Source organism: Nomascus leucogenys, chromosome 18 (assembly GCF_006542625.1).
Source record: "Nomascus leucogenys isolate Asia chromosome 18, Asia_NLE_v1, whole genome shotgun sequence".
Classification (NCBI taxonomy): Eukaryota; Metazoa; Chordata; class Mammalia; order Primates; family Hylobatidae; genus Nomascus; species Nomascus leucogenys.
Genome location: NC_044398.1, coordinates 51,730,664 through 52,019,021, shown reverse-complemented (window position 1 = coordinate 52,019,021; position 288,358 = coordinate 51,730,664). Strand labels below are relative to the sequence as shown.

General features: G+C 44.2%; 1 protein-coding gene and 1 long non-coding RNA gene across 4 annotated transcripts in view; one reads left to right on the top strand and one right to left on the bottom strand.

Moving 5' to 3' along the window:
• Positions 1-69,587: 69,587 nt before the first annotated feature.
• JCAD (junctional cadherin 5 associated) lies at positions 69,588-218,627 on the bottom strand. Of its 3 annotated transcripts, XM_030798437.1 has the most exons (5): positions 108,604-108,639; positions 108,387-108,512; positions 103,702-104,041; positions 82,583-86,349; positions 69,588-74,711 (listed from the first exon to the last, which is right to left on the bottom strand). In XM_030798437.1, the coding sequence occupies exons 3-5, from the start codon at positions 103,980-103,982 to the stop codon at positions 74,677-74,679; spliced, it is 4,083 nt and encodes a 1,360-aa protein (XP_030654297.1). In that variant the 5' UTR covers positions 103,983-104,041; positions 108,387-108,512; positions 108,604-108,639; the 3' UTR covers positions 69,588-74,676. The 3 variants fall into 3 exon arrangements, with proteins under 3 accessions (XP_030654297.1, XP_030654298.1, XP_030654296.1); XM_030798438.1 differs by lacking the exons at positions 108,387-108,512; positions 108,604-108,639 and adding an exon at positions 218,579-218,627; XM_030798436.1 differs by lacking the exons at positions 108,387-108,512; positions 108,604-108,639 and adding an exon at positions 115,377-115,481.
• Positions 218,628-273,201: 54,574 nt separating this feature from the next.
• The window catches only part of LOC105738964, a 21,027-nt gene continuing 5,870 nt past the window's right edge, over positions 273,202-288,358 (top strand). The window contains exons 1-2 of the long non-coding RNA XR_001114810.2: positions 273,202-273,304; positions 278,081-278,259. This is a non-coding gene — a long non-coding RNA (uncharacterized LOC105738964). The remainder of the gene's footprint in view (positions 273,305-278,080; positions 278,260-288,358) is intronic.

The window sequence follows — 288,358 nt, the reverse complement described above, 5'->3', positions numbered from 1 at the left end:
TCACAGGCGGAAGTAGGGTTGAGATTTGTCTGACTCTGATGGTGCTGATCTAAAAAAGATCCTCTATTGCCTTATTGCTTAGTGACCCCTCATCGGGTCTTTGACTCCCCAAATTAAGGACAGGATGGTCCATCCTCAGCCACTTGCCAGCATTTGACATCCTTTTGCATCTCCCTAATGGACTCTGGTCTATTTACCCACTGCTGTCTATTTGTCCATTGCTCTCTGTCCATTGTTGCCATTGCTCTGAGTCCGTTGCTCAGACTTTTTGCCTTTGCTGGAGAGTGTTTTTCTTCATGCTCTTCCTTCAACTAAAATGACCATGCCCAGTCATATTGCACTAATTCCTTGCGGATTTGACCTGAAATACAGACATTAATGAAGATAACATACAATTTATAAATATATCTCTAAAAAAGGATATCAAAGACAATCTGATTAAGAAGTGACATTAATTTTTCAGTTTTTATGGTTAGTTATGGTGAAAAAATCTTGAATGCCCCAAGTCCTATAGCTCTTATATGAAAGAAACACACAGATTTCCCAAAATTTGGCAACAATTCTGACAACTTACTTGCCATTACCAACAAAGAATCATGAGGCTGAAAGAAACTTTTATAAACAATCAATAATAAGATTCAAAAATAAAAATAAAGATCAACCATATCAGAGACAATACTAAATTATTTTTCCTTTTTTTCTATAGAAAGATATTATAAAAGTATATTATAGATAGGCCAAGAGAATGTTGCAAAAAAAATTTGGAAAAAAGTATTACAGGGTCATGTCAGGCACCCAATTAATAAAAAGCGTTGCTTCTTTTTTCCAGAATTGTATATGTCTATGTATTTGTCAGCATTTAAAAACTTATAATTTGGCTTTTAAAAATCATTTTAATAAATCTTGCTTTCATACTTAACTTTTATTTAATGGATTATATTTCTTGAAGAATTTCCCCAATTGCATAAGTTTTAGATCCCAAATCTGGATCTTGATGGGTCCTAGACAGCTAGTATCTGAGGAGAGAGAACCCCCAGGTCACTGATTTTCTGGGAAGACAAGGAAGAGTCAGCCAAAGTTGGAGAGGGGTAACTGAATCAGAGTTCAAGGTCAGAAGAAGAAAGACAGGGATGAAAGTTGGAACGAAGAGCAAGGCCTCAGGGTTTCCCTTTAATCAAGACATTAAGTAGGGAATTGTTAACAATAAAATCATTACTGGGCCTAGTGGCTCACACCTGTAATTCCAGCATTTTAGGAGGCCGAGGCAGGAGGATCATTTGAGGTCAGGAGTTCGAGACCAGCCTGACTAACATGGTGAAACCCCATCTCTACTAAAAATACAAAAAAAATTAGCTGGGCATGGTGATGCAGGCTTGTAGTCCCAACTACTTGGGAGGGTGAGGCAGAAGAATCAATTGAACCAGGGAGGTGGAGGTTGCAGTGAGCCGAGATTGCACCATTGCACTCCAGCTTAGGCAACAGAGTGAGGCTCTGCCTCAAAATAAAATAATAATAATAATAATAATAATAATAATAATAATAGGCTGGGTGCAGTGGCTCACACCTGTAATCTTAGCACTTTGGGAGGCCAAGGTGTGTGGATCACCTGAGGTCAGGAGTTTGAGACCAGCCTGGCCAACATGGTGAAACCTCATCTCTACTAAAAATACAGAAAGTAGCCAGGCATGGTGGCGGGCGCCTGTAATCCCAGCTACCTGGGAGGCTGAGGAGGGAGAGTTGCTTGAATCCGGGAGGCGGAGGTTGCAGTGAGCCGAGATAGCACCACTGCACTCCAGCCTGGGTGACAGAGCAAGACTCCATCTCAAAGTAATAATAATAATAATGATGATAAATAAAATAAAATTATCATCATCATCAAAAATAAAATAATGACTAAATATATATTCATTAACTGTTTTACTTTAACTCAATGCAAAGGCACCTTCATCTGGCAGGTGTGGGGCAAGGCCAAAGTCTTCTCTCGAAGTCTGGGTCCTCTAACAGAGCTGCTTCTTTGGCTTTTTGGTGTAAACCACAATGAAGAATCCTCAACCCATAATGTGGATTTCTCAAATGTGGAGGAATGACTTTCAAATATGGAAAATGGGAAGTAACAGAGTGTAGTATCCTTCTGGAGAGTTAACTTCTTCCCTTCATATTTTTCAGTTCTCTCACCAATCTATAACTCAACAGCTCAACAGAGGGCTGGTCTTTGATTGACTTGCTGTTAAGTTTTCCAAGGCATTCAACCTTGTTACCACAGAAACTGCTCTTTTCTATACTCATATTTCATCAGTTTATAGGTTATTCACTAAATTACATAATTGTTAACATAAGTGGAACTGATGGACACAGATCCGGAGGTAAACACACCTGACTCAAGTACCTGAACAACTCACCTGGGCAGATGTGGGCACATGTCCTGGAGGGCTGCTCCTCAGCCCACATGCAGACAATGGATGTGGTTGGAGACTCCCTTTCTGCCAAACTGCCCAAGCTGTGCACTGGGTTAGTTATGAGCTACTGCCATAAAATGAATTTGCTGATAAAAATATTTTCTGTAGGAATATTGAGGAGCCCACCGCCCTCCTTGGGTTCAGGTTAAGTTGGCCGCATAGCATTCATGATCCACACCAGCGACTAGCATGTTTCTCTGTGCCCCTTCCACCTCTTGTCTTGCTAGGTCTGACCTCCTAGTTTTGTATCCTGAGTAGGCAGGCAGTCCTCAGAAAGGAGCCCATAGAATTTTCTGTAGTTACTGTAGGGTATTATGCTTCCCTGGCACCTCTCCTGGTCAAAACTAGGTATGGAGGTGGCCCCAAATTTTCCTGGGTTTTGGTTTGAACATCAGTGTGTTCAGAACCCTGATTGGGCCACTTCCTCAATCCCGTGTGCATGAAAGAACCACCAGCAATATTTGAACTCGAACATGGAACCCTTGTGCTCCACAATGCAGCCCCTACCTACCTCGCCAGCCTCTTCCCTACCCACCTCTCCAGTCTTGAGCCACAATGGGACACTCCCCCATTCTCCAGAAACACATATGGGTTTTAGTCTTAGTCCTATACAAACAACAAAAAAAGTCATTCCTGGATTCATGCTTCCAGGACATGCTGCCTTCTGTGAAAGGGCTCTTTTTCCAGACATCCCCTCCTCCTCACCTCTCATATCCAATACTCATGAAATCCTGTTTGTTCTATTTCCTAAATATTATGTGATTTTTCTGCCTTCTCTCCACCTACCCTTAGTACCAGCCCTCCTCCTCTCTCAACTGGACCATTGCTGAAGGCTCTCAGCTGGTTTAGTTGTCTCCCGACTCTTCTCAAGCCAACCCTTCCTTTACGCTGAATGCAAATTCAATCATGCTACCTTCCTGTATAATGTCCTTTACAATAAATCCCCAGTGCCCACAAGATAAAGCCTAAATTCCTCACCCAGGCACACAAGGCCCTATAAGATCTGGCAATTATTGTGATCATGTATGTTTATTTTTTCTTTCTTTCTTTTTTTTTTTTTTTGAGACCGAGTTTCACTCTGTTGCCAGAGTTGGAGTGCAGTGGCGTGATCTCAGCTTACTGCAACCTCCGCCTCCGGGGTTCAAGTGATTCTCCTGTCTCAGCCTCCTGAGTAACTGGGACCACGAGTACTGGTGCACGCCACCACGCCCGGCTAATTTTGTATTTTTAGTGAAGACAAGATTTCATCATGTTGGCCAGGCTGGTCTCAAACCCCTGACCTCAGTTGATCCGCCTTAGCCTCCCAAAATGCTAGGATTACAGGTGCGAGCCACTGTACCTAGCCTATTTTTTTCTCTTAGTAAATTGTGAGTTTCTCAAGGGTGGAGAATGTTCCTCTATCTTCCATATCCAGGGCACATTGTAAAAAATATTCAGGTGAGGCCACTTATTTAGAAATTCATGGAAATGTTGATTGGGACTTTGTTGAATTTGGCAAGTGGTTTAATTCAAGAAAGATATAAGTTGAAATTTTAATGTTTAAAAAGCTTACATATAAAAAACAAGTTTTAAAAAACACAAGATATATAAGAAACAAAATTTAAAAACAAGTTTGCCCCAATGGATCTTGGTCTCAGATACCCAGAAACAACGTAGTCCTGTAAGGTCTTCCACATTCTCTAAAGATGTCCAGAAAATTCTGTCAGTGGGATCTTTGCAGGAAAAGGTATACAAGTCAAGGTGGAGCCTGATCCTTCTGCCTCATCGTCACTGTAATGAGAGGGAGAGCAGTGGAACCTATTCAGGGTCTACCAGGAGGCAGCAGTCTCTTCCCCAGAAGCCTCTGAGACTGTCAACCTTCCAAGAAGGTGACTCTGGAGGGACAGGGTAGCAGTATGTCATATTCCTGGAATAGTGTAGCAAAAGTCCTCCTGTTTATGCACTCTGCTGAGATCCAGGTCTCTGCTGGCACAGGACAGAATGTTCCAGCACAGGATATCTATGTTACAGTGCCAGTTATGAAAGCAGGGGAGTGTCTTGTGTTGGGGGCAGCGCAGTCTTTGACTGCCACGCTAGATAAAAGGCCACCATGAAAGCCGTCTTATTTAGTCTGAGATCGACAATTCCTGGCTCTTGCCAGTCTCAGGATTTTTCTCGTGAATGAACCAGGAAGGTCCAAGGTAGGGTGAGCAAGGCAATCTAGCCAGGGATAGGGGCAGGGCTGGTTTGTAGTGCAGGCTGCCCTGCTGAGGGGAGCAGCCTCATATGAGTCCAGGAGGCAGTCAGCATGACTCACCGAGCCTGTTGGAGGCTAGTGACTCGAACTGGTGTTTCGTAAGGCTCTGTATGGGCAGTTTTCCCTCCCGGATTCCTCTCCATGCAGCTGCAGACTGAGGAAAATCAAAGCCACAGCTTCTGCTGGGATTGACATGGGAAAGTTTCCCCCTTCCCCGGGAATGTCCTTTCAGTTCTCTACACCCTGTGGCTTCTACTATCTTCCACAAACACTGAGCCAACAGCTTGCCAGAACCCCAAGGTCAGCGCCCGCGGAACCTGTCACCCACCTGCGGCTGCAAGTCTTGGGATATGGGTGAGACCTCAGATAGCAGTCTGCCTGCTGGGTGGAGGTGGGGGGTCCAGGCCAGGATGGACTGACTGGCAAACATTCCCAGGTAGGGTGACCAAGTCATCCTGGTTGTCCCAAGACTTTACTGCCTTTAGCATTAAAAGAATCATATCAAACAAAATTCCTCAGTACTAGACAGAAGAGGACAACCTGTCCCCTGACTCTCTAATCCCTGGCAGTGGTGTGCCTGCCGACCTGCCCAAATAGTTGTGCTTATCCTGAGCTAATGATTCACCTTGTGGACAGGGTGGCTCAATGCAACTGACGGCACTTTCCTCTTTGGCTGGCTCCTAGAAAATTCATTTTAAAATTTATTTTATTTTATTTTTGAGACTGGGCCCTTGCCAGGCTGGAGTGTAGTAGTGCAATCATAGCTCACTGCAGCCTCAAACTCCTGGGTTCAAGCCATCTTCCTATCTTAGCCTATGGCATAGCTGAGACTACAGATGTGTGCCACCACGCCTGGCTAATTAAAAAAAAATATTTTGGTAGAGATGGGGCCTTGCTATGTTGCCCAGGCAGGTTTTGAACTCCTGAGCTCAAGTGATCCTCCTGCCTCAGCCTCCATAGTCGCTGGGACTACAGGTATGCACCACCACATCTGGCTAATTTTTAAAAAAATTTTTGTGGAGACAGAGTCTCTCTGTGTTGCCCAGGCTGATCTTGAACTTCTGGCCTCAAGCATTCCTCCTACCCTGGCCTTCCAAAGTGCTGGGATTATACGCATGAGCCACCATGCCTGGCCGGCTGCTGGAAATTCCAGAGCCTAATTTGTACCTCTCCCTAACGAATTATATAGGAATGAATAGGTGCAATTTGTGTGTTAATCTTTCTCTTAGCCAATCCATCTCTCCTTAGCATCTATTTGCCTTCTTTTAATACTTACTATAAAACATACCTTCTTTTACATCATTGGCTTAGCTTTGTAACCATTTCAAATTATATTTCAAACACCTACAAATTGTTAGGTCCCTCTCAAACCTCCTGCAGGGAAATCTTTCCTATCTGCCCAAGACCCTTCTTGGAGTGTCCCTGGCCTTGGCCAGGAGGCACCATTGTAACAAAATAGACCTGATCATGCACTTGGGGAAAAATCACTAATCCTTAGTGTCTGTTTTATGAACAGAGGTCTTTTTAAAAACGTTAGAAACATGTATAGGCCTTTGCCTAAATTACAATCAAATTCTGTACCTGCTTAACAATTTGTTCCGTCACAGTGTAATGGCAGACGTGCACCTGGCTACTTCCCCAAATGATCACGGTTGGGTTTTCTGTACAGTTTTCTCTCCGGTTGAAAGATAATTGCTTTCCACACGTAGGAAAATCTAAGCATAGAACCAGGTGTTCAGGTAGCTTAGGCTGAGCCAAATGAAACCAGCCACAGGCAGGCTCTGTGTAAACAAGATTTAGCTTGCATGACAGCTACTGTTTCACTGGCTTTGATGAGGTGTGAGCGATGTGTATTTCACAGGCCACAATATGGCTTTGAGAGGGAGCCTGAACTTCAGTGTCTATTTCCAGTTCTTTGCCCTTGGCTGTTTTGATTTTCAGTCTGAGAGGTACTCCTGGGCTAACTCACTTTTTTCTCTGGCACTCGTAGAAAGAATCCAGGCACTATTCGGCACAGTAATTTGAAAATTTTTCATTTAGGAGGATCTGGCCATGGGACCAAATCCTGGGACCAGTGAATCTTGGAAAAATCACTTAGAAAATGTATCCAAGTCCTGTTTGCTAAAATCATTCCCCCTTTTCATTTATCTTTGCAGACATTTCACTTCCTGTCTCATAACGAATTCAAATAACAAATTAAACTTTAGGTCTGAAAAAATGTGAGCTGTGACCACAATACATTGTTATCTGAATTGTCCAGATGGTCCAGGAAAAAAAAATTGAGGCTTACTTGATTGATTTCTCTAACTTCCCAGACAGATTATGATTCATTGGGAAAATGTTCCCTGTGGTTTTCTAGAGTGTTTTCAAGCAATAGCTGTGCTGAAGAAGCTTCAGGGTATGAAGACTAGTTTCTCAATGATACATAATAAACCCGGTTGCTGGGCAAAGTTTTCATTTTGAAATCTGAAACCTTTACCATCTCCAAGTTTAAGGATAGCAAAAGAATCTCAACTGATTTAACCAAAATCAATTCCTGACCTTTGACCTTTACTACAAACTGTAGCATGAAGTCTTTGCCCCACTCAAAAGTATACAATTTTTTTTCATGAATCATTGTGGTTTGTTCAGAAAAACTTGGCCAAGGCATGAGGTTTATGTCCAGTTTAGAACACTTGTGCCAGATATGATACGTTCAACATGATGTGTGAGTTCCTCTTTTTTTTGAGATGGAGTCTTGCTCTGTCACCCAGGCTGCAGTGCAGTGGGGCACTCTTGGTTCACTGCAACCTCCACCTCCCAGGTTCAAGTGATTCTCCTGCCTGAGCCCCCCAAGTAGCTGGGATTACAGGCACCCGCCACCACACCCAGCTAATTTTTGTATTTTTAGTAGAGATGGGGTTTCACCATGTTGGCCAGGCTGGTCTTGAACTCCTAACCTCAAGCAATCTGCCTGCCTCGGCCTCCCCAAAGTGCTGGGATTACATGCAGGAGCCACCATGCCCGGCCGGTTTCGATTTCTTGAGAAATCCCTGTAACGGCACCTTGAAACCCCACCGAGCCATTGTGAGGAGCATTTAAGCCAAACCAAGATCCCTGTTTAGGGTTTGATGTTGGATTCTCCTGGCAATGTGGGTCTTGTCTATAATACAGTGGGTGCACGCTCCCATAACCCACACCAGCACCCAGCTGGATGAAAAATGACTCTATCCAAATGATGAGATATGTTCTTTCCCAACAGAGGCCCACACGGCTCTGTGAGCCTTCTTCAGGGAAGCACTGTAGTGCCTGAGCTGTCATCCTAGCCCCATGAGAGAAAGGACAGGGAAGGGGGTTCCACAGCCTATGCAGAACTTCAGGGAAGGAGTGGTGGCCAGGAATGTTCACCTCTTCCCACAGGCCTTTATAGATGTCAGGACATGTCTAGACAGAATCAACAATTAGATTTATCTGGGTAGGAGGCGGTACTTTGCATGCATACACACACACACACACACACACACTTTCTTGGGAGGCTGAGTGGGGAAGAGAGGAATTAAACACAGTATTATTCTTGCAGATACAGAGCTATAATGATGGCGTTGGAACAGCTGGCAGTGGGAGAATAATCTGTGAAATTGAAAGGAGCTGTTCCTCACTTTTTGTTTCCCCCTTTTTTTCTTTTATTGATATATAATATTTGACATGTTTCTGGGGTACATGTGTGTTACCTACTTCTAAGGTTAGACAGAGTCATGATAGCTCAGGATTTTTTTTAAGCTAGGTGTATGGTTGATTTTAACGGTAATATTTCATTTGCAACTCAGAGGATAAATGTTTGAGGGGATGGATACCCCATTCTCCATGATGTGCTTATTTCATATTGCATGCCAGTATCAAAACATCTCAGGTGCCCCATAAATATATACACCTATTGTGTACTCACAAAAATCAAAAATAAAAAAAAATTCACTACTTCTTAATACTATATCTAAAATCTTAGCACCTCCCCAAATGCTTTCTAATTCATTGCCAGGCTATGCAATTGTTATAGTTTCCATCCCTAAGGGTTAAGCAGGATCATGACTCCCATTGTAGGGATAAGTAACCCAAGGTTCCATGGATTTTGTTTGTTTTCTAGAGCAGGGAACTCTATTCTTTTAGGCTTTATCCACTGTGCAATTTCTTCAGCAGTTGTCCTGCTTGTCATAGGGTTTAATTTCCTCTTCTTTTCCTCCTTTCTCTTAGACATGTGGGCTTAAAGCCATCCCTCACTGAGCCCTGTTAGCAGATGAATATATTGAAAGGTGATGAGTATGAAGGAGCTTGGCTGCCAGCCAGGCAGTGTAGGAAAAGGATGGGAATTACATTGTTGTGAACCTAAAGCTGCTCCAAGAAAGTCTATCGAAAAGTTAAAAACATTTAAATAAACAAATAAAAGGATGAGAATGTTGAAATGCTAAAAGATCAAGATCAGTGGTGTGTGGGATTCTTCGAGCCCTGCAGTTTCAACGCATTTGAGGTGGAAGGGCCAAGATCAGCCTGCCATAGCCCTTTGTTTAGAGGATGTTCAGCCAGTTGTGACTCCACAGGCAGGCAGCCTAAAAGCCCAGGGGCAGATGCAAAGGCAGTCTAGACCAAAGCAGTGTCCCATGCCCGCACAGGTGCGGACAAGTCCAGGAACTCGCCAGCTATTGCAGCTCTCTCAGAGCAAATACAGCCATAACCACTTTTTTTTCTGCCTCAGCCTGCAGAAAAGTAGGCTCCGTCACTTTGGCCTCCTTGTCTCTCCTCCAGTTTGATAGAAGCCCCACCCCGATCTAATATTACAATCCATATAGCTTGTGTCACCAGCTTACCTATTTCCAGTAAAAACCAGGTAACAAATCTAGGCTCAGTAGTGTGTGCCTATAGTCCCAGCTGCTCAGCAGGCTGAGGCAGGAGGATCACTTGAGGCCAGAAGTTTAAGGCTGTAGTATTCATGATTATGCGTGTGAACTGCACTTCAGCCAGGGTGACATAGCAAGACCTGTCAAAAAAAAAAAAAAAAAAAAAAACAGGTAACAAATAGAAAATTTGTCACAATCTCTTTCAGGACAGTCAACATTATAACATTATGATTAATATTTCTAAAGGGGACAGACAAACACTGGTTGTCTCTGTCTATGAAGAGGCGTATGTTATATTCAGTGGTATGTGTATTCAGTCACATATATTCAAGGTGGCTGAACTTCACAGAACCTAACTATATTAGTCGGTCCTTGCATTGCTATAAAGAAATAACAGATTGGGTGATTTGTAAAGAAAAGAGGTTTGACAGGCTCATGATTCTGCAGGCTGGACAGGAAGAATGGTGTTGGCATCCACTCAGCTTCTAGGGAAGCCTCAGGAAACTTACAATCAGATGGAAGGTGGAGAGGGAGCAGGCAAGTCAATGGCAAAGCAGGAGCAGGAGGGAGAGAGGAGGGGAGGCAACACATGCTTTTAAACAACCAGGTCTCGTGAGAATTTACTCATTATTGCGAGGACAGCACCAAGGGGATGGTGCTAAACCATTAATAAGAAATGTGCTCCCAGGCCGGGCGTGGTGGCTCATGCCTGTAATCCCAGCACTTTGGGAGGCCGAGACAGGTGGATCCCTTGAGGTCAGGAGTTAAAGATCAGGCCGGCCAACCTGGCGAAACTCCATCTCTACTAAAAATACAAAAAATTAGTCGGGTGTGGTGGTGCATGCCTGTAATCCCAATTACTCGGGAGGCTGAGGCAAAACAATCACCTGAATCCAGGAGGCAGAGGTTTCAGTGAGCAGAGATCGTGGCACTACACTCCAGCCTGGGCAACAGAGCAATACTCTGTCTCAAAAAAAAAAAGAAAAGAAAAAAGAAATCTGCTCCCATTATCCAACCACCTCCCACCAGGCCTCACTTCCAACATTGGGGATTACATTTCAACATGATACTTGGGTGGGGACAAATCTACAAAGGATATCACCAATTAATATCCCCACTCCCACCCCAGGCGGCCCAGATCCCAAACAGCAAAAGAAGAGTTTTAAAAGCTGGGGAGCATAAGCAGAACTGAGGGATTCATCTTGTTTTGGAATAGTATACACAACGTGTAGATCAAAGACATGCAAAAATACATGCTCTTTTGATAGAAAATCTTGGGAATTTTTCCTTTTTTTTTTTTGAGATGGAGTCTCACGCTGTTGCCCAGGCTGGAGTGCAGTGGTGCAGTCTCAGCTCACTGCAACCTCCACCTCCTGGATTCAAGTGATTCTCCTGCCTCTGCCTGCCTCGGCCTCCCAAAGTGCTGGGATTACAGGTGTGAGCCACTGAGCCCCACTGGAATTTTTCTTTATAAGATACCGTGGCAATGATGAAAGTTTGTTCTTCAGTACCACAGATTTGGTGACCTTGAATTTTGTAAAGCAACTGTCTTCCAGCACCCTGGCCTACACCCTAAAAATATTTTGAAAAATTACATTCCCCCTTGCACATTTTTAAGTTGACATTTAAATCCTTTTCTTCAAATATTTAAATAACTAAAAAAGATAGAATTTCCAGCAAAATGTAAACACTGGCATTTAAAAAAAATGACTTCATTACTCTTTAAAATATATCTGATGGAATATAAACACAAGGGTGATTTGATACTCTCACTACCATCTATTTAAAAAACATTAATATTCTCTTCTTTAGCTGTTGGCAATTTAATATCTTTGTATTGTATTTCCACTCCTCTTTCACACTGAATTTTATTCCAAGAAAATATAATTTTATAAATTAAAATTTGTATTAATTGCCCATCCTACTTCCTTGTCACAGAAGTGTGTATAAATATGGACATTTAAGAAATTATTTAGGCCAGGTGTGGTGGCTTATGCCTGTAATCCTAGCACTTTGGGAGGCCAAGGCGGGCAGATTGCCTGAGCCTGAGCTCAGGAGTTCAAGTCCGGCCTGGGCAACACGGTGAAACCCTGTCTCTACCAAAATACAAAAATACTTAGCCAGGCATGGAGGCATGCGCCTGTAGTCCTAGCTACTTGGGAGGGTGAGGCAGGAGAATTGCTTGAACGTGAGAGGTGGAGATTGCAGTGAGCCGAGATCGTGCCACTACACTCCAGTCGGGGCAACAGAGTGAGACTCCATCTCAAAAAAAAAAAAAAGAAAAAGAAAAAAGAAAAAAAGAAATTATTTCTTCTGAATTTAGTTATGAATTTAATATTAATCTACACTTTGATTAAAAATACATTAAAGGCTATGCACAGTGGCTCATACCTGTAATCTCAGCACTTTCGGAGGCTGAGGTGGGAGGATCACTTGAGCCCAGGAGTTCAAGACAAGCCTGGGCAACATAGTGAGACCCCATCTCTATAAAAATTGTTTTAAAAATTAGTTGGACATGGTGGTATATGCCTGTGCCTGTAGTCCCAGCTACTCGGGAGTCTGAGGTGGGAAGTTTGCTTGAGCCCAGGAGGTCAAGACGGCAGTGAACCATGATTGTGCCACTGCACTCCAGCCTAGGCAACAGAGCAAGACTGGGTCTCAAAAGAAGCAAAACTATACATTAAATAAATTTTAATTAAAATAATTACTAAAACGTCATTGGAAATGCACCCTGATAAGATGGATAGGAGTGTCTCTGTGCCTTCATGAAAGGCCATCTTGCTGATGCCAGTATTTCTAATCATCTCTTTCTTTGGTAACCCAGTGTGGCAGATAGACTCTAAGATCGTCCCAGATTATTCCCGCCTCCTGGTGTCCATGGGCTTGTAGAGTCCCCTACCAAAGTGTGGTTGGAACTGTAATTTGCTTCTAGTTAACAGAAACAGCAAGGGTAGGTACAAAAATAAAGTTAGAAGAAATAAGAGCTGGTGTTTGATAGATCAATAGACTGACCATAGTTAATAATAATCTATTATATATTTCACAATAGTTAAAAAAGAATACTTCAAATGTTCCTAGCACAAAGAAAGGATAAATGATTAAGATGATGGATACCCCAATTACTTGGATTTGACCATTACACATTATAGGAATGTATCAAAATATCACACTTACCCCAAAATATGTGCATCTATTATGTATCAATAAAAATAAATAAATAAATACATAAATAAAGGGGGGAATCAGAATACGTCAAGGGTGTGTGATGAATGTTATGTCTGTGATTATGCAACAGGAGATGGGACTTTCTATCTTTCTAGCAGGCTGTCTCGACTCTCTCCCTTATTGACTTTATTGATGTAAGCCTCCATGTGGTAAAGCCCTTGTGGCAGGAACTCAGGGCAGCCTCTGGCAACAGCCAGCAGGGAGCTGGACTCAACAACCTGCCAGGAAGTGAATCCTGCCCAAACCACATGAGCTTGGAAGTAGATTGTTCCCCAGTGGAGCCTCAGATGAGACCCCAGCCTGGCAGACGCGTTGCATGCAGCCTCTTGTGAGGCCCTGAAGCAGAGGACTCAGCTAAGTTAGGCCTGGACTTCTGACCAACAGAAACCATGAGAGAGTAAATATGGGTTGTGTTAAGCCACTAAATCACCCATTTAACACCTTGGGGTCAATGCACTAGAGGTTAGCACTATAGCAGTAGTTGGGATGGGGGAAGGGTCTGACCTTCCCCTATAAAGTGGAAGAAGACTGTGAAGGGGAGGTATTTTCATAATGTTTCCATCACGAATGTTTTGTTCCAAATATCTCAGAAAGCAGTGCATTCCAAGATTAAGAATCTGGAAATTGCTGGGCGTGGTGGCTCACGCCTGTAATCCTAGAACTTTGGGAGGCCAAGGCAGGCAGATCACGAGGTCAGGAGTTCAAGAACAGCCTGGCCAACATAGTGAAACCCTGTCTCTACTAAAAATACAAAAAATTAGCCTGGCGTGGTGGTGGGAGCCTGTAGTCCCAGCTACTCAGGAGGCTGAGGCAGGAGAATCTCTTGAATCTGGGAGGCAGAGGTTGCAGCGTGCTGAGATTGCACCACTGCACACCAGCCAGGGCAATAGTGCGAGACTCCGTCTGAAAAAAAAAAAGAAACTGGAAATTGATTCCCTTAAATCTGTAGTGCCCACGTGACCCTTGGGAGGTTTCTTAAACCCCAGAGGTTGGTGTGGCCCAGTTTGAAGACGGTTGTAAAGCTTGAGCCATTATGATTCCTCCTCCCATACTGGGGGAGGAGTGGCCATACTCAATGACCAAAGGGGTGTGCACAATGTGCCCCTGACCCTGTGCTCCAGTCCTGCCTCTGTTTGCAGGGGTTCAGCCCTCTTCCATGTCATCTGGTCAAATTCCAGTCCAACGGGACAGGGCCTTATGAAACATCTACTGTGGTTTATACACTAACCCAGGCATTGGAAAAAAGGACAATGGTGATTGTGAAAGGGAGTGGCCCATAGGAGGCATTTTGTTCTGGGAAGTCTTCTCAGATAACCACACTACAACCATCCTTTGCCCCGTCTTCTCTGAACTCCTGAAATGCAGGCTGTGTGCCACACACCTTGGAACATGGCCACACATGGACTCACATGGCTTACTCTAGTTGTCTAAATGGCAGTGCTGGAATGGCATCTGCTGGAAGGCCTGCCATCCCTTCCAGCAGATACTAAGACTGAAAATGTGCAGGTGCTTAGGGTTGATCTACACACAAATACCTGGGCTTGTTGAATAATAGGAAAATATTTTGTTCAAATTGAAACTTCTCTTTCGAATGCCTGGGAACCTCTGGGATGACACTGCAGGAGTTGTATCCTAGGGACCGATTGCTCTTCATCTTTGCCACACCTGGGCCCCTTTGTTCCCACCTCTGATGCTAAGACCTGCCCTCTCTTGTTGCCTTATCTGCCTGGCCCTTTTAGTCTCATCACTCTCAGGGAAGGCTGGTATTGTTGCTTGGTGTCCTGCCAGGGTCACAGTCCTCTAGGGAGGCCAGGGTCAGGCAGGGCTGAGCCTCTCTGAGAGCCGCAGGGCAATGGCCCATGGCAGCCTGGCAGGGGCCCAAGACCTGGTCTCAGGGGAATGTCTCCTGCCTTCAGCCTTTCAAAAAAGGGAATCTTCTCTCTCACTTTGCGCAAAACAGTCGTCAAAACCAGTTGGTGGTATTTGCCAACTAATTCCTCTGGCTCAGCAATCCATCTTGCAGGAGATGAACACAGCCCAAGGTATTTGCAAAGGGAAAAGGTCAGTGAAAGAACGAGCACTCTTTGATTGTGCAACCCACATGTCTGGATGGCTTTTGAGTCCTTTCCGGAAGCACCCTAGAGACACTACTTAGAAGCAGCACACTCAAATAAGGGATTTAGACTTTTGCCAGTGACATCGTCTGCCTAGGTGCTTTTAGTGTAAAATGAGCTGTGCATTTGGACACAACTTTTTCTCAGTAAACACATGGAAATGAAGAAGGCAAAATAGTATTGAGAGCAAAGGAAAGGGTGGTGGTTATCCTAGACTCAATAAAGACATGCACAAACATTTACTGAGCACCTACTATGTGCTAAGCCTTGCTTAGATTACACCTTGGGAGGAAAAAGGAGATAGATAAGACCATCTCTGGCTATCATAATATTCATGTTGTCATATCAGAAAGAATGCATTCACAGTTTATGATGCGGTTACACAATTCACTCAAAAAGCATAAGATTCTGCTTTCTAGCCTGATGCCACAGCACCTGCCTGCCTGTCAGACCATGCAGGCTCCACCCATTCTGCCTTTGCTTCCCTCTCAGCACCTCTGTGCTCTCACTGGGGCCTCCCCAAAGCCTCTTTTCTCAGCACTTTGGGGCCCCGGTCCTCCCCATCTTACTTCGACCTTGTGGTGTTGGAAAGGGGCCCTGGATTTAAAAGATTCAAATTAGAATTCTGTGTGCATCACATGTTTCTTGTGTGTCTCCACACAACTTGAATTCTCCGACTCTCAGTGCTGTAGACCAAATGTTTGTGTTTCCTCAAAATTCATATGTTGAATCCTACCCCGCAGTATGATGGTATTTGGAGGTGGGACCTGGGGGAGGTGATTAGGTAATGAGGGTGGGGCCTTCGTGAATGGGTTTAGTGTCCTTATAAAAGGGGCCCCAGAGAACTCCCTGGCCCTTTCTGCCATGTGAAGATACAGCAAGAAGACGGCTGTCTATCAACCAGGAAGAGGCCCTCACCAGAACCCGCCACACTGACACCCTGATCTCAGAATTCCAGCCTCCAGAACTGCGAGAAATAAATTTCTGTTGTTAATAAGCCACCCCAGTCTATGACATTCCGTTATAGCCTCCCTGGCAGATGAAGACGCTCAGTCTCCCAGTTTGTCAAATGAGGTCTGTACTATTGGCTTGCTGGGATTGTTAAGTCAGGATTCACCAGCAATGTGTCTGGCCTGGGTACCCCATCAACAGTGATTTCCTTCCCTCTTCTCTAGTGTTCAAGGCCCCTTTATAGAATAGAATGCTCTCCCCCTTCTCATTCAGAAGGTTTGGGTTATGGGAATGATCCTTTACCTGATGATGCCTTTAACCAACAAAAGTGAAGTCATCATTTTCAAATTTTGGATCTCAATTTCATTTTCTCTCTGGCAGGGTGATTGATGCCATATCATATTTCCCCCTGCAGCCAGAGCAGCTTCTATTATATATCATCAATTACACATGGACACACGTCTGGGTTCTTGGGTTCTTGCAGCTGAGCGCTCGGCTATCTGGGAGAAGAGGCCCCGTCACGTCTCGGCTGCAGCAGATGAGGACTGGGCCACATGCTGATCGCTTGGCTGGACCCGTGAATGTGAGAGACTTCCCATTCCATTTTCAGAACTTCCAGAAAAGCCAGATGTATAAGAGAAAAGGCATCCGGCCTCTGTAAGTTTTGGCGCAGTAGGAAACAGACTGATCCCTGGAAGATCAATACAAAAGGCAATGCGACAGTTTGACAGCTGAAAATACAGACGGCAGCAGCCAGCCACGCCTGTGGGCAGGGGAGAGGGAGTAGAATGTACTTAAGGACCCAGTAATACTGACCATATTGAAGGGTAAGTGGCATCCAAAGTGAGGCTGGCACTTGCTGGAAATGGTCAGTAAACCAGAGCACACCTTCAGTGCCGGGGAAGAACGTTTCTGTCACTCCCTGGAACTGCTCCTGGAAATGCCATGGCTCAAATGAAGCCCACACATACGCATACCCACAGCTTCAGTTTTCTACATCAGCCCACATTGCAATCTGGGAGTGATAGGAGCAGAGGTAGACCCTCTGCTCCCATCCCTGATCGCCAGGGACAATTTGCTCTTACGAGAGATCAAAGACTTTGAATGCATTCATTTATTTTGCTATGAGTGGAGACAGTCTTCTTGAGTAGGTACTCAAGGGAGAATTCTGGAACATATTTCCACCTGTGGGGGTGCTAAAGTATTGCAGCATGTGTCTACTTTGGCATATGTCAGAGTCACCATGCCCAGTGGGGTGCTGACTGACTGGGAATGGGTGCCAGCCCGGGGCAGGTATCCTGGGATTTAAGTTCTTTTCTGTGGATCTAACCAAGTTGCTCCTTCCTTCCCTGCTTGGTACAAATTAGTTGAGAAAACAAGGCATTTGCAACGAGCTTAAGTACAATATGGATAGAATGATTCTAGAGATGCCCTGAGGCAGTGCCTGGTGGATCCTAGTTGGGGAACACACAGGGGTGTTTTGGGAGTTTAGTGAAGAGAAGGGCTGTGGGGAAATTAGTGATCAGTGAAGCTCCTGGGGCTCAGGAGCAGTTGATAGAGCCTAGTCGGGGCCCTTGGCTAACCCCAGAGAGCCAGGTCTGTGGAAAGCCATATCTGCTTCTGAGAAAATGTTTGAAGGAAGCGGGAATCAGGAACACGGTTCTAGCCAGAACCCATTGGGTTTCAGCCTAAGACAGAGGAGAAGGCCTGGCTTCCTGGGAAGGCTCAGAATGGGCATGTTCCACTTCATGGAGTAGTATCTTCCCCTAGACATGGCCCCTGTCGGACCACATTGTAGACTCACTCCCTTCATCAATGGCTGAGAGACTAAATTAGGCTAAAATGGACATGATGGTCAGGCTGAAGTGGCAACCAAGTGACAAAGCCTGCAACCTGGGGCAGATGTGAGGACCCTCCTGGTGCAAGTCCTAGGCCCAGGGTTGGGGAACTGACTCTGGGCTGTCAAGCCCCAGCTGATGGCCTCTCCTCCACTGGCAGCAGCAGCAACCTTCCTTATTCTCTGCCTCCTCCCAGTCCTATGCACATGGGCCGGGCCTGGAATGTCACGGGGGAGCAGCCAATGAAGCCAAGCAGATGAAATAGTACAAATAGTTGAGGAAACAAGGCATCTGCAGAAAGCGTAATTACAATATAGACGTCACGATGCAAGAGATGCCACGAGGCAGTGCACAGTGGATCCCAGCTGGGGAACAGGCAGGGGTGTTTTGGGAGTTTACGGAAGGGCTGTAGGGGAATTAGTGGTTAGTGCAGGTAATGCTGGCACTGTTTGCAGAAGGCATGTGTCATGATATGGTAGAACATGTTGTCCAGAGAAGCTCCTTTAAAAGGCTCTTCTAGGCCGGGAGCAGTGGCTCATGCCTGTAATTCTAGCACTTTGGGAGGTCGAGGTGGGCAGATCACCTGAGGTCAGGAGTTCAAGAACAGCCTGGCCAACATGGCGAAACCCCATTTGTAAAATACGAAAATTAAAAATTAGTCAGGTGTGGTGGCGGGCGCCTATAATTCCAGCTACTCAGGAGGCTGAGTCAGGCAGAATTGCTTGAACCCAAGAGGTGGAGGTTGCAGTGAGCCAAGATCCTGCCACAGCACTCCAGCCTGGGCAACAGAGTGAGACTTCACCTCAAAATAAACAAATAAATAAATAAAATAAAAATTTAAAAAGGCTCTTCTTAGCCTGGGTATAGAACTGACATTAGTGGTAGACCTAGAGAATAAAATGTTCTATTCTGTTCCTCCTCTGCAGGTCAAATCCATTCTTATGTTTATTTATGAATCCATTATTATGTTCACATATTTATTTCTTCTCTTTTTTTTCTATGTGCATTGAACTGTATTGGCCTTGTGACTATTATAGTGCATTTTATTAGCATTAGTAAGCATTGCAATAAATTAGACATTTTTAAAGTGCATATCTCTAAAAATAATTACTTGAGTTTTGGCTAACAAAGAGGTATCCCCAAGAGGAACATCAATTTCTTTTGTTGGAGAAAAGGCAAACATTTTTATGAAAACAATGCTTACTCCACATCGTAGGGTATGGAGGAGCATACAGGAGAGACAGGGCAAGTGCTTTTCCCAAGCAGCTGAGCCGAAAAGCAAGACAAATATTTTGAACAGTTCATATGTCAAGAAGACATGTGCAAGCTCTATTATTAAAATAATAGTGACATCACAGTGTGCCGACGTGGTGCTTTTATCTTCAAAGCAATTTATGACTGCTCATGAATTGACTTAGGACAAAAGATCAGAAATTGGCAGGAGGTTCTGGGTCTGTGATTTTGGGAAGAATGGATGGGACAGAGATCAAAGGAGCATCTCCAGCCCCCATGCTTTCTCAGTGTGTCTCTTTGGAGCCTGAAAGGAAACCTGTGATTCTGCCCTGGGGCGGTTTCTTCTGGACAGTGGAAGCTGACAATTCAATGGCAGAGGCAGACGGGTGTTCTTAGATTCATCAAATCCCATTCCCCTAGTCCATGCCTGGTCATGGTCCTAGAACCAGGGTGGATCAAGAAGTAAGTCCCACACCAGGATTCCAAGGACTACCTCCCACCCAAATCTGAAAAGAAATTTCAGATTCTGATGGGGCCTCTATGTTATTCAAGTATCCTTGGGCCAAGATGCCTCCACAGGCTGACTCTGACATGATGAAAGTGATACTGGTTACTGAGCACTCACAATGTGTTGGGCCCTACCCCACTCTGTATATAGATTGTGCCATTTAATCCACACAACTCCTCTTTGAGGTAGGCACTCAGGTTTCCCCATTTTACAGGTGAAGATAGTGGGACAGAATGTGATTGATATGGTTTGGCTGTGTCCCCACCCAAAGTCTCATCTTGAATTGTAATTCCCATAATCCACACTTGTCATGGGCAGGACCAGGTGGAGGAAATTGGATCATGAGGGCAGTTTCCCCCAGGGTGTTCTCCTGACAGTGAATGGGTCCCACAAGATCTGATGGCTTTATAAGCATCTGGCATTTCCCCAGGTTGCTCTCACTCGGTTCTGCCGCCCTGTGAAGAAGTTGCCTGCTTCTCCTTTGCCTTCTGCCATGATTGTAAGTTTCCTGAGGGCTCCACAGCAATTCAGAGCTGTGAGTCAATTAAACCTCTTTCCTTTATAAATTACCCAGTCTCGGGTATTTCTTCAATGCAGAACTGTGAGTCAACTGAAACTCTTTCCTTTATAAATTACCCCGTCTCGGGTATTTCTTCATAGCAGTACAAGAATACAGTGGTTAAGCAATTTTCACAAAGTCAGCAGCCATTGGCAGGCAGCAGGGTCAGAATTCATCCTTGGGTAGTCAGCATCTGGATTTCACGTCATTAACCTTAAGCCAGATTGCCTCCATATGTCAGAGAAACGAAATTGAAGTTTTTAAACTTTGTGCTTCCATATCCAATAAACTTTTCTCAGAGCCTCTAACTCTGGGCTCATGTCTAATTGTGATACCATCAAGTGGGTATTTCAAGGTGTTGATCAAAAGTCAAGAAAGTCTAAATGGCTTTTTGGCAAGCTATGTATCTGGGAACCCAGGGGGCTGAGCGACCAGCTTTTGATCTCAACATGATAGGCCAGGAAATAATAAGAAGAAAGCTTTCCACTGGCCTGTGATGAAACAGGCGCTGTCTGTCCTGACCCAGATGTCTGCTTCCCAAACCCGAACAGACCGCCTGCCCCGTTTCTCTGCAGGGCTGTCCTGCTGGCTCCCTCGGCCTGGACACTATAGTCCTTCTCTTTCTCCTCTGCACACGGCTCTTGCCCTTTCCTCACCATTCTCCAGGCTGAATGACACTCTCAGGTTCCCAGTCACCCTCATCTCCTTGTGACTCCCTCCTTGCTATCAACCAACCTCAGCCTACTGATGACACATTGGGTAAGGGGGCTGATTCCATCAGATCCACGGCTTCATTTATTTCCGTGCTCTTTAACTATTTACGGAGCACCCACTCTGTGCCAGGCTGTTTGCTAGGTGCTGGGTACACAGCTTGAATAAGACAGGCCTGGGCATTGCCCTCATGGAGCCTGTGGTTTAAACAGGAACCCAGCATCAGAAAAACGAATGAGCAATAACTTATCAATAGAAGTGAGCCCTAGGAATGAAAATTCTAGGGACTGGAGTGAGGAAATAACCGGGGGTCCTGATCTCTGGACATCAGGAAGGGGCTCTTTTGAGGAAGTGATGCTTGAGATGGAGGCTGAGGAATTGGCCAAGAGTAAAGAGGGATGGTAATCCCAGCTACTTGGAAGGCTGAAGTGGGAGAATTACTTGAGCCCAGGAGGTCAAAGCTGCAGTGAGCTGAGATCACGCAACTGCACTGCAGCCTGGGTGACAGAGGAGGCCCTGTCTCAAAAAAAGAAAAGAAAAGGCCAGTGTGGCTCAAGGTCAGAAAGCAAGGGGGCAGTGAGAGAGGGAAGGTGGGCTGAGCCGGGACATGCAGGGTTCTCTGAGTCACAGGGCACATTTGAGTTTTAACCCTAATAGCAGTAGGAAGTCCCTGGAGGGTTGTAAGTAGAAGGTTGATATAATTTATGTGTTTAAAAGATCACTTCAGTGTAGAAAACGGATTGAACAGGGTAGGAGTGGAGGAAGGGATACGCAACTAGGGCTTCACTGGGATAGTCCAGGTGAGAGATGACGGGCCTGGATTAGGGGTGGCAAAGGAGCTAGAGGACTCTGTATGGATGCTAATTTCTGCAGACCCAGAGAGAGTCTTTGCATATATGCTCAGTCAGTAGTAAGTGTCCTATAAATGCCAGCTTCCATCATCGTTGTTATCAGTTTGTGTATTTGGTTGGGAAATACATAGATAAATTAGCATAACATTATTAAGTAAAGGGAAACAACATTCTAGATCAAACACTGGCAAACCACAGCTTGTCTTGTGGGACAAGGCTGGCCTCGTGCCTATTTTTATAAATAAAGTTTTATTGGAATATAGTCAGGCTCATTTGTATTGGTCCTTTATGGAAAAGCTTGTTGATCCTTGTCCTAGATGGGTATGCTTTGTGTTGGTGAAAGCTGGATTTTATTTTATTCTTTTTTGAGATGGAGTCTCGCTTTGTCACCTAGGCTGGAGTGCCGTGGCATGATCTTAGCTCACTGCAACCTCCGCCTCCCAGGTCCACACGATTCTCCTGCCGCAGCCTCCTGAGTAGCTGGGATTACAAGTGTCCTCCACCATGCCTGGCTAATTTTTGTATTTTTAGTAGAGATGGAGTTTTGCCATGTTGGCCAGGCTGGTCTCGAACTCCTGACCTCAAGTGCCTCGGCCTCCCAAAGTGCTAGGATTACAGGCGTGAGCCACCCAGCCGAAAGCTGGATTCCTTCATCCTTTTTCTCTGGCTTTCCCAGTCCTGAGACATGGGATTCTCTCCCACCTCTGCCCATGAGGCAAAGGCAATTGCCCACCTTCCTAGGTGAAAGGAGTGCCATGGCTATGCTCATACAAGTAGCTATAATTTTATATATTCTTATTTTACAGAATATAGCAGCAAGGCCACTAGCCTTCATGTTTTATTCTAGATTGACTTTCTGAGTAAATATCTTAAAATATTTTGACCAGACCCCCAAAAGTCAGAGTTGCTGATAGGTACTTAACAGAGGGTGCTGTCCTGTGACAGCTCTCGGAAGCTTCTGGCTACCTGACAGGTGAAAACAGCAGCCTACCTGTCTGTGTATGAGTCTCAACACCTTTATTCCTAGTACCAGGCAGGCTGAACAACTGTGGCCCAAAAATTCCAGCTAGAAAGTGGAAAGATTGGCAGCTACGCAGTATTAAAAAATGGATTAAACTCTTACAGGAGTTCACAACTTATGAATGAGTCACGTTTCAAAAAATTTTTTATGTCTTTATTTTGTTCATCAGGACACATTTTACTACTTAACTCATTTTATATGTGGGAGTTAGGTCCCCTGGCAATGAGAAGATGCTTGTTTAAATCGTAATGAACCTGAAGGCTAGAACTGCACCAGTAGGACTGGAGACTCCACCACCATGAGGACAATGTCCACGGGGAAAAGAAAACAGTTTTTTTTTTTTTTTTTCTTTCCAGGCACACAGTGAATCCCAGCCTTCCTTGCAGATAGGCGGGACCACGTCCCTGAATTCTGGCCAGTAGAACATGGAAAGAGTCACCAAATGCCTGCCATTCAAACCTGGACTGTCAATGCATCCTGAGGAATCCTCCCCTCACTCTCTCCCTCCACCTGCTGGCTGGATGCAGGGGGCTCAGCAGAGGCCTCTGAGCCCAGGGGCCCCACATGTCCCACAAGGCTTCAACAAAAGAAAACTACAAACGCAGTCAATCACAGAGTTATTTTATTTAATGTTATAAGAAGTAACAACCATCAACACTGACGGGCAATGGACAACTTTGAGGGATGGAATCCTCAGCTTTAGAATGAAAAATTATTTTAAAAGTTTGTATATTTATTTTACAAAGGTCTTGCTAGGCTGCCCAGGGTGGAGTGTGGTGGCTATTCACAGGAGTAATCATAGAACACTACAGTCTAGAGCTCTGAACCCAAGTAATCCTTCCACCTCAGCCTCCCCAGTAGCTGGGACTACAGGTACCTCCACCGCTGCACCCAGCTGAATTCTCAGCTTTATATGACAGTGGAAGGGGTTGAGAGGTCACCTGTGAAGAAGAGCATTTAGAGTGAACAGCCCGGGCACTCAAGATCTGGCTCCTTCACTCATTGGCTGCATAAATCTGGGCCATTACCAAATTCCTACAAAACCTTAGTTTCCTTGTTTGTAAAATAAGAATAATAACAAGACTAACATCATAGGGTAGAACATTCATTCAATAAATATTTATTGAACATCTATTAGGTATGAGGGACCGTCCTTGTTTTGGAGAGTTCAGTATGACGAAGTCAGAATGTGGAGCTTATAGAATGAGAGAAGGCCCAAGAAGTGCCCGGCAAACCCAAAGCACTCCACAAGTCTAAGCTGATATAGTATAAAGAACATTATCCATCTCCCCAAATCATTACCCCAGACCTGCTGTAGTAACCCAGGTTTCAGGTATGTGGCCATCTGAAAATTATCCACAAACTCAGAGCCAGATTAGGATGAGGAGAGAAGGGCACACTCATCCCAGGCGCATCATTTAAGGGGGCACCGAAAACTCTAATTAAGATAAACAGGACAGGTTCAGGGACTCATGCCTGTAATCTCAATACTTTGAGAGGCCAAGCCAAGGTGGGAAGATTACTTGAAGTCGGAAGTTCTAGGCCAGCCTGGGCAACAAAGTGAGACCCTGTCTCTGCAAAAAACATTAAAAATTAGCCAGGTGTGTTGGTGCATGCACCTGCTGTCCCAGCTACTTGGGAGGCTAAGGAGAGAGGATCACTTGAGCCCAGGAGTTTGAGGCTGCAGTGAGGTATGGTTGTGCCCACTGCACTCCAGCCTGGGTAGCAGAGTGAGATTCTGTCTCTAAGAAAAAAAAGATAAATAATATCTTAATGCGTATATTATAGCAGTGTCTGTCCTCTCACTGATATAAAGAACTGCCTGAGACTGGGTTATTTATAAAGGAAAGAGGTTTAATGGACTCGCAGTGCCACATGGCTAGAGAGGCCTCAGAAAACTTGTAATCATGGTGGAAGGTGAACGTGAAGCAACGACTTCTTCACATGATGACAGGAGAGAGAAGTGCAAGCAGGGGAAAGGCCAGTCACTTATAAAACCATCAGATCTCCTGAGAACTCAATCCTATCATGATGCAATCACCCCATCCCTCCTCCCTTGACATGTGAGGATTACAATTCAAGATGAGATTTGGGTGGGGACACAGAGCCAAACCATATCAATGCAACATTATAAACATATGCAAAAGAATCCATAATGAACAAAATATCAGAAGTTTAAATAAAGACAGGCTCAGTATGACTGAATTTTCCTTTTGCCTCAGAATCCTAGATAGTTTGCTGCACAAACTCAAATCCACAGTGCCAAGTCCACTATCTCTATTCCTGGGCACACATTATACTTTGCTAGAGCACTGCCACATTTTCTTTCGTCTCTCTGAAGCAGGACTGTGAGGGAAAATGCCACTTGCTAAGCATATGTTCAGAAACTGGCTTTTCCCTCTTGCCTCTTCAGATGCTTCAGAAATGGGGGTTTTGTTTTGTTTTGCTTTTTAACATTCACCAGAACATAAAGCAGAGAGCTCCCAATTGTTATTGGAAGGACGTAAGGAAGTAAAAACAAACACATAATCAGAATAGCACCCCATCAAGGTCTAGATTCCCAGCCTCAGAGGCGAAGGTCTGTGGGCCAGGGCTAGGTGCACTCAGGGACCTCGAAAGCAGAGCCGAACTGAACCCAGAATTCAGATCTAAAGCAACAGACCCTTTTCCCGTCAGGCCCCGGGCCTCGGCCGGATCTCTCTCTCCCCTCTGAAACATACACACACTCATATTGGGTATTTAATCATCTGTATTTGCCAGAAAACTGCAGTCTTCCTTTCGGGTTGTTAATACAACAAAAATCAAAATGATTCATGTCAAAGCAAGGACATATATTTATGTAGAGGATTGGACAAATACGTTACTGTGTGTGTGTGTCAGTGTGTGCGTGCTTGTGTATGTGAGTGCCAGCGTCTGTGTGTCAGTGTGTGTGAATGTGTTAGTGTGTATGTGTATGTCAGTGTGTATAGTTACGTGTGTGTATGTTAGAGTGTATGCATGTGTCAGCCTGGATCTGTATGTGTGTCAGTATGTATGTTGGTCAGTGTGTCACTGTGCATAATTGTGATGTGTATGTTCGTGTGTGTGTGCATGTCAATATATGTATATTTGCTCTCAGTGTGTATAATTGTGTATGTGTATGTTAGTATGTATGTCAGCATGGGTGTGTCAGTGTGTTTGTCAGTGTGTGTCAATGAGTATGTGTGTCAGTGTGTCACTGTGTGTAATTGTGTATGCATATGTGTGTATCGGTGTGTCGACATGTATGTGTCAGTGTGTGTTTGTGTGTGTGTGTGTATGTCATAAAGAAACCCCCTTCCCCCTACCCCAGGCACACTGCAGATCCTGCTGAAGCCATCTGGCCTGGACATTGACACAGTGCAGATGTGGCGTGCAGAGAGTGCCTGAGCCATGCAGGGCCACTTCCGACGCCCCGACGACAGTGAGTGGCCTCCATGTATCATGTTGTTGTTGGCATTGCTAACGGCAGCAGGCGCTGTTCGCCTTCTGATTTAACTCAGCCTGCAGGCCCACATCATTACAAGGAGATTTATGGGTGTTACCACATTTTGTTACAGATTTTGTTTCCAGGAGCAGAGCCTTCTGTTGCAGGCAGTAGAAAGGGTGGCAGTTAATCCATCATGCCTGTGTTGAGCTACATGATACTGAAGAACATTCGAGCAGGTTAGGGTGCAGTGGAAGGAACACTTGGGGTGTCAGTTTTCCCAGAGATTGAAAAGTACACCTTAGAAATCAGTCTACTGACTGGGCAAACCGGGTACCTGGGTAAATGATATCTTTCTTGTTAACCAACAGCCACTTTTAGCCTACAAGCCTAGAGGCTTTGAGGGGAAGGAGTGAAGTCTGTGATTCCTGTTTTTAACCCATTTATGCCTAGTGTTCCATTATTAGGACACTAAGCTTGTGGGAGTTATTTATATCCTACTGCTCAAGGTTATTGCCAAGGTCTGATTTTTCACATACACACATACACAAAAATTGTAACCTCCGGCATAAATGGGTTAAGGGGCTTATGGAGTAGTTGTCTGGTTACAAAATAATCACACTCTTTTGAGGAAAGGTTTGTGGGCTCATTTTATGAATTGACATCCCCCTTCTGCACTCATTCTCATCTTTAGGTAGACAGTTCTCAGAGGGGAGGGAAGGCTGGGCGTGGCTCTGCTGCTGACAGCTCTGTGACCTGAGGCCAGTGCTTCTCCACTTGTGGCTGGGACCAGCAGCATCCGCATCACCTGGGAGCTTGGGAGAAATTCAGATTCTCAGGCCCCAGCCCAGACCTGCTGAATCAGAAGCTCTGGGAGTGGGGCCAGCAATCTGAGTTTTACCAGCCCTCCAGGTGATTCTGAAACATGCTCAAATTTAAGAGCCATGGTCTTAACAAATCCCTTCATCTCTTTGGTCTTATGTTCCTCACTCCCTGCAAAATGGTAAAAATCATATGCTATAGTTGTGGAGATCAAATGGGGAAATCAAGGCACTTAAGACATAGTAAAGGACAATAACAAATAATCAGTTAATAATAATAAAGTATCACCAGTGCAAAGCACAAAACATCCCTGAAGGAGATCAGCAAACTTGGCAATGATTTGCAAGGATGCTCTATTTCAGGGATTGTCTCCTTCAGGGAAATGCCCAAGAAGCACCTTCCACTCACGACCATGTTTTCAATTCCCACACCATGATGAAAACCCACTTGCCCTCACAGTTGATTCTGTGAGCCAGCACCTGTGACATCTTTAGTGGAAAGGATCCGTATCTTCAGATGCAAGGGCCCAGCCCACCTAGGCACCAGGCCAGGTGACTTCAGGCCAGACCAGTTGGAACCTTTTTCTTCACAGGGAGTGGAAGTCAAACCAGGAGATAAACATTCAGGAAAGAGAACAGCATTCCCCATCACTTCAGCGGCAAATCAAATATATAATGGTGAACAGGAGACAGAAATTTCCTTTATTCAAGACATTGGGATAAAGGTTACATAGACAGTTCCGAGAAAACCATCTCTACTGTTAAAAAAAAACCCAAAACCTGCATGTTCTCACTCATAAGTGGGAGTTGAGCAATGAGAACACATGGACACAGAGAGAACATCATACACCGGGGCCTGTCGGGGTGTGGGGGGCTAGGGGAGAGATAGCATTAGGAGAAATATGTAGATGACAGCTTGATGGGTGCAGCAAACCACCATGACATGTGTATACCTATGTAACAAACCTGCACATTCTGCACATGTACCCCAGAACTTAAAGTAAAATAAAAAAATTTTTTTTAAGTTAAATCCACAGATAATGGGCTATTGTGTTAAGCTGTTCTTGAGTTGCTATATAGAAATATCTCAGACTGGGTAATTTATAAGAAAAGAGGTTTAATTGGCTCATGGTCATGCAGGGTGTGCAGGAAGCATGGTGTTGGCATCTGCTTCCAGGGAGGTCTCAGGAAGCTTCCATTCATGGCGGAAGGGGAAGTGGGAGCAGGCACATCACATGGTGAAAGCAGGAGCATGAGAGAGAGGGGACCGATCATGACTAGATCTTGCAAGAACCCACTATTGCGAGGACAACACCAAGAGGATGGTGCTAAACCATTCACAAGAAATCTGCCCCACAATCCAGTCACCTTCTGCCGGGCCCTACATCCAGTGCCAGGGACAACAAATCCACATGAAATTTAGCAGGAGCACCATCTACATCATATTAGCTATCAAAAAAAGGTTTTATGATAGAAATTCCCAAGCTTATCAAATAAAAAAGTCACTTGGTAATGTCAGTTTCTCACAGGACAATATTTTTAATTTTTTACTGTGGTGAAATATACACAACATAGAAGTCACCATTGTAACCTTTATTGTATTATTATTATTTGAGACAGAGTCTCACTCTGTCGCCCAGGCTGGAGTGCAGTGGCACAATCTCAGCTTACTGCTACCTCTGCCTCCTAGGTTCAAGCGATTCTCCTGCCTCAGCCTCCCGAGTGGCTGGGATTACAGGAGCATGCCACCACGCCTGGCTAATTTTTGTACTTTTAGTAGAGATGGGGTTTCCCCATCTTGGCCAATCTGGTCTCGAACTCCTGACCTCAGGAGATCCACCCACCTCAGCCTCCCAAAGTGCTAGGATTACAGGCATGAGCCACCATGCCCAGCCATTGTAATCATTTTTAAATGTACATTCACATTGCTGTGCAGCCATCACCACCATCCATCTCCACAACTTTGCCATCTTCCCCAACTGAAATCTGTACCCGTTAAACAATAAGCCCCCATTTCCGCATCTCTCAGCCCCTGGAAACCACCATTCTAGTTTCTGTCTCTATGAATTTGACCACTCTAGGGACCTCATATGAGAGGAATTATACAATACATGCTTTTGCAACTTGCTTATTTCACTTAGCATAATGTTTCAAGATTCATCTATGTTTTAGCATGTGTCAGAATGTCCTTCCTTTTTAAGGCTGAAAAATATTCCATTGTATATGTATACCATTTTTTATGTATTCATTCATCTGTCAGTGGACAGTATTTTTACTTTCTGTTTCCTATTTATTAACTACCTCAAAAGGTGATATCTGTAAAACACATAGCACAGGCCAGACGCAGTGGCTCATGCCTGTAATCTCAGCACTTTGGGAGGCCAAGTCATGTGGTCACCTAAGGTCAGGAGTTCGAGACCAACCTGGCCAAAATGGTGAAACCCCATCTCTACTAAAAATACAAAAATTAGCCGGGCGTGGTGGCGGGCACCTGTAATCCACCTGGGAGGCTGAAACAGGAGAATTGCTTGAACCCGAGAGGCAGAGGTTGCAGTGAACCAAGATAGCACCACTGCACTTCAACCTGGGTGACAGAGCAAAACTCCATCTCAAACAAACAAACAAAACAAAAACACATGGTACAGTGCTCTGAATGCAATATGTGCTCAGTAGATAAATATTAGCATTATTCAGTAGCTCTTGAGTAAGAAAATGCATGTTCACATATGGACATGTAATCCCAGCCTAACTGCTCAGCTGCTAGGTAGGACAGCACTATTCAGCCTGTCAGCAGGTGCCCTGATCAGAAATGTCATAGTTGGCCGGGCAAGGTGGCTCACGCCTGTAATCCCAGCACTTTGGGAGGCCAAGGTGGGTGGATCACCTGAGGTCAAGAGTTCAAGACCAGCCTGGCCAACATGGTGAAACCCCGTCTCTACTAAAAATACAAAAAATTCGCCAGGTATGATGGTGCACACCTGTAGTCCCAGCTACTCAGGGGGCTGAGGTAGGAGAATCGCTTGAACCTGGGAGGCGGAGGTTACAGTGAGCTGAGATGGTGCCATTGCATTCCAGCCTGGGTGATAGAGAAAGACTCTGTCTCAAAAAAAAAAAAAAGAAAGAAATGTCATTGTTCATCCCCAGCTTGAGAGAAGGATGGAAACTGTAGCCTAAATGTTAATTTATAGCAAAACAAATATAATCAGGGCCATGCGTTTGGTAATGTTTATGATGATAAGCTCCCTGGTGACAGCGTTTTGAGATACCAGAGATAATGACACTTATCTGACAAATGTTTATATGCATACACGCTGAGCCTGTGTCCACTGATAGTAAGGATGCAGACATTTGGTGTTTATGTTGATGATTCTATTCTCAAACTGACACTTTATTTACACTACAGCTATTGTCTTTAGCAGAGGTGTAATAGTGTTTTAGAATGTAAATCTTCAAAATATTAAATTTGGGAAGGAAATAATCTATTTTTGTTTGCTCCTTTGTTCCAAAGTCTACCTTACTAGGGCCCTAGTGAGCCGAGATGGCACCACTGCACTCCAGCCTGGGTCAGATTTTTGTTTAACTAAAAGGCAAGTAACAAGGAAGCAAAGACTGACCCTCAGTGGGCATTGGCTGGAATGAATGTATACATCAATAAACAATAAACATCATCGTTGATTGGTATGCAAGGCTAACCTCGATGGAACCTTCTAGTTGTGTTGCTTGATGAGGAGAAGGGAAGGCTTGAGGGATCCTCTGAGCTCCATGCCACACCCAGCCCCTCAGCGCTCGCAGGCCTGTTTCCTTACCCTTTGGCTCGCGTTGCACAGTGAATGGGATGCAGGTGTGGAGTTAGTCAGGGTCTGCTTACTAAACAGAATGAAAGAGGAGAGGAAAAGTTCAACTCCACATGTGCAGAGGAAGCCAATGGCTCCCTGGGGTACAGAGAAAGCCCTGGCCAGAGTTGTGCAGGCAGAGCTGTGTGCTAGGTGGAATATTTCATAAATACAAGTGAGAGAGGCAGCAAGATGGTAATTAACATAGTATTCACATCAAATTAGCAGCCCAAGGGGACAGAGACAGAGAGGGGTGAACCTCTTTCTATCACTGACAGGATCCTCAGAAGAACTTTTATTTTTCATTTTTCTTTGTGCGTCTAAGTTCTGTTTTATTAATAAATAACTGGACAAATGCAGATTTCTCAGATGTCTTATTCACTACATCTGGACCATGCAGGTGAAGCTATTTAGGGTTATCTCTCATCTGGGAAAATTTCGAGCTCATAACTTATAAAAATCTCTTCATAAACTGACATCATGGATATCCTGATGAGATGTAGTGGGAGAACACACAGAACTTATATCATATTCGTGCCCCAAAGGTGTAACCTGGACTTAAAATCAGAAAACATCAGAAAAATCCAGAATGTAGACAGTTCCCCCAAAAAACTGGGCTGGGTTCTGTAAAGAAATGTCATGTTCTGGCATTCAATGTCACAAGAGGCCAAAATAAACTGTAGGAGAGGAAAGACTTTTCCTCTACTCTTTTAGGTTTTGTGGTTGGGACCTATAAATTGAACTGACAAAAGACAGATTAACAGGAGAAAAAAGTAAACAAATTTTATTTGGTATTAATGCCTTTACATGGCACAGGGGCTTTGTAGAAAGGAATAAAGACCCCCCAAAGAAGCAGTTAGCTATGAGGGCTTATATACCATTTTAACAAAGAATGGTAAATTGTGGTAATGTTGCAAGACAAAAAAAAAGGAGCTTGGGTTGAGGTGGAAAGTTGTGGAAAAAGTGACTAGGAAATACATGGAGGGAACTGATAGAAGGTAAGGATTATTTGCATAAGGTTTTTTAGCAAGATTTGCACAGACTCATCTTAGCATCAGCTTCCCATCTCTGGCGATAAATGTTCTCCTCTTCATGATACAGGAAGGGCACATTTTTTAAGGGATTTTTTTTTTTTTTTTTTCTGAGACACGATGTCACTTTGTTGCCCAGGCTGGAATGCAGTGGCATGACCTCAGTTCACTGCAAACTCTACCTCCTGGGTTCAAGCGATTCTCATGCCTCAGCCTCCCAAGTAGCTGGGATTACAGGCATGCGCCACCACACCTGGCTAATTTTTGTATTTTTAGTAGAGATGGGGTTTCACCAAGTTGGCCAGTCTGGTCTTGAACTCCTGACCTTGGGTGATCTGCCCACCTCAGCCTCCAAAGGTGCTGGGATTACAGGCGTAAGCCACCGCACTCAGCCTTCTTATGGAAATTTTATGTCCTACTTTTAGATAGGAAGAAAGCAGAGAGCCCTTGTTGCACCTGCTGTTTCTCAATTCCCTTCAGCTCAAAATAATCAATATGCCAAAGTGGCTAGTTTTCAGGGTGGCATGTTCTGATCCCCTTCAAAACAAGCAAACACACAAACAAAACAACAGCAATTACAACAATAAACCAAAAAAAAAAAAAAAAAAGGCAAGGGATTGCTCTGTATTAAAAGAAACAAAATGAGAAACTTTGATTAAACCACTATAAAGGACATTATTTAGACTACTGGGGACTTTGAATATGGATTCTGTATTAAATAATATTGACATTAAATTTCTTTGGTCTGATCACATGATTTTGATTATGTAGGAGAATGTTCTTGTTCTTAGGAGATACCTAGAATACCTGTCATACCTAGCAGTGAAGTATTGTGTTGTTTCTGATTTTTAAATGGGAAAGAGAAAAAGAGAGGACATGTGCAAAATGTTAACAATTGATAAAAGGATATCCTGGTATTCATTATACAATTCTTTCAACTTTTCTGTAAGATTAAAATTTTTCCAAATGAAAAGTTGAAAGGTAGAAATTATATTCTTTCCCAAGACATTTTTTATTTATAAAGCTGATACCATGGCCAGGTAAGTCTGCAGGATCCCAAGGAATAACAACCCCACAAAGAGATCACCAGCAGAAGGAAAGGAGCAGGGGATGCCTGGTGAGTGCTTGTCCCTCAATCCACAGAGGGAAAGAGCATAGAGCTCATGCTTCCCTGGGCATGAGTGCCAATGACCAACCCACTGGCTGTAGCTGCCAACAAGTCCTGACCTCAAGATGAAAGTACATGGGGCCCTAAACACAACCATAGGGTTGTACTGCCAGGACGTAAATGACTCAATATGGACCCAGAGACTACTGCTTAATATAGCACTTGTCCAATATGAGTAATGGGGTTCTTTCTTTCTCATTCTCTCTATTTTAATCAGAAATAGAGGGTAATTCTAATTCAGGCACGTTAAGTACCTCATATGAAGTTAGTCATCGCTCTCTCCTGGAGTTCCCTGATTTAATTAGCATGGAAGTTAAGAAGTCCTTGAAGCTTTTTTCAGCAATGATTCACCCCCAATTCTAAGGCTGAGGCAGAAATGGTCCCTTTATCAGTTATCAGTGATGCTGCCTCTATCTCTTTAATCCCCAGAAGCAAGAGTTAGAAGAGATTCTTTAAACAAGCCCATAACTGAGGAAGGCTTTGGGATACTTGAAATTTCCCTTCATCAATGAGTCAAGACATTCCATGTTCTGTGCTTTTGTCCATGCTGTTCCCTTGTGTAGGAGGTTCTTTCTAACTTCTCCCCCTACAGATCATTTATTTGCTATTCAAAATGTTTTTCCATTTTAGGTAGCTGCTCTGTGAAGGCTTCTGGGACCTCTCCCAGTATGAAGTCAGAGATTCCAAATCCATTCTATCCACCTCTACTCTGCTACACCAGAAACTTGCTCACTGCACTCAAATTATATTGCTCTCTTTTCTCTCTCTGAAGACCAGAAGATAGTGTGTGTCTCTGGTCTAGGGATGAATGAAGTATTTGGCCCTTGGTGGGTAGTCAGTAGATACTTGTTGAATGAATGAACAGAAATCATCATGGATATCCAGAAGGACCATGTGGAATTGCAGAGTTGGGATAACTCATTAGTACACCAGTATCTCCCACTCACTCACAAGGATTAATTTATCAGGTTAGCTGGTGGTCACCTGGTAGAGAGCAGAGGCCTTAAGCAGAAATTGAGCAGAAGGGAGGGACATTAGCTTTGGCCTAAGTTAGACAGGTCCAGATGGCTCAACTTAGCAGGAACCCTGGATGGCCAGGGCCAAGTGCCAGCAACTTGTGCCACAGCATGGACAATCTCATTTCATCTCATCAGCTGTGTTTCCAATGGAACCTTTTTTTAAGAGGAAGACTGTCCAACAGAAATACGATGCAAGCCACAAATGCAAACCTCACATGTAATTTAAAATTCCTTAGTATCTACATTAAAAAAGTAAAAAGAAATAAGTGAGCTCATTGTAGATACCATTCCTAATATAGATACTATTCCTTAGTATCTACATGAAAACAGTAAAAAGAAGTGAATGAACTTAATTTTAAATGTATTTTATTTGATGTGAAACATTATTATTTGATGTAAAAAATTATCTTAACACGTGAACAATATCAAAATATTATCTTAGCTCATGATCAATATCAACATTGTAATAGATAATTTACATTCTTTTTTCTATTAAATCTTTGAAGCTCAGTGGTTATTTATACTTAGAGCACATCTCAGTTCAGACTAGCCGCATTTCAAGACCTCAACAGCCACACGTGGCCAGTGGCTGCCACACCATACAGAAGAGCTTTCAATCTGAATCTCCAGCAACATTGATTAACCTTCAACCCCTTTTTAGTCAAAAGAAAGTGAGCCGCGGGATAGAACAAGCCAACGGTTCTAGAATAATCAGTAGTCAGAGAGTAGTGAGCTTTTGGCTGTTACAATCTCTTTCCTGATGACAGATGAAGACAATAAACACCAGAAGAAGAATTTCTAGTCTTCTCTCAGTTCAATCTAACACATAATTAGTGCACATCTGTACCTGGAGCCCCTTTTCCTGTTTGTTTGGTTTTTAAAATTGTTTTCTCCTCACACATACTATATTTTATGCCCTGTGGACATATAAGCATAAAAAATTGACAGGAACTGAGCAAGATGTGGAAAATTTCATAATTTATTCAATAACATTAAAATATTAAAAAGCCAGTCGGGCATGGTGGCTCATGCCTGTAATCGTAGCATTTTGGGAGGCTGAGGCAGGTGGATCACTTGAGGTCAGGAGTTTGAGACCAGCCTGGCAAACATGATGAAACCCCATCTCTACTAAAAATAGAAAAAAAAAAATTAGCTGGGCATGGTGGCGAGTGCCTGTAGTCCCAGCTACTCTGGAGGCTGAGGCATGAGAATTGCTTAAACTTGAGAGATGGAGGTTTCAGTGAGCCAAGATTGTACGACTGCACTCCAGCCTGGGTGACAAAGTGAGACTCCATCACTCTCAAAAACAAAAACAAAAAAGAAAACAAACAAACAAAAAACAAAAAAAGAAAACATTACCATGCCCCATCGCATATTAGTACATAATCTCCAATTATTAGGGAAACAGAGAATTTTGAATTACAGAAAATAAGGATTAAAAAGTCCAAAGAAAAATCATTTCAATAAAAAAGCAGTGTACTGGCCAGGCGTGGTGGCTCACGCCTATAATCCCAGCACTTGGATCATCTGAGGTCAGGAGTTTGAGACCAGCCTGGCCAACATGGCAAAACCCTGTCTCTACTAAAAATACAAAAATTAAGTGGGCGTGGTGATGCATGCCTGTAATCCCAGCTACTCGGGAGGTTGAGGAGGAGAATTGCTTGAACCTAGGAGGCAGAGGTTGCAACGAGCTGAGATCATGCCACTGGACTCCAGCCTGGGTGACAGAGCATCTGCTATCTCCATCTGGGTGACAGAGCATCTCCATCTCAAAAGAAAAAAAAAAAGCCAATGTATAAATATTTTTGCTTTCTTTCCATCCTTTTTTTTCCAGTGAAATTTCATAAAACATATTTTTTTGGCAAATGTGTTCTCATACTTATGCTCACATGTCCGTTTATATTTTCTTTGGCATGCTCCTGGGCTATCTCTGTGTAGCTATTTGGGCAAGAACACTTTGGCCATAGGTTGCAGATGGATTTTGTTCCTCTGATTTGTTGAATAAGCAGTTCCTGCCTCTTTGGAGCTGACAACTGACCAGGAACAAGCAGACTTAAGGCAACTCATCACAGTTAGGTCTTGCAAGGCACTCGGGCTCATTTTGCTAGCCCACTGCAGCCTGGAAGAAATTCAAGGTGACTGAGAGTTGGCTACTCCCTGCATTTCTCTACCAGGTTATAATAAAAGCAAGCTGTAGACTAAAATTTGTCCCAAACAGAGACATTTGTTAAACAAATGTTTATTAGCTTACAGGCCAAAAGTTTAGATAACTAATTTGAAAGTTTGACAAAGGCCCAGTTTTCTGTCTGTTTAGGTGTCCAAGTGTGTCCTTGCATGAAAAGAGTGCTCCAGATAAGAGCACATTCCATGGGTTGAATTCTACTGGCCTCAGTCAACAAAAATCCACTTTGAGGCTGGGCACAGTGGCTCATGCCTGTAATCCTAGCACTTTGGGAGGCCGAGGCAAGTGGATCACCTGAGGTCAGGAGTTCGAGACCAGCCTGACCAATATGGTGAAACCGCGTCTCTACTAAAAATACAAAAATTAGCCAGGCATGGTGGCGGGCACATGTAGTCCCAGCTACTCGGGCAGCTGAGGCAGGAGAATTGCTTGAACCCGGCAGGCGGAGGTTGCAGTAGCCGAGATTGAGCCATTACACTCCAGCCTTGGTGACAGAGCAAGACTCCGCCTCAAAAAACAAAAACAAAAACAGAAACAAAAAAAACTCCACCTTAAACAAATGTCAGAAGCAAGACCAGCGGGGTGAAGCATCAGGACCATGTCTAAGAATAAAGGCTACAGGCTCTCTCATACAGCCTTGTCCTTGAATACAGTCCTTGAACAACATGGCTTGTTCAGTGTCCTTAGGTTGTAACATTGATGAGAAAAAAATCAATTCTTGGCCAAGGTCACTGTCTATGTGGATTCTGCACTTTCTCTCCTTGTCCACGTGAAATCTCCCCAGGTACCGAAATTTAGTCCCAAATCCCAAAGATGTGCAGGTTAGGCAAACTGATGTGTCAACTGGTCCAATCTAAGTGAGTGTGGGTGTGGCTGTGAGTGATTCCTGCAGTGGGATGGCGTCCTGCCCAGGGCTGGGTCTTATCTGGCTCCCTAAGCTGCTGGGACAGGCCCTGGCCATCAGCAACCTTCCACTGGAATAAGTGTGTAAATAATTATCTTATTGTTTTTATTCATCTCTCGTAAATGTCTATATAGCTCACATTTATTTCAATGTTTACATTTATTTATTTCGATGTTTACTATTAGAAGTGTTTTGGTCTTTAGAAGTTTGGTGATGTTTTTGTGAACACAAATACACTGTAGGAACTTAACTCTCATTTATATCAGTTAGCCTGTGGTCAAATTGGTTTTGTTATACCTCGTTTCACTTAAAGTCACAGTTTCCGGAAATCTATGGACACTGTTAAGTGATGACTTACTGTACAAGGGTGAGAAGTGTTTCTAAAATATTTTCTCCTGTCTATACATCTTGACTTCCTTTTATTTCACTAATGAGGGCTTATCCCTGGAATTCAACACGTCAGTCAACAATCCATTGTTTTCAACCTAAAAACCCTATTTCTGGTATTTATAAGCTAATTGAAAGGGTGGAGGGTTGATCGAGAATAGATAATAGGAACACTTATCATGGCTGCCTTCGGGCTTGGCTTTCTTCTGCTTGCTGATGGCAACATGGCCTAGGTGGCAATCCTTAAACTAATGGGAATTAGTAATTTCTGGGCCAGGTGCAGTGGCTCATGCCTGTAATCCTGACACTTTCGGAGACAGAGCTGGGGGGATCACTTGAGGTCAGGAGTTCAAGACCAGCCTGACCAATATGGTGAAATCTCGTCTCTACTGAAAATACAAAACTCAGCCAGGCGTAGTGGCACACGCTTGTAGTCCCAGCTACTTGGGAGGCTGAGGCAGGAGAATCGCTTGAACTCAGGAAGCAGAGGTTGCAGTGAGCCGAGATCATGCCATTGAACTCTAGCCTGGGCATCACAGCGAGACTCTGTCTCTGTTTCAGAAAAAAAAAAAAGGAATTAGTAATTTTATGCTGTCACTGTTGAAGGATTCTAAAGTAGACTACAGACAGAGCCCCTGTATTAGGAATAGGAGGATACGGTCCTATGGGGAAGCCAAGCAAAGGGATAGACTCTAGTCAAGACAGTAACAGAATTCCTCTCAGGGCCAGGTGCAGTGGCTCATGCCCAGCACTTTGGGAGGCGGAGGCAGGTGAATCACTTGAGCTCTCGAGTTCGAGAATTCCCCTCTGAAGTGACATTTAAACTAAGACCTGAGGCCAGGTGCAGTGTCTCATGCCTATAATCCCAACACTTTGGGAGGCCCAGTCAGAAAAATTGCTTGAGGCCAGGAGTTTGAGACTAGCCTAAGCAACATAGCAAGACCCTCATCTCTACAAAAAAAAAAAAAAATTTAAAAATTAGTTGCTCATGGGGCACACGCCTTTAGTCCCAGGTACTTGGGAGGCTGAGATGAGAGGATGGCTTGGGCCCAGGAGTTCAAGGCTGCAGTGAGCTGAGATCATCCCACTGCACTCCAGCCTGGGCAACAGAGCCAGACCCTATCTCTAAAACATAAAAATAAAAAAATAAAAAATAAACTAAGACTTGAAGGATGAGCAAGAATTAACCACAGGATGGAGGAAGGTATATTTGGGGTGAAGCAGGCTGGGAGTCTAGAGACAGGACACGGTGATTAAATGGCCATAGGGCACGAGGCAGGAAGAGCCATGGGGAGCCCTAGTTTCAGAGAAAAGAGCCTCACCCACTCCTTTCCTCTGTTAATGTCTTTGTTATTTGTTTCCTCTAGGACCTTTTTGTCTGCAAAAAGAGGGCTTAATTATCCCAGAAGGCTGGGTTTCATTTCAGGGACCCAGCAATATCTCCCCATTACTTATGACAATGAACTTAGACTGCATTATCAAGGTGGAAAGTAATTTCTGAAATACATTACATTATTAAAGTGTTCCTGTGCTGCTTTTAAAATTCTCATTCACCACGTCTCTTACTTTCAAAAATGATACCTATAGTTATTAGAAGAAAATGCACCTTTGAAACGGAAATCTTTTGCTCAGAAAAATGCTTCTGAATCTGATATTTCTTTTCCTTAAAATATTCAGCCCAATGATCATTTTTTCATCACGTGGGATAAGGGGTAGTGGGGAGGAGGATGTGTAATTATCTGGAAGATAGAATTGCCTCCTATTTAGGCCAAAGGGAGCTGGACCCACACAATGGGAAGAAATTGCTCCTTAGCTTCTCAGATCAATGGTCAGATGTCAGAAATGCCTTTTGTTGTACCAAAGAAACAACAACCTACTGGAGAGATTATGATCTGCTAGTTCAATAGTCAGTCGCATATCTTTTGTTTTCCAAATCAATAAACACATGGGAACAGATTGGAGTCAATATACAAATTATGACGCTTTAAGAATACTAGTGGCCTCACTTGAAATGGCCTGCCTTGCTCAATGAGAGGCCTGAATACAAAGCTGCTCCTGAAAAGCAAGAAAGAAGAATTTGCTTGTTAAACACAGGCTGCTGGGCCAGCCCTCCCAGAGCTTCTGATTCAGTGGGACTGGGCTGAGGCCTGAGAATCTGCATTTCTCACAAGCTCCCAGGTGATGTGGATACTGCTGGTCTAAGACCACACTTTGAGAAATAGTGATGAAGAAAAGCAGAAAGAAGGAGGGAAAGAAGGAGCGAGGAAGGGACAGGAAGGGGAGAGGGAGAGAGGGAGGGAGGGTAGAAAGAAGGAAGGAAGGAAGAAGTGAAAAAGGGAGGGAGGAAAGAAGGAAGAAAAAAAGGAGAGAGGGAGAGAAGGAGAGAGGAAGGGAAAGAGGGAAAGAGGAAGAAAGGAAGGAAGGAAGAAAGAAAGAAAGGGAGGGAGGGAGGGAGGAATAGAGGGAGGGAGGGAGAAAAGGAAGGAAAGAAGGAAGTGTTATAGAACCAATAGGTTTGTATGCCTGCTGTGCAGTCACAGACCATTATGCTGAGACAGCAAGGTTTGCAACAGAGAAAAAGTTTAATGATCACAGGGCACTGATTGACGAGATGGGAAGAGACCCTCAAATCTATCTCCCCCAGGAGTTCTGGGCTGGAGATCATGGAGGGTGAGGGGCTGGAAAACTGGAGTTGTTGATTGGTCAGGGTAAGAGAGGGTGAAATCATCAGGACGTGAAACTGCATTCTTCAGTGAGTCAGCTTCTGGTAGGTTCCTTCAGACCAGCTGACCTCAGTAGTTTCACTGGTGCCCAGGACCTGAAAGAATATCTCAAATGGAAAATGTAACATTTTGTAATGTTCAAGTTGTTATCTGTAGAGCAGTTAAGGCGATACGTAACAGGTTCTGTGTGATTCTGGGGCAATAGGCAGCAAACCACTATGAGCAAGGGTCAGAGAGCAGCTGACCCCAGGACTAATGCTGAGTGTGTGCAAGCCTGGTTTATTTTTGTTTCTCACCCTCCCTTCTTCCCTGATTAATTTTGTAAAGTTTATAGGGATGGTTTTGGAAGGAAGGAAGGTAGGAGGGAAGGAAGGAAGGAAGGAAGGAAGGAAGGAAGGAAGGTTGGCTTTGGAAGGAAGGAAGGAAAGAAGGAAGGAGGGAGGGAGGGAGAGAAGGAGGGAAGGAGGGAAGGAAGGAAGGGAGGAAGGGAGGGAGGGAGGGAGGGAGGGAGGGAGGGAGGAAGAGCTCAAACAAACAACTCCAGATGCATCAAATAGTAGACCCCTTTTTTCCTGTGATGATTCTTGGTTTTTGGCTCACTAACCATGGGGTCTCCATAGGCAGATGATGAGAAAAATGCTGCTGGTGGTGGGGTTGGTGGCTCAGAGATGGACATTCAGAGACCGGTGCCAAGTTTCTGTGATGGCAACAGAGCTCACATGTGGGGTGGGCAGTGAAAACAAAGCTGAGAAAGAAAGGCAGGTGAGCCAACAGGTGGAGGGGAGACCTCAGAGCTCCAGAATGCAAATGAATTGTCTAGGTATCTTATGAAAATGCAGACCCATTAGGGCTGAGGTGGGGTCTGAGAGTTAGAATTCATAACAAGCTCCCAGGTGCCATTGATGCTGTTGGTCACCAGACCACACTTGGAGTAAAAAGGGTCTAGAGGCCACATTAAACACAGAGTTTCTGTAGCAAGAGACTTGGAAACAGTCATTGCCATCCTCAGCCTGGGGACCTCATGTACTCCACACATCACAGAGCATGGGGGTTCCCAGACCTAGGGAAGAAAAGGTCTTGTGAACAGTAAGTTAATCCACCCAGAGGCAGAAGCTTGAGTGAGAAAAGAGGGTAGATCCCATCAACTCACAATTAACTCAGAGTGATTTTAGACAAATCTTTATTTACTCAGTTTCCTTATTGAAAAATTGGAGAAATGTGCTTGAAATGGGATCATGCTTGCAAGCGCTTCTGAAAGTCCAAGCAAGGAATTCTTGCCTTTGAAGTGACTTCTCCCCTCCTCTGAGGGCTGAATAGCAAAATCAAAGAATCCTAAGTCAGGAGCATCTTAAGAACCCCAAGACCAGGAATTCCTACTTGGGCTGGTCATTTGAATCATCTGGAATAATTTAATAAAAACACAAGTCCCAAGGCCTAATCCTCAGAGAATCTATATTTATTAATAAAGATTAATTTACTAGTCTATAAATCTATATTTATTCATATAAGTGGCTCGTGCATATAATCCCAGCACTTTGAGAGGCTAAGGCAGGAGGATCACTTGAGATCAGAAGTTCGACAGCAGCCTGGGCAATATAGTAAGACCCCCATCTCTACAAAAAAAATTTTTTTTAAAAAGCCCACCAGATTACTGTTACACCCATTTCTCTACTTTAAGTCCTATTTCAACACCATATTTCAAGGCCTCTCAACCTCATTCCCAGGCATCAGCAGTATCGGTTTCCACTGTTCTCTTACCTCCTGGCTCTCTCTGTTGCTCTCTTCCATCCAGTCTGACTCATATACATATGTATTTTTAGTTAACTTTTTAAACGAGCCAATATTGATACATGATTATTAAAGCCTCATAGTTTACATCAGCGCTCACTCTTTGTGTAGCACATTCTATGCATTTTGACAAATGCATAATGACATGTGTCCACCATTATGGTGTCATATAGAGTAGTTTTACTGTCCACCCCAGTTTTTTGTGCTCCACTTCCGTCTCCATCTTTCCTCCAGCTCCAACCCCAACCCCTGGCAACTACTGGTATTTTTACTGTCTCCACGGTTTTGTCTTCTTCAGAACGTCATATAGTTAGAGTCGTCCAGTACATTCATATTAAAGTGCTTTTGAGATCTGCTTCTTTCACTTAGCAATATGCTTTTAAGGTTCCTCCAGGTCTTTGCATGGCTTGATAACTCATTTATTTTTATTGCTGAATAACCCATTGTCTGGATGTAGCGCAGTTTGCTCATCCATTCATCTATTGAAGGGTATCTTGGTTGCTTCTGTGTTTTGACAATTAGGAATTCATGTGCATGCTTTTGTGAGGACATGAGTTTTCAACTCATCTAGATAAATACCAAAGAATGCAATTGCCAGATTGTATGGTAAAATTATGTTTAGTTTTGTAAGAAACCACTGAATTACTTCCAAAGAGGCTGAATCATTGTATTTTTCCACTAGCAATTAAGAAGTCCTGTTGGTTGACTCATATATTTTATTGTATTGTATTTATTTATTTATTTATTTATTTGAGATGGAGTCTCGCTCTGTTGCCCAGGCTGGAGTGCAATGGCGTGATCTCAGCTCACTGCAACCTCCGCCTCCTAGGCTCAAGTAATTCTCCTGCCTCAGTCTCCAGAGTAGCTGGGATTACAGGAACCCACCACCATGCCTGGCTTATTTTTATATTTTTAGTAGATATGGGGTTTCACCATGTTGGCCAGGCTGGTTTTGAACTCCTGACCTCAAATGATCCACCCCCCTCAGCCTCCCAATGTGCTGGGATTACAGGTGTGAGCCACCATGCTCAGCTTGACTCATATATTTTAAATTTGCTTTGATCTAGTCAATCACTTGTTTGGAAACCTTCCATGGATATTTGCTACTTCAGTATAAAACCCTGGTGTAGGGCCAAGTGCAGTGGCTCATGCCTATAATTCCAGCACTTTGGGAGGCCAAGGCAGGAGGATCACTTGAGCCCAGGAGTTTGAGACCAGCCTGGGCAACACAGCGAGACCCATCTCTACAAAAAAATAAAAAATTAGTAGGGTGTGGTGGTGCACACCTGCAGTCCCAGCTACTTGGGAGGCCAAGGTGGGAGGATCGCTTAAGTCCTGGAGGTTGAGGCTGCAGTGAGCCATGATTGTGCCACTGCATTCCAGCCTAGGTGACAGACTGAGACTCTGTCTCAAAAAACAAACAAACAAACAAACAAACAAAAAACACTGGTGTGCTGGGGACAGATCTCAGCAAAACTCCTTGTTCTCAATATATTTGTGGCAAATCTCTCCTTCTGTAATCTAGCCTCAGAAATCCTCCCCTTAATCCAATGAGCTGTTCTATAACCCTTTGAGAAAGCCTGCCCTGGAAGATTCTGTGCCGTTCTACTTTCCACCTTCCCTCACATTGCTTAACAGCTTTTTGTTTGTCTAATTCTATCCATCTTGCAAGACAATCTTTTTTTTTAATTTGTTTTTTATTTCAATCAGTTTTTAGGGAGCAGGTGGTGTTTGGTTACATGAATAAGTTCTTTAGTGGTGATTTCTGAGATTTTGGTCCACCCATCACCTGAACAATGTACACTGTACCCAATGTGTAGTCTTTTATCCCTCGCCCCCTCCCACCTTTCCCCTGAGTCCCCCAAAGTCCAATGTATCATTCTTACACCTTTGCATCCTCATAGCTTAGCTCCCACTTATGAGTGAGAACATACGATGTTTGGTTTTCTATTCCTGAGTTACTTCACTTAGAATAATGATCTCTAATTCCATCCAGGTTGTTGCAAATGCCATTATTTTGTTCTTTTTTATGGCTGAGTAGTATTCCATGGTATATATATACATATATCTCACTTTTTCTTTATTCACTCATTGATTGATGGGCATTTGGGCTGGTTCCAGATTTTTGCAATTGCAAATTGTGCTGCTATAAATATTGCAAGACAAATCTAAAGTGCATTTTCTCTCAGATTTTCCCTAATCATTTTCTCTTCTGTCCATGCAGAATTGACTGCTGGTATCTCCTGCCACATTTCTGATCCCCTGTCAAAAATTTTTATGGGCAGCTAGATTGTTAAGTTCCTTGACAACAGGGTATTGATGGCACATGCCTTCGTTTCTCAGAATACGGCCTTGCACAGGCAAGTCAAAACTCAAGTAATAGATTTCCCACAAGTATGTGCAAAAGATAAACATTTGAGAGACAGTTATTTATCTTGAAGAGAGTTACTTTGATGGTCCTCTCTGAGGAATGACATCAATGCTGGTTCACACTCCCCACCCCCAAAGACTTCTGGAAAATTTTAGCATGATTTGAGTAAATCCGAAGTTCCTTTTCAGCTTGATTATACCTATTAAGAACTGATCATTTTGTTTTGAAAATCAGTTGTTTTCCCACCATATTCAATACATTTTCTTTGGTTAGAAATAGAAGAAAAAAGTAAGGGAACAAAGATTTTCATTCTTTATGCACAATATATTTTATATGATTAAAAAATATGCATGAAAAGGAAAACAGTGAAGAACTTCAATACATTGAGATATTCCCTTAAGGAGTTCAAAGTACTTTCTAAATAAAAATGTCATAAATACCTACAACATACACATCTATGCAAGAACTATTATCATCTTTATTTTCTGAAGTCTAGAGTTAAAACCATATTTCCAGATATCCCAGAAGGACTCACGTTAGAATCCAGGACTCACTCCAAATCCCATGACTTTGGGGCTTAACACCAGGGGTTTGATACTTAAACATGAACAGTAGCAGCAGGCTCTGGCCATGGTGGAAGACACAGCTGTAGTGAAGGAGGAGAAATCACACGTAGAAACATTTATTCAACCTCTTATCAGAAAGAGACTCACACTATGGCTCTTTGCTCATCCCCAATAACAGAGTCTTCCTTTTGGGTGTAAATCTTTGCTTTTGTCCATGGACAAAGATAAAAACTCCTGGAGAACAAATAAAAGACATCGGTTATGCAGAACTCATTATGTATAAGCCGATTAGAAGCTTTACTAAGGGTGGTTTTCTAAAGGGTAAGGAAATGGAATTGGAGAGCAGGGAAACATAGAGGGGAAAGACTGCAGGAAGAAGAGGCCAGGAAGAGGGAAGGCAAAACTCCTGCTTTATAACGGTGCCAGCCCTCACTCTGTAATATCCCTAATCACAGACCAGACAGGTCTGGGGATGCCAAAAGTGGATCTGGAGAGGATAGGAGCCTGGGTCTTCAGATATGTCATAGAATTCCTCTGGGTCAGGTGACTGCATCCCAAAGCCAGATTGAAGACATTTGGGATTGTTTCTCTGCTTTATACAGCAGAGAAGGTGACCTTTTAAAATGTACTGTTTAAAAAGATTACATCAGTAACATTCGTAGAGATAAAATATTACGTACCTCCCCTGTAGACATATGCATGTATATTTATGAAGACACATATACATTTTTCTTTTCTTTTTCTTTTTTGTTTTTAAAGACAGGGTCTTGCTCTGTCACCCATGCTGGAGTGCAGTGTTGCGACCATAGCTCGTGGCAGCTTCGAACTCCTGGGCTCAAGTGATCCTTCCACCTTAGCCTCCTGATTAGTTGGGACCACAGGTGTGTGCCACCATGCCTGGCTAATGTTTTTTTAAAACAAATTTTTTAAAGAAGGGGTCTTGGTATGTTGCCCAGGCTGGTCTCTAACTTTTGGATTCAAGTAATCCTTTTGCCGTGGCTTCCCAAAGTGCTAGCGTTATAGGTGTAAGCCACTGCACCTGGCCATTTTTCATTTTCTTGATTTTCACAGATGGGATGATACTATATGTATGTCAGTGGCTAACATTTTGAGGAGTGCTTACACAGCACCACGTACTGTTTTAAGTCCTTTATATGCAGTATCTCATTTTAGTCTCACAATAACCCTACTAAGCACTATTTGTATCCCCATTTTACAGATATGAAACTGAGGCACACCTAAGTGTTAATTGCCTTGTCCAATTTCGCATAGCTGGGAGGTGGCAGATCTAGGGTTTGAGCCCCAGCGGTCTGGTCATAAACTCTTGCTTGTAACCACTAAGTCAGACTCTTTCTCATGTTGACTCTATATCTTAATTTTTATTTTTCATTAAAAGATGTATTTTCTGGATGTATTTCCATGTCAGTTCATCTTATCTTTTTAGTGCCTGCATAATGCATATAATTTCATTCTGTTATGCTCTATGTTTTATTTATTTTTATTTTTATTTTATTTTATTTTATTTTATTTTTGAGACAGAGTCTTGCTCTGTCGCCCAGGCTGGAGCACAATGGCGAGATCTTGGCTCACAGCAACCTCCGCCTCCCGGGTTCAACTGATTCTTCTGCCTCGGTCTCCCCAGTAGCTGGGACTACAGGCTCATGCCACCAGGCCCAGCTAATTATTGTATTTTTAGTAGAGATGGGGTTTCACTGTGTTGGCCAGGCTGGTCTCGACTCCTGACCTCGTGATCCACCCGCCTCGGCCTCCCAAAGTGCTGGGATTACAAGTGTGAGCCACCGGGCCCGGCTTCTGTTTTATTTAATCATTTCCTACTGATGTGTAGATTGTTGGCTTTTTTGTTATTGTTGCTCTCAGTGCTGCAATAAGCCTTCTCCATCCTGGTAGAAGGATCTCTGTGCATACATACAGATGCCTCGAACTGTAATTGTCGAATGAGGAGATAAGCACCTGAAAAACTGTGACTGATAAGTGCCAAATTGTCCTCCAATTTTCACTCTCACCAATTGTGTAGGAAAGTGTCTATCTCCCCCAGAAATAACTCTGGATATGAAAAAGCGTACAACTATTGGTGAGCAGACAGAGTTTCAGTGATCAGAAGGCGTTTCCCGCCTCCCCTGGGAAGGAATAGAGGAGGTGGTTGTGAGGAGTTACAAAAGTTACAAAAGACCATGCGCTTCAACCTGTAGATACACACCCTCCACCCCTTCCTTCTGCACTGTGCGTCACCCCACTGCACACCACTTGCACGGAGAATAATTTGGTGGAACATTTTTTTTACCCCTATGAATTTGCTTAATGGATCGATTCTTTAAAATGAGGTGCTACATACTTACAGTAAAGTACATAAAGTGCCCTCTGCTTAAGCATATGGCTTGATGGGTTTTGCTACGTCCACGCTCCATAACCACCACGTCTCCACACGGGACATTCCCAGCATCTCGGAAGCCCTCCGCACTCACCACTGGCTCTCCAAATGTGACCACCACCTCAACTTCTATTGTTATAGATTCACTTTGCCTGTTTTTAAACTTTATATCAATGGAACTTTTACACTTTTGGTGTCTGGTTTTTTTTTTTCACTCAATATTATTTTTGGGATTTATCCTTGCTGTTGTAGGACACAGTCGCTTATTCATTTTCATTGTTGTGTATATTTCACTGCATGGATATCCCATCATTTAGTTATCCATTTGCACTGTTTCCAGTTTGGGGCTATTCTTGCATATGTCTTTTGGTGAACACATTGCGTATATACTGAAGAATAGAATTACTGGGTCCTAGGATTCACACAGGTTCAGTTTTAATAGATACTTGCAACCAGTTTTCCAAAGTGATTGTACCAATTTATACTATTACAACCATAACTAAGAAAATGAAAAGCCAAGCCATAAAATGGGAGAAGATACTTGCAATTTATTTCCTAACAAAGGATTCACATCTAAAATATATAAAGAATTCCTACAAATCAATAAGGAAAAGGTAGACGACCCGAAAGAATCATTCAAAAGTCTTGAATAGGCAGTGGAAGTAGTTTCCATTGCCCCACAACCCACTGGTTGTATTAGTCAGGGTTCTCCAGAGAAACTGAACAAATAGGCCATAGGAAGAGATTCATTAAAACGAATTGGCTTAACGTGATTATAGAGGCTGAGAAATCCTGTGATCTGCCATCTGCAAGCTGGAGACCCAGGCAAACCAGTGCTGTGATTCCAGTCTAAGTCCAAGTCCAAAGGCCTGAGCCAACGATGTGAATCCCAGTCCAAGGGCAGAAGAGGACTGATGTCCCAGCTCAAACAGGGAGGCTGGAAGCAAAATTTGGCAAATTCACTCTTCCACTGCTGTTTTTGTTCCATTCAGCCCCTCAATGGATTGGATGGTACCCATCCACACTGGGGAGGAAAACCTGCCTCACTGAGTCCATTCCTTCAAATGCTAATCTCATCCAGAAACACCCTCGCAGCCACATCCAGAAATATTGCTTAATGCAGGCACTCTGTGGCACAGTTTAGAAGACACCTAAAATTAACCATCACACTAATGTTTTATGCAGTCAATATTTTAATAATTTTGAACCATTTTGGTGTGTGTCTACAGACACCTCATTGTGGTGGTTTTTTTTTTTTTTTTTTGAGATGGAGTCTCGCTCTGTTGCCCAGGCTGGAGTGCAGTGGTGCGATCTCAGCTCACGGCAACCTATGCCTCCTGGGTTCAAGCAATTCTCCTGCCTCAGCCTCCTGAGTAACTGGGACTACAGGCGTGTGCCACCACACCCGGCTAACTTTTTGTATTTTTTTGGTAGAGACGGGGTTTCACCATGTTAGCCAGGATGGTCTCAATCTCCTGACCTCATGATCCACCTGCCTCAGCCTCTCAAAGTGCTGGGATTACAGGCGTGAGCCACTGCACCAGGCCTCATTGTGGTTTTAATCTGCATTTCCTTGATGACTGATGGGGTCGAATATTTTTTCCTATGTTAATGGCCATTTGGATATTGTCTTCTGTGGCTATTCAAGACTTTGTAATGTTTCTTTGCAGTCATCTACCCTTTCCTTATTAATTTGTGGGAATTCTTTATATATTTTAGATACGAATCGTTTGTTAGGAAACATATTGCAAGTAACTTCTCCCACTTTGTGGTTTGCATTTTTATTTTCTTAGTTGCGACTTTTGATTAATAGAAGTTTTATATATATATATATTTTTTTTTTTTTTTTGCAAATGCAGGGCACCATGATGTTCTACACACGTGGGGATATGGGGGTGCCGCCATGTTGCCTGGCACATGTGACGGCAAGAAAGAGGGCGAAAATCGCCATGTTTGGATGGACCCATTTTCTAATGGCCAGCATTTGCATATCAGAGGTTGCTAGCCTAGCTCTAAGAGCCGGAGCTTTCCTGCTAGATAAGAAATGTTTCTTTAGCTGCTTTAAAAGAAACAAAAACTTTCCAAGGACCCCTTTTCCTCTCTATCTGCCTAAAATAATTTCTTAATAACTTCTATAACATTATGATGTTCACACGATGATGAAATTGCCTTCGCATTTCTCATCACATATCCCCACCGTTAAGTGACGCACAACTGTACCATGTGTGTTCCTTATTTTGTCTATTTCCCCCACTAGAATGCAACCTCTTTCTCTGACAGCCAGGGTTTTTGTCTGCTTGGCTCTCTGCTGTCTCCTCAGTGTCTAGCATAGATGCCCGAGTGAGGCTTACGATGCTGTGAGTGTTCAATGAGATCACGTCTGTAAGGCAGCCAGAACAGTGCCCAAAGGCCAGGAGAGCCTCAGGACCTGGTGGTGTCTGCCATCGTTGTTCTGATGGTGGGGAGGTGGCAGGTGACTTCTCTGTGCCTCACAATCTGTCCAGGGCCGTGCTGGGGTCTGTCCACCATCAAGGGCCTCTGCAAGAATAGAAGAGTGAGGTGCCTTATGTGAGCCCTTCAGGCACTGAAGCTTCCAGAGGGCCCCCTCCTTACCATGACACCGGCCTCCACCCCCAGCGCTCCCCAGGACGGGGCTGGAACGCTCCCAAGGATCGCAGCAGGCCCCTCCGCTCCTGTCTGGCACCTCATTATCAGAAAGATGTGAACCCACTGGAGCAAGTTCAGAGAAGCGCAGCAGCCCCGGGGAGGCGAGGTCGCGGGGCTGATTTATGAGGCAAGGCTGGAGGGGGATCACGAGAGCAGAAGACACCCTGGGAGAGCAACTGTGAGATGTGTGCGGCTGGCCTGGGGTGGGTGTTTCTTGAAACATTCCAGGATGAAACAAAGGAGAGAAGCTTTGAGACTGGCTGTGGCGGGAGGTGTCCCTGACAAGGAAAGCCTCAAATCAGCAGAACATTCTTTCCACAGGAGAGTGGGAGGCTACTATTTAGAAAGCAGCAAATTAGACAAGATCCAGCACTGTGAACTGTGATTGATGAAACTCCCTGAACCAGCCTGGATAGGATATCTTTGGTCTCTAGGACACTCAAGACATTGCCAAGGATCCATGATCTTGTCATCCTCATCCTGTTGGGCTCAGAGAGCAGCCAGGGGAGCATATTTAACTTGCTCAAATGAAAATAAACATGGACAAGTCCGGGAAATGGCTGGGGAGAATTCTGGAGTGCTTACACATGACGATCTGCCAGGCCATGCCTCTCAATAAACCTATGCCTTAGAGAAAAGTTTTTCAGCCTCAGAGTTCTTGACATTTTGGGCCAGATCATTCTTTGTTTTATGGTGGCTGTCTTGTACATTGGAGGATATTTTGTGGCATCTCTGCCTCTACCCACCAGATGCCAGGAGCCTTCTACCCCAGTCATAATAAAAATGTCTCCAGACATTGCCACAGGTCCCCCCTGGGGGCAAAATCACCTCTAGTTGAGAACCACTGCCCTGGGTGAGCTGAGCATGAGAATCTGCTCTCTGTTCTGTCTGTCTTGAAACTCAAGGCTTTGACATGTTGTGAGCATCTTGCCATACTGAACATGTTTCAGAGATATATATTCTACCACACAGCTTGTAGATGTAATCCAGACACCCTGGGGTGAAGAAAAAGCTACCCCATGTTGGGCTTATTGAGAGATGATCTTACATGGAGACTTCCAGAACACTTTTTTTTTTTTTTTTGTAGAGATGGGGTCTGGCTACATTGCCCAGGCTGGTCTTGAACTCCTGGCCTTAAGTGATCCTCCCATCTGGACCTCCCTAAGTGCTGGGATTACAGGCGTGAGCCACTGCACCCTCCCCCTGGAGCATTTTTCAAGGATCTCTCTGACTCTGTATGACTTTCATCTTATCCTCTAACTATAGAGCCTGATTTGTAAGTAGGGTGCTCTCCATCATTATAACCTTTGGCCACTCCTGGGATCATAAGAAAGACTGATGGATTTCAAAGTATTTGGAAAATAGAGGAAGGCAAATTGCTGTTCTTGAGAAGGGAGGTGTTAACAGTCGTGCTAAGAGTGGAAGCGTGGCATAGAGGTTATGATCCCTGAAACTCATGTGGACAATGAATGCCTCGAGATAAAGCCTCAGCTGCTGTAGCCAAGAGACCAAAAACATGGTGCCTGAAGGAAGATAGATGTTTATTTCTCTCTCATGTAATGGTCTCCACATTGGAGGACTGTTTCTGCTAAATAAATCAGAGCATTGACCCTCACTGGCAAGGACCCAGGTGTCTGTCTTGTGATTTCATCATCTCCTAGGGTGTTGCCCTTGGCTGCAAAGCTGGGGCCGGGTCGTGAGATGTCATTGAAGGGAAAAAGAGAGAGCGTCTGGGACAGCAAATTCCTCTTGAGCAAGTGAGGCAGAAGTGGCACCTGTCTCTCTGAAAAGAACTTGGTTATATGGCCACACCCAGTCACACGGAAGGCTGGGGAGGGTAGACTTTAGCTGTGTGGTCAAGTACTCGGGAAGTAGGGGAGAACAGGCCAGAGGAGGAAAGCAATGTCTACCAAACAAGGAATTCAAGTTCGAATCCTAAAGTAAAGCACCCTTCAGAAAAGGACTAATCCATTTTTCACAATCTCTCTAGATAGTATTTGATCTCCTCAAACTCCCTGCATGTCCCTGGACTTTGGGCCAAAGACTGTTTAAAGACAGGCATTCTGTCACTCCCAAAACACACTTCTGAGGGAGAGACAGTTAAGCCATCTCAGGATAGGGGTTTCTTGAGAGCAGATGGGGGATGGTCCGAATTTTTGGTAGGTCCTCAGGGGCCTCCCTTGCAATGCCGGGATGTGGCCAAAATCGTCTTATGGCTTTTGGGGGTTGTCAACAATGGGCAGACCAACATTTTCCTACTTCCCTGAAGAATTTCTGTGCTGGAGGAATTACCCTCCCAGCCTGGGGGCAAAGCTAACTGCATAACCAAAAGGCTCATGGAAAATAGTAGAAAAAGAACAAAAGGGGTCAGGTAAGGTGGCTCAGGCCTATAATCCCAGCACTTTGGGGGGGGCCAAGGCAGACAGATCACTTGAGGTTAGGAGTTCAAGACCAGCCTGGCTGACGTAGCGAAACTTCATCTCTACTAAAAATACAGAGTAGCTGGATGTGGTGGTATGCGCCTGTAATCCTAGCTACTCAGGAGGCTGAGGCAGGAGAATCGCTTGAGCCTGGGAAGCAGAGGTTGCAGTGAGATAAGATTGTGTCACTCAAGTCCAGCCTGGGTGACAGAGTGAGACTCTGTCTCAAAAAAAAAAAAAAAAAAAAAAGGAAAAGAAGTTCAGTTTGGGAGGCCGAGGAGGGTGGATCATCTGAGATCAGGAGTTTGAGACCAGCCTGGTAAACATGGTGAAACCCTGTCTCTATTAAAAACACACAAAATTAGCTGGGCATGGTGGCAGATGCCTGCAGTCCCAGCTACTTGAGAGGGTAAGGCAGGAGAATCACTTGAACCCAGGAGGTGGAGGCTGCAGTGAGCCAAGATTGCGCCACTGCACTCCAGCCTGGGCAGCAGAGTGAAACTCCTTCCAAAAAAAAAAAAAGCTAATTGAAAAGGAACAAGAGAGCCTCCTCTTGCCCTTGGTTTTTGGTCCAGGTTCTTGAGCAGAGTCCTGGGACCGGTGCCTGGACAGGACTAGGAAGGGAACAAAAATGAGCCCCTTCCTTTCCCACCTCCTAGACAACCTCAGGAAGGGCTAACCAAAGGAAAGAGACTGGGAGGGGACAGAGGACAGGTCAGAGGTGAGGGGGAGGGAGGGGTAACCGAGGGCTGCATGCCCTGCCTCTGATGCTTGTTTTTCCCATGAAGAAATTTGATCCCAGTTCAACCCACCACCAAGATTCCCTGAACTCAGGTGAAGTAAGCTGCCAGGCAGCCTATTTGACATGTACACAAAGCCAGCCCAACTCCTCAGTCATCTGCTGTTGGAAGTACCCAAGGGGACAGCTGCATGGAAGCTCTGCTGGTCATGTGACACTTGCCACAAGCCCAGGGTGTGGGGAAAGGGTGGATTAACCACGGGAAGCCTGGCACAGCCAGAACACCCCTGGATCCTCGATCTGGGGAGAGTGTCTGGTTACCACGCGCTAATGATATGCAGAATTTCTCATGCCTGTAGAGTTTGCCATGGTTCTCTGTTCTTAGAGGGGCTTTTGTGGGTAGCAGATGTGGCTGCATGGTAGAGTTTTATCAAATTACCGTGGCCTAATCCAAACACCAAGAAATTCTGATTTCATTGGTCTGGAGGAACGCAAACAGCGGTCTTTCTGAATGTGCCTCCAGGGCTAAGACCCACTGACATACGGGATCACAAGTGATCTTCCAGTTACCCCACTGAGAAAAGGGAGACGTTTTATGGATAAGAAAACAGTCTCAGAAAATGAGATGATTTGCTTAAAATTATCTGCAGACAAGTCAGTAGATTCTCTTGTCCAGAAACCACAACATAATTGTCCCTTGGAGGAAAAAAAATAATGTTTTTAAAAGTGGATTCATTGGTTGTGTGGTGTCTACAGATACTGTGATTTTATTTGACTCTTACAAAGTGAGGGAAGGAAAGCCATCTGAGTATCTGGGACCCCACCTGCATTCTCCATGTGCCGTACTCAGATGCGGGAGAGTAAGGAACATTCAGCCGGTGATTGACATGTGTTTCCAGTGCATGAACATTTGTTCCACATGTTTTTGGGCTCTCCAGGAAGCTCAGCCATCAGATATTCATGTCTCATTTTTTTTTCTTGTCGGACACCAAGACAAGGGCTCCCTCCACGTTGGAGAATTCTACTCTCCCATGGCTACCCTCGATCACTCACTGCCACCTTCCTCAAGAAAATATCACCCCAGAGCCTGAAAGCAAGCTGTTTAGCGCAGAGCCTGGAACGTCTGAATCTCAAAGACAGGCTTGAACTAGAATTTCTGGCTTGAGACGTCTTGAGGCCTGCAGAGAGCTAGTACAAGAATAATTTTGTATTGAAGAATAAATTTGTAACGCTGCAACAAGACCCTCATGAGGTTTGGGGAGCCTGACTTGTAAACAGGGGGCTCTTCTCACAGCTGCCTGAGGATGTTTAGGGTGGGCATCCACGACTCCCAGGATGGGAGAAAGAGTTAAGCTAAGGAACACTGTTGCCTTTGGTGTGGTAACGGAAGTGCAACTGTTGTGTACATGCATGATTCCTCCCATGTACAGCACACGTAGTATACACACATGCAACACCCGTGACACCCAGAATATGTACACTCCACACACGCTCACACAACACCTGCATACACAACACACATATGCAACACACAAAATTCACAGTGCATGCGCACATAATTCAAGTTCACACAACTGCTGTATACACAACACACATGTAGCACACACAACACTCAATGTGCACTCAATGCAAGCTCACAACACACATGACACATGCATGCACACCACACACACATGCAATACACAAAATTCACAATGCATGTTCACTCAACACATGTACATACACACCACACACACACAACACACAGGACACACCATACATGTGCACACAACACAAGTTCACACAACACACGTAGCACATGCATATACTTCACACACACATGCAACACACAGGACACACAGCACATGTGCACTCAGTGCAAGCTCACACAACACACACAACACATGCATATACACCATACACACATGCAACACAAGCAGCACAGTACATGTGTACGCAGCATACACCCAAGCTGGCTTCTTAGGGACCTCACTGAGCACTTCCAATAACCAGCCAGCAGGGGACAGCATTGCAAAGGCTTTGCAGGACAGGCGCGCTCCCTCAGGAGGCAACAAGTGTCAAAGATTCATCAACTTTACAATCTACATCCAGTGCCTAGTATGTGCCAGGCATTTTGCTAGGTGCTTCCAGCCATGATAAAAACGGAAATGTCTCTTCCTTCAAGACTAAGCTTCCTTCAAAAACTCGAGAGGTGGAAGATGGTGTAGGGGTGAGGGGTTGCAACTGAGAACCACCACGTGGCCACCTGGCTCCGAGGCTGGGCTTGGGTAGGAGAGTCGCTGCCTTGGATCTAGCTCTGCCGCTTAGTCTCTGCCCCTTTACTGTAACATGAAGTGGCTGCTACAGCAGCACCGTCTCACAGAAATACAGTGTGAGCTGCACATGCGATCCAAACTAAATTCTCTAATCCTGCCATTAAAAACGGGAGAAGGAAGCAGGTGAAATTAATTTTAGTCGTATGTTTTATTTAACCCAGCATATCAAAAATAGTAATATATAGGGCCACGCGCGATGTCTCACGCCTGTAATCCCAGCACTTTGGGAGGCCGAGGCGGACGAATCACCTGAGGTCGGGAGTTTGAGACCAGCCTGGCCAACATGGTGAAACCCCGTCTCTACTAAAAATACAAATCTACTAAACATACCAAAAAAAAAAAAATTAGCCAGGCATGGTGGTGGGCATCTGTAGCTCCAGCTACTAGGGAGGCTGAGGCAGAAGAATCGCTTGAACCTGGGAGCCAGAGGTTGCAGTAAACAGAGATTGCTCTACTGCACTCCAGCCTGGGTGACAGGGCAAGACTCCATCTCAAAAATGAAACAAAACAAAACAAAATCGTAATATATATATTCAATGTGTAATATAAAATGATTGAGCTAATTTACATTCACTTTTTGTACAAAGTCTGCAAATCCAGGGTGTATTCTACACTCACAGCATGTCTCAATTTGGACCGCCTGCACTCCATGTGCTCAATTGCCACCTGTGGCTGGGGCTTGCCATATTGAACAGCCATCCAACTACAGTTTTCAGGCCTTGCAGGGTGTTAGAATCACCTGGCTGGCATGGGAGTGGCTATGAAAAAGTTTCTTGTGCCCCAAACAACAAAACAACAAACAAATACGGTGCTCGGGCCCTGCTATATTAATTCTAGTCTGTCTGAAAGCCTGAGGCTGTCACCCAAATACCAAATGCCAGCCTAGCCCATTTATTTTCCCTTTTCCAGTGTGCACCTCCTTCCTTCACATCTCTCTCTCTCTCTCACACACACACACACACACACACACACAGTTTGGAGTCTGAAATTAGGAGGATCACTTGAGCCCAGGAGACAGAGGTTGCAGTGAGCCAAGATCACACAACTGCACTCCAGCCTGGGCAACAGAGTGAGACTCTGGCTCAACAACAACAAAAAATCCAAACCACAACATAAAACAGAGGGATAAACAGAAGAGACAGTTCTGCATCTCTTGGTTGCTGGACCCTGTAGGTCCCACAACCTTTGTTGACGTCCCGCAGAGAAGCTCCATCACTTTGTCCTCCTGCCCCCAGCAGATGCCAAGCCCCGGAAGGGCCCCTCCTCTTGTCACTGTCCCTCCAGGTCTGGCAGAGCCAGTTCCTTTGTCAGTGAGGAAGCTGTGATCCCGGGAGCAATGACCCTTTCCTCTCTGGGCAGAACACGGAGCTCAGCCTCTGCCCTCCCTCTCTCTGCTCCTCCTTGTCACCTTCCGTTCACAGGCCTGGGACAAGGACCCTCAGGGCTCCTTGCCTGCAGTACTTTTGGTTGGCAGGAGCTGCTGATTGGCATGGGCTGACAGCTTTCCCGAGGGGGATGTCTGGAGGCCACCAGCTGCCTCCACACACAGGTGCCCAGGTGTGTGGCTGCCTCAGCTCCAGCAGCCACCGCCTTTCTGGGGAAAATCCATTCAGGATGAAGGGTTGAGGGAAAACCCCATGTACTTTGGGACCCCAGGACAAGAAGATAATTGTGCAAAATCCCATTGACATCACTATCTCTCTGTAGGGAGCTGCAGATTAATGGTAAAAAAAAAAAAACAAACCACAGATGAGCAAAGTAACTCCTAGTTACCCCATCCAGGTTGAGGAAGAGAAGTTTGGAGACACTAGTGTCTCTAGTTATGTAGCGTTTATTTTCTAGACCTAAGCATCTACTCTGCCATGGTATTAGCTGTCCTTGGAAGCGTCCCTAACCTTCCCAACCCTCTGTTACTTCATCTGCAAAATAGGATACCTGATGTGCCCGGCTCTCAGGGTTGTTGTAAAAATGGAAAGAAAACAGCAGCTGAAAATTGTCAAGGACGGTGACAGGGCTGAGGTTTTTACCCCATTTGTCAGGTTACAAGTGGGCCTGCCAGTTTCATGAATGGGGATTGAAGACACAAGACTCCTGGGTCAGAGCCAAGGGAATTTATTACTCACTGCAACAGCAGTAGCCAGAGTCTCGACATTTTCTTGTGCGGGATCCATAGACTCCAATACCCAGAGCGCGACGTGAAGAGGCCGGGTGAGATGGTCACACTAGGCAGGAACCTGAGTTTAGGAAAGTCACTTATTTTTAGAATGGGTAAGAAGCCTGCCTGACCTTTGTCCCTGAGAGAGACATTATCTTTATTCTACTGGGCAGTAAACAAACCTGCCATTTCCTCTGGAGACAGAGACACTGACTGTATCTTCCCAGGCTGCTCTCTGCACAAACACCCTTGGAAAGCTAGTCCGGAACAAAAGTGGTCCGTGTCTCTCTTGGCAAAACAGGCTTCTGCCTTTCCAGGCAAGAGACCCGTGGAGAATTTTCTCCCCACCAAGCACTATTGAGAAAGTGCAAGTGCTATGTACGTGTAAAGTACTTTAACCTCATTTACCCTGACAATTGCCCTGTGAGGTGGGAGGGGGTAAAAATAACTCTATCATGATGCTTATGTGGAAAGAGAGTCAGGCATGAGAGGTTGAGCACGTGTCCAAAGCCACCCAGCTATTTGGTGAATCACCATGTTTAGCACTGAGAAATCTAGACTCTAGGCCATCTGCTATTTCTACTACACCACTGGCAAGATCATGTTTAATGCCCCTCAAGCCTCACTCATTCCCACTAGAATCTACAAATTGTGACAGGCCATCAACAGTGAGAAGTCAGCGCCATTAGAAACTTCTGCAGCTTCCAAGGCTGAGCTCATTTGAAAGCAGGCGATGCGTGTGTTAAATAACCAGGCTTTGTTCTGGGTTATCAAAATTCTCCCATGGTCTGCTCCAGCATGCCAACATGGGTGTTGCGGGGTTACGAGGGAGTTTGCGGGCACTCGGAAGCAATCGAGACCCCGTGACCTGCAGAGTGGTGAGCAGGACGGCGGCGTATGGGAGTGGGAAGTCACTGACCCTCACACCTGCACGGACGTTGCTGCTCTTCTGCTTTGCAGAAGAGGGTTCATACCTGTTCTTTTTGTGCCAGGAAGAGGGACAGGCTCAAAGCTTCTGTGGCCTGGGGCTTGAGGTCTCCCTGTTGTTCAACAAGTGTCAGCAAGGGTCTCTGGCCCTGGAGGGGCTCTCACTGAGCTCCTGTGGGAGTGGGACATGTAGGAGCCCCTGTTCCTACACCGTCTCCTAAGGGGCTCCAGCTTGGCTTGGTCCTCTTTCCTGGTGCACAGTATGACTATGACTGCTGATCGACACTCACTAAACACTTAGCAAGTTCCAGGCACTGTGCTATGCCAAGCCCTTCCCACACATCATCTTATTTAATCCTCACAACAACCCTTTCTATGGGTGACATGCTTGCATTGCATGGTAAGTGACAAAGCTCCAACTCGTTGCAGATCTTATCTGGCTCTGGGGCCCAGATATGCTTCCAACAAAGGACTTGTGAGTTATCCTCACATTTTTAGAAATAAAGTTGGGGTCCAGGGAGCAGAGCCCCTGAAAGCCTCTCTTTTCTGCCAGCTTGTCGCAGCAAAGTACTTCCAACTAGATCTTTAGGTAGACAGGTCTGCAGGTTCTGCTTGTAAGAAAAACAGCAAGCAATTAGCACGACTCGCCTGGATGTGGGGCTCAGTGAATGTGTCCTCCGTTGGCGTGCACGTACGCTGCCCTCTAGCGTTGAAATGCCAGCAGGCTGCTACCTCTGCTCAGCTTGCACAAGAGGTCAGCCCCTAGCCTTCCCATGGGGAGCAGAACAGAGTCTGGCATTTCCCACTCTGAAGAATGGGCCACTTCCCACTGAGTGGCCTCTCCTACACAAAGGGCAAGGGACCCTGCGTGAAAATGTCCCGAGCATTTTTGTGCTGCCTAGGGCAGCCGGCCACTTTCAGCAGGCTTCACTCTGCAAAGAGCTTTTTCCTCTGAAAGTGACTTCTGTACACCAATTATTATGATCTGTCATCTCTGAAGCCATTTATTTCAATGGCTAGTGATAAGTATTGATACTTGACAGGATTTTCAACTTGGATTTCACAAACCTCAAGTATATTTTCTATTCTCTCCCATGTCACTATTCCTTTAGAAACCAAAACTATATCAAAAGAGATTCACCTGATTGCAGAGCTCAGTCTGTGAAGTGGGTGCCTCCCTGTGGCCCTGAGATTCCTAGATCTGCCATGAGCAAGGCATATCAAAGAAACCTGCCCTTTGATAACCACCTTTTATTTTCACCAGAAGGCATCTTCTCTCCATTGTATAATATGTGATTCCAGGGTCTATGCAATGGTTCTATAACTTGAAACTTCTCTGATCAAGAGAAAAATGAAACCCTTTGTAGGTGTCATTCATTGGAAGCACTCAAACTTAATAAAGATGATCTATTGTGAATGCAATACATTTTCTTTTTTTTTTTTTTTTGAGACGGAGTCTCACTCTGTCGCCCAGGCTGGAGTGCAGTGGAGCAATCTCGGCTCACTGCAAGCTCTGCCTCCCGGGTTCACGCCATTCTCCTGCCTCAGCCTCTCCAAGTAGCTGGGACTACAGGTGCCCGCCACCACGCCCGGCTAATTTTTTGTATTTTTAGTAGAGACGGGGTTTCATCATGGTCTCGATCTCCTGACCTCGTGATCCGCCCGCCTCGGCCTCCCAAAGTGCTGGGATTACAAGCGTGAGCCACTGTGCCCGGCCTTGTAAATGCAATACATTTTCTACTGGGTTTAGCTTATTTTTCTTCATGGTACAGCCTTATATATGTGGGATGGATTTGAACCAGATATAATATGGGTACAGTTATAACTGCAGGAAATCTCCTAAGAGTAACAGATCTTATCTTTATAATAAAGATAGCCATTTAAAATTTTTGGTATAAATCGTGCAGCACAAGATTGGCATAATTCAAGCATAGCGTGCCATCTAAGTTCATGCATGTGGCATTTCCCACAGGCAGAAATAACTCTTCCGATGGCTTCTATTTGTCCTTCCATAGTTGAAGACAAAGAAGACAGGCTCTATGGCAAAATTATGAGGCCATCAAAATCAATGCTCCAAGGCCCACTATTCATATTTCTTCTTTTCTCCATAGCAATTACAAGTTTTTCTTTTGTTTTCTAACCTTCTCAGGTTCAAGGTCAAACCTCCTAATAAGTTTTCTATTTCTGCAGAACAAATTGCTTCTACACTCAGCAGGTTTTCTTTTGGGATTTTCTTTCTCTCTTTTTTTTTTTTTTTTTGAGACAGAGCCTGGCTCTGTCACCTAGGCTGGAGTGCAGTGCAGTGGCACCATCTCAGCTCACTGCAACCTCTGCCTCCTGGGCTCAAACCATCCTCCCACCTCAGCCTCCCAAGTAGCTGGGATTACAGGCGCATACCACCATACCTGGCTAATTTTTATGTTTTTAGTAGAGACAGGGTTTTGCCATGTTGCCCAGGCTGGTCTTGAAGTCCTGAGCTCAAGTGATCGCCCCCCTCAGCCCCCCAAAATGCTGTGTTACGGGCGTGAGCCACAGCGCCCGGCCCACACTCAGCAGTTTAAAAGAATAATAGACAATTACTGTTTCACATTGTTTCCATGGGCCAGCACAGAGGAGTGGCTGAACTTGAGGGTTTGGAGGTCTCTCAGGAGGTTGCATTCAAAATGTCAGTGGCTGTCATTTGGAGGCTCCACTTGGGCTTGAAGATCCATGTCCATGGGGGATCATTCACAGGGCTGGCAAACTGGTGTTGGCTGTTGGCTGGAGGCCTCAATTCCTCACGATGTGGGTCTCCCCACCGGAGTGCTGGAGCGCCTTTACAACATGGCAGTCAGCTTCCCTAAGAGCACAGGTTGGAAGCCATAGTGTATTTTATGATCTAGATTCAGAATTGGCACGCCATAATTTTTGCAATATGCTAGGTGATTATAAAGTTCAGCCTTATTTATTTTTTTACTGTAAAATTTTTTTAACGTTTTAGTTTTTTGAGTACATAGTAGTTATACATACTTATGGAGTATATGAGATTTTGATACAGGCATACAATGTGTAATAATCACATCAGGATAAAGGAAGTATCCATCACCTCAGCACTTACCTTTTTTTTTTTTTTTTTGAGATGGAGTCTTGCTCTGTTGCCCAGGCTGGAGTGCAGTGGTGTGATCTCACTGCAATCTCCACCTCCCAGGTTCAAGAGATTCTCGTGTGTCAGCCTCTCAAGTAGCTGGGACTACAGGCATGAGCCAACATGCCTGGCTATTTTGTTGTTTTTGTATTTTTAATAGAGAGGGGATTTCACCATGTTGGCCAGGCTGGTCTCAAACTCCTGACCTCAAGTGAACCACCCACTGTGGCCTCCCAAAGTGCTTGGATTACAGATATGAGCCACCTTGCCTGGCCCACATTTATCCTTTGTGTTATAAACAATCCAATTATACTCTTTTAGTTATTTTTAATTGCACAATTAAATTATTGTTGACTATAGTCACCTGGTTGTGCCATCAAATACTAGCTCTTATTCATGCTTCCTATTTTTTGTACCCATTAACCATCCTCACTCCCCCCTCCCTTCTATCTTCCGCAGCCTGTTAACCATCCTTCTACTCTCCATCTCCATGAGTTCAATTTTTATTTTTAGCTCCCAGAAATATGTGAGAACATGCCAAGTTTCTCTTTCTGTGCCTGGCTTATTTCACTTAACATAATGACCTCCAGTCCACCCATGTTATTGCAAATGAAAAGATCTCTTTATTTTTTATGGCTGAATAGTATTCCATTGTGTATATGTACCATGTTTTCTTTATCCATTTGTCTGCTGATGAATACTTAGATTGTTTCCGAATCTTGGCTAGTGTGAATAGTGCTGCAATAAACATGGGAATGCAGATATCTCTTTGATACACTGATTTCCTTTCTTTTGGGTATATATCCAGTAGTGGGATTGCTGGATCAAATGGTAGCTCTATTTTTTGTTTTTTGAGGAACCCTCTAACTGTTCTCCATAATAGTTGTACTAATTTACATTCCCACCAACAGTGTATGAGGATTCTCTTTCTCCACATCCTTGCCAGCATTTGTTACTGCCTGTCTTTTGGATAAAAGCTATTTTAACTGAGATGAGATGATATCTCACTGTAGTTTTGATTTGCATTTCTCTAATGGTCAGTGACATTGAGCACCTTTTCATATATTTGTTTGCCATTTGTATGCCTTCTTTTGAGAAATGTCTGATCAGATCTTTTGCCCATTTTGAAATCAGCTCATTAGATTTTTTCCTATAGAGTTGTTTGAGCTCCTTATATAATCTGGTTATTAATCCCTTGTGAGATGGTTAGTTTGCAAATATTTTCTCCCATTCTGTGGGTTGCCTCCACTTTGTTGATTATTTCCTTTGTTGTGCAGAGGCTTTTTAACTTGCTATGATCCCATGTGTCTAGTTTTTTTCATGCAATACTTTTTTTTTATAGTAAATACAGATAAGCAATCCATTCATACCTACATACCCATAACCCCAATTCCAGAAGTCATTATTGTTAACATTTTGGTGAAAACATTTCCAGGTTTGTTCTAAACTTTTGTTGTACTATGGTGTTGACTTCCTGCTCTACCAAAATAAAATAGCGGACCTGGTGTACTCTGCCTCCCTGTTTTGTCTAATACCTAGACACAAATTTGCTTCAAAACAAATATTTATTGATAACTCATGTTATTGACATGTGCCAGGAATTTTGTTAGCCCCTGTGGATCTGCGAGACAGACACAGTCCAAACCCTCATGACACTGTTGCCCAGGAGGAGGGGACAGTGACATTTGATACTTTCAGCACTCTCCATTACAGTCTTTACAGGGGTATGAAGGGGAAGCCTAAACCAGAACCACCTAACCTCACCTGGCCAGGTCAGGGGAGCTGCTGCGGAACGTGAGGCTCAAACAGACATGGCAGATGAATGGAAATTGACAGAAGAGAAGGCAAAGGCCAACCAGCACAAGTGACTGGCACACACAGGCGCCAAGATAAAGGACCCAGAGAAGAGCTGATGGGTGGTCTATTGTACTGTGTCTGAAGACACCTTAAATGGCTATGGGACCGCTAGCATTAAAATCACGTATGTACTAGTTAAAAATGAAGTGTTCTGGCCCCCATGCCAGATGCACTAAATCAGTGTCTTTTTCTCTTTTAACGCATTCCAGGCACTGGGATACACATTGAAGTTTGATAGCCAAAGCCCTAGAGTCTCCACTGCTTGTGTGTGATGGCCGGGGAGCTCTTGCAGTGCAAGTCTTACAGGGTCTTCCAAAACCAGCTCAGCAAAGGACTCCATGGGAGGCATGGGGGACAGGCATATTTGCCGAACCACAAAAAGCAAATGAATGAAGGTTAGTTACCATATTTCATCAACTGCACTGGCACTTTTTTTTTCTCTCACATTTTAACTTCTCTGAAATTGGGATGCACTTATAATCAATGGCAAGTAGTAATTTCATCAATAGCCTTGTCTTCCTTTTTTGGAATGAAGCAAATAAAATGGCGTGTCTTCTGCATGTGATGAAATACAGCAGTTGTCTTCCCCCATAGTCCCCCAGGCTCTCCTTCCTCATCTAGAAGACCCACCAAGGGGATACTCTACATCCTTCAGAATATTTGCTGCCGTGTTAATTTGTATTGCATGAACTTTCTCCTTGGACACAATTTTGCCCCTGATATCTTTCATCACTTTCTTCTGGCACCTGTTTCATTTTTGCCTTTAGTCACAGAGTCTGATTAAAAAAAAAAAATTGAAATCTGTTCCTGGGGTGCATCTTCTGGACTTATAGAGGTGTCTCTCTATAAATAAAAATCTCAATAACCAGGAAAGTGAGTTCAGAACGCTTCCTCTGCAACGGAGACCAGCTGAAAGAATGAAACAGAAAGGCAGAGCATTCAGCGGTGAAACTTGATATCTGAACAGAGAGGTCTGTTCTGGAATTTCCAAGGCTGTGGGCTCCATCTCGGGCAGGAAGGCAGTGACAAAGGCCCTTCCTGGGGACTTTCTAGTAGGATGCAGGGGCCTGTGTGGTTCCATCCCTCTCTGAGTCATCTAGTCCTAACCCTTCCTCTTCCCTGGCCCCAGTCTCACCCACCAGCTGCTCCTGCCCCAGTTGCCCTGATGGTTTTCTCCTGAAGATGTTAGGACCCTCAGGTACAACTTCTGCCTCTGCAGAAAATGGAAAGAGCCTCCTCTGCAGAGCACACAATGATGGATGAGGTCTCCTGTTCCTAGAACCCAGAAACTTGGCATCTAAACCCCTGTGTTTGCCATTCATCTCTTCTCATGTAGACAGTGGCAAGGGCCACTGTCCTGGCAAAGTCATTTCCTCTATGGAAGGGGCATCTCCCAGGAATGTGAGAGTTTGCACTTGACAGACGCTGGAACTAAATTACACAGGCAACTGCTTACAGATAACCCTCTTGGCTTTGTGGTTGCTCCCTTGTTAAACTGAAGGCACTACTAACCCGCTCCCAACCTTTTTTTTTTTTTGAGACAAAGTCTCCCTGTTGCCCAGGCTGGAGTGCAGTGGCACGATATTGGCTCAATGCAGCCTCAAACTCTTGGCCTCAAGTGATCCTCCTTCCTGAGTCTCCCAAAGTGGGGGGATTAAAGATGTGAACCCCCTTTTTCTTTGGGGCAGCATGTTTCATTTTTTGGTGAGACAAAATCATCCATGCTGCCTTTGAGGTTCCAGTCACATCAGTTAGTCACAGAGACACGGGACACACATAAGCTGCTTGGTATTGCCGTCTAGTGAGCTTCCATCTGCCCTGGGGCTAATGCTCAGCTCACTGGTGGTTTAACTGTGTCAGGGCTTGCCAGTTGCCTATCAATAACTACTGTAACTCTTTTTTAGCAACAGAACTTTGATTTTATTTAGAACCACAGCGGTGCCCAGTCAAGTGGACTACATTTCCAAGACTCCCTTGCAGCTTGACTATGTGACTGAATTCTTGCAAATGGAATACAGTCCTCCTGGGGTATGCAGGCAATTGGTTCCAGGTCCCTGAAGGACACTAAAATCCATGGATGCTTAAGTCCCTTATATAAAATGATGTAGTATTTGCATATAACATTTATATGTCCTTCTGTAAACTTTAAGTCATCTCCAGATTACTTATGATAGTTACTACAATGTAAATGCTATATAGTTATCATACTGTAATAGTTGTATTTTTAAGTTGTTGTACTGTTAGTTTGTTTCTTTTTCTTGATATTTTTGATCTGCAGTTCGTTGAATTTGTGGATGCAGAACCTGTGAATATAGAGGGCTGACTGTATATGCAGAAGAGTGTAGGACTTCCTGGAAGTCTCTTTAAAGGAAGCTAACTCATCTGTGAGGATAATTCTTCCTCTTGTCAGCTGCCTAGAAAGTGTCCAAGATAGCTGGCACTATAGCAGCCATCTTGGACCATGAGGTTACTTACCTTCAGGATGGAAGCCATTGCAAGGATGCTGGAAAAGAAAGATACAAGGAGTCCGGATCCCTGATTGCCAAGGAGCTTCCGTGCTAGCCCTGGATTGCCTGTCTCTGGGCTCCTTTGAAGTGTGAGAGAGAGATAAGCTTCCACTTCACTTAAACCACTGCTATTTTCAATTTTCTGGCATAGGCAGCTTAACCCAATCCTAACAAATGTATTTAGTATTGTAAGAATGTTACCTTTGAATTTCATGACTAAATAGAGGATCATTCTGTCATCCTCCTAGGATATAACAAGCTAAAAGGAACAGCATGGATGTTGGGGTTAACGTGAATAGGTCTGAATCCCTGCTTGGCTGCTAGCTGTGTGCTGCAGGCAATAATTCAGCCTCTCTGTACCTGTTTTGTCTCCCACAAAATGGTGTGCATTAAATTAATTAATGCATATAATATGCGATGCCCACAGTAAGGAACCAACAATGTTAGTTTCCTTGTCTTCCCCTCTTCCTCATGTTGTGCATTTTATTTTAAATACTTAAAAAATTCTAGGTATAGGTTGAGTATCCCTCATCCAAAATGTTTGGGACCAGAAGAGTTTTGGATTTTGGAGTTTTTTGGACTTTGGGATATCTGCATACACATAATGAGATATTTTGGAACACAAGTCTGAACAAAAAAAAATTTTTTTTTTGAGACGGAGTCTCACTCCATCATGCAGACTGGAGTGCAGTGGCCTAATCTCGGCTCAGTGCAAACTCCGCCTCCCATGTTCAAGCAATTCTCCTGCCTCAGGCTCCTGAGTAGCTGGAATTACAGGTGTGTGCCACCACACCTAGCTAATTGTATTTTTAGTAGAGATGGGAGTTTCACCATGTTGGCCAGGCTGGTCTTGAACTCCTGATCTCAAGTGATCCGCCCACCTTGGCCTCCCAAAGTGTTGGGATTACAGGCATGAGCCACTGCGACTGGCCAAAACGCAAAATTCATCTACGTTTAATACACATCTTACGTACGTAGCCTAAAGGGAATTTTATATAACATCTTAATTTTGTGCACTCATCACATGTGGTCAGGTGTGAAATTTTCCACTTGTGGCATCATGGCGCTCAAAAAGTTTTGGATTGGCCGGGCAAGGTATCTCATGCCTGTAATCCCAGCACTTTGGGAGGCTGAGGCAGGTAGATCATGAGGTCAGGAGATTGAGACCATCCTGGCTAACATGGTGAAACCCCATCTCTACTAAATATACAAAAAATTAGCCGGGCGAGGTGTCGGGCGCCTGTAGTCCGAGATACTTGGGAGGCTGAGGCAGGAGAATGGTGTGAATCCGGGAGGCAGAGCTTGCAGTGAGCCAAGATCACGCCACTGCACTCCAGCCTGGGTGACAGAGCGAGACTCTGTCCCAAAAAAAGAAAAAAAGTTTTGGATTCTGGAGCATATTGGATTGGGGTGCTCAATCTGTAAATGCAGATTTGGGTTTATTTCCACACAGCTGAGCCTGCTATCATAAGCTTAGAAATATGCCAGTGGGGCCGGGCACGGTGGTCATGTCTCTAATCCCAGCACTTTGGGAGGTCGAGGCAGATGGATCACTTGAGATCAGGAGTTCGAGACCAGCCTGACCAACATGGTGAAACCCTGTTTCTACTAAAAATGCAAAATTAGCTGGGTGTGGTGGCACATGCCTGTAATCCCAGCTACATGGGAGACTGAGGCAGAAGAATCGCTTAAACCTGGGAGGTGGAGGTTGCAGTGAGCTGAGATTGTGCCATGGCACTCCAGCCTGGGCAACAGAGTGAAGGTTCAACTCAAAAAAAAAAAAAAAAAAAATATATATATATATATATATACACACCAGTGGAGTTAGGTTAGGTAGAAATACCCATGGTTGGCCGGTGTGGTGGCTCATGTCTGTAATTTCAGCACTTTGGGAGGCTGAGGCAGGCAGATCCTCTGAGCCCAGGAGTTTGAGACCAGCCTGGGAAACATGGCGAAACCCCATCTCTAAAATTAAAAAAAATTAAAGCAAACAAACAACCACGGTTAATGTACAGGACAGAGTGGGGAAGTCAAGAGAAGAAACAGTGGCCAGGGTCTCCAGAATAAATCTCGTCTAACTCCAAGAAAAGCTGGGCTTTCCAGCAGAAACCAAACCAGAGGCATATGGGCTAGCACTCAGTTTCCCATGGAGTTTTGGTCCCCAAAACCCTGAGCAATGTAGGACTGGCAGCTTTTCCAGCCAGTCAATTGCAAGCTGACCACTTGGGGAAACACTGGTGTGTGGGTTAGAAGCAGAAAGGCAATTTAGCTGGTGAGACACAAATATCTCCAAAACTAAGTGTATTTAAAAGGACCCCAGCAGCCAAATAGTGAGAAAAGCAGTCTATGTGGGTGACTGCAGATTAATGCCTTGGGCTGACTGCCCAGTTTATAAACACCCTAGTGCCCTGCCCTAACGTAAGAAAAATATGTCAGGAGAATTCAATATTGTCAGTCACTTGGCTGGGCCATAGCGACGGTGATGGAGAGATGCATGATAAGTTACTGGAATCGGGGAAGTGGACCACCCTGGTGAGAGAAATAATGGCAGGACTCCCACCCTGGCCATGACCCAGTCCGCAGTCACGTACAGACGTAGTTTTCCAATTGTTTTATTCTTGAACACTTCTGGCAGGACAAAAGACCCTATGGACTTTCAGGTTTGCCAGAAAATAGTTATATAAGCTTAGAGTTGGAAGAAACCAGCTAACTTAGCTCAATCCCCCTCTCCACTTACAGGATGAAGTGTTCCAGGGAAAGGGGGTCAATGTCACAGCTAGTTAATGGCAGAACCAGGCCCAGGATGAGTCCCCCAATTCCTGGGTTGTGTGTTTCATCTTCTAGCATTAATGTGGTCAAGGGATTTTTTCAGTTATATTTTAATATGTGGATTAAATTATCAACCAACTAGGGGATAGTCCTTACTTTAAAACCCACATCTTAATGTGAGCTGAAATTTCAGACTACCTAGAGGGCCCTGGGATACTCAAGCTTTGGGGATCTGCACATGTGGAGCCAAGGAAGAAATGAGGAAAACAGCTTCCAAAAGCTTACAGGAGAGAGAGGAAGCCTACACTGGAAAGAAGGACCATGTTTTTAAAAACTCAGAAACAACAGCTTAGAGGTTTATTGGTCTGATGACAGAAATGATTGGAGAGTATGATGATGATGTTGCACTGAGTCTCCCTCTGCTTCCAGAACCGCCCTACAAGACAGAGGCCTGGATGGTAAAACCTACAACACTGCCAGGGAAGTATTTTCCCTAGAAGGCACTGCCCTAGCTTCGTTCTCCAGGCACCCAACACCCACAATGTGCTGGAAGTTCTCTATATATTGGATTCTTATGTTCTTTTGGTAGGAGAGGCTGGGGAGGACACAGAAGCCAGGGATGTGATGTGTACAAGGCCACATGGTTATTGATAGAGTCAATATTCACACCCAGTCCCCAAATTAACTCTAGGCCTCTTTCCACAATGTCAGTAAGCCTTGGGGGAGATGTAAACAGGAGCTTTAACTCCCGGGAAATCCCGGTGGAGACCAAAGGTGCTGGAACCCTGTGGGCTACCTGTCCCTGCATTACCCACACCATCTGAGCTGCCCCCTGTACAGCCTGCTGCCCTTCAGGAACCAGCCTCTAGGGCAGCTCTTGCACCTACAGTAAAAGACAACGGACATAGGTACTTTCATGCAAAATCTTTATTTGGAACATGTATGTTACTGAGCAGGCCAGCCGCCATCCTGAAATAGCAAGGATATTTACATTGTGCAGAGAAATACAAGAGCTTCTTGAAGACATTCATCTGTGCTTTGCCGGCATTTTATCTGCTACTTTGTCCTGCTTCTCTCTTCCCTGCGCTCATTATTCTTCATGCACCTTCACCTCTCATCACCTTAAGGCATCCTATACCAGCCTGATCTGGGGGTGATGACTGCAGCCGGCAATCACCCAATACCAATTGCGTCTTTCTGGGACTCTTTCTACGTGTCTTAGGTATTAATGGTGCCCAAAGAAAGAATGAACACATGAAAGTGTCTGTGGTTAGCTGGGCATGGTGGTGTGCACCTGTAGTCCCAGCTACTAAGGAGGTTGAGGTGAGGATAGTGCTTGAGCCCAGGAGCTTGAGGCTGCAGTGAGCCATGACCGCACCACTGCACTCCAGGCTGGGCAACAGAGTGAGACCCTGTTTCAAGGGGGAAAAAAAAAGTTTCTTTGGGGTTGCAAGGCCTTGTCTTCACCAAATTTTAGAAGTCCCCCCGAGATGTTTCTGCTTAACTTCTCTGACAGGTCTGACTGTGAGGGCTCGAATTTCAGGTGACCTAAGTGGAGAGTACTTCATTGATTTTTATAATCTGGAAATGACTGCTTTTCCCCCTGGCTGGGACATATGGTTTTCATTTCTGTTTGCTGCCATATGCTTCTCAACCTGAACTTCCCTTTGTCTCCTTGCTCTGTGACAATGAACGTCTCACATCTCGGCTCTGCTGCGGGGCAGGGGTGAAGGGAGGTGGAAGAAAGAGATGGTCCTTTGGCTTGGTTGTAAGCCCTAGTAGGGCCCGTCTTTCATACGGAAAGGGTTCCTCCTCACCCCCATCAAGGCATGGGGATGAACAGCCAGACAATCTGGGCTTGCCTTTGGATTTAAGTTTCAGTCACTAAGCAGAGACCACAGAACAAGGAGCTCCCTGTCCTCTGCTGTATTCATACACACAAGTATCGCAGAGGCTTTCCGAGGTCAATGCCAGGAATCTGCAGGAGCCTTGGCTGCCTCCCCACGCTGCTGATGAACCAAGGACTGTTTCAACAGGCAGGTTGCTAGCCCGCATCAAGCTTTTCAAGAGGCCTCAATCTGAATTTATGGTCTTAATGACTCCCTTTTTCTTTCTTTCCAACAAAACCTGCAGGCTGGAGGCCATTCTTCCTTTAATGTTATTTTATCATCTCCCCCTTCTTAGTGTGGTGGGTCCCAGAGTGGACCAACCCATACTCCTGGAGAAGGACCTCCCACCATGCAGATTCTTAAAGGTCACTGGAATGTGTCTCTTAAATCCTGTCCTGAGTGGCAACTCTCCTCCCACAGACAGATGTACAGAATCTGCAGTCAAAAACAAAACAAAAAGAAAATGCAAAAATCCCCCAGGCCTGCAACAGCTTCGGCTTAAGAAACACACTCCCACCCCACATCCCGTCTTTTAAGCTTCATCTCCCCTGCACAAATGGGTCTGGTAAAACAATGCTCCCCAATGCTAAAGTAATTGCTTCTAAGAACTTAGGACATGGGAAATGTTTCTCTAAACTCAAATATGGATAGAGAGACAATTCTGCTGCACTGGTCACTTTGCAAGAGATGCTATCCTGACATTTAATTGTGTATTATTTAATCATTTAAAACAAACAATAATAAAAAACTCAGCCAGAACACACAAACATGATCTTTGGGGGTCACAAGATGAAATGGTAGGTGAATGTTATCTTCCATCAGCCCCTTTTGCCTACGAGTTGGGAAAGTAGTTGTTTCAACAGATCAGCTTCGTCCTTTTTCTTCAGAAGCCCCAAACCGAGATGCTGTCAGAATAAGTCATTTTGCTGCTGCAAAAAATGATCAGGGTCTGGTTTCAGAGTCATTTGAGTTTTAAAACGTAAACTTCCATTAACAACGGCCCTTCACCAACAGTAACATGGGGCAGCAAAAGTTATTTAGAATTTCCACATGAATGAAACCCGCAACCTACAACTCTGCTAAGGAAACCAGGATCTCAAAGAACAGATTCATGTTTCAGGGACTTTAAAAGAAGAAATCCAAGCAGTTATGCACGTGGACATAATCCTGAAAACCCAGTCAGGGCTGGGTGCATTGTCAGTGAGGAGTTTTTCTGTAGTTTGCAGAAACATGAGGTTGAAAGTGATAATATAGATATTTGGTTTTCAGTCATTCAGAAATTTTCTTCAAAGAAAGGCAATTTGAGCTAAATTACCATCATTTTCCCTTCTTTTGCAAATCAAGAAGTACTAATCCATTGCATATGTAATCCCTCATATAATTTTTAGTCCAAATGGTCAAAATTACAACTTTTAATTTTATGAGCTCCAAATTATTAAACACCAACAGTAAATTGTGTGCATGAGAAGAACGAAGACAAATACAAAATATAGAAACTTTTTCTTCCAGCCACAAAAAACAACGAAGTTATGTATGTATGAGAAATAGAAACAATAACTGAATAATTAGTGTTAAATTCAAGACCTCTGGGAAAGCTGCTGTTGGTTATAGGCTATTATTTACCTTAGAATATGAAAGTTTAAAGGTCAAATTTTCAAGTTAAACTTTTCAAGTTACCTTCCCCCCAAAAAAGATTTACATGTCGGCTTAAATTTAGAACAGTTAAAGTATAAATGTTGAAAATTTGAACTTCATTCAGAATGGTTTCAGAAAGATATGATACAACAATTTAAGATAACAAAACAAAAGCGCATCACATTTTGGTTTGAGAATCACAGAAGGTACAACAGTTTTTTTTCCTTGGGGATCCTTCTCTTTCTCTTGAGGAATGAGCTAAAATTAAGTTATTTTGATTCAAAGAGGTATTTAGATAGTATCAACAAAATTTCAGAGGAAATCAGAACGGAGTTCATGTACATGTATGGGTATGTATGCATACATGTACGTGTATACATGTGCACATATATAAATGTATATACACATATACCTTCTTACGTTTGCATTTAAAGAGGGAAGTAAGACCCCACAAAGACCTCCAGGCGCCTCAGACCTTATTTGGTACTACCAGGTGACTTCAATGATTCACCAGCTACAACAGTGTCTGAACTCTTCCCCACTCAATTCTTCCTGGGAAGAGGAACTTTTTGTTTCCCGCACTTATTGCTGCTGTGAAAACTGGAGTGCACTCTAACTTTTCATAAGAGCTGAATTCTGGACTGCAGATAAGTGTTTTGAAAAGACTTGGAAAGATTTTTCACGGTGACTTAGATTCTGTTTTGTTACAGTCCAAATACATAAAGTTATTATGAAATAAAATCATACAGTGCAGATGAGAACAGGCCAGGAGAGCCTGGCCAGCCGTTTTAGGGCCAAAGGACAGATCACCCAACGGTTCACATTTTAGGAATTTGAAATGTCTAAAAATAGATAAGGTGGTTTTTCTAAAAGAAAATAAAATGAAAGAGAAGGGGAAAACATAAAAGGGAAAAGGAGAACAGGGTGAAGGAAGGAGGGCAAGAGGTAGCAAGGGAGGGAGGGAGGGAGGAAGGAAGGAAGAAAGGAAGGAAGGAAGGGAGGGAGGGAGGGAGGGGAAATGATTTAGGGAATGTTAGCTATCAAGAATATCTTACTTAGAAAGAAGGAAAAAAATGCATAAAAAATGCATAAACTTTGTGCAGGTTAATGCAGTATTAAACACAGTAGAATACACGGGCCTCATAATACTTTTGTAATGGCATATATATAATGTCCCCAAGCACTTTCTAAAAATATGCAGAGACTAATTCAAGATCATTCTAGATAAAAATACGTATTTCTTTAAAGGGGTGGGGCGGCGGGGTGGGAAGAAAAGCATGGTCTCAGGGCAGATCCCCACACACATACAAAGATAAAACTATGTTTTTTGGTAATTCTAGTTGATATGGCAGCAAAAATTGTCATGACAATGTTGGCTGGTTTTGAGAGGGTTATTTTCAAATATAACCTGATAGCTACAATTGTACAAAAATCTTTGTGAAAAGTTTCTTTTATTAACCCTGTGATATGTCTATACTGACATTTTCTAAGATAAAACAAAAGTAGCAGAGTTGTCAATGGGTAAGGGACAGAGCTTTAAAGCAAAAGTGAACCCTCTTTGGGTTCCTCTCACACAAAGGGATACAGACTCTTAAATAAAATAATACTTCCTTAAAAATCTGCCGCCTAACAATTGTTTACATCATAGAAAAATAGCATTTTCGTAAAAAGAAATATAGTCACTTTGTTAAAATGGTCTATTTTAAACCAGCAATTATTTTTCATATAAAGAATTTCTAAATACCCATACAGAAAATAAAAATAGATAATACTGAGTGCAAAGCAGACAATGGCATGTTTGCAAATGATCAAAATATTTCACTGCCAGATAAATAATACTCTTAGTATATTACAGTACAAGTTTTAATTTTTCAGGAACTTGAAAGATATTGCTTTTATTCTCTGATGGCAAGTTACTTATAAGTAAAGTTACTTCCAGCAGCAGAAGGCCAAATTGATTAGAAATGGATCATACCTATTGATTCACATTTCCCCTAAACTGAAAGTGCTGAAACACCAGGCAACAGCCTGTGTCCCAAACCCCTTCACAAGAGCATGGACTGCAGGCCATGGAGACACAGAGGGGAGCACACCATTCACAGGCCTTTCCAAAGCATTTGCTAGATCTTCCACATTGAAATCTTCGCCCAGAACAAGAGCAACACCAAACTATTTACCAGCTTGGTCAAATCTGTCATGAAGGAGAGTTTCTGTGAAAACTCCTTCTTAATTATAGGCATTAAATCTTCATGCTATAAAAACAGATGGTTTCAACGGACGATCGCTTTATCGCCACAAAGCAGTTCTGAGAGGATGGCAAGTTTCCTAGTGGCAGTGGTAAAGAATGTTATCGGGATGCTAAAAACTCAGCAACTTCCAGCTTCTACATGGGGAAGTGGGGCTGATAGACTAAATCTATCAGCTACTTGAGAATACTCAATTCGCAACAGAATGCAAGCTCCACCGCCATTTCATCACACCCTCTCCACTCTGCTAGGGTCATAGGAATCTGTAAAAAAAGAAAAGAAAAGAAAATTAGTGGTATATTCAACTGCTCTATTTTCTGTTTAATCCTTAGACCACAAATTTGTCTAGGGAACAAAATCTACAAGTGTATAAAGGTTAATTTTTAGACATTTTAACAATCATGTTTTCACTAAGGAGTAAAAAACTATTTGTCAAAAAGGCTGTTTTCAAGGAATGTGCATAGTCATTACCCAAACACAGATGGGAAGATATGAACTGCTGAATACTTCGGTGGCTCCTTCCTGTTCACCATGGAATATACTTCACTTTAAACTCGATGTTTCCAAAGTGGCAGTGATGCGTTCGGCCGATATTAAGGTAGATGTCTTACCTTTCTTTCTTCTTCTTCTTCTTCTTTTTTTTTTTTTTTTTTTTTTTTTTGGTAAATTACAGCTCAAAAGAAAGCTTGCTTTAGAATATGCATCTTTGTGATCAAACGCTGTCCCTTGAAGGCATGAGGATCCTCGAATCCTGACTGCTTGGCTGACAGAGAGAGGCTTTCTGTCTCTCATCACCACTGACCAGTAGGCAGCCCCAGGGCTGGATGCTCACCTGTCAGCGCGAGGCTTCTAGAGCCTTCTAACACAAGTGTGTACGAGTCTGGGCCCTCACGCACTGATCCATTCTACTGCTGTCAATGGAAAAGTCCCAATCTGTGCCCAGATGACCTGGATTTCTAAAACGGGACACCATACAAAAGAGCAATCATCCTAAACTGCCACTACTGCTGCTGCTGGGCGCTGCCAAGTCCCACAACCTCCAATTCACAGATGTCTGTCTGGAATGCAGACAAACCTAAGGCGTGCGCCTCCTGTGGTAAGATTTTCCTGCCATAGCAGCTCAAAGGCTTCTTAATTTTTAAAGAGAAAATGTTTAAGCAATCTGGAAGGAGTACAGCCATTATGGAAACATTATGGAAGTTCCTCAAAAAAATTAAAAATAGAACTACCATATGATCCAGCAATCCCATGACTGGGTATGTATCCAAAGGAAAGGACATCAGTATGGAAGAGATATCTGCACTACGGCATTATTTACAATAGCCAAGTTCACTGCAGCATTATTTACAATGGCCAAGATAGGAAACTACCTAATCATCGAGGTTTTCATCACTGGATGTACGGATAAAGAAATTGTATAGCCGGGCTCGGTGCCTCATGCCTGTAATCCCAGCACTTTGGGAGGCCGAGGCAGGTGGATCACCTGAGGTTGGGAGTTCCAGACCAGCCTGACCAACATGCAAAAACCCCATCTCTACTAAAAATACAAAAAATTAGCCAGGCATGGTGGCACATGCCTGTAATCCCAGCTACTCGGGAGGCTGGGGCAAGAGAATCGCTTGAATCCAGGAGGCGGAGGTTGCTGTGAGCCGAGATGGCGCCATTGCACTCCAGCCTGGGCAACAAGAGCGAAACTGCATCTCAAAAAAAAAAAAAAAAAGAAAAGAAAAGAAAAAGAAAAGAAAAAAAGAAATTGTATATACACACACAATGGGATATCATTCAGCCCTAAAAGATAAGCAAATCCTGCCATTTTACAACAACACGGATGAAACTTAAGTACATTATGGTACGTCAAAAAAGCCAGACACAGAAAGACAAATACTGCATGATCTCACCTATATGTGGAATCATTCAAAAAAAAAAAAAAAAAAAAAGTTGAAATGACAGTAATAGAGAGTAGAAGGGTGGTTTCCAGGGGCTGGGGTGAAGGAAAAGGGGAAATACTGGCCAAAGGGTACAAACCCTAAGCTATAAGATGAGTAAGTACTGGAGACCGAGTGCATAGGATGGTGACTTTAGTTACTAATGCCATCATGTACACTTGGAATTTGCTAATAGAGTACATCTCAAACGTTCTCAGCACACACTCGAAAAACTGGTAACTATGAGAGAAGATGACTATGCTAACTGCCTTGACTGGGGTACTCATTTCACAATCTATAGATGAATCAAAACACTGTGTTCTATACCTTAAATATATGCAATTTTTGTCAATCATGCTTCAATAAAGCTGGGAAAAAAAGAAAAAGGAAAAAAAATATCAAGTCTCAGCATGGTCAAAAAAGGTGATTCACTTAAAAAAAAAAAAAAGGAAATCTGGAAGTATTTGGAAAGTTAGAAAAACAATCTTTTGGCTGGGCAAGGTGGCTCATGCCTGTAATCCCAACACTTTGGGAGGCCAAGACAGGTGAATCACCTGAAGTCGAGTTGGAGACCAGCCTGGCCGACATGGCAAAACCCCATCTCTACTAAAAATACAAAAATTAGCCAGGTGTGATGGTACATGCCTGTAGTTCTAGCTACTCGGGAGGCTGAGGCACGAGAATCACTTGAACCTGGAAGGTGGAGGTGGCAGTGAGCTGAGATCGCACCACTGCACTCCAGCTCTGGCAACAGAGTGAGACTTGGTCTCAAAAAAAAAAAAAAAAAGAAAAGAAAAGAAAACGAAAAACAATCTTTTCTGAAATCCATCTGGACAACTGTGCATTAAAAAGGCCATAGACATTCCAATTTCTCCAGCAGCAAAACATCTTACACATCCTCCTCACTCCTTTTCAACCTGGCTGAGACAGATGTATGATACAACAGGTATCATAACTGTGATGACTGAGACAGCGTTCAGAGTACTTTAAGCCCTACATTACTAACCAGATGGGACAGTCTCTGCATTTAGGAAAAGAAGTTTGTGCCTGCTCAAACATCATCAGCTGCACGCAGGGACAAGCTGGCTAAAAGGAAGGGGAGTTGACATAAGTTCTTTCTGACTGTTGATGCTTAACAACATCCGTGAAACAATATAAGACATTAATAGCTGGGTGCTTCATTTCTGTGCTCAATCAGCCTCAGAGTGTTCACATTCTGAGAGGGTCCTCCTGTGAGCAAAGGTGTCTTTTTCTCCATTGAGAATAAGGTGTGCGGTCACGAAATTATGAGAACGTGTGGAAGTCACACTTCCGGCTAGTGGGAGCATCTGTTATTAAGATGCTTAGTTTCTTCCAGGCTAAGCCTCACATTACATAACACTAGGCACTGAACAGGCCATGCCATGTCTGTCTGTACCGCCTCACCCAACACACACCCTTCAAGACCCTTATCTGTGCTGTGTTGTCACTACCATCAAGTGTCTTTAGATTACAGATGGTCATTTCAGCTCACATCTTTTTAGTGGTTTTTCGTGCCAGGCATACTAGAGACACCTCCACAGAACACACCTGCTGCCCACAGTCCCCTGGGCTTTCTTCAGCTCATGGACTGTCCAGGTCCAGTAAAATTATAATGTGGGCTACAAAACATTATTTTTTAGAGACAGGGTCTCACTGTCACCCAAACTAGAGTGCAGTGGCACAACCACAGCTCACTGCAGCCTCAAACTCCTGGACTCAAGCGATCCTCCTCCCTCGGCCTCCCAAGTAGTTGGGACTACAGACATGCACTACCAAGCCTAATTTTGTTTTTCAGTTTTTGTAGAGATGGGGGTCTCGCTATGTTGCCCAGGCTGGTTTTGGGCTCAAATGATCCTCCCACCTCTGCCTCCCAAAGTACTGGGATTACAATCATAAGCCGCCATGCCCAACCATCATTATTTTAAATTTTCTAGTAGCTATGTTGAAACAAATAAAAATAAACAGGTGAAATTAATTTTAATACTGTTTTTCACCAAATATATTCAAAATATCATTTCAATATGTAACCAATATAAAAACTATTGAGACATTTTAGATTCTTTTTTTGTGCTAAGTCTTTGGAATCTGGTGTGTATCTTATACTTACAGCACATTTCAATTTGCATGAGCCATATTTCAAGTGCCCAGTAGCTGTATGTGACGAACGGCTACAATATTGGACAGCACAGGTCTAGAGGGTAGGGTGGTTACCTGGAGAATTTAGAATCCTGTTTTCTGTGGGCTCCATTTCAGCTGAGGACAACTCACTGAGGACTGCCCTGGTGGGCATTTCACACATTAACGCCCTCAGAGATGTGCTAACATCCAGCCTTCTCATGGCATGATCTGGTATCATGAAGCCTTCCCCGATTTCCCTCATTTCGGGCCTCACAGATATCTCTTCTCATTCTTCCCCTGGACTCGTATTAACAGGGTTTGCAACAGAGGATGATGGAACCAGGAGGTTCTGTGTACGATCAATGCCTGGGATGACACTTCCGAATTGGAGCATCAGTCATCCAGCAAAGATGGGAGCCTGTGACCCGAATTGGTTTTGGGCTGCTGATTTCTTAGCCAGAGTCATGAAAGACCACTAAAGACACGTGAGCTGAAACGACCAATTTTAATCTCTGATATGACAGAGCACAAGGGTGTGTGTGTAGGGTGGGGTGGTGCAGATAGACATGGCATGGCCTTGTGTTACAGTTCCAGAACAGATGCTCGAATTTAAGTGGGCTACAAATTTAGGAGCAATGAAGCAGTTCTAGCATGCTGGGGTCATGGGGGCAGCAGTGCAGTGGGGAAGAGATGAGGTTTCTTATGTTTCAAATGATTAAATACATCAAAAGGAAAGCAAAGTCCAAGCACTTCTCGGTGACATAACAAGGCTTTACTCTAACTTGTGAAGCAACAGTGAGCGGAAAAGTGGACATATGTCAAAAGTATTACTACCTCCATCATATGACCTCAGTTGCTCTCAAAATGAGTGGTTTTGAATATTGAGGCCTAGTGACCATCACATGAAAGGCCCATAGGGGGCCACCTGAGCAAAACAAATGTGAGAAATCGTCCCTAATGGTGCTCTTCCCTCCAATTATGGTCATGCACCACCAAACAACATTTTGGTCAATGACGGGCCACATAGATGACAGTGGTCCCGTAAGATAATAATGAAGCTGAAACATTCTGTCATCTAGTGACGTCATGTCATAGTGTAATCAATTTTTAGACAAATGTGGTGTAGCCTAAGTGTACAGGGTTTATAAAGTCTACAATAGTGTAGAGGAATTTTCTAGGCCTTCACATTTGGTCACCACTCACTCACTGACTTGCCCAGGGCAACTTCCAGTTCTGCAAGCTCCATTCATGGTAAGTGCCCTACGAAAGTGGTCCCTTCTTTTTTTTTTAATATTTTATGCCATATTTTTACTGTGCCTTTTCTTTTTTTTTTTTTTTTTTTTTCGAGATGGAGTTTCATTCTTGTTGCTGAGGCTGGAGTGCAATGGTGCGATCTCAGCTCACTATAACCTCTGCCTCCCGGGTTTAAGCAATTCTCCTGCCTCAGCCTCCCAAGTAATTGGGATTACAGGTGCCTGCCATTACACTCGGCTAATTTTTGCATTTTTAGTAGAGACAGGTTTTCACCATGTTGGCCACGCCAGTCTTGAACTCCTGACCTCAAGTGATCCACCTGCCTCGGCCTCCCAAAGTGCTGGGATTACAGGCATGAGCCACCACGCTTGGCCTGTACCTTTTCTTTAGATATGTTTAGATACACAAATGCTTACCATTGCGTTACAACTGCCTGCAGTATTCCATACAGTAACAGGCTGTACAGGTTTGCAGCCTGGGACCAATAGGCTCTACCATGAAGACTAGGTGTGTAGTAGATTCTACCATCTAGGTTTGGGGAAGTGCACTCTCTATGGTGTTCACACAATGACAAAACTACTAATGATGCATTTCTCAGAGTGCAGCCCCATTAAGCGATGCATGACTGTACTTGAAAATGCCCGAGGAAGCTGTCAACATGAGTGGCTCTCTGCCTGAAGATTTTTGGCCATTTTATTGTATATTAGCAAATGCATCAGATGGAGAGGAGAAAAAAATAATTAAATTTTCTGCTTGTTAGTAGCAGTGGTTAAAAAAAACCCAAAAAGTCATGAGGGAGGTGTTGTTAATAACTGGCTAAAATGAAAATTTGCATTACCTAGGTGTTTTTAGATACCTACTGGACCTTCTCACACTAAATAGTCAAGTTAAAAATTGAGGGAGTGCTTTTCTGTACTGGAAATTTTGTGTTATCAAATACTCCCTGGGCTGGGCACCATAACTGAGGCAGAAGGATTGCTTGAGGCCAAGGATTCAAGACCAGCCTGAGCAATGCAGCAAGACCTCATCTCTACAAATAACTAAAAGAATAGCTGAGTGTGATGGTGCATGCCTATAGTCCCAGCTACTTGGGAGGCTGAGGCAGGACAATCGTTTGAGCCTAGGAGTTCAAGGCTACAGCGAGTTACGATCATGCCACTGCACTCCAGCCTGGCCAACAGAGTGAGATTCTGTCTCAAACAAAACAAAACAAAAAACCTCCCTGAAATAGGTGTCCATGAACTGAGACACAGAAGTATTTACCAACTGGTATTGTATTATAACAGGATTTATTTGTCTTATTTTAAACTCCTTACAATTTTCAGGAAGATGTAGGACTGAGAAAATCATCCTGATTTTATAGATGAAGAAAACTTGCTTTAGAAGTCTATGACAAGTTTTAACTAGCCTTAAAGTCTAGTGGGCATATTTTTTGAGGAGGAAGGGGGACTGCAGAGGAATTACACTGAAGGCTACAATAAATCCTGACAGCTCAAAAAATGGGCAGGTAACCCTTTTTCCACCATAATGGCAAAAGCCTTCACATTCTCAGTATTCTCTACCACTGCAAAGGCCCAACTTGTCCAACTAAAGGATCCAACAGGGCCCCGACGAAGGATTATTTCAATCATGTGTTTTGCATAAGGAGCAGAGAAGCAACACTGGCTAACACCCCTAAGAATCCCACTGTATTTGGGGGAAACTTGAGAGTGCCCATGTACATTTTTTTGTTCAATAGAAATCTCTGACTACTTCCAACTGAAACAATGGCTCTTTTCTATCTGCTTCAAAATTCTTGGGTTTCAAAACAGAAAATAGAAAGGGGTGGGAGGAGCGGAACCACCTGTTGGAGACCGGGTAGGAAGAGGGAAGGGTCCAGCTCAGGAGAGGGCATTCCTCTAACTTAACTTGTGGGGGCCAAGTTTTTCTTTTCCCCTTACTGTGAAAAGGCTTGGACTGGACCGGGCTCAGTGGTTCACGCCTGTAATCCCGGCACTTTGGGAGGCCAAGGCGAGCGGATCACCTGAGGTCAGGAGTTCAAGACCAGCTTGGCCAATATGGTGAAACCCCATCTCTACTAAAAATACAAAAACAAACTGGGCCTGGTGACATGCGCCTGTAGTCCCAGCTACTCAGGAGTCTGAGGTAGGAGAATCGCTTGCACCCAGGAGGCGGAGGTTGCAGTGAGCCGAGATCGTGCCACTGTACTCCAGCCTGGGGAACAGAGTGAGACTCTGTCTCAAAAAGAAAAAAATGGAAAGGGGAGGGGAGGGGATGGGAGGGGAGGGAGAAAAGGCTTAGACTAAATGACAGAAGGTCCCTTCCAGTCCATGGCTTATGATGTGGATCTTTTGACATTTATCTCAACTCTTCTTCTGATCACCTGAGCTCAGGAGTTCGAGACCAGCCTGAGTAATAGAGTGGGATCTCGTCTCTACAAAAAAGTTAAAAAATTAGCTGGAAATGGTGGCACATGCCTGTGGCCCCAGCTACTCGGGAGGCTGAGGTGGGAGGATCACTTGAGCCCAGGAAGCAGCGAAGGTTGCAATGAGCAGAGATTGCACAACTGCACTCCAGCCAGGTGACAGAGTGAGATGCTATCTCAAAAAAATAAAATATACTACAAGATCTTGAATTTTAAAGATGGCTTCTGGATAATTCTTCGAAAATGAGGAATCTTTTGATAAAACAATTCCCAGGGTCAACTTGATCTTTTCTGAATATGCAGATTTACACTATCCACCAACCTGGTATTTTGTACTGACTAAAAACTCCAAATGCATAACGAGCACCTGCTTGTCTGCCTGATTCCTCACCTGGGCACCAGAAGTCTTGATCCATGCTCTTCTCCTTTTGTGCTGCCGGATGCTCCTTCTCTTCCCTGGAGATGCTGTCCTTGGAGACAGAGAGTGAGTGGCCCAATCTCCGGGCCCGGTCCCCACTGCCAGGAGACACAAGGCCTCCTGGGAGCCCAGCCTGGCCCCTTGTGGTGGCCTTCAATTCCTCGGCCTCCTCCTGGGAGTCGGCATTCCTGAAGCTCAGGAATCTCATCCGTGACACTGAGCTCACCTCTTTCATTCTCATCAGGCGGTCAGGGTCTGCTCTCCTAGGCGGGGAGGCCAGTTTCTCTTGTAAACTTTCAATCACTTTGGAAGGGCTTCTGAGTCTCTTTTCAGAGCCTGCCACACTTGGGGTTCTTTCTACAAAATGGAACAAAGTGGACCTGAAGGGTGGTTTTGTCTCCACATCCTTTTGTTCGAAGAACTTGGACTCCAAGGGGCTGGGCTCAGGCTCAGGGACAGGGTCTGTGCTGGTGACAACCCCGTCCACATCTGAGTGCTCAAAAGCCTGAGGAGCCCGCCTGGCACTGTCCCTGTCCCCTACAAAGAGAGGGCTCTTGGTCCAGCCGCACTTCCTCCTGCCATAAAAGGCATCAGTGGACACCCTGGGGACATCTGCCGGTGCTGGGCGAGATGGCAACTCTTCCTGGGGGGACTCTGGGGTGCAGGCACTTGCATCGGGCTCAGCAGGCTGGTTCTGTCCCTCTCTCCGGGTGCCTGGCAGGAGGGACTCCACCGCCACCTCAATGCCCAGGATCCTCGCAGCCCTGGCTTGCAAAGACTCACCTGGGGGGATTTCTATTGTGCTCGCTTCACCCAAAGACCCCTCTAACTCACTGGCACCCTGCTCTTGCCCAGGGGTGAGTCCCACAGACCGTAAGTCTGGAGCTGAGAGCCCTCGGTTCTTGTTAGACAGGGACAGTGGGGGCCCTGCGCCCCTCTCTCCACCACTGTCAAACTTCCGAGGGACCGCTTCGTTTGGTTTCACAGAGCTGAAAGCACTGGTGATTTTCTGACTTTCCCGGGGCTCCCTAGGTTCAGCTGGATAGGACGCGGGCGGTGGTTTTGAGTCACTTGATCTTGAAGACATTCTCGTCACAGGAAATGGGCTACCTGCCAGCTCGTCCATTCCATTGCTAACCTCCAGGTGTCTCTTCTCTGCACTCATGCTTCCATCTACTGAGCAGAAAGGTGCACCGCCACCTTCTTCCACGCGAAAGCGGCCCGGGGATGGAGGCCAGGCATGTGGGTGGCCAGGCTGCAGCTCCTCACTCCAGCTCTCGGGCTTACTGTCACCTCTTCCCGACCTACACACAGGGCTCTCCGGCACCCACATCCTCGGCTGTGGCTCAACCCTCATTTCCGGGCTGTTTCCGCGGAAGCCCACATCCTCCTGTCTGCAGTGAGCACGGTTCTCCTGCTGCGGCTCCGCCTCACTTTCCTCACTTTCCTCACTGCTGCTGCTGCTGCTGCTGCTACTGCTGCTTTCTTCCTCTTCCTGGAGCTCCTTGTTAAAACTTTCTAACTGACTGATCAAATCCCAGGGACGACGGCTGACCGGTTTCAGGAGAAACTGCCCAAAGAGTTGTTTACTGTTGCACGGGCCTGTGGGCTCCCCCTTCACCACCTCCCGCTTAGGCCCAGGGTGGGCTCCAAGCCCGTGGACATCCATGCAGGGCTGACTTCGGCCTGCTTTTGGCGTCGGTGCCTGATCCACGGACAAGGAAGTCCTTGAGAATGCACTGTTGCTGGATGGGCTGAGGGACCTGTGACCTTTCAGGTTAGGGGCACTTGGCCTCTGTTTGTGATCACCGGAAGGGAATGCTGTGTGCGTCTGAGCTTCGGAGGCAGCAGGGTCTGAACATTTTGGACTCAATGCTGCACGACTCGGCCCTCCCAGCTTTGCACCAGGGAGCAGCTGCGAACTTTGGGGCTCCTCGGAGAAACTGGTTTGTGTTTGCTGATCTCTGTACCGGTGCCCTGGCCAAGAGCCAGAATGCTTGAGTTCTCTGTGCTTTGTAAGGTGGATGAAACTGAGGTCATTTGTTTGTCTGTCTTCTAGTTCCCCTAGATCTTGTTTTTGGAACTCCGTTCTCCCACCCATGCTTCCTGTGAGGGCCTGCAGCTCCAGGTCGGTGGAAGACATGCTCAGCAGACTCTGTTCTTGCAGAGCCGGACTCTTATCAGACCCATTCTTTTGATCAGCACTGGGCTTTAAGTCATTGTTGTCCATATCTCTATCTGGCAGATGTGATTCTGATTTCACCGGGATAGAAACCAAGCAAAATATAGTCTCATTCATTTTTTTCTTTGAACTTTTCTTGGTCCGAGTCCCAGTATGGAACTTTTTGAGCTTGGTTTGAGTTTCGCAGGTGCTCTCGCCCTGTGAATAAGGGGAGGAAACTTGTCTTCCAGTGTGCCCGTGCTGGCTGCCTCTCACATCAGGCCACTGTTCCCTCGCCACACAGCGGTCTCTCTGGTCAGGGAGGCCACTGTTTTCCCCATCCCCGGGGGGCTGGCCCCACAGCCACCGGGGGCTGGGATCGGCCAAGACCGGGCCTCTCTCATCCCCCGATGGGGGTATTAAGCTCTGTGGATTCCAAATGGCACCATCAGGCTGCATTCCTCCATGAGCCAGCTCTTGGGCAGTGACAGGACTGGAGTTATGTGATTTATTGTCAAGCTTTATGTCTTCACAGAAACCCTGGGGCTGAGCTAGTTTAAAATGTCGTAACCGTGGATCATCAAAGGGAATGTACTGAACGAAGCTGTCGTAGGCAGTGACGGGTCGGGGGTGTGCAGGGAGCCCCTGAGGCAAGCGGGGGCTCACACCATACTCATTCCCAGTTCCGGGGGAGCCTGAAGGAGGCTGACTGCTGGCCCCAGCCTTCTCGGTCGGAGACTGCTGTTGACTGTGACCGCCACACACATTTATGGGCACCGTGTCTTCCAAGTAGGGGTTTGGGATGTTCTGCGGGGGCGATCTGTATGAGGGTGGAGGCACGTACACTGGAGGTTCCAATCCAGGGTCTGACAGGCAGAGCTCATGCCTGGGGACATAGGCGTCCATCTGCTGGCTGTCCTGAGAGTCACTGCTGTCCGCTCCTCCCCTAGACTGCTGGTGCGAGCTGTAAGATGGGGGCTTGAGGGGCCTCCCAAACTTAGGCCGGGGAAATGGGGCTGAGCAGCCACTCTTCTCAGAATTCCTCATGGAGTCCAAATTTGGTGCGCAAGTGGGAGGATACGGTGGCATTTTAGGTAAATGTCTTTCATTTAATGGAATGGGAATTTCCGTACAACTCAGGCTCTCGGGGGAAAGAACTCTAGGCAGTGAGCGAGACTTCCCTTTGTTTTGAGAATTCAACACATGTCCTCCTTGAATGAATGGGTACAGGTCTTGAAACAGTCTCTCCCCATCCCCATCAGACATCTGCCTCCCTAATTTCCTTGGCTGCTTCCAGCTTTCCAGGCTGACGTTCTGCCACTTGGCAGGACCTGACATTCTCAATTCTTCTTCCCAAACCGGCTTCTTCATCACATGCTCTGACCTTCCTCCAACTTCCCATGGACCCTCCCTCATGTGGACAGGCAGGCTGTGGGCTTGGGCCATTCCTCTGGCCTCCAGGTTTTCGTGCTCCCTCGGCTTCTGGCTCCTGGCTTCTTGCCGTCCTCTTCTCCGGTAGGCTTGGTCGTTACCAATCGGGGGATGAGAGGACCATGCTGAGGTGGGTTGATTATAAAACCTACAAAACAAAGAGTCACAGACGTTAGGCACAGAAGAAACATGTCTTCATCTGCTTCTGTGACTGGCGTTCGAAGTCAAACTCAGGTCAGCAACTTTGAAAATTTGGTTCCCAGCCACAGTGCTTGCCAGCTTGAAAGAAAACATATCCCATTAATTATGGTTGGAAGACAGCCACGTGTTTTGGCATCAAGGGCCAAGAAGGGGCAGCAGTGGGCAGCCCACAAGAATACAGGGATGTTGGGCGTACTCCAGAGATGTCAAGGTCCTTATAAACATTAAAATGTCTGGTGGAAGGCCGGGCACCGTGGCTCATGCCTATAATCCCAACACTTTGGGAGGCCAAGGTGGGAGAATCTCTTGAGGCCAGGAGTTTGAGACCAGCCTGTGCAACATAGTAAGACCCTGTCTCTACACAAAATTTAAAAATCAGCCAGGCATGGTAGTGCCCACCTGTCTCAGCAACTCCAGAGGATGAGGTAGAAGAATTGCTTGAGCCCAGGAGTTCGAGGCTGCAGTGAGCTGTGATCGTGCCACTGCACTCCAGCCCAGGCAGCAGTGAGACCCTGCCTCATAAGAAGAAAAAAAAAAATGCCCAAGGGAACAAGGGTTAACTGTTCAGTAGTATTTCTCAAGGTGTGGTCGTGGACCACTTGCAGCATATTCCCAGCTCAGTCCAGACCTCCTGTGCAATCTCTGGGAGGGAATCTGGGAACCTGCTTTTAAAAACACTGCTTTTAAACAAGGGTTCTGAAACTTTAGTGAGAATCAGAATCACTGAGTCCTGGAATTGCTAAGACACAGATTGCTGGGTCCCATCCCCAGCTTCTCATCTGGTGGGTCTGGAGAGGGGCTCTATAATCTGCAAGTTCCCAGATGATGCTGATGATTCTGGTCCCAGGGCCTTACTTTGAGAACCATCATTGCTGGTGGTTGTTCACCCTGACTGCACATTAGAATCCAGGAAGACTTCAAAAATCCAGATGCCAGGCAGTATCCTAGACACATTACATTACAATCTTAAGACGTGTGGGTGGTAAATGCAGGGCAAGGCAATCAGGCATCTGAGATTCTCCAAGTGTCCCCAGAGATTCCCAGTGTGCAGCCAAGATTGAGAAAGATGTCTCTAGCAGAGTCCCCTCATCTCTCTGATGGTAAGCATCACTCAGTGGGCTTGTAAAATATACACATTACCAAGTCTCTCCCTCTGAAAGTTCAGACTTGGTAGGTCTAGGTTAGGGCGCAGGCATTTGTATTTATATTTTTATTTATATATTTATTTTTGAGACAGGGTCTCACTCTATCACCCAGGCTAGGTGCAGTGGTGTAATCATGGCTCACTGCAGCCTCAAACTCCTGGGCTCAAGCAATCCTTCCACTTCAGCCTCCCAAGTAGCTGGGACTGACTACAGGCACTCTACCATGCCTTGCTAATTTTAAGATGTTTCTGTAGAGATGGGGTTTTGCTGTGTTTTCCAGTCTGGCCTTGATCTCCTGGCCTCAAGAAATCCTCCCACCTCAGCCTCCTCATGTGTTGGGATTACAGACATGAAGCACCATGCCTGGCCCATCTGTATTTTTTTTTTTCTTTGAGACTGAGTCTCGCTTTCACCCAGGCTGGAGTGCAGTGGCACAATCTCGGCTCACTGCAACCTCCACCTTCTGGTTGCAAGCAATTCTTGTGCTTGCCTCCCGAGTAGCTGGGATTACAGGCGCCTGACACCACACCTGGCTAATTTTTGTATTTTTAGTAGAGATGAGGTTTCACCATACTGGCCAGGCTGGTCTCCAACTCCTGACCTCAAGTCTTCTGCCCGCCTCAGCCTCGCAAAGTGCTGGGATTAGAGGAGTGAGCCACTGCGCCCAGCCCCATCTGTATTTTTAACAAGCACTTCAGAGGATTCGTATCCTCAATTTTGGGAAACACTGCTAGGGCTTACATTGAGATTGACTACAGGAAGAGGGGAGCCCTGTTCATGGGGTGAAACTCTCTGCAAGGCAGGAAATGGTAGTATCAAATGCAGGGTGTTGTTCACTACTGGGCCACACATTAGGATTTCCTTGTGAGCCTTTAAAAAATACCAAAGCTCAGGGCCCATCTCCAAATATTTGGATTTAATTGGTCTAATGAGGAGCCAGTATATTTCAGAATCTCCCAAATGACTCTAGCATGCATGGAGAGTTCAGAATCACAGTTCTAATGCAACCAAAGGAAAGTATCTGAAGAACATAATGTGCAGAAATATTAAGCTACTACCCATGAATGATCAGAGACTAGGGCCATGTAATAGGGAAAAACCATTAACTGGAAGGAAGTTCAGGGGACTCAACAGTTTTGATTAACCATGGGCTGGGCTGACATTGAAAAATGTTTCAAGTCTAGGATAGCTGTTTGCTTTTTAAGTTATTACAGTGATGGATTCATTGTTGAAAATGAATGTTGGAAGAATATAAAAAAGTACAAAAAACAAAAATTGCTTATACTCTTTCTACTCAGAGATGGTTACTTTGATACATATCTCCTCACCTGTGTGTGTGTGTGAGGATGTGAATTTTTGAACACCTGAGTATTCTACTAGGTATCTGGTATTATGTGAACATTTCCTGACACTTGTAGCACAAACAGCAGCAGCTGCTTACACTGTGGTTGCTGTGTGCTAGGTCCAAGCCATGTGCTTTCTGCAAACTAACTCATTTAAGCTTCACCAACATCCTTCTGAGGTAGAAACTACTGTCACTACCATTCTACAGAGGAGGAAACTGAGGCACAGGTGTCAAGTAACTTGCTTAATACTAACATCTATTGGGCACCCATGCTGTACCATGCATGCTGCTAAGCATGCCAAGTGAATTATTTCATTTCAACGTTATAATTACCACTATTTCCCGCTTTTACAGATAAGAAAACTGAGGCACAGGTAGGTTAAATGATTTCCCCAAGTTACACAGCTTGCAAGGATTTGGGAAAGAGCTCTAAGCCAAGAAATGTGAACCTGAAGTGCTCAATTAACCCTGCATTTTACTTCTTCCAGGGTAATGAAAACCCCCTCAGGTGCTTCATGTTTATGGATGAATTGTATTCCCTCACACACACGGGATTTACTTAACCCTTTACCAATGTTGGACATTGATGTGGATTCTATTCTAAAACACTTTGAAAAACACTATTGTTCACAAACACGTGATGTAGGTCTCAGATCATTTAGAGTAAGTCCTTAGAAAAGATCATGGGGTGTTGTGTGATGCATGTTGTCAAACTGACCTTAGATAAACTATCCAATTTATAGTCCCTCCTGTCGTGCAGAGGAGAGCTGGTCTTGCTGAACCTTTTTATCCCTAGTTATTAAAACTATTTTTCCCCATAACTTCTCACTACTTTAATTTGCATTTCTTTGATTACTAGTGAGGTCGATTTCTTTTTCCCCATGTGCTTAGGTGTTATTATACATTTTGTGGTTTCAAATGATTCCAGCAACACAGTCTGTTTTTCAGCTGGTGGCACAGCAGTGAACACAACATGAAACCGGGAGGTGCGAGGCCACCAGTTCTATGCAGCAACGGTGGGTGAAGCCTGGGCAGAGTCCCTGCTGGGCCCTGGGCTGCAGGAGAGCCCTTCCAATCACAGAGGCAGAAGGCTGTGGGCAGGAGCGCTGGTAAAAACTCCTATTTTTATTGCTACTATTCTTATTTTGGAATTACCTCTTTGCCTTAAAAGGTAAGGATAGCCCCTCAAACTCTGTATCCAAGGCCGGGCACAGTGGCTCATGCCTGCAATCCCAGCGCTTTGGAGGCTGAGGTGCGTGGATCACCTGAGGTCAGAAGTATGAGACCAGCCTGGCCAACAGTGAAACCCTGTCTCTAATAGAAATATAAAAATTGGCCGGGTGTGGTGGCGGGCGTCTGTAATCCTAGCTACCCGGGAGGCTGAGGTAGGAGAATCGCTTGAACCCGGGAGGAGGAGGTTGCAGTGAGCTGAGAACGTGCCACTGCACTCCAGCCTGGGCGACAGAGCAAGACTCCATCTAGATAATAATAACAATAATAATAATAATAATGATAATAACAATAATTCTGTATCTACTTCTATCCCCTGATAACTTGTTAGGCAGTCATTTACAGCAAAGCTTAGTTATGGGCTGGAAAACCAGAAAATATCCAAAATCAATCTGAGGTAAGACATTTGCCACTGAGCAGCCTCAGTGCTTCTGTGTTAACGACTTGTATGTGGTATAAGCTGTCTTAACACCGGGCACAGTAGGAGGTCACAATTTCTGTGCTGCTTTTGTTGTCATTGAAATTATGTTTCCAGCATGTGGGTTTTGAACGCTGAGAAGAGGGCTTCCTGGTCAGGTTCTATACAGATTAGTCATTTTGAAAGCCATCGCCACTGGCCCCCCTGCATAGCCCCTTTCCTCTCTCCCTCCTCACTTTAGCTGAGCCAGGCTTGCAGCTCCAGAAGCCACAGAGTCCTCCCCTGGGGACTCCTGTGTGACCACCAATCAGTAGCCTGAGAAACGCTGTAGAACATGAACCACTGAAAAGTCTTCAGCACCTACTGTCTATAGGCTCGCAGACTCTATAGAAAATCCAAGGGCAAGACTTAAAAACTACCATGTAATAAGGCATTACAATTGTTACACCCCACTGTGAAAGGCTAAAAGAAATCATTAGGAAGTATGTGGTTGGTGCTTTGCATCAGAAACAATCTACCCTCTTACCTCTGCTCTTAGGCTGATGGTGAGTAGGCTTTTATGAAGCACCGTTCGCATTCCTGACAGTCCTGTGAACACTTTCCTGGATTGCATGACTTTAGCGAGGAAACCGTACTGTGTGGCTTTGACGCGTTTTCTCAATTGATATTCGAGTTTCACAGTGTGCTTAGAGAAGGGGCTAAAATCCTAAGGTGCTACTTGTGCAAGTACACGCCATGAGCAGAATCAGAAGACAGATAAAAAATGACAGAAATAGGACAAGAATACAAACAGCCTGTCACTTCCTACAGAGGGAGCGTGGTTGGTTTTCTTCTCCACCCAAAAATGTTACACTATCACTTTAACTTCGTCAAAACTGCCATATATAACAAACCAAAATAACTAAGAATTTTGGGTTAAACTTCCTTCTGTTTGCACAAGATGCCAAAATTCCAATTTAATAAAAATACAGGTCATCCGGGAAATTTTAAATTATCTACTTTGCAATGCAGTCCACATGACATAGAAAACTATAAACCATTTAATTAGTAAACATGTATTTTGTACCTAGCAAGGGCTGGGCTCTGACAGGTGCAAGCGGACTCCCCATGGGGGTCACTATGGTAGATTTCTCCTTCAGACAAGTTAGCAAGAATGGCTCTTCTAGTAGCTTTGCTATAGGATGCCCATTACCAGCTAAAATGTGTACTGCTGCATATGGTTTCAAAGCCAAAAATATATTTTCTGATATGTTTAAGGAAATGAGATCAAATTTTTCTTTTTAGAAAAATGAAACTAATTATCTTACATTTTAAAAGACATTAACAATGGCACTTTTAAAAAAACATGCTGAACACATTAACACAGGGTGGGAAAAAGATAAAGAAAGCAAAGTGGAATGTGATCGCCCAGACAAATTGTGTCCACGAGTTTAATGGGACAAGCAGGGTCTTTACACAGAATTCCCGGGTAAACGGGACGGAGATGAAACAGAAGTTACACTTGCCAGTAGCCCCATCTCTCATCTCAGGAGAGATGAGGCCAGCGAAACAACTACTAGCAACTGCTTGGGAAACATCTGAAATATGAGCATGTGAAAAACAACATGTTTAACAGAAAATGAGCAAGTCTATTCACTGCATATGCAGCAGCTAATTATGAGAAAAATTAGGAGACAGTTCTGTTCGTTCACATGACTCCTTCTCAACCACAATGGAAAATGATACCCTTCTTTTAAAAAGTGATTCTCCTTAGAATAGCAACATTTGGGCTGGGCACAGTGGCTCACGCCTATAATCCCAGCACTTTGGGAGGCTGAGGCAGACGGATCACCTGAGGTCAGTAGTTCGAGACCAGCCTGACCAACATGGTGAATGAAACCCCGTCTCTACTAAAAATACAAAAAATTAGCCAGGCGCGGTAGTGGGTGCCTGTAATCCCAGCTACTTGGGAAACTGAGGCAGGAGAATGGCTTGAACCCAGGAGGTGGAGGTTGCAGTGAGCTGAGATTGTGCCACTGCACTCCAGCCTGGGCAGTACAGAGCAGGACTCCATCTCAAAAAAAAAAAAAGGAAAAAAAATAGCAACATTTGGAGTGCCTGTAACCACTGGCTCACATTCCCCATCTTCTCAGTGGCTTCCAAGGTCCTCATGAGCCACACTGACTTGTTATCACCCGGGCAGCTGCAGCCTGGCACTGGGCCTGATACCCAGGAGCACGGGATAGATGTGTGGATTAACTTAAGAAATCAGCTACAGGCTTGCTGCCTGCCTAATGAACTGGGGGTTCTGTGGGAAGTGAGACAGACAGTTACCCTTCCCTCCTCCATGAACAAAATCCTGAGCCTGGTCCTCCTGTGGGGGCCCTCAAAGTTCAGTCGGCCGTGCTTTGCTGTGATCATTGGGGTGGGGCTGGGGAGGCCCCATTAAAGCCATGCCTTTATCCAGCGATCCCTTCCTGGTTCCCAAATCTGCAGTCTAGCAGATGCCTGCTGCTTTCCATTGCTTTCCAACCCTAATGTCATGTTCTGGACCAGTGGATGGTCATGACACATTGGCCTAGCCTATTCCTTCAAAAGCCACTCCCCTTCTGGAGGCGTCTGTATCTAGGCATTGGTATCTAGATACAGAAACTGAGCGCCAAGGCTCTAGGTCTCACTGAAAGAGCCAGGAGCAGCGTTCTCCTCTGGTTGGCAGAAGGGGCTTTGGGCATCTCTTTAGAGCGACTCACATTCACCAACCCCGCTGTCAGGTGCCTAACATGCTTCTGTGATGGCCTCAGCCATGTTCCACTCCAGAATTTGCTTTGAAAGCTCTCGGCCTGGAAGCCTGCAATTTCTTTTTTCAGCGTGATTTGGTCTATTCAGTATACCACCCTGTGCAAATATTCCTCTGACACAGGGTAACGAATGGGCTAATTTTGGAAAGGGGAAATCTGGGGTCCGGAGAATATGAAGACTGAAGTATAGAGGTTAGCATAAAATTAAAGGTCAGTCAGAAAAGAGAAAACTACTCCGAAAACATAATGGATGAATATCACTCTTCAGCAAAGTTCAATTTGAACAAGAATTGTAGGTTGCGCTGGCAGAATTGTAACTAGAAAATCCACAAATGCCCAGTCAGACTGCTAATGTGTTGTCAGGCTAATGCTTTTTGTGATGTCACAATGAATGACTCTAGATGACAGACAGTGCAGATTCAGTTAAAACATAAAGTACCTGGTGGACTATTTCCGGAGATCACAGTTTTGTTATTAAAAAAAATAATAATACACAAATAATGGGTCTGGAAGAGGAAGCATAATAAATTTGAGGACTTAGAAGTGATGCTAAATTTGGACATTTGAAGAAGGGGCACAGGAAAGCAATTCAAAGGCACTTGAGTTATCAACGTGCACAGAGGAAATTAAGTAGGAGGCATTTTGGAAAGGCACCCACTGATATCGACCTGGATGGAAGCCCTTGAAGTCATACTTCCTCCATAGCATGGGCTTTGAACTCCTGCGCTTGGGTCTGGCTTCCACAAAGATGAGCTCAGAAGGGAAAAATTAAAAAAAAAAAAAAAGTTGGAAGCCATTGCCACTACAGTGCCAACCTGGCCAGCCACAAGACCATAATATTTTTTAAACTCTGACGGCTAGAAAGGGACACAAATTGCTCTTTTGTGGTTGCCAGCAGGTTTCTGAATCATCTTTGGGTTAAGGCTTCAGTAGACTTTTGATTTTGCAAGGTCTAGTAAAGAACTTTTATACACACAAGGTAAGTCGGAGGCCACGGTCCACAGGCCCCGCCCCGGGACTGGGTTTTGGGGTTGTTGCTTCCTTTTCATAAATTAGTAAATTCACAACTGGTGCTGATGTGAAGGATGGCGCCAGCTTGGAAACCGTCATGGTAATTCTAGTAGTGTTTAATGCACGTAACAAAATCAGGGGCTGGGAGACCACTCATGCAAGGGGGCGCCTCATTGCTGTGGACCACTGACCAACCTACAGGTAGAGAAGACAAAGAGAGACCCGGCACGGAGGTTCACGCCTGTAATCCCAGCACTTTGAAAGGCTGAGGTAGGAGGATCGCTTGAGCCCAGGAGTTAGAGACCAGCCTGGGAAACATAAGGAGACCTAGTCTCTACAAAAAATTTAAAAAGAAAAATTAGCTAGATGTGGTGGTGAGTGCCTGTGGTCCTAGCTACTCGAGATGAGGCAGGAGGAATGCTTGAGCCTGGGAGGTCAAGGCTGCAGTGAGCTGAGATGGTGCCACTGCACTCCAGCCTGGGTGACAGAGAGACCCTGTCTCAAAAAAAGAAAAAGAAAGAAAGAAAAAAAAGAAAGAAAGAAAGAGAAAAGGAAAGAAAAGAAAAGAAAAGAAAGAAAAGAGAAAGAGAAAGGGAGAAGAGAAGAGAGAAGAGAGAAGCAGGATGGAGCAAAGGGATACAAATGAAGGAAGAAGGGCATAGGTCCACCTGGAAGGAGAAGGAAAACAATAACCTGGAGAAAAGGTAGGTGGAGCTGGTGAGGGCTCCTGGGGCAGCCACCAGCTGCGTGTACTAATGTGTCCCCGATGAAGGTGCTAGAACCTCTCACTGGGAGTCAGGGCATCTCTGAACAACATCCTTCCTGCAACTGCACTTCCGAGGGAAGAAAGCTGGGTCACAAACCCCTAACCTCTGACTCATGCCAGCTATTTAAATGAGCCCACTCCTTTTACTGATTAACATGGCAAGGACGCACTGATGCCTTCTAATGAATGTAAAGGCAAGAAGCCACACTGGGTGGCCCTTACTCGGAGGCAAACTCCCTACAGGGCCATATGTTGACGCTCCTCCCATGCTAGGATCCCACTGATAGAGGACCCTGTCCCTCCACATCAATGATCATCCCGGGAGCATCCCAGGGCTTACAGGAAGCCACCCCTGAGGGTGTTGTCACAGGCAGGGACAGGAAGCACTAGAGAAATGGTTCCCCACCCGAGTGACTAGGAGAAGTCCTGGGGACTGCACGCAGGGCAGACACTGTTCCCTCCCACAACGCGAGGCCCTTCCCACCTGACGGCTGGGCAGCCGGACCAGCCTCGGCTTCTGATGCTTCATCTGTACTGCAGGGACAGAAGCCTTCCTTTTGAGTTTTCTGGGAGGGATGAAATGAGATAATACCTTCAAAGTGTTATTCATCACTTTCTTGTGGATTCCCTAACTTGAGGAAGAAAAGGTACAGATGGAGAAAAATAGGCGGAGAAGACAATGTCTGTGGCCGGTCCTTGGGGAGCCAGATGAACCTGCAGTTGGCACCCAAAGATGGCTGCCCGGGGTCAACAGAACAGTCCAGGCTCAGGGCACCTGCAGAGGGGTGGTTTCTGGCTTCTCACCACACCAACAAGGAGCAGTGTTGGAACGTTGCCAGTAGAGTGGTGAGCAGCTGCCCTGGCCACTGGAGGGGCGGCGTGGGTTTAAAGGCCAACACCACGGCTGTACAGTGGAAGGCTGTCGGCAGCGTCCTTAACTGCCCCTGCCTCTGATGCCTCATCTGTACTGCAGGGACGGACTAAGCCTTCCTTTTTTGTATCCTGGGAGGAATTGAATGAGATGATACATTCAGAGTGTTTAGCACAGTGCCTGACACATAAGAAGCCCTTGTTTCATTTGGTATTAACTCAATTAAAATACATTCTCAATGGAGTAGGTTATCTTGAAGCTCTGTTTGCTTGATCGCCTGGGGAAGGGGGTGTGGGTGGCACACAGGAAAGGGTGAAGAACCGAGTGTCTGTCTGAAGGTGATGATTATTTCAGATCGGCATTGTCTTTGTCTAAGTTGTAATCAACAGGCCTTCACAATGCCAGGAAAGAGTGATGTAGCTGACTGTCATCACAAGACGCTGCTCCTCCTGGGCATGGCTGGTCTCTGACGAAGAAGCTACACCCATTTCCACAATATGGATGTAGAACAAACCAGTATTTCATTTATTAAAACAAGGCAGGAAGAGAAGCTGTAATCCATTCTCTCTCATGCGTATCTAACAGGTAAGGCAGATTATTTCAGTATTTTCATATTTTCTCTTAAATAAGGGCATGTCAGATTTTTACTATGTTAAACTGCCTTCACCAGTGTGAACCACAGAGTGCCATGATAGACACGGAGAAAGACCAGCCTCGTTTCTCATTTGCCTTTTTCTAGCACCACTCTCGCTTTCATTTACTTATTCATTTATTGAACGAATATTTATGGAGTATTCGCGGTGCCTCTGACCCACGGTTCTTCAGAAGCCAAGATGAGCGCTGTGAGGAGCAGAAAAGGTGGTCACTAGTCATGGGTTTCTGAGAGCCTGAAGGACCCTGCAGCTGGGTCTCTGGTGACGACACCCTAGGGAGGCTGCCTAAAGGTCCCAGGCCCCATAGCTGCACAGCGGCCCACCAGTGACACCCCCAGTCCACACCCTGTCCTTTGTCGAGAACGCAGAGGCACAGCCATCTTTGAGGCAAAGTGGCTGGACCGGAAGACCCACTCAGGTCTCTTTTGGACCCCCGTCTCACATTCCTAACCTTGGTGTCTCTCTGTGGGGCATTTCCTAGCTCTCAGACTCATCCAGTTCTCTAGCTGAAGGCAGAATTCCACATGAACAACTCTCCTCTTGGGGATGGCATAACCATCAAGATGCATGAGGCCCTCAGTGGTGCTGCCGCTGGATCTTCCTTGTCACTCCAGAAGCCTGCACCTCCACACACCACTGCACCTCCAGAAGCCTCACGTTCAAAGGACACAACCTGCTTTTTAGTGGGGAAACTGGTGCTGGTAAAAGCTACATGGGGCACACGCAGGAGAGAGGACCAGCTTTCAGGCCCTTCTGGAAGTTTCCACACTTACAAATGAGACCAAGGAGAAAGGCATACAGAAGACAGTGGGGGAAGAGGTGGCCTGCATCTTCCTAGTGTTCATGAGCATGCCAGCCCTCAAGAAAAACAGGCTTTGCCTTGTAACAAGGTCAAAATACCAACAGCTAATGCTTAGGATGAAAAGCAGTGAAAAGGCAAATCGTGTTTGTGGATTTATAAGTTTGTAAAAGAAAGAGGAACATAGAAACAGATGTTAAACTTGAAGCATTCTCTGTTTTTGGAAAACCCTTATAAGCAGGATATGATTTAAGAGAAGCTTTAAAAGACCCTGAAAATGAACTGTTTACCATATCCAGTAGCACTATCTAGAATGGATGTTTGCTGATCAAATGGAAACCTCCCAAGATGAGGGCCCCAGACCACCACATCAGAGACTCTCCCTAGGTTGCTAAGTCTCTCATTAGTTACAACTGCCACTGATGACAGGAGATAATTACAAGTTATTCTCATGGGTAACTAACAAAAAAATCTTACCAGAATTCCTGGGGCTATGCAGAGAGGAGCCAATTATGGTATAACTTTCAGCTTCAAACCTCTGCTATGTTAAGTGTATTTTACAGCTTCCTCTGATTATAATATTTCAAAGGAAACACATTAAGGAAACCCTGAGTGCCTGATAACAGCCTTTTACATATTTTAATGGTCGTTAAGTATTATTTAGTTTTGGCTACTTGTATTTTAAGCATGCAGTTTCCTCCATGTGCAGATAACACAGTTTTTCCTCTTTGCCCACTTCCTCTTAATCTGTGTGTGTGTTTGTGTGTGTGTGTGTGTGTGTGTGTGTCAGCAGGCAAGCTTTGGACATGGCCTGTGAGTCTTTTCCTGGACCACGTAAGTGACTTTCATGCAAAGCCTACAGCCAGTTTCATCACTACAATCTGTTAACTGAGACCATTTAGGAGCCGGCTAGCATCTAGATGAGCTCTCTGTGGAGTCAATGACTTAAAAAGGGGAAAATGCCAAGTCTTGAGTGTTATTTGTCAAATGGTCTGTGAAGAGAACATGTTTTGGGGTACACAGGCAGTCCCTGTGGCCTGGAAACTGTCCTCACCCGCAGCCCCTGCAGCGGGGAAAGCTTAGGCACCCATGCCTGGTCATTCCCTCCTCCCCATCCAACCTCCCTCTCCCTTGTCCAGCCCCTCCCGTCTGATCGGAGTAGGGAGACACCCTAACCCAGACTCAAGCCTCCACTGGCTGTCTGAAACTCAATTTTTTCAAAAGTTTCAACTAAGAGATGCGGGCAGTTGTCAGCAGTGGGTTCTGAAGCTAAGCCATCAAGGGGAGCAAGGGCGGGGTCTAAGTCTCTGCCAGCCAGAGGTACAGGGAAGCAGAAGCTGTCAGGGAAGGGAAGAGGAGCAAAACAAGTACCCGGAGACGCAGAGATGGGTGGCAATGGGGGACAGAGAGGAATGAGTCCCCAGGGGAATAACCCACAATCCAGGGGGACACCTTCTCATTCCATGTCTAATGAGGCCAGCCAGTCTTTCTCCATTTCCTATGAATGGTCCGTGAATCTCTCCATGAATCCTTACAACGACCCCTCCCTTTCCTTTCAGGTAGGTTCCACTTCCTGCCTCCCAAAGGATCTACGAAGGAGGGAAACTTTACTGCTAGGAAGTCTTCAGCCCGGGGGCAAGGAGGACCCCTGAGACAAGGGACTCAGGCTTCACAGTCCATCTGCTGTGCTTTAAACGCTGGTAAAGTTACCAGTCATATAAACGATGGCCCAACACATTAACATGTAGCTTCCAAAAACAATTACTGTCTACTCATCAATTTAGATAAACTATGTATGAAGGAGAACCAACTCTTGGTCCTTCTCCACTACTTGCACCTAAGAGATTTTTAGCAAGTTCACATGCTCCTTTGCCTTTCTTCACAACAGAATTGTCATTCTTCTCCTGTCCTAGATGCTCAATACTACTTGATCTGCTAATAGTGAAAGCTCAAAGCAACAGCCCCCTCAGCATATTAGGAAACAAGTATCCTGCATGCTCGAAAATCTCATCAAAGCTTCATATTTGTGTTTGTTTTTTTAAGTTTTACTAGAAGTCCCTCAAGTAAGAAAGGGAAAAAGAAAAAAAATAAAAAAGTTTTACTAGATAGAGCTGGTCTTTAAATCAGAAACTCTGTTCTAAACTGATACTAATCATTACAGGGTAAGGAACAGTCCTGACCATTCTCACCAGACAATGCTGATATTCCAGCTAAGCCCCAGATGATGGATAATCCTGCCTTCCATGTATGCTCCCTTTACAACGCCCACAGAAGAGCAGTGTTATGTGCATTATCTCGTGTAGACAGGTCAGGATGCAGTCTTTATAGGCCTCTCCAGACAGGAAAGGGACACAGCTGGGCTCTGAGAGCTGTCACACGTCCATGTATGCCAGGGGGAGGGTGGAAGACAAGGGACTGAGAAAAGACCATTCAGTGATGGTAACCCCAGGAGCTCACAGAATCAAGTGCTCCTTTCAAACGAAAACAGGCCTCACCTGGGGAGAGCTCAGCCAGGCCCAGTGCTGCTGCAGGGTGGCAGCCCCAAGACATCTGGCAGCCCGGGGGTGGGGGAGTTGTGGCCCAAGCTGGGCTCCCTCCATTGCTGCACTGAGCAGCCATTGATGGCCAGTGACATCCTCTGGGCTTTGTGTTGGCTATGGTTTAAATATTTATTCCGTCTAAAACTCCTGTTGAAATTGAATTGCCATTGTAACAGTATTAAGAGGTGGTACCTTTAAGAAGTGATGAGGTCATGAGGGTTCCACCCTCCTGGGTGGGATTGGTGCCCTTATAAAAGGATGAGTTCAGCTCTCTCTTGTTTGATCTCACTCTCTCACCTTCCACCATGAGATGACACAGCAAGAAAGTCCTCATGAGATACCAGCACCTTGACCCTGGATTTCTCAGCCTCTAGAAGTGTGAACTGATAAATTTCCATTCATCGTAAATTACCCAGCCTGTTAGAGCAGCACACATTGGATGAATGCAATGTTCTTCAGTTATAAGATAATAATACTACCAACATGCCTAGGTCTCTACTATCCTGTCAGAATAAAACAAACAAATTTCCATTCAGCCCCTGTGGCCTTCCAAATGACCTTGATCTCCATCTTTCCCAAGACATCAGTGGGGTGTTGAGGACTGGCTCAAAGTGTGGGGACACACTTTAAGGCAGCCCTCAACCAAGAAACTGCAGAAGAGGAATCCTCGTGACCCTTTCCAATCATGCTGATGGCTTCAAGTTGGACAGGGCTATCCTGGGCCCCAGGTACCCCCTAGACCGGGAGGCCAGCCCAGCAGAGGTCACTGTGTGGGATGGAGGAGGCAGCAAGACCACACCTGTGCTTTTGAGTAACCAAAGACTGGGATCTGACAGCATCATTTATTCATCAGATTCAGAATTCACATAAGCCATAGTAGTATTGGCTTATTTTTTTTTTTTAATTTAAGCTGTTAACTATTGACACCTATTAACTTTTTCCCAAAGCACTTTGTTTCTGATGGGGAAAAACAATTCTCCTTCATGCCTACCTTTCTGTTTCCCTCCAATTTTCAGTTCTCTATTGGGCACCTAAAAAAATAAAGTCTTTCATTTCAACCCAGGGAACCTTGCAGCCAGTCTCTGAAGCTTGGGGCACTGGCAGGGATGTCTGCAAACATGTATGCATTTGCTGTTTCTACCCTAGGAGCCAACCTTCAATCCAAAAGCCACTCTACACCATCTAAGTGAATCGGCCAATCTCAACAACATGGACAAGAGGCCAGATCTGTTGAGAACTCTGTCGTCTGTATGAAAACATCCCAGGGCTACACAAAGCCACTTATCTGAGCCTTTCACTCAGGACGGAAAGAAAGGCAGCTTGCAGATCTGATTATGCCATAGTCCTCAGGAACCTGTTACCACACAAGGGGCTAGAAAGTCCCAAGAGAGTTGTAGATGAGGTTGGCGGCTGCACTGCCCACACAGAATTCCAAAGGGGATTCTCCTGCCTCCCACCATGGGACTCAACTCTGATCCAGCCCCTCAAATTTGAGGGAAACCCCACATAACCTACATGGTCCATCTGCAGGGATTCCATAGCCCTGTCTTTACTTCATTAGAAACTGACCGTTCTGCTTTTTAACAGTTGCTACAGTTGGAGAAAGAATAAATTGAACATATGAGCATGTATTAAATAACCATATATGCCCTGTACTGTAAGACTCTGTACAAGAAACAAAAGAAACAGGAGACAAGGTACAATCTCAGTACCTTGATATCCAAGTTGGAAGGTACAGATATACTCAGCAGAAAACTAAATGAAAAAAAAAAAAAAAACAAGCACCCATTTGTGTGGTAGTCATTAAGGTTATCTGAACCCTCAGCCAACTCACCCATAAGACCCCTCTTCCAGCTCCATGCTGGAAAATGGCAGCCAAGAAAGTGAAGGCCTTGACAGTAGTCGACAGAAGTGTGAGTTCTGAAGCACAAGGTGAAAGAGAAACAGCTTCCAGCCCCTTCTTCATTGTGATTTTCCCCCCTTAGCCTGGCTCCATCAGTGCTAACTCCTCTTGCTCCTGTCTGGAGAAGCATCTGACTTGGCGACTTAAACCTGCTTTTACTACGCTGGGCAAAAACGAGGGCTCTCACCTTTGCTTTTCTACAATAATGTGTTAAGTGCTCTGGCTCTAAAAACAAAATCCTTCCCATTTTTGCCTGAAAACTGTCAACCAACAAGGAAGGTCCTTTCTCTGCAAGGGTGACCTCTAACCATGGGAGGCGAGTTCATTCCCATCAGACTTGCCTGTTTTGTGTGTTTGTTTGTTTTTCTTAAAGAAAGGTCCCTGATTCCGTCTGTGTCCTTTGTCCATATCTAACTGCTGACATGCAGTTACATAACACGCTCTGTAGACTCAGAGCTCTTCCTCCCCAATCTGTGCCTGGTCCCAGTGCAGCACTAAAGGCAAACACAGTGTTAGGAGGGATGACAAAGCTTTCCTCCAGGTGGAAACCGCCTGGGAGAGGGTTTCAGGGCTCCTCTCCCAGCCTGGCTCTGTGGCAAGCTGCCGAAATTCTCTCCTTTTTTACCATCCTGTTCCCCTAGCTAACCCGCCCTCTCTTTTTGTTGTAAGGAAACACCCACAGATGCAGCTGTATTCAGATGGGATGCCCACATTAGGGCCAGTGTGTGTGCAAGGAAAAGATAGGTCAGAAGCCAATGGAATGTTATGAATATACCAGAAGAAATGTTTTGTTTTACAAACGGAGGGGAATACAGAGCCCTTTTCACTCTCTGTAACCTGCAAAATATTGAATTGTGTTAATAAGAAAGCCAAATATACTGTGAATGGGTGCGTGGTTGTGAAATAGCTTTTACAAAGTACTAAAATGACTCCTATCTGAGGCAAGATGAAGAGATTACAAGGGAACCAAGAAGCAGAGTCCTAACACATGGCATTTAGCATGATAGAATGTGTTTACTCACTGCTATTTACTGAAGGCCCATTATGGCCAAGCCCTGTGCTAAGTGCTGCTGGAACACCCTGAATATCTCAGTGGAAACAAGTGATCTTGGGCTGGGCGTGGTGGCTCATGTCTCTAACCCCAGTGCTCTGGGAGGCTGAGGTGGGAGGACTGCATGAGGCCAGGAGTTAGAGATCAGCCTGGGCAACACAGTGAGACTCTGTCTCTACAAAAAATAAAAATTAGCCAGGTGTGGTTGTGTGCACCTGGCCCAGCTATTCGAGAGGCTGAGGTGGGAGAATCATTTGAGCCCAGGAGGTCAAGGCTGCAGTGAGTTATGACTGCACCACTGCACTCCAGCCTGGGCAACAGAGTGAGACCTTGTCTCTAAAAATACAAAAAAAGTGGCCGGGTGCTGTGGCTCACTAATCCCAGCACTTTGGGAGGCTGAGGCGGGCAGATCACAAGGTCAGGAGCTCGAGACCAGACTGACTAACATGGTGAAACCCCGTCTCTACTAAAAATACAAAAATTAGCCAGGTGTGGTGGCACACGCCTGTAATCCCAGCTACTCAGAAGGCTGAGGCAGGAGAATCGCTTGAACCCTGGAGGCGGTTGCAGTGAGCCGAGATTGCACAATTGCACTCCAGCCTGGACGACAGAGCGAGACTCCGTCTCAAAAATAAAACAAAACAAAAAACAAAAAAAGTGCTCTTGTGTTTAATACCATTTCTCCCTCCTTGGCCCTGGCCAAATATAGAGTTGAAAGAGTTTACCTACACATCACCCACTGCCAAACTCCTGAGTCAAAAGAAAATGGTCGGTTTACAGTGAAACTTACCCTGCCTCCGAGGTTCTGGAAGCAGAAGTGCTCTGGGGCTCCCCGTGGCCTCTCGGTGTGCTGCGGCGGCTTTCGGAGTCACTCACGTGTCCTTTCCCTGCAGACGTCTTACGATGTGCGAGGGCCGCAGGGCCATCCTCATGCCCATTCTGCAGGCCCTGGCCTGCTCGTGTCCCAGTCCTCGCTGCCTGGCGCCCCTTGGGGTTATCCTCGCGTGATGCCGGGAGGTCTCTTGACAGTTTGTATCCATGAGAGATCAGGAGGTCTTCTACACTGTACATGATGCCCGGGCTTCAGCAAAGCTCAACCACTGGAACCATGGTGGTGGCAGGACCTAGCACTGCAGGACAACAGAGAGCTCTATTTGTGACTAGGTCTCCCTGGAGGTCAGCCTGACACCTCCTCCTCCCGTGGTCCCCCCACCAAACCAGACCACGGCGATGGACACAGCACAGAACCTGCACAGAAAGAGGGGACACAGGGATGGCTCTGCCTGAAGTTACTCTCCATTCTATTCACCTAGAAAGTGGGTGCGGCTCTGGCTCTAGAGGATGTGGTGGAACCCTGAGGACCTCACCCTTCGATGGCTGCCTCTGGTAGAAGAGCATGTGGCACGGCGCTTAAGCAGTGACATGATTAACACTGTCCACCTTCCCCTTGTCCCACTCACCCACAAACAGCAGGCGGAAGGACTGCGGACAAAAAAAATACAGACCTGGGAGCTGCAATGACTGCTTCATGTTTCTAAAAAGAGAAACCACCAATATCCAGCTTAATCTTAGGACACGCCCCTGCTTTCATCTTGTAGACATACCTTTTGCTCTAGGAGAGAGTGAGATCTTTAATCAACACAGTCATGATACAATTCAGCGGAAGCGATCAAAACAGCAACTGCCAGGGCAGCCACCCCGGGGCAGTTAACTAGCAACCAAAAATAGATTTTAACTCTTTGGGTTCATGACGAGAAAACAACACACTGATCAATCATACACACCTAACTCACTACACAAGCCCAGAGTTCTCTTTTCCTTATGAAAGTCTTTTTTTTTTTTTTTTTTTTTTTTTTTGAGATAGAGTTTCGCTCTTGTTGCCCAGGCTGGAGTGCAGTGGCATGATTTTGACTCTCTGCAACCTCCACCTCCTGGGTTCAAGCGATTCTCCTGCCTCAGCCTCTCGATTTGCTGGGAATACAGGCATGTGCCACCACGCCTAGCTAATTTTTTGTATTTTTTGTAGAGACAGAGTTTCACCATGTTGGCCAGGCTGGTCTCGAACTCCTAAACTCAGGTAATCCACCCGCCTCTGCCTTCCAAAGTGCTGGGATTACAGACATGAGCCACCACACCCGGCCTCCTTATGAAACTTTTATGAATCAAATTTCTTCCCAGTAGATCTTGGGGAAAAGTTTTTGCATCTCTCAGCCAAGGATGTCCACACCAAAATCCTGCTATAGTACCTGAATCAACAGCAGCAACTTCCTCCAGTGTAAGCTGCACAAAACAAGAGTACCCACAAAGAAGAATGAAAATGGGCAGAAACCTACCCATGAGCAAAAGAGGTAGAGCTGCCCTGTTTATTCCTACATGAGAACATCTTTCTTCCTAAGTCTTCCCTTTGATGATAAGGCGTAAGACAGATTGGTCAGACGGATACACCCACCACTGCTTCCAGGGGGGCTGATGGTAATGCTGGCCTGGGTGACAGACACACAAAAGCCACAAAAGCCAGCCCCATCAAAAAGCTCAACCAGCTCCAGCCCCACTTCGCTGGTGGACGGAAATAGAGCCGCTGCAGCCATGGCGAACAATGGCCAGGAAACGCCTGCTGGCCCGTGTGCAGGTGAAAGGAAGATGCCTGCGGCATGTGTTTCCTGTCACTGGGAGCTCTTACTTGGGTCTGTCGCACAATTCTGCTTGCCTGTCCTCACTCTTCATCACCTGCCAGATTACAGTAGGGAAAGTCTCGCCTGTCAGCATGGAGAGTATCAAACTTTGGAAGTTGATAATTCTCTATTATGTCCCTACATTTTATGGAGGCTGACAAGCTCTGGCAGCTACTGTACTAATAGAAAAATCTCCATAGCAACTCTGCCACTCCTGACACTCCTACTGCATGTCTTTCAAGGAGTTGTACAACTTGGGTCATTTGCTTCAACAGACAAGGAAGGACCAGAGAAGTAAGGGTTTGTTCTTTAATTCAACAGAGTAAGTTCCACCACGCGAGGGATTACAGAGGAATGAGATCCCATCACAAGCAAAGGGCTTTAGGAACACAGAGTCAGGCTTTAGGGCAGGGTCTTTGGTTTGTTTGATGCTTTATCCCCAGCAACTTGCACACAGTATGCACTCAATAAATACTTGTTGAGAAAATGCACAAATGAGAGACAGAAGTGTTTGAGCTAGGTTTTGAAGAATGGTTAGGAGTTCATTAGGCAAAGAGCATGTGTTTGTGTATGAGAAGGGAAACTGGCATTTAAAGTAGATTATGAGTAGAATTATCCCAAGGGTAAAGAAATGGGGCTGGGCACGGTGGCTCACGCCTATAATCCCAGTACTTTAGGAGGCTAGGTGGGTGAATCACTTGAGGCCAGGAGTTTGAGACAAGCTTGGCCAACATGGTGAGAGCCTGTCTCCACTAAAAATACAAAAATTAGCCAGGCATGATGGCAAACACCGGTAATCCCAGTTACTCAAGAGCCTGAAGGAGGACAATCGCTTGAACCCGGGAGGCGGAGGTGGCCATGAGCCGAAATCATGCCACTGCACTCCAGCCTGAGTGACACAGCACGACCCTGTCTCCAAAAAAAAAAAAAAGAAAAGAAAAGAAAAGAAAAGAAATTAATGGCTTAGTAACAGAATCCTGGCAGCCTAGAACAAAGTCCCCAGGCTCACTGGTTCAACATCACACACAGGGTCAGCATCACAGTTAAAGTTAGCATTAGGTCTCACAACACTCAGTTTCTCTCTCTTACTATGCCGGGCTCTTTAAAATAAAAGCAAATTGCACCGTACTCCAAGTGGCCACCGAATACACTGAGGAACAGGCATGTGCAGCACACAGCTGGTTGTGCTACAGTCCATTTGTCAGAATGGCAGAGAAGACATAACCCTCACAAAACACAGATGTGGGCCATTTTCTTCCTGGGGCTGGATAGGTTGGTCCAATATGGCTATGTGTTTGCATGGTAATTATATTTAGCAAGAATACCTTTCAATCATAGTTAACTGATTCTTCCCTCCGCCCCCCCCCCCCCGCCCCCAGCCCAATAAACTCTTCCTCTACAAACTCCAAGGAAAAACCTGAATTATAAACCCAGGATTGCAGCACACATGAAATCTAATAACATCAACTATTCATGACCATCTGTAATGTGCTAGATTCTGTACTGGCACACTTTCATTCATTCTATGCTTCCAGCAAACTTCTCGATGTAGACAGGAACGTCTCCATTTTCACAAGAAAACTGAGGCTCACAGTCCAAGGTTACACAGCTTGTGTTAGATCCATGGTTTGAACTAGGTCTGTCTAGCTTCAAAGTTCAGGCTACTAATTTAGGTTCACTCATCTATATTTTCTTCCTTAACATAAAAAAAGTTTCCTAGTTTACCAAATAATCCATACACATAAATAAGAAAAGAGAGAAGGCATGGTGGCATTAAAATTAAAAACCATATATTTAAAAGGAAAAAAATTCTCCTTTATTCTCTAGGAGCAGGATGGCTCTTCTAGATTACTCTTCTCACACACCACACACACACGCACATACACGCACACACACACGCACACACGCGCACACACACACACACAAGAGTTGATGCCTCACTTGACTATAATGTCTTGATGGTAACGCTAGTGTTAATGTTTAAATGCTCAGTAATATGATTCGCTCTCAAATACACCATGCAATTGCCTTGTGACCTTAACAGACCTCTTTGATCATTTGGAGTTTTGAGCTTTTCATAAATAACATGGGGTTATAATAACGCCTGCTGTATGAAAATGAAATGCATACAAACGACATCTATAATAAGTGGGAGATGAGTAACTTTAAAAAAATAAATTCTTAAAGAAAAAAAAGTCCTATATAGAAATAGCCATTCTTATCTGCAACATTAATAGAATTTGGACTTAATTTGAATAGAAAACAGCAAACCACAAATGGGTTTGGGCAAGGGAAATCTGGCAGAAAAGCAGGGGACTAAAGTGGATAGAGCGAGAACAGATGGGGGACCTGTAGTTACAAGTTCTTTCTATTGTAACATGCACGGGGGGCTGGCAGAGGGGATAAGAAAAAAAAGGAATAATAAGAGTAATTTTCAGGAGAAGAAGTACAATGGATTTTAGCCTCAGTGACGAGGATAATGATCATTCCATTAATAGAAATATAGAAACTGGAAATAATTGTTGGTTTGAGAAGATGACAGCTCATTTTATTTTGATTTAACCAACCTAGTCTCACAAAATTCTCTTTTCCCCAAATCATCATCAAATGGATTTTCATCAAAGATTAATTATTTGTCCTTCCAAAGAACCTGAATAAGACCACTTGCAGTGATCTTACTGCATGGCACCTTTTCAAAGTTCTTTAAATATTAGCTCTATGGTGTCTATTCAAATGGAAGGGATTATAGAATTACAAAGTTGCTGTTAACAATCCACTGACATTGGGCATGGGGCTGGGTTACCTCCCGCTTCACTCTTGGGATGAGTGTCTGTTTCTCCATGGTGCACGGTATTTCTCTGTGAGCTGAATCAAGCCTGAGTCACTGCACAGGAGGAAAGCAGAGAACCCTTTGGGTCTCAGTCTTCTCCTGAAAGAGTAAAATGAGAAGGCTGAACTAGAGGTTCTTTAGGGTCCTTTTAGCTCTAGGAAGCAGCCCCCTTTCTCTAGCCTATTCTCACCTGTGATGAGCAACAGGCATCGAAGTCAGCTGCCCCAGGAAAAAAGTACAGCTTGTGGCCATGACACAGAACAGGGCTAAATAGGTCATCTGAAGACAGAACCTCTGACCTTGGCCTCATTAGCACCCATGCAGAGGCCACTCAAGAGAGTAGAGATAAATGGCCACCCACTGAGGAAAGAAGTGGGCTGGGGAAGGCAGGCCAGGAGCGAAACATCCAGCGATTCTCCAGCCCAGAGTGCGGGTGCTGCACGCTTACGCCAACGTAAATTCATCAGGGCACTTGTTTTACATTGGAAGTGCCAGGCACTGGGCTGAAGAATATAAAGACAAATAAGACCCCGTCAGCACCCTCCCTTGCGATGCTATGGTCTAGGTGGTATTATTTCAATTATGGATCTTCTCATCACTAAAGGTTAGGACTGGCAAATGAATGCCATTTAACAGATACCATCTTCTCCTCCCTTTCCATTTATAAAAATAAGCATTTTAATTCTCATATTTACAGTTATAATGCTGAAGACAGTGAAAGGAAACAAAACATTAAGGAACTCATGAAATCAACCAGAACTCTTTTCCTTTTTAAAATTGGCCTAGAACACAAACTAAAAATTAACTTTAAAAAGAGAGACAAATATGCTATTAAAAAGATGAAAAGCATGGTCACCCTCACCTGTAATCAAAGAAATGCAAATTAAACCAAAATGCCATTATTCACTTATGAGATGATTAAAGTTTTAAAAAAGCAATGCTTGTTGTTGGTAAGGGCATGAGGAGCTATAAGGGTTCTCCTGTTTGTGTGTGTATAAATGGTGGGGGCTGGGGGGTGCAGGCTATAAGTAAATGAAAATGAGTATTTCCTTTCTTAAAAGTGATTAGCCAGGTTCGCTGGCTCACACCTTTGATCCCAACATTTTGGGAGGCCGAGGCAGGCATATCACTTGAGGTCAGGAGTTAGAGACCAGCGTGGCCAACATGGTGAAACCCCACCTCTACTAAAAATACAAAAATTAGCCAGGCGTGGTGGCGCTCACCTGTAGTCCTAGCTACCTAGTAGGCTGAGGTGGGAGGATCCTTTGAACCTGAGGTGGAAACTGCAGTGAGTGGAGATTGTGCCACTACACTCCAGCCTGGGTGACAGAGCGGATACTCTGTCTCAAAAAAAAAAAAAAAAAGAAAGAAAGAAAAGAATTATTAATATGTAACAAAATCTTTAAACATCTGAAACCCTATGGAATAATCTCACTTCTTAGGATCTGTCCTAATGAAATAATCAGAGATACACACTGTTTAATATAAGGATATTTATCCGAGTTTTAATTATGATAATAACAAAATTAGACTAAATGTCTAATTTAGTAAAAAAAAAAAAAAAATTCTGGGCCAGCTGCAGTGGCTCACACTTGTAATCCCAGCACTTTGCGAGGCTGAGGTGGGCAGACCACCCGAGGTCAGGAGTTTGAGACCAGCCTGACCAACGCAGTTAAACCCCGTTTCTACTAAAAATCCAAGAAAAATTAGGTGCAGTGGCATGCGCCTGTAGTCCCAGCTACTCAGGAGGTTGAGGTGGGAGAATCGCTTGAACTTGGGAGGCAAAGGTTGCAGTGAGCCGAGATCATGCCATTGCACCTCACCCTGAGCGAGAATGAGGCTCCGTCTCAAAAAAAAAAAAAAAAAAAAAATTCTGGTGTATCCATATAGTGGACTATAATATGTATACACATACATAAAATTATGTTTTCAGGTATACAACAGCACAGGGAAATGCTCGTGATACCATGCTAAATAATAAAGACAGGATACAGAACCCTAGATTCAATGTCATACCAAATTTGTTTATATACATATGTACTTGAAAGGGGAAAAAACACTGAAAGGAAACATACCAAAATGTCAGCAGAGGTGATGGACTCTGAGTTTTTGAAAAATTTCCTTATTTATACTTTACTGAATCTTATGATATTCTGTCATGAAATGTATTAGGTCCAATCATATGAAATTGTCATTTTGCAGGTCAAAAATAGTCAAATATTGGCAATTTCATATACTTACTATACTTAACTTCATATACTTAATATTAACTTAAGTATATATAACAACATATATAATATACATATTATTATTATATAATTTAATATAACAATATTGTTTCACCAATCATCATTATTCATAACTTAATATATTAACATATTATATAACTTAATTAAGTTATATATAACTTTCATCATCAGAAAAAAACTTTCATAAATGAAATGCTGCTTAGGTTAGATTAGGAAAATGCATCTTTAAAAATAGGTTAGGTATTTGGAAGCCTCAATGACAATAAAAGAAACATTGAAGAAAAGAATAAATGAATAGTAAATCACATAAGGCTCTAGTATATGGTACATGTGCCTTATCTGCCAGAGAGACTCTTAACCTGTTTTCAGGAAGCCAAAATCACATGTGCTGCTGAAGATATCCAATACAAGGTTACAACCAGCATTCTAAAAAGGTCTTAATTAGACATTGTCACTCCTCTAAAAGACCTAAAACTTTTCAGTTGTATTCACTGACATTCCATGCTTAAGATGTAATTGGTCCCTCAGATTGTTGGCAGGTCAGTGTAAATATCTCTTCAACTGACAACATTTAGGTCTAATGCTATGATTAATATATAATAAAGTACTTTCTTTAAACAAGAGGTAAATCGCCAAGACATAAAACAAACCAGAATGGAGTATGTTGCTAACCAACACGTAGGTTTTTAATGCTTTCCACAGATTTTTTCCTAAGGGTAGAATTGTGTATTTTACTATGAACAATAGAATTGCTATTTCCCTTTCCAGTCTTAATTATTAAATAACGCAACAGTTCCAGTTGAAGTCCTGGGACACCAAGTTCTCACAGACTGCTATTACCATACCACACGTGTGATGACCAACTCCGCCAAGTTGTTAAAATCTCACAAGATGTAAAAAGTCATACTTAATCTGTGAAGTAATCATTTCAGGAGGACATCCTTAGGTTTCTTTAAGGTGACAAAAAACAAATGAGTTGGAAAACTTGGGTCTAAGATCAAAAGGATCTTGGAACGTTAATCTTGCTGGGGTGGATTGGTATTAAGGCATTTGTTCAAAAAAAGAGAAAGAAAAAGAAAAAAGTCCCCAACATTATGGACTGAATTTTTTTCCTAAGTATTATCTCCTCTGACTCCTTTTTTTTTCTTTCCACAACTAATGTGAACACACATACATGCATTTACAAACACACACTCTTTCTCCTGTCTTCTCTTTCATCTCTAAATTCTGTGTCACACAATTATTGCTTTGGCTAGCAATATTTTTATGAGACCTTAAGTACCTCATTAACATTTCTGAAAGATTAGAAGTCATTAAGAAAGGACTCAAACTGGATAAGATTTTTAAATCTTTTGGAATCTTTGGCTATTTGCAAAAATAGCTGTAAAACATCATCATAGGTTAGAATTTTATTCCCTTATCATCATATATGTCAAGCTCCACATGTAAAGATACCTTAAATATTCCATTAAACTTACCCTTCTTTTGGTTTTGTTTTTAAATATCTTCAGAATTTAAAAAAGCCAAGTCTGTATCAAAGTGTTCGACTTAAATTATTTCATATAATCTTCACATTTTTATTTATTTCCTAAGTACAAAAGTCATGTAAAGCGATTTCAAAAGTAAACACTGCAAAACTCAGTGCTTAAGTAAAAAGGAAAAGTTCCTAGTAACCCCACAGTGCCAAAAGATAACCAGTAGCAACAATCTGGTTTCTGTTTCTCTAACTATTCTTCCTACACAGACAAGTTGCTTGCTTTTTTTTTTTTTTCTTTCCTTCTTTGGAATGTATCTTGGTGCTTCTTCCTAATAGTATCTAAATTCTTTCATTTACATACAGAAAAAACGAGCTTTACAGGTAAACTATAAAGACAACCAATAAGTCCAAAACTATAAGGATACTTCACGGTCTGATAACAAATCTGCCAGCCTATTGATTTAACCAGGCTATTCCCAAGCATACCTATAGAAAGGTGTTGGGAAAGATATTTAGTTCTAGATAATCCAAATTTTAAACAAGACATCTTCAATTCCAATCAAGAGAATTGAGGTTTTAGTACCTGGGGGAGGGGTTCCTGTATTTTTCTAAACACCATTTAGTGTTTAAAGCATATATCAAAGCCCGACACCTCCCCTCCCTGGGCTGCTGGCGTTTGCAAGTCAGTGGACCTCAACATTCCTTCCATCAGCAGGCCCTTGAAACAAAGCACAAGAGCAAGGTTTTAATGAGAGAGATAACCCTTCTCATCCAAAGGCGGAAAAACAACATCTGTTAAAAACCCAAGTAAACTGCAGTAATGGGTTCAGCAATAGGCCCAGAGGACTTCAGAGAGATAGTCTTTGCTTATCAAAATAAAAACCACAATAGAACAATTGTTTCACTCCAACGCTCTGTGTTCTAAACTCTCTCCAGATTAATTAGCATGGAGTTTCGCCAAGCTCATTAAAAGAAAAACTACGGACTCCTAAGGATGACTGGTGTTTACTGTCCTCCCAAACTGGCCAGTGAGAACTTGGGGGAGCCACAGACTTCTGGGCTTTCTGTACTGATAACATTTCTAGGATTTATTTTTAAATTGCATGGTAAAAATTAGACTACAAGAATCTTTTTATACTTACTTTAAGTGAAAAAATTGGTCCTTATTTATTTTCCTTGTGTACCTCCAACCCCGTTACATTTTATAGCTGCTGAACAATAGACCACAGGCTTCTGGAATCTGTGACCACTCAATGAGCTATTTGATAACCCTGATGACTTTGTCAAGTCGTCCAGAGCATGTGGCCACTCAGGCCAAACTTCTTTTTTCCTGAAACAGGCTTTCTCCACCCACCCAAATCCCCTAATTCTCCTGGGCCTGCCAAGGGCCTGACCTTCCAGTCTCTGCAGCAAAGGGTGAAGTTTTACAGAAGGAAGGCCCAGCAGATTAAAGGCCTCCGTTCAACAAATATTTTCTCGCCCACTCCAGGCGGAGTAACAGTTTGTTACATGCTGCATGCCCAGAGTGACACTTAGAGCCTTCAGGAAGCTTGTTAAGCTGGTGACTAAGAATTAGACACCTAATGTCAAGGTAAATAATTAAGTCCCAATCCACAGACGTTATGGAAAACCAAACCACTTTAACAAACTTCCAATTTCACACAAAAACCAGCACAAGTCCCATGAAACAGAATCTGCATATGATTTCCAAAAAAGCTTGTATGCATTCTTGCTTTGCTGGTGGTCTTAAAATTCTAAAATGAACTGACGTTCCCAAAGTTTTACGTGTACAGCCCATGACCCTCAGTTTACACCATGCAGACTGCCTTTTTTTGCCAGAGCATTTCTGGCTGCCTGAATCCTACCTATCAGGCCCCTTCCCCCAAATCCCTGTATTTTCCAACCCTAGCCCTCAATCTCTGGGATATCTATTCCTTGTAAATCTGAAAAGACAAAAGACCGGAGAAGGAAAACAAGTTGTGGGAGAAACATCACATTAAACTGTCAGGACAGGAAACCCTGGGAGTTGTGTGGTCTGCACCGCCCCACCCGTCTCCCCAAGACTAAGACCAAGCTACTAGATTTGGGGAGGGAATGAGGACACGGGAGGCGGGTGGAGTGCGTGCGGGAGTGGGAGAGTGGGTGTGGGTGTGGGGAGGTGATGTGCCCAAGCTAATTCCCCCAAGGCCTCTCTACTCCTGAAGCGTGTGGATGACCAAACACCAGGGCATGCCCAGGTAGCGCTGGCCTAAAGTTCTCGTTTTTATTTTTTTCTTCAGTAGTGAAATCACAGCTTCTTTACAAACGCCCAGAAGAATCCCAGGCGCTCTGCTTCTTGACGGGAAGCGAGAGGGGCGCTTTTAGCTGCTACTGCTGGGCCCCACTGTGGCCAGGGCATCCAGGCAAACCCTGGCTTTTGGGGGTGAACGGACCCCGACTGGAGATGGGGGAAGCAGAGGGCGCCCGCGGAGATCTGAGCGCAGAGACCCTGGGTGGGCGGGTTCCAGATCCCATAAATGAGCTGATTAACGGGATTTACAGCACTCCTAGGCGGGGCTCCTGCCCTTCTCCCACCCCACGCGCAGCCGGGAGCCGGGCGGCCCAGGGCACTCGCTGGGAGGCAGCCGCGATTAGCGCCCTAATCCCCAGCGCAGACCGCGCAGAGACTGGAGCGGGAGCGGGGCCGCGGCGGGAGCCCCCACCGTCCCGGGCAGTCCAGACGGCCGGGGCAGCGTGGGAACTGGGACCTCGGGGACCCAGCGCGGCGGCTGTCAGCTCCGGGGTGAGGTCCGCGAGGTCTGGGCGCGAGGGCGCGGGAGGGGTTGGTGGACACAGGCTGGGGAGGGCGACTTCGAGAGGGGAGTGAGTGACCCCGGCCCCCCAGGCCCTCCGCGCGCCGAGGGGCGACGCGAGCGCTAACGCCAGCCGCGGCCCGCGGTGCCCGCCCCGGGACCCCCGCGCCCCGAGCTGGGCACCTGAGGGGAGGTGACGCCCCTCCCGGGCTGGCAGGCGCCCTCCACCCAGAGGCTGCGGGGCCAGGCACGGCGCGGGGGGCCCAGGCGGGGCTGCGACTGGGGGTGCGGACATCCCCAACCGCCGGGGTGGCTGGGACCGGAGCGACGTCCCAGCTGGAGAAGTTGGGGGGAGTGCGGGAGGCTGCGGGTAAGGCCCGCGAAGCGCCGTGGGAGCGGCCCTAATGGACGTTGGGAGCCAGGAAGGTTAGACGCCGGGACTTACCGAGCGGCTCCCTCATGCCGCCTCGCGCCGCCACCGCCGCCGCTCCGGCCGGCCGGGGAGCAGCGCGACCCGCCCCGCCTGCAGCCGCCGAGGCCGAGCATGCCCGGAGGACCGCCGTCCGCCCCGCCCACCGCCCGGGCCCGCCCCCCCCCCACCGCCCCGCCCACCGCCCGGGGCTGCCTCCTCTGCGCTGAGGGCGGTATCCAGGCCACGAGCTTCCTAAGCTTTTGGGGTCCGCCTGCGTGGGTCGCGCGGAAGGCACAAGTGGGCAGACCACCATTCCCTCTTTTCTTGTCACTTGGGTTTGGGCCACGTCAACCCTGTGGAAATGTCCAAAGACACACACACTCTCACAGATACACACAAAGCAAACCTATTCATATCACACAAACACACAAAGATGTATGCAAACACATTTATATACACCCACACATAGATGCACACAAACACACTCACATACAGGAAACAGGCGCACACAAACACATATACAGGACACACAGGTGCACACACACAGTCACAGACAAGTGCACACACACTCAAATACAGTGACACGCAGGTGCACACAAACACACCCATATACAGTCATGTACAGATGCAGCCAAACACACTGACACATATACATACATACACGGGAACACAGTACGGCTATACACACACACACACAAACACACCCACATAACACATCGATATTATGAAGAGCAGAAAACAGTGATGGTGACAACAGCTTGGGATTTACTTCTTTAAAAAAAAAGTCTTAGAGTCTGGAAGCCACCTTCAGATCAGCTGGCCCATCCTCTCCTGTGGCAGAGGAGGAAACTGATGCCAGGAGTAGGATTTGCCTACAGGGCAGGGGTAGAAGGGGAGATAGGAGGAGGTCAGTGGGAGAGTTCAGACCAGAATGAACATTTCCTGACCCCAAACCCACTCCATATTTCTCTTACAGCGGGAAGGGGCAGAAAGATTAGACTGCTGCCTGGGTTTGCTCAGGGCGAACGTTTTCATAATTTTGGAAGGCAGACAGAAGACAAAAAATGTGAAATATTGCTGATGTATTGGGGAGAGACAGGGAATGTTAGTTAAGTCCACCCAGACAAAACATGGATGGCACAGCAGACTGGTGACCTTGCCAAATGAGTTTTCAGAAAACTACTTAGCCACATCATGATTTTAGGACTGTATTTGCTGTCATAACACCAATAACTAACTTTTTTTGCTCTATCACCACATCTGAGCCCTTCCTAACTACTATTTCTTTTAATCCTCATCACAGTTTGATGATATGGGCCCCACTTTACAGATGAGGAATGGGCTCAGGGAAGGGCACAGATGGCAAGCTGCAGAATCTAGCCCAAGACCCTTGCTCTGAACCACCAGAGCAAGGTCGTTTCTTTGTTCTCTTGAATCGTATGTTCCTCATGGTTAGTAGCAACGTATAATCTAACACAGCATAAAAGCTAAACACACTATTGCTGGAAAAGAACAAACAATGTAATTGAGTATTGTATTGTGCATTATCAGGAGTGCGTGGGAGGAAACCAGATGGCGGCGATGGGAGCAGGCAGCGTGATCAGGGGCTCGAGAACCAGATAGCTCAGGTCCCAGGCCTGGCTTCTCTGCCACTTTCTAGATGTGGTACTTTACTTCTGTTAGCCTCACTTTCCTCTCTAACAAAGTGGGGATAATGAGGGTTTGCATCTCATAGGAGAGTCATGAGAATTCAATGAGATGATGCCTTCTTATCACTTAGTTCAGGTACATGTAACAGTGAAGAAAATGGTGCTGGGCGTGGTGGCTCACGCCTGTAATCCCAGCACTTTGGGAGGACAAGGCAGGCAGATCACCTGAGGTCAGGAGTTCGAGACCAGCCTGGGTAAGATGGTGAAACCCCATCTCTACTAAAAATACAGAATTAGCCGGGCGTGGTGGCAGGTGCCTGTAATCCCAGCTACTCAGGATGCTGAGGCAGGAGAATCACTTGAACCCAGGAGGTGGAGGTTGCAATGAGCCAGGATCATGCCACTGCACTCCAGCCTGGGCAATAGAGTGAGACTCTGTCTCAAGAAAAAAAAAAAAAGAAAGAAAAGAAAATAGTAGCTACTACCATTAAGACTTGCACAGCTACTGCTGTTTGACTTGGAGCCACCAGTGAATACTTTGAAGGACAAGTGGATTGTGGCTAGGGAGAGACACAAAGGCTGGGGAACTAGGATTCGACAAAATTTAAAAGATAGAAAAGGAAATGCAGAAGTTTTTTTTTTTTTTTTTTCTGGGGAGTCACAGTTATTAACAGCAGTGATATTACTTGTTGTCAAAAAAGCATCATTCAGTGATGGATTGCTTCAATGACTTACAGAATTTCTGTTTCTCCTCAATTTGCCAACTCAGTGAAATAACTTTGTCCTGGGGTGGAGCACCTCTATGTGCCCAGCATGGTGCAGACACCTAGGGAGCCAAGTATTCCTGCTAGAACATTTATCAGCCAGTGAATTGAGATTAGGATGTGTTTCCCCACAGAACAATGTCATATTGTTGGGTTTCTAGGTCAACCCCATGGAAGTTTTATAATATACCTAAGTGCTGTAGAGTTGCAAAAAAACAGAGTAGAGTTGCAGTAGACCGGAAAACAGCACTGATTCAATGCTAGGAGCTAAGCTAAACCAAACCAAATCAAGTTTAATAAGAAATTGTATTTTAGCAGAAAGCCTGGCAAAGGCAGATTCAATTAGGGGAATGTAATGGGATTGAAATACTGGAGATTCTAGAGAAGATGACTTCACAATTTCAAGATGCTTGTGGTTTCTTGACCCTGGGTCTTTATCCTAACATCCTCATTTCAAAATGTTTGGCTTCCGTCTTTCCTCAGTACTGATGTATCCCTAGCCCTGCTTTAATGTTTTCCTGGCATGACTAAGGCCATTTCAAACAAAGAAGCAGAATGAAAAGATGGGGAGAGAGGATGGTGGTGAGGCTGTGGATGTGGGGAGAGGGGCAAGCAGAAAGGTGGAAAGCTTTTCTAAAGATCTGGGAATAGAATTAACAAAGAGGAAAGAGGGTGTATTATTCTGTTCCCATGCTGCTAATAAAGACATACCCAAGACTGGGTAATTTATTAAGGAAAGAAGTTTAATGGACTCACAGTTCCACATGGCTGGGGAGGCATCACAATCACGGTGGAAGGCAAAGGAGAAGCAAAGGCACATCTTACGTGGCAACAGGCAAGAGGGCATGTGCAGGAGAACTACCCTTTATAAGACCACCAGATCTCATGAGACTTATTCACTATCACATGAACAGCACGGGAAAAACCCGCGTCCATGATTCAATTACCTCCCACTGGGTCCCTCCCACAACACTTAAGGACTATTACAACCCAAGGTGAGATTTGGGTGGGGACACAGAGCCAAACCATATCAGATAGTAAGGTTGAAAAGATGCATGAGTATGAGCAGGTGATTAATTATAAATGTAGGAAGATAATAAAGATAAAAAGTAGTGAGGAAAATCCACTGGGCCAGTTTCCACACCGGTCACCAGTACATGGACAAGGGATGATGGGCAAGACGTGAGAGAAACCAGCCTAACCTCCTAATCCCCTTATCCCTACCCACTCCCACTTTCCTGCAATTTGGGTCTCTTGCTTCCACCTACTTGATCTTGGGAGATATAAACACAGGAAAAAAAAAAAAACTATCGCTTATGTGATGTAAAATATAAACTATGATTGAAAACAGCATTTAACATGAAGCTGTTGGAAGTCTGGCACAGCCCTGGGAGCATGTGCCAGGATCCAGCCCCGGATGCCCAATGTCCCCGCCTTTCTTGAGTCCTGGAGAAGGGATTTCACAGACTCAGGAAGGAACTTGGATTATTGAGTCATTGGGCAGATGTGCAGTAACCAGAGAAATAATGCTTAACCGCCTGCTTAAAGAAAGAAAAAAAATAAAAGCCAAGATCTTGTTTCTCTAACTTACTGCCTGTTCAAGGACCTAGAGCAACCCTCCTCCCTCCCTGCTTTAGGGCCCTTCTCGGTAGACTATAAGGTTTCCTTTAGCTGATTTTGATATTGATTTTGTTTTTCTTAGTCTGTAAAGACACTACCAGTTCTCATTTTTTAAAAGATTAATGCTCTTTTTTAAAAAAAAAACTTTGTTGTCTTCATTGACACATAATAATTGTACATATTTATAGGGTACAGTGTGATGTTTTGATGCTTGTATACATTCTGTAATAGTTAAATCAGGGTGTTTAGCATATCCATCTGCTATAGTTTGAATATTTGTTTCCTCCAAAACTCATGTTGAAACTTAATCCCCAATGTGACAGTGTTGAGAGATGGGATCTTTTTTTTTTTCCAAGATGGAGTCTTGCTCTGTCACCCAGCCTGGAGTGCAGTGTCGCGATCTCGGCTCACTGCAACCTCCGCGTCAGGGTTCATGCAATTCTCCTGCCTCGGCCTCCTGAATAGCTGGGATTATAGGCAAGCACCATCGCGCCCGGAAAATTTTTGCATTTTTAGTAGAGATGGGATTTCACCATGTTGGCCAGGCTGGTCTCGAACTCTTGATCTTGTGATCTGACTGCCTCAGCCTCCCAAAGTGGTGGGATTACAGGCGAGAGCCATTGTGCCCGGCCCAAGAGATGGGATCTTTAAGAGATCATTGGATCATGAAGATTCTGCCCTCATGAATGGATTAATCTATTCATGGATTAATAGATTAATGGATTAATGGATTAATGGGTTATCATGGCAGGGAACTGGTGGCTTTATAAGAAGAAGAAGAGAGACATGAGCTATCACGTGGGCATGCTCAGCCCCTCACCATGTGATGCCCTATACCACCTTACGTTGACTCTGCAGAGTCCCCACCTGCAAGAAAGCTCTTACCTGATGCAGCCCCTTGACCTTGGACTTCTCAGCTGTAAGAAATAAATTTCTATAACTGTAAGAAGTAAATTTATTTTCTCTTATAAATGACCCACCTGCAGGTATTCTGTTATAAGCAATGGAAGGACTAATACACTATCACCTTATACATTTACCATTTCTTTATGTTGAGAACATTCAAAATCCTCTCTTCTAGCAATTTTGAAATATACAATACACTTGTTAGCTGCAGTTACCCTTCTGTGAGATAGAACACCAGAACTTATTCCTCCTGAATGAAACTTTGTACACATTGACCAAAAAAACCCCACATTCTCTCTTTTTTTTTTTTGAGACAGAGTCTTGCTCTATCGCCCAGGCTGGAGTGCAGTGGCGTAATTTCGGCTAACTGCAACCTCCGCCTCCCGGGTTCAAGCAGTTCTCCTGCCTCAGCCTCCTGAGTAGCTGGGATTACAGGCGCTCGCCACCACGCCCGGTTAATTTTTGTATTTTTAGTACAGACGGGGTTTCACCATGTTGGTCAGACTGGTCTTGAACTCCTGACCTGGTGATCCACCCGCCTTGGCCTCCCAAAGTGCTGGGATTACAGGCGTGAGCCACCGTGCCTGGCCAAAACCCCACATTCTCTATAAAACCTTGAGGTCTCTCTTGTTGGCTTCTTTTAGAAAGTCAGGCAATGGTGGTTACACGGAAACTGGCAAGGATCTCGTGAGGATAGAGAGTAGATTGGTGGGTACCAGAGGCCGGGAAGGGTGGGTTTGGATAAAGAGAAGCTGATTAATGCGTACAAATATACACTTAGAAGAACTAAGACCTGGCATTTGATACATCGGTAGGGTGTCTATAGTTAACATTAACCAATTGTTCATTTCAAAATAGCTGGAAGACAATACTTTGAATGTCCCTAGCATAAAGAAAAGATAAATATTTAAGGTGATGGATGTCCCTATTACCCTGGTTTGATTATATGAATTTATCAAATTATTACATGGATCCTGAAAATATCTACATCTAATATGTATTAAATAAATAAATAAAAAGATGCCAAACTGAAAAAAATCTAGAAAGGATTTTATGTCAACAAGTGCTAATAAAACTTGTTTTTAGTTATTGCTATGCTTTATATTAATTCACAGACTATACTGCATAATTTTTTTTTTTTTGACATGAGTTCTCACTCTGTCATTGAGGCTGGAGGGCAGTGGTGTGATCACAGCTCACTGCAGCCTTGACCTCCTGGGCTCAAGCCATCTTCCTCCCTCAGCCTCCTAAGTAACTGGATTATAGACACACACAACCATGCCCTGCTAATTTTTGTATCTTCTGTAGAGACGGGCTCTCCCTGTGTTGCCCAGTCTGATCTTGAACTCCTGGGCTCAAGCAAAGTTCCCACCTTGGCCCCTCAAAGTGGTGGGATTAGAGGCATAAGCCACCATGCCCAGCCCTGCATAATTATTTTTAACCAAGAACTAGAAATCTGTTTCTCAAAGTCTGCTCCATGGACCACCTACACCAGGATCAACTAGGGGAGGGAGAGTTGACTAAAGGCCAAATTCCTGGGCCTCATCAAACCGATGCAATCAGAATTTCTAATTTCTACCATTGAGATCCTGGAATGTGTACTTTAAGGAAATGCCCAGGTGATTCTCATATACAGTAAAGTCTGAGAAGCAGGGATGGAGCACAATAAATAGAAATGATGTGTGTCAAGAGAGGAATGGATTGATTGACACATATTTTACAGTGCAACGACAGTAGCCGTCGACATCATTGTATGATGATGGAGAGTCACATAGCAACGTCCTTCACTAATCAAGTGCCTTAGATGTTTACTGTTGGCTTAGAAGATTTGACGCTAACTGAAACAAAACCTACAATGCTGGGGACCAAGAAGAGAGTGACAAACAGTTTTTCAATCCTATACCTCCACTGTGAGGAGATTGAATCTGCATGGTTACTGCATGAGAAAAATCATTTCTAATTGTTTGCTCTCCTCGTGTCAGCTTGTTCTCACATAAAGCCACATATTAATGGAAAACAACTCTGTTAACGCTCACCGTAGCAAAGAGCTGCTGTTTACTAGTGGTAGACGGACATTCCAAGCTTCCCCCTGCCTGCAGTTTATAAAATTCTTTGCCAAATTCATAAGGAGACCTCTTGAGCGGCGGTGCCCTCCAGGGAATGGCAGTGGCTGTCAGGGATCCCGCTGGTACCAGGGGGATGCCAATGTGGCTTCAAGCAGATGGGTGTGGCCAGCACCAGAGTGGTCCAGACGTGGGCACCCCTTGGGCTGCCTCTCCCACCATTCCACACCAGCTAATCAAGAATGAATCAAAATTAGCTCAAGCATTTTTTAATCCCATATGACTTTTTGTTTTTAAAATGGGAAATAGGCTGGGCTCCGTGGCTCACACCTGTAATCCCAGCACTCTGAGAGACTGAGGCAGGCAGATCACTTGAGGTCAGGAGTTCGAGACCAGCCTGGCCAACATGGTGAAATCCCTTCTCTACTAAAAAATATGTGCTTGTAGTCCCAGCTACTCGGGAGGTTGAGGTACAAGAATCACTTGAACCCAGGGGGCAGAGGTTGCAGTGAGACAAGATGGCATCACTGCACTCCAGCCTGGGCAACAGAGTGAGACCCTGTTTCCAAAAAACTAAAAAATAAAAATAAATGGCCAGGTATAGTGGTACATGCCTATGGTTCCAGTTACTCAGGAGGCTGAGGTGGGAGGATTGCTTAAGCCTAAGAGTTCAAGGCTACAGTGAGCCATGATCATGCCACTGCACTCCAACCTGGGCAACACAGCAAGACCCTGTCTCAAAAAAAAAAAGAACTATGCGAATAACTATGAACTACATTAATTGTAAAAAGAATGCCTCCATTTGGGGAGAGAATGGTGTATCAGGCTTTTATTAAGTCAGTGATGCCTAGCAATACAAAAATGACATCAAGGTGGGAGGGAGAGATGAGAACTACCTTTTTTTTTTTTTTTGAGACAGGGACTTGCTCTGTTGCCCAGGCTGGAGTGCAGTGGCACGATCTCGGCTCACTGCAACCTCCACCTCCCAGGATCAAGCGATCCTCCTGCCTCAGCCTCCCTAGTAGCTGGGACTACAGGTGTGTGCCACCACGCCCAGCTAATTTTTTGTATTTTTAGTAGAGACAGGGCTTCACCATTTTGGCCAGGCTGGTCTCAAACTCCTGACCTCAGGTGATCCGCCCACTTTGGCCTCCCAAAGTGCCAGGATTACAGGCGTGAGCCACCGCAACTGGCCAAGAACTATCTTTGTTTTAATGTTTCTTATGTGCCAGGCACTGGGCTAGGCCTTGACTTATGTCCTTTGATGTACAAAAGGGTAGCACTTACTAGCAGGGTTGTATGGTTTTGAAGTACAGTCATGCATCACTTAATGATGAGAATACGTTCTGAGAATTGTGTTGTTAGGTGATTTCATTGTTGTGCAAACATCCTAGAGTGCATTTACACAAACCAAGGGGGTGTAGCCTACTACATACCTAGGCTACGTGCTATAGCCTATTACTCCTAGGCTGCAAACCATGCAGCAAGTGACTCTACTCAGTACTGCGGGCAATTGTAGCACAGTGTTATTTGTGTACCTAAACATAGAAAAGGTACAGTAAAAATACAGGATTATAATCTTATGAGACCACCATCATAGATGTGGTCCATGGTTGGCTGAAGTATTATGCAGTGCATGACAGTGGTCTTCTAGTTAAGTGTAAAAGGATGTACGGCCGGGCGTGGTGGCTCAGGCCTGTGATCCTAGCACTTCGGGAGGCCGAGGCAGGTGGATCACCTGAGGTCAGGAGTTTGAGACCAGCCTGGCCAACATGGCAAAACCCCATCTCTACTAAAAATACAAAAAATTAGCCTGGCATGGTGGCAGGTGCCTATAATCCTAGCTACTTAGGAGGCTGAGGCAGGAGAATCTCTTGAACCTAGGAAGCGGAGGTTGCAGTGAGCCAAGATTGTGCCACTTCACTCCAGCCTGGGTGAAAGAGCAAAACTCCGTCTCAAAAAAAAAAAAAAACAAAAGAGGATGTAAATCTCCTATGAAAGAAAACTTTCCATTTCATTAGTCGCCTGCCTTCCTCAAACTCCCATCACACATGGAAGCTGCTAGTGCAGTACTGCATTTATCAGGGTATATCTTGGATTTGCTTACATGATACTTGGTTCAGCTACTGGATTCCGAATACCTGATAGAAGACACTATTCATCCCTGCTCTGTGTTTTCTTAGTTTGGGCTTAGTTTATTTATTTGGCCTTCATTAATCACAGCGCCAAACTAACAGCCAAGGTTACTCACACCTCCCCTGTGATCCAGAGCCTGCTCTCTCAACCACCTCCTTATCTGACTCTTTCACAGCAAGCCAATATTTTCCCAGCCCTGAATCAACCCAGGGCTAGGTCCCAGACAACTAGGGATAACTGTGTCCCAAAGCCACTGGAATTATTCCAACTGGCCAATCCTAGGCTCTTTCCCTTGTCTCTCCTTGCCTTTCCCGTGAAAATCCCAGTAATGGCTGTGGTCAAGGCCTTCTCACTCCTTCCTGCCTCCTGATCAGCACTGGTGCTTACCCCAGGCTTTGCATGGCCTGAGGTGCCTCTTGTTTATAGGCCAACTGTGAGTAACTTTAATCTTTGCTTTCAATAGCATTGGCTTCTCAGATGTCACTTAGTCACCTTTATAAACTATGACCCAGGCATAAATCAGTTTCTCCGTTGACCACAGCCTAGCACCGTAACTTTGGACAGGTAGATGAAACATGTCTGTTGAATAGAATTTTTGAATACCTCTGAAGTGGAAATGGTTGCTTCAGCTCACATTGTGGGAATCCTGAGTGGGGAATCTTCACCACAGGAGTGGGGGCCAAAGCATTAGCTGAGGACTGGGGCTGACCAAAGGAGTGAGGCAAAATGACCAGAATGGCCAGGCACAGTGGCTCATACCTGTAATCCCAACACTTTGGGAGGATGAGGCAGGAGGATTGCTTGAGCCCAGGAGTTCGAGACCAGTCTGGGCAACGTAGCAAGACCCCCATCTCTACAGAAAATTTACAAAAAAAAAAAAAAATTAGCCACTGCTAATTTTGAGGCAGGAGAATGGCTTCAACCTAGGGGGCGGTTGCAGTGAGCTGAGATCACGCCACTGCACTCCAGCCTGGGTGACAGAGCGAGACTCCGTCTCAAATAAACAACAACAAAAAAACCCCCCAAAAAACCACTGTATTAATTCTTTAATATATAAAATCCACCCAAACCCCATATTTAGATGTGCCTGCAAGCGTGGTTGCATGCACCTGTAGTCCCAGCTACTCAAGAGGCCAAGGCAGGAGGATCACTTGAGCCTGGGAAGTCAAGGTTGCAGTGAGCTATGATTGCACCAATGCACTCCAGCCTGGGCAACAGAGCGAGACCCTGTCTGAAGAAAAAGAAAATGGCCAGAAAATGTTAGAAAATATCTAGGCTTTCTTGAATTCTTTGTCAATTTGTTTTAAACCTGTTGGGAGTTTTATTTTTGCTTTTTCTGTGTTCCAACTTAAACCCAGCTAACCATCCCAGAACTCATTGGTTAGCCTCTTATGGACCTGAATGACATGTATATCAAGCAGATGGCATGCTATTTGTGTGTTTTGTTTAATCCCACAAAAATCAAAACTTCTAAAGCAAATCAATCAAATCGTGCAAATAAGAGTGACTGCAGAGGATAATTAGTGGTTTGCAGGAAGGCCACCCATAAACATGAAATATAAGTCCGAGAAAAGAAAATAAATCAAATGAAAGTCAGCTTATCAGCCACAGTTGAAAAATAACCGTGAAAGTCCAAAGCCAGTGTCTTATCTAGCTGGAACAATTGGTCAGTGTCTCTGAGGCCCTGGTAACTGTTGCAATGTTTCCTTTCTCCGACCTCCTCCCTCCCTGCCTTGATAATTTAGTACATTTTTCCCAGTCAGTGCTGATAAGATCCAGCAGGATGTCCTGTGTCATCTGCACATGCCATCCCTCGAGGCTCTATCCTTGCGTGGGTACCCACAGCAACTTCCTTGTAAAAGAATGAATTGAGCACTATTTTCAAGTCAGCAGGGAACTACGTGCACTTTTTAGTTTTCGCAAATTAGTGGATGTATGAATTATTTGTCCGCATCTTTTTACAGTCTTCCATATAGTTCTGGATGCCTGGAATGTGTATTAGAACTTTTGTTGAAACCACCAAATACCTGGAGGTTACTATAACTAACTGGTCACAGATGTAGCATTAAATCCACCCCAATTTTTTTCCCTCCAGCTACAGCATATGCCGGAGCCATAGTTTTATACATCTTGGAACAAACGCTATTCAGAAACAAAACCAATACCTTTTTAAAAGCAGTACTACCTTATTTGGGGTCACGGGCTACCTATTTATTTTCCAGGGGCCTGTTTATCAGTAGGCACATCTAAATATGGGGTTATGGTGGATTTTATATATTAAAGTATTAATGCAGTGTTGTTGTTGTTTTTTGTTTTTTTGAGACAGAGTCTCGCTTTATTGCCCAGGTTGAAGTGCAGTGGTGTGATCTAGGATCACTGCAACCTCCCCCTCCTGAGTTCAAGCAATTATCCTGTTCAGCCTCCCGAGTAGCTGGGATTACAGGCATGCGCCACCACGTCTGGCTAATTTTTGTGTTTTTAGTAGAGATGGGGTATCACCATATTGGCCAGGCTAGTCTTGAACTCCTGGCCTCAAGTGATCTGTCCGCCTCGGCCTCCCAAAGTGCTGGGATTACAGGCATGAGCCACCACGCCCCAGCCTAAAGTATTAATAAAAATGTAGAAAAACATTTCCTAGTTCTTCTAATTCTTTGCTGTGACCTCACATGACAAATTGTCCTAATATCATCATTATTGTTGCTTTTACTTTTCCCAGCTCTCCTTCTCAGTGAAGTGTAGTATCAAAGAGGCACTAGCATGTGGGAAACCTCTGGAAATGGTGACAGACTGAGGACTGTGAGGACAAAAATCTTCTAATGTTGAAGCCATTGCAGGATGGTAAATCTGATTTCAAGCCACGTGATGTACAATTTTAAGGGCTTAATAACTATGTTTAAGAAAATATATTTAAAAGTTAAGGCCGGGTGCAGTGGCTCACGGCTGTAATCCCAGCACTTTGGGAGGCTGAGACGGGCAGATCAGCTAAGGTCAGGAATTCGCAACCAGCCTGGACAACATGGTGAAATCCTGTCTCTACTAAAAATACAAAAATTAGCCCAGCTACTCTGGAGGCTGAGGCAGGAGAATTGCTTGAACCTGGAGGGCAGAGGTTGCAATGAGCCAAGATCGTGCCACTGAACTCCAGCCTGGGAGACAGAGTGAGGCTCTGTCTCAAAAATAAATAAATAAAAGTTAAAAGACAAGTTTTTTACATGTAGAGTTGAAACACTAACTACATTTATATGAACAAAATACAAAGGAATTCTGACACTAATACATTATTGCTTTGGGAAAACAAAATATGCTCCTCTTCCTCATAAAGGCAAGTGAACAGAGGTTAATATTATAAGCTCCATTCACTTGATACTCTGTTCACCTGAGATTATAATATTAGCCTCAGGAAATCTTGATGGAACACTTTATGGTATTTCAATAGTTTTAAGTCTAAATGCTTTTTTTAAAAACCTGAAAAGGCACATGCTATTTGCAATACTATTCTGGAAAGAAGGAAAGAAGGAAGGGCAGGGCAGGGCAGGGAAGGGAAGGGAAGAAGGGAGGAGGCAGGGAGGGAGAGAGGGAGGTGAGAGGGATGTAAATTAGAGGCATGTAAATTAGAAGCCATCTGAAGCTAAGAAATGAAAGAAAAAAATTAGAGGCCATGAAACTCCTTTAGTTCATAATTAACTCTCTCCGCTCCTCAGTAATGTGTATTTATGTAACATCCCCATTTTCCAGATTACATGATTTATCTTATGTTCTATGCTATATTAGGCACTACAGCTACTCTATCTCAATATAAGTCTATGCCTTCCTGCAGCATTTGTATATCCATAACGATCTCATTCATCACACAGATTGCAAGTGTTTAATAGCAAGACATCTGATGACAACAGTTACTCACAAAATAAACGATTAAGACTGGAAATGTCATAGTCTGAATCTATGAAATTATAAATCAGTAAATTTATGGATCATTTGAAAAGAAAAAAAGTAGTGGTTGACTATTATTGGTTAGGAAGCTAGAGGTAGGGCCCAGAAATCCTAAACAGTTTCTTTTTTTTTTTTTTTTTTTTTTTTTGAGACAGAGTCTCACTCTGCTGACCAGGCTGGAGTGCAGTGGCACAATCTAAGCTCACTGCAACCTTCACCTCCCGGGTTCAAGAGATTCTGCTGCCTCAGCCTCCGAGTAGATGTGATTACAGGTGCCTGCCACCATGCCTGGCTAGTTTTTGTATTTTTAGTAGAGACAGGGTTTCACTATGTTGGCCGGGCTGATTTCAAACTTCTGTGCCACCTCGGTCTCCTGAAGTGCTAGGATTACAGGCGTGAACCACCGCACCCAGCCACAATTTCTTTGATTCTAATGGGCACCAAAGTTTGAGAGCCATGGGGCATGATCAGTCCTAACATTCACTTTACAGGGACAGGCTCTCTTAGGAACACCTGGTCACTCGCCCTGTAGATCTCATGAACTACAAAGTGATTGATGGCCCCATTTGGGGAGCTGAACATATTCACAGTAAAGTGCTTCCCAATTTCCCTGTTTATCAGGAGGTAACATAACCCAGAAGAGGAAGAAGTACGTAGGCTTTGGGGTCAGACAGATTTGGGTTGGATCTCAATGCTGCCATTCATTGTGTGTCTTCAGGCAAATGACCTCATGTCTCTGAGCCTCAGTTCCTTCTTATGATAATGATCCACAGTCTGGTTATGAGAATTAGATATTTGGTGAAACCATTTAGTACAGAGCCAACATTCTATGAGCATTAGCTGTTCTTACGCTGCACACTCCATGAAGTTTGTGTGAGAATGAATGAGAGAAATGCAAAGCACCTGGAACATCATGGCACTCTACAAACGGAAGGTGGCTTCCATTTCTGGGGACTAAATAGAACTAACGAGCTCATTTGCTGAGAACATGGAAGGATACTATTTCTATATTCATTTACTTTTTGTGGGACAAATATTACAGAGATGGAAGGTGATTAAGAAATTTTAGAAGGACCATTCCATTTAGCATTTACAATGGACAGGATAGCAAGATTGTCCTTCCTTCCTTTCTTCCTTCCTTCCTTCCTTACTTCTTTGCTTCCCTCCCTCCCTCCCTCGCTTCTTTCCTTCCCTCCCTCCCTCCCTCTCTCCCTCCCTTCCTTCCTGAATAGTACTGCAAATAGTATGTGCATTTTCAGGTTGAAACAAAGCATTTAGACTTCTTAAAACTATTGAAACACACAAAGTGTTTAGTCCAGATTTCCTAAAAGGCAGGATATTTAGAGCTACTTCCATTCTGCCAGGGAGCCCAGATAGCACAAGACTGCGAGATAACACTTTAATGAGAAGATTCTTATGTAATGGGAAATGTGAGCTTAATCTGAGCATATGGCTGTGAGAGTGTGTGCATGCATATGTGCATGTGTGTGTGACACCTGTGTGTGAAGAGGGCAGTAAAAGCTGGCTTTTACAGTGTAGAAGAGTAGTCTCGGTGTTGGAAATCTTGGCAAAAATGCTATGGACAAAATACCTCTCTGACAGTAAATTCGGAGTATTCTTTGAGGCATACAGGATACATTTACATCTCCTCCATTGGATATTGACACACATTGTACCTGTGGCTAAGACATTACTTCACTTCTTTTCACCACTTCTTCCAAGTTTAATTGGAGGATGCCAAGCAGGCAACTGGCCAAGCAGAGAGGAATGGGACCATATTATAAACTCACTGAAAGGTTCAGTAATTTCAAGTACTCTCTGTGTACCTTGAGCCAAATCCTCAGCCAACGTGGCTATCTGGGCCTGGCTTCCATATGTTCCCAAGCTGATAATATCCCCCTCACAGATCGGGGGTCATGAAGGTTGGTGCTGATGTGCTCTGCACCCACCTAAACACACAATGACGACTTCCAGGCAGAGACGACAGGACCTGCAGCTGTGCTCACCTCCAGCTGCCAGCGATCGCCTCATGGGAGGATAATTCAGAGGAGATTGAGTGCTTTCAGTGTGATAGGGCTATAGATGAAAGGAGAATTCAAAAAGGGTCTGGAAGACGTGGTTACACTCCTCAGAGGTGGAGAGTGGTAAAGGAGACCATGAGGCCTGTGTTTCCTTTGGCATGGCCACCATGCCACACACGACTGCTTTCTGATATAGGAAGGAATACCTCCTTTCCATCCCCCATATTATACTACTGGTTTTTTTTTTTTTATAAGAGACAAGATCTCCCTCTGTCACCCAGGTTGGACTGCCATGGCACCATCTTAGCTCACTGCAGCCTCAACCTCCTGGGCTCAAGCGATCCTCTTGCCTCAGTCTCCAGATTTGCTAGGACTATGGGCACACACTGCCATGTATGGCTAATTTTTAAATTTTTGTATAGGTAGGGTCTCATTATGTTGCCCAGGCTGATCTTCAACCATGGTCTCAAGTGCTCCTCCTGTCTCAGCCTCCCAAAGTGTTGGGATTACAGGCGTGAGCCACCATACCAGGCCAGACTTGTTTGTGAAGGGTTTAATTATTTTGTTTAAATTCTGTTTGCACAATCTAGAAGTATACATAGAATTCTAGGAAATGTCTTATTCTTCTATGAGGAAAAAGGCCTTGGAATCTGAATGAAACAGGTTGGAGTTGTCCTACTCTCTGAAGGGAATAAATGAGCTTTAGGAATGGAGGATCCAATACAATCCCAGTTGCCCTCTGATATTATGAGGACGCTCATCCCATATAAGCTTACACATTGCTTCCAACATGTGTTTAGTTGGGTTCTTTAGGAACAACATGCTCTTCTCATTAAACCTGTGGGTCTGGTGACATTTCATGTAGCTTTAGTCCAACTCTGTGGAATGGCCCAATTGATTTAATATTCACACTGGTACCAATGATACAGGATAACTGCTGTTTAATAAATGGACTAACAGTCAGCTAAAGAGCTAGTGTATCCAAGGTTTCCTTTCACTGTTAGATTTCAATCCAAAGCCCTACCCTTTCTTAACCCACCCTGGGAAGCTACGCTGAATACAAATTCTTGCATAAAATGAAGCCAGTGTCACATCAAAAATGCCAAACATCAAACACCAGCAGATGCCAACCTGTCAGAATCCATGCTGTCAGATTCTGGAGCAGCACACTAGAAAAATGTGCTGTGAGCAGGAAGGGGAAAAATGCATTTGAAATGAGGGTGAGTTGTTCTTGTTTTGCTAATATCCATGAAAGGGAGGAAGAAGTCCCTCGGAAGAATTAGGGCAAAAAGCAAAGGAGCTCCCATGCATTTGGGTCTACTTCGTTTGCTTGACACGGCTGTATCCTCACTGTATTATAGCACTATTTCCAAGTATTGTCATTTGTTCTGAATCATCTACACCAAAATGACAAATGGTGTTAGCCTGATGCTTCCTGAGGCATATGTGGTTTTACTTCCAACTTGTAAATATGGTTCAAACAGGGACTTTTTTTTTTTTTTTGAGACAGAGTCTCATTCTGTCACCCTGGCTGGAGTGCAATGGCATGATCTGGGCTCACTGCAACCTCCACCTCCTAGGTTCAAGCAATTCTCCTGCCTCAGCCTCCTGAGTAGCTGGGATTACAGGCACCTGCTACCACACCTGGCTAAATTTCTTTGTATTTTTAGTAGAGGCATGGTTTCATCATGTTGGCCAGGCTGGTCTCAAACTCATGACCTCAGGTGATCCACCTGCCTCAGCCTCCCATAGTGCTGGGATTACAGGTGTGGACCACCATGCCCAGCCAACAGGGACTTTTTGAGCATTTAGTACCTATACAGAAATCTGACAGTTATTTCAGAACATCGAAGTTTTTATCTGATCAAAATAGTTACAATGTACAGATGTTTGCTGATTGTAGAAACCACAGGTGAAACTGATTTTCGTTGTCTTTTTTTCTCTTATTTTATGTTTCTTTGAACTAGGATTATCCCTCAAGATTTTCAGTATCTTAATTCCCCAAGACTGTGGGTCACACTCAGCCAGATATAGAAACAGGGCTTCCCTTTTCAGAAAGAGGTGGTGTCCCAGGACTGTTTGGCTATCCCTTTTTTAATTGTGAGTGAAATTAGGAAGGATTATCTATGTGCAACTAGAACAATATATAAGGACACATGTGGGTATATAGCTTTGCTATCCATTAGAGTTTAAAATAAAACTCGACTGTGATGGGACCAGCAGACAGCCTGTTACCTTCAACTTCACAGGAATGAAAGTCAGCATGAAAGCAAAGCCATCAGGCTTGTCAAGGGTAGAAAGAAACAAAAGACATACTCTAAGCTGGTGGGAACCAGCTAGGAGGGCTGAATTGCTCAGGCCCACGTTTTGCTCATTTTAAAAGGAATTCTCGGGGAGTGGAGAAGGCACATTCCCCAGCAGAACTGACTTGCCCAGAAGGGAAGGCAGAAAAATGGACACAAATTTGATTGAACTTGGAAAAACGTATGAAGACATTTGGAATTGCAGAGTATATAAATGCCTCTGCAAGGCAGCCCGGGCGGGCCACTGAAACCTGCCTCCCAGAGTCACAGCATCAGTGCAACCAGCTTCACAGAGTCTGAGTGTCTAGCCTTCTTGGGCGCAAAGTAATATATTTACAAACCCCTGGCCAGAAGATGGTATTGGGAACAGAGATGCCTAAGCTCTTGGCAAGGAATTGAGCAAATAGAATCAAATAGAATTGACCTTTCTATCCTTTTTTGTTGTTTGTTTTTTGAGATGGAGTCTCGTGCTGTTGCCCAGGCAGGAGTGCAGTGGTGCAATCTCAGCTCACTGCAGCCTCTGCCTCCTGGGTTCAAGTGATTCTCCTGCCTCAGCCTCCCAAGTAGCTGAGACTACAGGCACATACCACCATGCCTGACCTTTCTGTACTTTTGTTTAACCATTTAAAGTTTACATTTCAGTGGCATTAAGTACATTGATGGTGTTGTACAACCATCACGACTATTCATTTCCAGAAACTTTGTATCATCCCAAACAGAAACTGTATTTGTTAAGCAATAACTCCCCATTCCCTTCAGCCCCTGATAACCTCTACTTTATTTTCCATTTACAAATATACCTCTTCTGGATACCTCAGACAAGTGGTATTATATAATATTTCTCATTTTATATCTGGCTTATTTCACCTAGCATGTTTTCAAGGTTCATTCATGTTGCAACACACAGAATTTCACCCCTTCGTAAGGCTGAATAATCTTCAATGGTACATATATGACATTTATCCATTTATCTATTGATGGACAAGAGTTTTCTCCACCTTTGGCCATTGTGAATAATGCTGCTATGAACACTGGTGCACAAATATCTGTTTGAGTCACTATTTTCAGTTCTCTGGGCTATATACCTAGAAGTAGAATGGCTGGATCATATGCCAATTCTACGTTTAACTTTTTGAGGAACTGGCAAACTGTTTTCCATAAGGACTGTACCATTTCACATTCCCACCAGCAATAAAAGGAAGGTTCCAATTTCTCCATATCCCTGCCAATATTTGTTGTTGTTTTGTTTTTTACATAGCCATCCTAATGGGTATGAAGTGGTATCTCATTGTAGTTTTTATTTGCGTTCCATACTTTTTCTAATTTAGTCACTAAAGATAGGTATGGCTTTTCCTCTGAAATTCCAGTAGCTTCTCTTGTTCAACCAAACAATGTGTGTATGAAGCCTATTTCTTCACAAATTTCAGAGCTGCTCAGCAGGGATTTCACCTTGTCACTGTCATACCACACAGCACAGACTGATTGGAATCGAAGGAAGGCAAACAGCTGAATCAAGAAAGGCACTCTGCACTGTCTCTGGGGCAGGATGAAGGGTTTCTTTCTTCCTTTCTTTTTTTTAATACAACAGCATCAGAGAACTGCCATTTAGTGCAAAGCAGGTAATTCACCCATCAAGCCTGTGAAGGTAGTTGAAGTAGCTGCTCTAATGGCTGCATGGCTGGACAAAAGCGGCCATTGTAGGGCTCACTACTTTTGAGGGTAACGATGATTGCTCTGATCTGATAGCAAGACCATGAAATTATACCTGTGACAGAAAGAGCTGCATCTTGAACGAGTCGCTCCTCCTCTAATGATCAGCTAATGGCAACAGGTCCCCTTTGCACCACTACACAAAAAGTCACAGGACAATCGTATGTTCCTTTTTAGAAGTAGATGTATCTGAGCTGCAGCAGGCATCTCTCTGATGACAGTTAGGAGGATGGTGACCGTGGTTTTGGGACTCATGCTGGCAACATTCAGGAGAGAAAGGTTGTGGCTGGCGTTCCCAAGTACACGCCAGTAAAAGAAGGTTATGTGCCACACTGGTCTTCTTTGTGTGCCCTTGAAGCTGGGAGCTTCATTTGTGGGCATGGAGGGAATAACAGTAGTGAAGCTAGGTAGGTAAGTGTCCCACAAATCTGGCTCTAGGTTCGAGTGCTCAAACTTTAGTGAGACTATTCCAGTCAACAGCAGGGAAACCCCCCCCTCTGCTGGTAATGCCAGCCTAGAAATCTGGCTGAACTTGTTAGTAAATCAAGAATAGTAATCATCTTGGGAGGCCAAGGCGGGCGGATCACGAGGTCAGGAGATGAGACCACGGTGAAACCCCGTCTCTACTAAAAATACAAAAATTAGCTGGGCATGGTGGCGGGCACCTGTAGTCCCAGCTACTCAGGAGGCTGAGGCAAGAGAATGGCGTGAACCCGGGAAGCGGAGCTTGCAGTGAGCCGAGAATGCGCTACTGCACTCCAGCCTGGGCAATAGAGCGAGACTCCATCTCAAAAAAAAAAAAAGAATAGTAATCATCATAAGGGCTTCTGGTGAACTGGCAACAGAGATCAAAAAGGTAGAAGTGAACTTTGAAGTGATGGAGATGTTACTTTTTCAGATGGACTCTTTTGAGTTTTAAGGAGAAAAACTTCCAAGAGAAATAATTTGATTGGTCTACTCAATCACCATTGCCCCTGTCTAGGCAGAGAGTCTTTGTAAACCTCTTCCTGGTTCCTGGTCATGGATTGGCTGCCCTTGGGTCAGCTGATTCACCAGGCTCCAATCAGCTGAGGGGGCTGGGTCACATGACACACAACATGGCCACTCCTACTGAAAGACTAGAGGGCAGTGGGAAAGAGAATTTCTTGGGGTCAGAGACTGTGTATCACAACTATAATTGATGGGTCTGATACATTCATACCTAACTCTGCACTTACAAAAACCAGACAGTTGGACTTCACATTTTTCTCCCTTGCCTAAAACTTAGAATGGTTTCTGCAGATCATGAGAATATGTTATAAAAATAATTTAGGTGAGGCCTCACTTGGTTTTACAATTGTTCCTAATCATCATTATTCATCATTTACTTAATTTTCCAAACAACCCCTCTTCCCACAGAGAGAGCAAGAATGATAAAGAATATCTATACAAGTCTCGTGGCAGAAAAAAAACTCCTATAAGATACTTTCCTTACTGAGCTACCTGAGCTGAGTAGTTTAGATATTTCCTAGAAGAAGGCCAGGGAGACTCAATTCTCTTCCTGCCCAGTGGTTTTGTTGAATAGTCAGTGAGTGAGGAAAAAAAAAATTAAAACTTCCTTTTCCCTTTTGGAATTCTCATCTTAGAAGAACTACCAAGTTTCAAAGCACCACTTGAATCTTTTTTCTTAAATATTTAGTGTTGGGTTCTCTTACTCCCTGTTCCCTCCTTCCCATCTTCAAACAGCAACACAGAGAACTCTCCTCTCAGTTCCTGAGGCTCATGACTTTGAGTCAACTTCTATCCCACCCTTCTCTCTCTTTCCCCAGTAGTGAATCATCGCTGAGTCCTGTATTTGTATCCTCTTGACCCATCCCTTCCAATATATTCCTGCAATTTTGGCAATAGTCTTATGTCTGGGGCTCTTCCGTTGGCCTTACTCTACAGACTTAGATTTCCTACACAGCCTAGAGAGCAATCTGACATAAATCCCATTTCGATCATGACATTTCTTCATTGACAAACCTATGTTCAAGCCACTGTCAAATTCAAATGCCTCTATCACATGCTTCCTACATTTAAGTTCCCAATCTCATGATTCATTAACTCACCCCCAGTCATTGGGACAGCCCCCAATCTCACCACTCTGCAGGCCACTGAGCCAGGCCCCCTGCCCCCATCAGCCTTTCTACCAGCCATTTCCCCCTCTGGAATGATCCCCTTATTACTCACTCCTGTGCCACTGTTCAACTCAAGTCCGGGAGCTATCCCCCAGCATTAAACCACGGGCCCGCACATACTGCATGCTTTCCAAGAACTGCCCTCTTATGGTCAAACAGCATCTTCCTGTCCATGATGTCTGCTACCCAGATGGCCCCCGAAGCCTCTTCCATGACTTGTTCTCAGTTTAGGGAAAGAGGAAAACAGATTCTCTCTTCTCACCAAAGCAGCTCTGTTTTAGACTCGCACCAGGTGTACTTATACCAAAATCACTAAAGAACAATGGAACATATCTTTTCTCTGCCCCAAATCTCCTTACTACCGACCACCTGGGGTTTCCCAGATGCCTCCTGAGGTTAAGCTTAAAAGGCATCTCTGTTACCTGGAAGGGATAAGACATTATTGACACCTAATGAATTTGTATCATGGATTAGTTTAACAGATTGGCTGGAGCATGAAAGGGAAAGGAGTAGAACAAAGCTATATTTTGATATGTTATATATCAGTCTGGAATTTCTTTGGTTACAAAGGGCAGAAACCCAGTTTGAACTATCTTAGTCAATTTATCTTGGAAGACTTAATTGAATGACAGAATTGGAGGAAGGGTTGAACAAACAAGTTGGGTAAGTGAAGGCATAGAGCTGAATCTGAGCCCAATGTTTATTTTTTATTTTATTTTTGAGACAGTCTTGCTCTGTCACCCAGGCTGGAGTGCAGTGGCACGATCTATGCTCACTGCAATCTCCGCCTCCCTGGTTCAAGCTATTCTCCTGCCTCAGGCTCCTGAGTAGCTGGGTCTACAGGCACACGCCACCATGCCTGGCTAATTTTTGTATTTTTAGTAGAGACGGTGTTTCGCCATGTTCACCAGGCTGGTCTCAAACTCTTGGCCTTAAGTGATCCACTCACCTCAGCTTCCCAAAGTGCTGGGATTACAGGTTTGAGCCACCACACCTGGCTTCCTGAGCCCAAGATTTGAATGCCAGCAGGTTCCAGCAGCAGTACCGACATGCCGCTGCCTAGAAAAGAAACCTGTGTCCCTGAGAGCTGCCTCTAAAGGGATCACTCACGTCTGCTGCATAGCAGCTCCTGAAATTAGTAGACACTTGTTTGGAAGCTTTGCATAGTATTATAACCTCCAGTATGGCCTACAATTCTGTTGCACTAAGAACCTCTTTTAGTGTTTAGAGATATCAAATGTGTTTATAGCTACAGGGTCAGTGGGTACATTAAATTTCCTCATTTGCTGATATTTAAACTGAGCTACATTTGTTTAAATATATCTTTTACGTCTAAGTGTAATTGTGCTTTTACCTTTTTCTTTGAAATGAATTATTATGAATATATATTTATATCTCACATATAATGGTGATGATTAAAACCTTAAAAAGTGCCTTGGAACAGTTGGTAGTTTTAGAACAAAACAGATCCATTAGCTGTCAAATCCAGCTTCCCGTAGGATGAAAAATAGAGTTAGTTCTCAGGTAGTACTAAGAAAAGCTCTCACTTAATCTAATACCTTAGGTTATGGATTATTTTGTAAAAAATTTGGCATGGGAAAACTATGACAACTCACAAAATGCAAAAAATAAAATAAAAATTCATATTATTCTCTAAGCAAACAACAAGAAACCTAATTGAAAGTATATTTTAAAAGATGATACGGGCCGGGTGCGGTTGCTCACGCTTGTAATCCCAGCACTTTGAGAGGCTGAGGTGGGCAGATCACTAGGTAAAGAGATCAAGACCATCCGGGTCAACATGGTGAAACCCCGTCTCTACTAAAAATACAAAAATTAGGCCAGGCGTGGTGGGTCATGCCTGTAATCCCAGCACTTTGGGAGGCTGAGGTGGGTGTATCAACTGAGGTCAGAAGTTTGAGACCAGCCTGACCAACATGGAGAAACCCTGTCTCTACTAAAAACCCAAAATTGGCCGGGTGTGGTGGTGCATGCCTGTAATCCCAGTTACTTGGGAGGCTGAGGCAGGAGAATTGCTTGAACCCAGGACGTGGAGGTTGCGGTGAGCTAAGATCACGCCATTGTACTTTAGCCTGGGCAACAAGAGTGAAACTCCATCTCAAAAAAAAAAAAAAAAAAAATTAACTGTGCGTGGTGGCACGTGCCTGTAGTCCCAGCTACTCGGGAGGCTGAGGCAGGAGAATCACTTGAACCCGGGAGGCAGAGGTTGCAGTGAGCCAAGATTGCACCACTGCATTCCAGCCTGGCACCAGAGCAAGATTCCATCTCAAAAAGCAAACAAACAGAAAAACAAAAACAAAAACAAAATGATACAATTGATTTGGAATTAAATGGTGCAAATTTCCAGAGTTTTCCAAATACACATAGTTTTCCTATCCCTATTTGTGTAATCTCTTATTTTTTTTAACTATGAGAAGATGGAAAAAATAATCTCTAATTTTATAGAAGTAGAGATTTCTAGGACCAGAGAAATCACTAGAGATGATGCAATGATTTGTCCAAGGTCAGACAACTATTTAGAGTCAGAGCAGAAGCTGGAGTCAAGTCTCCTCTCCTTTATCCTTTCTACCACCTCCATCAAATGCTTGGCAGTCCTTTTCTAAAGGAATGGTTCTATAAATAGTCACTCATGTCAGATTTTCTGTATGTGTATGTTCATGTGGATCTACTAAGTAAAATGTTTTGATGAAAGATCTTTAAACAACATGTTGCATGGCCACAAATGGTTCTCAGGGCAAACAAATATATTTGCAGATGTTCTGTTCTACTCAACAGAGACAGCAGAGTTCTTTGTATACCACAGAATACAGGGTCTACAGACCGCTACAGTTAAGCTAAAATGCCTATAAGCAAATCTGTGTTTAAATAACGCAATTCATAGTTTTACATGGAAATGCAATGAAACTTCTGTCCATCGGCACTAGCACAAGTCAGGCATGAGTCAGAAACACAGGTGTTTAAGCCATAAGAAAGAAAAGATGGCTGGGCACGATACTCCTGCTTGTAATCCCAAAAGTTTGAGAGGCCAAGGCAAAAGGATCACTTGAGCCCATGAGTTGCAGATCAGCCTGGACAACATAGTGAGACCCCATCTCTACAAAAACATACAAATAGCTGGACATAGTGGTACACACCTGTAGTCCCAACTGAGGAGGTTGAGGTGGGAGGATAGCTTGAGCCCAGGAATTCGAGGCTGCAGTGAGGTATGATCTTGGCGCTGCACTCCAGCCTGGGTGACAGAGTGAATGTAAAAAAGAAAGAGAGAGAGAAAGAAAGAAAGGGAGAAAGAGAAAGAAAAAGAAAGAAAGAGAGAGAGAAAGAAACAAAAGGAAGAGAAAAGAAAAAAGAAAAGGAAGGAAGGGGGAGGGAGGAGGGAAGAGGGATGGAGGGAAAGAAGGAAAGAAAGAAAGGGAAGGAAGAAAGAAAGGAAGAAAGGAAAACATGCAAATAGGCAAAGCAATTTTATAGAATCTGAAAACTTCACTATTATTCAAGAAGTGAGAAAGATAAATTTGACTTGATATAAAATATAGTATGACAATTAATTTTATGTGTCAGCTTACTAAATCAAGGAGTGGCCCAGGTATTTGGTCAAACATTCTTCTGGGTGTTTCTGTGAGGCAGTTTTTTGGATGAGCTGAACATTTAAATTGGTAGACTTGAGTACAGAAAATCACCCTCCCTAAGGTGGGTAGGGGCCTCAGTCGATCACTTGAAGGGCTCAATAGAACAAAAAGACTGACCTTGTCCTAAGTAAGGGAGAATTCCTCCTGCCTGACTGCCTTTGAACTGGGAAATTGGCTTTTTTCCACCTTCAGACTCAAAGTGAAACACTGGCTCTTCCAGGTCTCAACCCTGCTGGCCATCAGATTGGAATGTATACCATCAGCTCTCCTGGGTCTTAGGATTCTCAACTCATGCTGAAGATCTTGCAACTTGTCAGCCTCCATAATGGCATGAGCCAATTTCTTATAATAAATCGAATCTGTATCTATCTATCTATCATCTATCTATCTATCTATCTATCTATCTATCTATCTATCTATCTATCTATCTACCTATCTATCTATCTATCTATCTGTCTATCTATCCATCTATCCATCCATCCATCTATCCATCCACCCACACACATCCTGTTGGTTCTGCTTCTCTGTAACACACTGATGAATACAGATAGCAATTATTTGCACTCTGGAAACAATCGTAGTCACTCGATCTAAGTTCATCTTGTTTATATAGTCACAGTTTTCAAACTGATTTGCCATCACATTAATAAAATAAAGAAACAATCCTGACATGAGAGCAGTAGGTATCCTGATATTCATCAGTTTCTTTTCTTCCAGTTACATAACCTTTCTTGTTTTAATCTTTTGGTTTCTTTATGAACTCAGGTTTGGTGTTACATTTTTCCCTATTTCAAAGGAGTAACCTGATTGTCTTTTGGTGTGATTTATACAACTGGTATCAGCAAGCTTCAAATTGGAACATCAGGGGAAATGCAGGCTTACGTAAAATTATTCTGTGACCTTGAATTGGTCTTTACATTTCTCTAGTATTTCTACATTTATCTTTTATTCATCTTATGGTAAATTCCTTCTTACCATAAGATTCCTTCTAGCTCAAAAATTCTGTAATAAATAAAAGACATGGTTTCTGCTTCCAATAAATTTGCCATTGAGCTAGAGAAAAGATATGCTGGATTGTAAAACAGGCAAAGGTTTTGCAGAGGCTTTGAGAAGACAGAGATTAAGGAAGCTGTGGATCATGAAAAGCTCCTAGACAAGGATGTGATGCCCTTACATGATGGGATGAAGGAAGAGCTTCCCAGAGAGGGGCAATGTGAGTTAAGAGCCAAAAAAGTGAGAATTGGTTTCAAGACCAATGACCTATGTTGGCAATCATGTGTAGGGGTGGGCAGTGGAGATGGGGAGTGATAGGTTGAGCCTAAAAAAGTGGCCCTCCAGCCACTTTGCAACTGAGCAGAGAGTCCTGATTTCTAGCATCCGTCATGACTCAGTTACCTATTCTATTTAATAGTGCCCATGAGTTTAAGGTGATGTCCAATCCATGAACTACACGATGTCCTACACATCTGCGTAGCACGAATGTATGACATCCCTAAGCGTTTGTTTAGCCAATTTCAAACACCAATCCAGTCCTTCCCCTAGAAAGTCTATTTGTTTAGTGAACTCTTGTGAAATGTTAAAATTCAAAATTACATGACAAATTGGGTGAGTTGTAGGCAAAATGTATAAAACTCTGTATATGTCTGTTAACTCATTGGAAAATGGGAAATTTAGACTTTTGTCAGCATTAAACTATCACCAAAAAATAAAATTAATTTTAATTTTTAAAGTTAAATTTAAAACAATTACATTAAAAAATTATTTTTTAGAGGATTTTCCTCAAAAAAGGAACGTGTACAAAGTACACTATTGATTAACTATCTTAAAAAAAAATCTGGAAGCAAAGTCTACTTATTGTCTGTCTCTTTTGTGCATTGAACTTTTCCCCTCGACACCCTTAGTGGACAAATTCGTGTAACCAGCATGTCAGCGATGTAGGGCATTATACCAAAGGGAGCATTCACTGACAGGGCAGGAGATAGAAGCTACTACTGAGTTTGAAATAAGCTGCATTAGACAATCCAGTTGAGAGCTTACTTCTTTTGGTTTGCAGCTGCCTACAGGATGATGTCAGTTGACAGAAGGTGGAAAGTTCTGTGTTTGAATGCACCACTTTCTTCAGCTTTGGATTTTCAGCAGTGAATTCAGCAGGCTGAAAGCCATGTCACAAATCCTGATCATTAATTACCACCCACCCTGGGTGGAAATCCAATCCTACTAATGAAAAAAGTTGTTCAATGCTTTGTTCCAACAAACAAAAGTTATCCTTGCTTTTTTAACTGCAATACTTCCCAGAGCACATAGGCTGGATGAAGCAATGGTGGGGCTGTCCACCAAGCCTTTTCAAACTGTAGATTCAAACTCTTTCCAATCTGATGCATGTGATTTGAAAATGCTCCTATACCTTTTATAAATAAAGAAGTTAGATCAGCCTGAGAAGTCAGAAATAGTTTTCTAAAAGGGTTACAGATATTTTTCTCTTTTTTAAAAGTGAAGAGCAGATTTCTTAGTGTTGGTAGATTTTTATTTATTGCTAAAGAGCTCCTGCTGTCACCTGTTACAGTGGGATAAATATAGTAAACCGAACCCTAGACTCAGGGTCCAGAGACTTGGGGTGAGGGGAGTCTTGGCTCTTCCCAATTAAGCACACAGTGTGGTAGGGGAACCCTTATTCCTGCTAGTGAGATAGAGTCTTGCTCCAGACTCCTCTCCACTTTTTTATAAACTCTACCCCAGTCAAAGAGGCTAAGTGGCATCTGATTGTCAAGTCTGGGAGGAGGCCAGGCACGGTGGCTCACGCCTGTAATCCCAGGACTTTGGGAGGCCGAGGAGGGCGGATCACCTGAGGTCAGTTCAAGACTAGCCTGGCCAACATGGTGAAACCCTGTCTCTACAAAAATACAAAAATTAGCTGGGCATGGTGGTGGGTGCCTGTAATCCCAGCTACTCAGGAGGCTGAGAAGGGAGAAGCGCTTGAACCTGGGAGGTGGAGGTTACAGTGAGCCGAGATCACGCCATTGCACTCCAGCCTGGGTGACAGAGAGAGACTCCGTCTCAAAAATAAAAATAAAAGTAAAAATAAAAAATAAAAAAGTATGGGAGAAGGAGCTGAACGCAGTCTAGCACTTTACTCCTCCATCTCTTAGAATGTACCAGTTAGTACACACTCTTGGCCAGTTCTCAAGGAGGGTGGCCTGTGGTTGTTTAGCAGTAACACTGTCCCTGGCAGGGGAAGGATATTTCATTTAGGGGCATGGTATTAACAAGCCCACTTGGCCAGTAGACTGAAGCATCATTCTCCAGAAAAATTCTCCATTTTTTCTGTAATACAATTGCCCAACTCAACTGATTCTGAATGTGGGAAGAGAAAAAGCAGGGCGGGGAAGTGGGTATTACTTTTTCATTCCTATTGGAAAAGGTCTAGCATGGTATCTGAAACCTTATTGGACTTCTGCAATTTTGTTTGTTTGTTTGTTTGTTTGTTTGTTTGTTTTTGCCAGAGTCTCACTCTGTCGCCAGGCTGGAGTGCAGTGGCATGATCTCAGCTCACTGCAACCTCTGCCTCCCAGGTTGAAGCCATTCTCCTGCCTCAGTCTCCAGACTAGCTGGGACTACAGGTGCGTGCCACCACACCCAGCTAATTTTTGTATTTTTAGTAGAGACGGAGTTTCACTGTGTTGGCTAGAATGGTCTTGATCTCTTGACCTTGTGATCCACCTGCCTTGGCCTCCCAAAGTGCTGGGATTACAGGCGTGAGCCACCATGCCCAGCCAACTTCTGTAAATTTTTACCTAAAATTAGTGAAGGTGGAGAGTGGGTCTGGTGAAAAAGCAAAGTAGGCTGAGTGTGAAAATTAGAAACAGGAAATCAGTCTGATGGTTGATCCAGCTCCGAACTCCCAAAGATAGGTCATTAGCATTAGAATGGAAAACAGGGCAATCATTTTCCCCATGGGAAGTTGGAGCTAAAACAGTCACCCTAGGAGTTCCAGAACACACCCCTGTTCCCAGAGCCTGATGGTCTCAGCCAAAGCTGTAGGAGTTCTCACTGCAGGCCTCCTGATTCTTTTGTTTACTTAGAGCAAGCAGAGAGATCGGTCAGCTTAGTGTTCAGGTTTTAAATCAAATAGTTTGGGAGATAGCAAGATAAAGGCCCTGATTCAATTTCAGTTTCTTTCTCTTTTAAAAATAATAAGATTCTGAAATACAATAACCCAAAGGCAGGAACTGGATAAAGTCCATGGGAAGAAAAGAAAACAACGGACAGATAATTTATCTCTATCCCAAAGAGAGAGGCAGAGTCCAAAAATAATGCTCATTGGCCGGGCGCGGTGGCTCACACCTGTAATTCCAGCACTTTGGGCAACTGAAGGGGGTGGATCACCTGAGGTCAGGAGTTCGAGACCAGCCTGGCCAACATTGTGAAACCTCATCTCTTCTAAAAAAATACAAAAATTAGCCAGGGGTGGTGGTGGTGCATGCCTGTAATCCCAGCTACTTGGGAGGCTGAGGCAGGAGAATCCCTTAAACCCAGGAGGTGGAGGTTGCAGTGAGCCAAGATAGCACCACTGCAGTCCACCCTGGGCGACAGAGCGAGATGCCATCTCAAAAAATAAATAAATAATGCTCATTAACCAAAATGGAGCTTTATTTTCCCTCTTTAGTGCTAATTTTAGAAACCACTGATGACCGAAGGGCTTACAGATCCTAAATCTCTCTTAGGTTCTATGGTGGCAATGAATCATTGGAAGTATGATGGATTGAGCACTGTGCTGGGGGTGGAGGCTGTACCACGTCCTTGGTAAAGTCATTTTCCCACTATGCATCAAGATTTCGACCTCTGCAAAATGAAGAAGCTGAGAGCTTTCTTCCCTAGGTGGTGAGGGTAGGGCTTCTGGCTCCAGTTCCTTCTACCTGGCGAGTGCAACTGCACCACAGTGGTGTCAGTGAATGGCTACTGGAGAGAAGGCAGAGGCTCAGAGAAGAGCATCTGTCTTCCAGCAATTGAATAACACCTCTTCTCGCCCTGCTCAGTCTGGCTGCCCCATTTGGCAGTCACTTGCAAACTACTGCTGTGTTTCCATCTGTCAAATCCCAGCAGAACATCAGGGATAGAGAGTGTGAAGTGTGGATGCTACTTCCGTGTGTGTGTGTGTGTGTGTGTGTGTGTGTGTGTGTTTGCTACTAATGGCTGTCAGGGATGGAAATGTTGGAAGACCTTTTCAAAAGTCCCTTCTGAAATACATAAAAATATCTAGAGTTCATTAGATAATTGCTTCATAGAATACAGGGTTACCACCACCATTCTTGTAGCCAGTGACACTGTCTGATTTATTCAAAGGGATAAGAAGTCATTGCAGATGAGTTAATCACGTGGAATAGAGCAGCAGATGCCAGATGTCTAATGAACAGCAAGGCTTTTCTGTATTTTAAGGTTTTTAAAGTACACACACACACACATACACATCAGCTCTGCTGTATAAAAGTGATTCACAATACATGAAATCATGATTGTTTCAAAATAAATTCAAAATGACTGATTTGTTTTGCTCCCAATTACGTTGGTGAAAATGGTCAAAAAGAATGTATGTGTCCATACATTCCCTGGTTAACTTCACCAACAGCTAGACAATATGTGGTCATTTTCCTTCTCAACCTGATGGGTGCTTATTTAGCCAAGTGCCATCATCTTTAGTTTAGAGGTTATTACCCAAACAGCTGCTGGGCTCAGCAATATGATAAATAGTGTTCTTTATATTCCTGTGTTTCTGAAGCTAATGACACAAAAAATACCCTAAGAGGACATCAAGCTCCCAAACCATCATGAGCACTATTTGGTTACTTGCAGATTGCTTCCAGAACTTTTGAGAAGAAAATATTTGCACAGGCCAGTTGCGGAGGCTCACGCCTGTAATCCCAACACTTTGGGAGGCTAAGGCGGGTGGATCACTTGAGGTCAGGAGTTTGATACCAGCCTGGCCAACATGGTGAAATCCTGTCTCTATTAAAAATGCAAAAATTAGCCAGGCATGGTGGCAGGTGCCTGTGATCCCAGCTACTTGGAAGGCTGAGGCAGGAGAATCACTTCAATCCAGAGCCAGAGGTTGCAATGAGCCGAGATTTTGCCACTGCACTCCAGCCTTAGTGACAGAGTGAGACTCTGTCTCAGGAAAGGAAAGGAAAGGAAAGGAGAGGAGAGGAGAGGAGGGGAGGGGAGGGGAGGGGAGGGGAGGGGAGGGGAGGGGAGGGGAGGGGAGGGGAGGGGAAAGGGAAAAATGTGAACATTCTACTTCTTATTCTTGTCTACTTCTAAATCCCTGTCCATATTCAGTCAAAAGTCCTATCAGACCATGACGCACAGGACCCTAAAAACTGAAAATCAAGTCACTGTAGGGAATGTGGTGCCTCCAGGCCTCTGGGACACAGCTGTCCTCCCAAGGTGGAAGGATTGGTCGCTTCCAGCTCATTGTCTGTCTGTTAGCTTCTGCTCTAATTCACATGCTATTGATAAATAAGATGGGGGGCAAGGGAGGGAACTGGAGCCAAACCCCACGGCAGGATTAGAAATGCCAGCCGGATGCAGGCAAAGCCTCGGAAAACAACAGGGTTCGTGGCTGGGCCTCCCATAGCCAGCCTGGGCCAAGCTCATTAATCTTCCAGGCCCACTGACTTATTCAGACCACAGGTGCACACGCTGGTCATCATCTTCATCGCCAAATAAAATCATCAAAACTCTGGAGGAGTAACAACATGGTAACTTAAAGACAACTGACTGGTACGTTTATGAGAGGCTTTGCGATATGATTTCTGACAGTTGTTTGGCATCATTAAGAGATCACTAAACAGAGCTAAGAAAAAATTTTTTGAAAATAGATGTGATTCTGGACGAGATTCTAATAACATAATGGAATCTCTTCCTAAATTTGTCTTTAAAGGAAGCTCTTGTCTTTAAAGGAAGCTCTTGTCAAAAACAAGGCTGAGAGGATAAAGATAGGTTATAACAACACATGCAAACTGGCGTCAGATTTTTCTCGGAGGGGCGTAGGAGGTAGGAAGGTGGGAAGATGTGAAAACATAACTTTATCAACGACTTGAATTTCCTCATAATAGCAATAACTATTCTTTGTTTTTTATTTTTAGTTTTTAACAAAGTCTTACTATGTTGGCCAGACTGGTCTTGAACTCCTGGGCTTAAGCAATCCTCCCACCTTAGCCTCAATAACTATATTTTAAATAATTTTATGATTATTTAAGTCCTTGGCTATTTAGGGATACATACGTAATTATCTATGGACATAATAATTTGATGCTAGAGAATTGTTTTAAATAAGACAGGCAAAATACTAAAAACAGTTGAAATTCTTCATTTACGTGGTTTTTAATATTTTTTCTACTTTGGACTAAGTTTTTAAAATTTTTTTTTTAGGCCAGGTGCGGTGGCTCACTCCTGTAATCCTAGCACTTTGGGAGGCCAAGGCGGGTGGATCACCTGAGGTCAGGAGTTCAAGAGCAGCCTGGCCAAAATGGCAAAACCTAAAAATACAAAAATTAGCTGGGCCTAGTGACACACGCCTGTAATCCCAGCTACTTGGGAGGCTGAGGCAGGAGAATCTCTTAAATCCAGGAGGCAGAGGTTGCAGTGAGCCAAGATCATGCCATTGCACTCCAGCCTGGGCGACAGAGCAAGACTCCATCCCCCACCGCAAAAAATAAAAATAAAAAAATAAAAAATAATATATATATATATAAAGTTACTTTAAAATATATATGTATATATATATATGTATATATATATATATATAACTTTTTAACTCTTTGCAAGAATTTCTTTAAAGTTTAACTACTTTAGGTCTAAAAACAAAGAGTAGATTTTCTACGACACTAGGGATCCTCTGGAAGGAGAAAGGAGAATCGCTGAGGAAGCAGAGAAAGGGGAGGGGTTTGTCCAGTGAGTCACTGTGCACGGGGACCCAAGGAAGGTGATAAGTGGCAGGAAGGACTGAGGACAAATATTGTCATGTTGGTGTGGAACTCCAGAAACTCCTGCCTTATGCTGGTAGACAAAGCAAAGTAGCTGGGAAATTCTATAGTTGTCAAAGCCATCACAACCACTCCCACTCTCCCATCTAGTTCCCAAGCCCTCCGAACAGAAGCTAGCAGGCCAATGCGTTGTTTTTAGTTTACCAAACCTGGGAAACAGCAGGCAAGACAGAATCTCACCACGGAGCACAAGCCCAGCGTTTTATGTCAGGCAGCCCACACGGTGAGTGGCTTAGAGTCTTCCACAAAGAAGCTTTCTCCTTCCTGTGGGCAGGATGAATAACAGCACCCAGCCAGCACGTTGGATGCTTGGCATTGGGAGCTTTAACGTTCCCAGCTTTGACTATCTTTGAACAACCCCCCAAACCTGTGACATGTAATAATTTGTACTTCCACCAGAGCATGGACTAGGATGGTACAAGAGCAATGTTTGAGGGTGAGAGTGAATCATTTAGCTAGTGAAGGAACCTTGCTTACTGCTTAGCATCTCCCCTTTAACTCAGGATTCATTATTTTTCTGCTTGGTACCTCTGGAGGGGTATTATGGAAAAATAGAATATTCTGTGGCAGTATAAGATCCCTAAATAAGTTATGCTTATTCTGAAAGTGAAAAGACGGCAGACTGCTCTAAGTAGGCCATGGGTTTTAGCCAGAAAATAGAGCTTTGGGATAAATTTTTAAATAATGGATTTACCACAATAAACAATTGGAAAAAAAGAATAGAATCGACTATGGAAGGAATTCAAAATTTGCAGATACACTAAGGTTCTAGATATTGAGTCTACCACTGTGTTTTCCAGCTTTGAGATGGGAAAGAGCTGTGTTCTTGAGGTAGATACTGAGACCGTGCCAGGGAAGGAATCTACCTTTAGCCATAAGCAAGGGAATTGATTCACACTGGGCGTGGTTTAAATGCTGATAAAACCCGCAATCTCCTAGTTTTTCCACGTAGATCCTAATGGCATACTCATTCTAAGGTAACTTTTGGTGTCCACATATTAGTGTTGCTTATAAGATAGTGTTCACATCTGGGCACCCACATCAGTTGGATAATTTGAAATTGGCATTTCAGTGCACATAAGCTGCCTGTGGAGAGGTACGAGACAGACACAAGACTCACAGCTGGCCCCCTGCAGGACTGCAGAACAAACAGAGAAAGAGGCTTGCTGGCTCGCTGCATTAATGATGAGTCTCTTGTAGGATTGCTTGGTGCCTTCTGTTCCTGAGCTCCTGCCAAATATGTCCTGAGCTCTAGCCCCCCGCATGTGGCTCTTTTTTATTATCAGAGCCGCACTCTGATCCTCAGGACTTAACTCTGGTTGGCACCACTAAAGCCACGGGAATCCCGGGGATAGAGTCTAGCTCAGAGATTCAGCACGTATTTGCAGATCCAAGTCCTTTTGCAAGAGTCTCCAAATTAAACGCTAAACTTCTTGCTTGTATAGAATATTGGGTGACTGACTATTGCCCGCACTAGTTGGGTCCTCTCCTGAGAGCTTGCATATCTTGTTCTAAAGAGGTTGGGGCCTTCATGGGATTCTGTCTTTGTTACATAACACTTTGCTCGGCTAATGAGGACTTACTATGAGATGGTTGATGCCGCAGGAAGGAAAAGAGTGTGATTCTCTTTTGGGGTTGATAAAGGAAAATCATTAGGAACTTGCCTCCCTGCATTGTCATTGCTTTGTTAAGTCAAGATGAAAGTTCATCAACTGCAGACTAGGCACAGTGGTTCATGCCTGTAATCCCAGCACTTTGGGAGGCCAAGACAGGCAGATCACTTGAGGTCAGGAGTTCGAGACCAACCTGGCCAACATGGAGAAACCCTGTCTCTACTAAAAAAAAAAAAAAAAAATACAAAAATTAGCCAGGCATAGTGGTGGGTGCCTATAGTTCCAGCTACTCGGAGGCTGAGGCAGGAAAATCCCATGATCCCGGGAGACGGAGGTTGTGGTGAGCCAAGATCATGCCATTGCACTCCAGCCTGGGTGACAGAGACAGACTCCATCTCAAAACAAAAATAAAAACCACAACAAAAACAAAACAACAAAAAACTGCTTACAGACGGCTATTATGAAATATGGGAGATACAAAGGAACAAAGCCTCCCAGGTGCCATGGGGCTGCTGCCACAGTGCGTACAATATTCACCTTTTGCTGAAAGCAGACGAGTGCTACTTCTACCTGCATTTTCCCTTATGCAGTCTGGAGGGGACTGCATGGCAGCCTTATGGAAAGAAATCAGTTCTCTTCCTGCTCCCAACTAAGACACCATCTATGCCTTTGGAAAAACCAGCCGCCCACTCCTAACTTAGCTTCTTCCCCACACGCCTCACCAATTTAGCCCACCTGTTCCCCGTCATTTTCATTCCCCCACCTCCTCCCAAATTTCTGTCTCCCTGATCTCGCTGAGATGTGCAGTCGTTTCCCTTCTTTTCCTCCTCCTACACTCTCTCTGAAACAAGCACACCAAGTCCCCTATTTGGGAGTGCAAAGGAGGACATCTAGTTCTCACCAGAAATTAGTTTTATTAATTGTCTGAGTAGGTCCTTGGACCCAGTGATTCAGATTTCAGCCCGGGGTGGGTCTTGGCCGGTGCACCTCCAGCTAGGGTGTAGTTCTGAGTCCCTGTGGTCACCTCATCCTTTTCCTTAGCATCCCTCTGGCCCTTGGACAAAGTTTATGTTTATTCTCTGTGCCCTAGAACTCTGGGTCCTTCCCTGGTTCATGCTTCTATTTTTCTTTCCTGCATAGAACTTGCAGTTCCCAATTTTGCCCATGATAGACAAGTTCATGGCTCTCGTCTCTTGACGTTATTTTCTGATCCCTGACCCATTTCTTCACTTCTCTTTCAGTTTTGTTGATAGATATTTACTGATCATTAAAATTGATTCTACCCCTGGGGGAATGAGTCACGGCTTTTTAACCTATTGTTCTAAATTAATTCCTGGGCCAGCCTTGCAATGGCCCTGTGGCCTCAACAATGGGCACCAGTGTCCCAGGTGCCTTGGAGGTATTTTCTCAGCTCCACCCAACAACCTATAGCCCACTTTTCATCTCATCCCATTGCTGAGCTTGCCTCCCCATTCGACCTGCTCTGACTTTGAATTTGGGGCTGGAATTGTGCATTTTGTTCTTTTCTCATTTGCACTTCATGTATCTGAGTATTGGAGCATTTATCCTGCTGTGTTTTAATTATTCGCTCACCTGTGGATCTCCCAGGCCTGATGACAGGCTCCTCATGGTCAAGGGCTGTGTCTCGCTCATCTTAGAATCATGAGTGCCTGGCTCATGAGAGATGCTCAAGAGATATTGATGAGGTTAGCAACTGAGTTCCCCGGAGGAGAAGCCTTACAGCCTTCTATAAGCCCAGCCTTGCCATAGACAGTACTTCACTCCTGGAGCAGTGGTAATAAAAAAAAATGACCACATTAGTAAGTGACAGGCTGTTCCTATTCATCCCAGAGACTTTTTGCAGGCGTTCTTTGTGTGTTTCTATTTGCTCATTTGTTTTTCAGTAAGGCAGAACTTCTCTTTGAAACTTGTGGCATGTTAAGTCCACTGACCCCAAGTTAGGGAAAAAAGGCAGTATTTCACTTTTTTTGTTTTATTGTCAGTAAAAGTCAAGGTTCAGTCCACAGAATCCACACAGCCATCAGAGGGGCCAGTGTGTGGAGAAGCTGCCAGGAAAGATGCCATCAGCCTGGGCCATTGAGGTCTTCTCTGTAACCCTGCCTCTCTGTGTCTTCTTGACTCCCCTGCCCCCACCACCCCAGGTGCTGGGGACAGAGGCATGTGTATTCCAGACCAACGCTGATGATGGACGGCCCCATCAAATCAGCCTGGAGCTCAACTCCTGCTGCACCACCAACCCCACCTCCCTGAGCCTCAGTTTCCTCATCTGTAAGATGTGGAAAATGCCACCTACCTTGCAGAGTTGCTACAGTGGTAATGCAAAAATGCTATTACTATTGTTATTATTATGGAAATCTCTAGGCAGGAATCACATTCTCAAGCTGGCACATAATGAAAATCAAGGAATCACTAATGCATTATTCATCACACCTTGACATGACTTTTATATAACATTCAGCTGAAGTATCTTCGATCTGTGTCTTCTTATTTGCTATTCTGAGTTCAGAACATAGGATAACTAGCTCATCAGTTCAATGAGCTGGGATTTTTTTTTTTTTAATGAGCATCTGTTTGTGCCAACATCTCAGGTCCCTGAATGTACCTTTTCTCCTGAGTTGAGGTATAAATTGATGAAGGCTCAGGTGGTGTCATGGAATGTCTCAAATAGATTAAGGCTGCACGACACGTGTGTGACTTGTATTCTATTTGGAGACAGTGTGGGAAGGTGAATCCAGCAAGAGCTCAGATTTTCCAGTGAGCAAATGTAGAATTTTAATTAGCTTCGAGTCCATTTCTCTGCTGGAAATAGATCTCTGAGCATTTCTTCAATAGCATTACAGTAATTATAACAATTCTGAAAGGAATAAGTTACAGGATGTATTTTTGTAAGCTTAGTAGAATAAGAAAGGCCACATCCAGTTCCGTATTTGGAGCATGCCTGGAGTTGCTGTCAAATGATGCTCAACAGCATCAATGACAATAATGTAGACCATCCTATCCACAGTACTCTAAGACTGTACTGCCTATGGCACTTCCCACAGTAATAGAAATGCTCAAACCAAATCTGCACTGTCTAATATGGTGGGCACTGGCCACATGCAGCTAGCATAACTAAGGGCTGAATTTTAACTTTATTTAATTTTAAATAATTAAAATTAAATAGCCACATGTGGCTAGTGGCCACCGTATTGAGCAGCACAGATACCCCCTGGTGCTTACTCTAAGCCCCCTGCAGCCTGGGGTATTAGTGGGACAAAGGAGGAAATGTCAAAGGCCCCCAAGGCACCATAAAGTCCACACTCTAAAGCTCAAAGGAAGCCAATTCATTGAGTTCTCTATTTTTCATCCTACAACAGATCAGATGCATCCAATTAGAAAAGAGACGCAGGGCCTGGTGCGGTGGCTCATGCCTATAATCCCAGCACTTTGAGAGGTTGAGGTAGGCAGATCACCTGAGTCAAGAGTTCAAGACTAGCCTGACCAACATGGTGAAACCCTGCCTCTACTAAAAATACAAAATTAGCCGGGCATAGTAGTGCACTGTAGTGGGCCTGTAGTCCCAGCTACTCGAGAGACTAGGAGAGGAGAATTGCTTGAACCCAGGAGGCAGAAGTCGCAGGGTTGCAGTGAGCCGAGATTGCCCCACTGCACTCCAGCCTGGGCGACAGATGGAATTCTGTCTCAAAAAATAAATAAGTAAAGGAAAGAAAAGAGATGCAGGTACAATGGCAGCACCCCCTAGAAATGAGAAAGTTGGAAAAGGGAATGAGACTCAAAGGAGAAAAACAGCCTGGGATTCCTGAGCCCAAGGACAAGCAGCCTTTATACCTGCAAGTCATCAAGGAAATGTCAAGAGTTCAACGACAGATGCTCCAGGAAGGGATAGAGGGAAAATGAGCAACCCTAATCCAGACTTCTGGCCATCAAAGGTGGTAAAATACGGACAGTATTGCTGCACAAATGAGTGAGTTTTGGTTATCTGGAGAGTCCAGCTGCTGGTCACGTCTCAGTCCCTCCGTCATAGCACCTTGTGATGTCCTTTTGTTCTTGGGAGAAATAACTCCTGCGACCCTCAGGTCTGCCTAAAGTAGCTTTGCCCACAGCTCCTGCCTTAGTTTATATGACTTCTCCTGACTCTTTGTTCTCTAGCTAGGCTGATCTTCCTTCTGCTTCCTGAAGGTGCCATGATCCTTCCTCCAAAGGACTTCTATCTAGAAAGTTTCTTCCATGCTACCCCTGTTTCTCCCCCAGCTGGCTCCTAAGCACCCTCAGATCTCAGCTCAAGTGTGCTCCTTGGAAGGACCCCTGAATCCCCAACCCATCACTACCACATCTAGACCTGGTTTCTTTGTTAGTCACTCTTCCCCCTGCATTTCTTCCCCGCAAACACCTACTTGAATATACTCGCACATCAGTGAGATGAACTGATTTATTCATCTGTAAACCAAGAAAGCTGGCATTGTGTTTGGCCTGATTCATTTGCTTTTGTGTCCTCAGTTCCTGGATTGTGCTCAATAAATGCAAAATGAAAGAATGAATGAACTCCAGTTTATTTCTAAGATTTTCAACATGACAAGTGTCCTCCAATCCCTAACACTTTCACATCTTCCTAAAAAATCTCTTTAAGCTCTGGGATGACTCATATTCTCTTTGAGTGCCATTCCAAAGTTCTTACTGTCCAATAACTTATTATCATGAAATCTTCAACCTTAAAATTCCACTCACTTCTCCTTTGTTTGCTCCACTTACTACATCGTCCCCCAAAAACTCCCTGATTTTTTTTAAACCTTTGGAGCGCATCTTGCAAGCTGAATCACATCTGTGGTTCTTTTCTTAGCAATGTACTCGCATTGGTTTTTTCAGGTTCCTTCACTTCGTTTATCTGATAGCCTCTGAGCTCCTTATTTACTTGCTACCAATTACTTAGGTATCTATTACTTAGATAGCTGCATTATCTTTTGAGATTTGTAGTTTATCCTTCACCCAGGATTTTTCTATAATTTTTTCCATAGACTTTCGGTAAACTGTGAATCTTTCTATTTCTTATTCTTTCTCTTTTAAAGAGAATTATTTAAAAACGGGGAAAATGGAACATAAACCTAATCCCAACTCATCTTACACCTCATCTTTGAAACATAAAACATCATTGCGAAAGAAAGATCTCAGTTAATTATTTCCAAAGCCTTCAGGGGATTTATTCCTAACTTCTCATTTTCTGTCTCATTCCTAAAGAATCAGGGGTAAAACTCTCATTAGTCCTAATTACCCTCCCTAAATCCAATCAAGTCATTATGCCTCAGGCTTTGTTTTCTTTAGAATGTGTTTCTTACCTAGTTAAATAATTTTCTCTTTCTAATAGACTTTATTTAGTACCAATTTCTTGATATAAATAACACTTCTCTTTAGTAAGTGTTTATGAAAAACTTATTATGTTCCAGGCACTGTGCTAAGGAAATAGCATGAATAATAAGATGATAAAAAAAAATCCCTGTCCTCATGGAGATTATATTTAATGGGAAGGGGTATAATAAACATACAAATATATAAAATATAATTTTAAATAATGATAGGATCTACAAATAATCTTTATGCCAAATGCCATATACAATGAAAAAATCTGAATTTATACTAAAATAGATGTTAGATATGAGTTCTAAATTTCTTTTCAAAGAATCAATATGTCAGTATGTTCAATTCTTTGCCTTCTACTTTTAAACTTAACTTCCTCGTAAAGTAACCCATTTTCGATTACCTGCTCCATCCTGACTCATTTCAATCACTTGCTCCACGCTGACTCATTGCGATTACCCGCTACACCCTAACTCATTCTGATTACCCACTACCTGCTGTGCCCTGACTCATTCTCCATCCTGCATAACCATTTTTCCCGCCAAACCACTCACCCCGTCACTCTCTTTAAATTAGCCAATTGGAATTAGTTTAGCCTGTGTGGTCTAACCCTAGCCAACAGGGGAAGGACACAGCAGCAGGGACCACATGCGTCAGGGATAAGAACCCCTTCCCCTCCCTTGTCCAAGTGTGCGCTCACCATTGCTCCATCTGTAAAGGCGCACCCTTCTATAGAAGTAGCTTGCCTTGCTGAGAATTAAAAAGAAAATTTTATATTCAAGTGCTATTTCTTTTATGGCACCAAAACTTTATTTATAACATAGGGAAGGGTTGATATTCTTGGTGGCAATTATGACTTTGTTTTGTTAACAAAGAGTCAAACTCTAAAATATTTGAAGAGATTTATTTATTCTGAAATATTCTTTTTGTTATTCTTGTTTTGTTTGGGGTTTTTGTTGTAGTTGTTGTTTGAGACAGATCTCGCTCTGTCACCCAGGCTGGAGTGCAGTGGTGTGATCTCGGTTCACTGCCACCTCCACCTCCTGGGTTCAAGCAATTCTCCTGCCTCAGCCTCCCAAGTAGCTGGTATTACAGGCACCCACCACCACACCAGCTAATTTTTTGGTATTTGTAGTAAAGATGGGGTTTCACCATGTTGGCCATGCTGGTCTCGAACTCCTGACCTCAGGTGATCTGCCCATCTCCACCTCCCAAAGTGCTGGGATTACAGGTGTGAGCCACCCCACCCTGGCCTATTCTACTTTATTCTTAAAGCCTGAGGCATAATGACTTGATTGGATTTAGGGAGGGTAATTAGGACGAATATGAGTGACCAATGGCCCCTGACACAGCCCTCAGGAGATCCTGAGAACACGTGCCCAAGGTAGTCAGGGTGCCGCTTGGTTTTATACATATTAGGGAGACATGAGACATCAGTCAATACTTGTAAGATGTGCATTGGTTCAGCCAGAAAAGTGGGATAACTGAAAGTGGGGCTTCCAAGTCAGGCAGATTCAAAGATTTTCTAACTGGCAATTGGTTGAAAGAGTTATTATCAATAAAAAGGAATGTCTGGGTTAAGATAACGAGTTGTGGAGATCAAGGTTTTATCATGCAGAGGAAGCCTTCAGGTAGCAAGCTTCAGAGAGAATAGATTATAAATGTTTCTTATCAGACTTAAAGAGTCTGTTCTGGTTGGGTGCAATGGCTCACGCCTGTAATCCAGCACTTTGGGAGGCAAAGCAGGTGGATCACAAGGTCAGGAGTTTGAGACCAGCCTGGCCAATATGGTGAAACCCTGTCTGTACTAAAAATACAAAAAAAATAGCTGGGCGTGGTGGCCCATTCCTGTAATCCCAGCTACTTGGGAGGCTAAAGCAGGAGAATTGCTTGAAACTGGGAGGTGGAGCTTGCAGCGAGCCAGGATCACACCACTGCACTCCAGCCTGGGTGACAGAGCGAGACTCGGTCTCAAAAAAAGAGTCTGTTTTATTAATAATTCCAAAAGGGAGGAGGATATCATGAGGCATGTCCGACCCTCCCTTCCTATCATGGCATGAAACTAATTTTTCAGGCTAACTTATTTATTTATCTTATTATTATTAATTCTTTTAGAGACAGGGTCTCACTATGTTGGCCAGGCTGGCCTTGAACTCATGACCTCAAGTGATCCACCTGCCTTGGCCTCCCAAAGTGCTGGGATTACAGGCCTGAGCCACCATGCCCAGCCCAAGCTAATTTCAGAATGCCTGTGGCTGAGAGGAGGGGTCCATTCAGATGGTTGGGGGGCTTGGAATTTTATTTTTGGTTCATAGTCTTTTAAGCATAAAGTCCTGTCATAAACATCTTAAGAAATCTTATCTTCACTTTACTGTGTTTCAATTTAAGGGGAGATTATCCACTCATTCACTTGAGAGACATTTGCATGGTGTCTACTGTGGGCAAGGTTCTAACATACATGTGCAGTGTTGCAGTGAAGAACAGGAAAGCTTCAACCTTCTGACTTCAGGAGTGGGACTGAAGTAATGAGCAGATGCCAGTGTGGCCTTTGCCTGGGAAAGGCCAGTGAGGGCCAGAGGGTAAGCTGGTACTCTACCCTTCAGACCACTCCACAACTCATCTCCCACCTAGTCAATCTTCCGTGGCTCTAGATGACAGAATCCTGGTTATGATTTTTATTATTATTTTATCATGGTAAGAACACTTTATGTAAGATCTTAACATACCTTCTTAATTTTTTTTCTTTTTTTGAGACAAACTCTCGCTCTGTTGCCCAGGTTGGAGTGCAGTGGCATGATCTTGGCTTACTGCAACCTCCACCTCCAGGGTTCAAGCAATTCTCCTGCCTCAGCCTCCTGATTAGCTGGGATCACAGCTGGTGCTTACCACCATGTCCAGCTAATTTTTGTATTTTTAGTAGAGAGAGGGTTTACCATGTTGGCGGGCCTGGTCTCGAACTCCTGACCTCAGATGATTCATCTGCCTCAGCCTCCCAAAGTGCTGGGATTACAGGCATGAACCACTGCATCCAGCCTACCCTCTTAAATTTTTAAGTGCACATTACGATATTAACTTATAGGCATAATGTTGCACAGCAGATCTCTAGAATTTACTCATCTTGCAATACTGAACATTTATACCTGTTAAACAACACCTTCCACTTTCTACCCCAAACCCTGGCAACCACCATTCTACTCTCTGCTTCTATGAATTTGACTGTTTTAGATTCCTTATATAAGCAGAATCATACAGTATTTGGCCTTTGGTGCCTGGCTTATTGTATTAGTTTGTTCTCACACTGCTAATAAACACATACCCAAGACTGGATAATTTATAAAGGAAAGAGGTTTAATGGACTCACAGTTCCACATGCCTGGGGAGGCCTCATAATCATGGCAGAAGGCAAATGAAGAGCAAAGTCACGTCATGACTTTGCTCTTACATGGCAGCAGGCAAGAGGGCATGTGCAGGGGAACTCCCCTTTATAAAACGATCAGATCTCATGAGACTTATTCACTATCATGAGAGCAACATGGAAAAGACCCACCCCATGATTCAATTACCTCTTACCAGGTCCCTCCCATGACGCATGGGAACTATGGGACCTACAATTGAAGATGAGATTTGGGTGGGGACACAGCCAAACCATATGACTTATTTCTCTTAGCATAACATCCTCCCACTTCATATTGTTGCATATGGCAAGATTTTCTCCTTTTTTAATGCTGGGTAATATTCCACTCTATGCACAGACCACATTTTCCTTGCCCATTCATCTCCTGAGGGACATTTAGGTTGTTTCTGTATCTTAGCTACTGTGAATAGTGCTTCAGTGAACATGGGAGTAAAGCTATCACTTCAAGATCTTGACTTCAATTCTTTGAGATATATACCCAAAAATAGGACTACCAAAAAATAGCATGGTGGTTTCTCAAAAATTAAAAGTAGAATTATCATATAATCCAGCAATCCTGGTTATTCTTTTGCCATAATATTTAAAAATGTATGTAAGGAGATAAAGGCAAATAATTCAGATTCATACACTTAGAGTTGGAAGGAACTTCAAACGTTATATGTCAAATGTTAAAATAAATGTTAAATGTTAAAATTGATGTTAAAATAGATAAGAAAATACCTGTTCAAATGTTAATGAGGAAATGCCTGTATATTTATGTATAAATACACACACACACCCACACACACACTCACAGCCAGTTCTTTTGACCCCAAATAAGCCCTTTCTCTATTGCTACTGTAATAACCTACTGATAATAAACAGGGAGTCAATTTTTCTTTTTCTTTTTTTTTTTTTTTGACAGAGTTTTGCAGTTGTTGCCCAAGCTGGAGTGCAATGACGCAATCTTGGCTCACTGCAACCTCTGCCTCCTGGGTTCAAGCGATTCTCCTGCCTCAGCCTCCCAAGTAGCTGGGATTACAGGCATGCACCATCACGCCTGGCTAATTTTTTGTATTTTTAGTAGAAACGGGGTTTCACCATGTTAGCGAGGCTGGTCTTGAACTCCTGACCTCAGGTGATCCACCCGCCTCGGCCTCAAAGTGCTGGGATTACAGGTGTGAGCCACGGAGCCCAGCCGTAGGGAGTCAGTTTTTCAATTAAATTCAACCAACATTTTCTGCTGTATGGTTATGTGCAAAATAGTTTGCAAAGTACTGCACGAGGCCCCCAAATGAACAAGACCTGGTTTCAGTTTTCAAGAAGTTTGCCATATAACACAGGAAATGCAGTTCAATGGGAGAGTGGTAAGTGCTATGGCAAAGGCACAAAGAAAGTATCATGGGGGTACACCAAAAGAAATTAACTCTAGTTTGAATAGTTCTGGTTGGAACTAGCCTGAAGGCAGAGAGGGAGGCAAAAGGGTATTAGAAAGAGGAAACTGAGAAGTTAACTTACCGAGGCCTGGGGGCATGTGGCTCATTCAGAAAAAGGAAAATGCTTTCAGAGGTCGTGGAGCATAAGGCCTGAGAGGGTTGCAGATGGGAGGGAGAGTGAAGCAATTTCACAAGGGGCTTTACATGCTGTGTTAAGGGAGTTTGGATTTGATTCAGTAGCAGGTTTTTGAGCAGAAGAGTAACTTTATTAGAGCTGCAGTTTATACATGGAATCAACATAGGTGCCCATCAACAGTGGATTGATAAAGAAAATGTGGTACATATACACCATGGAATACTATGCAGCCATAAGAAATAATGAAATCACATCCTTTGCAACCGCATGGATGCAGCTGAAGGTCATTGTCCTAAACAAATCAATGCAAGAACAGAAAACCAAATACCATATATTTTCACTTGTCAGTGGGAGCTAAATACTGAGTGCTCATGGACATAAACATAGGAGCAATAGACACACTGGGGACCACTGGAGCGTGGAGGGAGGAGGGCAAGCGTTGAACAACTACCTGTTGGGTACTATGCTCACTACTTGGGTGATGGGACCATCCACACCCCAAACCTCAGCATCCCACAATATACCCACATAACAAACCTGTGCATGTACCCCTGAATTTAAAATTTTAAAAGTTGAAAGTATTTCAAAATTAAAAACATACGCTTGTCAAAAGTTGTTTTTTTTTTGTTTTTTGTTTTTTTAAATGAACTGTATTTTACAATTAAACTCAGAGAAGAGAGAAGAGCTGAGGGTTGGGGGTTGGCTGAAAAATGGTAGTTCAATTCTGTTATTCGCATGTTACCTGTGATAATAATAGTTAGCATTGATTGAATGTGCTAAGAGCTTTGCATACATTAGCTCACTTAATTGTCACAACATACCTGCAGGCTAGGAGCTTTTGTTATTTTTACTTTACAGATCAGGAAATGAGTTTGAAAGCTTGAGTTACTTGCTAGAAAGAGGCAGGTTGTAGGAACATCTAGGTCACTTTTGTTCCTAAATGCACCCTCTTCACTGAGCTGCTGTCCTGCCCTGTATTGCTAAATCCAGTTGGCAATGATTTCTTTGAGACAGGTATGCATGAGAGAGGTGAAAATAATTTTTCAACATCCCTATAATGGCAGATATCTAAAAAGATGAAAAGAAGACAAAGGCAGAGATTGACTGTGCTGTCACCAGCCCTGCAACTGTAACATTCAATCCCTAAGCGGCTCCTTTCTCTCTGTTTTCTTTTTTTTTTTTTTTTTTTTTGAGATGGGGTATTGCTCTCTTGCTCACTGCAACCTCTGCTTCCTGGGTTCAAGTAATCCTCCTGCCTCAGCCTCCCAAGTAGCTGGGATTACAGGCACCTGCCACCACACCCAGTTAATTTTTGTATTTTTAGTAGACAAGGTTTCACCATGTTGGCCAGCCTGGTCTCGAACTCCTGACCTCAGACAATTCATCTGCCTCGGCCTCCCAAAGTGCTGGGTTTACAGGCGTGAACCACAAACCCAGCCCTTTCTGCCTATTTTTTAGTCCAAATCCTCAGTTTTTGTTTGCATGTACTGAAATAATGCAACATAATTTTCATATTAGTTTCAGAAAATTAAGAATCAGAAAAATAAGGCTATTGTAAAATAATTCACATAATGCTTGTCAAAGCCTAATGCCAATGTGTTATTTTTTATCATCTGCTATGATAAATTAGCATTGACATTAATTGACAAGACTGCTTTTTATAAGTGTAAAACATCAAGAGCTGATTTTACAATTTATATGTAAAGATCTAAAATGGTGATTTTGCATCCTATATTCTGAATTGGTTAAAACCCAGCATTAATGTAACTCTGCTAACTCTTCCAAGCATTTATTTCCTAGTGATCACGTCTAGGAAGGAACACAGCACTCCCTTCAGGATAAAATATCTTCAAGTACTAAGACCCCAACCAATATTTTTGTTTCTTCACAATTCCAGAGCAATAGAACCACGATTATAGATTATGCTTTAGACATCACTTATTATTTTAAAGAGACGCAGGCTGGGTGCATTGGCTCACACCTGTAATCCCAGCACTTTGGGATGCTGAGATGGGAGGATCACTTGATGCCAGGAGTTCAAGATCAGTCTGGGCAACACAGCAAGACCCCATCTCTACAAAAAATAAAAAATATAAAAAATTAGCTGGGCATGATGGTGTGTGCCTGTAGTCCCTGCTACTCGGGAGGCTAAGACAGGAGGATTGCTTGGGCCCAGGAGTTGGAGACTGCGGTGAGTTATGATGGCACCACTGCACTGGGCAACAGAGCAATACCTTGTCTCTTAAAAAAAAAAAAAAAGGACAACGCAAAAAGGCAGATGTGTCTCTGTAGAACTTTGTCACTGTGAAGCCTAGAGTAGCACAGAAGATTAATTTGGGTGAACGTTGTAGTGCTTTGTCGCCCAGGCTGGAGTGCGGTGGCACTATCTCGGCTTACCGCAACCTCTGCCTCCTGGGTTCAAGCGATTCTCCTGCCTCAGCCTCCCGAGTAGCTGGGATTACAGGTGAGTGCTACTGTGCCCAGCTAATTTTTGTATTTTTAGTAGAGACAGGGTTTCACCATGTTAGCCAGGTTGGTCTCGAACTACTGACCTCAGGTGATCTGCCCACCTCGGCCTCCTAAAGTGCTGGGATTACAGGAGTGAGCCACCATGCCTGGCCCGTTGTAGTTCTTTGAGCTTAAATGCCTTGGAAAGTGCCCATTTCCCCATTTGATTTCTCAATTATTATCCTCCTGGCTGGGCATGCTAAGAAGAAGGCTGCCAGCTCAAATGTAGGGAGACCACAGCTGGGGGCAGGTGGCCCTGCATGCCTGTCCTCACAGCACTGCTTTCTGTGCATTTCTCTTCTGTTGTCACTTACTGTCCCATGGCAGTGCTGATTCTTTATTAACACTGGAGAATTGGGACAGAGCCTTGCACATCCCTCCCCATGGGACTGTTGATGAGTTTCAGTGGGCTTACACAAATACTCATTTGATTGTTAGAGGTGTTTAAACCAGAGCGACTCCATCTTGAATAGGGGCTAGGTAAAATGAGGCTGGGACCTACTGGGCTGCATTTCCAGTAGGTTAGGCACTCTAAGTCACAGGATGAGATAGGAGGTCACATGATACAGGTCGCAAAGACCTTGCTGATAAAACAGCATGAGGTAAAGAAGCTAGCCAGAACCCAACAAAACCAAGATGGCGACGAAAGTGATCTCTCGTCATCCTCGCTGCTCATTATATGCTAATTATATTGCATTAGCATGCTAGAAGCCACTCCCACTGGTGCCATGACAGTTTTCAGATGCAATGGCAATGTCCAGAAGTTACCCTATATGGTCTAAAAAGGGGAGGAAACTTCATTTCTGGAAATTGCCCACCCCTTTCCTGGAAAACTCATGAATAATCCACCCTTTGTTTAGCAAATAATCAAGAAGTAACGGTAAGTACAATCAGCTGGGCAGCCCACGCCACTGCTCTGCCTATGAAGTAGCCATTCTTTTGTTTCTTTACTTTTTTGATAAACTTGCTTTCACTTTATGGACTCGCCCTGAAGTCTTCCTTGCATGAGGTCCAAGAACCCTCTCTTTGGGTCTGGATTGGGACCCCTTTCAAGTAACATGATGAGGTATCTAAATTAATGCATGATTGAATGAAATCAGAAAACACATCATCCAAGGAAGTCAATCCTGAAGCCCCATCATTTCAGAATGAAGATGAAACTTACTTCCTTTTCAATTGCCTAAAGAACGGCTACCTGAAAACTTAAAAAAAAATGGCCATAGTGTCTAATAAAATATGCACCCCTATCCTGGAATGCCCCTTTTCTGTCTAGGATACTTTTAGTCAGTAGGTTATGGTCCAGAAATATGTCAGGAGCCCTATTGTTTTTTTTTTTTTTTGAGACGGAGTCTTGCTCTGTCGCCCAGGCTGGAGTGCAGTGGCGCAATCTCGGCTCACTGCAAGCTCCGCCTCCCGGGTTCACGCCATTCTCCTGCCTCAGCCTCTCTGAGTAGCTGGGACTACAGGCGCCCACCACCACGCCCGGCTAATTTTTTTTTTTGTATTTTTTTAGTAGAGACGGGATTTCACCATGGTCTCGATCTCCTGACCTCGTGATCCGCCCGCCTCGGCCTCCCAAAGTGCTGGGATTACAAGCGTGAGCCACCGCGCCCGGCCTAGGAGCCCTATCTTAACAATGATGGCAGCTGGGTGCAGTGGCTCACTCCTGTAATCCCAGAACTTTGGGAGGCCGAGGCAGGCAAATCACTTGAGGTCATGAATTCGAGACCAGCCTGGCCAACATGGTGAAACCCTGTCTCTACTAAAAATACAAAATTAGCCAGGCATGGTGGTGCACACCTGTAATCCCAGCTACTTGGGAGGCTGAGGCAGGAGAATCACTTGAACCTGGGAGGTGGAGGTTGCAGTGAGCTGAGATCACGCCATTACACTCCAACCTGGGTGACAAGAGCAAAACTCCATATTAAAAAAAAAAAAAAAAGAGTGACATCGTTATCAGGGGTGGTTGTCATGGTGTCAAGAAAGTGTACTTGGCTCTCCGAGGCTTTCTCCTTATTCAAGCTCAGAATTGGAGAGGGACAGGCATCCACATAGCCTCGAGTTTGGGAACACTGCTTTGCAATGGGGTGACGAGAATTTTATCAGAAAGACTGCAGGCACAGAACCATAGTACACACTCAAAGTGAGGGGTTTGTAAGGAGAAGATAACCCATCATTCATTGTTCATTGTTCATTCATTGAAGATATCCCAACATTTATTTGTCACACATGAGCAGCCTGGCAGTGTCCAAAGCCAGAAAGAAATGATGGCAGTGATCATCCCCTCACTAGAGTTTTCACGAAGTCCATGGGAGGAGATTTCAGTCACTACATGCTTCTTCTTTAAGTCAGAATTTTCCAGCCTAGGTAACAAATGCCTTCTTCATAAACTCACATTTCAGCCTACACATCCATGGAAGAGAAAATCCCTGTGAAGTATAAGAGCCCCTTCTATGTGCTCAAGATTAAAAAAAAAAAAAAAAAAGGAAAAAGTAGCTCTCACATGCTTTTGGCAAGTTTTTGGCAAGTAAGTATGTTCCACAGTGAACATTTTAAGAGTAGACTTTTCTCTGTCCTGAATCTTGAGGAGGCGGAGCTTGGAGTCCTTGGCCCAAATTGCTGGTTGAAACAACAGGGGCTTGAGTTGGAGACAGAGGGCCACAGAGCTGGTCTCCGCTGCACGCCCTGGCACCCAGCATCTTCCCTCGTCCTCAGGCTGCCCCTCCCCAGCCCCCATGTTTGGTTATCTTGATAATCTGTCTGTGTGCATTGAGGCCATTCTGTCAACTCCTCAACCAAGTGGGGAGACTACGATTGGTAGAGCGGAATTGGCCTTGATAGGACAAAGAAGCCACAGTAGATTCTTGAGGCTGCCTGTACCAGGGGCATCATCACAGACTCTCTGAAATGCACGTCTAGGCTTGGTTCATTAAGGACCTTTCACTCAGAGCATCATGAACAGCAGGTAATTAGGGCAGGGCTAGTTTCATGGTGTTTTAGGAGACTGCAGGGAGGGAAAGATCAGAGAGAGAAGGTGGACTGGCAAGTCAGTTGCCAAATCTCTCTCTCTCTCTTTCTGTCTCTGTCTCTCTCATCCTCTCATTTTTCTTTGGGAAACCCTGCCCATTCTCTGAACTTCACTGGTACCCTTGATCCTTCACTTTGGACTTTCTAACCAGGGTCTCCATTCTGGTCTCCTTAAGTCCTAGCCCCCTGTCAACTGCAGGACCATATCTGCCCCCACTCCCAGGGGGAGTAAACTCAGATCTCTTGTTTTATTCTCAAATAGAAAGCAAGCCTTCCCTTTTTCCTACTCCCAATGTCCCTATGTAGTTAATGGTGCAACCACTTCCCCAGACTTCCAAGTTCAAAACTTGAAGTTATCTTTGATGGATGCCTGTGGCCCTCTGTCTTCAGCTCAAGCCCCTGTTGTTTCAACCAGCCAGTCACCTAATCTTGTTGTTTTTTTTCCTTCAGTGTCTCTCTCCTCTTTATCCCTGTCACTCTGCTCTCCTTGTGGCTTCCTGAGTTCTGGCTCTCACTATCTCAAACCTTGATTATCCAAATAATTGTTTTTCTGCTCCATCCTCCATCCCCACAATCCAAGGGTTGGGTGGATGGTGGAAGGATACTTTGATTTGCCACGGCAGCATCAGCCGGATGTGGGGAGGATAAATCGTATGGCATAGGCCTCCTGATGTATGGACTTCCTGATATATGGACTCCTTGATATATGGGCCCCTTGATGTATGGACCTGCTGATGTATGGACCTGCTGATGTGTGAACCACCTGATGTATGGACCAGCTGATGTGTGGACCCCCTGGTGTATGAACTAGCTGATCTAGAGACCAGCAGATGCATGGACCAGTTGATATATGGACCAGCGGATATGTAGACCCCCCTATGTATGGACCAGCTTATGTATGGACCCCCTGATATATGGGCCAGCAGATGTATGGACCCCTGATGTATGGACCACTGATGTGTGAAGCTCCTGATATATGACCTCCCAATATATGGACCAATTGATGTATAAACCCATGGATGTATGGACTCACTTAAGTGTCGACCAGATGATGTATAGACTCCCAGCTGATGTATAGACCAGCTGATGTGTGGACCAGCAGATGTATGGACCCGCTGATATATAGACCTGCTGATGTATGGACCATTGATGTATGGGCCAGCTAATGTGTGAATCTCCTGATGTATGGACCCCTGAGGTATGGGCCAGCTGATGTATGGACTCATTGATGTATTGGCTCACTGATGCATGGACCAGATGATGTATGGACTCCCTGATATATGAGCCAGCTGATGTATAGACCAGCTGAAGTGTGGACCAGCTGGTGTATGGACTGGCCAATGTGTGGACCTGTTGATGTATGGACCCCCAATGTATGGACCAGCTGATGTGTGAATCTCCTGATATATGGACCCCTGAGGTATGGGCCAGCTGATGTATGGACTCATTGATGTATTGGCTCACTGATGCATGGACCAGATGATGTATGGACTCCCTGATATATGAGCCAGCTGAAGTGTGGACCAGCTGGTGTATGGACTGGCCAATGTGTGGACCTGTTGATGTATGGACCCCCAATGTATGGACCAGCTGATGTGTGAACCTCCTGATGTATGCCTTCCCCGACATATGGACTAGCTGATGTATGGACTCCCTGATGTATAGGACAGCTAATGTATGGACCCGCTGATGTATAGGCCAGTTGACATATGGACGCACTGATGTATGGACCAGCTGATGTGTGAACCTCCTGATGTATGCCTCCCCTGATATAGGAACTAGCTGATGTATGGGCCAGATGATGTATGGACCCCCTGATGTATGGAGCAGCTGATGTATGGACCCCGGTATATAGACCACTGATGTGTGAACCTCCTGATGAGTGACCCACCAATATATGGCCCAGTTGATGTATGGACCCACTGATGTATGGACCAGCTGATGTATGCACCCACTCAGGTATGGACTAACTGATATATGGGCCAGCTGATGTATAAACCCCAATGTATAGACCAGCTGATGTGTGAACATCCTGATGTATGCCTCTCCCCCGACCTGATATATGGACTGGTTGATGTATGGACTCCCTGATGTATGGACCAGCTAATGTATGCACCCACTCAGGTATGGACTAACTGATGTATGGGGCAGCTGATGTATAGACCCCTTATGTATAGACCAGCTAATGGGTGAACATCCTGATGTATGCCTCTCCCCCCGACCTGATATATGGACTGGTTGATGTATGGACCCCCTGATGTATGGGCCTGCTGATGTTTGGACCAGCTGTGGCTCTCCACTCACTCTGGACCTTCCAGCCTGTTCCTCACTGCACCTGCACACTGCTCCTCCTGGCCATTTGAGTGCCTGACAGCCCTTCGGGACCCAGTCCAGGGATTACTGCTTCTTGGGTGCATTTTCTTCAAAAAAATTTTTTTGTGGAGATGGGGTCTTGCTATGTTGCCCAGGCTGGTATCTAACTCCTGGCCTCAAGCAATCCTGTCCCACCATTGGCCCATCTGAAGATGGGAGAGACCTTAGGCCCAGGGCTTGGGAATAACCGTAATTTGCTCTTCAATTATTCTGCAAATACATATTGAGTTCCCACAGTGATGAGCACAGTCCTAAGTACTGAGATACAATAGTAGACAGAATCCCTGTCTTCATAAAGCTTTCATAGTCCTGGGAGGAGATAGGTAACATTTTATTTATTCATTTAAATAAGTAAAAATGTGATGTGACATGACATGATAAATCACAAATCTATGTATAAAGAAAAATAAAGCCAGATAAAGGAAATACAAAGTGAATGACTGGACAAATGGCCAACAAACAAATGAAAAGAGGCTCCGTGTCATCAGTCATGAGGGAAATGCAATTCAAATCCACAGTGAGCTCACACTTCACACCCAGTAGGATGGCGATCATAAAAATAACCGGAAAATAACTTTTGGCAAGAATGTGGAGAAATTGGAACCTTCCTACAGTGCTGGTGGGAATGTGAAATAGTGCAGCTGCTGTGGAAAATAGTTTGGCAGTTCCTCAAAAAGTTAAACATAGACTCACCATATGATCCAGCAATTCCACTCCCAGGTAGATGCCCCCAAAGAGCTGAAAATATGGGTTTAAGTGAAAACTTGTCCACCCATGCTCATTCACAATGACTGAAAGGTGGAAACAACTCAAATCACCATGAACTGATAAAGCATAAACAAAATGTGATATATACACACAATGGACTATCATTCAGCCATAGAACAGAATGGAGGACCGATGCAGGCTACCTCATGGACAAACGTTAAGAATATGATGCTGGGCTGGGTGCAGTGGCTCACACCTATAATCCCAGCACTTTGGGAGGCTGAGGTGGGAGGATTACTTGAAGCCAGGAGTTCAAGACCAGCCTGGGCAACAAAACGAGACCCTGTCTCTACAAAAAATTAAAAAAAAAAAAATTAGCTGGGCACAACAGCATGCACCTGTCATCCAAGCTACTCAGGAGATTGAGACAGGAAGATCAATTGAGCCTAGGAGTTCAAAGCTGCCTGCAGGGAGCTATGATTGTGCCACTGCACTCCAGCTTCGGCAACACAGTGAGACCCTGTCTCTTTAGAAAAATTAAATTTAAACAAACAAAAAAAATTATTATGCTAAGTGAAATAAGCCAGACACAAAAAGTCACATAATGTATGATTTCATTTATATGAAATATCCAGGCTGGGCATGGTGGCTCATGCCTGTAATCCCAGCACTTTGGGATGCCGAGATGGATGGATCACCTGAGGTCAGGAGTTCAAGACCAGCCTGGCCAACATGATGAAACCCCGTCTCTACTAAAAACACAAAAAATTAGCCGGGCGTGGTGGCACATGCCTGTAATCCCAGCTACTCAGGAAGCTGAGGCAGGAGAATCGCCTGAACCCGGGAGGCAGAGGTTGCAGTGAGCCAAGATTGTACCACTGAACTCCAGCCTGGGTGACAGAGTGAGACTCCATCTCAAAAAAAAAAAAAAAAAAAAAAAATCCATAGAGATGAAATGCAGCTCAGGGGTTCCCTGGAGCTTGGGAAAGAGGATAATGGGGCGTGACTGCTTAATGGGCAGAGGGTTTCCTTTCTGAGTGATGAAGTGCTCTAGATCTAGATAGTGGCAATGGTTGCATGACATCGTGAATGTACAGTATGAAATATCACTGCACTGAACACTTTACAAACGGTTAAAATGGTAAATTATATATTATGTGGATTTTGTCACAATTTTTAAGGAGAGTCAGTGAAGGTCATCATGGGGTTCTCTTTGAATAGGAGGGTCAAAGAAAGCCTCACAAATGAGTGGAGATTTGGGCAAAGACCTGAGGTGGGAGGATATGAAACCTGAGTGAGGTAGGCAAAAGGCCTCCCAGGGCCGGGCACGGTGGCTCATGCCTGTAATCCCAGCACTCTGGGAGGCCAAAGCCAGCGGATCACCTGAGGTCAGAAGTTCAAGACTAGCCTGGCCAACATGGTGAAACCCTGTCTCCACTAAAAATACAAAAATCAGCCGGGCGTGGTGGCGGGCATCTGTACTCCCAGCTACTCGGGAGGCTGAGGGAGGAGAACCGCTTGAACCCAGTAGGTGTGGGTTGCAACGAGCCAAGATCATGCCACTGCACTCCAGCCTGGGCGACAGAGCGAGACTCTGTCAAAAAAAAAAAAAAAAAGCCTCCCAGCAGAGAGGAAGGAAGCACAAAACAGATGGCTCAGAGCAGCATTCATCAGAACCTGGCTCCACCCTCCTCACAGGGCGACTTCTGGACCCACCCCCCTCCACCTCTCTTTACCTAGCACTTCCCTTTTACCTCTCATCAGGGCATGCACTGTTGCACTGTCTTCCAGACACTCTGGACTCTTCCAATCTGTTCCTCACCTGCACACTGCTGCTCCTGGCCATTTGAATACTTGAACACCCTTTGGCCCCACCCCCAGGGACCACTTCTTCTTAGGTGCATTTTCCTTTAAAAATAATTTTTTTTTATAGATGGGGTATTGTTATGTTGCCCAGGATGGTCTTGAACTCCTATCCTCAAATGATTCTCCAGCCTCGGCCTCGTAAAGGTTGGGTGCATTAAAGATTTAAGCATTGTGTCTACGACTTGTCAGCATTATGACACTGGGCACTTAGCCCCCTCCGTAAGTTTCTCTTTCTTCGTATGTAAAATAAGGGCTATTGAGAGAATAAAATAAGATGATCGCGAAGTGGTTGACTTAGTTCCCTGTGCACAGTGGACTCTCCTAATGGTAGCTCTATGGCCACTTCAACCTCACCTGTAATCTGAAGCTTGAAATTTGGCACTTCATTTTGTGCTATCTGATAATGTTTTGTAATTATTTGATAAATGTGGGTGGGAGATACAGGATAAACACCAAGGGTGATATTTATCTTCTTTGAAACTGCCTTCCCCCAATCCTGGTAACTATTTCGATGCAGAGCATACATAATGCACGTGAATAAATGTTTGACTGACAACTGATTGATTGATTTGGCTTTATCATCAAGTAGGTAGGAAATTTTCTTCAAATGCAACTGTAAAGGAAAAATAATAATGTTTCAGGAGAGTTATGGATTGGCAAACTAGAAAATACCTGGTCCGGCCACAATGAGGTATATTGAAAGCTTTCATAGGCACAGATGTTTACCAAAAAACACAAAACAGCACAATTAAAAAAAAAAAAAAAAGACCAGGAGGTGTGGTGGCAGGTTTTTCAGAAAAATGACTCATTCTGCAAATGAACTGTTCTTTTAGTTCAGGAGACCATGGTTACTGGTATTTGAAGAAAATGTTAACACATTTTGCGCTAGATTTAAGACAAGTCTCTAATGATGTATCACTTAGAAAGTCATGAGTTTAAAAAATATGAAAATATGAGATAATAGAACTGTATTTCACAAAAATTTTAAAGCCAAATATATATAGATAGATAGATGATAGATACATAATAGATGATAGATAGATAGAAATATAAACAGATAAAAACAGTGGCACCTAATTACTTGAAGAGCAGCCACAAGGAAGGAGAACCAGTTTAGTTTTATTCAATAAGAACATACGCTAAGATAGTGCTGGGAACCGCTTCTGTATGAGCTGGTCACGTGACCAACCTCAGAGCCACTGCCCCAGACAGTGAATAAGACCAACCGACTGTTTTCTACCTTTGTAACCTATATACAACCAAATGCGATGCGGTGCCTCCGACGAAGCATCTCTCTTTCTCAAACATCCAGCCCTTTCTCCACAAACAGAGAATTGTTTCTGCAGCTCTCTCTCCAGGAGATCCTTGTTTTATCACTTCATTCCCCTTTCAGAGAAACCGTCACAAGCCCTGTTCACCAGCAAAAAGCTAGAAAGCAGCTGCTGTTTTTTCAGTGATTACCGGCTCTATTTTCTTAATCATCCTTTCAACAAAACAATGGAAAAGGGAAGAAAATATTTACCTGAGGAAATCCCTGATTTCTTCATGAGCGTCTAAAGAATTGAATTTTTCAAAAGCCCCTCGGATGCTCTGCTGAGAATTTCCTAAATCTAAAATCCTCCTCCGACAGCAGCTCTAAGTTTGAGCTCTGAATAGAGGCTGTGTGTTATTTTAACCACAAGGTTTCTAGTCAGTAGGGAGGAGAGATGGAAATGAGGTATGCTGGCAAACACAGCACCCATCCACCTCAAGTGAATCGAGCTCACAGATCTGATGTAAGAGGTTCGAGGAGATTTGAAGAACCCTCAAACCAACTTTTCCTAAACTAGAGATTAAATAACTGCGGAAAATTCCAAAGGAGTAAGATAAGACACTTATGGTCTTTTCTAAAAAAAGACGTGTTGGTATGCCCTGTCGAATACTGTCCCAAAAGAAGCTTGGTACCGAGCCTATGAGGTCCTGGGCTTTGGACAAGAGAAAGTTACCTTCCTCGTGGTAGCCTTTCTCCACAGAGAAACGGGGTTAAAAGTACAAAATAACAAAGGAGTGTGACTGACCAAGTCAAATCTTTTGTGCAAAAACAAAACCAGTGTCATGAGAATCCATAGGAAGTTGTAGGGTAAGGGAATAGCTATTCTGGAATGTTATTAAGGGAGGATTAATGTGAGTGTGTGTGTGTGTGTGTGTGTGTGAGCATGCACACGTGCTCCCCACCTCCCACACAACTTAAAAAGCAAAGATCCAACCTCAGCTTCAACCAGTTGGAGATCCTCCTCCTTAGTATTTTGGCAAATACAAATGCCGCCTTTGGACTCGGAGGAGAATGATTTATGGCACACAGAATCAACAGCAAAAATGAGGGCGGCTGAAAGGGCCAGTGATCCTTTACAGCCAGCCCTTTGCAGATGCCAGAGGGGTTTAACTCCACTTTTGGAAAAAGGCAGCAGTGCTCCTATTAAGCAGGGTCATAACTCAGTTTTATATAAAGTTTTTTTATCTCAAAGGAGCTTGAGGTGCTTTTGCACCAAAATATAAATTATCATGTGCACTGTCACCTCGGGGACGAAATGCAGCCCTGCCTAGGAGCAGTTGGCCAAGATGCAACCAGTCAGTCTGGAGCCACAGTTAGACAGCAGGACACACGGCCAGGAGGCACTCCGCAAGGAGTAATGAGTAGGCCTGTCCTTCATTCTGGTAGCAGATCCTTTTCTTCACAGAGCTCAATGGGACCTCTTCATTCTGCCCATCACTTCTTTTCCGGAGTTGCCCTATGCCCTCCCACAGAGGACTCTTTCCATCCTACCTACACACACAAATTCAAAATGTGCATTCAGAAAAGAGCTGGCAAACAAAGTGGTAAGTGATGGTTTGCAAATTTGATTCTGTAGATCAAGAGTTGGCCAGCCAGGTGTGGTGGCTCCTGCCTATAATCCCAGCACTTTAGGAGGCTGAGGAGGGTGGATCACCTGAGGTCAGGAGTTTGAGACCAGCCTGACCAACGTGGTGAAACTTTATCTCTACTAAAAATATAAAAAAAGTAGCTGGGCATGGTGGCAGGTGCCTGTAATCCCAGCTACTCGGGAGGCTGAGGCAGGAGAATTGCTTGAACCCGGATGGCAGAGGTTGCCATGAGCCAAGATCACACCATTGCACTCCAGCCTAGGTGACAAGAGTGAAACTCTGTCTCAAAAAAACAAAACAAAACAAACAAACAAAAAAAAGAGTTGGCCAACCATGGCGCTTGGGCCAAAGGCAGCCCACTGACTATTTTTGTCAATAAAGTTTTATTGGTCTACAACCACACACTCATTTACACAGTGTATCTGGCTGCTTCTGCATGACAGCAGCAGTGTGGAATAGATGTGGCAGAGACTGTGAGGCCCAGCAAGGCCCAAACTATTTGTTAACTGGTTCTTCATAGAAAAATTTCTGCTACAGAGGGTTTTTTGTTTCGTTTTGCATTAGTTTTATTTTTAAATGGGTGGAAGAAAGGAACAAGGAGGTTTTTTTTTTTTCAATAATTCCTAAAGATCATACTATGGAGAGAACATCTACTTACACCACCAACCCATATTCAGGCTGTAAGTCTCCAATTTCCTTATTCACTCATCAGAGAAAGTCTTTTACACAGGTACTCCCATTCCTGCTTAGCCACACTGATGGATAAGACACAGTGTACCTGACCTCACCTCTAAGAACTCAACATGGCTGTCTCTCAACTGGTCTCTCATATAGAAGCCTTGGAGCCCTGTCAGGGCCTCCTCCTTGTCATTCCCAAGGGTACCTTGTCTTTCAAGCTCTCTGTGGATCTTCTCAGGCTTCTTCCTCCAGCCTCTCATCGTATTTTGCTAATTCTCTTTTTGTAGTTCTTACCTTAGTTACACCTCCATTATCTATTTTTGTCTTTGCCTTTCTTACTACACTGTGGGTTTCCTGAGAGCAAACACCATGTCTTATTCATCTTTTTATCCCTAGAATCTAAAACAGCCAAAGACATAGAGGGGATACTCTATTAACCGCTATGACAAAAATAACTCAATCAGTCTTACTCCACCAGAATGTAATCTCAAGGGTGGTGAATAAAAGGGTTGCCTGATAGTCTCTGAAGACGAGGTTCCTAAAATGGTCTTCCTCAGGGATGAACCTAGACTTATCCTTCTAACTCTTGCCCCTGGGTGGAGCTGAGTTTTATGCATTCTTTTGGCAGTCGCTCATTGAATTTTGAATTTCTGAAAGAAGAGCCTCATTGCAGAAATACGCATCAACTGCAGTTAGAAAAAGGATCTTTCTAACGGCTAGAGCTGTCAGGAGACTCTGAAGAGGGTCGTGTTTTGTGGGAAGGAGGCTGGGTGTCCCCTCAGTTCCCTTCTATAATAACTAACTCTAAGGCTTGGTAGTAGCCTGGGTTCTCTGGTGTGACACCCTCAGAAGACAAGGTGATCACATGGCCACGGGATGCAGATTTGTCCCCATCAGGCCCAGAGCATGAAAGGACCCAGCCTGGGCATGGCAAGTGGTGTTGTCATTAGCATCGTGCCATTATTTCAGTGGGTGACATTATCTCCCTTATTCATATCCATTTCCATGGTCACCTTGTGGCAAACCTGGGAACATTCTGTAGTGAACAAAAATTGCACAGTTATCACACGTATGGCCACCTCACATCTGGTGAACGGTTTCCCTTTGGTAAACTTGGACTTCCCACATTGAGTTCCCTCTCCCCACAGTAGAAGCCAGGACTCTCTTTGCCAGCTTCATTTGCAGCTGGGGTGCAAGCAGGTCCTACAGGGCGCACAGCAGATGCACTGCAAGAGACTCAACTAGTAAGAACCAGGAGGAGGCAGAAAAGGGAGTGAATCTATGCTATGGAAGGCCAGTGCCATCTGGCAGGGGGACACAACTCTCTGGCTGGTCTCAGAAAGGGCCAGTCTGGTGTCCTGTTTGGTGTCTGCCTGGCCCCACCTCTGTGGCCACAGGGGACTCAGTGTGTCACTTATTTAGTGCTCCTGGTTGTGCAGTTCCCACGCCTGCCTCTGGTCTCCCAGAGATTCTGTGACCTAGTGATACCCTTTGATGAACGTTTTTTTTTCTCCAACAAGCTAGTGGTATCATTTGCAACTAAGAACGTAAATGTGTATGGTTGATACGAGTACTGAAAACAAAACTTTATAGTTTCTTTTTGCCTTCTTGACCAATTCTCAGGATTTGTCTTTCTGGCCTTGATGCAGTTTTGAATGAATATTTGTCAGTGTGATTTTGTACTAATGCCTGGCTCGTTTGCCTTTGGGCTTATTCTTCACTCTCTTCCTCTTTGCCTTGTGTCATGGCGTTGGGGACCGGCAGTGGGCTGGCCCTGCTCCTTGGGTATTGTAGACTGTGTTGTGGTTTCCACTTGAGTCCCACCAATGGGAGACATGGTGGGAGGGGAAAAGGCAGGAAGGAGGGAGAGGCCAGGGTATTCTCCCCCACCCAACCTCAGCTGGTGTCTCCAGCAGGGCTACATCCTCTCCTTTGGGACTTGAGCTCTGCTGGGACAGGTGCCCTGGGCTCAGCTTCTGCCAAGTGTTTCTGGCTCTGTCCTTCAGCCTCGAAGGGAGGTGAGGTAGTGGCTTCCTGCTATGTCTGATCTCTGCATTGCCTCACTATCCCCAGTGCACCTCTCTGCTTTTCCTTCATCTGTGTAACCAATTCACTTACCAAATTTCCTCTTATTTATTTATTTATTTATTTACTTATTTTTTGAGATGAAGTCTCACTCTGTAGCCCAGGCTGGAGTGCAGTGGCACAATCTCAGCTCACTGTAACCTCTGCCTCCTGGGTTCTAGCAATTCTCCTGCCTCAGGCTCCTGAGTAGCTGGGGTTACAGGCACCCGCCACCACGCCCGGCTATGTTTTGTATTTTTAGTAGAGACGGAGTTTCACCGTGTTGGCCAGGCTGGTCTCAAACTCCTGACCTCAGGTGATCCACCCTCCTCAGTCTCCTAAAGTACTGGGATTACAGGTGTGAGCCACCACACCCAGCCAAATTTCCTCTATTTTGAAGTTTAGAGCAGATCCTATTTTCCTGGTTGGGCCCTAATTGGTACAGTTCTCTATACCACTCTGGTCCAGGTTAAAGAACCAGCATACACCTGTCGGCTGGAGACAAGACTGGGCAGAGATTTGTGCTGTTTGATAGAATTCCCCTTGTTGTTTTGGACAAGATCACTTCTACAGAGTTGACTACAATGAGGCAAGTGTTAGCAAGCCATCTACATAACTCTGCTGGCCTTTTTGGAGAACAAGAAACAGCTTTCCAAGAGATTTGCTGATGGAAAAAGTCATGATTAGAAACAGCAGCTGATAAAAAAAAAAAAAAAAAGGCCAGATGTGGTGGCTCACACCTGTAATCCCAACACTTTGGAAGGACAAGGCAGGTGGATCCCCAGAGGTCAGGAATTTGAGACCAGCCTAGCCAACATGGCGAAACCCCATCTCTACTATAAATACAAAAATTAGCTGGGTGTAGTGGTGGGCACCTGTAATCCCAGCTACTCAGGAGGCTAAGACAGAAGAGTTGCTTGAACCCAGGAGGTGGAGGTTGCAGTAAGCTGAGATCGAGCCATCGCACTCCAGCCTGGGTGACACAGTGAGACTCTGTCTCAAAAAAAAGAAACAGCAGCTAGCTGAATCCTTGCCTCAAGGACTAGAAGATTCCACGAGGAATAAAGCAAGGTAAAGAAAAGAGGGACCAAAAAAGGGTGATAAATATTCAGCCTACAGGGAATTTAGAAAATTTTGTCAGCTTGGCCGGGCGTGGTGGCTCACGTCTGTAATCCCAGCACTTTGGGAGGCCGAGGCAGGTGGATCACAAAGTCAGGAGTTCGAGACCAGCCTGAGCAACATGGAGAAACCCTGTCTCTACTGAAAATACAAAAATTAGCCGGGCATGGTGGCACATGCCTGTAATCCCAGCTACTCAGGAAGTTGAGGCAGGAGAATCTCTTGAACCCGGGAGGCGGAGGTTGCAGTGAACTGAGATCATGCCACTGCACTCCAGCCTGGGAGACAGAGCGAGACTCCGTCTCAAAAAAAAAAAAAAACAAAAAAAAAAAAACAGAAAAAAAAAAAAGAAAATTTTGTCAGCTTTTAGAAAAAAAATTATAAGCACTTTTCTATCTAATTCATGAGGGGGGAAAAAGACTAAGTATGCAAAGTATTTGTTATGGCATTCTTTATTAAATTAAACCTCGACGTCCAACACTAAGAAAATTATGATTTTCATCATAATACATTTTACCCCCTGGAATCATTTACAACCAATAGCAGGGTTAATTATGAAGGGATGTAGCAACTGAGGAAATAGTTATAGCAATGTTAAATAAATAAAACTAGCAGAACCAGATAACGTATCGACTCTGATCACAGCCATTTAGAAAGCATAAATGTCTATGGAGAAACTGGAAATGGGGTAGGAGAAGGATGAGTTGATATGCGAAGGTAATGTGATGGTAGGTGTATTGGTTTTTATGAAAGTGCCTTTGGTTTTGTAAAGTTTTTTTTTTTTTTTTAGATGGAATCTCTCTGTCAGCCAGCCTGGAGTGCAACGACATGATCTCGGCTCATTGCAATCTCCGTCTCCCGGGTTTAAGCGATTCTCCAGCCTCGCCTCCCCAGTAGCTGGGACTACAGGTGCACACCACCATGCCTGGCTAAGTTTTGTGTAGGATGTTTGTATAACAACAAGTACTCTTCCATTCCCTTTTGATACGGTTTGGCTGTGTCCTCACCCAAATCTCATTTTGAATTGTAGCTCCCATAATTCCTACATGTTGTGGGAGGGACCCATTTGGAGATAATTGAAGCATGAGGGCAGTTTCCCCCATACTGTTCTCATGGTAGTGAATAAGTCTTACAAGATCTGATGGTTTTATAAGGGGTTTCCCCTTTCAGTTGGCTCTCACTGTCTCTTGCCTGCCACCATGTAAGATGTGCCTTTTGCATGGTTGTGAGGCATCCCCAACCACATGGAAATGTGAGTCCACTAAATCTTTCTTTCTTTATGAATGACTCAGTCTTGGGCATATCTTTAACAGCAGCGTGAAAGCAGACTAATACGCCTTCCCTTCCTTTTCCTTTCCTTTCTTATCTAGGGTCTTGTAATACTAAGTGATAACAAGAAGGAAAGAGGCAGGGCTGAGAGGCAGCCAATCACCAGGATTTAGGGCACAGGGAAGAGGGCATGGAGGCAGCAAAGAGTATTAAGAAGAAGAAAATTAAAATAGCAGAAACTAGATAATATGAAATTTTAGTGATTCTTAGGGCCTATATAGGAAGAAGAACATGTAGGATTTTAAAATTTGGGCTAAATAACTGTACTAGTTGGTTCTTGATTGCTATAAAGAAATACCAGAGACTGGGTGATTTATTAAAAAAAAAAAGAAAAGAAAAGAGGTTTCATTTGTTCACAGTTCCCCAGACAGTACAGGAAGCATGGCTGGGGAAGCCTCAGGAAACTTACGATCTGGCGAAAGGTGAAAGGGAAGGATACGCTTCTTACATTTCCAGAGCAGGAAGAAGATAGAGCAATGGGGGAGGTGCTACACACTTTTAAACAACCAGATCTTGTGAGAACTCACTATCAAGAGAACAGCAAGGGGCAAGTCCACGCCTATGATCCAATCACCTCCCACCAGACTCCTCCTCCAACATTAGGGATTACAATTCAACATGAGATTTGGGTGGGGACACAAATCCAAACCATGTCAATAACATATTGTAGCTTTCATTTTCAATACTTTATAGTTTCCACGTCATCAGCATAGTGGATGGTGAAGCTGTTTCTTGCCACAATGACCAGGTGAAAAAAACTGATGCTAAGAGAAGTTAAGTGACCTGCTCAAATTTATACCACTAGCAATGGCAGAGCTAGGCCTGGAAACAACTTCTCGGGTTTCAAGTCTAACGTATTGGCTTCCACACCATGGTTGCTTCTAAACAACTAAGGTAGTGGTTGATCAAAATCAATGTCCCCAGTAGTCAGAAGTGGCACTGCCCCTTGATCAGTCTTGAGACATCCTTCTAAGTGTCCTTGAGTTGCTTTGGCAGAACACAGCAGTGCGTTCCTGCCTCTCTCTCTAGACAAAGGTTGTCTCTGGAGCAGGATTTTCTTATTTGCTACTGGGGAGGCTTCTGGTTGTTTGCAGTGGCTCTCTCCACATGTTAATTCCCAGGCCGCAGAAAACCTGCTCATGGAGAACATCAGCTGCTTTAGGAAGGCTACACGTAAAAAGGGCTGCCTGCACTTTGGGAGGCCAAGGTGGGTGGATCACAAGGTCAGGAGATCGAGGCCATCCTGGCTAACACGGTGAAACCCCGTCTCCACTAAAAACACAAAAAATTAGCCAGGCATGGTGGCGGACGCCTGCAGTCCCAGCTACTCGGGAGGCTGAGGGAGGAGAATGGTGTGAACCTGGGAGTTGGAGCTTGTAGTGAGCTGAGATCACGCCACTGCACTCCAGCCTGGGCGACAGAGGGAGACTCCGTCTCAAAAAAAAAAAAAGGGCTGCCTGCAAGATAATAGGAGATAATAGGACCCCTCACAGGACAGGTGTAGGATTAAATGTTTTTAAAGTATGTGTATAGGAATTCATGCAACGCCTACCACATAGAAAGTTAGCTACCTAGCTGGTAGTAAGAGTCCCACTAGTCATAAAAGTAGGGATAGCAGCAAGTCATTAAGGGGCTAGGGTTAGAGAAATAGCCCCATGACATAATTTCCTTCTGAAATTAGGACTAGGAGAAAGTTTTCTTCTTTTTTCTTTCCAAAACTTACATTCTAACTGACCCATGTGACTTTTTTTTTTTTTGCAGATGGAGTCTTGCTCTGTTGCCCAGGCTGGAGTGCAATGGCTCACTGCAATGATCTCGGCTCACTGTAAGCTCTGCCTCCTGGGTTCACGCCATTCTCCTGCCTCAGCCTCCCGAGTAGCTGGGACTACAGGCGTCCGCCACCACGCCCGGCTAATTTTTTGTATTTTTAGTAGAGATGGGGTTTCACCATATTAGCCAGGATTGTCTGGATCTCCTGACCTTGTGATCCGCCCACCTCGGCCTCCCAAAGTGCTGGGATTACAGGTGTCAGCTACTGCGCCCAGCCCTGTGTGACTTCTTTTTAGCCAAAGTTGCAAGGAGACTCAATTAATTCAGCTTCTTATAATTTTTTTTTCTTTTTGAGATGGACTCTCACTCTGATGCCCAGGCTGGAGTACAGTGGTGTGATCTTGGCTCATTGCAACTTCTGCCTCCTGGGTTCAAGCAATTCTCCTGCCTCAGCCTCCCGAGTAGCTGGGATTACAGGCACCTCCCACCACACCTGGCTAATTTTTAGTAATTTTTAGTATTTTTAGTAAAGATGGGGTTTCACCATGTTGGCCAGGCTGATCTCGAACTCCTGACCTCAGGGTGATCCACCCACCTTGGCCTCCCAAAGTGCTGGGATTACAGGCATGAGCCACTGCACCCAGCCTTGTCATTTTTTTGATGTCCCATTTCTCACCTTTTTTATAACTTGCCTCCTACCTTGGGTGTTGTAAATAGTTTGACATTAAATCTGTTTTGGAAGGAGGTGGGATATAAGTTAGTTGATTGTGAAATAAATCAGGTAGTTACTGTGCATAGCTCAGCTGACAGAAGGGTCATCTCCCTTGTCTCCTTGTTATATTGTGAATCAATAAATTTACACCACGAGTGTTTAATCCATATACTGAGTATAAACAATATCTGGTAGGTCCTATTAACTTAGTTACTGTTCAATAAATGACTCCCGCCAATACCATAAAGATTAACTTTCACAAGAGGGTGTGCTTTTCTAAATTTCTCACTTATGTTATTCTCTGGGAAAATAGACTCAGGCTTCCTTGGTGAAGAACATGTGTGTCTGTGTGTGTGTTGTGTATGGTATGTGGTTTGTTTCTTTTCTGAGTGTACATTACTATATTTCAGGGCACAGTTTAAAACTGTGAAAGGCAAATAAATCTGGGGGCCCCCAAAGCAGTAAGCTAAAGGGAAAAGTCAAGCTGGGAACTGTTTAGGGCCAACCTGCCTCCCATTCTATTCAAAGTCACCCCTCTGCTCACTGAGATGGATGCATATCTGATGGCCTCCTTTGGAAAGGCTAATCAGAAACTCAAAATAATGCAACCGTTTGTCTGTCACCTATCTGTGACCTGGAAGGCGTCTCTCCACTTTGAGTCTTTCTGCCTTTGCTTCAAGTTTGTCCCGCCTTTCCAGACTGAAGCAGTGTACTTCTTACATATATTGATTGATGTCTCATGTCTCCCTAAAATGTATAAAACTAAGCTGTTCCCTGACCATCTTGGGCACACGTCATCAGGATTTCCTGAGGATGTGCCATAGGTGTGCATTCTCAACCTTGGCAAAATAAACTTCCTAAATTAACTGAGACCTGTCTCAAATTTTTGGGGTTCACAGAACTTAGCGTCATCTAGTCATTTGTGTATTCACTTGATAGGTACTTATTTTGCCCCTGCTGTATACCAGGCCCTGAGCTATGTGGATTCCCCATGACGCTTTCAAGTACTCCATTATCAAGCCTTCCTCCAAAGTCAAACAGGGGCTAGTGGTGGGCCATTCATTTTTGTTCTTGCTATCTGCTGTTTGGCCTTGTAAATTGCTTTTTTTCTGAATGATTTTCTGTCTCTTTCATCAGAATATGGCCCCCTCTAGAGCAAAATCCTTATCTTGTTCATCTTTGAAGGCCCAGTGCCCCAGTACATTGCCATAGACATATTAGGTTATCAATAAACTGTTTTATTAATATTGATATCACATCATCCCAGTAGTTTGAAATAAAACAAGAAGATATTACATGGGAAGTAAAATTTGGTACCTTCGAACAACAACAAAAAATGGTCATGTGGACATATTAAAGCATATCCAAGACCCAAGATTAGTGGCTGATGGGGCAGTTCGAGCCACAGATTAGGAAGGCTGCAGACAAGCATTGCAGCAAATCTAAAGGCTGGAGCCCACAGCCTAGACAATGGCGCAATAAATGCATGGACACCCAGCCCAACACCACCCTTGAATAGACTCTGCCTGGGAAAGAAGGATGCATGTGGTAATGACAGTTGTCGGGGGTTGTGCTTTCTGAGAACTGATGAGCTTGTCATGCACAAAACCACGGCTAAGCACCAAGCAGAATAGAATCTGTCCCCTGTGTTGGCCAAGGAAGCACCATCTTTCAGAGTAGGAGGGATAAAGAATGAGAGTTGCCAAGCCAAGCCTGCTTTTCTCAATACAAAACTGGTGACCAGTGGTAAGTGCTCTTCGTAAGAGCAGTGGCATTTAGTTTGCAAGTAGATGTGATGCAGGATATAAAAATCAGTAGCTATAAAAATAAAAATGTAAATATCTCCAGGGAGCAAAAAGCCACTATTTCAGTGTATACAGCATCATAGCAGCAAAATGTGCCCACAGCTCCAATGGCTTGACCTTGCAGAGTGCTTCTTGGGAAGAAAGCTTTTTGGGATTCATGGGACCACACCCAGGGTTCTTGGGCTCCACCATCTAGGTACCAAGATTTTGACTTGACACAAACTCCTCTCAGATCTTGTTGGTAGTTCTCGAAACTTGACTTATTCTCAGACTTACCCCTGAAAAGCTTTTTTAAAAGGCAGATTCCTGGGTTTCATCTCTAGAAATTTTGATTCAGTAGATCTTTTTTAAATTTTTTAATTTTTTTGGAAACATGGTCTTGGCTGGGCAAGGTGGCATACATCTGTAATCCCAGCACTTTGGGAGGCTGATGCAGGTGGATCACCTGAGGTCAGGAGTTTGAGACCAGCCTGGCCAACATGGTGAAACCCCATCTCTACTGAAAATACAAAAATTAGCCAGGCATGGTGGTGGGCACCTGTAATCGCAGCACTAGGGAGGCTGAGGCAGGGAATCGCTTGAATCTGGGAGGTGGAGGTTGCAGTGAACTGAGATGGCACCACTGAACTCCAGCCTGGGCAACAAGAGTGAAACTCAGTTCCCCCCACCGCCCCGGAAAAAGAAAAGAAAAGAAAAAGAAGCATGGTCTTGCTCTGTTGCCCAGGCTGGAGTGCAGTGGTGCAATCATAGCTCATTCCAGCCTTCAACTCTTGGGCTCAAGCGATCCCCCCACCTCTGACTCCTGAGAAGCTGGGACTATAAGAATGCACCACCACACCTGGCTAGTTTTTTTTTTTTAACATATTTTTTATTGTAGAGGCAGGGTCTCACTATATCGCCCAGGCTGGTCTTTAACCTGTGGGCACAAGCGATCGTCCTGTCTTGGCTTTCCGAAGCACTGGGATTCTAGGTGTGAGCCGCTGTGTCTGGCCTCAGTAGATCTTTTTAAAAATGTCATTGGGTGATTCTGGAAACTGGTGGGGTTTTGACTACACTGATCTGAAGCTCTTTCTTCTTTGTTAAACTTTGCTGGGGATTAAGGGATGGAAGAAAAGGGGAGACTGTGGTTCACCTTCAGTGATATGTAATTGGGAAGACCAACTTGCACCTCTGAACAAGGAGAGACCAAGACATGAGAAAGGAGGACTCAGGAAGGATTTGAATGCTGTGTCGGATGTCCCTAGACTGGAGAAGAGGCACGGCCTACTTGGCAAGAAAACAGCTTCAGCAAAGCCACAGAAATGAGGCTAAGCCGAGAGCAGGGAGGACGGCCAGCCATTTGGGGAGGAGAGGACACATATGGGAGTAGCTGGAAATAAATCTGACTTATAGATACTTAGCAAGTGGCTATATAATTCTTTTTAAAGAACACTGCTCACAGACAGTGGCCTGGTGGAGAGCGTGACTTGAATCAATAATTTCCAACCACGTTGAAGTTCCGAGACACTGTAATTGTTGGTTTGATTTCACAACGTTCCACTTTCCCCCTCCATATCTCTCCAAAGAGCTCATCAGAATGGCATCTGAGCCCTGAGCACATCAAGTTTTCCCTTTGTGGGGCTTTGCAAAGGCTTCTTGAGAATTTCCATCTCTAAGATAAAACAATACTTGGGCTGAAAATCCAAGCACCATGTTTCCCTGTGGGCACGCACCACCTGGGTTTCCATTCAGACACACTCCACGGCCATGTCCATTTGGAGAGATGGCAGAGGGGAAGCCTACCAAAGACTCTTACTATGGGGCCTACTCTGGTCTAGTCTTAATAATCCCTAACACTGAAAATTGTTAAGGGTGACTTAGAAAATATATCTAATGGTGTATTCACAGGCTTTTCTCTGAGCCAGGCACCATGAGGAGTATGAGATAAATAATAAAATGTTCTGCCTCAAGAAACTTACCGTCTTGCCCTTCAGATTTAAGAATGAGTCCAAGCCAGGTGCAGTGGCTCATGCCTGTAATCCCAGCACTTTGGGAGGCTGAGGCGGGTGGATCATGAGGTCAGGAGTTCGAGACCAGCCTGCTCAACACGGTGAAACCCTGTCTGTACTAAAAACACAAAAATTAGCCCCGCGTGGTGGCGCATGCCTGTAGTCCCAGCTACTCTGGAGGCTGAGGGAGGAGAATCGCTTGAACCCGGGAGGCGGAGGTTGCAGTGAGCCATGATCGCGCCACTGCACTCCAGCCTGGGTGACAGAGCGAGACTCCATCTCAAAAAAAAAAAAAAAAAAAAGAATCAGTCCAAATTTAGATGTGATTCTAGCATATCACACAGACTCAAATGTATCCTAAGATCCAGAAATGGAGAGTGACAAGTAGAATAAAACAATAAAACATGGGAAAAGGTCAAGAACTCACCCTGTAGTTGGGATGTGGGAGCCATTTATTGGTATCTTTGATCATGGGCGTGAAAACAGTATATATAACACCAAAATTAAGCAGTAGTGAAACGGGCCAGAATTATGCAGGCATTTCTCCCTCACCTGGGGCATCAATAAAAATTGTCAGAATTGACTCATTTCAGTTGTGGCTTTGGTTTTTAAGAGTGGTGTTATAGAATACAAGAAAGCAAGAAACAAGGGCATGTCAAGTAGGTAATACGAATGCACTCCAGAGAAAAGGCAACTGATTCCCATTCTTTCCAGGGGAAGAAAAACCAGAAAATGGCAGAAAGTGGGGTTTAATAGAGCCCTTAAATATAGGAGAAAAGCACTTCTCTATCTTAGCATGGCTTACATGAGAGGAAATGGCTTTAATTTCCAGAAGAGAGGTTAATTTACTTATAAGGAAAACTTTCTGAATGGAAGGAAGGATTATTACCAATCAGATAACTGAGGAATTGGTGGACTCTCTTTTTCTCAGAGACCTTTAAGATGAAGAGAAACAGACTTTTGTCTGGAATAGAATTCTGGCAGGGAAACGAAGAGGTGAGGTGGATTGCACCCTTAAAGGTCTAGCAATTCCGACTCTGGTATCCTATAAGATGAAGAAAGGGATTTCTGCAATCATAGCTAGCCCCTATCTAGTGCTTACTGTGAGCCAATTAGTACTCTAGCCATTCTATATATTAACCCCTTTAATCCTCATGACAACCCCCTGAGGCAAGTTACTATCTACAGAGTGAAGGTGAGGAAACTGAGGCACACAGAAGTTAAGTCTTCTGTTCAAAGTCACACATCAGTGAAGGCTTAACCAGGTTTGGGGCTCAGTGTGGATCTCTGAATTTGCCATGAGAACTGGTACCTGCATTTTGGCTTTAAACAGGCAATCTCCTTTCCTATATCTAACTTACTGTGCAAGAGAAGTTGAAGTACTTTATTTGACCTATATTTTTTCAGCTTTATTAAGGTTTAATTGACAAATAGAAATTGTGCATATTTACAGTGCACAATGTGATGTTCTGATACATATATGCACTGTGAAATGATTGCATCAAGCTAATTAACATAAATCATTTCTCTTTTTTTTTTTGAGATGAAGTCTCGCTCTGTCACCCAGGCTGGAGTGCGGCGGCGCAATCTCGGCTCACTGTAACTTCCACCTCCTGGGCTCAAGTAATTCTCCTGCCTCAGCTTCCAGAGCAGCTGGGACTACAGGCGCCCACCACCATGCCCAGCTAATTTTTGCATTTTTAGTAGAGACAGGGTTTCACCATGTTGGCCAGGCTGGTCTGGAACTTCTGACCACAAGGGATCCACCTGCCTTGGCCTCCCAAAGTGCGGGGATTACAGGTGTGAGCCACTGTGCCCACCCAGTTATTTTTTATATTGAGAACATTTAAATCTATTCTCTTAGCAATTTTCAAGTGTTCAATACACTGTGATGAACTATAGTCACCACATTGCACAGTAGATCTCTTGAACTTATTCCTCCTGTCTGAAAGACATTTTGTATCCTTTGACCACATCTTCCAGTCCTCCCCTCCCCATCCACACCCTGAGCCCCTGGTAAGCACCATTCTACTCTCTGCTTCTATGAACTCAAGTGTTTTAGATTCCACAAATAAAAAAGAGCATGCAGCTTCTGTCTCTCTGTGCTTGGCTTATTTCACTAAGCATAATGTCCTCCAGGTTCATCCACATTGTCACAAATCACTATATTCTGTTCTTCATAAATTTTAAAACTTGGGATTGAAGGAAGGAATTCTTTTAATACCAGAACATTTGTCAGCATCTTTTTCTGCTTCTAGCCAAGCGGTAAACAGGCAACAGTGGCGTGCCCCAGGATGCACGGCTTGGTGGGAGTAGGGCCACTAAGTAAGGCTGGGGTTCTCAGATTCTCTTCCTGGCCCTGACTCAGGGCCCACTTCTGGTTGTGAACCGGGTTTCAAATCCTTTATTAATTTTCCTCCCCAACTGCCCTGTTCTGACAAGGATTTAAGGCAGCTCAAGGCTAAAATCCCTTCTTAGTTTCAATGCCCCTGCTACTCTGAGCCCCCAAAGGACCTTGGATATATGTACTCATTGTTAATCAGATGCTGCAGAAAACACAGCCCTCTTCCAGTTTCGGGTACAATCAAACAAGTTAAGCAAAAGAATAATATACCCTCATCTCAGTAATTGTCAAGAGGTGTCTTTGATCTACCAAAGGGAAGGCTATTTTCAGGTCGGAGTGGGGAGGGGAGAACAAGAAATGATTAAAAAGAACTTTCTCAGCCGGGCGCAGTGGCTCACGCCTGTAATCCCAGCACTTTGGGGGGCTGAGGCAGGCGGATCACGAGGCCAGGAGATCGAGACCATCCTGGCTAACACGGTGAAACCCCGTCTCTACTAAAAATACAAAAAAATTAGCCAGGCGTGGTGGTGGGCGCCTGTAATCCCAGCTACTCGGAGAGGCTGAGGCTGGAGAATGGCGTGAACCCGGGAGGCGGAGCTTGCAGTGAGCCGAGATCGCACCACTGCAGACCAGCCTGGGCGACAGAGCGAGACTCCGTCTCAAAAAAAATAAATAAATAAAAAAGAAAAAAGAACTTTCTCCTTAACTTACTAGGCCAGTTTTCCTCAACCAAAGATTGATGGAAAAATTGATGGTAGGTTTCATGACTCTCTGGACAGTTCTGGAAAAGAGATCTTGGGAAGTGAATATCCGGGTTTTAGTCTAGGCTCCTCTTAAGTTGGACCACAATAACTTGGTTCCAGAGTGCTTGTGACTGTCTACAATCCAGAGAATTTTATTTCTGACATAAAGTGTATTCAGAAGAAAACTATTTACAACTTGGGAAATTTGGGTGTTGGGGGTTTTCATCTCTGCACCCCTTTGTCTGCCTGAAGTGTTGCTGCTTAGGTTAGCTCCATGTGAGAATTCAACTTTTGGCTCTTTTTTTTTTTTTTTTTTTTGAGATGGAGTCTCGCTCTATTGCCAGGCTGGAGTGCAGTGGCACGATCTTGGCTCACTGCAACCTCTGTCTCCCAGGTTCAAGTGATTCTCTTGCCTCAGCCTCCCGAATGAATAGTTGGGACTATAGGCGTGTGCCACCACGCCCAGCTAATTTTTGCATTTTTAGTAGAAACGGGCTTTCAACATGTTGGCCAGGATGGTCTCGATCTCTTGACCTCGTGATCTGTCCAGCTCGGCCTCCCAAGGTGCTGGGATTACAGGCATGAGCCACCGCGCCTAGCCTCTTTTGGCTCTCATTTCAGGAAAATGGGTTAGAAAAACCAAGGCCCAGTCTCACTCCTGCCCTCTTCCACTTTGTTTGCTGAACAGGGCAATGCTAGCACTGTTGTTGGAAGGCCCCTCAAGTCCAAGGCTTTGCCTGAAGGGTGGGCAAACCCTGCCCCCCACCTCCTGACCCGCACACACACTGTGACTGGAAATGAAGCTACCAGTGAGGGACCAGCAGAGAGCACCTGGGACCCCTGACTCAGCTGACACACGAGCCCACTAGTAAAACCGGATCCTCACGCCCTACTGTCAACCATCTCTTGATGAACTGCAAGGAACCTCTTCAGGCTCAGAGCCCAGTGTCTCCACTCTCCACTCAGGGATGGTCCAGCACCCCCTGAGCTTCCGCGCATGTCATAAGGAACGCGGCCGCCAGACACATGTGCCCTGGGAGAGTCATGGGTGGATGCCTCGGAGTTCTATTCACCTCATGTGACCACCCAATAGGCCCAGGATTAGGGTCCTAAGAATTTAACAAAATGAGTGGACAGAATTGATGGGGGAAGTGACGTCCAGAGAAAATCTAGAAGAAGGGCAGGGATGTAAATGGACACAGCCTAAAGTCACAATGTCAGAAGTTCTTAATGTTATCATCTGGGTGTGGTGGCTCATGCCTGTAATTCCAGCACTTTGAGAGGTTGAGGAGGGAGGATCGCTTTAGCCCAGGAGTTTGGGACCAGCATGGGTAACAGAAGGAGATCCTGTTTCTCCAATTTTTTTTTTTTAATTAGCTGGGTGTGCTGGTGCTCACCTGTAGTCCCAGTTACTCAGGAGGCTGAGGTAGGTGGATAGCTTGAGTCTAGGAGTCTGAGACCAGCCTGGGCAACACAGCAAGACCCTGTTTCTATTAAAATAAATAAACCAACATTGTTTTTAACCATTTAAGAATGCCTGAATGACATGATCACATCGTGAAAAAACCTCACAACACACACCTACAACATCTTGTACACAGTCTCAAGGGGGTTTTGCTGGCAACCCAAAGCCTGGCTGTGGATGTGGCAAAGGCACCAGCAAATAATTGCTGCCCAATATGGTCAGACACGTTGTCCCAGTGGAGGCAGACAGAGGGCTGGGGCCAGCCCTCTCTGCTCCAGGTTCAGGCATAAGTCACGCCCTCTACACAGTGATGTTCAATGGTCAGGGCTTGAGATCGAGAGACACTGTCATTGGTAGACCCCAAAGATGACAGGAACCCTGTCATTTCACTCTCAGGACAGGTTTCTTTGTCAATCATAGCCTCTGTGCATGGCAAGAGTGGGTGCTTTTGTGAGCCACAAGCATCCACCCTCTGATGAGATGGAATGTGTAGGGAAACCTCAAATTCTGGGGCAATTTTACACAACTGAACAACGAGAGCACCAGGCGCAGTGGCTCATACCTGTAATCCCAGCATTTTGGGAGGCTGAGGTGGGCAGATCACTTGAGGTCAGGAGTTCGAGACCACCCTGTCCAACATGGCGAAACCCCATCTCTACTAAAAATAGAAAAGTTGGCCGGGCATGGTGGTGGGCACCTGTAATTCCAGCTACTCAGGAGGCTGAGGCAGGAGAATCGCTTGAGTCTGGGAAGCAGAAGTTTCAGTGAGTTATGATCATGCCATGGCTGGCACTCCAGCTTGGGCAAAGAGCAAGACCCTGTAGAAAGACAGAAAGAAGAGAGAAGACAGAAAGAAGGAAAGAAGGAAGGAAGGAAAACATAAAGAAAGAAAGGAAAGAAAGAAAGAGAAAGAAAGAAAAGAAAGAAAGGAAAGAGAAAGAAAGAAAGAAAGAAAGAAAGAAAGAAGAAAGAAAGGAAAGAAAGAGAAAGAAAGATCAAAGCAACAAAATTTTTAGTTACATGTCAAAGTAGCATACACTGACGTTGTAGAAACACCTAAGAATCAGCATTGCAGCTCCAGTTTGCAATCTGCCAGGAGAATAAATTAAAAGGGAAAATGTGCTGTAATGAGATTCTTTGCAGCATTTTGGTGACTGCATCCCCCTGAGGGTGCCCTGAATCCCACACTGCCACGGCTCCAAAGGGATCGTCACAAAACCTCAGGAACCAAGGAAATTGTAGTTCATGCTGTTACGGCCTTTTCCATAGGCACAACCCAACATATTCCGTTTTAAAATATGTCCTTGATAGCACTATCTACACAGGCCACATGTCTCCCATGCTCTCTTTGTTGCTAGGTCAGTCACAGGCCCAGGTATTGAGACCTAAGAGGTGAGGAGGGAGACAGAGGAAAGGCACCCTTCCTACCTCGCAGTCTTGGTCTAGAATGTTCTTCCACTAGGTTTAGGGGTTCTTATGATTTTGTGCCTGTGGTTTTCTAGTTCCAGACTCAGCAGTGCTATCCTCAAACTATAAGTACCTATAAAAGAATTTCAGTCTGGAGCCAAATTAATGTATCTCATAGTGATCAAATCATTACTCTCTGTTTTCATCTGGGTGGGATGAGGCCAAACTCCATTTGGCGCCAAACTTGCTTCAGACGGTGTCTCCAGCTGGTGGCATATACACACGCTGGCCACACTTGGGTAGAAGTATAAAATTATAAAATGTATGGCTTGGAATTAGTGGGGCTGTAGGGCTATAATTCATGGGACACATGCATTTCATTCTGGAGTCCTCATTCTAAATCTGCTGCATGAGATTTAAAAGGCATGGATCCAAACCCACCAAGGGCAGGAGACGAAAGGCAGCTCCCTGCCGAGTTTGTCTAATTACAGGCGTCTGTCCCAGTGTTGACGGTTCATTTGCCAATGCAGCATTGTCACGCTGAGCACCCAACTAGAGAATATTTGATGCTGAATATTCTAGCAGGTGCTCTGTAAGGCCCTGCACACTGCAAATGACATTGTGAATGAGCTATTCACAAAAGGCTCAGGTGATCCCACACAGACCCAGGCAGGTTTACTCTAGAGACTGCAAGGTAGCAGGCAAGAATGGCAGGGCCCACTGGTCCCTGGGTGCAGTGAGGACATGGGATAATGGTGCCACCCAGGCTGCTGCTGAAGAGAGTTAGGTGAGGAGAGCTCAATCGAAGTCCCTGGACACCAGAAAAAGGAGTAATAAACACTCGGGCCAGGAAAAGGGTGGGCCTGTCATTGTGGAGCTCAGGAAGTGCTGGTTTGCTTTGAAGCAAGGAATGCAGCTGGTCTCTTCTCATCCCAGGGCAAGGTCTTCCTTCTCCCCGAGATGTGGATCTAAGGTCCAGGATGCACAGGTGTGAGGGGCTGAAGTACTCAAATGAGGCTAGGTGGACACCAACCTGGGGTGGACAGACAGCTATATGCAGGCCCATGGTGAGAAAGTGAGGAAAGACCCCTTCTTTACAAAGCCAAGAACTTCACACATGCATGTGTACACACACACACACACACACACACACGCATGCACACACACGCACGCACGCACACACACACACATCATTTTTTTCTTTTCCCAGAAACACACACACATATCAGATGCACACACCACTGACACATATACATCCCATACCTCAGACACACATATACCATTAAATATGGTTAATATTATTGTTATTATTATTTTTTTTGAGACGGAGTCTTACTGTGTCACCCAGGCTGGAGTACAGTGGCACGATCTCCCCTCACTGCAACCTCTGCTTCCTGGGTTCAAGCAATTCTCTTTCCTCAGCCTCCCAAGTAGCTGGTATTACAGGCAGGCGCCATCACGCCCAGCTGATTTTTGTATTTTTAGTAGAGGCGGGGTTTCACCATGTTGGCCAGGCTGGTCTCGAACTCCTGACCTCAGGTGATCACCTGCCTCGGCCTCTTAAAGTGCTGGGATTACAGGCGTGAGCCACCGTGCCTGGCGGTTAAAAATATTTTTAAAAGTAGTTTTTATTATTTGTTGAGCCCCTACTATGGGCTGGGCACTTTGCTAGATGCCCTGCATAGATGACCACCCACCAGTCCTCACAGCTGCTCTTGGAGCTATGGTAGTACCATGCCCACTTTATAGATCAGAAAATGAGGGCCGGCATAATTAAGTAGCCGGCCGAAGGCGTGGCTACAGCGTTCAAACAGAGCTTGAGCGCGTCCGTCGAACTCCAGAGCCCAAGTTCTCTGCCTGGAAACTATACTTCTATTGTGCTGGGAGATTTTGGCTGCCATTGAGAAAAGGATCTATGACAAAATTACTAGTGGGAGTCCAGGGGAGTGAGACCAAGCAGATGAATGTGCTGTGAAATTTGTTTCTAATTAAATCTGACACAAACTTTTTTTTATTTTTATTTTTGAGATGGAGTCTCGCTCTGTCGCCTAGGCTGGAGTGCAGTGGTGTGATCTCGGCTCACTGCAAGCTCTGCCTCCCAGGTTCACGCCATTCTCCTGCCTCAGCCTCCCGAGTAGCTGGGACTACAGGCACCCGCTACTACACCCGGCTAATTTTTTGTATTTTTAGTAGAGACGGGGTTTCACCGTGTTAGCCAGGATGGTCTCGATATCCTGACCTCATGATTCGCCCGCCTCGGCCTCCAGGGATTACAGGCGTGAGCCACCGTGCCCGGCCAACACAAACTTTTTAAACATTATTATATACAGAGTTGCAAAGACAAAAAAAAAAATCCAAATGCCAGCCACAACCACCAATTAATCAGAGAATTATAAAAATACAGACTGCCTTTGTAGATATCTAAATGTAGAAACCCAGCTATGGAACTGAATTAGCCCTGGAACTCCCTGTGGCTGCTGCAGTCAGTAACCAGGAGAGCTCACCCACTCTCTTCTTGTGGAGGCCCCTTCCTGAAAAATATCTGTTGACAGGAGGATCAACTGAAGGGTTTTTAAGTTGACTTAAAACAGTGGGTAGGTAGGGCGTGGTGGCGCATGCCTGTAATCCCAGCACTTTGGGAGACTGAGGCAGGAGGACCACTTGAGCCCAGGAGTATGAGATCAGCCTGGGCAACATAGTGAGACCCCATCTCTATAAAAAATAAAAATAAATACCTGGGGGTGGTGGTGTGCACCTGTGGTCTCAGCTGCCTGTGAAGCTGAAACGGGAGGAGCGTTTGGGCCCAGGAGATTGAAGCTGCAGTGAGCCAAGATTGCGCCACTACACTCCAGCCTGGGTGACAGAGCGAGACCCTGTCTCAAACAAATAAATAAATAAAATAAAAACTAGTGGCCCTAAGAAAGCTGCCTGTGAAAATATTTTGCACTTAACTGATACCCTGTGTTATTAGTGTGATATTGATGTCAGCAGCACACACTTATGTGACATGTTCTTAAAGCAGCTGGAGCATCGGCTCCTGCCACATGGGTGGCTCCATCTCCTGCAGCCTGTCTTGAGGCTGATGACCCAGTAGGGACAATGCTCTGATGTGCTGCAATCAGATGTTACCGGTAGAGGCTTGGGTCAACGTCAAATGTGCGTTTGACATACGCTGCTTCCTGCAGGACTTCAGTTCATGCTAAGCTACAGGAAGTAACAGGATCAAGTTGGTCAAGGAGAACATGGCAAGGCAAAACTTTGACTTTTTATCTTTTTCTTTTTTTTTTTTTTGAGACTGAGTCTCGCTCTGTCGCCTAGGCTAGAGTGCAGTGGCGTGATTTTGGCTCACTGTAAGCTCCACCTCCTAGGTTCAAGCGATTCTCCTGTCTCAGCCCCTCTAGTAGCTGGGATTACAGGCGCCTGCCACCATGCCTGGCTAATTTTTTGTATTTTTAGTAGAGACGAGACGGGGTTGCACCATGTTGGTCAGGCTGGTCTTGAACTCCTGACCTCAAATGATCCACCCACCTCGGCCTCCCAAAGTGCTGGCATTACAGGCATGAGCCACTGCACCTGGCTTTTTTTTTTTTTTTTTTTTTTTTTAAGAAACAGGGTCTTGCTCTGTCACCCAGGCTGGAGTACTGGAGTACAGTGGTACAATCATAGCTCACTGAAGCCTTGAACTAGTGGGCTCAAGCAATCCCCCTGCCTCAGCCTCCCAAATAGCTGGGACTATAGGCACTGACCACCACACCTGGCTAATTTTTAAATTTTTATTTTGTAGAGATGGAGATCTTGCTATGTTGCCCAGGCTGGTCTCTAACTCCTGGGCTCAAGTGATCCTCCCATATCCCAAAGCACTGGGACTACAGGCATGAGCCACTGCACTCAGACAAAATTTTGACTTTCTTCTTAAAAAAAAAAAAAAAAGGTGAATCAAATAAGTAATAATCTCTGAAGAGGGACAGCTGGGCCCTTGTAATCCTGACACCTGGCTTCCTGAAAAATCTTCCTCTTAGGGCTTTTTCAGGCCAGCCTCTAAGGATCTACTCTTCTTTAAAGCTCTGACCCCAGTGTGGAGATAAATTCCTGTTTATTTTCCACAAGACAATTCTGATAGCACTGGAACATTAAACTAAATGTTTATGAATCATGGAAGAAACTCAACATGCCATCAGACAGTCTGGCATCAAAATACCATCCTCTCCTTTCTGGGATGCCTGATTCTTTATCCTGCTCCCTGCCTGGAAGGGGCCAAGTCCATCTGCAATGCCTGGCAATGTCTGGCAATGCCTGGAAACATCATCAGTCAGGTCTAGACACCTCAGACTCCAAACTCAGGGACAGGAGATGCAGAGAGGAGTGTGCCCTCTCCCTCACAGCCAAGATCCCCTTGCTCTGCTTCTGATGACCCAGCAATCCATTCCTTTACTCACCTGATATTTATTGAGTACTTACTATGTGCTGGATACTTGGGTGGGGGCTGAAGATGAAGGGATGGAACAACATCTCTGCCTCCCGCTGCATGGGAAGTAGCTTCGTTTGGTGGTCTCTGGGGTTCCTTCACACGTCACCAGAGAGTCTTGCTTCCATCATAACTGGTTCTGATGTTTTTACAAAACTTTCTCTTCCACTCACTTTGGTCTCTGCCCCAAGCGTTGAACACTGAGTTTAACCCTAAGAAAAGACTCTGATGGCTGCTTCCATTTTTACTGGGAAGGGGATGATGGGCAGCTGCACTGGACGGCCTGAGTTTCCTTAGTTCTTAATTTATTTATATATTTTTTTGAGACAAAGTCTCTCTCTGTCACCCAAGCTGGAGTGCAGTAGCACGATCTCGGCTCACTGCAACCTCTGCCTCCCAGGTTCAAGCAATTCTCATGCCTCAGCCTCTCAAGTAGCTGGGATTACAGGTGGCGCCGCCATGCCTGGCTAATTTTTGTATTTTCAGTAGAGATGGGGTTTCACCATGTTGGCCAGGCTGGTCTTGAACTCCTGACCTGAGGTGATCCTCCTGCCTGGGTCTCCCAAAGTGCTGGGATTACAGGCGTGAGCCATCACACCCGGCCGAGTTTCCTCAGTTCTAAGCATCAAAAGCATCAATGGTGCCAATATGCTCTCTGAGCAGAGACTTTTTAATAAAGCACGTTTTGGGATCCCTGACTGCAATAATAAGGCATCCAGGCCATGCCTGTACCACAAACATGTTCTCTGGGGATCTTAAGTCTCCACAGGAATCCCTGTGGCCCCAGGAATTGGTTGCTGGACATACTCTACCCTGTGAAGTTGATGGAATATCCACAACAAAATATCACACGGTCTAGGAAACCTGGTCAAAAAAGCCAAGCTCAAGGAAGTGCTGGGTCTCAATTCAAGTCTGAGGCCAGGAAGCAAGGCTCTGGGGCTCTCAGATCTTCCAGGACTTTGGAGTGACTGACCCAGTTCAGTTGGTGTGTCATGTGGCTGGGGAGGGACAGACGGCACAGGGGTTGGCTAAGCAGGAGGGAGAGCGGCTGGGGCTCCTTCCATCTGAGCTTCCCTGGCACCCGCCCCTGCTCTAGGATGCTCCCCTAAGTCTCAGTTCTGTGCTCATTCCCTGCACCTTGGCTCCTCAGCACCACCGGGTTCCCAGAATTCCCAGCTCTGCCCACTGCTTCCACCAAATAGAAACAACTTCAGCTGTTGTTTGTGGAGGATGGATATCAATTGATGGACATCAATGCATTCTCTTTAAGTTTCTCATAAAAGTTTCCATACATTTACAGAAAGTAAAGCCTATACTTTTCTGTGTATTCTAAAGTGCACTGTCTTTCATGATCTGACTGCCAGGAGAGCAGCTCCTCATTGGGTTACTCATTACTATTTTTATTATATTTAAAAGACTTTGCAATTTTCTTTTTCTTTAAGTGATTTGTTTTGCCTTGTAATTAGATGCTGTGAATAAAACAAAAGAGTGGGGGTTTTTTTTTAGAGATGGGGTCTTGCTATATTGCCCAGGCTGGTGTCAAACTCCTGGCCTCAAGCAATCCTCCTGCCTCAGCCTCCCAGAATGTTGGGATTACAGGTCTTAGCCACCTTGCCAGATCTAGAAGAGTTGTAAAGTGATCTTCGGATTGTCTTCAGCAATCCCACTGAAAGATAAAAGGATAAAAAAGGCAGCAAGATAAAAATGCAGGATGGGGCTGGGCATAGTGGCCCACACCAGTAATCCCAGCACTTTGGGAGGCTGAGGCAGGTGGATCACCTGAGGTCAGGAGTTCGAGACCAGCCTGGCCAACATGGTGAAACCCTGTCTCTACTAAAAGTACAAAAATTAGCCGGGTGTGGTGGCACTCGCTTGTAGTCCCAACTACTAGGGGGATGAGGTGGGAGGATCACTTGAAACCGGGGGGCAAATGTTGCAGTCAGCCAAGATTATGCCACTGCACTCTGGCCTGGGTGACAAAGTGACACCCTGTCTCAGAAAAAAACAAAAGAAAAAACTGTAGGATGCAACTCTTACCTCATTCTCCTAATATAGTTGTTTTCAGGTTGTGGTCCATGACACTTTGAGAGCTGCTGAGATCTTTCCAGGGGTTCCATGGCACCAAAACTATTTTCAATGAGAGTAAATATTATTTACCTTTCCACTGTGTTGACATTCATACAGAAACTATGGGTAAAACTGCTGGCATCTTAGCATAAACCAAGGCAGTGGCACCAAACTTTACTAGTAGTCACTATGCTTTTTGCCACTACACATTCAGAGGGGGAAAACATCTCACTTAAGGACCCCCTAGGGCTGAGTGTGGTGGCTCACACCTGTAATCCCAACATATGGGAGGCTGACATGGGAGGATCGTTTGAGCCAGGAATTTGAGGCTGCAGTGAGCTATGATTGTGCCACTGCACTCCCGCCTGGGCAACAGAGTGAAACCCCGTCTCTAAAGAAAAAAAAAAAGACACCTTAGATGAGCAGTAAATATTATAAATTTTATTACATCTTAAACATCGAGTATGGGAAAAGATTCATTTATGGTGCAGGAAAGACCCATGGACTTTATGAAACAAAAGTATGAATAGTTCCTTGATATGGTCTTGGATTCCACATTGCAACAAATCTTAAAAAAACTACCTCTTGTTTTTGTTTGTTTGTTTGTTTTTGAGATGGAGTCTTGCTCTGTCACCCAGGCTGGAGTGCAGTGGCGTGGTCTCAGCTCACTGCAACCTCCACCTCCCAGGTTCAAAAGATTCTCCTACCCAGCTACTGTAATCCCGAGTAGCTGGGATTGCAGGCATGTGCCATCACGTCTGGTTAATTTTTGTATTTACTTTTTTTATTTTTTTTGTAGACATGCGGGTTTGGCCATGTTGGCCAGGCTGGTCTCGAATTCCTGACCTCAAGTGAACCATCCGTCTCTTCTTCCAAAAGTGCTGGGATTACATGTGTTAGCCACCGTGCCAGCCAAGAAACTACCACTTGTTGAGTTTTGATGTAATAACCAGGAAAAATATCCATAATTATCTGAAAAGACTAATAAAATGCTCCTCCCTTTAACAGTGACTTTAGCAGATATGAGAATCAGTGGTCTTTTATTATGCTAGACATTAAAGAGGTTTGCAAACACATAAAACAAGACTACCCTTCTAATTTTCTTTGTTTTGAAAAATATGGGTTTTTTAAATTATAAAATATGTTAAAATGTTTGAAAGGTAACATGTATTGTTTTGTAGTTATTTTTAAATGAATTAATACATATTTTATAAATTTCTCACTTGTCATTTCTTATGTGGTAAATGTTGATAGGTATCATTCACATAAACAAAGCTCTTTAGGGTCCCTAATGATGTTTAAGAGTGTAAAGGTTCGCAGAACAGAATAGTTGAAAACTCGCTGACTTACTAGCCCCAAAACCTTGCCTGACTCACTGAGCAGCAGAAGTCCTTGAACTGTTTGTAATAAAAAGAATTTATCTAGACCAGTGAGAACCAGAGTGAGGCCCATATTGCCACAATGGCACTAGCAGCTTGCTGAGGCAGCCTGGAAGAGCCTGCCAAAGAAAAGAGATTTGAGGCTCAAATCATGGACACTGCTGGGACCTTGACACTATCAAGACTGCTCTAAATTACAGGAGCTGTTCTGTACTATCTGTTCTTGGAGCCACATTTCCTAATTTTTATGTTTAATGCCAAGGACATCCATGCCTGAGCTGTCTCCTGATGTGTTTATTCTTTAGTCTCCAAGAGAAAGCTTCCACTAATATCTCCTATATGCAGGAATATTGTCTGATGGAAGCAGGGAATAAATTTGAGAGAGTCAAGATAGATATTTGACTTCCTTTCTTTCAAGATTTACCTGCAGATATTTTAAACAGAGCCTATAAAAGTTGGGCCCAAGCAACGACCTAAATAGGTTTGCAAATCAGGCACTAAAGAGAGCCAGCGGTGTTAGCACCTGGGAGGTGGCACGAGGCTCTGAATTCTACCTCACACACTGCATTTACCAACAGAGTATTTTGGATTGACAGTTCTCAAAGTGTGGTTATTAAACCAGCAGCCTCAGCCTCACCTGGGAACTTACTAGAAATGCAAATGCTATAGCTCCACCCTAGACCTACTGGATCAGAAACTCATAGTGGGGGGACAGCAGATTGTGGGGTTTTTTTTGTTTGTTTGTTTGTTTGTTTGAGACAGAGTCTCACTCTGTTGCCCAGGCTGGAGTGTAGTGGTGCGATCTCAGCTCACTACAACCTCTGCCTCCGAGGTTCAAGAGATTCTCTTGCCTCAGCCTCCTGAGTAGCTGGGATTACAGCCGCCTGCCACCATAGCTGGCTACTTTTTTTGTATTTTTAGTAGAGACAGGGTTTCACCATGTTGGCCAGGCTGGTCTTGAACTCCTGATCTCAAGTGATCTGCCCGCCTTAGCCTCCCAAAGTGTTGGGATTACAGGCATGAGCCACCGCGCCCAGCCAGATTGTTTTAACAAGGCCCCAGTTAACTCTGATGCAGCCTACGCAGACTCAAGTTAGAAGACCACTACTCTAGATCAAAAGGGGCAAGAGGTTTTGTCTGTCACCTTCCCATGTACTATTGCACGGTATCTTATTCCTTTCTCAATGGGTACTTCAGCTCCCAGCCATCTCTCCTACTTCACAGGAGACAGGACCTCATTTTTATATCTTGCTGCCAACCCTTTCCCAAATCAAATGTGAGCAAATAAGGCTTCAGGTACCAAGTTTTATTTCAGAAGAAATCCTTAAATGTGGAACTCAGAGGTGCTGCCCAGAGACTGAATACCTTAGCCTTTCTCTTTACCCATGGTGCTTACCATTAAGTTCATTTCTTTTATAGTTTCATCTCTTTTTGAAAGTATTTACATTTAATCTCACGTTAGCTTGTGCAAAGCTGATAGAAACTTTCATGACTGGGTATGTGAGCACTGCCCCTTTGCCTTCCTTTTTCCTGCCGAATTTTAGACCAAGATTTACTAGACAGATCCCCCCACAGCCATTTCTTATAACACCCAGGAAAAGCAGGAGGAACTTAAAGACTGGTATGTTAGACTCCCACTGCTGACACCACATGAACACCTGCTGAGTACTTTGAGGGCTAATTCAGCGTCCTAACTAGAACTGCTAAGCCTAGCCAGCTGCATGAAAAATATATTCAGACAGTTAAATTTATTACCTCTACTTGCAGAATAATTCATATTATGGGTTCTTCCACTGAGAACTCAGAAGTCTAATTCTTACAGGAAGCGTAGTGCCTACTTAGAGAATCCAGTGGATCAGGGCTAAGGAAACCAGAACAATTGTACACCATCCCTACCCCACTGCAACACAGAGAATAGCCAGGGCAGTACTGCAGAAAGCCTCCAAAACCACCTGCACATATGGGCAATTCTGAGTCTTCCTGCACTGGTGAATGTTATTAGCATAGGCAACCAAGAGCACCAAGAAAGACTCACCTCCAGAGACTAGCATATATTTCTTCTAAAATGTGTCATTGGTTGCCACTTCAATTTTGTCTGTTTCTATTAATTGTATAATGAGCCAGACTCAGTGGCTTATGCTTGTAATCCCAGCACTTTGAGAGGCTGAGACAGGAGGATTACTTGAGCTCAGGAGTTCAGGACCAGCCTGGGCAACAGAGTGAGACCTTGTCTCTATTAAAAAAAAATAAAAAATTAAGACAGGCACAGTGGTGTACACCCGTGATCCCAACTACTCAAGAGGCTGAGGTGGGAGATCACTTGAGCATAAGAGTTCAAGGCTGCAGTGAGCCATGATTGCACCACTGCACTCCAGCCTAGGCAACACAGCAAGACCCTGTCTCTAAATAAATAAATATGTAAAGAAATGTCTGAGATAATTTTATCAATGGAAGCACTCATTTTGAATGCCAAATAAATGCACATACATACCTCATCACCTTCCAGGTGGCATGTCTGCCTGTTAGCAAAATTGTTTCCAAGATAAAAATATTGATATGTATTAACAGGGTTGGTTGGGGGGATCTTGATTTGACAAGCCTAAAATAAGTATGGAACCATGAAAGAAAATTTAACTTTAAAATATTAAAGCCAGATTCTGTGGTGCACATGAGTAGCTCCAGCTACTCAGGGGGCCATGATGAGAGGATCACTTGAGCCCAGGAGTTCCAGGCCAGCCTAGGCCATATAGTGAGAACCTGTCTCTAAAGTAAACAAACAAACAAACAAACAAATAAAGAAGATATGAAAGTAATCTGGATGTCTCCCCTTTGGTGGCTCAAAGAGACAGAGTAGGAGGGAGGACGGTTGGAGGGGAGTTCTGTGTTCTTAGCCTATGCTATCCTATTGAACTTTTGCAACAAACAGTTCACCAAGTCCTGGGGAGAAGTTTGCAACAGTCACATCTATTATGCCACTCTGCCTTTTGTCAGGACCACCCTATGTCAAAAGTAACATCATTGTGTTCTTAAAGATCTCCAGAGAAAGATTTAATTCCTTCATCTCTTCTCTCTAATGGCACAAAAGAGGACACTCTGGGGAAAATTCTGCAGCGTCTCTTTTCCTTTGTGGTACCACTGTTACACACTGACTGTGTCTCCCCAAAATTCATACACTGAAGCCTTGATCCTCAGTGTGACTGTATTTGGGTATGCAGCCTATGAAGAAGTAATTAAGGTTAAATGTAGTCATAAGGGTGGGGCCTTAATCCAACAACATTAATGTCCTTTTTAGAAGAGACACCAGGGTGCTCTCTCTCTCTCACACCACACACACACATGCATACACACACTCCCTCTGTACATGCACGAAGAGGCCCTGTGAGCACACAGTGAGATGGCTGCTGTCTGCCAGTCAGAAACAGCCCTCAACAGAAACGAAACGCTGCTGGAGCCTGATCTTGGACTTCCCAGTCTCCAGAATTGTGAGAAAATATATTTCTGTTGTTTAAGCCATGCAGTCTATGGGATTTTATTATGGGATTTTAGCCCTAGAAGACTAAGACAACCAATTCCATATGAAATGCAATTGAATCAACCAGGGTTCTTGGTAGCAAGTAACAAAAACTGGCTCTGACTTGAAGCAATAAGAGATTTAAGGGGATATTATTTGGGGCTCTCGGAATTGCTGGAAAGCTGAAAGAACAGGTTTGGCACAGCAAAAACCACGGGAGACCTGCAGAGGAGGGTCATGCTAAGTAAAACAAAGCAACAGCTTTGCAATAAGCACTGTGACGATGCCTGGCACTACTGTGGGGACTCTAACCTCTGAAATTCCTCTCCTTCCCTGTTTCACATGCACCAAATCCAAAGTTCCCAAGAGCAAGAAACTGGGTGGCCAAGCTCGGGTCACTGAGCCACTCAACCTGACCAGAGCATGAGGCAGATGGAGAGGGAAGAGGCAGTGGGAGGCAGGAACCAGGATGCCTTTGGGCCAAGACAATGCTCAACAGAAATGTAATTCCCAGTGAGGAAATTAGGTAGCTATTGGTAAAGAAAATGGATATACTGTCACCCATAGCAATAACATGTGTCTTTCCCCAAAAGGAAGGTAGTCATTGAATATGTAGTTGCAATCCAATCCTGGCATGTGCAATGTGGCATAAGAACTTTTGCGAGCACCCATATACAACCCGTGAAGGGTAATTGTGGTCCCACTAAGCTTGATTTCCATGAGCTTTGATTGCAACTTTTCCTTGTCCACACTTTTCCTACTCAAGGCTGCTGGCCGAGCAGTGAATTGCTTGGCATCCCTCCTGTTCACCATCCAACTGGCAGCATTGGCAGTTGTGTTTTACTTTGGCAGTTTTCTTGCTATCCCATCTTCAAGTTTGGCTTCTTACAAGTCACGATGATTTTACAAGCATTTATCAACCTAGATCTTAATGTCGGTGGCCACTGTGAATGTCCCAGAGAAGTAAGGGATGTTCTGCAGTCACAGATAAATCTATCAGAACAGAAAAAATGGATCCATCTGTCCCAAGTAGAATCCATGTCACATCAAAAAGAGAACCAGTGAGCCACACTAGAGGGCAAAGTGTCTTCCACTTCTCAATGACCAAAGGACACACGATCTGAGAGCCAGTGTCTATGAGATGCATCATTAGTAAGAAAGAAAAAACACTGCCAAGCTATGAGACAGTATTTTTGTATTATGCAGGAATTTTCTCTTATGCGTACTGAAAAAGATGTTTTGGTCTTATTTCGACATAGGTTTTATAATAGATTGCTTTTACGCACATACTAAAAGGGAAACATAGGAAAAATTGCAGACAACTTTGGATTCACACCGTGACTCTGCTGAATCACTTAAAAAATTTTTTAAAATTTCAATAGGTTTTTGGGGAACAGGTGGTGGTTGGTTATTTGAATAAGTTCTTTAGTGGTGATTTCTGAGATTTTGGAGCACCCATCGCCCAAGCAGTGTACACTGTACCCAGTGTGTAGTCTTTTATTCCTTACCCCCTCCCACCCTTTCCCCTAAGTCCCCAAAGTCCAATGTATCATTCTTATGCCTTTGCGTCCTCATAACTTAGCTGTAACGTATGAATGAGAGCATACGATGTTTGGTTTTCCATTCCTGAGTTACTTCACTTAGGATAGCCTCCAATTCCATCCAGGTTGCTGTGAATCCCATTATTTCACTCCTTTTTATGGATGAGTAGTATTCCATGGTAGATATATAGAACCATTTCTTTATTCACTCTGATTGATGGGCATTTGGGCTGGTTCCATATTTTTGCAGTTGCAAATTGTGCTGCTGTAAACATGCGTGTGCAAGTATCTTTTTCATATAATAACTTCTTTTCCTCTTGGTAGATAACTAATAGTGTGATTACTGGACCAAATGGTAGATCTACTTTCAGTTCTTTAAGGAATCTCCACACTGCTTTCCATAGTGGTTGTACTAGCTTACATTCCCAGTAACAGTGTAAAAGTGTTCCCTTTACACGGCATTCATGCCAACATTTATTTTCTTTTTGATTTTTTGATTAGGGCTGTTCTTGCTGGAGTGAGGTGGTATCGCATTGTGGTTTTGATTTGCATTTCTCTGATAATTAGTGATGTTGAGCATTTTTCCATATGCTTCTTGGCCATTTGTACATCTTTTTTTTTTTTTTGAGAATTGTCAGTTCATGTCCTTAGCCCACTTTTTGATGGGATTGTCTTTTTTTTCTTGCTAATTTGTTTGAGTTTGTTGTAGATTCTGGATATTAGTCCTTTGTTGGATGTATAGATTGTAAAGATTTTCTCCCACTCTGTGGGTTGTCTATTTACTCTGCTGATTATTTCTTTGCTGTGCAGAAGCTTCGTAGTTTAATTAAGTTCCATCTATTTATCTTTGTTTTTGTTGCATTTGCTTTTGGGTTCTTGGTCATAAAGTCTTGCCTAAGCCAATGTTTAGAAGGGTTTTTCTGACGTTATCTTCTAGAATCTTTATGGTTTCAGGTCTTAGATTTAAGTCTTTGATCCCTCTTGAGTTGATTTTTGTATGACAGGTGAGGATCCGGTTTCATTCTTCTACATGTGGCTTACCAGTTGTCCTAGCACCATTTGTTGAATAGGATGTCCTTTCTTTACTTTATGTTTCTGTTTGTTTTGTTGATGACCAGTTGGCTATAAGTATTTGGCTTTATTTCTGGGTTCTCTATTCTGTTCCAGCGGTCTATTTGCCTATTTTTATACCAGTACCATGCTGTTTTGGTGACTATGGCCTTATAGTATAGTTTGAAGTCAGGTAATGAGATGCTTCCAGATTTGTTCTTTTTGCTTAGTCTTGCTTTGGCTATGCAGGCTCTTTTTTTTTTTTTTTTGGTTCTATGTGAATTTTAGGATTGTTTCTTCTAGTTCTGTGAAGAATGCTGATGGTATTTTGATGGGAATTGCATCGAATTTGTAGATTGCTTTTGGCAGTATGGTCATTTTCACAATATTGATTCTACCCATCCATGAGCATGGGATATGTTTCCATTTGTTTATATCGTCTGTGATTTCTTTCAGCAGTATTTTGTAGTTTTCCTTGTAGAGGTCTTTCAGGTCCTTGGGATTAGGTATATTTCTAAGTTGTTGTTGTTGTTGTTTTTTTTTTGCAGCTATTGGGAAAAGGGTTGAATTCTTAATTTGATTCTCAGCTTAGTTGCTGTTGGTCTATAGCAGAGCTACTGATTTGTGTACATTAATTTTGTATCCTGAAACTTTGCTGAATTCATTTACCAGTTATAGGATCTTTTTGGATGAGTCTTTAGGGTTTTCTAGGTATACAATCATATCAACAAACAGTGACAATTTGACTTCCTCTTTACTGATTTGGATGCCCTTGATTTCTTTCTCTTGTCTGATTGCTCTGGCTAGGATTTCCAGTACTACATTGAATAGAGGTGGTGAAAGTGGGCATCCTTGTCTTGTTCCAGTTCTCAGCGAGAATGCTTTCACCTTTTCCCCATTCAGTACAATGTTGGCTGTGGTTGTTGTAGATGGCTTTTATTACCTTAAGGTATGTCCCTGGTATGCTGATTTTGCTGAGGGTTTTAATAAAAGGGATGCTGAATTTTGTCAAATGCTTTTTCTGTGTCTATTGAGATGATCATGTGATTTTTGTTTTTAATTCCATTTATGTGATATATCACATTTATTGACCTACATATGTGAAACCATCCCTGCATCCCTGGTATGAAACCCATTTGATCATGGTAGATTATCTTTTTGATATGCTGTTGGATTCAGTTTGCTGGTATTTTGTTGAGGATTTTTGTATCTATGTTCATCAGGGATATTGGTCTGTTGTTTTCTTTGCTATGTCCTTTGCTGGTTTGGGTATTAGGGTGATAGTGGCTTCATATAATGATTTAGGGAAGATTCCCTTTTTATCTTGTGGAATAGTGTGAATAGGATTGGTACCAATGCTTCTTTGAATGTCTAATAAAATTCAGCTGTGAATCTGCCTGTTCCTGAACTTTTTTTGTTGGCAATTTTTTAATTACCATTTCAGTCTCACTGCGAGTTACTGGTCTGTTCAGAAATTTTATATCTTCCTGGTTTAATCTAGGAGGATTGTATATTTCCAAGAATTTATCCATCTCCTCTAGGTTTTCTAGTTTATGTACATAAAGGTGCTCATAGTGGCCTTGAATAATCTTTTGTATTTCTGTAGTATGAGTTGCAATATCTCCCATTTTTCTTCTAATTGAGCTTGTTTGAATATTTTCTCTTCTTTTCTTGGTTAATCTTGCTAACGGTCTATCAATTTTGTTTATCTTTTCAAAGAACCAGCTTTTTGTTCCACTTATCTTTTGTATTTTTTTTTGTCTGTTTCAGTTTCATTTAGTTCTGCTCTGATCTTTGTTATTCCTTTTCTTCTGCTGGGTTTGATTTTGGATTGTTCTTGTTTCCCAAGTTCTGTGGAGTGTGACCTTGGATTGTCTCTTTGTGGTCTTTCAGACTTTTTGATGTAGGCATTTAATGCTATGAACTTTCCTCTTAGCATTACTTTTGCTGTATCACAGAGGTTTTGATAGATTGTGTTCCTATTATTGTTCAGTTCAAATAATTTTTAAATTTCCATCTTGATTTCATTATTGATCCAATGATTATTCAGGAGCAGGTTATTTAATTTTCATGCATTTGCATGATTTTGAGGGTTCCTTTTGGAGTTGATTTCCAAATTTTTTCCACTATGGTCTGAGAGAGTATTTGACACAATTTAGATTTTCTTAAATTGACTGAGACTTGTTTTGTGGCCTATCATATGGTCTACCTTGGAGAATGTTCCATGTGCTGATGAATAGAAGGTATATTCTGCAGTTATTGGGTAGGATGTTCTACAAATATCTGTTAAGTCCATTTCTTGTAGGGAATAGTTTAAGTTTATTGTTTCTTTGTTGACCTTCTGTCTTGATGACCTGTCTAGTGCTATCAGTGAAGTATTAAAGTCCCCCACTATTATTGTGTTGCCATCTATCTCATTTCTTAGGTCTAGTAGTTACTGTTCAATAAATGTGGGAGCTCCAGTGTCAGATGCATATATATTTAGAACTGTGACATTTTCCTGTTGGACCCATCCTTTTATCATTACGTAATGTCTCTTTGTCTTTTTTAAATGCTGTTGCTTTAAAGTTTGTTTTGTCTCATATAAGAATAACTACTCCTGCTCAATTTCGGTGTCCATTTGCATGGTATATCTTTTTCCACCCGCCTACCTTAAGTTTATGTGAGTCCTTGTGTGTTAGGTGAGTCTCCTGAAGCCAGGAAAAACTTAGTTGCTGAATTCTTATCCATCCTGTCATTTGGTATCTTTTAAGTGGAGCATTTAGGCCATTTACATTTAATGTTAGTGTTGAGATTTGAGGTACTATTATATTCACTGGGTTATTTGTTGCCTTAATACCTTATTTTTAAAATTTGTTATTGTTATATAAGTCATGTGAGATTAATGCTTTAAAGAGGTTCTATTTTGGTGTATTTTGAGGATTTGTTTCAAGATTTAGAGCTCCTTTTAGCAGTTCTTGTAGTGCTGGCTTGATAGTGGCAAATTTCTCAGCAATTGTTTGTCTGGAAAAGATTGTATTTTTCCTTCATTTATGAAGCTTAGTTTAGCTGGATACAAACTTCTTGGCTGATAATTGTTTTGTTTAAGGAGGCTAAAAATAGGACCCCAATCTATTCTCACTTGTAGGGTTTCTTCTGAGAAATCTCCTGTTAATTTGAAAGGTTTTCCTTTATAGGCTACTTCATGTTTTTGCCTTACAGCTCTTAAGATTATTTCCTTCATTTTGACTTTAGATAATATGATGGCTATGTGCCTAGGCAATGATCTTTTTGCAATAAATTCCCCAGGTGTTCTTTAAGCTTCTTATATTTAGATGTCTAGATCTCTAGCAAGGCTGAGGAAATTTTCCTCCATTATTGCCTCAAATAGGTTTTCCAAACTTTTAGATTCCTCTTCTTCCTTGGAACACCAATTATTTTTAGGTTTGGACATCGACATAGTCCCAAACTTCTTGGAGGCTTTAGTTCGTTTTTAAATTATTTTTCTTTGTCTGTTATGGATTGGGTTAATTCAAAAGCCTTGTCTCTGAGCTCTTAAGTTCTTTCTTCAGAGTCGCACATAGTCATCAGGTTTTCTAAAGTCAAGACGAAGGAAAGAATTTCAAGAATCTTTCTTGTTCAGTTCTGTTGCTGAGACTTTCCAATGCCTTTTTCATTTGTCTAAGTGCATCCTTGATTTCGAGAAGTTGTGATTGTTTTTTATTTATGCTATTTATTTCACTGAAGAATTTTCCTTTCATATCTTGTATCATGTTTTTGATTTAAGTTGGACTTCACCATTCTCTGATGCCTCCTTGATTAGCTTAATCATTGACCTTCTGAATTCTTTTCTGGCAATTCAGAGATTTTGTCTTGGTTTGGATCCATTGCTGGTGAGCTGGTATGATCTTTTGGGGGCATTAAAGAACCTTTTTTTTTTTTTGTCATATTACCAGAATTGTTTTTCTGGTTCCTTCTCATTTGGGTAGACTAAGTCAGAGGGAAGATCTGGGATTCATAGGTTGCTGTTCAGATTCTTTTGTCCCATGGGGTGCTCCCTTGATGTGGTTTTCTCCCCCTTCCCCTAGGAATGGGGTTTCCTGAGAGCTGAACCCTAGTGATTGATTTTGTCCTTCTAGGTCTAGCCACCCAGTGGAGCTACAGGGCTCTGGGTTTGTACTGGGGAGTGTCTGCAAAGAGTCCAGTCTTCAGGTCTTGCAGCTGTGGATCCCAGCACCTGCTCCAGTAGAGGTAACAGGGGAGTTAAGTAGACTCTGTGGGGGTCCTTTGTAATGTTTTTGTTTAGTGTGCTGGTTTTGTGTTGGTTGCCCTCCAGCCAGGAGGTGTTGCTTTCAAGAGCACATCAGCTGCAGTCCTATGGGGGGAATGCAAACTTGCCCTAAGGACACCTTGCTAAGTATTCTGGTTTCTCAGGAGGTGGGCAGGACCATAGAGCTCCCAAGAGATTATGATCTTTGTCTTTGGCTACCAGGGTGGGTAGAGAAAGGCCACCAGGTTGTGGCACGGATAGGCATGTCTGAGCTCAGTCTTTCCTTGAGCGTGGCTTGCTGTAGCTGTTGTGGGCAACAGGAGTGTGGTTCCCAGTCTAATGGAGTTATGTTGCCAGGGGGATAACGGCTGCCTCTGCTGAGTCATGCAAGTGGCCAGCTAAGTGGGGGAAAGCCAGCAGTCACAGGCCTCACCCTGCCTCATACGGCCAGCAGTCCTAAAAGTCAGTCTCACTTCTGCTGTGCCCCTGCCGTCTATTTCCAGGCAGCCAGTGACCAGGGCTGAGAACTTGCCCCAGACCATGAGCCTAGCCACTGGGAAAGCAAGAAGACTAACAGTTTTTTGGCACCTCAGGGAGACTTCAGTGGTGATCCAGTTCCTTCAAATGGTCTTTGGATTCTCTTGACTTTCCTGGTATGTTCCTGTGGTAGTTCTTGAAGCAAAAGTTCACGATGTGTCTCCACATGCTGCTCTGTCCATCCGAGTGGGAGCTGCAAGCTAGCCCTGCCTCCTATCTGCCGTCTTAATCTGAATTGCTTTTTTGATACAGAGTCGCCAACAGCTGTGTTTTTCTACATAAGCTGTCCTCTGTGCCACGAAGAGTTTTAATGATACCGCATTTTTTTTTTTTTTTTTTTTTGAGACGGAGTCTTGCTCTGTCGCTCAGGCTGGAGTGCAGTGGCGTGATCTCGGCTCACTGCAAGCTCCGCCTCCTGGGTTCACGCCATTCTCCTGCCTCAGCCTCCTGAGTAGCTGGGACTACAGGTGCTCGCCACCACACCAGGCCAATTTTTTGTATTTTTAGTAGAACAGGGGTTTCACCGTGTTAGCCAGGATGGTCTCCATCTCCTGACCTCGTGATCCGCCTGCCTCTGCCTCCCAAAGTGCTGGGATTACAGGCGTGACCGTGCCCGGCCGATACAGCATTTCTTGAAAGAACCCATGAAAGAGCTAAAGCCAATGGTGCTAAGTTCTTAAGATGGCCCTGTAATTATTGAAGAGTTTGACTTCTTTGACTTCTACTTTAGGAATTGCTATACTCATCTGATTCACTTTTCGCTTCTTTTCTCCCTCACCAAATAACAGTCCCTAGGGATGATAAGAGAGCATTGTTCCATGGCCTTTCCAGGTGACTGCCACCTGCCCTACAGACTTTGATGCTGGTTTTTTTGTTTTTGTTTTTGTTTTTTAAGCTTAGGCAATGGCAGCTACATAATTGCTGATGTCTAGCCAACAGTGACTATAAAACACTGAAGGTAAGACATATATAAATTTCAGAAGCATTGAAACATTTAAAAATATATAATTTTAGAATTAATTGAAAAATGAGATATGAAGGTGCCCTTTAAACTTAGAAACACTGCTAAATGAGGAGTTATTAACGTGGCCTTGTAACAGTTATTGTCACCCAGGACTGAGCAGTTGGCGTGTGTATGTGTATTGTGCTGAAGTGGCTATGTTGTCTGGGGTATATACTCTGGATTCATCCTTTCATGCCAGGAAAATTTAGGACAGGGACACACACGAGGAGTTTAGGAGTGGAGGTTTAATGGACAGAAGAAAAGAGAAAGAAAAACAGCTCTCTTTATAGAGAGAGGGGTTTTCCGAACGGAAAAGACCATCTGATAGCGGATGAACCCAATTTTACAGTCTGGCTTGAGGAGTCGGTGTCTGATTTGCATAGGGCTCACAGATCGGTTGGATCAGTTGTGACATTTACATAGCAGGGGCTGGGGCGGGAAGGCTGGTCATCCCACCCTAATCTTATTATGCAAGTGAACTCTTCCCTTGGTTGGCGCCCTCTTGTCGGCTCCTTACTGTACAGGTGGCTGGCAGAAAAGGGAAGATGGAGCCGCCATCTTGAACATGTCCGGTCCCTAGTTCCTGCCAGCATTCCCCCATGCAAGCTCCCAGCTTGCTTGTCTGTGTCTGCAGCTCAACTTTACTGGCTGCTCTTTGTTAGAAAATGATTTGGGGCTGCTTTTCATTAAAAAGAAAAGCCTTACTGAGGACTCCCATACCCTATCTGCCTAAGTGATTTCTTTTTAACCCCTATATCAATGACATTTTGACCCAGTCATTTTGATGAGTTCATTTTGACCTCCACACAATTTTTCATAGCTTTAATCACAGCATTAAATGTTGGAGTGATTTGTATGCTACTAGGAAATGCAGGCAACAGACACCGTCATCATCTCCACCCCCATCCCATCGCTTATCTTGCTCTGGAGTCTGACCTTGTCCATTGCCCCACACTCTCCTCGAGCTTGAGTCTTACCTTGAGGGAAGGTGGAGTGAAGCCCAGACAGGGTCAGGGTGCCTTGATTTAAAAAGCTGTCTTCCGTGGGCAGGTGGGCTTTGGGTATCAGTGGGACTGGGATTGGGAGAGGGCCACTATCTGGACTCTAAAAGGGAATATTTACATTTAGGGTTAGAAAGAGTATGACAACCATGATTGACAAGACAGAGCATTGGTGGCTGAACCAAGATCAAGGACTAAACTGTATTGGTGTCTTCTCACACTGCTATAAACAAATACCTGTGGCTGGGTAATTTATTTTAAAAAAAGGAGAGAGAGAGATTTAATTGGCCCACGGGTCCACAGCCTGTACAGGAAGCATGGTGCTGGCATCTGCTCAACTTCTGGGGAGAGCTCAGGAAACTTTCAGTTATGGCAGAAGACAAAGGGGAAGCAGGCACATCTTACACGACTGGAGCAGGAGGAAGAGAGGGAGTGGGGAGGTGACACACACTTTAAAATGACCAGATCTCATGAGAACTCTATCATAAGAACAGCACCAATGAGATGGTGCTAAACTAGTCATGAAGGTTCCACTCTCCCATGATACAAGTCACCTCCCACCAGGCCCTACCTCCAACATTGCGGATTACAATGTGACATGGGATTTGGGTGGGGACACAAATCCAAATTAAATCAGTTAGCATTAGCCAAGAACACGTGGGGAATTCAAAGAGTTAAACAAATCAAGTCCCAGGCAGCACTAATTATCTGAGTACAATGATCAGCACATCTGGCTTGAAGACTTTCTATATACTTCCTCCCAGGGCAGGTACTGGATAGGGGATGGGCTGGCCCACGTCTAAACAAATAAATAGTAGATGAACTATAACTGAATGGGGTGAAGAGAACTGGGCCCGTGGTGGAGTCTGATTTCTCCTGGTACATATGCAAGGCTGACACAGGCTCCGATACACTTTCAGCATCTTCGTGCAAGGGAGAGTTCTTTCTCTGGCTCTCAGAAGGATTTTCTGATTATTTTCCATGGTCTTTCCCTGGAGTTGCCATGACTATCCTCAGTGGGACAGCTTGATTCCAGGTGTAGAAACAACAATAGATGCAGTTTCATCCAAAGTTGTTGAACCCAAGAAAAGATGATGACAACTCAAAACAAAAATGAAAGTTTCTTTAAGGCATGGCCACCTCACAGCCACACTGGCAGCTGGAATTTCCTGCTAACGTGACCCTTGAGCCTTTGGAGGTCCGGGCCAACTGACGAAACACTTTGTTCATGATGGTGGCTCAGTGACAAAGAGGAAATCTCTTACGGACTGCTGGGGCAGCCAAACCTGTCCAAAGAACACAGCTTTGTGGTACTGTAGCCACAGGGAACTACTGGGCGAGGAATTCTTTTATTTTCCACGGTGAATGCTCCAAAGATGACAAGCTCTGCAGGAAATTCTGGGTCCTATATACCTATATATATCCCCACCACTGGTCCTATTCAATCCTAATCAAGGACCACATCATCAATGAGTTTATCCACAATGACAAAGAAGAAAAACAAAACCCAGGTTGCAAACCCCTGCACACAACTTGCTTTTGACAGCAGGTCCCAGCATTCTCCAGGAAAGAGGAAGCTATGGAAATGTTTAGTACAAGTAGCAGCAGGGCAGAAAGCTGTGGGAAGCCTGGTGTTGAAGGAATTGTTTTATTTTTATTACCTGGTTGAGTTCATTTTGGCTACCTTTTTGGTCTGGTCAAAAAGTAAAGGTTTTGATCGGTATAAGTCAATTTTTTTTTAGAAGTCAGAGATAAAGAACACACAGTATAATGAGGCCACATAATTAAGTAGTGTCTAATTTCCAATAAAATAAACTAAATTTATGGGCAGAAATTATCAAAGGCTTATCTACTTCAAACCAGGCCAGAATAACTTCCATGACTTTATTAATGATTTCCCAGATATTATTCCCTCTTGCTGATGGGATGGCAACTTCTTTGAATGTATTATATGACACAGACCATCTTAGCAGACTGCAGTGAGGGATTATCCTGCTAGCCTTGAAGGAGGGAACTGTTGTGTTGGGAGGGGACCATGTGGCAGGGATCTATGAGTGGCTTCTGGAAGCTCAGAGTGGCCCCCAGCTGACAGCCAGTGAAAAAATGGAGACCTCAGTCCTACAATCTCAAAGAATTGAGGCCAGGCATGGTGGCTCATGCTTGTAATCCCAGCACTTTGGGAGGCCGAAGTGGGTGGATCACCTGAGGTCAGGAGTTCAAGACCAGCCTGGCCAATATGGTGAAACCCCGTCTCTACTAAAAATACAAAAATTAGCTGGGCATGGTGGCAGGCACCTGTAATCCCAGCTACTTGGGAGGCTGAGGCAGGAGAATATCTTGAACCCGTGAGGCAGAGGTTGCAGTGAACTGGAATTACGCCATTGCACTCCAACCTTGGTAACAAAGTGAGACTACATCTCAAAAAAAAAAAAATCAAAACCAAAAAAACCCTCAATGTTGTGTGAGCTTGGAAGAGCACCCAGAGCTCCAGAAAAGAATGTAAGGTCACTGATCCCTTGATTGCAATATTTCTCTGCTACCAATGCAACATGCATGCATTTTTTTTTTTTTTTTTTTTTTTTTTTTTATAGATAGGATCTTGCTGTCTCTCGTAGGCTGGGGTACAGTGGTGTGATCATAGCTCTCTACAGTCTCAATCTCCTGGTCTCAAGTGATCTTACCTTCTCAGCCTCTTGTGTAACTGGAACCACAGGCCCATGTCACCATGCCTGGCTAATTTTTAAATTTTTTGTAGGAGTGAGATCTTGGTAAGTCACCCAGGCTGGTCTCAAACTCCTGGCCTCAAGCTATCCTCTCCCTTCACCACTCAAATTGCTGAGATTACAGGCATGAGCCACCACATCCAGCCTACATGCATGGATTCCTCAAGGGCAGAGTATACAAAGTGGATATTGTTAATAAATATTGCCAATTGCCCTTCATGGCTGTACCAATTTACACTACTGGTACAGGAGTGTACCATGACCAAGCATGACCAACCATGTTTGGGAATGTCCAGTCTTCCACCTCTTACCAGAGCTTGATATGAACATATCTCTGATTACTAACGAAGTTGAGCGTCTCTCTTATATTTCTTGGCCATTTGGTTTTCCTCTTCTGTGAAATGCCTTTTTATATCTTTTGCCCATTTTTCTATAGGGTTATTTATCCTTTTTTAAGTTGATTCGTAGACATCATTTTGTAAATCCTGAATAGTAATCCTTTTCCTATTGTATAGATTGCAAATATGTCAGATTCAAAATCTGTAACTCATACTTTTTCTAAAACTTGTTTATGATTTTTCTGCCATACAGCTTTTAATTGTTTATATGTAGTCACATTTATTAATGTTTATGTGTTTTGATTTGGTGCTTTATTTTATTTTATTTTATTTTGCTAGTCCTTCCTACCCCAAGATTGTAAAAAAAAATTATGCTATATTTTCTTACAATTTTTTTTTTTTTTTTTTTTGAGACGGAGTCTCGCTCTGTCACCCAGGCTGGAGTGCAGTGGCACGATCTCGGCTTACTGCAAGCTCCGCCTCCTGGGTTCATGCCATTCTCCTGCCTCAGCCTCTCCGAGTAGCTGGGACTATAGGCGCCCGCCACCACGCCTGGCTAATTTTTTGTATTTTTAGTAGAGACGGGATTTCACCGTGGTCTCGATCTCCTGACCTCGTGATCCGCCCGCCTCAGCCTCCCAAAGTGCTGGGATTACAAGCGTGAGCCACCGCACCTGGCCTTTCTTACAATATTTTAATAGATTTGTTTTAATGTCTTCACTTTCATTCCATATGGAGTTGATTTAGAGTCATTCACTCTTCTACTCACCCCAGGCTGAAGTCCAACCTTATCATTGCTCCTGATATTGTGTTGGGCAAGGTCCCAGTGATTTCTATGTTGCTGAATCAAAAAGTCACTTTTAAGGCCAGGTGCAGTGGCTCACACCCGTAATGCCAATACTTGGGAAGCTGAGGCAGGTGAGGCAGGAGGGTCACTTGAGTCCAGGAGTTCAAGACCACCCTACACAATACAGTTAGACTCTCTCTCCAAAAATATTTTTTTTAAAAAACCTTCTGCAGCCTCATGCTATTTTTTTTTTAATTTCTCAATAGCATTTGTCAGCAATGAGCACGTCGTTTGTTTTTTAAAAGCCTTTCTTGGCCCCTGGGACAGCATATTGTCCTAGCTTTCCGATATGGTTTGTCTTTGTGCCTCCACCCAAATCTCATCTTGAATTGTAATCCCCAGGTATTGAGGGAGGGACATGGTGGAAGGTGATTGGGTCATGGGGGTGGATTCCCCCTTGCTGTTCCTGTGATAGTGAGGGAGTTCTCTCCAGATCTGATGGTTTTATAAGGGGCTCCTCCCCCTTTCCTTCCTTCACTCACTCTCTTTTGCCTCCTGCCATGTAAGACGTGCCTCTTCCCTTTCCACCACGATTGTAAGTTTCCTGAGGCCTCCCCAGCAATGAGGAATTGTGAGTCAATTTAACCTCTTCTCTTTATAAATTACCCAGTCTCAGGTATGTCTTTGTAGCATTGTGAAAACAGACTAATCCACTTTCCCTTCATCTGGCTGGCCACCTTGGTCCCTTTTATTATCTTTATTGAGTCATCTTCCTCTTTCTAATCTCTAAGTGTGGGTATTTCTCAAGGTTTGGTTCTGAGCTATCTTCTCTGTCTCTCCCTTGGGGAATCCAAGCCTTATATAATCTCTATAATGATGTCTTCATTACATCTCTAGCCTAGATGTCTTTCCCAAGTTACAGTTTTGTACATTCTGATACTCACCTAACATTTCTCTTTGGATAATCTACAGCCATCTCAACTGAACAACTGAACATGTTCAAGATGGAAGCCTGGATTCTCAGGCCATATTCCTAACCTGTTTTCTCCCTTGGTCACCATCCACTCCTGTGGCCCAGACCATACACCTACGCGTCATCCTTGGGTGTTTCTTTTTCCTTTCTTCTTGTTTTTTTCCCCCTATATCCAATCTGTCATCAGTCCTGTCAACTTTATCTACCAAATATTCCCTGATTGTCTCTTCTGCCCTCTGCCTCCACTTCCCCTCCTCGTCCAGGCTGCTGTTGTCTCTCACTCACTCCTCTGCATGGCCTCCCTGCTTCCATTCGCTCTCCACATAGCCGTGGTCTCCTTTCAAAAAGTGAGTCACTTTAAGCTTCTCAGTGGCTTCCTGTTGTCCTTAGAACAATCCAGACTTCTTCCCGGGGGCTCTAAGACCTGGTGTGACCCAGACTCTGATGCTCCACCCCCATGTGGGGCCACCCTCCACCTTGCTCTCCTGTCTCCTTCAAATCTCTGAACAAACCCAATTCTTCACCACTTCAGGGCTGTATTAGTTCCCTAGGGCTGCTGTTACTAATTACCACAAACTTGGTGGCTTAAAACAACAGAAATCGGTTCCCTCACAGTTCTAGAGGCCAGAAATTCAAAAGCAAGTAGCTTACAGATGAGAAACTCAGATTTAAAAAAGGGCACATAGGTGATTCCTCAAAGAGCTGAAAACAGAACTACCTTTGACCCAGCAATACCATTACTGGGTATATACCCAGAGGAATATAAATCATTCTGTCATAAAGACACAAGCATGCAGCACTACTCACAATAGCAAAGACAGGGATCAACCTAAATGCCCATCAATGGCAGACTGGATAAAGAAAATGTGGTACACAAGCACCATGGAATACTATGCAGCCATAAAAAAGAATGAGATCACGTCCTTTGCAGGGACATGGATGGAGCTGGAGGTCATTATCCTTAGCAAACTAATGCAGGAACAGAAAACCAAATACCACATGTTCTCACTTATAAGTGGGAGCTCAATGATGAGAACATAAGGGCACATAGAGGGCAATGACAGACACTGGAGCCTGCTTACCTGTGAGTGAAGAGTGGGAGGAGGGAGAGGTTTGGGAAAAATAACTACTGCATGTTAGGCTTATTACCCGGGCAATTAAATAATCTCTAAAACAGACTACCATGACATGAGTTTACCTATATAACAAACCTGCATGTGTACCTCTGAACCCAAAGTAAAAGTTTTCAAAAGAAAAAGGAGAAAAAGAAAAGGGTCACACAGCTTCAAGAACCACTCCCTGTTTTCTGCCTACACAACTAAATATCCACAATAAGATACTTTTTGGTAACAACAAATCACTGTCACAAGAAGAAAGACCAGAGAGCATCTTTGTCGCATAGAGTCATTCAGTGGAGCAATTGGACTAGAAGCAGGTTCTGAAAAGCTCTATTCCCAGTGCTATGGGAATAACTAAAATGCACTGTCTCTAGGTTTTTTACATTCATATTTACACAAAAGAAGAATCTGAGCTCTAGAAGACTGAGCTGATGAGATGAATTGTCTCCCGTGAGAAGAATTTCCTTAGACATGTTTGAACATACAGTTCTGTGTTTCACTCTGAGTTTTGTCTGTTCCTGAGGCTTTTAAATCGACCAAAGAGAGGAATTAGGACTCTTTGTGACTCTGCCAATAAAACACCGCAGGGCTCCACCTTCCTCCAGCTAAGTGCCGGGCCACATTTGCACTTCAGTCTCCCTGTGACTGCTTTCAAAGGACCTGCTTTTCCTCTCGGAGGCTTTTGGGATCTGGGCAGACACACACCCTGAAGTTATCTCCTCTTAAGCATATAAACCAGGGATTATCTTATCTCGGCAAGCACAGTGATCTTAGAAGGGCAGCCACTCACCTCCCAGAAGAGTTGGAAAGTCTCCAGGGAGCAAGGGAAGCCATTCTAGGCTGGAGCCTCTTGGATAAGTTTCAGGTCACCCCAAACCATTGTGCATACAGGGGCCTTCACCAGGAAGGGCCCTTTAGAAACCAGTTCCACTTTTCCCTGCAGCAGAAGAGTTGGCACGGGCGAAAGCATCTTTATCACTGCACATAACTGGAAAACAGGACTCCCTGATTGCCTCGGCTCCAGCGCAGCCCCCATCTTTCTTTCTTTTTTTTTTTTTTTAGAAGACAAAAGCATAGATTTACTGAAGCAAAAGTATACACCACAGATCAGGTGCAGGCTTGGGCAAGCAGCTCAAGAGCCCTAGTTGCAAATCTTCTGGGGCTTAAGTACCCGTTAGAGGTTTCCTATTGGTTACACCCTATATAAATGAAGACTTGGCCCACAACCAATCGGAGGCTGAAGTGAAGGCTCAGCCTGCAATCAATCAGAGGCTGAAGTTGCATCCTATGCAAAAGAAGACTTGGCCCATGACCAATCAGAGGCTGAAGTGAAGGCTCCCTGTCTCCAGACCCTACTCTCCTGCCTAAAAATGGGTCAAAACTCAAAGGGTTGGAAAGAACATATCGTTGGAAAAAAAAAAAAGAAGTCTCCCTCCTACCCTTGTTACTTTCCTTGGAGGCAACCAGTATCAGATTTATATGTATCCTTCCCAGATACTTTGCACTTGTGCTTTAAATAGGTATCCTTAGGGGACACATTTAGTGGGTAGGGACAGTCAACCTCTCTACTTTTGCTTCTGGCAATAATTACTTGATTTTAATATTGATCACTGGAGACTTACTAAATTCGCGCACTCCACATTATTTCTCTGGAGTCTTTTGGTTTTTGTTGATGAAAACGGAGTTAAAAGGTTTTTTTGTCACTAAAATGATCTGTGTAAATAGGGAAGTAATGATTTTAAACTATAGTTCTGGGTTTTTTTGTTTTTGTTTTTTTTTTTTGAGAAAAGATTTTGGCGTGAGGAGTTTGTCAGTATCTAACAATTCTTTCCTATATTTTTCCTGAAGGCACTTGACTTTGGCAGATATTGAGAGAATAGCCCCACTGGCTGAGGGGGCCTTACCTTACAACCTGGCAGAACTTCAGAGAAAGGTATGAGTAGTCTCATAAATATGATCACCTTAAAAAATGCTGAACTAGTAGCCTAAATAGGAGCTGACAGCTTCTGAATGCTGTAAAAATTAAAAATTACTTTTCAGAGAAAGACTTTACTTAGCTTAAAGATTACCTTTATAGAACTGCTGTTACCCCACTTTTATAGAATATATATATGTTTTTTGAGATGGAGTCTGGCTCTGTTGCCCAGGCTGGAGTGCAATGGCGTGATCTCGGCTCACTGCAACCTCTGCCTTCTGGGTTCAAGAGATTCTCCTGCCTCAGCCTCCCGAGTAACTGGGATTACAGGCGTGTGCCACCACAACTGGCTAATTTTTGTATTTTTAGTAGAGACAAGGTTTTGCCACGTTGGACAGGCTGGTCTCGAACTGGTGACCTCAGGTGATCCACCCATCTCGGCCTCCCAAAGTGCTGGGATTACAGGCATGAGCCACCAAGCCCAGCCTATAGAATATTTTTATGAGATAACTAGATTTATGTTTGTGCTTTGTTTCTTGTTTTGTTCAGACAAGGAAAATAAGAGTTCAAACATACATGGGTTTGACCCCCTTACCCTTAGAATTAGCATTCTTTTCATTTGCCTCATGACATTTGAAGATTAGTGTTAGGTTTACTTTGTATCATTAAACTGATATTTAAGGGTTCTAAAATAAAAAAAAAAAACTTCCCTCAAATGAAATTGAGAGGTGACCGCTTGCTGGCAGTCCTCACAGCCCTCGCTCGCTCTCGGCACCTCCTCTGCCTGGGCTCCCACTTTGGCTGCACTTGAAGAGCCCTTCAGCCTGCCACTGCACTGTGGGAGCCCCTTTCTGGACTGGCCAAGGCCGGAGCCGGCTCCCTCAGCTTGCGAGGAGGTGTGGAGGGAGAGGCGAGGGCGGGAACCCGGGCTGCGCGCGGTGCTTGTGGGCCAGCGCGAGTTCCGGGTGGGTGTGGGCTTGGCGGACCCCGCACTCCGAGCGGCTGGCCGGCCCCACCGGCCCTGGGCAGTGAGGGGCTTAGCACCTGGGCCAGCAGCTGCTGTGCTCAATTTCTCGCAGGACCTTAGCTGCCTTCCTGCAGGGCAGGGTTCAGGACCTGCAGCCCGCCATGCCTGAACCTCCGCCGCCCTCCGTGGGCTCCTGTGAGGCCCCAGCCTCCCCGACGAGCACTGGCCCCTGCTCCACGGTGCCCAGTCCCATGACCACCCAAGGGCTGAGGAGTGCAGGCACATGGGGCGGGACTGGCAGGCAGCTCCACCTGCAGCCCCTGTGTGGGATCCACTGGGTGAAGCCAGCTGGGCTCCTGAGCCTGGTGGGGTCGTGGAGAACCTTTATGTCTAGCTAAGGAATTGTAAATACACCAATCGGCACCCTGTGTCTAGCTCAAGGTTTGTAAACACACCAATCAGCACCCTGTGTCTAGCTCAGGGTTTGTCAATGCACCAGTCGACACTCTCTATCTAGCTACTCTGGTGGGGCCTTGGAGAACCTTTGTGTCTAGCTCAAGGATTGTAAATACACCAATCGGCACTCTGTATCTAGCTCAAGGTTTGTAAACACACCAGTTAGCACCCTGTGTCTAGCTCAGGGTTTGTGAATGCACCAACTGACACTCTGTGTCTAGCTACTCTGGTGGGGACTTGGAGAACCTTTGTGTCCACACTCTGTATCTAGCTAATCTGCTGGGGAAGTGGAGAACCTTTGTGTCTAGCTCAAGGATTGTAAACGCACCAATCAGCACCCTGTCAAAACAGACCACTCAGCTCTACCAATCAGCAGGACGTGGCTGGGGCCAGATAAGAATAAAAGCAGACTGCCCAAGCCAGCAGTGGCAACCCGCTCAGGTCTGCTTCCACACTGTGGAAACTTTGTTCTTTCGCTCTTTGCAATAAATCTTGCTGCTGCTCACTTTTTGGGTCCACACTGCCTTTATGAGCTGTAACATTCACTGCGAAGGTCCACAGCTTCACTCCTGAAGCCAGCGAGCCCACGAGCCCACCAGAAGGAAGAAACTGCGAACACCAGAAAGAACAAACTCCGGACACGCCGCCTTTAAGAACTGTAACACTCACCGAGAGGGTCCGCGGCTTCATTCTTGAAGTCAGTGAGACCAAGAACCCACCAATTCCTGACACGAAATAAATCATTCACTGGGATTGTGCCTTACAGATTACAGCCACGAAAAAAAAAAAGCAATTAGTGAAACCAGAAAGAAAACCTTTGACTGTTATTACATTTTTGATAAATATTAGTTTTGGTTTTTATAAATGATTAAAACAGTAGCTTCTGAGTGGCATAAAATTAATACAGTCCCATTTCTGATTTTACAAATACTATCTTGGTAACCTTTCATGCTTGCAAGGGAGAAGAGCCTCGAGTCCTGCAGGGAGCCACACGAAAGTCTCTGTTTCACGCCAGTCTTCCAAATGCCCTATGAGAAGCTGGCAGCCCACATTTTCATCTGCTTTTTAGTTTTGTTTTTATTTATTTAGTTTTTAGAGACAGGGTCTTACTCTTGCCCAGGCTCAAAACCCAGCTCATGCAGCCTCCAACTCCCGGGCTCAAGTGATCCACCCACCTCACCCTCTCAAGTAGCTGGGACCACAGGCACACGCCACCACACCCAGTAGTTTTTGAATTTTTATCTAGAGATGGGATCTCACTGTGTTGCCGAGGCCGGTCTTAAACTCCTGGCCTCAAGAAATTCTCCTGCCTCGGCCTGGGATTACAGGCATGAGCCACCACTCCTGGCCTCATCGGCATTTTAGATGTTTACTTTTCAAACTTCCATGTCCTCCTACCTTCCGCACTGATACCAGATCCCTTGGGTCCCTAACTGGTTCGGTGGTTGATGTCTCACACACAGTGAGTCCAGTGGGTGGGGGGAATTTTAGAGAGCAAAATTAAGCCTATTTATTTATTTATTTTTGAGACGGAATTTTGCTCTTGTCGCCCAGGATGGAGTGCAATGGCATGATCTTGGCTCACTGCAACCTCTGCCTCCAGGGTTCAAGCTAGTCTCCTGCCTCAGCCTCCCCAGTAGCTGGGATTACAGGCGTCCATCACCACACCCAACTAATTTTTGTATTTTTTGTAGATATGGGGTTTCACCATGTTGGCCAGGCTGGTCTCAAACACCTGACCTCGTTATCTGCCCGCCTCAGCCTCCCAGAGTGCTGGGATTATAGGCATGAGCCACTGCACCCGGCCTAAGCCTTTCTTTACTGTAGGGCTTGTCCAACCCCATAATGGACTAATTTATATTTTACAGCTCTGAGAGAAGGTGTGGTGCACAGAACTTCTAAAACATACATGATAGAGCATGCCCGTTGCTAGTGATACCAAGGACACAATTTGGAAAGCATTGCACTGGGCCATATATCTCTTCTGTCCTCAGGACAGTGGGAAAATGGTGAAGATAGTAGTTACTGCGTGTCTGTATGTGCAAGAGCTGTGCCATGCCTTTTGCAGGCATTACCACGTACAGCTGTAAGCTCCCAACAACCTGGCAAGCTAGGCGTCATCAACCCTTCCCCTTAGATGTGAGAGGAAGTCATTTGCAGCCACTGCAGGGTTCAAACACTAGAAGCGTCCAAACATAAAACCGCACTAAGAGGACATCTGTATGATTATACATTCAAGAAATCGGGCCATTGTACTCAGCGAGGAACAATCCGCGATGGTGTGTGGTGCGTGGCAGTGGTGCACTCTGCCTGCTGGCCAGTGAGGTCATGGTGGCTTTGACCATGAGATAGGGATGGCGTGGGGGCAGGGATCACCCATGGATGCATCACAAATAACTCAGTCAGAAGATACTTTGTGCTGTGCAAATCTCAGAAATTCATGGAACAAAGGTCATTTATAATTGAATAGGAGTTACTGTAGATCCATGGGCTGGAGGAGACATCCCAGAAAGAAAGGCATGGTGAGATGGTGAGAACCACCGGTGCCCTCAGCAGGGAGGGACCCATGTAAGGCATTAAAAGAAGGGAGCAAGCAGGTGAATTTCTGTTTTTTCTTGGAAAGAGAACTGATAAACTGCATCCTTGTTTTTTTGTTTTTGTTTTTGACAGGAACACTCATTTAGTTGTTTATTTTCAGAGGTAGGGTCTAACTCTCACCCAGGTTGGAGTGCAGTGGTGCAACCATAGCTCACTGCAGTCTCAAACTCTTTGGTTCAAGAGATCCTCCCACCTCAGCCCAGCAAGTAGATGGGACTATGAGTGAACGCCACTATGCTCAGCTAATTTTTGTATTTCATTTTTTGTAGAGATGGCATGTTGTTATGTTGCCCAGCATGGCCTCGAACTCCTGGGCTTGAGTGATCTTCCTGCTTCAGCCTCCCGAAGAGTTGGGATTACAGGCCTAGGTGCCCTTTTTTTTTTTTTTTTGAGACAATGTCTCACTCTGTTGCCTAGGCTGGAGCTCAGTAGTGCAGTTTTGGCTCACTGCAGCCTCACCCTACCCCCCGGGCTCAAGTGATCCTCCTACCTCAGTCACCTGAGTAGCTGGGACTACAGGCACGCACCACCACGCTCAGCTAATTTTCTTTCGGTATTTTTGGTAGAGACAGGGTTTTTCGATGTTACCCAGGCTGGTTTCAAACTCCTGAGCTCAAGCTGTCTGCCCACCTCAGCCTCCCAAAGTGCTGGGATTACAGGCATGAGCCACCGTGCCTGGCCCTATGTCCTCTTTCTGCTCCAGGATCTCACCCAGGAGACTGCACAGCATTTAGTCATCGTGTCTCCTTAGGCTCTTCTTGACTGTGATGGTTATTTAGACTTTCCTCGTTTTCAATGACTTTGACAGCTTTGAGGAGTACAGGTCAAGTATTTTAAGGAATGCTCTTCAATTCGGCTTAGTTTGATGCTTTTCTCATGGACAGGGGTTATGGGTTTGGAGGAGGAGGACAAAACAAGTAAAGTGCCATTCTCATCACATCATTTCAAGGGCACGTGCCATCAACTCTATTTATGTGGCTGTTGACCTTGATCACCTGGGTAAGGTAGAGCTCATCAGTTTCCCATCTGTGAAGTTACTCTCCCCTGCCTCCTTTCCCTCCTATACTCTGGAAGTCCCCATGCATGACTCACACTTAAGGCATGGAAAGTTAGGCTCCTACCCCTTGAGAAGAGACTATCTACTTATTTGAAACTTTTCTGCATGGGAGATATGTTTATACTCTCCCATTTTTTTTTATTTCTTTTTTTTTTTTTTTCAAAACAGAGTCTTGCTCTATTGCCCAGGGTGGAGTGCAGTGGCACAATCTCAGCTCACTGCAACCTCCGCCTCCCGGGTTCAAGCAATTCTTTTGCCTCAGCCTCCTGAGTAGCTGGGATTACAGGCACATGTCGCCACGCCGGGCTGATTTTTGTATTTTTAGTAGAGACGGGGTTTCATCATATCAGCCAGGCTGGTCTTGAACTCCTGACCTCGTGATCTGCCTGCCTCGACCTCCCAAAGTGCTGAGATTACAGGCTTGAGCCACCACACCCAGCCTCCCTTTTTTTTTTTTAATTTGATCATGAATGTATATCAGCATGGGCTTGTGGACATTTATGTTATACTTTGTATAAATATTTATAAATATCAGTATGTTAATTATTTTGTTGCTTAAAGTACATCAGCCTTGGCGCTTGTGAGCTCCTTCAGCTGGCTCCAGTGTCTTCACTCCATGCACGTTTTGTTCATGTGTTTGTTTGTTTGTTGCAGGGGTGGGGGGTGTTTATTGCTTTTGTTTTGGTTTTGAGCCCGTTCTTACTTTCTGGCACTATAAGATGTTGGCTCTTCTTGTATATTCTCTAGAAACAGCCATTTCTTCAAGACACCCTGGTCCCTTCTATCGGAGAATGGTGTTAGAAACCACAATCTAGGTACTGGGTGTGTGTGTTGTTACTGGGTAGTCATTCCTTCTAGGCTCGCTCAGCAGACAGCAAAGAAATATGTGTACATACTAACCCATGTAGGTAGCCATCTGTATCTAAATTAAGCTAAACATGAGTTCACATTGATGGCTCCAACTCTAACTTGGCACTGCATGGATTATTCCAGCCTTCTCTCTCTCTCTCTTTTTTGTTTTTTTAATAGAGATGAGATCTTGCTATGTTGCCTAGGCTGGTCTTGAACTCCTGGGCTCAAGCAGTCTACCTGCCTCAGCCTCCCAGCGTGCTGTAATTACATATGTGAGCCACTGACCTGGCCCTCCAGCTTGCTCTTCTTGCTTGTCTATAACCCTGCAATCCAACAGTAAGACACCTGACGCCTGCCACCTGCCATACATTACTTCATTGTTCAAGTCCAGCAGCCTTGACTTAGTAACTAGACTTGTGGATTTGAAATTGTGAAACCATATCCCCATGGCAGCAATCTTACCAGCCAAAGTATAATGCTGGCGGGGCACAGTGGCTCATGCCTGTAATGTCAGCACTTTGGGAGGCTGAGGCAGGTGGATCACAAGGTCAAGGAGATTGAGACCATGGTGAAACCCCGTCTCTACTAAAAATACAAAAAATTAGCCAGGCGCGGTGGTGGACACCTGTAGTCCCAGCTACTCGGGAGGCTGAGGCAGGACAATGGCGTGAACCTGGAGGTGGAGCTTGCAGTGAGCCGAGATTGCACCACTGCACTCCAGCCTGGGCGACAGAGTGAGACTCCGTCTCAAAAAAAAACAAAAAACAAAAAGGTACAATGCTGATGGGCACTCAGCGCCTTTTCCCACTGGTCCTAGAGTCAGCATTCATTCCCCAAGTGACTTCACCTAATCAGCACCTTCTCTCCCCACCTCCTCTAGTGAGGATGTATCCTATGTTTGTAATGCAGTCCGTCTTTTGTCATAGTCTTCATTCCATCCTGGGATCCTCTAGCTTCCTAAATAATTTTTTAATTTGCATAGATTAAGGTTAACTCTTTCTGCGGTAACATTCTATGGGTTTTGACAAATGCATCATGTAATAGATCCAACATTATAGAATAGTTTCACCATCCTAAAAAATTCCTTATGCTTCACCTATTTTAACCTCTCCTTGTATTTTTGTGTTTTTCCATTTTCAAGTGAGCAGATATTTTACACAAATAATGATACATAGGTAATTAGAAACCAGTGTAATCCTTAATTGCTTTATCAATATATTTATAATAAATAAAAGGTTTTTCAAAATAATATTATTATAAACTGTGTTTATTTTGTACCTTACACACCTTATAGCCCATGTTAGGTATAGTAACGGACAGGCTAAAGCTTCTCTGTTGAGATCATTGTGCTCTTTTGGAGTAGAGATACCTAAAATTCCAGAAATATCACTATTCTAGATGAGGTCAGGGCCTGGCCCCTGTAGCAAGTGGCAGAGTCAGTGTTTGAATATGGTTCAACTTTCTAGCCTTTCAGAACTGTCATAAATCTAGCGGCTGAAAATCTTAGCAAGGACCTTCTTTTGCATGCAGCCAACTTTTGCCCCACTCCATTTTCTTTTAAAGTCTAAATCATGTTTATTTGCAAACTCAAAGTTTTGCAACAAAGGTAATATGATGCTCACTCTGCACCCAAGATTGGAGCAAAATGCAAAAAATAATTTATTTACCCCCATGCTTGTAGTCCATTGCTATTTTTCATTGACTACAGTTTTATGTTCTCAAGAGCGAATCTCATGGCGGTTAAACTTTTATGACTTACATTAATTCAGTGTCCTTGGCTGTCATGTTTCTCAACTTGCTGTCAAGCCACAGAAATATATTTTTAGGATATTTCTAAGGGAAGCAGTGTGGAGACTTAGACAAAATTCGTGGCAAGACTTCTTGAGAAACTAAAGCAGGTGGCTTCACACACACACGCGCGCACACATACACACACATACACACACTGCCTTGTATGTAAGAGGACAGGCTGGGCGTGGTGGCTCACGCCTGTAATCCCAGCACTTTGGGAGGCTGAGGTGGGTGGATCACCTGATGTCAGGAGTTTGAGACCAGCCTGGCCAACATGGTGAAATTCTGTCTCTACTAAAAATACAAAAATTAGCTGGGCGTGGTGAGCAGCACCTGTAATCCCAGCCACTTGGGAGGCTGAAGCAGGAGAATCACTTGAACCTGGGAGGCGGAGGTTGCAGTGAACCGAGATCATGCCACTGCACTCCAGCCTGGGCGAAAGAGCAAGACTCTGTCTAAAAAAAAAAAAAAAGAAAGAAAAGAAAAAAAAAACAGATGAGTCCTTCAGGAAAGGCAGGCATATCACAAAAAATTCGTTTGCATGTACCTTGTAATTCCAAGGCTTGAGTTTCTGCTTTCGGTGTTATTTCTGGCTCTATCCTTGGCATGGTGCAAGGAAAGGCCTGATACCAGAGAAAAGGGAAGGCAGGAAACTCAGAGGGAGGGAAGGAGAAAGTGGGTAGGAAAAAGGGAGAGAATGAGGCAGAAAGTGAAAGGAAAGGAGGATGGAAATGGAGTGAGGAAGGATGAGGGGCCAGGAGAGAGGAAGATGATTTCCTAAGCACTTGCTGTGTTTCAGGTCATAGGCTACTTATTTGGCCTCCATGTTTTCACTTATTCCCAATGGCTATGCATCAGGTGAGAATTCTACCACTGAACTATCCGTGCCTCCTTATGGCCATGTGACAAAGAGGATGACTGAAGTGACACCAGTGATGTCAAACAAGGGAGGGCAGACAATGATGGAGTGGATCAAAAAACCAAGTAAGGGCCGCGGTGGCTCACACTTGTAATCCTAGCACTTTGGGAGGCTAAGGTGGGTGGATCACCTGAGGTCAGGAGTTCCAGATCAGCCTGACCAATATGATGAAACCCTGTCTCTACTAAAAATACAAAAATTAGCCTGGCGTGGTGGCATGTGCCTATAATCCCAGCTACTTGGGAGGCTGAGACAAGAGAATCACTTGAACCTGCCAGGAGGCAGAGGTTGCAGTGAGCCGAGATCGCACCATTGCACTCCAGCCTGGACAACAAGAGCAAAGCTCCATCTCAAAAAAAAAAAAAAAAAAAAAAAAAAAAAAGCAAGTCAAAAGCAAGACTTTCATCATACGGCAAATTGCTTCTCCCAATGTGACTTTTTTTTCACTTAACCTGTTTAAAATTTTCTGCCTCTAACACACCCGCTCCTGATCATAGATAATAAATGTGATGTAACCTTATTCTTGCATTATTAGTCATGAACCCTGGATAATATCAGGGGCCTGGGCTCTTTTGTCTTCAGAGGCCTTTCTTCCATTAAAAAAAATTAAAATTATATTTTAAGATTATGTTTGTATGAAGATAAATATATCAACAGTATATATTAGAACATTTTCTCCTCTGACTTTAAAAGAAAGTAAAACATTTTGTGGGTGTCTGAAAGTATTGCGAGCCCTAGACTCTGTCCCCACAGTGCCTAATGAACCATTGGCTCTGACAATACTCTTTATCAGTTGATAAGTGAGTGTAGCTTGCATGTATCACCAAGTGGTGACTGAGTCTGATGCCTGAAGTGGAGGATCAATGCTGTGTGTGACCAGGGAGGGGGTCACCTTTATAGTGCTAAGTGCCAGTGGTTGAATTCAACTGATCTTCATTCGCTAGGTCTTTTCTTAAATGTCAGTGGAACTTATATACACATTTTTTTAATTAAAAAAAATAGAGATGGTGTCTCGCTGTGTTGCCCAAGCTGGTCTTGAACTCCTGGGCTCAGGCAATTTTCCCATGTCGGCCTCCCAAAGTGCTGGAATTACAGGCGTGAACCACCATGCCCAGCCTATGTGCACATTTTAATCAAAAAGTTTTAGGAAAGCAAGCGCTTGGGTGAATGAAGAAGGAATGAGTTCACTTAGAGTTTTGCACGTGGTTACTGTAGCCTCGCTCCATCCTGTGCATGTTTCTGTCCCATGAAACAACTGCCTGGAGAATAGCAAAGTGACCTGGAGCAGATAAGGTATCAAGGAACAGAGACTTGTCATTCTCTCCTCTGTGAAGATTCTGAGGGCATGGACACTTGAAGAAAAATAACAGATAAGACAAGATAAGATAAAAGAAAAAGCAAATTCCAAAGACTCTTCTTTTCTTCTTGTAAGCTAAATACTATTCTTAGGGTCTTTCACAATTTTTAGTATTTGTTATGATAGTCTGTGGAATAAAATAAGGCATTTATTACCAAATCGATCTATCATCTGAATATAGTGTTTGCGTTTCTGAAAATCAAATCACCAGAGAAGTTCACAAAGGATGAATTATTTTTTAGAGTAATAAACATCTCCTAGAATGTAGCCCTTCTGTAGGCTGGGGGAGTGGATTGGAACGTGAAAAGTGGGTTTCCTAAAAAAGTAGACACATGCGGGAGGTATAGCAGAAGGCATTTATTTTGCATTTGAGTTGCATTTTTCTAAACGACTTCTTCCAGATTTTTGCGTGACTCATGCCTTATCTTTGAGGTCTTAGCTTAATATTTTCCCCTAGGATGAAAACTTTGCTGACCACCCTATAGTTCTCTATGCCACTGTCCTATTTCATTTTCCTAATAGTACATGTGGTCATCTGAAGCAGTTCAACACTTGTTGATTGCTGGTGGGTTCACTTGTTTGTTATTTATCTTCCACTACTAGAATGTAAGCTCCATGAGAGCAGAAAACATAGGTTTTATTTCACTGTTGAATTTTCAGCATCTAGAACGGTGCTGGCATGTGTTTGTTGAATGAATGATTGAATGAATGAATGAACTCCAAGTGCACTCTAGAGAACCGTGGAACCAGATATGGGAATATTTCTGGGAAGTAACTAGGAGATGTTAACTGGATCACTGCATGTTAGAGCTGGAGGGTCCTGGACTGTCATCTGACTCACTCACGCATTTTCCAGATGAAGATGATCTAGTGGCGCAGAGAGGTAAGAATTGCCCGAGGCAGAACCACGCAGAGGTTCACGGGGCCCCAGCTGTTTCCAATTCCTGAAGCAGTCCTCAAACCACAATTTTAAAATAAAGGCATATGAAAATCAAACAGGGTACCCACCAAAGTCATCTTCTCTAAGATAAGTAAGTCTGTCTCCTCTCACACAGCTGATATTAATCAAGACAAGACTATCCGAACACCCAAAAACAAACAAGCAGTTCTCTCTCTTTAAGCTTTCAGCCCAAGCCAAGGAGCTTCTCACTCTCATTTCCTCTCCTTGCTTCCCGCTGTCCCTGACTCAAGGTGATACAAATGAAAAGGCCTGAATTATTAGGAGTTTACCATGTCTTGGGCATTATGCCAAGTGTCTGACATTCCCCGTCTATTATCCTCATCTTATAGAAGGGGAATTTAGGCCGAGAGACTTGAGATATTGGCCTGAGGTCACAGAGCTAATAATAGTGGAGTTTGGGCACCATCTCAGGTTGTCTGACGCCAAGACCTGGATTAAAATATTGTACTTTAACTTAATTTTTAAAATAGATTATATATTCACAGTGTTCAAAATTCAAAAAGTATATATAGGTTTACTATAAAAGCTCCCACCTACACAGAACCACACAGTTTCTGTCCCTAAAGGCAACCAACATAATGAGCTGCTTAGGGATTTTTCTAGAGATACTGTGTACATAGACAAGTCAGTGGAGGAGTGTGTGTGTGTGTGTGTGTGTGTGTGTGTGTGTGTGTGTGTGTGTCTGCATGTCTGTGTGTATCCTTTTGTCAACTTTTTGCTGTGGAAAATGTTAAACATATAGAAAAGTGAACAGAATCGGCCCGTGTGGTGGTGCATGCCTATAATCCCAGCACCCTGGGAGGCCAAGGCAGGCAGATCGATTGAGCCCAGGAGTTTGAGATCAGCCTAAGCACCATGGCGAGACCCCGTCTCTACAAAAATCATGAAAAATTTGGTGCATGCCTGTGTGGTCCCAGATACTCAGGAGGCTGAGGCAGGAGGATCTCTTGAGCCCGGGAGACAGAGGTGACCCAAGATCATTCCACTGCACTCCAGCCTGGCGACACGGTGAGATCCCTTCTCAAAAATAAATAAATAAGTGAACAGGATCCTACAATGGGACCTTCATGTTCCCATCACCTGCTACAAGTATCAAATCCAGAATGATCTTGTTTCATCCACAGCCCATAGTCCCCTCCAAGATATCGTAGCATTTCATCTATCAATATTTGTGTATATAGTGAAAAGATGGAGACTTTTAAAACAGAACCTAAATACAATAATGACCCCTGAAAATTTACAATAATTCCTTACGATCATCAAATATCTAGTCAGTATACAAATTTCCAATTGCCTCATACATGTAATTTTTTTTTTTTTACAGTTTGTTTATTTGAATCAGGACTCAGTTAGGGTCCACAGAATGCAATTGTTGATAGGTCTTTTAAGTCTCTTTTAATCTGTAGATTCTTCCTCTACTTCTCTTTTTTTAATTCCTTGCAATTTATTTTTGAAGAAACCAATTTGTTTGTCCTGTAGAATTCCTAACAGTTTGAACATAAACAGTAGCATAAAATTCATACTGTTTTGCATTTTGCCTTTTTCACTTAACAAAAATCACTAATCCATTCAACAGACATTTATTAATGGCTTAATGTTATTCTTTTTCATTTTTGAAGTAATTAGTGAATATATGGTATTTTTAATTTATTGATATATCGTAGTTGTACATCTTTTGGGGGTACATGTAATATTTTGTACATATATACAAGGTATAATGATCAAATCAGGGTAATTGGGATATGCATCATCTCACGTTTGCCTTTTGTTTGTGTTGGGAACCTTACAATTCTTCTCTTCTAGCTATATTGAAGTATACAATAAATTATTGTTAACTGCAATTTCCCTACTGTACTATTGAATACTAGAACTTAATCCTTCTAACTAAGTATTTTTAAATTTATTTTTATTTTAGAGACAATGTCTCACTTTGTTGCCCAGGCTGGAGTGTAGTAGTGTCATCATAGCTCACTGCAGTCTCAAACTCCTGGGCTCAAGTGATCCTCCAGCCTCAGCCTCCCTTATAGCTAGGACCATAGACACATTATCACCATGCCTATCTAATTAAAAAAAGAATATTTGTAGAGATGTTATCTCACTGTGTTGCCCAAGTTGGTCTTGAACTCCTGACCTCAAGTAATCTTCCTGCCTTGGCTTCCCAAAGTTCCAGGATCACAGGCATGAGCCTTGGCACCTAACCATTATAACTATTTTTGTACCCCTTAACCAACTTCCCTTCATACTCTCTTCCTCCTTCCCTTCCCAGCCTCTGCTAATTCAGTTCTACACATTGGGACATAATAGCAAACGAAACAAGCATACAAAGAAATAATCCCCACCTTCATGGAATGTACATTTTAGTGGTTGTTTCCAAGCTTTGGCATTATAAACAATACAGCATTTTGCATAAAAGAGTGCAATCCATAAGGTAAATTCTTAGGAGCAAATTGACAACTCAGAGGGTAATGCATTTAAAATTTTTATAGATATGCAACATTTTTGTTCAATTAAGTTTTACCCATTTCCACTCCCACCAGCAATGTGGGAGAGAGCCCACTCCCCCACACCCTCACCTGCGTAGTATTAAGGATTTTTTTTTTTTTAATCTTTTCCCATTTCTTAGTTGAAAAATTGTCATCAGCATAGTTTTGGTTTTTTATTTTCTACTTTATTATTACTATTTTTAGAGACAGGGGTCTCACTATGATGTGCAGGTTGGTCTCGAATTCCTGGGTTCAAGCAATCCTCTCATCTCGTCCTCCCAAAGTACTGGGATTACAGGCATGAGCCACCACAACTGGCCTGTTTTCATTTATCTTAGAAGTAACATTAGGCTTCATTTTCATGTGTTTAAGAGACACTTTGATTTTCTTTTCTGTCCATTCATCATTTTCCTGTTTTTCTGTGAGCCTTTGTTCTCAGTTTGTAGGTGCTCTATGGCTGGGCGCAGTGGCTCACGCCTGTAATCCCAGCACTTTGGGAGGCTGAGGCGGGTGGATAACAAGGTCAGGAGATCAAGACCATCCTGGCTAACACGGTGAAACCCCATCTCTACTAAAAAATACAAAAAATTAGCCAAGTGTGGTGGTGGGCGCCTGTAGTCCCAGCTACTTGGGAGGCTGAGGCAGGAGAATGGCGTGAACTTGGGAGGCAGAGCTTGCAGTGAGCCGAGATCGTGCCACTGCACTCCAGCCTGGGCGACAGAGCAAGACTCTATCTCAAAAAAAAAGGTGCTTATACCCTACAGGAATAAGCCCTTTCTTTGCTCTGAGTTGCAAATATTTTTTCCTGTTTATTATTTCCCCTTTGCTTTGAATGTGGAGATTCTTACCATTTAGAAAAAATCTGATTTTTAAAAAATGTAGTCAAATTTAGGCTGGGTGCAGTGGCTCACACCTGTAATCCCAGCACTTTGGTAGGCCGAGGCTGATGGATTACCTGAGGTCAGGAGTTTGAGACCAGCCTGACCAACATACCAACATGGTGAAACCCTGTCTCTACTAAAAAATACAAAAATTAGCCAGGCATGGTGGCAGATGCCTGTAATCCCAGCTACTCAGGGGGGTGAGGCTGGAGAATCGCTTGAACCCAGGAGGCAGAGGTTGCAGTGAGCCGAGATCGAATCATTGCACTCTAGCCTGGGCAACAGAGCAAGACTCTATCTCAAAAAAAAAAAAAAAGTAGCAAATTTATAATCTTCTCTCTCATGGCTTCTGAGTTTTGCATAAGAGTTAGAAAAAGCTTGGATTGTTAGTCACCAGGTTATTTCACTGGCCAAGATTGTCTGAGTTAACCCACAGTAATAAATAACCACAGACTCTCACTGGTTTAACATAACGAAGCAATTTCTTGCTCACACCGCACGTCCAGTACAGACCGTCAGTGCCTGCTTTCACTCTTGAGATCTGAGCTTCAGGGGCCGCCTTGACCTGTATGTCTATCATCACTGTGCCAGGAGAAGGCGTCGTGGCAAAGAGCACACAAGCACTTGAGGCTTTCACTCACATTTCATTGGCCAAAGCAAGTCCTATTCCCCACCTGAGCTCCAGGTGAGAGGGCAGTGCCACTCTAGGTGTGCCCCCGGAGAAAGGGAATGTGCATGAGGCCCCTTAATGATGGCCACAGGCTCCTCCTCCCTTGCTCGAGTCCAGGTGAAGAACTGCTTTTCTTTTTTTTTTTGAGATGGAGTCTCGCTCTGTCGCCCAGGCTGGAGTGCAGTGGCACGATCTCGGCTCACTGCAAGCTCTGCCTCCCGAGTTCACGCCATTCTCCTGCCTCAGCCTCCCAAGTAGCTGGGACTACAGGCGCCCGCCACCACACTCGGCTAATTTTTTGTATTTTTTAGTAGAGACGGGGTTTCACCGTGTTAGCCAGGATGGTCTCGATCTCCTGACCTTGTTATCCACCCGCCTCGGCCTCCCAAAGTGCTGGGATTACAGGCGTGAGCCACTGCGCCCGGCCGAAGAACTGCTTTTCTAGCAACCCCAGTTCTATGACTTTCCCTGACACATCTACATGCAAAGTAATGCAGTACAGACCCACATACTGGCAGATCGCTACTAGCTGAGTGTGTGACCAATTTGAGTATCTGGATGGGCCAGATGTTCAGAATGGCCACACTTAACCACAAAACACAACAGCCTTCAATGTCCCAGCCCTTGGCCTAAGCATCATTGTTCTCCAAGCATGTGGAGGCTTCAGCTTTCTCACTTCCGGAACCCAGTTGACACTGTTACGCACTGGCTAGTTTAGCTTTTTTGGGTGCAACATCTGGAACAAATGTGTAACTTGATGTTGGTCACTTTTACACAAAAATAAATAGTCTGTATCCAACAGACCCAGTGAAAGGTGCTGTTTGTTTAGACAGTGGATTTTTTGCAGAATTCACGAAGCCAATGGATCTTGGAACTCTCAACATAAACAATAAGGAAAGTTGAAATAAACCCTTATAAAGCCTAAGAGATAGGAATGTTTTCTTTAGCGTGAATCATGAGCTAATTATTGTTCCTAAAACTGTAAACCAAATTAATTATGCCTACTCAGCAGCTAGAGAACAGGAAGGATCCAGCACCTGCCTTGTGTTCAAATATAGACTATTTAGAGACAAGAAGTGTGTTCGATTTTTCTGCTTGCTAGAACATATTCTCTTTCAAGTTTCTTCAAGCAGCAGGGTTCTCTCGTGAGGATATACACGTGACTAAATGGGAAGCAGGGATCTCATAGGACCCTAAGGACGGAAGCCAGTGGATACCAGGACTTTAGTGGAAATGAGACTGTATCCAAAGCAAGGCCCGGAATGGTGGCCCAAGCCTGTAATCCCAGCACTTGGAGAGGCCGAGGCGGGTGGATAGCTTAAATTCAGGAGTTTGAGGCAACATAGTGAGACCTTGTCTCTACAAAATAATAAATAAATACCTAAATAAAAAACAAATACAAAGCATTTCTAGGAGCTCATTCAGCAGCAGCAGTGGGGCTCTATTTAGAAGAACCCCAGGGCAAGAGTGGGCTTTTGAGAGTGACACGGGTGCCTTGGAGGGACGAGCAGCAGTGGGAACCTCCTTTATGTCCTGGGATGGAAAGCTGACAGGTCACGAAATGCAATGGTTAAGGAGCTAACACAAGTGTCAGTTGTCTTTTGAGGATGCAGGCCACGTGCTCACTACAGAGACAGAGGCAGTGAGGACAGAGATATTAGATAATAACTTCTTACTTTGGAAAATTATAGCATGAAAAAGATAAATTTGGGCCGGGTGTGCTGGCTCATGCCTGTAATCCCAGCACTTTGGGAGGCCAAGGCGGCGGATCACCTGAGGTCAGGAGTTCAAGACCACCCCGGCCAACATGGTGAAACTCCATCTGTACTAAAAATACAAAAATTAGCTGGGCATGTTGGTGCGGGCCTGTAATCCCAGTTACTCGGGAGGCTGAGGCAGGCGAATCGCTTGAACCTGGGGGGCAGAGGTTGCAGTGAGCAGAGATCGCGCCACTGCACTCCAGCCTGGGTGACAAATCGAGACTCCATCTCAAAAAAAACAAAGATAAATCCCAGTTTGGGATTAGTCAGTTTAACTGTTAAAATTTTAAAAGCTTGTATTTGAGTCATGGTAGAAAAACAAGCAAACAGACAAACAACAATAATAACTGTGGTGGACTGCATTATTTATTCCAAATATTTGTTCCTCTTCTCTACTAGGCTAACCCCAAGGGGGCCCCTCCCTGGCACCCCACCTGGTGGGAGGAGTACACATCTTGCCTATTGAGGGCAGAGTTTGCCACGTGGCTTTCTTTGTCCCGTGGAATTTATACAATTCCTGAACAGGCGTGTCAAGACCCATCGGTGTTCTGGGAGTTGCATGGTTCTGCCATTGCTTTGTTCCACAAGACTGAGATAGAGGCTGTTCCTTCAGCCTGTATTGCAGAACAACAACAACAACAAAAAACTGCAGAGTGAAATCTGACCCACTGCCAATACGTATATGAGCAAGAAATAAATATTTGATGTTGTAAGGCACTAGAATTTTGGAGGACGTGTATTATTGCCACATAATCTAGCTTAAGCTGATGGTTGTAGATATTAGGACCAGAAACGTGATGCCGATCTATTAAAAGTCCCGAAATACATAGCATGTTTCCTGCAACAACGCTTTGCCAGCAACAAGAAAAATGGACCAAATGAACTTGTGACTTTTGTTAAGAAGCAGGAAAACAAAACATTGGTAGCATGAGTTTGCTTCTATTGCTTGCATCTGACACAAGACTACAATAAATACATAAACACCAAAAACTATTTCCAGCCTAAAAGTAGAATTGAAATAAAATATGGGAGGTCCAGATATTACAAAGTTACAATTTGGAGTAAAGAAGATGACAAAGTAAGGAGAACAGGGCAAAAGCTGTTAGAGAAGCAATTCTTCTTGAAATCTTCACATTGGTTCTACACCCTTGGTATTTTCTACTTCTTCCTTGCCTCTCTGGAGTGGCTAAGACAGAAGGTCAGGGGACCGGGGGTTGCCAGTCACAGTGGAGGGCACAGGTACAGTACGGGTACTCAATGCTTAATGCAGACATCCAGCTCTTTTCTGCCACTCAACTGCCAGCATTCTGGAGGTCAGACCCGTCCTCTTCAGCCAGGAGATTATAACAGCCTTGGGAGAATCTTACCAATATCTTTAAGACACTGACACTAAGGGTTCTTCCAACAAATGTCTGCACACATCACACTCCAGTGTGAAAGTCACCAAGTCCCAGTCATGAACTCAGAACTTCCAGTTTTGTATTCCTCAGCATTTTTTTTTTTTTTTTGAGATGGAGTGTCGCGCTGTTCACAAGCTGGAGTGCAGTGGCCCAATCTCAGCTCACTGCGACCTCCACCTCCCGGGTTCAAGCGATTCTCCCGCCTCAGCCTCCCAAGTAGAGTAGCTGCGACTACAGGTGCACACCACCATGCCCAGCTAATTTTTTTGTATTTTTAGTAGAGATGGGGTTTCACCATGTTGGTCAGGCTGGTCTCAAACTCCTGACCTCAGGTGATCCGCCCCCCTCGGCCTCCCAGGGTTCTGGGATTACAGGAGTGAGCTACTGCGTCCGGCCCTCTCAGCTCTTAAACTGTGCAGGCTGAGGATTAGCACACAGCCGAGAAGACTGAAACAAACAGAAAAGAATCAACTTTGAGAAAATAGAGACCATTTAGGAAGAAAAACACTTTTATATAGAATTAAAAACTTTAAATATATAAAAAACATACATTAAAATTTTTAAATAAAGTTTTACATATAATTTAAAACTTTAATATGTATAACATATATATTTATGTTATCTTATCTTGTCCCGGTACTGAGGTTTCTTCTTTCTCCTCCATGACCTACCACTTGGATCAGCTGAGAATCCTCATTTCACCCTCACAGAAATGTTCTTTGACCTACTCTTGGGAGCTGGAGGTAGATTATGGTAAGTTTGGACCCAGGAAGTTCTGGGTAGCCTACTTGCCTGATCAGTCACTGCTGAATCCAGACCCTGCTCCACAAATGGATGCCTCAGTGATGTGCTCCCATGTTTCCAGGTTTCAACAATGGCCCTGCCCCTGACCTTTCCAGAAGGGATGCTCTCACACATCCAGGGAATCTAAACCCAGAGATTCAGTTGAATTTCTTCTCCCAGGAAGCTGGCAGCAATTTACTTGTTTGCTACTCAGTCAAAACAGAGAGAGGCATTTTTTGAGGATACGAACATGAGTTGGAAATCTATAAAGAAAAGCAAAGGAATCACTAACACAGAAGTCTGGAGAGGGATTTCCTGAAGGTGGAGGCTAAGGGCTCTCTTAGATAAGAGTATCAAAGGGTGCTTCTAAGCTACAGACATGATCCCCCTTCTGAGCCTGAAAGAAGAGTATGCAGGGATTAATTTTATTCTTCTCCAGTTGGTACATACATGTTTTCTATTCTATTATGCATGGTACATTTCACAAAAATTTTATTATTCTGATTTAAAAAAGAGTCAAATAACAGTGAATGACTTAAGAAAACAAACCAAATCAAAAGATTGAGGAAGGTCTGTGTTCAAAAAACAAACAAAAAAGGGTACATACATATGCACACATCCACACAAACATGCACTCACACACACCACACACACACACACACACACATTTGCCTGTGTCCACATAAAATGCCCATGGAAGGATCCATTAGAAAATGGTACTCCAAACTGCAAATGGGCTGCCTGGAGACCAGGGTCACAGAATTCTCACATTCTGTCCTTTTATAGTTTTGAATTTTGCCACACTTGAAAGTTTTGCTTAGAAAAAAAAAAAAAAAAACCTTTTTTTTTAATAAAAAGAAAGAAGCCTGATAAAACCAAAGCAAATGTTATGGAGGATGCAGAATCATATCTTGCTGATAGGAGAGCAAATTGGTAAATCTCATTGGAAAGCAATTTGGAAATATCTCACCAAGTTGAGCCAGCAACTACACTCCTAGGTATATGCTCTAGAAAAACTTCTTTCGGCCAGGCACAGTGGCTCACACCTGTAATCCCAGCACTTTGGGAGGCTGAGGCAGGCGGATCACGTGAGGCCAGGAGTTTAAGACCAGCCTGGCCAACATGGCGAAAGCCTGTCTCTACTAAAAATACAAAAATTAGCCAGGTGTGGTGGCATGCACCTGTAATCTCAGTTCCTCAGGAGGCTGAGGCATGAGAATCACTTGAACCCAGGAAGCAGCGGTTGCAGTGAGCCGAGATTGTGCCACTGCACTCCAGCCTGGATGACAGAGTGAGACCCTGTCTCAAACCACCCCCCGAAAAAAAACAAACAACAGTAACAGAAAACTTCTTTCTTATGTACATCAAGAAACATTGACAGGAACGTTCCAACCAGCCTTGTATATGATAACTTAAAAAAGAAGGAAGAAAGAGAAAAGGGCAGCAACCTAAAAGTTCCCAAAGAAGAGAATGTATTTAAAGAAATTCTGGTTGAGCCACACCATAGACTATCATACAGCAGTGGAAATGAATGAACATGGGTAAAAATCACAAACAAAATGTGGAAAGAGGTAAAGAGCAAAGGATATGCACTGCATATATAATGTATGCAATGTTCAAACACATGAACAAATTGTATAGATCTAGTTCTATATATACACATACATACAGGAAAGTCTGATGTGGCTGAGAATGACGAAGATGAAATTCAGGATAGTGGTTGCCTTTGGGAAGAGAGTGTGACATAAACCGTGGGCAAGGTATATAGAGGCTTCAGTTGTACATGTCATGCTTTATTTCTGAAGCTGGGTGATGAGCACGTGAATTTCATTATGTTACTCTCACTAAATAGGATGAGCGCAGTGGCTCATGCCTGTAATTCCAGCACTTTGGGAGGCCAAAGCAGGAGGATTGCTTGAGGCCAGAAGTTCTAGACCAGCCTGGGCAGCAGAACAAGACCCTGTCTCTACCAAGAAAAAATAAAATTACCTGGGCTCAGATTCATGCTCCTGTAGCCCCAGCTACATGAGAGGCTGAGACAGGAAGATTGCTTGGGTCCAAGAGTTTGAGGCTGCAGTGAGCTATGATCACCACTGCCCTCCAGCCTGGGTGGCACAGCAAGACGCAGTCTAAAATAAAATAAAATCAGAAAGACAGGCAAAAAGTCAAGGAGGACTTCAGAAAAAAGTATCATCAAAACCCCAGTGTAAATAAGAGCTCTCCCAGTCTTTGTGCCCTTGAGAGGATGGATGGGTTTTGAGTCCTTCAGCCACCATCCTGTCCAGGCCTCCATTTCCCTCTTCCCTGACTGTCTACAAAATAACACTTTCCCCTCAGAATCCCTGAGCAACTTCACTGCAAGTTCTCTCTAAAGCTCAGTGTTCTTTTTTTTTCTTTTTTTTTTGAGATGGAGTTTTGCCAGGCTGGAGTGCAATGGTGTGATCTTGGCTCACCAAAACCTCCACCTCCCGGGTTCAAGCTATTCTCCTGCCTCAGCCTCCCTAGTAGCTGGGATTACAGGCATGCACCACCAGGCCCTGCTAATTTTGTATTTTTAGTAGAGACGGGGTTTCTACATGTTGGTCAGGCTGGTCTTGAACTCCTGACCTCAGGTGATCATCCTGCCTCGGCCTCCGAAAGTGCTGGGATGACAGGTATGAGCCATCGTGCCCAGCCACTCAGTGTTCTTTGGTGTCTGGATTTTCAGTCTTTCCAAGGTTCCCCTAAAGCAGAATATTTCTGCTCTCAGATTGGACTTCCTGAATTGGAGATTAAACTTGATTAGTAACTGAATCCTAACAGGACGGGGTGTTTTCTTATGTGAGAATATACTACCCAAGATTGTCTGAAAAGTGAAAACGTTAGGGCTTGACTGCAAGGAGTGGCTTGTGTGTGCAAATCTGCCCCTACTGCAGCTGTGTGCATGCTCACTTTCTCAGAAGGAAACACTTCTTACCATGGGGATCTAGCCTCATTTAGCCTTGTGTTCTAGCATTTTTGAGTAATCTTGCAAATCTCCTGTTTTTCACAAGCTCTCCACTGGCTGCCCACCTGTCTGCCTAGGAGTCGCACAAGACCATTGGTGCTCCCCTCATCCACAGAGTCACTGACTTTTGCTGAGTTACCTACGGCTCCTCCTCTCCTTTCCCGCTTCCAGCCCTTCCTCCTCTTCCCCAACTTCCCACTGGCAAGCTGCACTTCCTACCTGGGTTTCCTGCCTATCAGGCACTGAGCAGGCATTGAATTTCCCGAGTTGTCAAATCTTCACTGTTCTACTGGCTTGGTGGGGAAAACATTTCTCCTCTGTCAGTTTCGGCCAGGAGGGGCCCGAGCACAGCTTCCCTGAATCAGCGTGGTCCATGTACTCACAGGCCCTTTTCCCAGGAGGACTGTGCCATGAGTCAATGGGGAGCAGAGTTCAGAGGCAAACAGCCAGCTGAAGTCACACCCTCACTGTTCACATCACCACGGTTTTCCCCTCACCTGTGTCACTGAGTTAAAGTTGTCATGCCAGGGCCACTGGGTATCTGGCTCACACCTATAAGCCCAGCACTTTGGGAGGCCAAGGCGGGAGGATCCCTTGAGGACAGGAGTTTGAAACCAGCCTAGGCAACAGAGTAAGACCCTGTCTCTACAAAAATAAAAAATTGGCCGGGCCCGGTGGCTCATGCCTGTAATCCCAGCACTTTGGGAGGCTGAGGCGGGCGAATCATGAGGTCAGGAGATCAAGACCATCCTGGCTAACACGGTGAAACCCCATCTCTACTAAAAATACAAAAAATTAGCCGGGCCTGGTGATGGGCATGGTGGCGGGCGCCGTGGCAGACGCCTGTAGTCCCAGCTACTCAGGAGGCTGAGGCAGGAGAATGGCGTGAACCTGGGAGGCAGAGCTTGCAGTAAGCCGAGATCACGCCACTGCACTCCAGCCTGGGCGACAGAGCAAGACTCTGTCTCAAAAAAAAAAAAAAAAAAAAAATTAGCTGGTGTGGTGACATGCACCTATAATCCAGCTACTCAGGAGGCTGAGGCATAAGGATCTCTTGAGCTCCAGAGTTGGAGGCTGTAGGGAGCTATGATCAGGCCATTGCACTTCAGCCTGGGTGAGAGTGAGATGCCATCTCTTAAAGGAAAAAAAAGTTATCATGCCAGACTCCCTTGTTTCTTGGGATAAGTTTTCTCCCAAGAGATGCTTCCAATATTCACTAAAAAAAAAAAAAAAAAAAGTTTCCAGGAAGACCTGCCTTATCAGGCCTCCCCACCGCAGGTAAGGGCTAAACCTCCACCCCTCCACTCGGCCCCAAGATGAACCCCCCAGTCCAGGTGCATGTAGAGTAAGGGGCTTGGTGTCAAGGTGCAGAGGCTTCTGGCACCAGTAGACAGCTGTGCTGAAGTTTGGGGTCAGGATTGAGGCCGTGCACGTTTCTCCACTGCCCAGGAGAGCTGGGTGTCTGCCCCCTCCATCCAGCACGCCCAACAGAGCTACAGGGACGGTGGCTTCGGATGAGCAACAGCCACCGAGGAATATGCTGAGCGAGTGGAGTCCAGGTCTGCATTCTGGAAGCTTAGGGTTAAGGGACTTAATAGGGCCAGTGCTTGGGACCTCTATACAACGCAGAATTGTGGAAAGCCTGCTTCCCACAGCAGGCTTCGGTGGTGACGGTTTTTTGCTGGGAAATCAGCAAGCCTCCTCTTTGCCTTTTTTGGAGACAGAGCAATCGGGTTGATGTGCTTGGGAAAGATGTGTTGGAGAATATGCTTTTCATTACATTACACAGAGGCAGACGAGGCTGAGGGTCAGGCCCAGGTCTCTGGAGCTGAGGCTTTAGTACCAATTTCCTCTGGAGGGGCGGCTGCCTGATGCACACTGCTTTCCCAAGAATTTGACACTGCAAGACTCAGGACACGGGAATTAGAGGCTTGGAGAATCCCAATTTCATCTCTTCCATTGGCTTTTTTCTTCCCCTCTCTTTTGATCTTCCCACCCCAGGCCCGCCGTTTCTGTTTTCCATCATCCAGCTTCCTGCTCTCATGTCGAGTCCCAGGGCTCCAGTGCCCTGGCCCCCATCGGTGCCAGGGCTGCCCAGAAGGCAGACAAATCAGAGGCGTCCTAGCCTGGTGTCTCCTCTCACATGTCGAGGGCCGCTTTCTCCATCTGCTTTCAATGAAGTGTGGGTTTCGGTACATATTATGGAAACAGAAATGGAAAAACCATCGGGGTCCCTCCTGCAAAAACAATCATTATCCACTGAAATGAGCTCTTAGGAACTTCCGGGTGGAGAGCACATCACTATTAATGAAGAAGAATTCAGACAGGAATTCTGGCTGGGCTGGACAGACAGGAGAGGGAAGAAGAAATGGAATGTTCTGACTCACCCGGCAGTTAAGAGGAGAGTCCCTTAATAGAGCAAACAGAACAGTTCTACAGCCGCGGCTGTGGAATCTGCTGCCAGCCTGGTTTCTCTCTGACTCAGAATGTGGCTTTCAGGGCTATGGTGCTGGGGAGGTGGGCTCCATCACCCGAGGAACCCCCAGCCCCTGACAGAGGAGATACGAGCACAAAGGCTGGGAATGCCATCTGCACTAGCAGGACCTGGCCAGCCCGGGTCTGCCGGTGCCAGGGAGGGCTAGGCCTCAGAGCCAGACTCACACCAGCCTTCCTGGAGGAATTTGCCACCCTTCACTCTCCCTCGCCATGTGTACCCCATGTGCTGAGGAGTTGCAGTGTGAAGACAGGAGCCTCAACAAGTCTGCAGTTTAGCGAGCGAGAAAAGGAAGCATCAAAGGCGGCATTCAATGTGCTAGCCACTTAGTGAGGACTGGGAGAAAGAGGAGTTTCCACAATGCGCTTGGTATTTTCTCCTCCTGAGAGAAGAGCCAGCCAGCGCTGCCCTTTCTAGAGAGTGGTATATGCGTGCATCCTGTGTGTGATTGCAGGACTGGGGCATGATGCATGTGTGTGTGCATGTGTGTGTGTGTATATCAAAAGCCCACTTTCCCTCCGGTCGCCCACGCCTGAAATTCTACACGTAAAGGCCATTCTCTTCTTCCCTCTTCAGACACCATCATCTCAAAGATAATAATACTTTATGCTTTATCAGTAATTGGCTTCATTGGGGAAATTCATTTGTCAGACTCTCCCCTTCATGGGAGCAAAAAGGGCTGAAAATGAGAATGCCGAGTACTGGTATGGGACCATGAAGGAGAGAGAGATGTGCTGGGCTTCCCAGCTGTGCTCAGGGATCCACACCTGAGTCCCAGCCTCTGTGTGGTGAGGGAGAGCGGATGAGCATGGAAGAGTGTGTCCTCCCTCTTCCCAGAGACCACCAATTTCAAGTCAATGCTTTTCAGGGAACAGCATCTGTTGATAGGTAGCTGGTTTCCAAATCTGGATTCTTCATAGATGGGTCTGGCTTGGGACCCCCTCATTTCCAAATCTTGCACTTTCCATCAGCTGGCATCTCCATGTGTCTAGGGCTTAATTATTCTCAACCTGCTTCTGTTAAAATGGTGCAAAAGTAATTGCACCAACCTAATACATAACTTCTCTCATGGATCCTCACAACAACGTGAACACATGGCCATTTTTACCTGTTGGTAAAAGACAGCTAGTGAAGCCAGGCATGGTGGCTCAAGCCTGTCATCCCAACTGCTTGGGAGGCTGAGGTGGGAGTATTGCTTGAGGCCAGGAGTTCAAGACTAGCCTGGGCAACATAGCAAGATTCCCCCATCTCAAAAATGAAAGAAAGAGAGAGAAAGGAAGGAAGCAGGGAAGGCAGGAGGAAGAAAGGAAGGACAAAGCCAGCAAGAAAGAGTCTGAGGGGGAAAGGATGAGGAAATTCCTTCCCTCAGTTCCCTAAGCACCATGCTGCATACACCGGCAGGCACCTCACTGCATCAGAACCCAGAGCGCAGGAAGGCGCCATTCATCTTCCTGGGAACGAGTCTTCCAGATGCAACACTATAGCAACAGTAACAATTATCTCTGGCACAACGTTGCTTACAAAACAGAGGGCCCACAGAAACTTCAAGGCAGCTATTGAACTCTGTCCTGATGCAGGCACACACATTACTTCAGTAATTACAATGCTACAGTAAAGAACTCCTTAGTTCTTCCCAGGCTGAGGGAAGGTGCAGATGGCTGGGAAGGTCTGCCCCTCTTCCCTGGCATTGAAGAGGATAGGAACTGCTTGTCTTCCTGGTGGGTGGGCTATTTATTTACCCAGCTCTCTGGATAGTCTCAGAGAGGTAGGCTTAAATAAACCAGAGCATGGGGGTGGCACGTGCTGGGAAGGTGGGAAGTGGGCCTCCTGTCCCACTCAGGTCTCTCCTGAGTTTGGAGCCACCTTGCAAATCACAAATTCCACGGCCAGAGAGTCACGGTTCCAACAACTCCCTTTGTCACATACAGGCCCGGAGCTAATTCAGCAAAGACAGGAGACATTGCAAACCAAATGGTGAGCTCAAACAAGTCACCATGGCCAGGTGAGGTGGCTCACACCTGTCATCCCAGCACTTTGATAGGCTGAGGTGGGCAGATAGATCACTTGAGCCTAGGAGTTCAAGACCAGCTGGGCCAACATGGTGAAACTGTGTCTCTGCTAACAATACAAAAATTAGCCGGGCTTGGTGGGCTGTGCCTGCAGTCCCAGCTACTTGGGAGGCTGAGGCAGGAGAATTACTTAAACCCGGGAGGCGGAGGTTGCAGTGAGCCGAGATAACGCCACTGGACTCCGAGTTAGACCCTGTCTCAAAAACAACAACAACAACAACAAAACCCCAGAAACAAACAAACAAAAGTCCCAAAACCCAACAAACAGAAAAACCCCCAAAACAGACAAACAAAAAAACCCAAGTCACCAAGCAGCCATCAAAGCTCCCCTTGCTTTTTTACACCAACTTAGGCACTTGCTCATCAATCACGGCTCATTCTTCAGTCTATTCTTGAGTGCTTGCTTTGGAATTTACTGCTATTTTTTGTCTCATACTAGATTGTTCCAAGTGGGGCCTATTCTTTCTAATTTTTAATATACATTCCCATATAGTTCACTGAAAATGTTGGACACTCATCAGACCATCTGGATATGATAATTTTGGGTGGGTGGGAGGATGGTGTGATTTGTCCTGGCTACACTGGAATTTTAGAGATCTCTTTTTATTTATTAATTTTTTTTTGTAGAGACAAGGTCTTGCTCTGTCCCACAGGCTGGAGTACAGTGGTACAATTACAGCTCACTGCAACCTCCAACTCCCGGGCTCAAGCAATCCTCCTACCTCTGCCTCCCAAGTAGCTGGGACTACAGGTGTGCACCATTACGCCTGGCTGATTTTAGGAATTTAAAACCAGACTACATCTTTGCTAAAAGTTTCTTTTCACCTTTTGGGGTTCACTTAACTAGTTCAGACACTGTTTGGCAATTCTGGTTCAACGGGACTTGAGAGTGCTCTGGGACTAATTGAGCCAAGTACAATACTATGAATCTGGTTGGTGACTAATGTACTTGGAACTAATAAGAAAGAGTTAGTTTATTTTGGCTCAGTGATCTGGCCATCCATTGCTTAGTGACCACAAATTATGACCCACAGAAGAAGTGAAGTAATTTATGTATAATCATAGAACAGCTAACACCTAGACAGAGGTTCTTCTGAGCCAGGCATCATGCTAAGCACTTTGCATATATTAACTCATTTAATCCTAAAAACAACTGGCTGAGGTGAGTTTTAATGTTATCTCCATTGTGCAGATACGGAAACTTAGGCAGAGAGAGGTAAGCAATTTCTCCAAGGTCACACAGGGTTAGCTGGACCTTATATAGACCCAAGACTCACTCCTTGTCTTGCCTTGCACATTGGCAAAGGCTAACCACGATTTTTAATGGAGTCTGGGCAATTAATGGAGTTGATTAGCCATGGCCGAATTTGTGCTGCCACCATGAGGAGGAAGAATCATAGTCTAGCCAAACTGATGAGAACTCAGGAACCAGGAAAGGCAAGGTGAGTGTGAAGCTGAGGTCTGTGTCTCCACTCAAGGACCAAACAGGAAATTCAGGGTGGGAGGGGGGCTCTGTCCAGTCTCCCTCCCTCCCCAGCAGTGACCAGGGACAATGAGCTGGGCTTGGGCACCGCAGAGCTTAATTGTGGACTGTACCATGTTAACCGAGCTCAGAGTCCAAAGGCTAAAGTGAAACAGAAAGCCAGGCTGACTGTCTGGCTGGGTCATCTGCCCAAGAGGATTAGAGGAGGCAGAGCAACGCAGGTGTGAGTTAGCAGGGTGGAAAAACGAACCCAGCGTGCAGGCGCAGCTAGGAAGAGGTCCGGACAGATGCCCTCTGAGCATGCCACACTACTTCTCACGGGAAACCTTCAGGCCTGGGGAGTCTCTGGGGCATGGTGAGGGAGGTGCTGTTCCTCCTCTCATATTCCTGGCTTGGCAGAGCCTGGTCCTGAAGTTGGGATATGGTCTAGTTACTAATATATTCTGTTAGGACATGACCAGGACACAGGAATCCCAGCTCACCGCATCCCCACCTGGGTTCAGAGAAGCAGATTGGATTGGGTAGACGGATGGCCTTTGGAAGCAGATAAACCTGGGCTCAGACTTTGGCCTCCGTTAACTCTTAGCTATGTGACCTTGGGCAAATCTATAACCTTCCTCTAAGCCTCAGTCTTCCCAGTTATAAAATGGGAATGTTAATAAAACATGTAACTCACCAAGTTAATGTAGTAGTTAAATGCCGTAAGAGGTGCAGGATGGTTTGCACAAGGGTTGACTTGGCACTAAATCTGCAAGCAATGATACCTCTATTTGCTGTTGTTATCAGCGTCAGGAATAACAAACGTTATTGGCTGGAAGGTGGCAAGGAGAGAGCAGGACTGAGCTAAATCTTCCTTCTAATTGTTTGTGGGGCTCTCTTTTCTTCCTCTGCTTCTAACTACTTGGATATGAGCCCTTCCAAAGGATCTCCCCTCCCCCAGAATCCCAAGCAGATGCCAGGTGCTTAAGGGACAGCAGGGTGGCGGCTCAGGAGGAAGCCCTAGGTCTTCTCCCACAACCGACTCTCACCTCAGTTCTTGCCTCAGCCAGAAGAGCTGCTGTGGGTCCCTTGATCCAAATAGTCGTAATAAAGCTAAGCTGCCTCTGATTTCTAAGGCTGTTTTCTCAGAAGAGTCCCGTGGGCCCCTTTGAGTCCTAGGAAGATGACGGGGTGGAAGGAGAGTCAGGTTCCACGAGGTCAGGACTGTCAGCCCAGAGTCCGTTCCTGGCCCTTCTTGGCCTCACCTGGGTCTAAGTACACTCCCTGGCCCCACAAATACCCCGTTAGCTACAGGCATCAGCTGCTGAGCTCCCAGCCTCTTTGCAAGGTACTCCTTATTCTTCCAACTTTCAAACAATAGAAACACAAAATCTGTGTTTCTGTATTTGGACACAACTCTCATCACTTTGGATAGGTACCTCCAGCTGTATGATGAGACATGGGCTCTCTGCTCACTCACCATGATCTCGAAACCCTAGACACCCCTGTGGAGCAGAGCACGTCCTCGCCCCCAGCAGCCCAGCCTCCTCCTGGGACCCCCTTCTGTCCCATCAAGGGACATCTCTGATACCTGGGAGACCTGGGCACCGGAGCCCCTTGCTCAACCGCCCCTGCCCAGTGAGGAATGAATGACTTCAGGATCCATTGCTTAACAAAGAAACACATGAAGGGGCCTGATTTTCCCGGCTGCTAAGAGGGGAAAGGAAGCTGGGCTCTGTGAATCACACAATGCCATCCAAACAATTCAAGGAAATGTCCAAGGGAAGGGACCAAAATAGCCCAGCACATCCCTGCATGCTGGGAGAGTCAAGAAAATGAAAGCCGGGGTCTGTCCAGCACAAGGAGATGGGACATTTAAAAAAAGAAAAGACAGTTTCCCCACAGCAGAGGAAGCTGCCATTTATAAATATTTACTGAGACAAAGTTGTGCATTCACTTCCAAGCCCAGGAAGGAAATATTCCAGGGCAGAGGTAGACATCTGGGTGCTGGAGGCCGGCTCTCCCCTGCCAGGGAGCCAGTCACTGTGCCCATCAATCTGATCCTCAGCTCTGGGTTACGTGACAGATTGTGGGTAGCTTGACACAGGCCATGATGAGACGAGCCGCACTGCAGAAACGGGCAAGTGTCACACAGGAGGGCTCCTCTCTCCGCCGCCACAGAACTGACAGTTCCACATTTACCAGCACATCACTGGGCGGAGAGACCAGTAAGGGACCCAGCACATCCCGGCAGGTGGCAGGACTTCACTTCTGGTGGGTTTTGGCTTGACTGTGGATGCCCAGGAAGATGAGCATTTGGCCCAGGCTGTGTCCTCCAGGGGAAGGACTTTGTTGGCAGAGAAGTTTGAATAGAGATGCTAACTCTCTAAGTCTTCTCTCTCTCCCTCTTTTCTAACAGAGTCAATTCTGAAAAGCTCTCTCTGGAGGGAAGAGTCTTCAAGACCCAGCTAACTAAACATGGAGCCCAGGAGAGGATAAACAGTATCTGTTATCATACTCATTATCCTTGGCTTCAAAGGACTCAACATGTTTACAAAGAGAACACGAGAGTTCTCTATATTTATTTTAAAGTATGAACTTTAATAAACAGTCTTAAAAAAAAAAACCAAATAACACACGGGGAAAGAAATCTTCTTTCTGTGTTTTATGCATCAGTCAAAACATAACACTCCCTTTGGCTTTGGCTTAAATGAGTTTTGTTTCTTCACTAAAGTTCACCGTTTATAAAATACATACACTTTATTGACTTTGATCTCCCCACTGGCACAGCTTGAGGTTGGTTCAAAGTTCTATAGAGTTAAACACAACCACATGTGACTGAGGCAGCTCTTGTGGCCCATTTGCCAATGTCTGCAAAGGCAAGACAGGGATCAGAAACTTTAGAGAGGCAAGCGATGCCAAGATCAAGGGTGTGCCCCCCACTCCGAGGAGACCTCAGCCAAAGGCTTCCTCCTCCTGGCCTGCTTCTGGGTAGCCAGCACTTTTACCAGGATGGAGAGGTGGGCAACGCAGCACAGGCCCACACTGTCTCCCAGAGGTGAGGAGTATGCCAGCCGAATTGGCTCTTTCTAATCTTCCCAGACTTGAGACACTTGGAAGAAAATGCATATCTTTGCAGATTTTTTTTTTAAAAGTAAAATTCATACTCCTTAGTTACAAGAAGTCAAAAGTATAAGCATTTAAAATCTGTGTGCTTGTGCACACGTGCACATAGGTATACAGGTAAACACGCAGATGTATGATAGAGATGAATAGATAGAATAGACAGATAGATGATAGGTAATAGATGATAGTGAAATTGACAGGTGATAAATAATAGATAGATGATAGGTAAATGACAGTAGATAATAGTAGATGATAAATAGTAGGTAAGTAGATAGGTAGATGGACGGATGTAAAATATAAAGGAGTTTAATTGAGCAATGAATGATTTGTGAATCAGGCAGCCCCCAGAGTCACAGCAGAGTCACAGAGACTCCAGGGATGTCTCACGGCCAGAACCCATTTATAGACAAATAAAAGAGGGAAATGATACACCGAAATCAGCAGTGAGGTAAAGAAAGAGCTGGATTGGTTACAGGTTGGCATTTGCCTTATTTGAACACAGTTTGAATGCTTAGCAGTCTATGAGTGGTTGAAGTGTGGCCACTGGGATGGGCCAAGACTCAGCTACTGTTACAGGTGCATACTACTAAGTTAGGTTTTCAGTCTTGTCTGCCTATTAAGCTAGGTTGCAGTTCATCCACAAGGACTCAAATATAGAAGCATGGAGTCCTTCTCTGTGGGCGGAAAGCCACCCAGGTGCCGAGGCAAGAGACTGAAGGCACAGGTTGTCCCAATATAATAAAGAAAATAGTTAGGATAAGAGAAAGTTATATGAGAAATAGAATATAGAGATGATTATATATGGATATTATAAATCATTAGTTTTTAGTATTAATCGTTGTAGTATTATTATTACCAAAGAAAAACCAGGCCATACAGAGTTAGGAACTGAAGGGACATTGTGAGAAGTGACTAGAAGACAAGAGTGTGAGCCTTCTGTCATGCCCGGATAAGGGCCGCTTGAGGGCTCCTTGGTCTAGCGGTAGCGCCAGTGCCTGGGAAGGCACCCGTTATTTAGCAGACTGGGAAAGGGAGTCTCCCTTTCCCTGGGGGGAGTCAGAGAACACTCTGGTCCACCAGCTCTTGTGGGAGGCCTGACATTAGCCAGGCCTGCCCACAGTCATCCAGAGGCTTAAATGTCTCCCTGTGATGCTGTGCTTCAGTGGTCATGCTCCTCGTCTACTTTCATGTTCCGTCTGTACACCTGGCTCCTCCTTTTAAGTTCTTAAAAGATAGCAGTAACAGAATTAGTGAAAGTATTAAAGTCTTTTATCTCTCTGATAAGTGCATAGAAGAAATGCTGACGTATGCTGTCCTCCCTCTCTGCTTCCGCTACCACAAAGGGAAAGGCCCCCTGTCACGTGGACACGTGACTTGCTTGACCTTATCAATCATTTGAGATGACTCACACTCCTTACCCTGCCCCCTTGCCTTGTATACAATATATAGCAGTGCGTCCAGGCATTCGGGGCCACTACCAGGCTCTGCGCATTGGTGGTACTGGTCCTGTGGTCCCAGCTGTCTTTTCTTCTATCTCTTTGTCTCGTGTCTATTTTTCTAAGATCTCTCGTCTCCGCACACAAAGAGAAAACCCACAGGCCGTGTAGGGCTGGACCCTGCACTTCTCAGGCCATATTAGTTTGCTTTAACAGATAGATGTATGCTTAGATAGATGATAGATAGGTAGATAGATAGATAGATAGATAGATAGATAGATAGATAGATAGATGTAAATTCTCTGTCAACTCTCTGATTTTATTCTTCCTTCAAGAAAATTTTCTATCATTTTCTGCAGGCACTGGGGTTGCCTGCCTGGCAGCCATTGTCCCCTTCTTCTGTAGTGACAGAGTCCTGGTTCAGTTTAGTTCCATCCCTCTTCCTGAGGACTCAGAGTTAAATCTGATTGTTCTAAGTCAGTCCTGGTGACCCCAGTACCCTTGCCTGCGACTGGTTCAGTATTTGATAGGAGATCATTTCTTTCTGTCTTTTTTTTTTTTTTTGAGATGGAGTCTCACTCTGTTGCCCAGGCTGGAGTGAAACAGCACGATCTCGGCTCACTGCAGCCTCTGCTTCCCAGGTTCAAGCAATTCTCCTGCCTCAGCCTCACAAGTAGTTGGGATTACAGGCATCTGCCAGCATGCCTGGCTAATTTTTTGTATTTTTGGTAGAGATGGGGTTTTGCCATGTTGGTCTGGCTGGTCTCGAACTCCTGACCTCAGGTGATCCGGCAGCCTCAGCCTCCCAAAGTGCTGGGATTACAGGCGTGAGCCACCATGCCCAGCCGGAGACCATTTCTAATCAATGAGATATGACGGATGATTAGCTTGGGGACTACTGACAGGAGAAGGCTTTTCCTCCCCAAATAAAGGGAATTAGGAAAGAACTCTCTCGTTTTTCTGTCTCCAGGATGTTTGAAGCTACTGCAGTTGTCTTAAAACCATGAGGGCAGCTAATCGAAGATGAAGAGTGAAATGATGGAGAAATTGAAGTCTTTACTTAACATTCAGTTAATCCACTGAATGAATCAACTGTAAAATTGACCTCATTCTGGACTTCCTCTTATAAAAGAAATAAGTTCTCATATTATTCAGGTTTTTTTTGGGGAGGGGGGAATAATGGCTTTATTAAAATATAATTCATATACTATATAATTCACTCATTTAAAGTGCACCACCCAGGGCTTTTTAGTATATTCACAGGGTGGTGCAACCATTACCACAAATCATTTAGAAAACACGCCCATCACCTGCAAAGCTATGCCACCCCCCTTCCTCCCCTTTACACCAGCCCTAAAAACCACTAATTCTGTCTCTGTGAAATTGCCTATTGTGGATATCTTATTTTATTTTTTTTTTTGAGACAGTGTCTTGCTCTGTCACTCAGGCTGGGGCAGTCGCATGATCTCGGCTCACTGCAACCTCCGCTTCCCAGGTTCAAGCAATTCTCCTGCCTCAGCCTCCTGAGTAACTGGGATTACAGGTGCGTGCCATCACACTCGGCTAATTTTTGTATTTTTAGTAGAGATGGGTTTCACCATGTTAGCCAGGCTGGTCTCAAACTCCTGACCTCAGGTGATATACCTGCCTCGGCCTGCCAAAATTCTGAGATGACAAGCGTGAGCTACTGCTCCCGTCCCGTTTCTTTTTATAGCTGAATGATACTCCCTTGTATGTGTATACCACATCTGGCTTATTCTTTTGTTTGTTGATTGACATTTGGGTTGTTTCCACCTTTTGAGTTTCATGAATAATGCTGCTATGAACATTTGTGTACAGATGTGTCTCATTTTATTGCACTTTGCTTTCTTGTACTTTGCAGAGATTGTGTGTTTCACACATTGAAGATCTGTGGCAACCCTGCAACAAGCAAGTCTGTCGGTACCATTTTCACAACAGGGGCTCACTTCCTGTCTCTGTCATATTTTGGTAATTCTTGCAATATTTCAAACCTTTTCATGATTATTATATCTTTTATGTTGATCTGTGATCAGCAATCTTTGGTGTTACTATTGTTAATTGTTTCGGGGCTACACAAATCTCACCCACATAAGACAAGATGATTAACTGAATGGATAAATGTTGTGTGTGTTCTGATTGTGTGTCACTGGCTGTACCCTTGTCTCTCTCCCTCTCCTTGGCCCCGTATTCACTGAGACACAACAATATCGAAATTAGGTCAGTTAATAACCCTACGATGGCCTCTAAATGTTCAAGTGAAGGGAAGAGTCACATGTCTCTCACTTGAAATCAGAAGCTAGAAATGATTCAGTTTAGTGAGAAAGGCAAATCAGGCTGAAAGCCTCTGTGCCAAGCAGTCAACCAAGCTGTGAATGCAAAGGAAAATTCTTGAACAAAATTAAGAGTGTTACTTTAGTGAAAAAACAAATAATAAGAAAGTAAACCAGGCTTATTGCTGATGTGAAGAAAGTGTGAATCGTCTGGATTAGAAGATCAAACCAGCCACAACATTTCCTTAAACCAAAGCCTCATCCAGAGCAAGGCCCAAACTCTCTCCAATTTTGTGAAGGCTAAGAGAGGTCAGGAAGCTGCAAAAGAAAAGTTCAAAGCTAGAAAAGGTTGCTCCATGAAGTTTAAAAAAAGTAGTTGTCTCCATAACATTAAAGTGTAAGGTGAAGCAGCAAGTGCTGATGTAGAAGCTGTAGCAAGTTACCCAGATCTAGCTAAAATCATTGTTAAAGATCACTACACTAAACTACAGATTTTCAATGTAGACAAAACAGCCTTTTATTAGAAGAAGACGCCATCTAGGACTTTCATAGCTAGAGAGAAGTCAATGCCTGGCTTCAAAGCTTCAAAGGACAGGCTGTCTCTCTTGTTAGGGGCTAATGCAGGTGATGACTTTAAGTTGGAGCCAATGCTCATTGGCCATTCTGAAAATCGTAGGGCCCTTAAGAATTATGCTAAATCTACTCTGCCTGTGCTCTAGAAATTGGACAACAAAGCCTGGTGGGCAGCACATCTATTTACAGCATGGTTTACTGAGTATTTTAAGTCCACTGTTGAGACCTACTGCTCAGAAAAAGAGATTCCTTTCAAAATATTGCTGCTCATTGATAATGCACCTAGTCACCCAAGAGCTCTGATGGAGATGTACAAGGAAATTAACGTTGTCTTCATGCCTGCTAACATGACGTCCATTCTGCAGCCCATGGATCAAGGAGTAATTTAGATTTTCAAGTCCTATTATTTAAGAAATACATTTTACAAGGCTTTAACTGCCATAAATGATGATTCCTCTGATGGATCTGGCCAAAGTAAACTGAAAACTTTCTGGAAAGAATTTGCCTTTCTAGATGCCATTAAGAACACTCATTATTCATGCAAGGAGGTCAACATATCTACATTAACAAGAATTTGGAAGAAGTTGACTCCACCCTTCGTGGATGACTTTGAGGGGTTCAAGACTTCGGTGAGGAAGTCACTGCAGAAGTGATAGAAAGAGGAAGATAACTAGAATTAGAAGTGGAACTTGAAGATGTGACTGAATTTCTGCAATCTCATGATCAAACTGGAATGAATAAGGGGTTCCTTCTTACGGATGAGCAAAGAAAGCCCTTGAGGAGCATCTTCTCCTCCTGGTGAAGATGCTGTGAACATTGTGGAAATGACAGCAAAGGATCTCATGACACAGACCTAGTTGATAAAGCAGTGGCAGGGTTTCAGAGGACTGACTCTAATTCTGAATGGAGTTCAGAATGTATGGGTAAAACACTATCAGACAACACTGCATGCTACAGAGAAATCTTTCATGAAAGGAAGAGTCAATCAGTGCAGCAAACTTCACTGTTGTTTTATTTTAAGAAATTGCCACAGCCACCCTAACCTTCAGCAACCACCATCCTCATCAGTCAGCAGCCATCAACATCAAGGCAAGAGCCTTCACCAGGAAAGAGATTATAACTCACTGAAGTCTCGGATAATTGTTAGCGTTTTTTAGCAATAAAGTATTTTCTTTTTTTGAGACAGGGTCTTGTTCTGTCTCCCAGGCTGGAGTGCAGTGGCGTGATCTCAGCTCACTGCAACCTCCGCCTCCCGGGTTCAAGCAGTTCTCATGCCTCAGCCTCCTGAGTAGGTGGGATTACAGGTGTGTGCCACCACTCCAGGTAAGTTTTCTATTTCGTAGAGACGGTATTTCACCATGTTGGCCAGGCTGGTCTTGAATTTCTGACCTCAGGTGATCCATCTGCCTCAGCCTCCTAAAGTGCTGGGATTACAGGCATGAGCCACTGTCCCCAGCCCAATAGAGTATTTAATTTTTTTTATTTCCATAGGTTTTTGGGGAACAAGTGGTATTTGGTTACATAAGTTAGTTCTTTAGTGGTGATTTGTGAGATTTTGGTGCACCCATCTCTTGAGCAGTATACGCTGAACCCAATTTGTAGTCTTTTATCTCTCACCCCCTTCCCACCCTTTCCTCCTGGGTCCCCAAAGTCTATTGTGTCATTCTTATGCCTTTACATCCTCATACCTTAGCTCCCACCAATATTTTTTAATTAAGCTTGTTTTGTTAGACATAATGCTGTTGCACACTTAACAGACCACAGTATAAGTAGAAATATCACTTTTATTTTATTGCTATTATTTTTGTAATATCTATCCTAAGAAGCATTATGTAGTATCTCATTCATAGATTTGACTTGCAGTTTTCTAATGACTCATGATGTTGAGTATCTTTTCATGTGTTCATTGGCCATTTGTAGATGTTCTTGGAAGTAAAGTCTATCCAAGACCTTTTTTTCTTTTAACTTTTGTTTTAGGTTTGGGGGTACATGTGTGGTTTTGTTATATAGGTAAATTGCATGTCATGGGGTTTGGTGTTCAGATTATTTCATCATCAGGTAATAAGTATAGTACTCAACAGGTAGTTTTTGATCCTCTCTCTCCTCCCAGCCTTCACCCTCAAGTAGGCTCTGATGTCTGTTCCCTTCTTTGTGTCCATGTATTTTCAGTGTTTAGATCCCACTTATAAATGAAAACATGCAGTATTTGGTTTTCTGTTTCTGCGTTAGTTCCCTTAGGATAATGGCCTCCAGCTATATCCATGTTGCTGCAAAGGACATTATCTCATTCTCTTTTATGACTGTGTAGTATTCCATGGTGTATACGTACCACTTTTTAAAACTCCAGTCTACCATTGATAGGCATTTAGGTTGATTCCATGTCTTTGCTATTACAAGCGGTGCTGCAATGAACTTATGTGTGCATATGTCTTTACGGTAAAATGATTTCTATTCCTTTGGATGTATACCCAATAATGGAATTGCTTGGTCAAATGGTAATTCTGTTCTAAGCTCTTTGAGAAATTGCCACACTGTTTTCCACAATGGCTGAACTAATTTATATTCCTACTAGCAGTGTATAAGTGTTCCCTTTTCTCTGCAACCTCACCAGCATCTGTTATTTTTTGACTTTTTAATGCTAACTATTCTGACTGGTGTGAGATTGTATCTCATGTTGGTTTTGATTTGCATTTCTCTAATGATTAATGACGTTGCGCATTTTTTCATGTGTTTGTCGGCCGCATGTATGTCTTCTTTTGAAAAATGTCTGTTCATGTCTTTTGTCAGCTTTTTAATAGGGTTGTTTGTTTTTTGCCTGTTAATTTGTTTAAGTTCCTGGCAAAGATTCCATGATGAAGATGCCAAAAGCAATTGCAACAAAACCAAAAATTGACAAATGGGACCTAATTAAAGTAAACAGCTTCTGCACGGCAAAAGAAACTATCAACAGAGTAAACAGACAACCTACAGACTGGGCGAATATATTTGCAAACTATGCATCCGACAAAGGTCTAATATCCAGAATCTATAAGAAAGTTAAACAAAACTTTCATATGCACAGGAAAGGAAAAAAATTGTAAGATTCACTTTATTGTGATAGTTGCTTTATTGTGGTGGTCTGGAACCTGCAATATCTCCAAAGTATGCCTGTACAAGTTTTTGTAGGCCATATTTTTCCATGTTTCTTGGGTATATACCTCAAGGTGGAATTGTTGGCTTATTTAAGTAATCATAAGTAGGTTTATAATACAAATTCTAGAGATTGTGGGCTATTCTACCAAGAAACAGAGCTGGGGGCTTAAAGACCTGAGCTTGTCACTTTCCCACCTCTGTAAATTCTCCAGTGCCATCAGAAGCAGCCAGCTGCATTCTTAAGGCTTTGCCTTCCGGGCCACTCTGCTGCAAGCAACCACAGGTAATTACGAATTCATCACAGGCACTGGAAGACTGAAAGAACAAAAGCAGATGCTAAGATAACCCTGAAATTACTCACACCAGGAAGAAACTACCATCCCAGGCTGGCAGAATAAAAGGGAAGGAATATTGCTATCAGGACCTTGGTGTTGTAGGGGTTCCACCTAAACAGCTGAGGGAAATCTCTACACAGCTAGTACTGCAGCCTCTGAGAACAGGGTGCCATGTTCTGGAGATCAGACTTTCAGGAGGACATTTTGCACTGCTAGTGCCTAGACTCTAAGTACGGTGTTGATAGTGGTGGATCCTCACATTTAGAGGAGGGTCTTCAGTCTAGCTGGTACCTGTACCACTAAAAAGGAAGCCTGGCCATACCCTGGATGTCTGAGCTGGCAGTACAACCCAGTGGATATTCCAGTCACTCATGGGGCAGGGAGTGTGCCCCACAGATGCTCAAATGGTCCAGAAGCACTGGCTCAGGGTGAGAAAAAAAGGATAGCCCGCCTGGCTGTACAACTGCAAAGGGGACATGGTCCTGCTACTGTGGACATCACTGAACAAGCGCAGTATGGCAGTTGCTGGGTGCAGTCACGCAGTGGCAGCTAGAACCTTCTCCCTGCTGCTATGAGAGCAACACTGATTGGAACTGGACACTGGGGGGGAGAAAAAAGCCTTTTTTGTCCACTTCCTACCTAGCCAATCTCCCCTGAATGCTTCCTATTGACAGAACCTAAAAGGAAGTCAGTTGGTGAGGGGCCTAAGAAGTGGATTTTGGAGATCTTCAGCTCCAAATGGAGTAGGATGGTCTTAGAGCTGAGAGACCAGAGGGCAGAAGATGAAGAGCCAGCAAACCTGGATCCTGGCCCCAACCCAGCACTGACTGGGTGAGTAGACTTAATACATTGCCTAACCTTCTTGTACCTCAATTTCCTTATTTTAAAAAGCCGGGTACTATCATTGACCTTAGAAGTCAGCTAGGAAGATAAATCAAGCCAATATATGTATAATTGCTTTATAAACTCTAAGAGCCATTTCGATGCAAGATATGGTGACGGCTGATCTGTGTTGCTGAAAAGCTGCATAAGGGAAGTTTATATGCCCTAGGGTACACATTCACAGGGAAAATTATGTGAGTGAAAGATAAGTCCAAGGATGTGTAAACAGTAGGCAAGCATCATACCAACATGTGAACCTAGAAGAACAAAATATAGCATCAAATCTCTAAACCTGACCCAGACTCCAGGTGCAGGAGAAACAGTGAATGAGAGCTTTGAGTTAGATGTCCCTGGTCCAAATTTGTTCTGGTAACAAGTGGGAAGGACAATAGGGAATCCAAGATTCAAGGGGGGCATGGTCATGCAGAGTCAGGGCTCGGGAACTTGCTGTTCAAGCAGAGGGCAGTTTCTTGGCTTCTGGGGGCAGGTAATTTGTGGAGTCAGGCAGGGCTAAGCATTGTTGGAACAGCCTGGAAGAGGGAACAGTCATGCCTTCTCACTGGTGCTCTCCACCTTTGCTCTTGGGGCTGCCCTAGGTGGGTTTCTTTGGTGCTTTTACTGTTATCCTTCACTTTGTTTCTTCTGGGGACACACTGAGGACAAGCAGCCAGGATGAGTGTCTTGATGACAAAATGGACCAAGGCTGGGCGCAGTGGCTCACACCTGTGATCCAAACACTTTGGGAGCCCAAAGTAGGAGAATTCCTGAAGGCCAGGAGTTTGAGACCAGCTTGGGCAACATTGTGATATCCTGTCTCTACAAAAAAATTTAAACATTAAACCAATCATGATGTCACACACACCTGTAGTCCCAGTTCCTTGGGAGACTGAGATGGGAGGATTGCTTGAGCCCAGGAGTTCGAGGGAATCATGATCATGCCACTGCCCTCCAGCCTGGGTGACAGAGTGAGACCATTAAAAAAATTAAAAAGTGACCAGAATTATAGTCTTTCCAAGTCCCACTTTTACTGAATGTGCACTTTTGATCATTTATGAAGAGAAAATGTACTTTTTAGGACATAACCATTTCTGTAGAAGCAGTGGCATCTCTGTCCTTCAGTTATTGAAAAAGGAAGCTCCTCACCTCTGTCTGTGTCCAGATAGAGCGCTGCACACAATGATTCCCAGAGGCTCCTTCCTGATCTGGCATTGGGAACAATACACTCTCCGCCGTTTCCACAGGAGAAATCTCCACCCCCAGCTATGCTCTGAGACACTTCCTTTTTCTCCTCTGACACACACATTACCAAACCTAGGGATTGTATTCTTTCAAAATTCACCCTCAACAAACTACCTGTATGCACCTAAATGAAACAGTTGACCTACTTACCTAACCCAGGCATGCCAGCCACCTGTGTTGTGCCAATTCTATGATTGGTGATTTAAGTTGGCTTATCCTCTTTCACTCTACTGCTTGCTATAAATATGTCCCTATAACTTATACCAAGGCAGCAGGTGCCAATTAGAAAGTAGGTTAATGGCTTCAGAAGGCTTCTGGTCAGTGCTGCTAACAGAAAGAGCAAAGATCTCTTGTGGATCTCCAACAGACAGCCTGTATATTATCAGACCAGCTGGAAATGTTGTTCCACCAAATGCGTCTCTTTTAAGAGAATGGGGGAATTTTGAAGATAGGGATTGGTCACAGTTCATTCCTCTTCCTTCCCCAAACAAACCAAGTCCAAGAGTTCATATGATGCCTCAATGCTTAAACTTTGAACAGTTCCATGAAGGAGTTCCCAGATCCACTATTTCTAGCTAGAAACTCTATATGCAGGTAAGAGTGCCTCAGGAAGAAGAAATATGACTACAGAGAAGCTCGAGACAGCAGTGGGAGGGACCTAGGTTTGAGATGATGCACTGAGCATGCATTAACTCGCCCTCTCTCCCCAAATCCCACTGCAATGATAAGAAATGACATTTTTGAAGAATAAATCCATAACAGTGATGGAAAGCAGGAAAAGGTGTCATAGGCAGATCAAAATTTATCTCCTAAGGTGTTTAAGAAATTAAATTGTCACTCACACTAATTGTAGTGAGTAAAATAAAACAGATTAAAAAAAAATCTCCCCCTACTTCTTTAAGGCCACCAGTGTTCACACTTGATATTTATATTTCACACAAACACAGATGATAGGTAGATAGATGACTGATCAATCTATAGATAGATGATTCATCAATCTATAGGTAGATAGTTTGGGAGGGTAAGGTTTGTTTTTATGTAAATATCACCTTATATAAAATGAATTTATAATACACTATTTTATAACATTTTTGTGACTTAATAGATCATACATATCTATTCACGTCAGTGCAGACAAGTCATACTCATTATTTTTTAGTTGCTGTATAATATTCCATGGCATGAATGTGTCCTAATTTCTTCACCTTCTGCTATTGATGGGCACTCCAGTTGTTTTTAACTTCTTGTCATAATAAACAATTAGGCAACAGGCACCCCTGCACATTCATTCTTATGTGTTAGCACAGTTATTTTGTAGAAGAGGCTCACAAAGATGGGACTGCTAGATTGAATATATGTGTGTGATTTATTTCTATAAGTATGCATAATTCATATGTTTGCTATACTACTTGATAATTCACACCTGAATATTACGACAATTCACTTCTAAATATTTCCGCATGCCTCTCTAGGAATAGAGATTATCTTCTACACAGCTATAAAACCACTGCCATATCTAAGATAATGTAAAATCATTTCATAATATCATCTAATAATTCAGTTCATATTCAAATTTTCTCCAATTGTCCTAAGAATCTCCTTTAAGAGTTTTCTCTTTTTGCTAACCAGGTTTCAATCTAGGTTAATGTATTACATTTGGGTTTTACACCCCTTGGTCTCTTTTAGTGAAGAAGAGTCCTCATTTTTTTTCTTAAGGCATTGGCATTTAAGGTGACCAGCCAAGTTATTTTGTAGAACGTCCCACATTCTGGATTGCTCTGATCATTTCTTTCCATTAAATCATTTAACTTTTCTCTTTACTTCTGCTATTTCTGAAACTGAAAGTTAGGTCTAGGGGCTTGATTAGATTAAAGTTACACGTTTCTGGCAAGAAACACAAAAATAAATATACATGACATGAGATGTTGTATAATAAATATGTATTTTCAATTGTAATAAACATTGTCAGATTACTTCCCCTAAAGATTGCGTAATAGCATTGTGCATTTCCACCAGCAATGCCCATTTCTCTGCATCTTAACTGTCCTAGATATTACTGGGCTTTTAATTTTTGCAAATTTGATGGATTCTTCAAAATGATATATCTCTGTTCATTTGCATTTTCTTGACCGCTATGGAGGTTAAATCCCTAATCATATGTTCCTTGACTACTGGGTAATTCACTTCTATGAATTTTGTGTTCACATACTATACTTGCTAGAGTAATGTAATTCAAAAGTAAAGAAAACTCAAACTTTTTATTTCTTATTCATGTAACAGTCCAATGAGGGTGTTTGGTGGGCAGGTTTCCAGGAGATGATTCAGGGGTGTGGGCTCCTTTCATCCTATGGTTTCACCATTCCCTGGAGCTTTGGGAAAAGGGGATAGAAAAGCAACACCCTTTCCTTAACCTCATTGACCCTGGCAATGACACAATCACTTACCTTGGCAAGAACTAATCACATGACATCATTAGATAGGGAGGGCAGGGGCTCAGAAATCTGGCTCCTAGTTGGACAGATGCTTTTCAGAAATGGCATGAGAATATATGGCCATCTTGGCCACTTATCTTTTTGTCCATTTTTCCATCGGGCTTTCTTTTTTAAAAAAACTATTAATAGGATTTGTATAATAGAATGGTTTACCATATGTATCCACTATACATGCTATAAATATCTTTCCTGGTATATTATTTGGCTTTGAATTCTATTTAGTGTGTCTGTTGTTTATATATTTATTTATTTATTTTTCTCTGTGAAGATTCCAAAGTAGGATTCTATTTCGTGTGTCTTTTGCTATACAATTATTTTTAAATTGTATGTAGTCAAATACAAATATACATACGCACACGCATATATATGCACACATACACATACATAAAGTTATATTATATATTTTTTCTATCATATTCCTTCATTTATTGCTCCTGTTTTTTCTATCTTACTAAGAAGTTACCTCCCAAATAATGCAAATACTATCTTGAATTTTCCTCTAGTATTTTTATTATTTAATGTTGTACCTTGCACCTTAACCTATTTGGCATTTTGTTTTTCATATAATACAAATTAAATTCTACATTTGTTTCTTTCTAAATGGATAGTCCTTAGTTAGCATTGTTTATTAAATAAGTCATCCTTTCTGGCCTGGTTTGAAATGCCACCTTTGTTTATATTAAATTCCCATATATTCATTAATTCAATTTCAAATTCTGTTCTCATCCACTGATTTTTCAACATTTATTCTTTCACATGAACCCTGTAATGATTGTATGTAGTTCTGAAAAATGGGGAATCTACTGGAATCAAATTAAAATAACTGGGAATGACAATTTTTTTAAATTAAATCTTCCCATATAAGAACATGAGCTATCTCTCCGTTTATTGATGCTTTATGTTAATAATAATTGACAGTTATAGAAAAATATATAAACAAAAGACAAGCTAAATAACATATTTATTTCTCAATACGTTATAATTTTTTTTTTTTTTTTTTTGAGATGGAGTCTCACTCTGTCGCCCAGGCTGGAGTGCAATGGCGTGATCTCTGCTCATTGCAAGCTCTGCCTCCCGGGTTCATGCCTTTCTCCTGCCTCAGCCTCCTGAGTAGCTGGGACTATAGGCACCCACCACCACGTCCGGCTAATTTTTTGTGTTTTTAGTAGAGACGAGGTTTCACCGTGTTAGCCGGGATGGTCTTGATCTCCTGACCTCGTGATCTGCCCGCCTCAGCCTCCCAAAGTGCTGGGATTACAGGCATGAGCCACTGCACCCAGCCAATATGTTATAATTTTTAATGTATGAATGAAATATAAAACTTTTTAGCTTCCAACTTTTTACTACTAGCTCAAAGATATTAATTTTGTAAATTCACGTTTATCTGCCTATTTAATAAAATTTTCTTATTTAATTCTAATAGTAGACTTACTTTGATGGTCTGGATATACAGGCATATCATCTGAAATGAAGACATTGTTGTCTCTTCTGCCTACAGAAACACAGGGTCAGCTGTGCCCCTTCCCCTTTCAGTATATTCTCATATTACAATTTCTCCTGGATAAAACCAGAGAATGAGTCTCTAAACAAAGTAGGCAGAGGGCTGAGAAGAGGCTTCAAGGAAGGAGATTCCCAGCATAGGCAATTGGTTACAGAGTGTAGGAAAGTAGAGAATAGGCAGAAAAAAAGGATTCCAGGATGGCTGAAACAACATCTTTAAAGACTGAAAAAGAAAAAAAAAAAAACTGTCACCATCAATTTCTATATCTAGCTCAACTATCCTTCGAGAATGAAAGCAAAATAAAGACACTTTCAGACAAAAAAAAAGAGAAAGAAGATTTGTTTTCAGCAGACCTAGACTAAAATAAATGCTAAATAAAGAAAGTTCTTCAGGATAAAGGCAAATTATAACAGATGGAAATCTGGATCTTCAGAAAACAAAGAAGAGCACTGGAAATAGTAAATATGGAGTATACACATAAGATTATTTTCTCCTCTTAATTTTATAAAATGCATATGATTATTCAAAGCAAAAATTAGGCAGAGGCTCGCGCCTGTAATCACAACACTTTGGGAGGCCAAGCCAGGAGGACCGCTTGAGCCCAGGAGTTCAAGATCAGCCTGGGCCACGTAGGGAGACCCAGTCTCTACAAAATAAAAAATTAAAATTAAAAAACCGGCAGGGTGCAGTGGCTCATGGCTACCTTCCTGGCACTTTGGGAGGCCGAGGCAGGCAGATCACTTGAGGCCAGAAGTTTGAGACCAGCCTGGCCAACATGATAAAACTCCATCTCTAGTAAAAGTACAAAAGAATTAGCCAGGTGCAGTGGCACACAGCTGTGATACCAGCTACTCGTGATGCTGAGGCAGAAGAGTCATTTGAACCTGGGAGGTGGAGGTTGCAGTGAGCCCTGATTGCACCACTGCACTCCAGCCTGGGTGACAGAGTGAGAATCTGTCTCAAAAATAAATAAATAAATATTTAAAAAAAAATTTAAAAACAGGCCGGGCGCGGTGGCTCACGCTTGTAATGCCAGCACTTTGGGAGGCTGAGGGGGGCGGATCACGAGGTCAGGAGATCGAGACCACGGTGAAACCCCGTCTTTACTAAAAATATAAAAAAATTAGCCGGGCGTGGTGGCGGGCGCCTGTAGTCCCAGCTACTCGGAGAGGCTGAGGCAGGAGAATGGCGTGAACCCAGGAGGCAGAGCTTGCAGTGAGCCGAGATCACGCCACTGCACTCCAGCCTGGGTGACAGAGCGAGACTCCATCTCAAAAAAAAAAAAAAAAAAAAATTTAAAAACCTAGCTGGGCATGGTGGCATATACCTGTGTTCCCAGCTACTTGGGAGGCCAAGGTAGAAGAATGGCTTGAGCCCAGGAGGCTGAGAGTGCAGTGAGCTATGATCATGCCACTGCACTTCAGCCTGGGTGACAGAGCAAAACCCTGTCTTAAAAAGAAAAAAAAAGTTATTCTGGCCAGGCATAGTGGTTTACACTGGTAATCTCAGCACTTTGGGAGGCTGAGGCAGGAAGATCCCTTGAGCCCAGGAGTTTGAGACCAGCCTGGGCAACATAGGGAGACCCCCATCTCTTTTAAAAATAATTAATTAATTAATTAATTAATTTAAAAAGCCAAAATTAAAATATTATATTTTGGAGTGCATAATATACATAATGTATTACATATGATAACTGCAGCATAACAGGGCTGGAAAATACACTATACAGTTGCAAGATTCTTACATTTTATATCATCGGATACATATTAACTATAAGTAAACCACAATATGTGAAGAATATATACCGTAATCCCTACAACTTCTAAAAAATACATTAGAAAGAAAGGATTTGAGCTTGTCCTTGAAGGTTGTAGGTGTGGCAGACTATATTTCTCCTTCCCCCGCCATAGGGGTGTATGCTGCCCCACCCAGTAATGTTGGCCTGGACCATGAGACTTTCTTTGATCAGAGGAATCAGAGCAGAAGAGCTAGTTCTGAGCCTAAACCTGAAGACACATTGTATGCTTCCATTCATGTCCCTGGGAGTTCCTACCCTTCACTATGAGAATAACGTGTGAACGTTGATTAATTCTCAGACTGAAGCATATCAGCCTCAGCCTACCTACATATCCGTGAGTCTGGTGAGTGAGAAAGAAATACGTGCTGTTTTAGAACACTGAGATTTTAGGCCTGTTTGCAATTGCAGCAAAAGTTGATGAATGCAGTGGAATTTGAAAATGGGAATGGTAGTAAGTAGTAAAATTCATGCAATTCTCTTTAGGTTACTGATGTTACCAAACACAAATTCCACTTCTGAAGCCCAATGGGATGTAAAATCCATGACTACAGAGATTTGTGGGTCTTGTTCATCATTGCATATCATTGGCATCTAAAACAATGCTTGGCTTCTCAGAGAAAGAAAATAGAATTACCATTCAACCTAGCAATCTCATTTATAGTAGGTACCCAAAGGAAAATAAATTGTTCTACCAAAAAGTTACCTGCTTTCATATGTGTATTGCAGCACTATTCACAATAGCAAAATTATGGGATCAACCTAGGTGCTCATCAACAGTGGACTGGATAAATAAAATGTGGTACATACACACCATGGAGTACTACGTAGCCATAAGTAAGAATGGAATCATGTTCTCTGTAGCAACTGGAGCTGGAAGCCACCCTCCTAAGTCAATTAATGCAGAAACAGAAAATCAAATACTGTGGGTTCTCACTTATAAGTGGGAGCAAAACAATGGAGACACATGGACATAAAGGTGAAAACAATAGACACTGGGGCCTCCAAAAGAGAGGAAGGAGAGAGGAGAGGAAAGGTTGAATATGACCTGTGGGGTACCATGTTCACTATTCAGGTGATGGGTTCGATAGAAGCCCAAACTCCAGCATCTTGAAATATATCCATGTAACAAACACGCAATGTACTCCTGAAACTAAAATTAAAAAATAAAATAAATAAAATAAAATAAAAACAGTGTTTGGTCCTTAAGAGGTATTCACTAATTCATTATCCAATGAATGAAGTACTGTCAGGGAATGAGTTGTCGGATAAGAAGGGAATGGTTTGACTAGTCTGAAAAGCTAACCTGAGATAGGATAGGGATAGATTGTAAAGGCCTTGAATATCCCCCTAAGGTGACTAAACTTGACTTAGTTGGTAATGAGACTTATGTAACAAGACCCATGTAAGACTTTAAGATCAATCAAGAGATGGTGTGCAGGACAGGTGGACAGGGATACTGGAGGTGACAAAACCCATTAAAAACCTACTATTGGAATTGTCCAAGCCAGGTGTGAGGTGGCACTGACCAAGGTAGTGCTAATAGAAAGGGGAGGATAAATCATAATGAAATTCTCCATTGTTCCTGGCAACGAATTAAAAGTAGAAGGTGAAAGAGAATGGGATCCCAGGTTTAGCTTGGGGCCAGCAGAACTGATCTCCAGGGGATGGGTGGATTTGGGAAATATTAATTTTGACACCCCAAATGCCACATCTGAGTGCACAGTTGAAAACAGGGGCCTACAGCTCAGGAGATGAGTTCTAAGTAGATTTGGGAATTAGAGATCACTGTTAACTGATTTGGCCCATCCTGAAGCAATAGCAACTGATGAAATGATAGATAGATAGATAGATAGATAGATGATAGATAGATAGATAGATAGAGATAGATAGATGATAGAAAAAATTAACTGATTTGGCCCAGATCTGAAGTCATGAAAGAGGATGACACCACCAAGGGGTGAATGAGTGTAGCAAGAGAGTGTGAAAGATCAGAAAGAGAATCTTGAAGAATGTCATTTACATACACGTAGTCCTAACAAGAGGAGAATAGTTGGTGCCAAGCAAAGGAAAACAGGGCAGGGCACACAGGTGCAGAAGCCAGGGGAGGAAGGGTGTCAAAATCCCACTTGAGGGGACCAGATGAAAAAGCGGCCAGTGGGTGTGGTGATTGGAGGTTGCCCTTAAACGAGTATTAATTCAAGGCGCAGGTAAGAAACATGGAGAAGAGCAGTGCAAAGCACATGTGAGGAAACCGCTACGGTACCACGTGAGGACAGCGGCAGCTAACGAAGGGCAGGATGGACCAGGTGTTGAGGGTAACAGCCCAGCTAGGAGAGGTTTTGTTTAAGGTAGGGGAGACCTGAGCACATTTGTAGAAGGCAGTGAAGCCATTGGAGAGAGATCGACTATGCCAAGACACAAGAGGGAGAGGAGATACCTGACTGGGCATAAAGGTTGAGAAGTCAAAAAGGAACGGAAATGAGAGCCGGGTTCAACCTTAACAGCCTTAGAAAGGGAGATGCGAACAGCTGTGGTTTATCAGCACTGATGTTTCTTGACCATGCTTCAAAGCGTAGCTTCAAGAGCAGGGTCGATCTTTCTTAATTACCCAGCTTCTGTGGCTGTCATATTTATAGTCTTAGGGCTGGAACAAAGGAGGGAGGCTCTTAGTAAAAGCCCTCGATGACAGTGACGGTGTCATTCCCACTTTGCAGACATTCCATTCATTCTTATACTGTCTTTCAGCAGAACGTGGGACAGGTATTGTTATAAGGGCCAGAAATGGGAGCTCTGATTTGGATGCCAAAATCAAAGTTAGGAAAGGGGCCAGTGTTTCCTGTTGCCCCCTAGATGGCCCCACATTGCTCTGCAAAACCGCAGTAGTCACTCAACTCCCGGACAGTCACACCAGGGGAAAAGCTTTCACAGAATGCTAACAGTTCCAACAAAAATACTTGAACTCTCTTCAGTTCCTTGCATCTGACCTTGATATTTTCCCTTGAAAATGAACCACAGTAGCTCCAAGGAGTACAGGGAAAGGGACCAGATGGACAATAAGATAAGGGGTTTGGATTTGCCTAAAAAGTAGGACTAAATCTTGAACTTGGTTATATTCATAGTTTTTCAGTTATAGCCAAGCTTTTCCAAGTGTATAAAAGCTGCCCACAATCTTTCCATTTGTTAGGGACTGCACTTACGATTACTCTGCATGTCAATAAAAATAAGGGCTTACTATGTACCAGGTACTGTTCCAATCACTTTACACATATTATCTCATTTATTATTATCCTGTGGAGATTCTTGTTAGGATTAAATGAGATAATGCATGGAAAGAACTACCTTTCTCCTCATTTACGAGTAAGGGAACTCTGGCTTGGAGAACCCGGCCACATATTTTAAAGTATTTATGAAATATCATCTGCTTGTTTTCATCTTTTATGAAGATGCATCTAGGATACATCCTGGGCAAGTTGCCTGGACAATCTAGGCAACTGAGTTTCCTACTGAATTTCCTCAGAGAGGCTATCACAAAAAAAGGTAAACCAAAGGCTAGGACAGTAGTTCTTAACTCTGGATCTGGATCCATATGAAAATCACTTGAAAAGCTTTGGAAACCTACTGATGCCCACATGACCCCAAATAATCTGATTTAATTAATTAATCTGAGGTGGGCCCTAGATACAGGTATTTGAATCTCTCTTTCTCTCTCTGTGTGTGTGTGTGTGTGTGTGTATGCAAATCTGGCTCCTCAATTTTTCTTCTACTCTCAGCAGATTATTCTCAGTGTTGGACACTTCCCTTAGAAAGGAGTGCTAATGGGTTGGTTTTGAGAGATCTCAGGGGCTACATTGCTCCAGCCCCTTCGGACTTGCTTACCACAAGCCTCTTGCATGCAATTGCTATTGGAAAGAGCAAGAGCCTTCCCGGGTTCAGCAACTATTCTCAAGTCAGCTCAAAGCTCTGTTCATTATTTTGGAGTTCTGTTGTCTCTCAGGCCCCTCCATGCTTCCTCTGTTGATTTTCTTTGCTTTCTGCTGCACAAATGCTACTACCTGAACATCTTGTAGCTGCTGGTAGGCCTCTACCTGGTGTATTTGTGGGTTCTTGAAGACATCTTGTCACCTAGTTTGGTTGTAAATGTTGTGAATGGGATTTTGGCTTTACTACCTGTGTGCTCTGTTTTAATATAGAGATTTGAAGAGATTGAAAAATGATGCCTCCATGTTTCCAGAATCTTCCCAAGTTACTCTAATATGCATGGTTGAAAACCATGATTTGGGAGGATGTCCAGGGTACAGAGACTTGTTGTTAGAAATCGGAATTCCCAGATTTGAAGACTAGGCCTAAACAAGGTCTATGGCCCTGGTAGCAAGCTCATGGAATTGACTGGAAACAAACAGGTCAAAAGCCTAAAACTAAAGTTTTTAGGAAGGTGTGATACAAAAGTTATTCAAACCTGGCCAACAAAACTTATGATTGATTAACCTCCAGGGTTATGGCCATATAGTTTCAGAACTACCACCAACAGATGAGACAAGCTAAAGCTGTGTAGGCCCAGAAAAAGCCTCCTTCCCAACGTCTGTCTTATGAAAAATAATGTACAAGAGGCCAGGGGCGATGGCTCACACCTGTGATCCCAGCACTTTGGGAGGCCGAAGCGGGCAGATTGCTTGAGGTCGGGAGTTCTAGACCAGCCTGGCCAACATGGTGAAACCCCACCTCTACTAAAAATACAAAAATTAGCCGGGCATGGTGGAGGCGCCTGTAGTCCCAGCTACTCGAGAGTCTGAGGCAGGGCGAATCACTTGAATCTGGGAGGCGGAAGTTGCAGTGAGCCGTGATCGTGCCATTGCACTCCAGCCTGAACGACAGAGTGAGACTCTGTCTCAAAAAAAAAAAAAAAAAAGTACAAGACAGATCCTTTTTCTCATTCCCCAGAGGGCAAACCAGGTGCCAGGGAGAGTCTGCCCAGAACACAGAATTTAGGGATACCAAATTGGTTGGCCAAAAAACTAACTCCACTTTCAGACCAAGAAACAGAATTCCCATCTATGAGGATATGACATACCTTGTTTACCTTGATCTTCTTTCCAAAATGGAAGGATTTTATGTATGTGTCCTTTTCTTTTCCCATGTTTATAGGTTAATATAGGATATATTTATCATTTGCAACTGATATATGTTCAACATTCATCCTACATCTTGGACAACTTCTCACATTATGAGTTCTGCATTCCCAAGGTAGAATCCAGGAAATTCACATCCCCAGAATCCCTTGCCTCTACAGAGCAGACACATAGCTTAACTTCCACCTATCAGATACACCCACGGGAAATGTGGAAACAGAAAAGAGCAACAGTGAAGCATTGAGATGAATCTTCCAGAAAGTGTGGAGGCGGTGTTTGGTTCTGTAACTGCCCAACGGGTTCTCCTTGCCCAATGCCTAGACAGAGCCGATTTATCTAGATAGTGGAATTGCAACAGAGAAAGTTTAATTCACACAAAGCTGGCTGGACACGAGACTGGAATTTTATTATTACTCAAATCAGTCCCCTCAAAAATTTGGAGATTGGGGTTTTTAAGGATGATTTGGTGAGTAGGGGGTCGGGAAGTGGGGAGTGTCGATTGGTCAGATGAGATAGTAGGGAGTCGAAGTGGATTTTCCTTGTTGTCTTCTCATCCTAAGTAGGATCACAGAACTGGTTGAGCCAAATTACTTAGTATGGGAGGCATCCGCTGGTGCATCAAAATGCAGCACCTGCAAAACATCTCAAGTGCTGATCTTAGGTTTTACAATAGTGATGTTATCCCCAGGAGCAACTTGGGGAGGTTCAGAATCTTACAGCCTCCATCCGCAGGACTCCTAAACCACAATTTCTAATCTTGTAGCTAATTGGTTAGTCCTACAAAGGCAGACTAGTCCCCAAGAAAGAAGAGGGTTTGTTTTGCGAAAGGGCTATTATCGCCTTTGTTTCAAAATTAAACCATAAAAAAAGTTCCTCCCAAAGTTAGTTTGGCCTACACCCGGGAATGAACCAAGGACAGCTTGGAGAATAGAAGCAAGATGGAGCCAGTTAGGTCAGATCTCTTTCACCATCATAATTTTCTCAGTTATAATTTTTGCAAAGGAGGTTTCAGTTCTATCTGGGCAATAGTGGTAGTGCTTCTGGCAGCCAGCCCTTAAGTTCTGTAGACGTCTAGTGGCAGTGACAGGAGTATTTTTGCTGGACCACCCCCTGGGGCGTGATTGGGCATTGTCTGTAGCTTTAGAATGTGGCTCTTTGGTCCCCTTTGAGATGCTGTTTGCTATCTAATGTCATTTCCTAAATTCATTTTTTGCTTAATATAGTCCAGTAGATTCCACTGTTTGTAATTGAGAATCCTGAGCAATAATGTTGGAGTGAGTAATTTATCATTTAATCCTAATTTACTCAATAATGAGGAGCTACATCCTGGCCTGGCATTATTAGCTGCAGAGGCTGGAGTTGCAGCTGGCTGAAGTTTGTGCCTCTCGGGTAAGTATGAGCATTTTGAAGGTGTGGATATTGATTAACAATATTCCCAACATCCACTCTCAACATCCACTCTTTCCCTCTTCCACTGTGTTGAAGCCAAGAGGTTTTAGTTGGATTAATCCCACCCCCGGCTACTGGGATAGATCATGATTGGTCTAAAATAATCTGACTGCAGTGATTGGTTCAGGAATGGACCAATTAGAACATGGTTTAGAACTCTTGTTCCATGGTTATGGGAGGTAACAGGATCCCAATCTCCGGATCTGCCAGCAGCCGTCTTGGGACCCTGAAGGAAAGCAGCTTGAGCATAAAGCCAGTCACAGAGGTGGGTAGAGGTAAGGCAGCCACAGAAATAGAGCCAGATCAAACTGCACTTGAAGCCTACTACCTGTGAACCTTTTAGTTGTTACAGAGTCAGAAGATCCTTTTTAGTCATAAGCCATCTTGAGCTGGATTTTTTTCTACTTGCAACTAAAAACATCTCGATATGAAAACTGTGCAAGGTTTTTGCTCCCGTATGTAGCTTTGAAATAACTGTGCTTATCATGGAGTTAGCATTTAGTCATCCCAACAGAGGGCAACATTTTGGTTCATTTCTTTTTAAAGTACTCAAAAGTTGGCAAGGCACAGTGGCTCACGCCTGTAATCCCAACAATTTAGGAGGCTGAGGCAGGTGGATCACTTGAGGTCAGGAGTTCCAGACTAGCCTGGCCAACATGGTGAAATCCCATCTCTACTAAAAATACAAAAATTAACCGGGCATGCTGTCAGGTGCCTGTAGTCCCAGCTACTAGGGACACTGAGGCATGGGAATTGCTTGAACCCCGGAGGCAGAGGTTACAGTGAGCTGAGATTACGCCACTGCACTCCAGGCTGGGCAACAGAGTGAGACTCAGTCTCAAAACACAAAAATAATAAAATAAAAGTACTCAAAAGCTATTTAACATATATTAAATTTGGTGCCAACTTGTGCTAGGCACTGGGCTGGTGACTGGAGATGGAAAGGTGAGTAAGATGTAGTGCATGTTCTAAAAGATTCCATTTTAGCGGATCTCAAAGGAACTTATGCCTCAAAAATTCAACCTTGTTCTATCACTGAGAATACTGAAGTTCAGAGAAGTCTCTTATCCAATTGTTAACAGCACCGGGACTGGAAGCAAGGTTTATCAGTGTATTCGTCCATTCTTGCATTGATATAAAGAAATACCTGAGACTGGGTAATTTCTAAAGAAAAGAAGTTTAATTGGCTCATGGCTCTGCAGACTGTACAGGAAACATGATGCCCATATCTGCTTAGCTTGTGGGGAGGACTGAGGAAACTTACAATCATGGTAGAAGACCCAGGGGAAGCACACAAGTCACATGGCTGGAACAGCAAGAGAGAGAGAGAAGGGGAAGGTGCCACACACTCTTCAACAACCAGATCTCATGAGAATTCACTCACAATGGCAAGGACAGTACCAAGGGGATGATGCTAAGCCACTCATGGGAAATCCGCCCCCATGATCCAGTCACCTCCCACCAGCCCCTATCTTCAGTATTGAGGATTACAATTCAATATAGGATTCGATGGGGACACAGATCCAAACCATCTCAGCCAGCTACAAGCCTGTTTGATTTGATAAATAAACATTTGCATTGAGTATCCAAGACATCTAATATAACTGGGGTGTTCTGCTATAGAGTTTGGATAGAGGTATATGTAAATTTCCCAACCTCTTGCAATAGCCTCTAAAATACAACAGTGGGATAAACAGATCCTCAGATTAGTAGGGAATCTATTTCCCATCCTCAGAACACCTTATTCCCTATAAACCCAAGGGTCTCACAGGGAGCTCCCTCACTCACATCCAAGAGCCAGCCCTGGTTGCTTGGACATAACAAATCCCAGATCATACTCACATTTCCATTGCAGCTGTTGGCACTGGAATATGTTGTCACTATTGGGTCCAAAGAAATATAGATGGTGCTGAGTTTCCCGCTTCTGAGACCCCCACTATCAATGGTGTCCAGGGTGCTCAGGCTATAGCGGCTCACCATTGTGGGAAGAGGACAAGCTTCCCCTTCACCAGTGCTACAATTGACCAAGGCTGTCCCATGCCAGCACTGCCCTGGGATCCCAGTGTTAGAGCTTTTTAGGTTCACTTCTAAATCCTTTCCCATTGGGCAAAAGGCCTTGCCCAGGATGACTGAGAAGGAGAGACTCCAGCATCTGCTGCCAGAACCGTGGTTCTCCTTTTATCACTGGACTTAGTCAAGGGGCCTGACCACTATCACACTGGTTTCTGCCCTTGGGGCAATTTTATCTAGAGAGCCTCAATTGCCCATATCTGTCACTGAGTCTTTGTCAGGGCCATCCCAACTTTTAATAGCACTTATTCTGCAGGAAGAAGCATTGAGATCTACCATCATCTTTCTCTGAAGACTTGTGAATTCCTAATGGATATTACCTTTGTGTCACACAGCAGCCATTGGGTGCTTTCTGGTTTTTGGTTTTATTTTTGGGGAGATGGGGGAGCAAAATTAATTTCAATCACATTAGATACCCTATTATAAATCTCTATTGTGTTTTGGATAGAGGAAAGTAATCTATATCTTCTAAGGACAATAATATTTTAGATTCTCTTTGAAAAAGATCTCACTGAATTGTTGAAATTCTAAAAAACATCACCATAAGGGCTAATATAAAATAAAATCTTTAAGTTCGGGCTCATTGGCTCATGCCTATAATCCCAGCACTGTGGGAAGCCGAGGCAGGCAGATCACCTGAGGTCAGGAGTTTGAGACCAGCCTGGCCAATAGAGTGAAACCTCGTCTCTACTAAAATACAACATTAGCCAGGTGTGGTGATAGGCACCTGTAATCCCAGCTACTCAGGAGGCTGAGGCAGGAGAATCGCTTGAACTCGGGAGGTGGAGGTTGCAGTGAGCTGAGATGGCACCATTACACACCAGCCTGGGCAAAAGAGCAAGACTCTGTCACACACACACACACACACACACACACACACCACACACAAATCTTTAACTAAATTGCTGAATATGGTGGGCAACCTCTACAATGGCTCCTGGTAAGCCCCACCTTTCAGCATGCATGCCCCTGTGTAATCCCCTCCCCTTGAGTGTGAGCTGGACCTACCTAGTGACTTGCTACCTAGTGACTTACCTAGTGACAAAAAGAATATGGTGAAATCGATGGACTGTCGTTTTTTAGATTAGGTTACAAAAAGATTCTCATTTTTCTCCTGTTATCTGGTCTGTCTCTTATTTTTTTTTTTTTTCCTATTATCTGGTCTCTCTCTCTCTCTCCCCACTGCCCCACCTGCCGCCCCTCGTCTCTCTCCCTCCTTACTCTGGGTGAAGCAAGCTGCCATGCTGTGAATAACCCTGTGGAAAGACCCGCAAAGAACTGTGGTCTCTGGCCAATAGCGAGTTTGGCTCTGAGACCTGCCAACAGCCACGTGAATGATCTTGGAAGCAGTGTCCTCTATGAAGCCTTGAGAGGACTGCAGCCCTGGCCAACACCTTGATTTCAGTCTCTCTTGTGAGAGATCCTGGGTTTTCTTTAGGCTTATGAAGAGTCTCAGGCACCCAGACTAACTACAACTGCATCCTGATTCCTTAGAGACAAGAGTCCTGAAATGCATCTCTGCTGCTTTAATCCACTATGTTTTGGGGGTTGTTAGACAGCAATAGGTAGCTAATACACCGAGTATTTGTAATACAAGGTATTTGGCTTTATGTAAGACTCTGGCTTCAAGAGTGTTTGCATTCTTTGAAACCTTTGTTCATACCTGGAGGAAAAATCAGTGACTCTGACCCAGGAAATCTCTCCTTGAGCCTCCCAGCTCCGCTGCTGATTGACAGAGCATCTCTGGGTTAACCACCTTCAGATTCCCCATCTCTAAAAAAGGTATGATCATTTCTACCCTAGTTTTCAGAGTGACACCAGTGGAAATAATACATGTAAGGCCACTTCCAGCAAGTGAAGCACTGCACACACATGAAATGTTTTGTTTTTAAAAGCCAGTCTTGGCCCCATTGCCATTTTCTGTTCTTTTCCTCTAAATACACCCATCCTTCGTACAATCCCAATTGTGCCGTGTCGTGTTTCGCCTGAGAAATACGACCGATTGAAACTGTACACCGCCTGGCAAGGCGAAAGGCAGCACTGGGTTGCTACTGAAATGCAGTGTGTTTTGAAAGCGTCTTTCCCTCCTCTAGGGAGTCGGTTGTCGGAGGACATCCTGGCTTGTGGAGATGAGCACTTCCTCCGGGGAATCGGGTGGAGCCAGGGTTGAGGTCCTTCCTGGTGTTACTTGTCTAACTGAAGCCTCTTTTCTGTTAAGTAGACAAAGAAAGTGCCTCATGACTTCCTGCATCCTATTCTCCGGGGTGCCATCCTTGTAAGGAAATACTGACTTTAGAGAGGAAATATGTTTGTGAAAATAGAAATAATAATTAAATCATGTAACTCAAAAGAACAAGATGTATGAGTTTTTTAAAGAAACTAAAGAAAATCCCACTGAACCAAATCTAAATCCAATCATATGAATATCTGACTTAGCTCAGTGAATTAACACGATTTATCAAACAATAGGTGTCCAAAATATTTTTGTGGTATTCAGGCACTTTTCTGCATTTTGTGAAATGTCTACAGTGAATATGTAATACTTTGGTGATCAAAAATGGAGAGGAATCAATTAGAAAAGCCTTCAGTAAATAGTACAGAGAGCATTTTCTTATTTTTGCTAAAAGACATGCAAAAATGATAAACTTGAAACAGATGAGTGGGAAGGAGTAGGATGGGAGGGGGGATGGAAATGAGCCTTCTCAGAGTACAACTTTTTATATCATTTTGATTTTTGAAACATATAAATGTTTTACATATTCAAAAAACAAAATTAAATCCAAAAGGATTTTTCAAATTCCAAAATTAAGTGCAAACAGAAGTAAGCATAAATATATATATATATATATCAAATTAAAAAATAACCACAGAGAGAAAAAAAGTATTTCAAGTAACTTTTAATTTTAAAAATCTTTTCATTCTGGCTAATTCATGTGACTTTTCTTTCTTCTTCCTTTTTTTTTTTTTTTTTTTTTTTGCAGAGGTGAGATCTTGCTATGTTGCCCAGGCTGGTCTTGAGCTCCTGGCCTCAAGTGGTCCTCCCATTTTGGCCTCCCAAAGTGCTGGGATTACAGGCACAAGCCTCTGTGCTCAGCCCTCAACTTACTCTTATTTCTGACTGCCGTCTGTAATGGGATACATGCTAAGGCCAAAAAGAATGGTAAATAAATGTGAAACTTGACTTACTAGTTTTGTTGACAGCAGTAATGTTAGTTCATTTTACAGGTCAACTTTACCAGGCCATGCGGTGCCCAGACATTTAGTCAAACACTTTCAGTGTGTCTGTGGGGGTGTTTCTAGGCGAGAGTGACATGTGAGTTGGTAGAATGAATAAAAGCAGACTGCCCTCCCTACTATGGGCGGGGCTCATCCAATCAGCTGCAGGCCTAAGCAGAACAAAAAGCCTGACGCTCCCATGAATAAAAGAGAACTCCTCCTCCTGCCTGCCTTCAGGTTGGGACATCATTTCTTTTCCTACTTTCAGACTTAAACTTTCTTTTCCTACTTTCAGACTTACTTTCTTTTCCTACTTTCAGACTTAAACTGAAACATTGGTTCTATCAGGTTCTCAAGCCTGCTGGCCTTTGGCCTGGCTCTCCTGGGTCTTGCTAGCTGCAGATCTTGGGATTTGTCAGCCTCTGTAATTGCATGAGCCAATTCCTTAGAGTAAATCTATGTTTATTGTATATATTTATATTATATATGTTTATTGCATATATTTATATTATATATTATATGTTTATTTATATATGTTCATAGATTATTTTATATATATACATATAAACAGTATATATGTTTGTTTGTTTTGAGACAGAGTCTCACTCTGTCACCTAGGCTGCAGTGCAGTGGTGAGATCTCAGCTCACTGCAGCCTCCACCTCCCGGGTTCAAGTGATTCTTGTGCCTCAGTCTCCTGTGTAGCTGGGATTGCAGGCATGTGCCACCACGCCCAGCTAAGTTTTGTATTTTTAGTAGAGATGAAGTTTCACCATGTTGGCCAGGCTGGTTTCAAACTACTGGGCCTAAGTGATCCACCCACTTCAGCCTCCCATAGTGCTGGGGTTACAGGTGTATATATATATATATATATATATAATATATATAGATACACATATAAAAACACATACACATACACACAAATCCTTTTGGTTCTGTTTCTGTGGAGAACCCTAACACACTGCAACTCTAAAACAGTTCTAGTTTTATTTTGGATAAAGCAAATAATCTACTTAGGAAACAAGATTCTCTCTGTAAGAGAAAAGAGATGAAATACAAGAGATAAAAATACAAAATAAAGGATGATAAGAGAAGTCCTATACTATGACATTTGTACAGGAAATGTCATTAAGAACTCATGACTGGCCGGGCACAGTGGCTCACGCCTATAATCCCAGCACTTTGGGAGGCCGAGGCAGGTGGATCACGAGGTCAGGTGTTCGAGACCAGCCTGGCCAACACAGTGAAACCCTATCTCTACTAAAAATACAAAAATTAGCTGGGTATGGTGGCAGGCACCTGTAATCCCAGCTACATGGGAGGCTGAGGCAGGAGAATTGCTTGAACCTGGGAGGCAGAGGTTGCGGTGAGCAGAGATCATGCCACTGCACTTCAGCCTGGGTGACAGAGCTAGACTCCATCTCAAAAAAAAAAAAAGAACTCATGATTATGTTGACAACGCATCTCCCAGCTTTGCTCGCTGAAATGGCCTGAGCACAACCAGTGCCCAGATTTTGGCTTCTAAGTGTCATTCCCACTAAAAGGAACCAGGGCTCCCTCGAGAAATGGCTGACTTTAGATCTGGGGCAGAGAAAGCACAAGATGAGCCTGACATGACTTGTGCCACAAAGAGAGAGAAAGGGAGTCGGGGGGCAGAGAGAGAGAGAGAGAAGGAGAGAGAGAAAGGTGGAAGAAGAAAGGAAACTCCTCTTTTACAGAAATCCAGTTAATAAATGGAGAAAAGATTCTCAAACTTAAAAAATAATTTTGCAGCTCTCAATGTAATAACTGATTGAGGCAGGGATCTTCATGGATTCTTTAACAGCTGGACACAATATTGTTAGTGACGAGGCATTCAAACAATCTCGAAGTATCCACCCTACAGGTAATTTGACAGTTGAAACAACAGCAAACTGCATCTATACAATGGAGAGATCTGGTGGTCACAGTCTTAGCCAAAATATCAAACTTGCATCACAAATATTAGGACAATCTAATAGCATGTGCCTCTTGATGTGATGAAAGCACAAGTTTTCAAGGTCACTTCTGTAATGTTCTTACTAATGTTGTTTAAGCTGAATCTAATCACACATTTAGACTTAAGGTACTCTGAGTTACAGGGAAAAAATAGGAGCTACCAGGAACACAGTAAACACCACCACAAAGAGACAACCAGATCAATCTGGAAGGCAGAATATGGCACAAGACCATTGGTCTGAAATATTCAAATAATGCATCGCAAAAGATAGAAAAGCATGTGGACTCTTCTATAATAAAGAAATTAAAGAGCAGTAACAGTCACATGCAATGTTTGAACCTTAATAGGATCCTAAATTGGACAAATGAATATATACTGCATAAGAAGATATAACGAAATTGTTCATTTTATTTATTTATTTAGTTTTGAGACAGAGTCTTACTGTGTTGCCCAGGCTGGAGTGCACTGGTGCAATCTTGGCTCACTGCAACTTCCGTGTCTTGGGTTCAAGCAATTCTCCTGCCTCAGCCTCCTCAGTAGCTGGGACTAAAGGCACGTGCCACCACACCTGGCTAATTTTTTGTATTTTTAATAGAGATGGGGTTTGAGACCATGTTGGCCAGGCTGGTCTCAAACTCCTTACCTCAACTGATCCACCCGCCTTGGCCTCCCAAAGTGCTGGGATTACGGGCATGAGCCATCGCACCTGGCTGAAATTGTTCATTTTATTAAGTATGACAATGATATTACAATTAGGTAGGAAACCATTCTAATTCTAAGGAGGTTCATGCTGAAGTATTTAGAGATGAACTATTGTGATGACTGCAATTTATTTTCAAATAGTTAAGCAAAAAGAAATGGATAACATAGGAAAAAGAGAGAGGGAGTGGCCGGGGAAGAGGAAGAGAAAGAGAGAGAGAGAGGCAGAGAGAGAGAGAGAAAGAGAGAGAGGTGCACCCAAGCATGCACTGGAGAGAGAACAAGCAAATGGGGCAAAATTGGTGACTCTGGTCCAAAAGTGTAAGAATTTCACTTTATGATTTTTTTCCATTTTTCTGCACGTTTGAATATTTTCAAAATGAGAAATTGGGAGGAAGGTACTGATGATAATACTTGGTGAAAATCAAGTGAGGTTGCTGCAGGAAACATAATGACGGACCCGTGCTGTTAGATAAGAATAGTAACTTCCCCCACAGCTGGGGAGGAGCACAGCTGTCAGTCAAGGATCACCCTGTGAGGCTGAGTGTGCAGCATTAATGCAAAACAGCAAACCTAATCCACGTGCCCCAGGCCATTGCTACAAAAGCAATGGGCGCTCTTCCCGGGCAGCCCCATGTTCCAGGGAGCCGAAGCTTGCAGCGTGAGAGGGTCTCTTTTTGGAACAAAGGTCGGTGAGCGAAGTCAAGTCCAGGCTTGGTTTTGAGAGATCACATGTCAGTTGCACAAACAGGACGAGAAGGCAGCAGAGTGAGTGGCGGAAAGGAATGTGCGGCTGAAGGAAGAAACGTGGGCTCAAAGCTGGAAGCTTAATATAATTTGATACATAACAGCAATGTTTCCCAATTTCCGGGAGATATTTTGGCTATTGTTGTTAACAGAGGACTTTCTGTGACCTCTCAGTGTGTTTCAGTTCTTTCACCTGTCTCTGCCCTCTCTGCCCCCGCGTACTCGATGATTTCCAAGGCCTCTGCTCCCTCTCCCTCCTCCACAACACTAAAAGAAAAACTGTGCAGCTATTTTCCCCAATGCCCGTTCAGGGCTTTCAGGCCTCGCCTTCCCTGAAGAGCCTCTTCTGTTACTGGGGTTTTGAAAGAACCACGTGGAAACCTAGAGATTCCCAACTGGGCACAAATAATTACGGTTTCACTGTGTGAACGAGAATCATGTATTTTTCAAGTTCCCTGTTGGATTGACTGTTTTTAGTTTACTACAAGCAAAAACCTCATCAATGTTTAAAGGGTGTGGTCAAAATACACACATATGGTGGCATTCATTTTTTGGGTAGGAGTCTATTTGTATTCCTATGCTCAGCTGTGCCATGAGGGGTAGATTGAGATGAGCCGATGCCACCTGAGCAGTTCATCAGAGAGAACAGACCAGACGCAGAGCGCCTCGCAGAATGCCCTGCGGCTCCACGGCTTCCATGAAATCTGTTCAAAATATTGCTTGTGGCTTTCCACAAACTAATTGCCTTGAAAAATCAGATTATAAATGTTATTGAGTTCGGGGATAAGATTGCTGCTTTTGTTAATCCAACAAGTCCCTGTCTCCATAAAAGGTCCGTGTGCCCCATGAGTACTAAATATAGGTAGACTTAATACCAGCTAAAACGATTTACGCTCCTTTTTGTACTGGGAACATGGTTTTGCCGGATGATATCGCAAGCTGGCTACATCTGCTTTCCTTTCTACCCTGGCTGCTAAGATGTTCAGAGCCAAATTTGAAAGCCACCTCTACCAATGCAGTCAAAGCCTTATGACCTACATTTGGGTTACTATTCTTATTTTTGCATCCTCGTGATTTCTTCTTTTTGCTTGTTTGTTTGTTTTAGATGGAGTGTTGCTCTGTTGCCAGGCTGGAGTGCAGTGGCATGGTCTCGGCTCACTGCAACCTCCGCCTCCCAGGTTTAAGCGATTCTCCTGCCTCAGCTACTCGTGATTGCTTCTTCCATTGGTTCTAGCTCTGTAAGTTGCTTGGAATCCTTCTTTGAACGAGGAAGTGTATAAGGGATGGGAAAAACACCGGTTGAGCATAAAACATAGGAGAGGTTGCTCAGGCTCCGGTTGCCCTCAGTTTGCATATTCATCAGGGGACCATGGGGTGCTCTTTGCCCTATTCAGGGACAGTAGGATGCACACCAGCAAACCAGCAAGCCTGAGCCCAAATCCTATAGAAGAGCAGCACATGTATGGAGAGCAGCTCTCCGTAAATGGAAAAATACTTGGCAGCAATTCTTCCCAATGCTGTTGGTGAAAGCCAATAAACAAAGCTGCCATTGTGGCATTTTATGATGCACAGACTACATCAAGGAATGAGCTGGGGCCACAGGACATTCCCTGCCAAAGGTATCAGACCTACAGACATTTCCATGATGCACAGACTGCACCTGGAGACACCTGAGGGAAACAGGAACCGAGTTAGATGCTTGATAGACGTTTACTCTGTAATCTCCATGTGACAAATCTGTAATAGAACAGCCTTATTCCATTTCACACTCAAAGAAAGTGAGGCTCACAGGAAATAAATGGTCCAAGGTCAAGTAACTGCAAGAAAATGGCAAAGCAATAGTTAAAATCAAGGTGTAGGCCAGGCATGGTAGCTCATGCCTGTAATGCCAGCACTTTGGAAGCTGAGGTGGAGGGCTAGGAGTTTGAGACCAGCCTGGGCAACATAGCAAGACCCCACCCCTACAAAAAAAAAAAAAAAAAGCTGGGTGTGGTGGCATGCGTCTGTACTCCCCGAGACTCACTACTCAGGAGGCTGGGGCAGGAGGATCTCTTAAGCCCAGGAATTTGAGGCTGCAGTGAGCTATGATCACACCACTGCACTCCAGCCCGGATGACAGAGTGAGACCCTGTCTTTAAAAACAACATAAAACCATAAAACAAACATAAAACAAAAACATACAACATAACAACATACAACAAAAACAACAACATAAAACAACTGCAATAGGATGGGCAGGGTGGCCCATGCCTGTAATCCCAGCACTTTGGGAGGCCGAGATGGGTGGATCATCTGAGGTCGGGAGTTCAAGACCAGCCTGACCAACATGCAGAAACACCATCTGTACTAAAAATACAAAATTAGTCGGGTGTGGTGGCACATGCCTGTAATCCCAGCTACTTGGGAGGCTGAGGCAGGAGAATCGCCTGAACCCAGGAGGCGGAAGTTGCGGTAAGCTGAGATTGTGCCATTGCACTCCAGCCTGGGCAACACGAGCAAAACTCTGTTTCAAAAACAAACAAACAAACAAAAAACAGCAGCAATAAAAGACATGGTGCATCTGATTTCAAAGTCCTGACTTACTGCAGCCTGCCTAAAGGTCCCATTCAATACCTATCCTTGCCTGTTTCCCCCAAGTCACGGCATGAATGTCACTTCAGTCTCCTCCTGACAAAGCTGCTACATGAAGTCTATAAAGCATTTTAATTATTTGGAGTAAGCAAACATTAAAAACATAAAGCCATGTGGAATGAGGCCAAGGAACCACTGGATAGCTGCCCAGTTTGACTTTGGGTCCCTGTGAGAATTGGAAAGCAAATGTCAAAGAACAGATCTTGTCCTCTGGCACCCATGGATGTCACAAAAAATTCATGGAAACTCCTAGAGAAATTCCTCTGCCTGTGTAAGACTTTTGTAACCCCAATATGTAAGTGCTACCCTGCGGCTGGCCACTGCGGTGGCCACACTGCTAATGCTGGTGCCCCGCACTGTTCGGCCCCCATAAGGGACCCCTGAGGACCCTCACTTTCTGCCTCCCTCCTAGCTGGGCAGCTGCTGTTCCTAGCTGGGGTTGCTGACACTTTGGGAACTGCACTGACCAGCAGATGCAACACTCTGAGCTCCCCTGCAAACCCCTCGGTGAACCTGCTTCAGAGCTGGTGCCTGTCACATCTCACATCCCTCGGAGCCATCTCAGATGGCGTGTCCTAAAATATCTATCTTCCCCTCCAAAAATAATTTTTGTGCTCCCTTTTTCCAGTAAATCTCCAATCCTTTTCCCCTTCTTGTGGCTCCTCCCGCTTCCATGCTGATATCACTAGCACTGGCCTAAGTTCCTCATCTATGCCATGCTGTCTCCCATCACCAAGCCTTTGCGTGGGCTGTTCCCTCTGCCTGGGACACCGGAACACATGCCTGCCAAATAATGTGGATGTTTGTCCCCTCCAAATCTCATGCTGAAATGTGACCTCCAGGCTGGGCGCAGTGGCTCACGCCTGTAATCCTAGCACTTTGGGAGGCTGAGGTGGGCAGACCACCTGAGGTCAGGAGTTCGAAGACCAGCCTGGCCAATGTGGTGAAACCCCATCTCTACTAAAAGTACAAAAATTAGCCGGGTGTGGTGGCACATGCCTGTAGTCCCAGCTACTCGGGAAGCTGAGGCAGGAGAATTGCTTGAACCTGAGAGGTGGAGGTTGCAGTGAGCCAAGATCATGCCATTGCACTCCAGCCTGGGCAACACAGTGAGACTCCATCTAAAAAAAAAAAAAAAGGAAAAAAGAAAAGAAAAGAAATACGAACTCCAGTGTTGGAGGTGGGGCCTAGTGGGAGGTGTTTGGGCCATGGGGGCGGATCCCTCATGAATGTCTTGGTGCCCTCCCTGCAGTCCCCATGGTCATGAGTTCACATGAGATCTGGTTGTTAAAAAGAGCATGGCACCTCCTCCTCTCTCTCTCTTACTTCCTCTCTCACTGTGTGACAAGACTGCTCCCCTTTCACCTTCCGTCTTGAGTGGAAGCTTCCTGAGGCCCTCACCAGAAACAGATGCTGGTGCCATGCTTCCTGTACAGCCTGCAGAACCGTGAGCCAAATGAACCTCTTTTCTTTGTAAATTACCCAGCTTCAGGTATTCCTTTATAGCAACTAAAAACAGACTAACACACCTGCCTCAGGTCCCCTCCCTGGCTCTGACTTCCCGGGAGCTCTTCTAGGTTAGTTAAGTTATCTCCTCTGAGCAGGCCTTTTGACTCCTCCAGGCAGTTAGGCCTCTGCTCTGAAGTCCTGTTACACCCTAGGGGTCTTTAACTTTCATCGCCCTGTCACTGTTATTGATTGTCTGTCTGTCCTGCTGGCCTCCTGGCCCTCTGAGGGCAGGAGCCCCGCCTGTGTGGGCTGCTGCTCCATATCTCAACAGTGCCTGGCACAGAGCAGATGCTCCATTAATGTCTGATGGGTGAGTGAGTGGTCCTCTTAAAGAATGAAGATCTAACTCAGACTGATGCCATCACAATGGTAGTCATAAAATGTCCACAGATTTATGCAGTTCTTCACAGTTTAAAAATTGCTTCCTCCCAGCATATGGGGAGGCTGGGGCCAGTGGATCACCTGAGGCCAGGAGTTCAAGACCAGCCTGACCAACATGGTGAAACCCCATCTCTACTAAATACAAAAAATTAGCCAGGCATGGTGGTGCACTCCTGTAATCCCAGCTACTTGGGCAGCTGAGGCAGGAGACTCGCTTGAACCCGGAAGGTGGAGGTTGCAGTGAGCCAAGATTGTGCCGCTGCACTCCAGCCTGGGCAACAAGAGCCAAACTCCATCTCAAAAAAAACAAAAAAAAAAAAACAAAAAAAAGGTGCTTTCGCATATATTATTTTTATAACCCTTTAAAGTGTGTGTTTCTTATAGAAGCCTTGCCTTTTTCAAATCTTTTATTCTTCCTAGTATATTTTTGCTTTGGAAGTGGTATCAAGTCCCATCTCCCTATAATTTTTCATTTAAATAACTGACATTCATTTAGCCACTTTACCTAAGATCTCTTATTTAAAATTCAGAGAAGGTCTTATGATCCCAATTTTACACCTAAGAAAACTAAGGTCCTGTGGCTAGTGAAATAGAGACCCCCCTGAGCCTGGGCTGTCTGCCTCCATGGTCTTGGTCTCCTCAGTGAGCTACACTCACCTGTAGTCACTGGACATCTCCTGATTCGTCCTTCCAAGTTCATGTCACCGTTGGTAACCAGCCCACAGTCTAATTCCACCCTAGTCCTACTCACGCACCCACGTGACAGGAGCATGGTAAACCAGAGACTTTCTAGATTTTCACTCTGTGCATTTCATCACTGGGCAAAATACATGTCATTTTAAATGTCCGCATTTTCATCAGAACCAAAACTGACGAGAACGAATGGTTTGATTGAAGTTGCTTTTGTCGAAGCATATGGAAATGATCAATTTCTTCCCCAAACAAAGTGGAAACATAGTTTGAATACAGAAATATAACCCAGATCATCTGAAGGGCAGCTTCCCAGGCCCCAAGTGGCCCTCAGACCACACCTTGACTGTTACTAGGTTAGTAATTTATTAATTATTATTATTATTATTTTGAGATGGAGTTTCACTCTGCCGCCTTGGCTGGAGTGCAGTGGCGTGATCTTGGCTCACTGCAACCTTGCTTCCTAGGTTCAAGCAATTATCCTGCCTCAGCCTCCTGAGTAGCTGGGATTACAGGTGTGCGCCACCACTCCTGGCTAATTTTTTGTATTTTTAGTAGAGACAGGGTTTCACCATGTTGGCCAGGCTGGTCTCGAACTCCTGACCTCAAGTGATCCACCTGCCTCAGCCTTGCAAAGTGCTGCAATTACAGGCATGAGCCAACGTGCCCAGCCAGATTTAGTAATTTTTTAGATTGACAAGACATGGGCCAGAATTGAAGCCAAGTTCAGACAACCCAAGTGTGGATATCCCCCTTGGCTCTAATGTCAGTGGCTTTCACTGTGGGGAAGGGCATTTGTCCCTCCTGGGAGATACTGCAGGTGCCGCAGCACATTTGCCCCTTAGCTGTGGGCTTGGCACAGGGAGAGGCTCTCCGGGGCTAACCCTGAAGCCATCCCATGCTTTCTCTTATTTAAATGAATAAATGTTGGGATGGGTGTAGTGCTCATACCTGTAATCTCAGCATTTTGGGAGGCTGAGGCGGGAGGATGGCTTGTGGCTGGGAATTTGAGACCAACCCTGGCAGCATAGCAAGACCCTGTCTCTACAAAAAAATGTTTAAAAATTAGCTGGGTGTAGTGGTTCACACCTGTAGTCCCAGCTACTCGGGAGGCTGAGATGGGAAGATTGCTTGAGCCCAGGAGTTTGAGGCTGCAGTGAGTTATGATTGCACCATTGCACTGCAGCCTGGGCAATAGAGTAAGACTCTGTCTCAAATAAACAATAAATAAATAAAATAAATAAATAATACATGTAAATTTAATGTAATCTGACAACAGTGGACTGAAATACCATCTCCAGGTGCCTGTCATCCTCAGGGTGGGCTGGCAGGAAAGACTTTCATTATGGGCAGGGTGCAGTGGCCTGTAATCCCAGCACTTTGGGAGGCCGAGGCAGGCAGATCATTTG

Coding starts and splice junctions, on each gene's coding strand:
- JCAD (XM_030798438.1), bottom strand. CDS start 103,982: ATGTACAGTGTAGAAGACCTCCTGATCTCTCATGGATACAAACTGTCA. Junction 86,350..103,701: donor TCCAGAACCTCGGAGGCAGG/GTAAGTTTCACT, acceptor TTTGTTTTGTAG/GTTTTATAATCAACCCACCT. Junction 74,712..82,582: donor TCAAGACTTCTGGTGCCCAG/GTGAGGAATCAG, acceptor CTTTTTTTACAG/ATTCCTATGACCCTAGCAGA.